Raw genomic sequence first — 288,358 nt, 5'->3', positions numbered from 1 at the left:
CTCAGACTGACAGAGAGATAACCATTTACTCAGACTGACAGAGAGATAACCATTTACTCAGACTGACAGAGAGATAACCATTTACTCAGACTGACAGAGTGATAACCATTTACTCAGACTGACAGAGAGATAACCATTTACTCAGACTGACAGAGAGATAACCATTTACTCAGACTGACAGAGTGATAACCATTTACTCAGACTGACAGGGAGATAACCATTTACTCAGACTGACAGAGAGATAATCATTTACTCAGATTGACAGAGTGATAACCATTTACTCAGACTGACAGGGAGATAACCATTTACTCAGACTGACAGAGAGATAACCATTTACTCAAACTGACAGAGAGATAACCATTTACTCAGACTGACAGGGAGATAACCATTTACTCAGACTGACAGAGAGATAACCATTTACTCAGACTGACAGAGAGATAATCATTTACTCAGATTGACAGAGTGATAACCATTTACTCAGACTGACAGGGAGATAACCATTTACTCAGACTGACAGACCGATAACCATTTACTCAGACTGACAGAGTGATAACCATTTACTCAGACTGACAGAGCGATAACCATTTACTCAGACTGACAGAGCGATAACCATTTACTCAGACTGACAGAGCGATAACCATTTACTCAGACTGACAGAGTGATAACCATTTACTCAGACTGACAGAGTGATAACCATTTACTCAGACTGACAGAGTGATAACCATTTACTCAGACTGACAGAGGGATAACCATTTACTCAGACTGACAGAGTGATAACCATTTACTCAGACTGACAGAGTGATAACCATTTACTCCGACTGACAGAGCGATAACCATTTACTCAGACTGACAGAGCGATCACCATTTACTCAGACTGACAGAGAGATAACCATTTACTCAGACTGACAGAGCGATCACCATTTACTCAGACTGACAGAGAGATAACCATTTACTCAGACTGACAGAGAGATAATCATTTACTCAGATTGACAGAGTGATAACCATTTACTCAGACTGACAGAGCGATAACCATTTACTCAGACTGACAGAGTGATAACCATTTACTCAGACTGACAGAGCGATAACCATTTACTCAGACTGACAGAGTGATAACCATTTACTCTGACTGACAGAGAGATAACCATTTACTCAGATTGACAGAGTGATAACCATTTACTCAGACTGACAGGGAGATAACCATTTACTCAGACTGACAGAGTGATAACCATTTACTCAGACTGACAGAGTGATAACCATTTACTCAGACTGACAGAGAGATAATCATTTACTCAGACTGACAGAGCGATAACCATTTACTCAGACTGACAGAGAGATAACCATTTATTGGAGGTGTGGTAGATTGTGAGGAAGGGTGTCATAGTCTGCAGGGAGACTTAGATAGGTTGCAGAGCTGGGCCGAGAGGTGGCGGATGGAATTTAATGCGGAGAAGTGTGAGGTAATTCACTTTGGTAGGAGCAACAGATGTGTCGAGTATAGGGCTAACGGGAGGACTTTGAATAGTGTGGATGAACAGAGGGATCTAGGTGTGTGTGTACATAGATCCCTGAAAGTTGGGAATCAAGTAGATAAGGTTGTTAAGAAGGCGTACGGTGTCTTGGCGTTTATTGGTAGGGGGATTGAATTTAGGAGTCGCAGTGTAATGTTGCAACTGTACACTACTCTAGTGCGGCCGCACTTGGAGTACTGTGTGCAGTTCTGGTCCCCGCATTACAAGAAGGATGTGGAGGCGTTGGAGAGGGTGCAGAGGAGGTTTACCAGGATGTTGCCTGGTATGGTGGGGAGGTCCTATGAGGAGAGACTGAGGGATTTAGGGTTGTTTTCGTTGGAAAGAAGGCGGCTAAGAGGGGATCTTATTGAAACATATAAGATGATTAGAGGTTTAGATAGGGTGGATAGTGATAGCCTTTTTCCTCGGATGGAGAAAGCTAGCACGAGGGGGCATGGCTTTAAATTAAGGGGGGGTAGCTACAGGACGGATGTCAGGGGTAGGTTCTTTACCCAGCGGGTGGTGAAGGATTGGAATGCCCTGCCTGCTGCAGTTGTAAATGCGTCTAGTTTGGGGGCGTTTAAGAGATCTCTGGATAGGTTTATGGACGAAAAGGGATTGGTATAGGCTAGTGGGTCATTGTTTTTGTAACTGGTCGGCGCAACATCGTGGGCCGAAGGGCCTGTTCTGCGCTGTAATGTTCTATGTTCTATGTTCTATGTTCTATTTACTCAGACTGACAGAGAGATAACCATTTACTCAGACTGACAGAGAGATAACCATTTACTCAGACTGACAGAGTGATAACCATTTACTCTGACTGACAGAGTGATAACCATTTACTCAGACTGACAGAGAGATAACCATTTACTCAGACTGACAGAGCGATAACCATTTACTCAGTGTGACAGAGAGATAACCATTTACTCAGACTGACAGAGCGATAACCATTTACTCAGTGTGACAGAGAGATAACCATTTACTCAGACTGACAGAGAGATAACCATTTACTCAGACTGACAGAGTGATAACCATTTACTCAGTGTGACAGAGAGATAACCATTTACTCAGACTGACAGAGTGATAACCATTTACTCAGACTGACAGAGAGATAACCATTTACTCAGTGTGACAGAGAGATAACCATTTACTCAGACTGACAGAGAGATAACCATTTACTCAGACTGACAGAGTGATAACCATTTACTCAGACTGACAGAGAGATAACCATTTACTCAGTGTGACAGAGAGATAACCATTTACTCAGACTGACAGAGAGATAACCATTTACTCAGACTGACAGAGTGATAACCATTTACTCAGACTGACAGAGCGATAACAATTAACTCAGTGTGACAGAGAGATAACCATTTACTCAGACTGACAGAGAGATAACCATTTACTCAGACTGACAGAGTGATAACCATTTACTCAGACTGACAGAGAGATAACCATTTACTCAGACTGACAGAGAGATAACCATTTACTCAGACTGACAGAGTGATAACCATTTACTCAGACTGACAGAGTGATAACCATTTACTCAGACTGACAGGGAGATAACCATTTACTCAGACTGACAGAGTGATAACCATTTACTCAGACTGACAGAGTGATAACCATTTACTCAGACTGACAGAGAGATAATCATTTACTCAGACTGACAGAGCGATAACCATTTACTCAGACTGACAGAGAGATAACCATTTATTGGAGGTGTGGTAGATTGTGAGGAAGGGTGTCATAGTCTGCAGGGAGACTTAGATAGGTTGCAGAGCTGGGCCGAGAGGTGGCGGATGGAATTTAATGCGGAGAAGTGTGAGGTAATTCACTTTGGTAGGAGCAACAGATGTGTCGAGTATAGGGCTAACGGGAGGACTTTGAATAGTGTGGATGAACAGAGGGATCTAGGTGTGTGTGTACATAGATCCCTGAAAGTTGGGAATCAAGTAGATAAGGTTGTTAAGAAGGCGTACGGTGTCTTGGCGTTTATTGGTAGGGGGATTGAATTTAGGAGTCGCAGTGTAATGTTGCAACTGTACACTACTCTAGTGCGGCCGCACTTGGAGTACTGTGTGCAGTTCTGGTCCCCGCATTACAAGAAGGATGTGGAGGCGTTGGAGAGGGTGCAGAGGAGGTTTACCAGGATGTTGCCTGGTATGGTGGGGAGGTCCTATGAGGAGAGACTGAGGGATTTAGGGTTGTTTTCGTTGGAAAGAAGGCGGCTAAGAGGGGATCTTATTGAAACATATAAGATGATTAGAGGTTTAGATAGGGTGGATAGTGATAGCCTTTTTCCTCGGATGGAGAAAGCTAGCACGAGGGGGCATGGCTTTAAATTAAGGGGGGGTAGCTACAGGACGGATGCCAGGGGTAGGTTCTTTACCCAGCGGGTGGTGAAGGATTGGAATGCCCTGCCTGCTGCAGTTGTAAATGCGTCTAGTTTGGGGGCGTTTAAGAGATCTCTGGATAGGTTTATGGACGAAAAGGGATTGGTATAGGCTAGTGGGTCATTGTTTTTGTAACTGGTCGGCGCAACATCGTGGGCCGAAGGGCCTGTTCTGCGCTGTAATGTTCTATGTTCTATGTTCTATGTTCTATTTACTCAGACTGACAGAGTGATAATCATTTACTCAGACTGACAGAGCGATAACCATTTACTCAGACTGACAGAGAGATAACCATTTACTCAGACTGACAGAGAGATAACCATTTACTCAGACTGACAGAGGGATAACCATTTACTCAGACTGACAGAGAGATAACCATTTACTCAGACTGACAGAGTGATAACCATTTACTCAGACTGACAGAGCGATAACCATTTACTCAGACTGACAGAGAGATAACCATTTACTCAGACTGACAGAGCGATAACCATTTACTCAGACTGACAGAGAGATAACCATTTACTCAGACTGACAGAGCGATAACCATTTACTCAGACTGACAGAGCGATAACCATTTACTCAGACTGACAGAGCGATAACCATTTACTCAGACTGACAGAGAGATAACCATTTACTCAGACTGACAGAGCGATAACCATTTACTCAGACTGACAGAGAGATAACCATTTACTCAGACTGACAGAGCGATAACCATTTACTCAGACTGACAGAGAGATAACCATTTACTCAGACTGACAGAGCGATAACCATTTACTCAGACTGACAGAGGGATAACCATTTACTCAGACTGACAGAGAGATAACCATTTACTCAGATTGACAGAGTGATAACCATTTACTCAGACTGACAGAGTGATAACCATTTACTCAGACTGACAGAGCGATAACCATTTACTCAGACTGACAGAGAGATAACCATTTACTCAGACTGACAGAGCGATAACCATTTACTCAGACTGACAGAGAGATAACCATTTACTCAGACTGACAGAGGGATAACCATTTACTCAGACTGACAGAGAGATAACCATTTACTCAGACTGACAGAGTGATAACCATTTACTCAGACTGACAGAGAGATAATCATTTACTCAGACTGACAGAGCGATAACCATTTACTCAGACTGACAGAGTGATAACCATTTACTCAGACTGACAGAGGGATAACCATTTACTCAGACTGACAGAGAGATAACCATTTACTCAGACTGACAGAGTGATAACCATTTACTCAGACTGACAGAGAGATAATCATTTACTCAGACTGACAGAGCGATAACCATTTACTCAGTGTGACAGAGAGATAACCATTTACTCAGACTGACAGAGGGATAACCATTTACTCAGACTGACAGAGAGATAACCATTTACTCAGACTGACAGAGCGATAACCATTTACTCAGACTGACAGAGAGATAACCATTTACTCAGACTGACAGAGTGATAACCATTTACTCAGACTGACAGAGTGATAACCATTTACTCTGACTGACAGAGTGATAACCATTTACTCAGACTGACAGAGAGATAACCATTTACTCAGACTGACAGAGCGATAACCATTTACTCAGTGTGACAGAGAGATAACCATTTACTCAGACTGACAGAGCGATAACCATTTACTCAGTGTGACAGAGAGATAACCATTTACTCAGACTGACAGAGAGATAACCATTTACTCAGACTGACAGAGTGATAACCATTTACTCAGTGTGACAGAGAGATAACCATTTGCTCAGACTGACAGAGTGATAACCATTTACTCAGACTGACAGAGAGATAACCATTTACTCAGTGTGACAGAGAGATAACCATTTACTCAGACTGACAGAGAGATAACCATTTACTCAGACTGACAGAGTGATAACCATTTACTCAGACTGACAGAGAGATAACCATTTACTCAGACTGACAGAGTGATAACCATTTACTCAGACTGACAGAGCGATAACCATTTACTCAGACTGACAGAGAGATAACCATTTACTCAGACTGACAGAGTGATAACCATTTACTCAGACTGACAGAGAGATAACCATTTACTCAGACTGACAGAGTGATAACCATTTACTCAGACTGACAGAGTGATAACCATTTACTCTGACTGACAGAGTGATAACCATTTACTCAGACTGACAGAGAGATAACCATTTACTCAGACTGACATAGCGATAACCATTTACTCAGTGTGACAGAGAGATAACCATTTACTCAGACTGACAGAGCGATAACCATTTACTCAGTGTGACAGAGAGATAACCATTTACTCAGACTGACAGAGAGATAACCATTTACTCAGACTGACAGAGTGATAACCATTTACTCAGTGTGACAGAGAGATAACCATTTACTCAGACTGACAGAGTGATAACCATTTACTCAGACTGACAGAGAGATAACCATTTACTCAGTGTGACAGAGAGATAACCATTTACTCAGACTGACAGAGAGATAACCATTTACTCAGACTGACAGAGTGATAACCATTTACTCAGACTGACAGAGAGATAACCATTTACTCAGTGTGACAGAGAGATAACCATTTACTCAGACTGACAGAGAGATAACCATTTACTCAGACTGACAGAGTGATAACCATTTACTCAGACTGACAGAGCGATAACCATTTACTCAGTGTGACAGAGAGATAACCATTTACTCAGACTGACAGAGAGATAACCATTTACTCAGACTGACAGAGTGATAACCATTTACTCAGACTGACAGAGAGATAACCATTTACTCAGACTGACAGAGAGATAACCATTTACTCAGACTGACAGAGTGATAACCATTTACTCAGACTGACAGAGTGATAACCATTTACTCAGACTGACAGGGAGATAACCAGTTCCTCAGACTGACAGAATGATAACCATTTACTCAGACTGACAGAGTGATAACCATTTACTCAGACTGACAGAGAGATAATCATTTACTCAGACTGACAGAGCGATAACCATTTACTCAGACTGGCAGAGAGATAACCATTTATTGGAGGTGTGGTAGATTGTGAGGAAGGGTGTCATAGTCTGCAGGGAGACTTAGATAGGTTGCAGAGCTGGGCCGAGAGGTGGCGGATGGAATTTAATGCGGAGAAGTGTGAGGTAATTCACTTTGGTAGGAGCAACAGATGTGTCGAGTATAGGGCTAACGGGAGGACTTTGAATAGTGTGGATGAACAGAGGGATCTAGGTGTGTGTGTACATAGATCCCTGAAAGTTGGGAATCAAGTAGATAAGGTTGTTAAGAAGGCGTACGGTGTCTTGGCGTTTATTGGTAGGGGGATTGAATTTAGGAGTCACAGTGTAATGTTGCAACTGTACACTACTCTAGTGCGGCCGCACTTGGAGTACTGTGTGCAGTTCTGGTCCCCGCATTACAAGAAGGATGTGGAGGCGTTGGAGAGGGTGCAGAGGACGTTTACCAGGATGTTGCCTGGTATGGTGGGGAGGTCCTATGAGGAGAGACTGAGGGATTTAGGGTTGTTTTCGTTGGAAAGAAGGCGGCTAAGAGGGGATCTTATTGAAACATATAAGATGATTAGAGGTTTAGATAGGGTGGATAGTGATAGCCTTTTTCCTCGGATGGAGAAAGCTAGCACGAGGGGGCATGGCTTTAAATTAAGGGGGGGTAGCTACAGGACGGATGTCAGGGGTAGGTTCTTTACCCAGCGGGTGGTGAAGGATTGGAATGCCCTGCCTGCTGCAGTTGTAAATGCGTCTAGTTTGGGGGCGTTTAAGAGATCTCTGGATAGGTTTATGGACGAAAACGGATTGGTATAGGCTAGTGGGTCATTGTTTTTGTAACTGGTCGGCGCAACATCGTGGGCCGAAGGGCCTGTTCTGCGCTGTAATGTTCTATGTTCTATGTTCTATTTACTCAGACTGACAGAGTGATAATCATTTACTCAGACTGACAGAGCGATAACCATTTACTCAGACTGACAGAGAGATAACCATTTACTCAGACTGACAGAGAGATAACCATTTACTCAGACTGACAGAGGGATAACCATTTACTCAGACTGACAGAGAGATAACCATTTACTCAGACTGACAGAGGGATAACCATTTACTCAGACTGACAGAGCGATAACCATTTACTCAGACTGACAGAGAGATAACCATTTACTCAGACTGACAGAGCGATAACCATTTACTCAGACTGACAGAGAGATAACCATTTACTCAGACTGACAGAGCGATAACCATTTACTCAGACTGACAGAGCGATAACCATTTACTCAGACTGACAGAGAGATAACCATTTACTCAGACTGACAGAGCGATAACCATTTACTCAGACTGACAGAGAGATAACCATTTACTCAGACTGACAGAGCGATAACCATTTACTCAGACTGACAGAGAGATAACCATTTACTCAGACTGACAGAGCGATAACCATTTACTCAGACTGACAGAGAGATAACCATTTACTCAGACTGACAGAGGGATAACCATTTACTCAGACTGACAGAGAGATAACCATTTACTCAGACTGACAGAGTGATAACCATTTACTCAGACTGACAGAGAGATAATCATTTACTCAGACTGACAGAGCGATAACCATTTACTCAGACTGACAGAGTGATAACCATTTACTCAGACTGACAGAGCGATAACCATTTACTCAGACTGACAGAGAGATAACCATTTACTCAGACTGACAGAGGGATAACCATTTACTCAGACTGACAGAGAGATAACCATTTACTCAGACTGACAGAGTGATAACCATTTACTCAGACTGACAGAGAGATAATCATTTACTCAGACTGACAGAGCGATAACCATTTACTCAGTGTGACAGAGAGATAACCATTTACTCAGACTGACAGAGGGATAACCATTTACTCAGACTGACAGAGAGATAACCATTTACTCAGACTGACAGAGCGATAACCATTTACTCAGACTGACAGAGAGATAACCATTTACTCAGACTGACAGAGTGATAACCATTTACTCAGACTGACAGAGTGATAACCATTTACTCTGACTGACAGAGTGATAACCATTTACTCAGACTGACAGAGAGATAACCATTTACTCAGACTGACAGAGCGATAACCATTTACTCAGTGTGACAGAGAGATAACCATTTACTCAGACTGACAGAGCGATAACCATTTACTCAGTGTGACAGAGAGATAACCATTTACTCAGACTGACAGAGAGATAACCATTTACTCAGACTGACAGAGTGATAACCATTTACTCAGTGTGACAGAGAGATAACCATTTACTCAGACTGACAGAGTGATAACCATTTACTCAGACTGACAGAGAGATAACCATTTACTCAGTGTGACAGAGAGATAACCATTTACTCAGACTGACAGAGCGATAACCATTTACTCAGACTGACAGAGTGATAACCATTTACTCAGACTGACAGAGAGATAACCATTTACTCAGTGTGACAGTGAGATAACCATTTACTCAGACTGACAGAGAGATAACCATTTACTCAGACTGACAGAGCGATAACCATTTACTCAGACTGACAGAGCGATAACCATTTACTCAGTGTGACAGAGAGATAACCATTTACTCAGACTGACAGAGAGATAACCATTTACTCAGACTGACAGAGTGATAACCATTTACTCAGACTGACAGAGAGATAACCATTTACTCAGACTGACAGAGAGATAACCATTTACTCAGACTGACAGAGAGATAACCATTTACTCAGACTGACAGAGAGATAACCATTTACTCAGACTGACAGAGAGATAACCATTTACTCAGACTGACAGAGAGATAACCATTTACTCAGACTGACAGAGAGATAACCATTTACTCAGACTGACAGAGTGATAACCATTTACTCAGACTGACAGAGTGATAACCATTTACTCAGACTGACAGAGAGATAACCATTTACTCAGACTGACAGAGTGATAACCATTTACTCAGACTGACAGAGAGATAACCATTTACTCAGACTGACAGAGCAATAATCATTTACTCAGACTGACAGAGAGATAACCATTTACTCAGACTGACAGAGTGATAACCATTTACTCAGACTGACATAGAGATAACCATTTACTCAGACTGACAGAGTGATAACCATTTACTCAGACTGACAGAGCGATAACCATTTACTCAGACTGACAGAGTGATAACCATTTACTCAGACTGACAGAGTGATAACCATTTACTCAGACTGACAGAGTGATAACCATTTACTCAGACTGACAGAGAGATAACCATTTACTCAGACTGACAGAGAGATAACCATTTACTCAGACTGACAGAGAGATAACCATTTACTCAGACTGACAGAGAGATAACCATTTACTCAGACTGACAGAGGGATAACCATTTACTCTGACTGACAGAGTGATAACCATTTACTCAGACTGACAGAGAGATAACCATTTACTCAGACTGACAGAGTGATAACCATTTACTCAGACTGACGGAGCGATAACCATTTACTCAGACAGACAGAGTGATAACCATTTACTCAGACTGACAGAGTGATAACCATTTACTCAGACTGACAGAGAGATAACCATTTACTCAGACTGACAGAGTGATGACCATTTACTCAGACTGACAGAGCGATAACCATTTACTCAGATTGACAGAGAGATAACCATTTACTCAGACTGACAGAGTGATAACCATTTACTCAGACTGACAGAGCGTTAACTATTTACTCAGACTGACAGAGTGATAACCATTTACTCAGACTGACAGAGTGATAACCATTTACTCAGACTGACAGAGCGTTAACTATTTACTCAGACTGACAGAGTGATAACCATTTCCACAGACTGACAGAGTGATAACCATTTACTCAGACTGACAGAGCGATAACCATTTACTCAGACTGACAGAGTGATAAGCATTTACTCAGACTGACAGAGTGATAACCATTTACTCAGACTGACAGAGCGATAACCATTTACTCAGACTGACAGAGAGATAACCATTTACTCAGACTGACAGAGTGATAACCATTTACTCAGACTGACAGAGTGATAACCATTTACTCAGACTGACAGAGCGATAACCATTTACTCAGACTGACAGAGTGATAACCATTTACTCAGACTGACAGAGTGATAACCATTTACTCAGACTGACAGAGCGATAACCATTTACTCAGACTGACAGAGCGATAACCATTTACTCAGACTGACAGAGTGATAACCATTTACTCAGACTGACAGAGTGAGAACCATTTACTCAGACTGACAGAGCGTTAACTATTTACTCAGACTGACAGAGTGATAACCATTTCCACAGACTGACAGAGTGATAACCATTTACTCAGACTGACGGAGTGATAACCATTTACTCAGACTGACAGAGCGATAACCATTTACTCAGACTGACAGAGTGATAACCATTTCCACAGACTGACAGAGTGATAACCATTTACTCAGACTGACAGAGCGATAACCATTTACTGAGACTGACAGAGTGATAACCATTTACTCAGACTGACAGAGTGATAACCATTTACTCAGACTGACAGAGCGTTAACTATTTACTCAGACTGACAGAGTGATAACCATTTCCACAGACTGACAGAGTGATAACCATTTACTCAGACTGACAGAGCGATAACCATTTACTCAGACTGACAGAGCGATAACCATTTACTCAGACTGACAGAGTGATAACCATTTACTCAGACTGACAGGGCGATAATCATTTACTCAGTCTGACAGAGCGATAACCATTTACTCAGACTGACAGAGAGATAACCATTTACTCAGACTGACAGAGTGATAACCATTTACTCAGACTGACAGAGTGATAACCATTTACTCAGACAGACAGAGTGATAACCATTTACTCAGACTGACAGAGAGATAACCATTTACTCAGACTGACAGAGTGATAACCATTTACTCAGACTGACAGAGAGATAACCATTTACTCAAACTGACAGAGAGATAACCATTTACTCAAACTGACAGAGAGATAACCATTTACTCAGACTGACAGAGTGATAACCATTTACTCAGATTGACAGAGTGATAACCATTCACTCAGACTGACAGAGAGATAACCATTTACTCAGACTGACAGAGTGATAACCATTTACTCAGACTGACAGAGAGATATCCATTTACTCAGACTGACAGAGTGATAACCATTTACTCAGACTGACAGAGTGATAACCATTTACTCAGACTGACAGAGTGATAACCATTTACTCAGACTGACAGAGCGATAACCATTTACTCAGACTGACAGAGCGATAACCATTTACTGAGACTGACAGAGTGATAACCATTTACTCAGTCTGACAGAGTGATAACCATTTACTCAGACTGACAGAGCGATAACCATTTACTCAGTCTGACAGAGTGATAACCATTTACTCAGACTGACAGAGCGATAACCATTTACTGAGACTGACAGAGTGATAACCATTTACTCAGACTGACAGAGTGATAACCATTTACTCAGACTGACAGAGCGTTAACTATTTACTCAGACTGACAGAGTGATAACCATTTCCACAGACTGACAGAGTGATAACCATTTACTCAGACTGACAGAGCGATAACCATTTACTCAGACTGACAGAGCGATAATCATTTACTCAGTCTGACAGAGCGATAACCATTTACTCAGACTGACAGAGAGATAACCATTTACTCAGACTGACAGAGTGATAACCATTTACTCAGACTGACAGAGTGATAACCATTTACTCAGACAGACAGAGTGATAACCATTTACTCAGACTGACAGAGAGATAACCATTTACTCAGACTGACAGAGTGATAACCATTTACTCAGACTGACAGAGAGATAACCATTTACTCAGTGTGACAGAGAGATAACCATTTACTCAAACTGACAGAGAGATAACCATTTACTCAGACTGACAGAGTGATAACCATTTACTCAGATTGACAGAGTGATAACCATTCACTCAGACTGACAGAGAGATAACCATTTACTCAGACTGACAGAGTGATAACCATTTACTCAGACTGACAGAGAGATAACCATTTACTCAGACTGACAGAGTGATAACCATTTACTCAGACTGACAGAGTGATAACCATTTACTCAGACTGACAGAGTGATAACCATTTACTCAGACTGACAGAGCGATAACCATTTACTCAGACTGACAGAGCGATAACCATTTACTGAGACTGACAGAGTGATAACCATTTACTCAGTCTGATAGAGTGATAACCATTTACTCAGACTGACAGAGTGATAACCATTTACTCAGTCTGACAGAGCGATAACCATTTACTCAGACTGACAGAGAGATAACCATTTACTCAGACTGACAGAGTGATAACCATTTACTCAGACTGACAGAGTGATAACCATTTACTCAGACAGACAGAGTGATAACCATTTACTCAGACTGACAGAGTGATAACCATTTACTCAGACTGACAGAGAGATAACCATTTACTCAAACTGACAGAGAGATAACCATTTACTCAAACTGACAGAGAGATAACCATTTACTCAGACTGACAGAGTGATAACCATTTACTCAGATTGACAGAGTGATAACCATTCACTCAGACTGACAGAGAGATAACCATTTACTCAGACTGACAGAGTGATAACCATTTACTCAGACTGACAGAGAGATAACCATTTACTCAGACTGACAGAGTGATAACCATTTACTCAGACTGACAGAGTGATAACCATTTACTCAGACTGACAGAGGGATAACCATTTACTCAGACTGACAGAGTGATAACCATTACTGAGATTGACAGAGCGATAACCATTTACTCAGACTGACAGAGGGATAACCATTTACTCAGACTGACAGAGGGATAACCATTTACTCAGACTGACAGAGTGATAACCATTTACTCAGACTGACAGAGGGATAACCATTTACTCAGACTGACGGGGCGATAACCATTTACTCAGATTGACAGAGTGATAACCATTTACTCAGACTGACAGAGGGATAACCATTTACTCAGACTGACAGGGCGATAACCATTTACTCAGACTGACAGAGTGATAACCATTACTGAGATTGACAGAGCGATAACCATTTACTCAAACTGACAGAGAGATAACCATTTACTCAGACTGACAGAGGGATAACCATTTACTCAGACTGACAGAGGGATAACCATTTACTCAGACTGACAGAGGGATAACCATTTACTCAGACTGACAGGGCGATAACCATTTACTCAGACTGACAGAGGGATAACCATTTACTCAGACTGACAGAGGGATAACCATTTACTCAGACTGACAGGGCGATAACCATTTACTCAGACTGACAGAGTGATAACCATTACTGAGATTGACAGAGCGATAACCATTTCCTCAAACTGACAGAGAGATAACCATTTACTCAGACTGACAGAGGGATAACCATTTACTCAGACTGACAGAGGGATAACCATTTACTCAGACTGACAGAGGGATAACCATTTACACAGACTGACAGTATGATAAGCATTATTTCAGTGTGACTGAGCGATGACCATTTCCTCAGTGTGACAAAGCGATAAAAGTATACACACACTGACGACAATAACCATTTATTCAGTGGGACAGAGGGATAACCATTTACTCAGATGGATGGAATAATAACATTTCATCAGTGTGATAGAGCGATAACTATTTACTCAGGCCGGCACAGCGGTGAACATTTACTCAGACAGACGGAATGGTTATCCTTCAGTCAGTATAACAGAGTGATACCATTTACTCAGACAGACAGAGTGATAACCATTTACTCAGACTGACAGAGCGATAACCATTTACTCAGTGTGATAGAACGATAACCATTTACTCAGACTGACAGAGCGCTCACCATTCAGTCAGTGTGAAAGACAGTTAATCATTGACTGAGACTAACAGTGGGATAACCATTTACTCAAACTGCCAGCACGATAACCATTTACCCAGTGTGACAATGTGATAACCGTTTACTCAGTGTAACAGAGGAATAACCATTCCCTCAGACTTACATAATGATATGCATTTACTCAGTGTTACCAAGCGATAACTATTTATTCAGTGTGATTGCGTGATAACCATTTACTCAGTGTAACAGAGGAATAACCATTCCCTCAGACTTACATAATGATATCCATTTACTCAGTGTGACAGAGCGATAACCATTCATTCAGTATGACAGAGCAACAACTGTTCCCACAGTGTGACAGAGCCATAACTGTTTACTAAGTGTGACTGAGCAATAATCAATTACTTAGACAGAAAGAGTGATAAAGATTTACTCAGATTGACAGGGTAATAACCATTTATTCAGACTGAGAAAACGATAACCATTTACTCAGACTGACAGAGTGATAACCATTTACTCAGACTGACAAAGAAATAACCATAACCTCAATGTGACAGAGCGATAACTATTTATTCAGACTGACAGAGCAATAATTATTTATTCAGTGTCTCAGAGCGATAACTACTGACTCAGTGTGACACAGCAATAACCATTTACTCAGAAGGGCAGAACAAAGAAAATTACAGCTCAGGAACAGGTCCTTTGGCCCCCCAAGCCTGCACAGACCATGCTGCCCAACTTAAGTAAAACTCCCTACCCTTCAGGGGTCTATATCCCTCTATTCCCATCCTATTCTTATATTTGTCAAGACACCCCTTAAAAGTCACTACTGTATCCGCTTCCACTGCTTCCCCAGCAATTGGTTCCAGGCACCCACTAGTCTCTGTGTAAAAAATCTGCCTCGTACATCTCCTTTAAGCCTTGCCCCTCGCACCTTATACCTATGTCCCCTAGTAATTGACTCTTCCATCCTGGGAAAAACATCTGACTATCCACTCCATCCATGCCTTTCATAATCTTGTAGACTTCTATCAGGTCGCCCCTCAACCTCCGTCATACCAGTGAGAACAAACCAAGTTTCTCCAACCTCTCCTCATAGCTAATGTCCTCCATGCCAGGCAACATCCTGGTAAATCTTCTCTGTACCCTCTCCAAAGCCTCCACATCCTTCTGGTAGTGTGGCGACAAGAATTAAACACTATATTCCAAGTGCGGCCTCACTAAGATTCTATAAAGCTGCAATATGACTTGCCAATTTTTAAACTCAATGCCCCGGCCGATGAATGCAAGCATGCCGTATGCCTTCTTGACTACCTTCTCCACCTGCATTGCCACTTTCAGTGACCTACGTACCTGTATACCCAGATCTCTTTGCCTATCAATACTCTTAAGGGTTCTGTCATTTACTGTATATTTCCTATCTTTATTAGACCTTCCAAAATGCATTACCTCACAGTTGTCCAGATTAAATGCCATCTGCCATCTCTTCGCCCAAGTCATCAACTGATCTATACCCTGCTGTATCCTCTGGTGGTCCTCATTGCTATCCGCAAAACTTTTGTGTCATCCCCAAACTTACTAGTCAATCCAGTTACATTTTTCTCCAAATCATTTATATATATTACAAACAGCAAAGGTCCCAGCACTGATCCCTGAGGAACGCCACTTGCCACAGCCCTCCATTCAGAAATGCACCCTTCCACTGCTACTCTCTGTCTTCTTTGACCGAGCCAGTTCTGTATCCACCTTGCCAGCTCACCTCTGATTCCATGCGACTTCACTTTCTGTACCAATCTGCCATGAGGGACTTTGTCAAAGGCCTTACGGAAGTCCATGTAGACAACATCCACTGCTCTACCCTCATCAATCACCTCTGTCACTCCCTTGAAAAACACCAAGTTCATGATACACGACCTCCCCTTCACAAAACCACGTTGCTTCTCACTAATATGTCCACTTATTTCCAAGTGGGAATAAATCCTGTCTCGAAGAATCCTCTCTAATAATTTGCCTACCACTGATGTAAAGGTCATCAGCCTGTAATTATCTGGATTAATATTGCTATCCTTTTTAAACAAAGGAACAACACTGGCTATTCTCCAATCCTCTGGGACCTCACCTGATAAAGGGGCAAATCCCAAAAGCTAATGGGTTTACTATCAAACAAACTTGTTGGACTTTAACCTGGTGTTGTGAGACTTCTTACTGTGTTTACCCGAGTCCAACACTGGCATCTCCACATCATGACCTCACCTGTAGCCAGTGAGGATACAAAGATTTCTCTCAAGGCCCCAACAATTTCCTCTCTTGCCTCTCTCAGTATTCTGGGGTATATCCCATTAGGCCCTGGGGACTTGTCCACTGTAATAGGGGACTTGTCAACCTTAATAGTGTGATAACAATTTACTGAGTGTGACAGAATGAGAACCATTTACTCACTGCGACAGAGGGATAACCATTTACTCAGTGTGACAAAGCCATAAACATTTATACACATTGACAGAACAATAACCATTTATTCAGTGGAACAGAGAGATAACCATTTACTCAGACAGACAGAATGAAAATCATTTACTCAGTTTGACAGAATGATAACCCTTTGGTCAGTGTGACAGAACAATAACCATGTACTCAGTGTCGCAGAGCGATAACCAATTACACAGAAAGAGTGACATCCATTTATTCAGTGTCATAGAGCGATAACCATTTACTTAGATGATAACCATTAACTCAGTGTGACAGATTGATAAGCATTTCTCAATGTGACACAACGATAAGCGCTTAATCAGACAAACAAAGTGATAACGATTCACTTTCTGTGACAGAGCGATAACCAATCACTCAGATTGACAGGGCAATGCCCATTTACTCAGTGTGATGGAGCAATAACCATTACTCAGGCTGACAGAATGATGCCCATTTACACAGTGTAACAAAGCCATATCCATTTATTCAATGTGACAGAGCGATAACCATTTACTCAGTGCCATTGAGTGATAACTATTTACTGAGATTACCAGAGCATTAACATTTACTCAGACTGACAGTATGGAGGTGTGGTAGATTGTGAGGAAGGGTGTCATAGTCTGCAGGGAGACTTAGATAGGTTGCAGAGCTGGGCCGAGAGGTGGCGGATGGAATTTAATGCGGAGAAGTGTGAGGTAATTCACTTTGGTAGGAGCAACAGATGTGTCGAGTATAGGGCTAACGGGAGGACTTTGAATAGTGTGGATGAACAGAGGGATCTAGGTGTGTGTGTACATAGATCCCTGAAAGTTGGGAATCAAGTAGATAAGGTTGTCAAGAAGGCGTACGGTGTCTTGGCGTTTATTGGTAGGGGGATTGAATTTAGGAGTCGCAGTGTAATGTTGCAACTGTACACTACTCTAGTGCGGCCGCACTTGGAGTACTGTGTGCAGTTCTGGTCCCCGCATTACAAGAAGGATGTGGAGGCGTTGGAGAGGGTGCAGAGGAGGTTTACTAGGATGTTGCCTGGTATGGTGGGGAGGTCCTATGAGGAGAGACTGAGGGATCTAGGGTTGTTTTCGTTGGGAAGAAGGCGGCTAAGAGGGGATCTTATTGAAACATATAAGATGATTAGGGGTTTAGATAGGGTGGATAGTGATAGCCTTTTTCCTCGGATGGAGAAAGCTAGCACGAGGGGGCATGACTTTAAATTAAGGGGGGGTAGCTACAGGACGGATGTCAGGGGTAGGTTCTTTACCCAGCGGGTGGTGAGGGATTGGAATGCCCTGCCTGCTGCAGTTGTAGATGCGTCTAGTTTGGGGGCGTTTAAGAGATCTCTGGATAGGTTTATGGACGAAAAGGGATTGGTATAGGCTAGTGGGTCATTGTTTTTGTAACTGGTCGGCGCAACATCGTGGGCCGAAGGGCCTGTTCTGCGCTGTAATGTTCTATGTTCTATGTTCTATGTTCTATGTTCTATAAGCATGACCTCAGTATGACTGAGCAATAGCCATTTAAAAAGTGTGACAGTGCGATACCCATTTACTCAGTTTGTCAGAGCAATAACCATTACACAGACAGAATGATAACCATTTACTCAGTGCAACTGAGGGATAACCATTTATATAAACAGAAAGAGCAATAATCATTCAGTCAGTGTGTCAGAGCGATAAACATTTACAAACACTGACAGAGCAATAACCATTTATTCAGTGGGACAGAGGGATGACCATTTACACAGCGATACCAATTTAATCAGTGTGACAGTGCGATAACTATTTACACACTGTGACAGAGGAATACCATTCACTCAGTTTGACCATACTATAACAATTTACTCAGTGTGACAGAGCAATAACCGTTTACTCAGTGTGACACAGTGAGAATCATTTTCTTCGACAGAAAGAGCGAAAACCATTTACTCAGACATCACAGCGTGAATCAATTACTCAGTCTGGCAGAACGATAACTATTTAATCCATGCGGCAGAGCAATAACCATTAGTGTCATAGAGCGATAACCAATTAATCAAACTGACAGAGTGATAACCATTTACTCAGACTGACAGAGAGATAACCATTTACTCAGACTGACAGAGCGATAACCATTTACTCAGACTGACAGAGAGATAACCATTTACTCAGACTGACAGAGTGATAACCATTTACTCAGACTGACAGAGTGATAACCATTTACTCAGACTGACAGAGTGATAACCATTTACTCAGACTGACAGAGAGATAACCATTTACTCAGACTGACAGAGTGATAACCATTTACTCAGACTGACAGAGTGATAACCATTTACTCAGACTGACAGAGTGATAACCATTTACTCAGACTGACAGAGAGATAACCATTTACTCAGACTGACAGAGTGATAACCATTTACTCAGACTGACAGAGAGATAACCATTTACTCAGACTGACAGAGCGATAACCATTTACTCAGACTGACAGAGAGATAACCATTTACTCAGACTGACAGAGTGATAACCATTTACTCAGACTGACAGAGTGATAACCATTTACTCAGACTGACAGAGTGATAACCATTTACTCAGACTGACAGAGAGATAACCATTTACTCAGACTGACAGAGTGATAACCATTTACTCAGACTGACAGAGCGATAACCATTTACTCAGACTGACAGAGTGATAACCATTTACTCAGACTGACAGAGAGATAACCATTTACTCAGATTCACAGAGTGATAACCATTTACTCAGACTGACAGAGCGATAACCATTTACTCAGACTGACAGAGAGATAACCATTTACTCAGACTGACAGAGCGATAACCATTTACTCAGACTGACAGAGCGATAACCATTTACTCAGTCTGACAGAGCGATAACCAATTAATCAAACTGACAGAGCGATAACCATTTACTCAGTCTGACAGAGCGATAACCAATTAATCAAACTGACAGAGCGATAACCATTTACTCAGTCTGACAGAGCGATAACCAATTAATCAAACTGACAGAGTGATAACCATTTACTCAGACTGACAGAGTGATAACCATTTACTCAGACTGACAGAGCGATAACCATTTACTCAGACTGACAGAGAGATAACCATTTACTCAGACTGACAGAGTGATAACCATTTACTCAGACTGACAGAGAGATAACCATTTACTCAGACTGACAGAGAGATAACCATTTACTCAGACTGACAGAGAGATAACCATTTACTCAGACTGACAGAGTGATAACCATTTACTCAGACTGACAGAGTGATAACCATTTACTCAGACTGACAGAGCGATAACCATTTACTCAGACTGACAGAGAGATAACCATTTACTCAGACTGACAGAGAGATAACCATTTACTCAGACTGACAGAGCGATAATCATTTACTCAGACTGACAGAGCGATAACCATTTACTCAGACTGACAGAGTGATAACCATTTACTCAGACTGACAGAGCGATAACCATTTACTCTGACTGACAGAGTGATAACCATTTACTCAGACTGACAGAGCGATAACCATTTACTCTGACTGACAGAGTGATAACCATTTACTCAGACTGACAGAGCGATAACCATTTACTCTGAATGACAGAGTGATAACCATTTACTCAGACTGACAGAGCGATAACCATTTACTCAGACTGACAGACCGATAACCATTTACTCAGACTGACAGAACGATAACCATTTACTCAGACTGACAGAGTGATAACCATTTACTCAGACTGACAGAGTGATAACCATTTACTCAGACTGACAGAGTGATAACCATTTACTCAGACTGACAGAGCGATAACCATTTACTCAGACTGACAGAACGATAACCATTTATTCAGACTGACAGAGTGATAACCAGTTACTCAGACTGACAGAGTGATAACCATTTACTCTGACTGACAGAGTGATAACCATTTACTCAGACTGACAGAGTGATAACCATTTACTCTGACTGACAGAGTGATAACCATTTACTCAGGCTGACAGAACGATAACCATTTACTCAGACTGACAGAGTGATAACCATTTACTCAGACTGACAGAGCGATAACCATTTACTCAGACTGACAGAGCGATAACCATTTACTCAGACTGACAGACGATAACCATTTACTCTGACTGACAGAACGATAACCATTTACTCAGACTGACAGAGTGATAACCATTTACTCAGACTCACAGAGTGATAACCATTTACTCAGACTGACAGAGTGATAACCATTTACTCAGACTGACAGAGTGATAACCATTTACTCAGACTGACAGAGCGATAACCATTTACTCAGACTGACAGACGATAACCATTTACTCTGACTGACAGAACGATAACCATTTACTCAGACTGACAGAGAGATAACCATTTACTCAGACTGACAGAGTGATAACCATTTACTCTGACTGACAGAGGGATAACCATTTACTCAGACTGACAGAGAGATAACCATTTACTCAGACTGAAAGAGTGATAACCATTTACTCAGACTGACAGAGTGATAACCATTTACTCTGACTGACAGAGCGACAACCATTTACTCAGACTGACAGAGTGATAACCATTTACTCAGACTGACAGAGAGATAACCATTTACTCAGACTGACAGAGTGATAACCATTTACTCAGACTGACAGAGTGATAACCATTTACTCTGACTGACAGAGAGATAACCATTTACTCAGACTGACAGAGTGATAACCATTTACTCAGACTGACAGAGTGATAACCATTTACTCAGACTGACAGAGTGATAACCATTTACTCAGACTGACAGAGTGATAACCATTTACTCAGACTGACAGAGAGATAACCATTTACTCAGACTGACAGAGTGATAACCATTTACACAGACTGACAGAGCGATAACCATTTACTCAGACTGACAGAGTGATAACCATTTAGTCAGACTGACAGAGCGATAACCATTTACTCAGACTGACAGAGGGATAACTATTTACTCAGACTGACAGAGTGATAACCATTTACTCAGACTGACAGAGTGATAACCATTTACTCAGACTGACAGAGTGATAACCATTTACTCAGACTGACAGAGTGATAACCATTTACTCAGACTGACAGAGTGATAACCATTTACTCAGACTGACAGAGTGATAACCATTTACACAGACTGACAGAGTGATAACCATTTACTCAGACTGACAGAGAGATAACCATTTACTCAGACTGACAGAGTGATAACCATTTACGCAGACTGACAGAGCGATAACCATTTACTCAGACTGACAGAGTGATAACCATTTACTCAGACTGACAGAGCGATAACCATTTACTCAGACTGACAGAGGGATAACTATTTACTCAGACTGACAGAGTGATAACCATTTACTCAGACTGACAGAGTGATAACCATTTACTCAGACTGACAGAGTGATAACCATTTACTCAGACTGACAGAGTGATAACCATTTACACAGACTGACAGAGTGATAACCATTTACTCAGACTGACAGAGCGATAACCATTTACTCAGATTCACAGAGTGATAACCATTTACACAGACTGACAGAGCGATAACCATTTACTCAGACTGACAGAGAGATAACCATTTACTCAGACTGACAGAGTGATAACCATTTACTCAGTCTGACGGAGCGATAACCATTTACTCAGACTGACAGAGTGATAACCATTTACTCAGACTGACAGAGTGATAACCATTTACTCAGACTGACAGAGTGATAACCATTTACTCAGACTGACAGAGAGATAACCATTTACTCAGACTGACAGAGTGATAACCATTTACTCAGACTGACAGAGAGATAACCATTTACTCAGACTGACAGAGTGATAACCATTTACTCAGACTGACAGAGAGATAACCATTTACTCAGACTGACAGAGAGATAACCATTTACTCAGACTGACAGAGTGATAACCATTTACTCAGATTCACAGAGCGATAACCATTTACTCAGACTGACAGAGAGATAACCATTTACTCAGACTGACAGAGCGTTAACCATTTACTCAGACTGACAGAGCGTTAACCATTTACTCAGACTGACAGAGTGATAACCATTTACTCAGACTGACAGAGAGATAACCATTTACTCAGACTGACAGAGCGATAACCATTTACTCAGATTCACAGAGTGATAACCATTTACTCAGACTGACAGAGTGATAACCATTTACTCAGACTGACAGAGTGATAACCATTTACACAGACTGACAGAGTGATAACCATTTACTCAGACTGACAGAGAGATAACCATTTACTCAGACTGACAGAGTGATAACCATTTACTCAGACTGACAGAGTGATAACCATTTACTCAGACTGACACAGTGATAACCATTTACTCAGACTGATAGAGGGATAACCATTTACTCAGACTGACAGAGTGATAAACATTTACTCAGACTGACAGAGAGATAACCATTTACTCAGACTGACAGAGTGATAACCATTTACTCAGACTGACAGAGCGATAACCATTTACTCAGACTGACAGAGCGATAACCATTTACTCAGACTGACAGAGAGATAACCATTTACTCAGACTGACAGAGTGATAACCATTTACTCAGACTGACAGAGTGATAACCATTTACTCAGACTGACAGAGTGATAACCATTTACTCAGACTGACAGAGTGATAACCATTTACTCAGACTGACAGAGAGATAACCATTTACTCAGACTGACAGAGTGATAACCATTTACTCAGACTGACAGAGAGATAACCATTTACTCAGACTGACAGAGAGATAACCATTTACTCAGACTGACAGAGTGATAACCATTTACTCAGACTGACAGAGTGATAACCATTTACTCAGACTGACAGAGCGATAACCATTTACTCAGACTGACAGAGCGATAACCATTTACTCAGACTGACAGAGCGATAACCATTTACTCAGACTGACAGAGTGATAACCATTTACTCAGACTGACAGAGTGATAACCATTTACTCAGACTGACAGAGTGATAACCATTTACTCAGACTGACAGAGAGATAACCATTTACTCAGACTGACAGAGTGATAACCATTTACACAGACTGACAGAGTGATAACCATTTACTCAGACTGACAGAGAGATAACCATTTACTCAGATTGACAGAGTGATAACCATTACCTCAGACTGACAGAGTGATAACCATTTACTCAGACTGACAGAGTGATAACCATTTACTCAGACTGACAGAGTGAGAACCATTTACTCTGACTGACAGAGAGATAACCATTTACTCAGACTGACAGAGAGATAACCATTTACTCAGACTGACAGAGCGATATCCATTTACTCAGACTGACAGAGTGATAACCATTTACTCTGACTGACAGAGAGATAACCATTTACTCAGACTGACAGAGAGATAACCATTTACTCAGACTGACAGAGCGATAACCATTTACTCAGACTGACAGAGTGATAACCATTTACACAGACTGACAGAGTGATAACCATTTACTCAGACTGACAGAGCGATAACCATTTACTCAGATTCACAAAGTGATAACCATTTACACAGACTGACAGAGCGATAACCATTTACTCAGACTGACAGAGAGATAACCATTTACTCAGACTGACAGAGTGATAACCATTTACTCAGTCTGACGGAGCGATAACCATTTACTCAGACTGACAGAGTGATAACCATTTACTCAGACTGACAGAGTGATAACCATTTACTCAGACTGACAGAGAGATAACCATTTACTCAGACTGACAGAGTGATAACCATTTACTCAGACTGACAGAGAGATAACCATTTACTCAGACTGACAGAGAGATAACCATTTACTCAGACTGACAGAGTGATAACCATTTACTCAGATTCACAGAGCGATAACCATTTACTCAGACTGACAGAGAGATAACCATTTACTTAGACTGACAGAGAGATAACCATTTACTCAGACTGACAGAGCGTTAACCATTTACTCAGACTGACAGAGCGTTAACCATTTACTCAGACTGACAGAGTGATAACCATTTACTCAGACTGACAGAGAGATAACCATTTACTCAGACTGACAGAGCGATAACCATTTACTCAGATTCACAGAGTGATAACCATTTACTCAGACTGACAGAGAGATAACCATTTACTCAGACTGACAGAGAGATAACCATTTACTCAGACTGACAGAGTGATAACCATTTACTCAGACTGACAGAGTGATAACCACTTACACAGACTGACAGAGTGATAACCATTTACTCAGACTGACAGAGAGATAACCATTTACTCAGACTGACAGAGTGATAACCATTTACTCAGACTGACAGAGCGATAACCATTTACTCAGACTGACAGAGCGATAACCATTTACTCAGACTGACAGAGCGATAACCATTTACTCAGACTGACAGAGCGATAACCATTTACTCAGACTGACAGAGTGATAACCATTTACTCAGACTGACAGAGTGATAACCATTTACTCAGACTGACAGAGTGATAACCATTTACTCAGTCTGACAGAGCGATAACCATTTACTCAGACTGACAGAGTGATAACCATTTACTCAGACTGACAGAGTGATAACCATTTACTCAGACTGACAAAGTGATAACCATTTACTCAGACTGACAGAGCGATAACCATTTACTCAGACTGACAGAGCGATAACCATTTACTCAGACTGACAGAGCGATAACCATTTACTCAGACTGACAGAGAGATAATCATTTACTCAGTCTGACAGAGAGATAACCATTTACTCAGACTGACAGAGTGATAACCATTTACTCTGACTGACAGAGAGATAACCATTTACTCAGACTGACAGAGCGATAACCATTTACTCAGACTGACAGAGCGATAACCATTTACTCAGACTGACAGAGCGATAACCATTTACTCAGACTGACAGAGCGATAACCATTTACTCAGACTGACAGAGCGATAACCATTTACTCAGACTGACAGAGCGATAAGCATTTACTCAGACTGACAGAGTGATAACCATTTACTCAGACTGACAGAGCGATAACCATTTACTCAGACTGACAGAGCGATAACCATTTACTCAGACTGACAGAGCGATAACCATTTACTCAGACTGACAGAGCGATATCCATTTAGTCAGACTGACAGAGCGATAACCATTTACTCAGACTGACAGAGTGATCACCATTTACTCAGACTGACAGAGCGATAACCATTTACTCAGACTGACAGAGTGATAACCATTTACTCAGACTGACAGAGTGATAACCATTTACTCAGACTGACAGAGCGATAACCATTTACTCAGACTGACAGAGCGATAACCATTTACACAGACTGACAGAGTGATAACCATTTACTCAGACTGACAGAGTGATAACCATTTACTCAGACTGACAGAGTGATAACCATTTACTTAGATTGACAGAGTGATAACCATTAGAGTGATAACCATTTACTCAGACTGACAGAGCGATAACCATTTACTCAGACTGACAGAGCGATAACCATTTACACAGACTGACAGAGTGATAACCATTTACTCAGACTGTCAGAGTGATAACCATTTACTCAGACTGACAGAGTGATAACCATTTACTCAGACTGACAGAGTGATAACCATTTACTCAGACTGACAGAGTGATAACCATTTACTCAGACTGACAGAGTGATGACCATTTACTCAGACTGAAAGAGGGATAACCATTTACTCAGACTGACAGAGTGATAACCATTTACTCAGACTGACAGAACGATAACCATTTACTCAGACTGACAGAGTGATCACCATTTACTCAGACTGACAGAGAGATAACCATTTACTCAGACTGACAGAGAGATAACCATTTACTCAGACTGACAGAGTGATAATCATTTACTCAGACTGACAGAGTGATAACCATTTACTCAGACTGACAGAGCGATAACCATTTACTCAGACTGACAGAGTGATAACCATTTACTCAGACTGACAGAGGGATAACCATTTACTCAGACTGACAGAGCGATAACCATTTACTCAGACTGACAGAGCGATAACCATTTACACAGACTGACAGAGTGATAACCATTTACTCAGACTGACAGAGTGATAACCATTTACTCAGGCTGACAGAGTGATAACCATTTACTCAGACTGACAGAGTGATAACCATTTACTTAGATTGACAGAGTGATAACCATTAGAGTGATAACCATTTACTCAGACTGACAGAGCGATAACCATTTACTCAGACTGACAGAGCGATAACCATTTACACAGACTGACAGAGTGATAACCATTTACTCAGACTGACAGAGTGATAACCATTTACTCAGACTGACAGAGTGATAACCATTTAATCAGACTGACAGAGTGATAACCATTTACTCAGACTGACAGAGTGATAACCATTTACTCAGACTGACAGAGGGATAACCATTTACTCAGACTGACAGAGTGATAACCATTTACTCAGACTGACAGAACGATAACCATTTACTCAGACTGACAGAGTGATCACCATTTACTCAGACTGACAGAGAGATAACCATTTACTCAGACTGACAGAGAGATAACCATTTACTCAGACTGACAGAGTGATAATCATTTACTCAGACTGACAGAGCGATAACCATTTACTCAGACTGACAGAGAGATAACCATTTACTCAGACTGACAGAGTGATAACCATTTCCTCAGACTGACAGAGAGATAACCATTTACTCAGACTGACAGAGCGATAACCATTTACTCAGACTGACAGAGTGATAACCATTCACTCAGACTGACAGAGTGATAACCATTTCCTCAGACTGACAGAGAGATAACCATTTACTCAGACTGACAGAGCGATAACCATTCACTCAGACTGACAGAGTGATAACCATTTCCTCAGACTGACAGAGTGATAACCATTTACTCAGACTGACAGAGGGATAACCATTTACTCAGACTGACAGAGTGATAACCATTTACTCCGACTGACAGAGTGATAACCATTTACTCAGACTGACAGAGCGATAACCATTTACTCAGACTGACAGAGTGATAACCATTTACTCAGACTGACAGAGTGATAACCATTTACTCAGACTGACAGAGTGATAACCATTTACTCAGACTGACAGAGTGATAAACATTTACTCAGACTGACAGAGAGATAACCATTTACTCAGACTGACAGAGTGATAACCATTTACTCAGACTGACAGAGTGATAACCATTTACTCAGACTGACAGAGCGATAACCATTTACTCAGACTGACAGAGAGATAACCATTTACTCAGACTGACAGAGCGATAACCATTTACTCAGACTGACAGAGTGATAACCATTTACTCAGACTGACAGAGTGATAACCATTTACTCAGACTGACAGAGTGATAACCATTTACTCAGACTGACAGAGAGATAACCATTTACTCAGACTGACAGAGTGATAACCATTTTCTCAGACTGACAGAGAGATAACCATTTACTCAGACTGACAGAGTGATAACCATTTACTCAGACTGACAGAGTGATAACCATTTACTCAGACTGACAGAGCGATAACCATTTACTCAGACTGACAGAGTGATAACCATTTACTCAGACTGACAGAGTGATAACCATTTACTCAGACTGACAGCGTGATAACCATTTACTCAGACTGACAGAGCGATAACCATTTACTCAGACTGACAGAGCGATAACCATTTACTCAGACTGACAGAGCAATAACCATTTACTCAGACTGACAGAGAGATAATCATTTACTCAGTCTGACAGAGAGATAACCATTTACTCAGACTGACAGAGTGATAACCATTTACTCTGACTGACAGAGAGATAACCATTTACTCTGACTGACAGAGTGATAACCATTTTCTCAGACTGACAGAGAGATAACCATTTACTCAGACTGACAGAGCGATAACCATTTACACAGACTGACAGAGTGATAACCATTTACTCAGACTGACAGAGAGATAACCATTTACTCAGACTGACAGAGTGATAACCATTTACTCAGACTGACAGAGAGATAACCATTTACTCAGATTGACAGAGTGATAACCATTTACTCAGACTGACAGAGTGATAACCATTTACTCAGACTGACAGAGTGACAACCATTTACTCAGACTGACAGAGTGAGAACCATTTACTCTGACTGACAGAGAGATAACCATTTACTCAGACTGACAGAGAGATAACCATTTACTCAGACTGACAGAGCGATAACCATTTACTCAGACTGACAGAGTGATAACCATTTACTCTGACTGACAGAGAGATAACCATTTACTCAGACTGACAGAGAGATAACCATTTACTCAGACTGACAGAGCGATAACCATTTACTCAGACTGACAGAGTGATAACCATTTACACAGACTGACAGAGCGATAACCATTTACTCAGACTGACAGAGTGATAACCATTTACTCAGACTGACGGAGTGATAACCATTTACTCAGACTGACAAAGTGATAACCATTTACTCAGACTGACAGAGCGATAACCATTTACTCAGACTGACAGAGCGATAACCATTTACTCAGACTGACAGAGCAATAACCATTTACTCAGACTGACAGAGAGATAATCATTTACTCAGTCTGACAGAGAGATAACCATTTACTCAGACTGACAGAGTGATAACCATTTACTCTGACTGACAGAGAGATAACCATTTACTCTGACTGACAGAGCGATAACCATTTACTCAGACTGACAGAGTGATAACCATTTACTCAGACTGACAGAGCGATAACCATTTACTCAGACTGACAGAGTGATAACCATTTACTCAGACTGACAGAGCGATAACCATTTACTCAGACTGACAGAGCGATAAGCATTTTCTCAGACTGACAGAGTGATAACCATTTACTCAGACTGACAGAGCGATAACCATTTACTCAGACTGACAGAGTGATAACCATTTACTCAGACTGACAGAGCGATAACCATTTACTCAGACTGACAGAGCGATATCCATTTACTCAGACTGACAGAGCGATAACCATTTACTCAGACTGACAGAGTGATCACCATTTACTCAGACTGACAGAGCGATAACCATTTACTCAGACTGACAGAGTGATAACCATTTACTCAGACTGACAGAGTGATAACCATTTACTCAGACTGACAGAGCGATAACCATTTACTCAGACTGACAGAGCGATAACCATTTACACAGACTGACAGAGTGATAACCATTTACTCAGACTGACAGAGTGATAACCATTTACTCAGACTGACAGAGTGATAACCATTTACTCAGACTGACAGAGTGATAACCATTTACTTAGATTGACAGAGTGATAACCATTAGAGTGATAACCATTTACTCAGACTGACAGAGCGATAACCATTTACTCAGACTGACAGAGCGATAACCATTTACTCAGACTGTCAGAGTGATAACCATTTACTCAGACTGACAGAGTGATAACCATTTACTCAGACTGACAGAGTGATAACCATTTACTCAGACTGACAGAGTGATAACCATTTACTCAGACTGACAGAGGGATAACCATTTACTCAGACTAACAGAGGGATAACCATTTACTCAGACTGACAGAGTGATAACCATTTACTCAGACTGACAGAACGATAACCATTTACTCAGACTGACAGAGAGATAACCATTTACTCAGACTGACAGAGAGATAACCATTTACTCAGACTGACAGAGTGATAACCATTTACTCAGACTGACAGAGTGATAACCATGTACTCAGACTGACAGAGGGATAACCATTTACTCAGACTGACAGAGCGATAACCATTTACTCAGACTGACAGAGCGATAACCATTTACACAGACTGACAGAGTGATAACCATTTACTCAGATTGACAGAGTGATAACCATTTACTCAGGCTGACAGAGTGATAACCATTTACTCAGACTGACAGAGTGATAACCATTTACTCAGACTGACAGAGTGATAACCATTTACTTAGATTGACAGAGTGATAACCATTAGAGTGATAACCATTTACTCAGACTGACAGAGCGATAACCATTTACTCAGACTGACAGAGCGATAACCATTTACTCAGACTGACAGAGTGATAACCATTTACTCAGACTGACAGAGTGATAACCATTTACTCAGACTGACAGAGTGATAACCATTTAATCAGACTGACAGAGTGATAACCATTTACTCAGACTGACAGAGTGATAACCATTTACTCAGACTGACAGAGTGATAACCATTTACTCAGACTGACAGAGGGATAACCATTTACTCAGACTGACAGAGTGATAACCATTTACTCAGACTGACAGAACGATAACCATTTACTCAGACTGACAGAGTGATCACCATTTACTCAGACTGACAGAGAGATAATCATTTACTCAGACTGACAGAGAGATAACCATTTACTCAGACTGACAGAGTGATAATCATTTACTCAGACTGACAGAGCGATAACCATTTACTCAGACTGACAGAGAGATAACCATTTACTCAGACGGACAGAGTGATAACCATTTCCTCAGACTGACAGAGAGATAACCATTTACTCAGACTGACAGAGCGATAACCATTTACTCAGACTGACAGAGTGATAACCATTCACTCAGACTGACAGAGTGATAACCATTTCCTCAGACTGACAGAGAGATAACCATTTACTCAGACTGACAGAGCGATAACCATTCACTCAGACTGACAGAGTGATAACCATTTCCTCAGACTGACAGAGTGATAACCATTTACTCAGACTGACAGAGGGATAACCATTTACTCAGACTGACAGAGTGATAACCATTTACTCCGACTGACAGAGTGATAACCATTTACTCAGACTGACAGAGCGATAACCATTTACTCAGACTGACAGAGTGATAACCATTTACTCAGACTGACAGAGTGATAACCATTTACTCAGACTGACAGAGAGATAACCATTTACTCAGACTGACAGAGTGATAACCATTTACTCAGACTGACAGAGTGATAACCATTTACTCAGACTGACAGAGCGATAACCATTTACTCAGACTGACAGAGAGATAACCATTTACTCAGACTGACAGAGCGATAACCATTTACTCAGACTGACAGAGTGATAACCATTTACTCAGACTGACAGAGTGATAACCATTTACTCAGACTGACAGAGTGATAACCATTTACTCAGACTGACAGAGTGATAACCATTTACTCAGACTGACAGAGAGATAACCATTTACTCAGACTGACAGAGAGATAACCATTTACTCAGACTGACAGAGTGATAACCATTTACTCAGACTGACAGAGTGATAACCATTTACTCAGACTGACAGAGCGATAACCATTTACTCAGACTGACAGAGTGATAACCATTTACTCAGACTGACAGAGTGATAACCATTTACTCAGACTGACAGAGTGATAACCATTTACTCAGACTGACAGAGTGATAACCATTTACTCAGACTGACAGAGAGATAACCATTTACTCAGACTGACAGAGAGATAACCATTTACTCAGACTGACAGAGTGATAACCATTTACTCAGACTGACAGAGTGATAACCATTTACTCTGACTGACAGAGTGAGAACCATTTACTCTGACTGACAGAGAGATAACCATTTACTCAGACTGACAGAGAGATAACCATTTACTCAGACTGACAGAGCGATAACCATTTACTCAGACTGACAGAGTGATAACCATTTACTCTGACTGACAGAGAGATAACCATTTACTCAGACTGACAGAGAGATAACCATTTACTCAGACTGACAGAGCGATAACCATTTACTCAGACTGACAGAGTGATAACCATTTACACAGGCTGACAGAGCGATAACCATTTACTCAGATTCACAGAGTGATAACCATTTACACAGACTGACAGAGCGATAACCATTTACTCAGACTGACAGAGAGATAACCATTTACTCAGACTGACAGAGTGATAACCATTTACTCAGTCTGACGGAGCGATAACCATTTACTCAGACTGACAGAGTGATAACCATTTACTCAGACTGACAGAGAGATAACCATTTACTCAGACTGACAGAGTGATAACCATTTACTCAGACTGACAGAGAGATAACCATTTACTCAGACTGACAGAGTGATAACCATTTACACAGACTGACAGAGAGATAACCATTTACTCAGACTGACAGAGTGATAACCATTTACTCAGACTGACAGAGAGATAACCATTTACTCAGACTGACAGAGAGATAACCATTTACTCAGACTGACAGAGTGATAACCATTTACTCAGATTCACAGAGCGATAACCATTTACTCAGACTGACAGAGAGATAACCATTTACTCAGACTGACAGAGCGTTAACCATTTACTCAGACTGACAGAGCGTTAACCATTTACTCAGACTGACAGAGTGATAACCATTTACTCAGACTGACAGAGAGATAACCATTTACTCAGACTGACAGAGCGATAACCATTTACTCAGATTCACAGAGTGATAACCATTTACTCAGACTGACAGAGTGATAACCATTTACTCAGACTGACAGAGTGATAACCATTTACTCAGACTGACAGAGTGATAACCATTTACTCAGACTGACAGAGCGATAACCATTTACTCAGACTGACAGAGCGATAACCATTTACTCAGACTGACAGAGTGATAACCATTTACTCAGACTGACAGAGTGATAACCATTTACTCAGACTGACAGAGTGATAACCATTTACTCAGTCTGACAGAGCGATAACCATTTACTCAGACTGACAGAGTGATAACCATTTACTCAGACTGACAGAGTGATAACCATTTACTCAGACTGACAGAGTGATAACCATTTACTCAGACTGACAGAGTGATAACCATTTACTCAGACTGACAGAGTGATAACCATTTACTCAGACTGACAGAGAGATAACCATTTACTCAGACTGACAGAGCGATAACCATTTACTCAGTCTGACAGAGCGATAACCATTTACTCAGACTGACAGAGTGATAACCATTTACTCAGACTGACAGAGTGATAACCATTTACTCAGACTGACAGAGTGATAACCATTTACTCAGACTGACAGAGTGATAACCATTTACTCAGACTGACAGAGCGATAACCATTTACTCAGACTGACAGAGAGATAATCATTTACTCAGTCTGACAGAGAGATAACCATTTACTCAGACTGACAGAGTGATAACCATTTACTCTGACTGACAGAGAGATAACCATTTACTCAGACTGACAGAGCGATAACCATTTACTCAGACTGACAGAGTGATAACCATTTACTCTGACTGACAGAGAGATAACCATTTACTCAGACTGACAGAGCGATAACCATTTACTCAGACTGACAGAGAGATAACCATTTACACAGACTGACAGAGTGATAATCATTTACTCTGACTGACAGAGCGATAATCATTTACTCAGACTGACAGAGTGATAACCATTTACTCAGACTGACAGAGCGCTAACCATTTACTCTGACTGACAGAGCGATAACCATTTACTCAGACTGACAGAGCGCTAACCATTTACTCAGACTGACAGAGTGATAACCATTTACTCAGACTGACAGAGTGATAACCATTTACTCAGACTGACAGAGCGATAATCATTTACTCTGACTGACAGAGTGATAACCATTTACTCAGACTGACAGAGCGATAACCATTTACTCTGACTGACAGAGCGATAACCATTTACTCAGACTGACAGAGTGATAATCATTTACTCTGACTGACAGAGAGATAACCATTTACACAGACTGACAGAGAGATAACCATTTACTCAGACTGACAGAGTGATAACCATTTTCACAGACTGACAGAGCGATAACCATTTACTCAGACTGACAGAGCGATAACCATTTACTCAGACTGACAGAGTGATAACCATTTACTCAGACTGACAGAGCGATAATCATTTACTCAGACTGACAGAGCGATAATCATTTACTCTGACTGACAGAGTGATAACCATTTAGTCTGACTGACAGAGAGATAACTGATAACCATTTACTCTGACTGACAGAGTGATAACCATTTACTCTGACTGACAGAGAGATAACTGATAACCATTTACTCTGACTGACAGAGTGATAACCATTTACTCAGACTGACAGAGCGATAATCATTTACTCAGACTGACAGAGCGATAACCATTTACTCAGACTGACAGAGTGATAACCATTTACTCAGACTGACAGAGTGATAACCATTTACTCAGACTGACAGAGTGATAACCATTTACTCAGACTGACAGAGTGATAACCATTTACTCAGACTGACAGAGTGATAACCATTTACTCTGACTGACAGAGTGATAACCATTTACTCAGACTGACAGAGCGATAACCATTTACTCAGACTGACAGAGAGATAACCATTTACACAGACTGACAGAGAGATAACCATTTACTCAGACTGACAGAGTGATAACCATTTTCACAGACTGACAGAGCGATAACCATTTACTCAGACTGACAGAGCGATAACCATTTACTCAGACTGACAGAGTGATAACCATTTTCACAGACTGACAGAGCGATAACCATTTACTCAGACTGACAGAGCGATAACCATTTACTCTGACTGACAGGGTGATAACCATTTACTCAGACTGACAGAGTGATAACCATGTACACAGACTGACAGAGAGATAACCATTTACACAGACTGACAGAGAGATAACCATTTACACAGACTGACAGAGCGATAACCATTTACTCAGACTGACAGAGAGATAACCATTTACTCAGACTGACAGAGCGATAACCATTTACTCAGACTGACAGCGTGATAACCATTTACTCAGACTGACAGAGCGATAACCATTTACTCAGTCTGACAGAGCGATAACCATTTACTCAGACTGACAGAGCGATAACCATTTACTCAGACTGACAGAGCGATAACCATTTACTCAGACTGACAGAGCGATAACCATTTACTCAGACTGACAGAGCGATAACCATTTACTCAGACTGACAGAGCGATAACCATTTACTCAGACTGACAGAGCGATAACCATTTACTCAGACTGACAGAGCGATAACCATTTACTCAGACTGACAGAGTGATAACCATTTACTCAGACTGACAGAGCGATAACCATTTACTCAGACTGACAGAGCGATAACCATTTACTCAGACTGACAGAGAGATAACCATTTACTCAGACTGACAGAGAGATAACCATTTACTCTGACTGACAGAGCGATAACCATTTACTCAGACTGACAGAGCGATAACCATTTACTCAGACTGACAGAGTGATAACCATTTACTCAGACTGACAGGGCGATAACCATTTACTCACACTGGGACTTTGATAACCATATTCTCAGGTTTACAGTGTGATAACCATTTACTCCATGTGACAGTGTGATAACCATTTATTCAGTTTGATAGAGCGATAACCATTCATAAGGACATAAAAAATAGCAGCAGGTGAATTCCAGGGATTCACTACGTTAGAGTTTAGAAGGATGAGGGGGGATCTTATAGAGACGTATAAGATAATGAAGGGGATGGATAGGGTAGAGGTAGAGAGATTTTTCCTGCTCAGAAAGGACAGCAGGACTAGAGGGCACAGCCTCAAGATAAGGGGGGTGCAGTTTAGAATGGAGTTGAGGAGGAACTTCTTCACTCAAAGGGTGTTGAATCTCTGGAATTCTCTGCCCGTTGAAGTGGTGGAAGCTACCTCGCTGAATATATTTAAGTCACGGGTAGATAGGTTTCTGATAGACAGGGGAATTAAGGGTTATGGGAAGAAAGCGGGAAACTGGAACTGATCCACTTCAGATCAGCCATGATCTTATTGAATGGCGGGGCAGGCTCGAAGGGCTAGATGGCCTACTCCTGCTCCTGTTTCTTATGTTCTTATGTTCATTCTTTCTGGTTGTATCAGAGCTTGATATGGTTCCTGCTCTGCTCAAGAACGCAAGGAACTACAAAAAGTCATGAATGTAGCTCAATCCATCAGACAAACCAGCCTCCCATCCATTGATTCTGTCTATATTTCTCGCTGCTTTGGCAAAGCAGCCAGTATAGTTAACGACTCCACACACCCCAGACATTTTCTCTTCCACTTTCTTCCGCTGGGAGAAGGCTGCAAAACTCTGAGGTCCCCTACCAACAAATCAAGAACAGCTTCTTTCCTACTGCCTTCAGACTTCTGAATGGACTTAAATTGATTTTTCTCTACACCCTAGCTATAACTGTAGCACTACATTCTGCACTCTCTCATTTCCTTCTCTATGAATGGTATGCTTTGTCTGTATAGTGCACAAGAAACAATACTTTTCACTGTATACTAATACATGTGACAATAATAGATTCAAATCAAATCAAATTGTAGACTTGTCAAACTTTTTCACTCACCACATCTGGATCGTTTTCTCACTCCAGGGGCCGAAATGAAAATTTTGGAAAGATAACATTCGGCTAAACAATAAACTGAATATCAAAAACAAGTTGAGGTATGAAGAAAAGAAACAATTTCTGAGAACATGTAAAACAACGTCAGTACATTCACTTGATAAGTTCAAAAAGAATAATTAATAAAAATAAAAGTGTGTGTGTGTGTCCACACATCTAGCTCATTCACAGTCTCGACTGTTCACTCATTCATCCTCACCCATGATAGTCAGCGTGTGAGTGTTGAGACAGTGAGCATCAGAATCCTGAGGCTGGGAGTAAGGCACACAATTGCAACCACACACACACACACACACACAAGCATGCACAAACATATTGACCATTTCACCTGGCTATTTCTATTAATCATCAGTGCCTGGAAGTAGTGGGAGGGGATGGTGGGGAGTCGCGAGGCATAGTGGGAGGGGATAGTGGGGGACTGTGCCTGGGAAAGCACCTGGGTATAACCATCTTCCCCCGAGTGATACACTCAAATGACCCTCTCTGTGCAGTCTGCTTGTCAGGTGCACAATGTGGAAGACCAGTTGTAATTCAGGCCAGTCTGCCCTCATCCCAATGTGAATGGACTTTGTTTTGGAATGGTTCTTGCATACAGGCCTGATAACGAAGATGTAATGTATTATAATGATATGGGGAATCCAATACGTCGTTGGTGAGGGCAGGGACAATCGCGTCTCATTTTTACACCAGGTGAAACAAGATTTAGTCATTTCAAGAGATTTTCCGCTCCATTGCCAATCCCACCCAATGAAAACAGGAGTGGTGAATCTCCCCCTCCTCTCCCCCTCTGGTTTCCCCCATAACCTCATTGCCCACGCCTCCTACGCTACTCCCCCGGCCCCCAATACTCCGCACCATTTCCCATTTCCCCTACTCCCCATCCTCCCACTCCCAATTTTCCCCCCAATACCCCCATTATTCCTCCCCCATGGCACAGTGCCAGGAACCTGGATTCAATTCCCAGCTTGGGTCACTGTCTGTGCAGAGTTTGCACATTCTCCCTGAGTCTGTGTGGGTTTTCTCCATGTGCTCTGGTTTCCTTCCACAGTCCGAAAGATGCGCTAGTTAGGTGAATTGGCCATGCTAAATTCTCCCTCAGTGTACCCGAACAGGCGTCAGAGTGTGGCAACTAGGGGGATTTTCACAGTAACTTTATTGCGGTGTTAATGTAAGCCTACTTGTGGCACTAATAAATAAACTTTAAACTATCCCCGCCTACAGCAAATGGACTGTAGCGGTTCAAGTGCAATTATGAGTGGGTGGCAAATGCACCCTTGCTCGCAATGCCCAAATGCCATGAATGAATGAAAAAGAAACGTCCCTTGGCTGCTGGCTTTCTCTCTGAAAGATCAGACTAAGATCAAGTATTAGATCAAGCCCAAGATCAGGTGCAATGCTTCTCATGTCAGCTTGGATCTTGCATGTCTCTCTCTTGTGGGGACAATGAATTGGATTCAAGTTGAATTTAAACTGGTTTTTGGAGCAAGTAAGAAATTGATTTTGTAACTTTCAGAAAGGGAAACAAACAAATTTCAGAATTTCAAGCCTCGGCAGCTGAAAGTATGGCTGTGAATGACAGAAATCAAAATCGCAAGATCACATTGGGATGAAGGCAAAGTATCTGCAAAAGTTGTAAGGCTGGTGGCAGTTACAGTTATACGGAAGGGAAGACCAGGGAGGATTCTGTAAACAAGGATGATATTAAAATTGAGGCTTTGGTTAACTGGGAGCTAATGTATATCAAGGAGGATGGGGTAATGCCAAGCAGAAATTGCTGCATGTTAAGATACTGGCAGCAGACTTCCTGTTTCTGAAAACTGATAAACCGTGTATATAGTCAAGTCTACCTATGAGTTCCAACAGCAGATGACCTGAGGTGGGGGTTAAGCCAGGTGATCATACAGAGTGGATTTAGGCACTTTTAGAGATAGCCCAGATCGATGGTTGGCGCCTCACCTTGGGTTTAAATCAACACTAAGGTTGTAAACTATCTGGTTCAGCTTCTGAACATTGCCTGTGTGAGGAATGGTAGGGGATGGGGATATGGCTAAGGTATTGAATAACTTTTTTGTTTCTGTCTTCACGGAGGAGGACGTGAATAATTTGCCGGGTGTTAGCGATAGAAAGGTGGTAGGACTGGAGGGTCTTAATGACATTACTGTTACTAGAAAGGCGGTGCTCGACAGACTGGAGGGGCTGATTGTGGACAAGTCCCCAGGACCGGATGGAATGCATCCGAGGGTTCTGAAAGAAATGGCGGAGGTGATAGTGGATGCCTTGGTGGTTATTTTCCAAACGTCGCTGGATTCCGGGGAAGTGCCGGATGATTGGAAAACGGCTAATGTTACGCCGTTGTTTAAGAAGGGTGCCAGGCAAAAGGCGGGGAATTATAGGCCGGTTAGTTTAACGTCTGTGGTAGGTAAAACGTTAGAATCTGTCATTAAGGAGGAAATTGCAAGGCATCTTGAAGGGAATTGCTTGATAGAGCAGACGCAGCACGGTTTCATTAAAGGGAAGTCGTGTCTGACAAATTTACTGGAGTTCTATGAGGATGTGTCTAGGGCGGTGGATAGAGGAGAGCCGGTGGATGTGGTCTTTCTAGATTTTCAGAAGGCGTTTGACAAAGTGCCTCACAAGAGGTTATTGCAGAAGGTCGAGGGACATGGAGTTGGGGGTAGGGTGTTAGCGTGGATAGAGGATTGGTTGTCAAATAGGAGGCAGAGAGTGGGGGTCAACGGGTGCTATTCGGATTGGCGGATGGTGACTAGTGGAGTGCCCCAGGGGTCGGTGCTGGGGCCTCAGCTTTTTACCATTTATATAGATGATCTGGAGGAGGGAACCGAGTGTAGAGTGTCGAAATTTGCTGATGACACCAAGATTGGGGGAACGGCAAATTGTGCGGAGGGTGTGGAGAGTCTGCAGAAGGATCTAGATAGGCTGGGCGAATGGGCCAGGAAATGGCAAATGGAATTTAATGTTGGCAAGTGTGAGGTGGTCCACTTTGGTAGGAAAAATGGTAAGAAGGACTATTACTTACGGGGCGAAAAACTGCAGCAGGCGACGGTGCAGAGGGACCTCAGGGTCCTTGTGCATGAGTCGCAAAAACCCAGCTTGCAGGTGCAGCAGGTGGTCAGGAAGGCGAATGGGATGCTGGCCTTCATAGCGAGGGGGATTGAATATAAAAGTAGGGAGGTCTTGCTGCAGCTGTATAGGGCATTGGTGAGGCCGCAACTGGAGTACTGTGTGCATTTTTGGGCGCTGCACCTGCGCAAAGATATTTTGGCCTTGGAGGGAGTGCAGAGGAGGTTTACTAGGCTGATACCGGAGTTGAGGGGGTTGAGCTATGAGGAGAGGCTGAATAAACTGGGCTTGTACTCGTTAGAGTTTAGAAGAATGAGAGGAGATCTCATTGAGACGTATAAGATGATGAATGGGATGGATAGGATAGAGGTGGAAAGACTCTTCCCGCTCAAAAAAGACAATAGGACTAGGGGACACAGCCTCAAGATAAAAGGGGGGCGGTTTAGAACGGAGTTGAGGAGGAACTTCTTCACTCAAAGGGTGGTGAATCTCTGGAATTCTCTGCCCGTTGAAGTGGTGGAGGCTGCCTCGCTAAATATTTTTAAGACGCGGGTTGATGGGTTTTTGATAGGAGAGGGGATTAAGGGTTATGGGGAGAGGGCGGGAAAGTGGAACTGAGCAGCGACAGATCAGCCATGATCTTATTGAATGGCGGGGCAGGCTCGAAGGGCTGGATGGCCTACTCCTGCTCCTATTTCTTATGTTCTTATGTTCTTATGAATGGAGTGAGAATAGGGAATGAAGTTGGTGATATGGTCCGTAGACACTGCTTTCACCTTCCAATATGCTTTGGGAGGACATTTTTCCACATGCAGCTCTAGACCTTGACCTTTTATATTCTGCTGAGAGTGATCTTACAATACCTTGAAGTACAAAGTCCACACAAATAACAAGAGACCAAGAGAATCCCCTGAGAATTTTCAAGTTTTATTTACTGATCCTTTTGATAATAATGAAAAATGAAATATTTTGGTGGATAAATACAAGAACAGATTTGAATTTTAAAATGGACTTGCTCAGAATACTGGAATAGTCAGTATCTTTGGAAATTTGTTTAGTACAAAATCACAATAGGCTGGGAGAAAAACTGTTTTATAACATTCAATTGAAGAAAAGGTTCTACAGGTCACTTGAATGGAGATCTGAAATACATACTCCTGAAGATATAAAAATCAAAAGCAAAAATATTGATGAAGTAGTCACTTTCAGTCCTTTGGGATTTTAAACAAGTCCATCTGTGAGTCATGAATGATTGGAACAGCCTTAAGCCATCAGTGGTTTTGTTATCAGAAAGTCTAGGGGGATTTACAGAAGTGGAGATGAAAGAAATACATCAAAGGGACTATACATACTGGTTCTGTGCCAATGTCAATGAAGTTCTCATTACAGCCATTTGAGAGAGTGTGAAGAAGCAGATTTCAGTTTATATATTGACCATTATACTTTGATGCAGCATCACTGAAAGATATTGGCAAGCATAACATTTCATTATTTTATTAATCAAATTTCAGATATTGTATGTGCTTTATTCTCCAAAAGCAATCATACGATTGAATGGAACAATTGCCACAGCTTCATGCTCCACAGTATTTCAACAATACTAATTTTTGCGTGCCACACTTGTATGCATGGCTCTTTATAATATTGCTTTCTTCCTTGTGTGCCTGTCCCTGAGATAATTTCGGATGAGGTGCTTATTTTTATATATCCTGCAAATCCTCAGCTCCCCGACACTACAGTGAATTTGATTCACTCCACAGCTAAAGGCATTAGATGCTGGAAAGTCTATGGACCCTGGCAATATTCCAGAAACAGCATTGAAGACTTGTGCTCCAGTTAACAATGCAGCCATATCCAAGTTGTTCCAGTACAGCTACAACGCTGGCATTTACCCAGCAATATGGAAAATTGCCCGTGAATGTTCTGTGCACAAAAAGCAAGTCAAATCCAGCCCGGTCAATTACTCCCCCATCAGTCTACTCTTTACTATGAGCAAAGTGGTGGAAGGGGATTGTGCTATCAAGGGATGAAAAAAAACTGAACTGGACTAGTCATAAAAATGCAGTGGCTACCTAAACAGATCAGAAGCTAGGAACTCTGCAGCCAGTAACTCACCTCCTGACTCCCAAAGCCTGTCCACAATCTGCAAGGCGCTCTACTTTCCAGGATGACTGCAGCTCCAATAACACCCAAGAAATTCGACACCATTGAGAATAAAACAGCCCACTTGATTGGCACCCCTTCCACAAACATCCAATCTCTCCCCACCATTGATGCTCAGCAGCAATCATGTGTATTATCTACAAGATGCACTGCAGCAACTCACCAAGGCTCCTTAGGCAGCACCTTCCAAATCAATAGACAACCATCTAGAAGGAGAAGGACAGCAGACACGTGGAAACACCAGCATAGAATACAGTGTGGAAGGAGGTCATTTTGGCACATTGAATCTGCACCATCTCTCTGGAACAGCATCCCACCCATGCCTTATCCCCAAAGCCCCAAGTATTCACCCTGTAAGTCCCTTTACCCTGCACACCTTGAGACGTTAAGGAACAAGTTAGTACGGCCAACCCACTTAACCTAGGCATCTTTGCACTGTCTGGAAATTCTACTCCAAGCTACTCTTCATCTTAACTTGGAAATATATCACCGTTCCTTCATTGTCAGTGAGACAAAATCCTGAAAGTCCCTTCCTAACAGCCCTGTGGGTGCAACTGCATCACCTGGACTACAACAATTCAAAAAGCCAGCTCACCAATACTTTCTCAAGTGCAATTAGGAATGGGCCGGTTACATTTGAGCAGCCCTCACTGAATGATTATGAGTGTTGTCTCGCGAGGTACACAGTACATACTCTTGTGACTCGGCCAACATTGTCTACCTAATACGCTGCAGGAAAGGATGTCCTGAAGCATGGTACACTGGGGAGACTGTGCAGATGCTTCGACAGTGGATTAATAGACACCACTCGACAATCATCAGGCAAGATGTCCAGAAACATGGTTGCTGTCGGGGAACACTTCAGCTGTTGAGAGCATTCAGCCTCTGATCTTTGGGTAAGCGTTCTCCAAGGTGGCCTTCAAGACACACGGCAACACAGAATCGCCGAGCAGAAACTGATAGCTAAGTTCTGCACACATGAGGCCTCAACCAGGATCTTGGGTTCATGTCACACTATCCCTAGCCCCCATGACTTGTCTGGGCTTGCAAAATCTCACTAACTGTCCTGGCTTGAGACAATTTACACTTACTTAACCTGTGCTTAGGCCTCTTTCCAATCACTTTGTCTGCACTTGTAAAAACTTGATTACCCCCATTCAGTCTTGCATTCGAACTATTATCTAGTAATTGAGTATGTGTCTATATATGCCCCATTTGTAAAACAAATTCTGCACTCACCTGATGAAGGGACAGTGCTCCGAAAGATTGTGCTACTAAATAAACCTGTTGAACTTTAACCTGGTGTTGCGAGACTTCTTACTGTGCCTATTCCCAGTCCAACGCCAGCATCTCCACATCCCGATTAGTAAAGGTTGGTATAAACATTAAACCTAGCTTGCTACCCTCTAGTAAATGTGAGAAAAATAAAACCTCTTACTTTACAAAACCTAGCTTAGATTCTATTCCTGTGAACCTGGCAATGAATGGGTTTAAGACACTGGTTACCTGATTCATAACAAATCAATCAGGGGCCTGTCTCTCTTTTGAATGCCTGACATCAGCAGGAAGTAATCCTGATGGTTCTCCTGGTGCTGCTGAAAATGGGGTGCCAATTCGGGTCTCGCAGGCTGCTCCTCTCTGCTAGGCCTCCAATCAGCTGTCTCCTTTGATTTCGCATCACTTTCTTTGGCCAGAGGAGGAGAGGGGGAAAAAAATACTAATATAAAGTTTCAGGCTTAATTGCTTCTTGACACCAGTTCTTCCGCTTTGCACTTTTCAGTAGTTGTGACTTGCCAACTTCTTCCAGAATGCTCCAGTGAAGTCTCTCTGCCACCTCTATTGGATCCAGATGGAATGGTCAGATGGGAAAATAAGTGGCAGATGGAATTTAACCTAAAAAGTGTGAAATAATATACTACGGAAGGAGTATTTTGCGAGAACGTATTCAAAGAATGGCGTAACACTACGAAGTTCTGAGGAGCAATGGTATGTTGAGGTATTTGATTTGATTTATCATTGTCACGTGTATTAACATACAGTGAAAAGTATTGTTTCTTGCGCTATACAGACAAAGCATACCATTCATAGAGAAGAAAACAAGAGAGTGCAGAATGTAGTTTTACAGTCATAACTAGGGTGTAGAGAAAGATCAATTTAATGCAAGGTAGGTCCATTCAAAAGTCTGACAGCAGCAGGGAAGAAGCTGTTCTTGAGTTGGTTAGTACATGACCTCAGACTTTTGTATCTTTTTTCCAAAGGAAGAAGGTGGAAGAGAGAATGTCCGGGGTGCATGGGGTCCTTAATTATGCTGGCTGCTTTGCTGAGGCAGCGGGAAGTGTAGACAGAATCAATGGATGGGAGGCTGGTTTGCGTGATGGATTGGGCTACATTCACAACCTTTTGTAGTTTCTTGCGGTCTTCGGCAGAGCAGGAGCCATACCAAGCTGTGATACAACCAGAAAGAATGCTTTCTATGGTGCATCTGTTAACGTTGCAAATTTCCTTAGTCTTCTGAGAAAGCAGAGGCATTGGTGAGCTTTCTTAACTATTGTATTAGCAAGAAGGGACCAGGTTGTTGGTTATCTGGACACTTGAAATTTTGAAGCTCTCGACCCTTTCTACTTTGTCCCCATTGATGTAGGCAGGGGCATGTTCTTCTTTATGCTTCCTGAAGTCGATGACCATCTCTTTCGTTTTGTTGACATTGAGGGAAAGATATGATCTCTGAATAAGGAAGGACATGTTGGTTAGGTGGTGAAAAGGCATATGGGACACTTGCCTTTATCAATTGAGGCATAGATTACAAAGTAGGGAGGTCTTGTTGGACTTGGAGAAAACTTTGATGAGTCCACAGCTAGAATACTGTGTGTAGTTCTAGTCGCCACATTACAGAAAGGATGTGATTGCACCGGAGGATGTATAGAGGAGTTTCACCAGGATGCTGCTTGGGATTGAACATTTAAGTTACAAAGAGAGGGAGGGTAAGCTTAAGTTGTCATTTGGAGTAGACAGGACTGAGTGGTGATCTGATTGAGGTGGACAAAATTATGAGGGACATTGACAAGGTTCCACATGGAAACATGGTGAGATGATTCAGAAAGTGGCTCAGTAATAGGACACAGAGGGTAGCTGTGGTGAGTCACAAGGATCAGTACTGGGACTCTTACTGTTTCTTATATAGATGAAACTGTGGAGGGGGGGAATGAGAGAGGGAAATGAGGAGCGAAACAGAAAATTTCTGTCAGGAGGAAGGAAGCAGACCCTAAAAGATGCATCAATATGTGGCTTAAAAATTCAATGAGCAGGGGCACATGAACTTGCAGCTTTAATAGATCTATCAGCAGATGTTGGCGGAACCAAATTCCTCCAATGGAAAGCGAAGATAAACTCAGGAAGAAAGTTGGGAGTGGGATGGGCAGGTGAATATTTACCATGGAAGGCACAAATGTAGTCAGCTCAAAAAAGCTCTCAGCTAGGAAGTCCCTTGATATGTTTGATGCCCATCCATGAGAGACTGATTAAAGAGATTAAAGCACATGGAATTTAAGGAAACTTATTGAGATGGATCAGAATCTGACTTAGTAATAGGACACTAAGGATTATGGTAAAAGGCTGTTTAAATGACTGAAGGCCTGTGTCCAGTGGTGCGCAACAAGCTTCAGTACTGGGACGCGTATTGTTTGTTAAACATATAAATGATACAGATGAAAATGTGGGACGAATAATAAGCAAGTTCGCAGAAAACACCAAGATTGGTAGGTGGTTGATAGTGAAGAAGATGATTGTACGCTGCCTCGCACACAGACCACTGTCCTCACTGCTGCCTCGCACACAGGCCACTGACCTCACTGCTGCCTTGCACACAGACCACTGTCCTCACTGCTGCCTCGCACACAGGCCACTGACCTCACTGCTGCCTTGCACACAGGCCACTGTCCTCACTGCTGCCTTGCACACAGGCCACTGTCCTCACTGCTGCCTCGCACACAGACCACTGGCCTCACTGCTGCCTTGCACACAGGCCACTGACCTCACTGCTGCCTCGCACACAGGCCACTGACCTCACTGCTGCCTTGTACACAGGCCACTGACCTCACTGCTGCCTCGCACACAGACCACTGGCCTCACTGCTGCCTTGCACACAGACCACTGGCCTCACTGCTGCCTCGCACACAGACCACTGACCTCACTGCTGCCTTGCACACAGGCCACTGACCTCACTGCTGCCTTGCACACAGGCCACTGACCTCACTGCTGCCTTGCACACAGGCCACTGACCTCACTGCTGCCTTGCACACAGGCCACTGACCTCACTGCTGCCTTGCACACGGACCACTGACCTCACTGCTGCCTTGCACACAGAGCACTGGTCTCACTGCTGCCTTGCACACAGGCCACTGACCTCACTGCTGCCTTGCACACGGACCACTGACCTCACTGCTGCCTTGCACACAGAGCACTGGCCTCACTGCTGCCTTGCACACAGAGCACTGGCCTCACTGCTGCCTTGCACACAGAGCACTGGCCTCACTGCTGCCTTGCACACAGGCCATTGACCTCACTGCTGCCTTGCACACAGACCACTGTCCTCACTGCTGCCTCGCACACAGAGCACTGGCCTCACTGCTGCCTTGCACACAGGCCATTGACCTCACTGCTGCCTCGCACACAGACCACTGTCCTCACTGCTGCCTCGCACACAGACCACTGTCCTCACTGCTGCCTCGCACACAGACCACTGACCTCACTGCTGCCTCGCACACAGACCACTGACCTCACTGCTGCCTCGCACACAGACCACTGACCTCACTGCTGCCTCGCACACAGACCACTGTCCTCACTGCTGCCTCGCACACAGACCACTGTCCTCACTGCTGCCTCGCACACAGGCCACTGTCCTCACTGCTGCCTCGCACACAGGCCACTGTCCTCACTGCTGCCTCGCACACAGGCCACTGGCCTCACTGCTGCCTTGCACACAGGCCATTGACCTCACTGCTGCCTTGCACACAGGCCATTGACCTCACTGCTGCCTCGCACACAGGCCACTGTCCTCACTGCTGCCTTGCACACAGGCCACTGGCCTCACTGCTGCCTTGCACACAGACCACTGTCCTCACTGCTGCCTCGCACACAGGCCACTGACCTCACTGCTGCCTCGCACACAGGCCACTGACCTCACTGCTGCCTTGCACACAGACCACTGACCTCACTGCTGCCTTGCACACAGGCCATTGACCTCACTGCTGCCTCGCACACAGGCCACTGACCTCACTGCTGCCTCGCACACAGGCCACTGTCCTCACTGCTGCCTTGCACACAGGCCATTGACCTCACTGCTGCCTCGCACACAGGCCACTGACCTCACTGCTGCCTTGCACACAGACCACTGACCTCACTGCTGCCTCGCACACAGGCCACTGTCCTCACTGCTGCCTTGCACACAGGCCATTGACCTCACTGCTGCCTTGCACACAGGCCACTGTCCTCACTGCTGCCTCGCACACAGACCACTGACCTCACTGCTGCCTCGCACACAGACCACTGTCCTCACTGCTGCCTCGCACACAGACCACTGGCCTCACTGCTGCCTCGCACACAGGCCACTGTCCTCACTGCTGCCTCGCACACAGGCCACTGGCCTCACTGCTGCCTCGCACACAGACCACTGACCTCACTGCTGCCTCGCACACAGGCCACTGACCTCACTGCTGCCTCGCACACAGGCCACTGACCTCACTGCTGCCTCGCACACAGGCCACTGACCTCACTGCTGCCTCGCACACAGGCCACTGACCTCACTGCTGCCTCGCACACAGGCCACTGACCTCACTGCTGCCTCGCACACAGGCCACTGGCCTCACTGCTGCCTCGCACACAGACCACTGGCCTCACTGCTGCCTCGCACACAGGCCACTGACCTCACTGCTGCCTCGCACACAGACCACTGACCTCACTGCTGCCTTGCACACAGGCCACTGACCTCACTGCTGCCTCGCACACAGGCCACTGACCTCACTGCTGCCTCGCACACAGGCCACTGACCTCACTGCTGCCTCGCACACAGGCCACTGGCCTCACTGCTGCCTCGCACACAGACCACTGGCCTCACTGCTGCCTCGCACACAGGCCACTGACCTCACTGCTGCCTCGCACACAGACCACTGGCCTCACTGCTGCCTCGCACACAGGCCACTGACCTCACTGCTGCCTCGCACACAGGCCACTGACCTCACTGCTGCCTCGCACACAGACCACTGTCCTCACTGCTGCCTCACCCTCAGAGCACTGGCCTCACCCACAGAGCACTGGCCTCACTTTTTGTGCAGTGTGTGAAAGGCAGCAATGAGTCCAGTGGAGTGTGCGAAAGGAGAGTTCAGCACCATTTGTGAAAGGCAGCAGCTAGTGCACACTCTATGTTAAAGTCAGCAGTGAGGCCAGCACTGTGTGAGAAAGTCAGAAGTGAGGCCAGCACTCTGCATGAGAAAGGCAGAAGTGAGGCCAGTGATCTCTGTGAAAGGCCAGTAGGTTTATTTGGTAGCAAATGCCACTCGCTTTCAGAGCGCTGCTCCTTCATCAAGTGAGTGGGAGTTCTGATCACAAACAGGGCAGATAAAGACACAAACTCAATTTACTGAACAATGATTGGAATGCAAGTCTTTACAGGTAATCAAGTCTTAAAGGTACAGACAATGTGAGTGGAGAGAGGGTTAAGCACAGGTTAAAGAGACGTGTATTGTCTCCAGACAGGACAGTAAGTGAGATCTTGCAAGCCCAGGCATGTCATGGAGGTTACGGATAGTGTGACATGAACCCAAGATCCCGGCTGAGGCTGTCCTCCTGTGTGTGGAACTTGGCTATCAGTCTCTGCTCAGTGACTCTGTGCTGTTGTGTGTTGTGAAGGCTGCCTTGGAGAACGATTATCCAAAGATCAGAGGTTGAATGCCCGTGATTGCTGAAATGTTCCCCAAAAGGAAGAGAACATTCTTGCCCGGTGAATTGAGTTTGTGTCTTTGTATGCTCTGTTTGTGAACAGTTCTCCTACTCACCTGATGAAGGAGCAGCACTCCGAAAGCTAGTGGCGTTTACTACTAAATAAACCTGTTGAACTTTAACCTGGCGTTTGAGACTTCTTACTGTGTTTACCCCAATCCAACGCTGGCATCTCCACATCATGTGTGAAAGGCAGCAGTGAGGCCAGGACACTGTGTGAGAAAGGCAGTTTTGAGACTCGCGTTTTAACCATTATCTTGTAATTGAGTCTGTATCTATATATGCCCTGTTTGTGAACCCAATCCTCTGCTCACCTAATGAAGCACTAGTGTTCCAAAAGGTCACGTGAAAGGCAACAGTGAGGCCATTGCTATGTGTACGAAAGGCAACAGTCATCGAATCATAGGAGTCATGCATGGAAACAGGCCATTTGGCCCAACATGCCCCTTCCTTTAACCCCTAAGCTAGTCCCAACTGCTTGCGTTTGGCCCATATCCCTCCACACCCATCTTACCCACGTAACTGTCTGAGTGCATTTTAAAAGATAAAATTGAACCCGCTTCTACTACTACCTCTGACAGCTTTTTGCAGACACTCACCACCATCTATGAAAAAAATGTCCCTATGGACCCTTTTGTATCTCTCCCCTCTCACCTTAAGCCCCTGCCCTCTAGTTTAGGCTGAGGGCTTTTGGGAAAACATATTGACTATCTCGCTGATTTATTTAAATAATATTCATTATTTTATAGACTCTTCTCAGATCACCCCTACGCTCCTGAGAAAAATGTCCCAGGCTATCCAGCTTCTCCTTAAAACTCAAACCATCAAGTCCTGGTAGCATCCTAGTAAATCTTTTCTGCACTCTTTCTAGTTTTGTAATATTCTTTCTATAATAGGGCGACCAGAACTAGACACAGTATTCCAAGTGTGGTCTTACTAATATCTTATACAACTTCAACAAGACATCCAACTCTTGTATTCAATTTTCTGTCCAATGAAACTAAGCATGTCAAATGCCTTCTTCATTACTCTGTCCACTGGGACTCCACTTTCGAGGAACTATGTACTCCTAGATCTCTTTGTTCTGTAACTCTCACCAATGTCCTACATTAACTGAGTAAGCCCTGCCCTGGTTCGATTGATCAAAATGCATCACCTCGCAGTTATCTAAATTAAACTCCATCTGCCATTCACCAGCCCATTGGCCCAAATGATCAATATCCCATTGCAATCCTAGATAACCTTTTCACTGTCCACTATGCCACCAATTTTGGTGTCATCTGTAAACTTACTAACCGTGCCTCCTATATTCTCATCCAAATCATTAATATAAATAACAAATAATAGTGAACTCAGCACCGATCCCTGAGGCACATCACTGGTCACAGGCCTCCAGTTCGGAAAAACAACCCTCTACAACCACCTTCTGTCTTCTCTCATCAACCTAATTTTGGCTACCTCATCCGGACCCAGTGAGATTTAAACTTATGCAACAACCTTGTCAAAGGCCTTGCTAAAGTCCATGTAGACAACTGCACTGCCCTCATCCTCCTTCTTTGCTACCCCTTCAAAAAACTCAATCAATTTTGTGAGATGATTTTCCACTCACAAAGCTATGCTGACTGTCCCTAATCAGTCCTTGCATTTCTAAGTGCCTGTCTCTCAAAATACCTTCTACCAACTTACCCATAGGCTCACTGGCCTGTAGTTCCCAGGCTTTTCCCTGCAGCCCTTCTTAAAGGCACATTTGCCACCCTCCAATCTTCTGGCACCTCACCTGTGACCACCCGTGATTCAAATATCTCTGCTAGGGGACCCACGCAGTCATTCTGCATGCATCTGAACTGAATCACTACTTTAACCTGGTATTTACTGAGAAGATTCAAGTGTGCGATCAGTAGTAAATATAATCGGGGTTGCAATCTCACCTGAAAACTGAAATTTTGTTGTTCATGAACTTGCAGGATGTTTGAGCGTGTAAGGACTCTGATATCTTGACACTATAATTACTACAGTAAACAATTTTGCTGGTCTGTTATTTTATTGTGTTAACCACTTAACAAAGACAAACGCTTGGGGAAAGTCTGAAAAAGTCTGCCATTGTTTAAAGGTTAACAATTCTCCTGCTATTGTACCACTCCAAGTTAAAAAAAAATCTTTCCGCTCTTTGACACTTGTTTCAATGGGATATCCTTTCAGTTTGTAATCAGTTATGCAGCCACAGCAAGTGCCACTAGCATTTAAAAGCAATTAGAACATAGGCGTAGTGTGCACAGCAAGATATATTCACATTTTAAAATGGATACAACTGTGTAGCACAGTGTTTTCACAAAACCTTCAGTTCTTTGACCAGGGTTTGAACCCAGCTATTGCAATGAGATAGTTTTCTCTGACGGCTGTCAGAATTATTTGCGAAATATATTTGAATAGTCTCAATTCTTGCTGTATTTGAATAGAGATGTTTCTTGCCTATTTGTTCTTTCAGCATCTTGATGACGAATCTGCTTTCATTTATCATCAGCCTTCTATGATTGAGTTGTGGCTCCAGTTTAAATCTGTCGCACACACGTGGGCACCATTTACTGGTGCTTTGGAGACAAAACATTTTTATTCATGTGGACTTATTCAGGAGCTGTGTTGTCAGTCATCGGCCACAAGTCCATTTCAGTTGAAGTGCAAGGACAACGAGGGCATGCAGAAGGTGAGGGTGATAATCATGCCGTTCACAACTATAATTTGCAGCTGTCACTGCTTCTTGTGCTCCTGTCAGAGGCTATTTCAGAAAGCCAGTAAAAATAGTGTATTCTAAGGAGGAAACAGCAATTTTCATTCATCCAGCTCCTAATCTAGCAAAATATCCCAGCACTCTCCACAAAAAGAAAGGAAGAGAGACATCATGCATCTGTTAGGAACATAGTTAGAGAAGGAATGGTCAGAGGTAGATTCTGGGCAGACACATTATAAAGATAATTTCAAAATATTGGGACATGATGGTTGAGGACTCTGCTCCCAGAATAGGAGAGTGGAAGATGGAAATTAAGAGGAGAGGCTGTCCATTCAGACACTGGGATACATGAGGTACAAAGTAGGTGGGGGTGAGATCCTAGAGGAAATTACAAAAGCTGATGATTTCAAACTCATTTCACTGGAGTATGTTGATGTTTGGGAATTGTAATACTACTGAACTTGAAAAATATGGACAGGAAATGGAGTTTTAGAAACATCTGAGGATCAGCTGGAGCACTGAGACAGCAGATTTGAACTGATCAAGCAACTGGGGGTGAGATGTAATACGGCTAAGCTGAGATGTGGAGTTTCTGGTGAAAACTTAACTGAATAGAAAGGCAAAAACTACTGGAAATCTGGAATCAAAACACAAAACACAGGAGATACGCAACAGGTCACAGGGCACCTGTGAGGGGAAACAAAGACAGAATTCTCCCAAAAAATTGCTAAGCATCATAATGGCAAGAACAATGGAATGATCCGTGCCGCTCTCTTTGGCGCGCCCCACACTGTAAATCACCTACACTTATTGCGCTGAAAGAGCCTCCCCGTGAATAATGCCATTGTGGAGCCTCCAGTCACGTGACTAGTCCAAAGTGGCCACAGCTGGACGTCACTAATAAGGGGGTGGTGCCTTTAAACTCTCCCGCTGCACCCACAGCCAGTCACGCCAGGAAGTTGGCATCACGCAGACCAGCCCCATGGTTTACGGAAGGAGAGCTCAGATGGCTGCTGGATGCTGTGGAGAAGAGGCAGGCAATCCTATACCTCCGGGGGCTGGTGGGTGGGGGGGACCCAGGAGCAGGGACTCCAATGCCTAATGTCCACCTTCACTCACTCCCTGACATCCCGCAGCCACCCTGCACCCAACATCCTGCTCAAATCCCTCTGGCACCCTGACACAGCCCCTGAACTGGACCACAGAGGGGTACTCCCGACCCTCTCTCAGACATGGGCCCATGCATCTGTGTGCAATCAGACAACAGGCAGGGATCAGAAATTCAGCAGCATCATAGCAACATGATCACCCTCCTGCCTGAATAATTCACTCAGTGGCATGAGCAACCCAGGCCCATCACCCTGGTGTGATGCCAGTGCAACCCCTGGGATTGGGTGGAGGGAGTTTGCACTGACTGAGGGTTTGGACAAGGGTTCTGGAGGGCGGGGAAGGGGGTTGAAGGGCTCCAGGGGTGGGTGGTGTCGGGGGTGGGGGGGTAGTTTAGTGGATGGGGTTGGAGCCACCAGTCATCACGCCTCTTAGTGTCTGAACCTAGTGGTGAGGCAGGATAATTGCCTCTGTCGGTCCAGCCTTGTCCTCCACACCCTTGTGGTTCTCCTCCAGCAGCATATGTTTGGTGCCTGGCGCAAAATGGATTCGGCTCGTACGCTGTTCTCCAGCATTTTCACAATCTTCTAAAGGTGTGGAAGTTTGGAGAATTCTTTCCAGAGTTAATGGGTGAAATTCTCTAATTTTTTTTGCAGAGATACGCAGTGGATGGACAAAACAGAGTGGAAGCCATCAATTCCAATGATGGCTTCCTCCACTGTATTTTTAGGCACTTTTTTTTCCACAGGGTCAGGTTCTATGACACTGGTGGGATGGGCTCCCCCTCACACAACTTCGGTTTTTAAAGGGCACCCATTTAAAATAAAAATAGGAACCTTCTCCCTACAACTGTTCAGTAGAACCCTCTAGCACTATCTGGGCAGTGTCAGGAGCACAGCCTGGTCATTGTTGGGGACAGTGCCAGCGAACTGCATGGGCATGATCCTCATCACCCATAGGGGAGTATTCACCTTTGCATCTCCAGCAGGTTGTGCTCACCAGGTGCAGATCTGTATCATGGGAGACCTGTCATGACCTCATCAGCAATGACAATTTAACAGCCGTGTGGGGGTTGGTTGGGGTGGGGAGAGGGTTATCAGCCTGAAAATGACTTTAGATCCATACAGATGGGGATAAAGATGTTCAAAATCAAGACACCTGTTGCAAAGAACTGTATGGCACAGGGACAGGCCCTCCAAGCCTGTGTCAATCATGATGCCTGCCTAAACTAAAACCATACGCACTTACGGAGTCAGTATCCTTCCATTCCCATCCGATTCATGTATTCGTCCAGATATCCCTTCAATGCTGCTATTGTACCTGCTCCCACCACCTTGTCCTGACTATTCTATCTCTACCCCTCACGATTTTGTATATCTCAATTATGTCACTCCTCGGCCTACTGTCACAAGTAAAATAACCCCAACTCTCCGATCTCTACTGGTAGCTACAATTCTCCAGTCTTGGCAGCATTTTAGTAAATCTTCTTCTTCCTGCAATGTGCTGGTATGTGAAGTTAGGAAAATGTAGGAGCTTCCCACTGCATCTAACATATGCTGTCCGTAGTAATATATAAGGCAAGGACTGTAGTACTTTTATTGTGAGTTGAAAGCCATGGCTGCTGAGAGTAATCATAGGAGATTTGGCATGTGCTGAACGTCATCACTTATCTTTCAGATCGACATTTACCCTCCCCACACACCATTAATTACCCTGAGTTACTGTAGTAAGTTCATCTATTCTTTATCTGAACTTCACTAACCTTGTCTAGTTGAAAATCTAATTACTAAAATGTAAGCAAAATTAACTCAGTTGGTCCAATTCCCTACTCTTTCCCTATAGCCCTACATGGTTTACTCTTCAAATAAATATATAATTCCCCTCTGAAAGCCACAATGGAATTTGCTTCCACAACAAATTTGAGCACTTTATTCCAGATCCTAACCCTCATTGAGTAAAATGATTTTTCTCAAGTTATCGTTGCTTCATTTGCCAATCACCTGAAATTGGTATTCTCTGGTTTTTAATCCTTACAATGAAAGTTTCTCCTATTTGCTTTGTCTAAATTCCTCAACTTGGAATAACTCGGTCAAATCTCGTCTCCACTTTCTCTTCTCTGAGGAGTGCAGTGCCAGCTTTTCCAATCTATCCATGTTACTGAAGCCCCTCATAACTGGAACCATTCTCGCAATTATTTTCTGTGCTCTCACTAAAGTCTTCACATATTTCCAGAAGTGTGTTGCCCAAAATTGGATCCAATACAGCAGTTGTGGCCAATCCAACGTTCTATAAATGTTCATCATATCTTTCTTCCTTCTGCATTTTATGCATCGATTTATAAAGCTCAAGATCCTGAATGTTTTTTAACCACTTTCTCACCTGCCTGCTGCCTTCAACTATTTATGCAAAATTACCTCCATGTCTTTCTACATCTTCTTTAACATGATGAATTCATATCGCCTCTTCTCATTCCTCCTAACAAAATGCATCACATTTTATCTGCCACGAGTCTGTCCATTCTGTTGTAAAGTGAAAAAAAGAGTGAATGTACCCCGACTAACCTTGACCAGTTTGAGAAGATCCAATGAGGTGAGTACTTTCCATATTTGGAGGTTGCAGGACATGGTTTTGAACTTTCGACTGTCAAGTGTGTCCTTGTCACAATATGCCTCAGACCTCCTACTGAGCTGAGTGCCACCAAGTCTGTGTAGCATTCTTCTAACAAAAGTAGTTTCACTGGAGATGTAATCAACAGTTCGTTCTGAAACTGTGTGGCCATTTTCACCTGGTCAGGCCTGTTTGCTTTCAAATGGAAGTTGATTGTCCAAGGTCTGGCTGCATTAAAACTCTCTGGGCCCGATTTTACCAACAACTTGTGCCTGTTTTCGTGTGTGAAATTGTGGTAAAGTGGGATGTGAGGCCTTTATCGTGATCTGCACCTGAGTCCGCATTTGCATGCATTTAAATTGAATTAATGAACTGCCCGCCCAACTCCATCAGCATTTCCCTGTTTGCGCGAGTGGGCGAACACGACCACTAGGGACTCAGGGTCAGGTTCAACAGTGGTACAGCTTTATTTTAACGACGGAGGTGCAGTCAGGACATACAAACCGAACTGTCCCGAAAGCACTCTAAAGACAATGGGCTACAGTTATACCTGAACTTGATACATTGTATAATTCAAACGCTAATAGTTTGTTTGCAGTATTCGATCTGACCATCCTGTTTCAATGTCTTTAAGCATTGTAACGATGTTTTTGAGTGTGTGTCTGATGGGTTTATTAATGGTCTAGAATCTCCGGGGTTTGGACAATGGGTGTTTGACTGGTTTGTGGGGCCAGGGAAGCTTCCTTAGTTATGCTCATCTTTAGGTTCTCCATACACGATTGCTTGATTAGATCAGAGGTGCTGATTTGGTGTACTTTCCTGTACGTTCCTGTAGGTGCCATCCTGTCCAGTTCCCTTTGTGTGCGAGCCCTCATTTGCATTCTAAAAGCATGTTGCTGCCTGCTAGTCTGTGTCTGTTCCCTTGTGACCTGTAGTGGCGAGGCTCTGAGTGCAACTTTAGTTTGCTTCCATTATTGTGTACCCAATTTCATAAAATTTGTTGTCCAATAACATCCCCCTTTACCACCGTGTTTACCAATCCGGAACCGCTCTTTTAGGGACCTGCTGAATAGGGGTCCGAGTCGGGTACTCCAGCCACTGAACAACGCAATCAGTGATTCCAACGGCTCTCTGACTCAGATCAGCGGTGGGGGTGGGGGTGGAGGCCGGTCAGGTCATTCTCTGGTTGGAGGAGGGAGGAGGAGGAGGAGGTGGGTCAGATGTATCTCTGGTGGTGGGGGGGAGGGCTGATCATTGTCTGGTGGGGGGGGGAGGGCTGATCATTGTCTGGTGGGGGGGGGGAGGGCTGATCATTGTCTGGTGGGGGGGGGGAGGGCTGATCATTGTCTGGTGGTGGGGGGGAGGGAGGGCTGATCATTGTCTGGTGGGGGGGAGGGAGGGCTGATCGTCTGGTGGGGGTGGGGGGGGAGGGCTGATCATTGGTGGTGGGGGGGGAGGGCTGATCATTGGTGGTGGGGGGGGAGGGCTGATCATTGTCTGGTGGGGGGGTGGAGGGCTGATCATTGTTTGGTGGGGGGGATGGGGGAGGGCTGATCATTGTCTGGTGGTGGGGGGGAGGGCTGATCATTGTCTGGTGGTGGGGGGGGGAGGGCTGATCATTGTCTGGTGGTGGGGGGGAGGGCTGATCATTGTCTGGTGGTGGGGGGGGGAGGGCTGATCATTGTCTGGTGGGGGGGGAGGGCTGATCATTGTCTGGTGGTGGGGGGGAGGGCTGATCATTGTCTGGTGGTGGGGGGGGAGGGCTGATCATTGTCTGGTGGGGGGGGGGAGGGCTGATCATTGTCTGGTGGGGGGGGAGGGCTGATCATTGTCTGGTGGTGGGGGGGGAGGGCTGATCATTGTCTGGTGGGGGGGGGGGAGGGCTGATCATTGTCTGGTGGTGGGGGGGATGGGGGAGGGCTGATCATTGTCTGGTGGGGGGGGAGGGCTGATCATTGTCTGGTGGTGGGGGGGGAGGGCTGATCATTGTCTGGTGGTGGGGGGGATGGGGGAGGGCTGATCATTGTCTGGTGGGGGGGGAGGGCTGATCATTGTCTGGTGGTGGGGGGGGAGGGCTGATCATTGTCTGGTGGTGGGGGGGAGGGCTGATCATTGTCTGGTGGGGGGGGGAGGGCTGATCATTGTCTGGTGGGGGGGGAGGGCTGATCATTGTCTGGTGGTGGGGGGGGAGGGCTGATCATTGTCTGGTGGGGGGGGGAGGGCTGATCATTGTCTGGTGGGGGGGGAGGGCTGATCATTGTCTGGTGGTGGGGGGGGAGGGCTGATCATTGTCTGGTGGTGGGGGGGAGGGCTGATCATTGTCTGGTGGGGGGGGGAGGGCTGATCATTGTCTGGTGGGGGGGGAGGGCTGATCATTGTCTGGTGGTGGGGGGGGAGGGCTGATCATTGTCTGGTGGGGGGGGAGGGCTGATCATTGTCTGGTGGGGGGGGAGGGCTGATCATTGTCTGGTGGTGGGGGGGGAGGGCTGATCATTGTCTGGTGGTGGGGGGGAGGGCTGATCATTGTCTGGTGGGGGGGGGAGGGCTGATCATTGTCTGGTGGGGGGGGAGGGCTGATCATTGTCTGGTGGTGGGGGGGAGGGCTGATCATTGTCTGGTGGGGGGGGGAGGGCTGATCATTGTCTGGTGGTGGGGGGGGAGGGCTGATCATTGTCTGGTGGTGGGGGGAGGGCTGATCATTGTCTGGTGGGGGGGGAGGGCTGATCATTGTCTGGTGGGGGGGGGGGAGGGCTGATCATTGTCTGGTGGTGGGGGGAGGGCTGATCATTGTCTGGTGGGTGGGGAGGGCTGATCATTGTCTGGTGGTGGGGGGGGAGGGCTGATCATTGTCTGGTGGGGGGGGGAGGGCTGATCATTGTCTGGTGGGTGGGGAGGGCTGATCATTGTCTGGTGGTGGGGGGGGAGGGCTGATCATTGGTGGTGGGGGGGGAGGGCTGATCATTGGTGGTGGGGGGGGGAGGGCTGATCATTGTCTGGTGGTGGGGGGAGGGCTGATCATTGTCTGGTGGGTGGGGAGGGCTGATCATTGTCTGGTGGTGGGGGGGGAGGGCTGATCATTGTCTGGTGGTGGGGGGGGGAGGGCTGATCATTGTCTGGTGGTGGGGGGGGAGGGCTGATCATTGTCTGGTGGGGGGGGGAGGGCTGATCATTGTCTGGTGGGGGGGGAGGGCTGATCATTGTCTGGTGGGGGGGGGGGAAGAAGTGGGTCAGATGTTCTTCTGGAGGGAAGGGGGAGTGAGGCCAGGCCATTCACTTTCCAATCGGTGGGGGGTGGGGGGGAAGGGGGCAGGGACGGTGATTGGTCTGGGTAGTTGGGGGGGGTGGAGAAGGGGGGCAGTGATGTGAGTGTGTCCCCTTTATCCACCCCCCCACTACTCTCACACATCACTGCCTCCCGTATCCACACTCCAATACCCAGAGTGATCGCCACCCTTGCCCCCCCCCCACCCCGCACCGATCACTCACACCGGCAGTGGACTCCCCCCCCCTCACTCCCAGAGATCCATCATGCTTTGTTCTCTTGGTGGGACGAAAAAGAAATTGGGCCAAGGGAAAATATTTTAGAAAAGCCAGAAGCCTCCCAGTGCAAAGAGGCAGAAAGATTCCAAAGCTTCCCCAGGCACAGGGCAGGCCAAGGAGGGGAAGTTAGCAGCGGATGAGGCGAATCCCAATTGCTTTACCCTGAGGACGGCAGCTCTGGTCATCGACATGGGATCGGGGCTTTGCAAAGCGGGACTCGCCGGGCAGCCGAGACCAGACTCGATGTTGGGCTCAATCCTGGGCTACCCGCGGGGCGAGAGCAAATGCTGCAGCATCGCAGTGGGCAGAATGGTCTCCACCGAGCCAGACCTCAAACTGGTTCAGTCGACCCACCGCAGGATCATTGTGGACTGGACAGCAGCCAAGGACCTCCTGTGGCATGTCTTCTACGAAGATCTGAAGGTGTCCCTGGAGTAACATGCCATCCTGATCTCAGAACCCCCCCCGCTCCCTGTGACCTTCTCCCTGTTGGTGTTGGGACTGAGTTCCTGTTTGAATGATTCAATGTCCCAGTCATGCATGTTTCCTAGTGCTAGCTGTGTACTCTTATGGCAAGACCATAGGTTGGTGGTGGATTCTGGTGATGGGGTAGTATATCTATCAAAAAAAATCCACAATTCATCTTACCCAACCTGCACCCCCCCTCCCCTCCCCCTCCCCTCCCCCTCCCTCCCCTCCCCATCCCCCTCCCCCCCCAAGATACACCCTCGCTCCCGGGCCGTTTTCTGTGGCTTGGGAACCATCTGACACAGGCGTGCTTTTTCCAATTTTTTCCTAACTGCGCATGTGCAATTCAGAGCTCTGATCGTTCCGGCAGCGCTAAGCCCTGCCCCCAGCGCAAATCGGACTGGCGATGGCTGAGAGTGTATGAGGGGCGCCTGAAAATGGATTTCTAAGTCGGATCTGTACTACTCCCAGAATCGGCACTTAGAATCAAAATGGTAAAATCGGGCCCTCTGTTCCAGCTCTGCAGTTTGCAAATTGCAGAGTACGGCTAGGTTTAAACTTGGCTTCCACAGTGAGCTTTTTCCCCATGTTTCTGAAAGATATCAATATTTCTCTAACCTGGAGGTCGCGTTATTACAATTTCGTCACCAGGCTCCCCACATTTTTCTGCCATCTGCAAATTCTGAAGTTGTACCCTTCACACCCAAATTCAAGACATTAGAATGCATCAATAAAAACAGCAGTGACTCTTGGAAACCTTATGGTACATCTTCCTCCACACCAAATAATTGTTCATCACTATTCTGCGCTACTTGTCACTCATGGTGTCACTCAGCCAACTTTGTATCCACATTGCCACACTGCCCCTTTTCTTTCATGGGCTTTAATATTATGGATCATTTTATGTAACAACATTTGGAAATCCAGGTACATCACATCAACATCATAACACTGAATTTTAACAGCTCAGTTTGGAAAATGATGCAGAATTTCTTATTTTGAGGCTATCAGAAATACAAACTGGCTCTCAATTAATTATGGCATCAAGAATCCGGGAGAACTTCATTCAGTACAGGACAGGTTTGTTCCAATTTGAAAACAGAGTTTGTGCTGTCTGGGACTCCAATCGGGTAAACCTTCTCCAAGGTGGCCTTCAAAACACACGGCAACACAGAATGGCGAGCAGAAACTGATAGCCAAGTTCCACATGTATGAGGGCAGCCTCAACTGGAATCTTGCGTTCATGTCATACTACTTGTAACCCTACCAAACTGTCTAGGTTTGCAAAATCTTACTAACTGTCCTGGCTTAAGACAATTCACGGCTCTAGCCTGTAATTATCCCTCTCTCCACGCACAGTTTGCACCTGTAAAGTAGCACTCATACCACCTTCCTCCACATGGCACATATGACATTTCTGGAAATGTTCTTGTCATGGATGTTCAGTTACATGTGTGTCCTGATATTAAGTTCCTAAAGGAGGTCAGAGCCTGTGGAATGATGACATAATCTTCTACGTGTATCTTGTTTGGTCACATGTCAGCTACTCTTGTAGGTGACATTTTGAAGACTGATAGGAATGCAGTAGCTGAGAGTCATGTGAAAAATCTACTGCTTGTTGCTTTGCCCTGTACTTTGTTTTCTTTAAAAATAATTTTTGAAATAGGTGCATGGCCAACATTCTTGGTCATCCTTGAATCAGTTACTGAAATATTTAACAAGATCGATTTTTTCAAAGGCATCATCCTAGCTTCTAAGCACTCCTGCAGATTACACCCCTTTAACACAGCACATGTGATTTGATCCAGAAAACTCTCAAGTACATACCTCTCCAGAGCTTTTACCAACAAAATAAAAGTGGCACAATTCTCTGCGTGGAAATGTAGCATCCACAAACAGGGCATAACATAGAGAGATGAACCACTTTTGAATTTCAGTAATGGAGGGAATGAGATCAGGTTTCATGCCTCATTTAGTGTATTTACAGTGCTGCAGGGAAATAACAATATAGGTAAGTTTACAACACAAAACACACTTTAAAGGTCAACATTCTACACACTGGTACGCATTGTAAATTGGATACTGAGGTCTGGATGGCAAAGAATCTTTATTTCTGGGACAGTTAAAAGACAGCAAATATACACTGCCATATAGCCAGTTGTGCATGCTTCAATTCAAATGATTACCCTCATTACATGTATATATATTCATAAGAAAATTCTCATTATCCTTTCCACGTGACAATGCTGTCAGGCACCTCCTGCACTAGTCAGATTAATTTATGCAGCAAATTTTGCAATGAGTCAGTCAAAAGGCTGAAACAAAGAGATTATCTGTAACTATTATGCATTTTAACCCATTCCTGTGGAAGTAAAATATGTGACTTGTCCAGAATAACAGTTTGAATGAAATGCTATATCAAAACAGTAAAGAAACCTCTTCACAACTGTGAGCTGGTTAATCCCTCAGGGCATGCTTCCTTCGTTGTAATTTCCCTGCAATTATGTGCGATTTGTCACCTTGATTTTAGCACAGCTCATGTTTGTTTGTATAAAAGGATGGTTGTTCAATTTATGCTGTAATGTTTCCCTGATTTGACTGAGGATAAATCTGATCTTTCACCCATCCTCACCAGCATATCTTTATACCCTGAAAAACTGAACCATAAACTCTTTCCGAATTGGAACAAATACCCATTCCCCACTGATCTTGAAGTTCTCCCCTGTCTATACTGATCAGATTTGTAATTCTTGTCCATCCACTAAGACACATCCTTGCCATAAGAAAGAAAGACTAGCATTTATTCATCTTTCACAATCAGACATATCTAAGCACTTAGGTACTTTGGAAACGTAGTCACTTGCAATGTAGGAAACGTGGCAGCCTATTTGAACACAGCAAATTCTCACAAACAGTGATAATGACTAGATAATCTGTTTTAAAGATGTTGTTTGAGGGATTAATACCGGTCAGGACACCAGGGTAAACATCTTTGCTCTTCATTGAAATAGTAATATGGAATTTTTATATCCATCCTGTAGCAAATGAGGGCCTTGGTTTAACATTCACCTGAGAGTCGGAACACTTTGGCTCCCTCAGCACTGTAGAGTCAGTATTAAGATTTTGTCCTCCATCCCTGGAGTGGAACTTACCTCTGGGGTTGTGTGTGGTACTAATGGAAGTTCCAAAAAAATGTTGGGGGCGGGAAGACAATGGGAAAATCAAGCATTAGAATCTCAAAGTGGCTGGACATATTCAAGGGTGGTATGAGCAACATGATATCAAAGGAATGAGAGAATGTGAGCTGATAATTGTGACTGCAGATAGTGCAAATAGTAAGAGAGGGGAGAGTGAGACTGTCAGTGTCTTATTGACAGTAGCAATAAGACTTTTTAAAAAAATCAAGGATCATGAAGACCATATGAAGTCAGAATTGGTGCGGGTTGAACCGTGTTGGCAAGTATGATTTTAGTTTTGTCAACATTGAACTACAATATTGAATATCACGCAGCACGTGGTTTAAGATCGGAAATGCACTAAAGGCTATGGTAGAAGCATTGAGGCATTCAAACAGGAATTACTAAAAAGGAATATTTAGGATTATAGGGAGAAGGCAGGAAAATGGCACTAAATGAATTGCTAAATCGAAGAACTGATCTAGAAATGATGGACCAAATGGCTTTCTTGGGCAATGTCAAATTTCTATGATTTTACATAGGGCTTGATGTAGAATTGGTAATTAGGTAACAAAGCAAAAGTTGTAAAATTAATTGTGGTATCAAACCCAGATACTTCTAGTTAGCATGGCTCTGCAACACAGCACACGGTGCATAAACCTACTAAATGGTGATGTGGAGATGCCAGTGTTAGACTGGGATGGGCAAAGTAAGAAGTCTCACAGCACCAGGTTTATTTGGAATAAAAAGCTTTTGGAAAACTGCTCCGAAAGCTCCAAATAAATATGTTGGACTTTAACCTGGTGTTAAGACTTCTTATTCTATTGAACAGTGAGAGACACTTCTTAAATTCTTTTGTTGGCAGTGAGCATCACAACAATAATTATAATAAGTAATATTAAAAAAAATTAAACTATGGTCATGTTTTTGTGCACTGTATTGGATCATATCAAACTCATAATAAGCTGTTAATATATCAATGTTGAGCTAATGAAAGTTAAAAAGATTATGAGCTGGATCCTCTGATCTCATACACCCTGTCACCTCTGCCAGTGAGAATGGAGAATGTGGTACTCAACCAAAACTCCATTCACTACAGCGGGACTGGAGAATCCCAGCCATTGGCGAGATCACGGGGTTTCTGTTTTTGAAGAAGTAACTTTAAGAGTTAAGTAGAAGAGGGCTGCGGGGAGAGCTGGGAAGGGTTTTTCTTAATATATAAAGCTACTCACCTGGCAAATCGGTCTCATTGTTCGTTGGAGCAAGGTGAGAGAAGGATCGATTTGTGGCAGGTGAGCAACTAACTTTTTAAAGTTTTTTCGTGGGGTTTCCGTCTTTGGAAAAGTAACTTTAAAAGTGGAAGTGGGCCGTGGGGTGGGCTGGGAAAGGTTTTATTTAGCGTGCGAGGTTTAAAAGGGAGGCTGCACTATACAGCGGGCAGTGTCGGTAGCGGGCAGTGGAGTGAGCAGGGAGCAGAGTGAGAGCTGAAGGGCTTTGGCTCAACGGGTTTAGGTAGAAATGGGCGAGGCAAGATAAGACTGATCCATAATTACTTTTCCTGCGTTCTTTAAATAAGGGGAATTATAAGTGTGAGGCCAGTCTGCTGTTCCCAGTGTTGGATGTGGGAAGTCCTGGACACTCCTAACCTCCCGGACGTCCATATCTGTGCTGGGTGCATTGAGCTGCGGTTCCTAAGGGACTGTGTTAGGGAACTGGAACTGCAACTGCAACTCAAGGACCTTCATCTGGTCAGGGAAAATGAGGTGGTGATAGACAGGAGTTGTCAGGCAGGTTGTCACACCGGGGTCATGGGATGCAGACAAGTGGATCACAGTCAGAAAGGGGAAAATTCAGGTGCTGGAGAGCACCATGGTGGATGTGCCCCTTCACAATAAGTACTCCTATCTGAGTACTGTTGCGGGGGGACAGCCCAACTGGTGGAAGCAGCAGTGGCTGTGCCTCTGGCACAGAACCGGCCCAGTAGCTCAGAAGGGTCAGGAAAAGAGGAAGACGGTATTAATCGGGGACTCTACAGTGAGGGGGTTGGACAGGCGATTTTGCGGAGGCAAATGGGAATCTCAGATGGTGGTTTGCCTTCCTGGCGCCGGGATCCGGGATGTTTCTGGTCGCATCTCAGAGATCCTGAGGTGGGAGGGAGAGGGGCCAGAGGTCATAGTACATATTGGTACCGCTAACATAGGTAGGAAAAGGGAAGTGGTCATGAAAATATAGGGAGTTAGGAACAGTTGAGAAGGAGGAACGCAAAGGTCGTAATCTTGGGAATGCTGCTTATGCCACAAGAAAGTGAGAGCAGGAATGGAATGAGGTGGGGGAAGAAAGCGTGGCTGAGGGATTGGAGCAGGTTGCAGGGATTCAGGTTCCTGGATCTTTAGGGGCAGGTGTGATCTGTACAAAAAAGGATGGGTGGCACTTGAATCCTACGGGAACCAATATCCTGGCGGGAATGTTGGCTAAGGCTACTGGGGAGACTTTAAACTAGAAAGGTTGGGGGGAGCAAATCGAGATGAAGTGGCTGGGAGCGAGGAGGTTAGATTGCAAATAGAGGGGGATTGTTGACAGTGTAGGTGGGAGGATAAACAGGTGACGGAGAAGGGGAGCGCTAGGCCAAACGCTTGAGATGTGTCTATTTTAACACTAGGTGTGTGGTGGACAAAGTGGATGAGCTTAGAGCGTGGATTGCTGCTTGGAAATGTGATGTGGTGGCCATTACAGAAACTTGGATGTCTCAGGGACAGGACTAGATACTTCAAGTGCCAGGTTTCAGAAGGAACAGGGAGGGAGGCAAAAGAGGTGACGAAGTGGCACTGTTGATCAGGGATAATGTCATGGCTGTAGAGAGGGTGGATGCCGTGGAGGGATTGTCTACAGAGTCTCTGTGGGTGGAAGGGGAACAGGAAGGGGTAATGACTTTACTGGGTGTTTTCTATAGGCCGCCCAATAGTAACAGGGTTGCTGAGGAGATAGGGAAACAGATCCTGGAAAGATGCAATAATAAGTTAGCGTGATGGGAGATTTTAATTTCCCAAATATCGATTGGAATATCCCTAGGGTAAGGGGTTTGGATGGGGAGGAGTTTGTTAGGAGTGTTCAGGAGGGTTTCCTGATATAGTACGCGGATAAGCCTACAAGAGGAGAGGCTGTACTCGATCTGGTATTGGGTAATGAACCTGGACAGGTGTCAGGTCTCTTGGTGGGAGGGCATTTGGGGATAGTGATCATAACTCTATCTCCTTTACAATAGCTTCAGGGAGGGATAGGATCAGGCGAGCTAGGAAAGCATTTATCTGGAATAAGGGGAAATATACAGCCATCAGGCAGGAGATTAGAGACGTAAATTGGAAGAAGGTATTCTCGGGGGAAGTACTGAAATAACGTGGCAGATTTTCAAGGAATGTTTGTCTGAAGTTCTGCACAACAACGTTCCGATGAGACAGGGAGGTTATGGTAGGTTACAGGAACCGTGGTGCACGAAAGTTGTAATGAATCTAGTCAAAAAGGTTCAGGGAGCTAGGTAATGTTAGGGATCTAGAGGAGTACACGGCTTGTAGGAAGGAACTGAAGAGGGAAATTAGGAGAGCCAGAAGGGGTCATGAGAAGGCCTTGGCAGGTAAGATTAAGGAAAACCCTAAGGCATTCTACAAATATGTGAAGAGTAAAAGGATGAGATGTGAAGGAATAGGACCTATAAAATGTGACGGTGGGAAAGTTTGTACAGAACCGGTAGAAATAGCAGAGGTGCTTAATGAATACTTTACTTCAGTATTCATGGTGAAAAAGATCTTGGTAACTGTAGTGCAAGCTTGTGGTGGCCTGAAAAGCTTGAGTATGTGGACATTAAGAAAAGGACGTGTTGGAGCTTTTGAATAGCATCAAGATAGATAAATCGCTGGGACCGAAGCGATGTACCCCAGGTTACTGTGGGAGGCGAGGGAAGAGATTGCAGAGCCTCTGGCAATGATCTTTGCGTCATCGATGCAGACAGGAGAGGTTCCAGAGGATTGTGGATGTGATTCCTATATTCAAGAAAGGGAATAGAGGTAGCCTAGGAAATTATCAACTGGTGAGTCTAACCTCTGGTTGGTAACTTGATGGAAAATATCCTGAAACAGAATTCATGAACATTTAGAGAAGTATAGTATGATCAAAAGTAGTCAGCACGGCTTTGTTAAAGGCAGATCGTGTCTTACGAGCCTGGTTGAGTTTTTTGAAAATGTGACTAAGCACATTGACGAAGAGCGGTGGATGTGGTATATACGGACTTCAGCAAGGCGTTCGATAAGGTCCCCCATGCAAGGCTTATTGAGAAAGTGAGGGGGCATGGGATCCAAGAGGACATTGCTTTGTGGATCCAGAACTGGCTTGCCAACAGAAGGCAGAGTGGTTGTAGATGGGTCTTTTTCTGCATGGAGGTCGGTCAGCAGTGGAGTGCCCCAGGGATCTGTTCTGGGACCTTTGCTGTTTGTGATTTTTATAAATGACCTGGATGAGAAAGTGGAGGGATGGGTTGGTAAGTTTGCCAATGACATGAAGGTCAGAGGTGTTGTGGATAGTTTGGACAGATGTCAGAAGTTGCAGCGTGACATAGATTGGATGCAAGCCTGGGCGGAGAAATGGCAGATGGACTTCAACCCAGATAAATGTGTAGTGGTCCATTTTGGCAGGTCAAATGGGATGAAGGAATATAATATTAAGGGTAAGACTTTTAGCAGTGTGGAAAATCAGAAGGATCTTGGCGTCCGGGTTCATAGGACTCTCAAATCAGCTTCGCAGGTAGAGGGTGTGGTTAAGGCGGCGTACGGTGTACTGGCCTTCATCAATCGAGGAACTGAGTTTAGGAGACCGGAGATCATGCTGCAGCTATATAAGACCCTGGTCAGACCCCACTTGGAGTACTGTGCTCAGTTCTGGTCGTCTCATAGTAAGGTAAGGTAGATGGATATGGTATGATAATAATGTTTTTTTCCCTCTTTTCATTCACAGGTTTTAAGTCGGTCCACCTTGTTGTCCAACGAGGGGCATACACGCGATGGGTCGTACTTGGGCTGCTCTTGGTTGTTTGAGATTGGCCTAGTGCTTCATGTCGTTAGTGTGTGCTTAAACTGGACCAGATACTGGGCGACACGACAGCTCAGTGACTATCACTGTTTGCTGTGCAGACACATGAATTTGGGCCAGTGTCTGTGGGAGTTTGTGCATTCTCCCCGTGCTTGCGTGGGTTTTCTCCGGGTGCTCCAGTTTCCTCCCACACCCCAAAGATGTGCTATTAGGCTGATTGGCAGTAATAAATTGTCCCTAAATTAGTTTCCCTCAATGTGGATGGCCATAAAACAATAGATAAGGGTCATGGGTGGAGGGGGGGGGGAACTGGTAGTGTTAAAATGGCGGCGCGGGCTCATTGGGCCAAAGGGCCTGTTTCCCGGGCTGTTTTTGTTCTTTGCTCTCATTACAGGAAGGATGTGGAAGCCATCAAAAGGGTGCAGAGGAGATTTACAAGGATGCTATCTGGATTAGGTGGCATGCCTTATGAGGATAGGTTGAGAGAGCTCGATCTTTTCTCCTTAAAGAGACGAAGGATGAGAGGGGATCTGATAGAGGCGTACGAGATGATGAGAGGTATTGATCAGGTGGACTCAGGCTTTTCCCCAGGGCTGAAATGGTTGCCACAAGAGAACACAGGTTTAAGGTGCTGGGGAGCAGGTACGGAGGAGATGTCAGGGGTAAGTTTTTCACTCAGAGGGTGGTGGGTGAGTGGAATCGGCTGCCGTCGGTGGTGGTGGAGGCAAATTCATTGGGGTCTTTTAAGAGACTTCTGGATGAGTACATGGGACTTAATAGGATTGAGGGTTATAGGTAAGCCTAGTATATAGAGATAAGATCGGCGCAACTTGTGGGCCGAAAGGCCTGTTTGTGCTGTAGTTTTTCTATGACTCTATCAGATAATTCTGGCCTACATCTTTGAACTTGACAGCTGCACTAATTTGACATTACAAAGACAAATTATGTTATTTTGAATAAATGTCATTATTATCTATTCATTCCCTAATATTTATGCCTGAAGTCTTGAGGAAATAAACAAAAGTACATTAAATAAAATCAAATGCACAAAAGACAGATTTTACTAAAAGTTGTTCATGAATTTAATGTTTAATTCAATTATCTCTCGACATGTATGAAACACCAAAAGAAAATACAAACATCAACTAAAGATGAACTTTACAGCTTCTTAAACAATGTCTGATTTGTCCTATTTCACAGGCTGTCTGAATAAAGGTCAGAATTTTCTGACGGTTAAGAGTTTTCTATTATGCATGAAAAGTTTAACTACAAATAGATGACAAATTTAACACTAATGAAACTAAATTTCTGTATTTATAAAATACAGTATTATAATTGTCAGGGATGAAGTGGATCTTTGGAAGCAATACAAAATCAAAATGAGCGATAGCCAATTTGCAGATCATTTTGCATCCTGTTCAAATTTCTTTCTCATTGACTTGAGTGGAAAAGAAAATCAGCTGGGATACAAACCAGGTTCACTGATACCCATTTGGACCTGCCAAAAGCCTACTTCATCCATAAAGTATCTCTTCTGCAAAAACTATTGCTGCACATGATTGCATTTATCATCACAAAAGTGAAGAAAGTGCAAATTCAGCCCATAGTATCCCAAAATCAGTGTCCCTTTCACTGAAAGTTAAAAACAAAATAGCAGACATTAGGAAAGAAAATATTCATGACAGCAAATAGGAACTTGTGCTCTAACTTTAAAAAAGTGAGGAAATAATCATTTTAAATGTAATTTTAAATGTAACTTTAAATGTTCAGATGAGACTCTGCTGCTAACAATTATTTTAAGCAGAGGTTTGCTGCAATCAGGGGATAAAGATCACTAACTGATGCTATTTCAATATTAGTACAATTATGTTCATACTAATTAGACTGAACACAAGTTGCATAATCCTCCTGAATGCAGTTCATGGTTTGTAAGATCTTGCACCCAATTTGGTTTGTGATCATGCTGAGAACACTACTTGATGTACTTTATTTATGTACTTTAGAAAGCTTGCAATACATGAACATTCCTAATAGTGGGGTCCATAGGGAAAATCTTGTGAGCCTTGTGGGGGCAACTGTGGTGGAAACTGAGAATTTAACATGTGAGGTGGAGGAGGAGCATTGGGTAAACCAGAGAAAGGAGAATTTGGAAAGCAAGTAGGATGTCTCATGTTAGATTCTGACCAGCCTGTGCTCATTGGAATCAGGTGAGGAGGAGGGGGAGTCGGAGGAGGAGGAGGAGGCAGCGGAGGAGGGGGAGGAGGGGGAGTTAAGAAACGATTCACATCATTTGACACTGGAGGCCAAAATGAAGAATATAAACATGGCATAGTTGGATTTGACACCATTGATTGTGAATACATCATGTTGTCAGAAGAATTAAATCCTGGAGGTCGAAATGGTGGCCTCTGGTTAAATGGTGGACCAACAGCTCTCGGTGACTGAGGAAATGCACTACTTGTTGGGTTATCAAACCTGGCTGAAGAATAATGAGCAAATCTTCGGCCAAAATTGTGCTGAAAACCTCTCCCATACGTTGAACGAACTTGTTTTTGTTGTGCGTCCCCATCTTCTTTTCTACCTAAAGGAATGCCAACCAACATTACCATTATAAATAAATGATACAGCAGCACTGTTTTCATATTGTAAAAAAAATTACATTAATCTAATTCAGGAAACAATAATAATTTTAAACACTTTATTTTAAAGTTTCCAACAACTTTAAACTGCCTCAGAATGTTCAACTTAGCCCAGAAATAATTATCAATCAGGAGGAGAAAGGGAGGGAGGAGCTTAAAACAATTACAATTACCAGGGAAAGGACTGAGAAAATGATTAGAAATTAAAAGTTGAGAAGGTCTGATGGATTTCATCCCAAGGTTGTAAAAGAACTGGCTGCTGAGATAGCAGATGGTATTGGTTTTAATTTTCCAAAATTTCTCAGTGGAAAATTCCTATCAGATTTTAAAGTAGCAAGAAAGGAGAGAGACAGAAAGGCCAGTTATCCTGTGGTAGAGAAAATGCTAGAATCTATTACTAAGAAGGTTACAGCAGGGCACTTAAAAAACCTTACTGTAATTAGGCAGAGTCAATGTACAAAGAACAAAGAAAAGGACAGCACAGGAACAGGACTTTTGGCCCTCCAAGCTGATCGTGATGCCCTAACTAAACTAAAAAAACCTTCTGCCCTTATTAGGTCTGTATCCCTTTATTCCGTCCCTATTCATGTACCCATCCGGATGCTTCTTTATTGCTAATGTGCCTGCTTCTATCACCTCCTCTGGCAGCATGTTCCAGGCACCCACCACTCTGTGTGAAAAACTTCCTCCGCATATCTGCCTTAAACTTTCCCCCTCTCACTTAGAGCCCCTTTGTAATTGATACTTCCATCCCTGGAAAAAGCCTCTAACTATCCTCCCTGTCTATGCCTTTCATAATTTTGTAGACCCTGATTAAGTCTCGAAAGGAAAATTGTGCTTGAGAATGCATTAAGTTCTTTGAAGAGGTAACAAGCAGGGTAGGTAAAGGGGAACCTGTAGATCTGATGTACTTGGATTTCTAAAAGCCATCTGACAAGATGCACATCAAAAGGTTATTACATAAAATAAGAACTCACAGTATAGGGGTATACTATGGATCGAGGATTCCATCTGGAAGGAGGGAGTAGTGATAAATGGATCATTTTGGGTTGGCAAATTGTACCTAGTGGGGTGTCATTGGGATCAGTGCTGGGGCCACAACTATTTACAACATGTATCAATGACTGAAGGCACTGAATGTATGATTGCTAAATTTGCTGGCAACACAAAGACAGATTAAAGAGCAACTCATGAAGACAACATGTAGAGTTTACAAAGGGATATAGATAGGTGAAGTCAATTATCAAAAACTAGCAGATACAGCCATAGAGGTTTACGCATGGAAAAAGGCTCTTCGGCCCAACTTGTCCACGCTGCCCTTTATTAACCACTAAGCTAGTCCCAATTGCTAAGATGGGTGTATAGAATAATAAAATCCCTACAGTGCAGGAGGCTTTTCTGCCTGTCGAGTCTACACTGACAATAATCCTACCTAGGCCCTATCCCGATAACCCCACATACTTACCCTGCTAATCTTACGCATCCTGGGCACTAAGGGGCAATTACAGCATGGCCAATGCACCTAACCTGCACATCTATAGCCTATGGGAGGAAACAGGAGTACCTGGGAAAACGTGAACTTGTCCACTTTGACAGGAAAAGAAAAGCAACATATTTTTAAATAGAGTAAGATTATAGGAATATATAGTACTGAGGGGTTTGGGTGCCCTAGGACATGAATCATAAAAAATTAGTATGCAGGTAAGTGATTAGGAAGGTAAATGGGATGTTGTCATTTATTGCAAGGGAATGGAATTTAAAAACAAGTAAATTTTGCTGCAGTTGTATAGAGCAATGGTGAGACCACATCTGTCCTGTGTACAATTTTGGTCTCCTTAATGAAGGAAATATATAATTCCATAGGTAACAATGCAGAGAAGTTGTACTCAGCAGAACCCTAGGATGAAGGGATTGGCTTACGAGAAAAGGTTAGGTTTGATCCATAATAGTTTACCAGAACGTGAGGTGATCTTATTAAATATACAAGATCCTGAGGGGTTCTGACAGGGTGAGTGCTGAAAGGATGTTGTCCATTGTGGAAGAGACTAGAACTGAGAGGCATAGTTTAAAAATTAAACGGTTTTTCATTTAGAAAAGAGATGAGGAGGAATTCTGTCAGAGAGTTGGGTGTCAATAATTTTCTTCATCAGCAAGCAGTGGTGGTAGGGCAATGAATATGTTTAGGGCCAAGTTAGATGGATTTTTGACTGACAAGGCAAGCAAACGGTGGAGGAAGTAGACAGCAAAGTGAGGCCATAATTGGATCAATGATATTATCCAATGGTGATGTGGAAATGTCAGCAAAGGACTGGGGTGGGCACAGTAAAAAGTCTCACAACACCAGGTTAGAGCCCAACAGGTTTATTTTGGAATCATGAGCTTTTGGAACTTTGCATATTCATCAGGCAAGTCATAGAGTCATACAGGTTTACAGCATGGAAACAGAACTTTCGGCCCAACTTGTCCATACTGCCCTGATGAAGGAACAGCATTCTGAAAGCTTGTGATTCCAAATAAACCTTTTGGACTTTAACCTGGTATTGTGAGACTTCTTACTGTTATCCAACGGAGGAGCAGTCTTAAGGGACCAAATCGACTACACATAACTTTGTATGCAACTATGTGAAGGTAAGACGGAAAATTTTATTGGGTAGGAAGCCAAAAACTATATGTTCTAATGATTATTTTCTATCTATTGTACATATATTATACTCTTCTTTAAAGTTTAGTGAACGAAAAGCAACCCCACTATCAATTTCCAAAAGATGAACCACAGGCTAAAGCAGTTGTAAACAACAATAATAAGTTAACAAAATAGGCATAAATGCTCAGATTTTTTGACACTGGACCCAATCCCAACCCAAAGTTGAGGCTGCATAGGATTCTACCTGTCCCAACAGCACTGGCACTAAAGCTGCTGAAATCTCAGATCACCTTCAATATATATTGAGTAAATTTCAGACATTGTGAACTCCTCTCATGGAAGCTGGGACCAGGAAATACTATGAACATGCAAGGTATAACTGCCTGTAGCAGCTTAAATAGGTAGAAAACTTTTAAACAAACCCAGGAACAGATGCTGAGGCAGTGGTGAAAGCATCACTGAACCAAAATCATACTGAAATTTAAGGAAGAAGAAGAAAGGCCTGTTACAGAATGGTGAAGGCTCCCCAAAGAGATTAATCTTTGGATAGGAGTGGCTGGGGCAAAGATTCACAACTTCATGACAGCAGTAACTCATTGCTGTAAGACATTTAATCAGAATCCCCTCAGTGCAGGTGGAGGCCATTTGACCCATCGAGTCTGGACCGACAACCCAGGCACTGCCCTTCTAACTCCACATATTTACCCTGCTAAACCTAAATGTGCACAGTGTACTTAACAAGGTAAACATAAACACAGAAACATAGAACATTCCAGCACAACATAGGCCCTCCAGCCCTCAATGTTGTGCCGAGTTATGTCCAATCCCAAGATCAAGCTATCCCCTCCGTATAATTCTGGAATGCTCCATGTGCCTATCCAATAACCGGTTGAAAGTTCCTAAGGTGTCCGACTCCAGTATCACAGCAGGCAGTGCATTCCACACCCCAGCCACTTTGAGTAAAGAATCTCCCTCGGACATCCCTCCTATATCTCCCAGTGTGAACCTTATAGTTATGCCCCCTAGTAACAGCTACATCCACCCGAGGGAATAGTCTCTGCACGTTCACTCTACCAATGCCTCTCATCATCTTATAAACCTCTAAGTCGCCTCTCGTCCTCCTCCGCTCCAAAGAGAAAAGCCCCAGCTCTCAACCTTTCCTTATAAGACATACCCTGAAAGTTGGGAATCAAGTAGATAAGGTTGTTAAGAAGGCATACGGTGTCTTGGCGTTTATTGGTAGGGGGATTGAATTTAGGAGTCGCAGCGTCATGTTGCAACTGTACACAACTCTGGTGCGGCCGCACTTGGAGTACTGTGTGCAGTTCTGGTCCCCACATTACAGGAAGGACGTGGAGGCTTTGGAGAGGGTGCAGAGGAGGTTTACCAGGATGTTGCCTGGTATGGAGGGGAGATCCTATGAGGAGAGACTGAGGGATTTGGGGTTGTTTTCGCTGGAAAGAAGGAGGCTAAGAGGGGATCTTATTGAAACGTATAAGATGATTAGAGGTTTAGATAGGGTGGATAGTGATAGCCTTTTTCCTCGGATGGAGAAAGCTAGCACGAGGGGGCATGGCTTTAAATTAAGGGGGGTAGTTATAGGACGGATGTCAGGGGTTGGTTCTTTACCTAGAGGGTGGTGAGGGACTGGAATGCCCTGCCTGCTGCAGTTGTAAATGCGCCTAGTTTGGGGGCGTTTAAGAGATCTGTGGATAGGTTTATGGACGAAAAGGGATTGGTTTAGATTAGTGGGTCAGTGTTTTTTTTTTAAAAAAAACTGGTCGGCGCAACATCGTGGGCCGAAGGGCCTGTTCTGCGCTGTAATGTTCTATGTTCTATACCCTCCAAACCAGGCAGCATCCTGGTAAATCTCCTCTGCACTCTCTCTAATGCTTCCACATCCTTCTTATAGTGAGGTGACCAGAACTGAACAATATTCCAAATGTGGTCTCACCAACATCTGGTATAGTTGCAGCATAACCCCACGGCTCTTAAACTCAAACTCCCTGTTAATAAATGCTAACAAACTATAAGCTTTCTTCATAGCTCCATCCACTTGCGTGGCAGCCTTCAGAGATCTGTGGATATGAACCCCAACATCTCTCTGTTCCTCCACATTCCTTAGAACCCTGCCATTGACCCTGTAATCTGCATTCAAGTTTGTCCTACCAAAATGAATCACCTCACATTTATCATGGTTAAACTCCATCTGCCATTTTTTGGTCCAGCTCTGCATTCTATCAACGTCTCTTTGCAGCCTGCAAGAGCCCTTCACCTCATCCACCACTCCACCAATCCTGGTGTCATCAGCAAATTTACTAACCCACCCTTCAGCCCCTTCTTCCAAGTCATTGATAAAAATCACAAATAGCAGAGGACCCAGCACTGATCCCTGTGGTACACCGCTGGTAACTGGCCTCCAATCTGAAAATTTTCCCTCCACCACCACCCTCTGTCTTCTATGATACAGCCAGTTACTTATCCAATTGGCCAAATTTCCTTCTATCCCACACCTCCTTACCTTCATGAGCCTACCATGGGGAACCTTATCAAATGCCTTACTAAAATCCATGTATACGACATCAACTGCTCTACCTTTGCCCACACACTTAGTTACCACCTCAAAGAATTCAATCAAATTTGTGAAGCGAGACTTAGCCCTCACGAAATCGTGCTGACTATCCTGGATTAAACTGAATCTTTCCAAATAGTCATAAATCTCATCTCTCAGGACCCTTTCCATTAACTTACCAACCACCGAAGTAAGACTAACTGGCCTATAATTACCAGGGTCATTCTTATTTCCTTTCTTGAAAAGAGAGTAACATTTGCCACTCTCCAGTCCCCTGGCATTATCCCTATGGACAGTGAGGACCCAAAGATTAAAGCTAAAGGCTCCGCAATCTCATCCCCTGCCTTCCAAAGTATCCTAGGATGTATCCCATCTGGCTCAGGGGACTTATCGACCCTCAGGTTTTTCAAAATTGCTAATACATCTTCCCTCAGAACATCTACCTCCTCCATCCTATCAGCCTGTATCATGCAGTCCTCCTCAAAAACATGGCTCCTCTCCTTAGTGAACACTGAAAAGTATTCATTCAATGCCTCACCTATCTCTTCTGACTCCGTGCACAAGTTCCCACTACTATCCTTGACTGGCCCTAACCTCACCCTGGTCATTCTTTTATTTCTCACATAAGAGTAAAAAGCCTTGGGGTTTTCTTTTATCTGACCAGCCAATGACTTCTCATTTTCCCTCCTAGCTCTCCTAAGCCCTTTCTTCAACTCATTCCTAGCTACCTTGTAACACTCAAGTGACCCAACTGAATGTTTTTTTCATCCTTACATACGCTTCCTTTTTCCTCTTGACAAGACATTCAACCTCTTTTGTGAACCATAGTTCCCTCACTCAGCCATTTCCTTGTTGCCTGCCAGGGACGTACCTATCAAGGTATTTGTTCCTTGAGAAAGCTTCACTTTTCGTTTGTGCCCATACATGACAGTTTCTGTTCCCATCTTATGCTCCCTAATTCTTGCCAATCACATTATTACCCCTGCCTCAATTATAAACCTTGCCCTGTCGTGTGACCCTATCCCTCTCCATTGTAATAACGAAGGATACTGAATTGTGGTCACTATCTCCAAAGTGCTCTCCCACAAACAAATCTAACACTTGGCCCGGTTCATTACCTAGTACTAAGTCCAAGGTGGCCCCACCTCTTGTCGGCTTATCTATATAAATTAGCTTGTTTCGCACACTGAAATGGGCTGGTACAACATTGTGGGCATCACAGACATGTGGTTGCAAGGGGATCAGGGCTGGGATCTAAATATCCAAAGATACGTGTCATATCGGAAGGAAGGCAGATGGGCAAAAGGGATGGGGTTGCATTGTTAGTAAGGAATGATGTAAAGTCGATAGCAAGAAGTGATATAGAACATAACAGTGCAGTACAGGCCCTTTGGCCCTTGATATTGCGCCGACCTGTGAAACCAATCTAAAGCCCATCTAGCCTACACTATTCCAATATCATCCATATGTTTAACCAATGACCATTTAAATGCCCTTAATGTCAGCGAATCTACTACTGTTGCAGGCAGGGCATTCCACACTCTTACTACTGAGTAAAGAACCTACCTCTGACATCTGTCCTATATCTATCACCCCTCAATTTAAAGCTTTGTCCCCTCGTGCTAGCCATCTCCATAGGATCAGAGAACATAGAATCTCTGTGAGTAGAGTTGAGGAATCACAATGGTAAAAAGACCCTGAAAGGAGTTACGTACAGGTCCCCTAGCAGTAGTCAGAACGTGGGGCAGAAAATAAATCAAGAGATAAAAAAGGCACGTAAAGAAGGCAATATTACAATAATCATAGGGGACTTCAATGTGCAGGTGGACTGGGAAAATCAGGTAGGTAGTGGATCCCAAGATAAAGGAATTTGTGGAATGTCTAAGAGATGGTTTTTTTTGGAGCAGTTTGTGACACAGCTGACTAGGGAACAGGCAATTCTGGATTTGGTCATGCGTAATGAGGCAGATTTGATTAGGGAACTTAAGGTGAAGGAACACTTACGGAGCAGTGACCACAATATGATAGAATTTACCCTGCAGTTTGAGGGAGACAAAGCTGGAGTCAGATGTAACAGTATTATAATTAAATAAAGGTAACTACAAAGACATGAGGGAGGAACTGGCCAGAGTTGATTGGAAAGGGAGCCGAGCAGGGAAGACAGTGGAACAAAGGCGGGAGTTTTTGAGAGTTATTCAGGAGGCACAACAGAAATTCATTCCAAGGAGGAGGAAACATGCTAAGGGAAGGACGAGGCATCCATGGCTGACGAGGGAAGTCAAGGACAGCATAAAAGCAAAAGAAAAAGCACACAAAGTAGCAAGGATTAATGGGAAGCTTTTAAAAACGGCCAGAGGACAACTAAAAAAGCAATAAGGGGGAGAAGATGAAACAGGAGTGTAAGCTAGCTAGTAATATAAAAGAAGATAGAAAGAGTTCTTTTCAAGATATAAAAAGGTAAGAGAGAGGCAAAAATTGGACCATGGGAAAATTAAGTTGGGGAAGTAATAATAGGAAACAAAGCAGTGGCAGAGGAACTGCCAGAGCTCCAGGACAGTCAGGGGATGGACTACACCCCAGGGTTCTAAAAGAGATAGCTGAGGAAATTGTGGAGGCATTGTGGTGATCTTTCAGGAATCACTGGAGGCAGGGAGGGTACCAGAGGACTGGAAAGTAGCTAATGTAACACTGCTGTTTAACAAGGGAGGGAGGCAGCAGATGGGAAATTATAGGCCGGTTAGCCTGACTTTGCCAAGATTTGAGAGTCCATTATTAATGATGAGATCGCAGAATACTTGGAAGCGCATGATAAAGTAGAATCGAGTCAGCATGGCTTTGTCAAGGGGAGGTCATGTCTGACAAATTTATGAAAGTTCTGAGGGGGTAACAGGGAGTTTAGATAAAGGAGAGGCAGTGGACTTGATTTATTTAGATTTCCAGAAGGCCTTTGACAAGGAGATTGTTAAATAAGTGCCCATGGTGTTACAGTTAATATCTTGGCATGGACAGAGGATTGGTTGACTGGCAGAAGGCAGAGAGTGGGGATAAAGGGGTCTTTCTCAGGATGGCAGCCAGTGATTAGTGTGTGCCTCAGGGGTCAGTGCTGGAACCTCAACTTTTCACCATATATATTAATGATTTGGAGGAAGGAACTGAAGGCACCGTTGCCAAGTTTACAGATGATACAAAGATATATAGAGGGACAGTAGTATTGAGGAAGTAGGGGGGCTGCAGAAGCACTTGGACAGGTTAGGATTGTGGGTAAAGAACTGGGAGATGGAATGCAACATGGAGAAGTCTGAGGTTGTTCACTTTGGAAGGCAGGATGGAGGCATAGACTATTTTCTAAATGGGAAAATGCTTGGGAAATCAGAAACACAAAGGGACTTGGGAGTCATTGTTCAAGATTCTCTTGAAGTTAACATGCAGGTTCAGTCAGCAAATGCAATGTTAGCATTCATGTCAAAAGAGCTAAAATACAAGAGCAGGGATGTACTTCTGAGCCTGTAAATGGCTCTGGTCCGACCCCATTTGGAATACTGTGAGCAGTTTTGGGCCCCATATCTAAAGATGTGCTGGCCTTGGAAAGGGTCCAGAAGAGGTTCGCAAGAATGATCCCTGGAATGAAGAATTTGTCTTATGAGGAACGGCTGAAGACTCGGTCTGTACTCGTTGGAGTTTAGAAGGATGAGGGGGGGATCTTATTGAAACTTACAGGATACTTACAGGATAGAGTAGACGTGGAGGTGTTTTCACTAGTAGGAAAAACTAGAACCAGAGGACACAACCTCAGGCTAAAGGGACAATCCTTTAAAACAGAGGTGGGAAGGAATTTCTTCAGCCAAAGGGTGGTGTCTTCTGTGGAGCTCTTTGCCACAGAAGGCTGAGGAGGCCAGGTCATTGAGTGTCTTTAAGACAGGGATAGATAGGTTTTTGATTAATAACGGGATCAGAGGTTATGGGGAAAGAAAACAGGAGAATGGGGATGAGAAAAATATGATTGAATGGTGGAGCAGACTCAATGGGCCTAATTATGCTCCTATGATTTATGGTCTAATCCCACAACACTAATGGCCAATCCATCTAATCTGCACATCTTTGAAGTGTGGAAAGAAACCGGAGCACCCAGAAGAAACCTATGCAGACACGGGGAGAATGTGCAAACTCCACAGTCACCCAAGGCCAGAATTGAACCCAGGTCCCTGCTGCTTTGAGGCAGCAGAGTTAACCACAGTGCCACCCAATGATTTTAACAGGCCAGGTAAGAGGAGAGAGCCAAACATCTTCATAGAATGCATTATACCAAACAACAACTTGCTTTCATATAGCACAATTAATCTACTACTAACCTAATAGCACAATATGTTTGAAGAGGTGAAAGGAAAATGAATGTTGGGCGAAAGGAGGAAATATTAAAGATGATATCAAGAACTTGAACAAAGTGGTGCATTTTAAGAAGGATTTTAAACTAGGAAATGGAGAGGAGAAGCATTAGGATGGTTTACAGAGGGAATCCCTGAGCATGAGGCCTAGATACCTGAAGGCCAGGCAAATGTAAGGCAAAGGCAGCAATGAACAATATACAAGAGGCCAAACAAAAGTATACTTGAAGGGGTTAGGGGTGCTAGAGTAACATATGGAGGCAAGGAGGTGCAAGGTTGTTTAAATACAAAGATAAGTTTTAATTTTCAGACACTAGTAGCCAGAGAACCAGTGTAGATCACAGAAATAATGGCTGCGTGCAGGCCAAGATAGAGGCTGCAGAGTCTGGATGAGTTTAGATTCGCCAAAGGTGGAGAATTAGAGGCTGATCAGGACCGTTTAAAACTTGGATGAAGGTTTTCAAGGCAGGAAAGAAAATTAGGAGATGGAAGTTCCAATCTGTGTGATGAGGAGGGTATGTATAGGCAGTCATTTCAATCAATTAAAACTTGCATGGTACATTACCTTAAGGCTAACATAGAAACTAGGAGGAGGAGGCCATTCAGCTCTTTGAACCTGCTCAATCATTCAAATGACATGGCTGATCCTCGACCTCAACACCGTGCTTCCACGCTCTTCTCATACCCCTCAGCACCTTGAGCCTAGAAATCTATTTCCTTCTTAAATATATTCAGCAACTTGGCCTCCGCAGTTTTATGTGGGAGAGAATTCCAAGGGATCACGCCATCTCCTGAGTGAAGGCAATTCTTCCCACACCAGTCCTAAAATGACCTGCTCCATATCCTCAAAGTGTGACCCCCTGATCTAGAGGTGAGCCAGAGGAAACATAATCCCTATCCAGCCCTGGCCAAATGTTTATACATTCATCAATTAGATCTCCTCTCATCCTTCTGAAATTCCAGTGAGTACAGGTCCAGTCAGTTCAATCTCACCTATATGACAATCCTATCATCCCATGAACCAGCCTGGTGAACTTTCGCTGCACTCCCTCTGTGGCAAGAAAGTTGTCTCTTAGGTAAGTAGAACAAAACCGTTCACAATACTTCAGATACGATCTCACCAAAACCCTCCAGAGCTGCTTGTAAGATATCCCTGTCCCTGTACTCAAATCCTTTTGCAATAAAGGCCAATGTGACATTTAGTTTCCTAACTGTTTGTTGTGTGATTGCTTTCAATGACTGATGTACTAGGATATCCAGAACCTTTTGCACATCTATATTTCCCAATCTATCACTATCTAAATACTGTGCCAGTCTGTTTTTCCATCCAGCGGATAACTTCATATTTATCCACGTTGTACTGCATCTGCCACATATTTGCCCACTCATTCAACTTGTTTAAATCATCTTGAAGTCTTTAACATCCTCCTCACTATTCACAGTCCCTTTAAGTTTTGTGTTGTAGCAAACTTGGAAAAACTTCTTTTGTTCCCTCACCCAAATCGTTGGTGTAAATTGTGAATTGCTGGGGCTCGAGCACTGACCCTTGCAGGACCCCCTTATCTCTGCCTGCCACTTTGAAAAAGACCCATTTATTCCTACTGCTTCCTGTCTGCTAACCAATTCTCTATCCATCCCATTATATTGTCCCCAATCCAAAGCACTTCAATATTGCACTCTAACCTCTTATGTCGGACTTTATCAGACTGCAAGAATTAAGAGTTAAAGGATCAGACACTGGCACAAACAATCTGCCAATTATCTCTGTCCAAAACAATCTACCCTATATATTCAGACTATGACGCCTGATTCTGGACACCCCCATGTCATCTCATTTTCTTGTTGTTTTGTTCTCCTTAGGCTGTTGATAGCTAAACTTGCACAGCAGATCTTTCTCATTTGATCAGTACTCAGAAGTTTTGAATTATCTGTAAAAGCCTTAATGAGATTAAGCCTGAAAACCACCTGACCAGATTGATGCAGCAATGCAAATTTTGCTTCATGAGTCAGAGAAACAGAAGGTATCAACTTAATGATAGATTCAGCTAAAGCAGGGCAGTATCTGGAATTAATGACTGATTGTATTCATTTTCCTACACGCAATATTGCTGCAAATGCAAAATAATCCCAAATGCAAAGGACTGTTCAAGTCTCTGGAAACACTAATTTCTATAGATGTTGAAATATTTGGTAATTATTTCATTACTGTTCTACTCTCCAAAATAAATGGAATTATGCAGATGATAGACTCAACAGATTTGAGGTCTTGGGTGCAGGGCAAGGAGCTGCATTCCCACCAACACAAGAATTGTTGTCTAAGCTTTCCAGAGTTTATATAGTGTGATGAATGAGAGGAATTAATGGTTTGGATTTTATCAGCGGCAAGATGATAGTGCTTGACAATTCTTCAAAGCAAGCTATGCCCATTATCTAGCAATCTCTATGACATGTACTGTGCCTTTGGCAATATTAATTTGATTCTGGTGCCAATGAAAGGGATCTCAAACAGGCCATCACAATGAAGGATCTGCATGAATTCAAACCGGGAAGTAAAATTGACTATTCTTCAATTTTCAATCATTTTATGCAGAGCAAAAATTAACATGGGGGAATTCACATGGGATTAAGTTAGAAATCAAAACATCAAAATTTAAAAAAAACTAAAGATATTATCAACGGACAAAATTGGCATCCCTAAAATATAAATATAGGGGACTTAAACGAAGGCCGTAAGGTGGGCTTCCCGCAAATCTCTGGCCGCCGGATTTCCGGTGCTGTCAGCTTTGGCACAGGGTTGCATAATTTATTTGAGTGAGCATTTGCATCTTATTAACAGGCCTGAAATCTCTGATGTTCCCCCCCACCCCCCCAATATCAGACATATCGCACTTCAGAACGTTTGCGGGGAGCTGGCAGCCCGACCCCGTTGAGGTGAAGGGGGAAGGAGGAAGGGGTGGCATGGAGGGGCCCCAGGAGATCAGGGGTGAGGGGAGAGTGCCACCTGAGGGGAAGGGGAGCAGGGGTGCGTGCGCGTGCGTGTGCAGGGTATGACGCAAGTGCAGGTCAGTGGGACTAGGCAAAAAGCCGTTCTGCACAGACAAGGCGGCACAAAAGGCCTGTCTCTGAGCTGTAATTTTCTATGGTTCTAGAAACAGGCGCCGGGACGCGCACACGGGGTGGGGACGCACACGAAGGGGAGGGTAGCTGGGTGGGGACGCATGCAAAGGGGAAGGGAGCCAGAGCATGCTCGGGGGTGAGGAGGAGGGGGAGGGGAGAGGGGGCACGCACACGAGGGGGAGGGGAGCGGAGGCAAGAGTACGAGGGCATGTTCTTTGGGAAAGCTAAGTCAGGAATAGCACTTATATTTTGGAACAATGGGTAATTTCAACATAAAAGTGGACAAGTAACTAAATACACCCACTGTTTAAGTCTCTTAGTGTATTGTAACCCTTTACATTATGTTTTACGTTAGTAGTTTTTAATAATTGTTTATATGACTGGACTGGTTCCTCATTGGGTTTTACGCAAGTCCTTGCATATAAAACGCTACACACCAGCAAAAATCAGTGTTTCAAGTTGGGACACCCGTGCAGGTAACATCAGCATGGTGTGCGTGACACAGGGATAAGGGAATTTAGCTCCTACGTGAGGAAAGAGCTGCAGGGGATAATCTCCTTGGAACACATGCCATTGAGGGGATAAGGTAGAGATAGGAAGACTGTTTGCAGAAGTTAAAATTGAGAAATTTTGAGCTAGGAGATGCAGAGAGGAATGCAAAAGGAGAAGTTTTTTTTTGCACAGGACATGGTAATGACCTAGAAGTTGCTCCTTAGGAAAGTGGTCTAAGCAGAGACAATGAATGATTTTCAAGGTAAATGGGTGGGCATTTGAGGGAAATAAACTTGCAAGATGGTGAATATATAGTGGGGACAGTTTTCCACAGAAAACTGACATGAACTCAATGGGCCAAATGGCCCCCTTCAGTGTCATTACAAAATCGTAGAAACCCCACAGTGCAGAAAGAGGCCACTGGGCCCATCGAGTCTACACCAACCACAATCCCACCAGGCCCTACCCCCATATCCTTACACATTCACCCACTAATCCCTCTAACCTATGCATCTCAGTGCACTAAGGGGCAATTTTAGCATGGCCAATTGACCCAACCCGCACATCTTTGGACTATGGGAGGAAACTGGAGCACCCGGAGGAAACCCACGCAGACATAAGGAGAATGTGCAAACTTCACACAGACAGTGACCCGAAACGGGAATCGAACCCAGGTTCCTGGAGCTGTGAAGCAGCAGTGCTAACCACTGTGCTACCGTGCCACCCAACAGCTAGATGGACTTTATCTCCTTTCTATTTGTGGCCTGTAGTATCCATAATAGGTATTATTTTGTGCAATAATCCAAACCAAATAGAAATGACCACTGAACATGACTCCTCACAAGTTCTACAGTTTGTTTTAAATCAATATTGACACCACAGAAAATGACATCTCAGAATCAGGCCTTTTGGCCCTTGTCTGTGCCAAACCATTTTTTGCCTAGTCCCACTGACCTGCACTTGAACCATATCCCTCCACACCCCTCTCATCCATGAACCCATCCAAGTTTTTTTCAAATTTTAGAAGTGACTCTGCATTTACCACTTTATCTGGACAGCTCATTCCACACTCCCACCACTCTCTGCATGAAGAAGCCCCTGCTAATATTCCCTTTAAACTTTTCTCCTTTCACCCTCAACCCATGCCCTCTGGTTTTTTTCTCCCCTAGCCTCAGTGGAAAAAGCCTGCTTGATTCACTATCTATACCCATCAAAATCTTATACACCTCTATCAAATCTACCCTCATTCTTCTATGCTTCAGGGAATAAAGTCCTAACCTATTCAATCTCTCTCTGTAACTCAGCTTCTCAAGTCCCGGCAACATCCTTTGTGAACCTTCCCTGCACTCTTTCAAACTTATGTACATCCTTCCTGTAACTAGGTGACCAAAACTGTACACAATACTCTAAATTCGGCCTCACCAATGCCTTATACAACCTTACCATACTCTGATTTATAAAGGCCAATATACCAAAAGCACTCTTTATGACTCTATCCACCTGTGATGTCACTTTTAAGGAATTCTGTACCTGTATTCCCAGATCCCTCTGTTCAACTGCACTCTTCAGAGTCCTACCATTTACCCTGTACGTTCTACTTTGGTTTGTCCTTCCAAAATGCAATACCTCAGTTGTCTGCATTAAATTCCATTTGCCATTTATCAGCCCATTTTTCCAGTTCGTCCAAATCCCTTTGCAAGCTTTGAAAACCATCCTCACTGTCCACTGCACCTCCAATCTTTGTATCATCAGCAAATTTGCTGATCCAAATTACCACATTATCATCCAGATCACTGATACAGATGACAAACAACAATGGATACAACACCGATCCCTGCAGCACACCACTCGTCACAGGCCTCCACTCAGAGAAGCAATCCTTCATAACCACACTCTGGCTTCTTCCATTGAGCCAGTGTCTAATCCAGTTTACTACCTCCCCGTGTACAGTCCTAGCGACTGAACCTTCCTAACTAACCTCCCATGAGGGGCCTTGTCAAAGGCCTTGTTGAAATCCAGGTAGACAACATCCACTGCCTTCCCTTGATCCACTTTCCAGGAAACCTCCTCGAAAAACTCTGATAAATTGGTCAAGCATGACCTACCACGCACAAAGCCATGTTGACTCTCCCTAATAAGTCCATGTCTATCCAAATATTTGTAGATCCTATCCCTTATCACACCTTCCAATAACTTGCCCACCACCGACGTCAAACTTACTGGCCTATAATTTCCCGGATTTCTTTTGGAACCTTTTTTAAGCAACGGAACAACATGAGCCACCCTCCAATCATCCGGCACCTCCCCCGTGCGTACTGACATTTTAAATATGTCTGCCACTGCCCCTGCAAGTCCACTACTAGCCTCCCTCAAGGTCCGTGGGAATACACTGTCCAGTACTGGGGATTTATCCACTCTGATTTGCTCAAGACAGCCAGCACCTCCTCCCTTTTAAATCTGTAAAGGTTCCATGACCTCCCTACCTGTTTACCCTATTTCCGTAGACTCCATGCCAGTTTCCTCAGTAAATACGGATGCAAAAAACCCATTTAGTATCTCCCCCATCTCTTTTGGTTCCATACACAGTCTGCCACTCTGGTCTTCAAGAGGACAAATTTTATCCCTCACTATCCTTTTGCTCCTAACATACCTACAGAAGCTCTTTGGATTTTCCTTCATTCTGTCTGCCAAAGCAACCTCATGTCTTCTTTTAGCTCTCCTGATTTCCCTCTTAAGTAGCTTCTTGTACTTTTTATACTCCGAGCATCTGATCTGTTCCTTGCTGCTTGTACATTTCATACAACTCTCTCATCCTCTTCATCAGTGTTACAATCTCCCTTGGGAACCAAGGTTCCTTATTTCTATTTACTTTGCCTTTAATCCTGACAGGAACATACAAACACTGCACTCTCAAAATTTCTCCTTTCCATTTACATCCTTACCAGAGCACAGTCTGTGCCAATCCACACTTCCCAGATCCCTTCTCATTTCATCAAATTTGGCCTTCTTCCAGTTCAGAACTTCAACCCAAGGACCAGATCTATCCTTATCCATGATCAGGTTGAAATTAATGGCATTATGATCATTGGATCCAAAGTGTTGCCTCACACTCACATCCATCACCTGCCCTAACTCATTTCCCAATAGGAGAACCAATATCGCATCCTCTCTAGTTGGCACCTCAATATACTGATGTAGAAAATTCTCCTGAACACATTTTACAAACTCTACCCCATCTAAATCTTTAACACTATGCGAGTCCCAATCTATATGTGGAAAATTAAAATCCCCTATTATCACAACTTTGTGTTTCTTGCACTTGTCAGCTATCTCTGGGCTGATTTGCTCCTCCAATTCTCACTAACTATTGGGTGGTCTATAATACAACCCCATTAATGTGGTCATACCTTTCCTGTTTCTCAGCTCCACCCATAGGGCCTCGGCAGACAAGCTCCCTAATCTATTCTGCCTGAGTACTGCTGTAACATTTTCCCTGACCAACAATGCCACCCCCAACCTTTTATATCTCTGCCTCTATCACGCCTGAAACATTGGAACCCTGGAACATTGAGCTGCCAGTCCTGACCCTCCTGTAGCCAAGTTTCACTAATGGCTATAATGTCATATTTCCACGTGTCAATCCACACCTTCAGCTCATCTGCCTTCCCTACAATACTCCTTGCATTGAAGTAGACACACCTCAAAAGATTATTTCCACCACACTCGACCCTTCCATTTGTGATTTTGCTTGAACTAACCATTTTAAAAAGTAAAACTTTATGCACATCTCCTTTTCTTTCCTTAATTTTCTAATTACCTTGCAGACAGTATTAATTCCCCATGTGGTGAAATGTGCTGCAGCTCACCAACTTTATTTAAGAACCTAAGAACTAGGAGTAGGAGTGAGGGGCCATCTGGCCCTGCAAGCCTGTTCAACCATTCAATAAGATCCTGGCTGATCTTTTCGCGGACTCAGTTCCACTTGCCCACCCATTCACCATAACCCTTAATTCCTTTACTGTTCAAAAATTTATCTATCCTTGCCTTAAAAACATTCAACGAGGTAGCCTCAACTGCTTCACTGCGCAGGGAATTCCACAGACTCACAAGTTCTTCCTCAACTCAGTTCTAAATCTGCTTCCCCTTATTTTGAAGCTATGCCCCTTGTTCTAGTTTCACCCGCAAATGAAAACAACTTCCCTGCTTCTACCTTATCTATTCCCTTCATAATCTTATAGAACATAGAACATAGAACATAGAACATTACAGCGCAGAACAGGCCCTTCGGCCCACGATGTTGCGCCGACCAGTTACAAAAACAATGACCCACTAGCCTATACCAATCCCTTTTCGTCCATATGTTTCTATAAGATCTCCCCTCATTCTTCTGAATTCCAATGAGTATTGCCCCAGTCTACTCAGTCTCTCCTCAACCCTCTCAACTCTGGAATCAACCTAGGGAATCTCCTCTGCACTCCCTCCAGTGCCAGTATATCCTTTCTCAAGTAAGGAGACCAAAACTGTACACAGTCCTCCAGGTGTGGCCTCACCAGCACCTTATACAGCTGGAACATAATCTTACTGTTTTGAAACTCCATCCCTCTAACAATGAAGGACAAAATACATTTGCCTTCTTAATTACCTGCTGCACCTGCAAACCAACTCCTTGAGATTCCTGCACAAGGACACCCAAGTCCCTCTGCACAGCAGCATGCTGCAATATTTTATCATTTAAATAATAATCCATTTTGCTGTTACTCCTAACAAAATAGATGACCTCACATTTACCAACATTGTACTCCATCTGCCAGACCCTCACCCACTCACTTAGACTATCAGCATCCTCTGCACATTTTGCTCTACCACCTATCTTAGTTTCATCTGCGAATTTTGACACTTGCTCCCCAACTCCAAATCATCTATGTAAATTGTAAACAATTGCAGTCCCAACACTGATCCCTGAGGCACACCACTAGTCACTGATCGCCAACCAGAAAAATCACCCATTTAGCCCACCCCTTGCTTTGTGAGTTAACCAATCCTCTATCCATGCTAACACATTACCCGTAACACTATGCACCTTTATCTTATGTAGCAGTCTTTGGTGCAGCACCTTGTCAAATAGAACACAGAACATTACAGCGCAGTACAGGCCCTTCAGCCCTCGATGTAGCGCCGACCAGTGCAACCAATCTAATGGCCCTCTAACCCCAACTATTCCAATGTTATCCATATGCCTATCCACTGACCATTTGAACAATCTTAAAGTTGGCAAGTCCACAACTGCTGCAGGCAGGGCATTCCACGCCCTTACTACCCTGTGAGTAAAGAACCTACCTCTGATATCCGTCCTATAATTACCACCCCTCAATTTAAAGCTATGTCCCCTCGTGGTAGCCATCACCATCCGAGGAAAAAGGCTCTCACTATCCACCCTATCTAACCCTCTGATCATCTTGTATGCCTCAATTAGGTCACCTCGTAACCTTCTTCTCTCTAACAAAAATAACCTCAAGTCCCTCAGCCTTTCCTCATAAGACCTTCCCACCATACCAGGCAACACCCTGGTAAACCTCCTCTGCACCCTTTCCAATGCCTCCACATCCTCCTTATAATGCGGCGACCAGAACTGTACGCAATACTCCAAGTGCAGCCACACCAGAGTTTTGTACAGTTGCAACATGACCTCACGGCTCCAAAATTCAATCCCTCTACCAATAAAAAGCTAACACACCGCACACCTTCTTAATAACCTTATCAACCTGGGCGCCAACTTTCAGGGATCTACGCACATGTACATCGAGATCTTTCTGCTTGTCAACACTACTAAAAGTCCTTCCATTAGCCCTATATTCTGTACTCCTATTATTCTTACCAAAAAGTGAATCACCTCACTTTTCCGCATTAAACTCCATTTGCCACCTCTCGGCCCAGCTCTGCAGCTTATCTATGTCCCTCTGCAAACTGTAACATCCATTCTCACTGTCTACAACTCCTCTGACTTTAGAGTCATCCGCAAATTTACTAATCCATCCTTTTACACCCTCATCTAGGTCATTTATAAAAATGACGAACAGCAGTGGCCCCAAAACAGATCCCTGAGGTACACTACTTGTAATTGAACTCCAGTTTGAATATTTCCCATCAACCACCACCCTCTGCCTTCTATCAGCTAGCCAATGCCTGATCCAAACTGCTAAATCACCCTTAATCCCATGCATCTGCATTTTCTGCAGTAGCCTACCATGAGGAACCTTATCAAACGCTTTGCTAAAATCCATATACACCACGTCAACTGCCTTACCCTTATCCACCTCTTTGGTCACCTTTTCAAAAAACTCGATAAGGTTTGTGAGGCACGACCTACCCTTCACAAAACCGTGTAGACTATCTCTAATCAATTTATTTCTCTTGAGATGATTATAAATCCTATCCCTTATAATTCTTTCCAAAACTTTGCCCACAACAGAAGTAAGGCTCACCGGTCTATAATTCCCAGGATGGAACAAGGAGACAACATTTGCTATCCTCCAGTCTTCCGGCACTATACCTGTAGCCAATGACAACATGAATATCAAAGCCAAAGGCTCTGTAATCTCCTCCCTGGCCTCCCAGAGAATCCTCGGGTAAATCCCATCCGGCCCAGGGGACTTATCTATTTTCATACTCTTAAGAATTGCTAACATCTCCTCCTTATGTACCTCAATCCCATCTAGTCTAAAAGCCTGTATCTCAGTATTCTCCTCGACTACATTGACTTTTTCCTGCTCGAATACTGAAAAAATATTCATTCAGTGCCTCCCCTATCTCTTCAGGCTCCACGCACAACTTCCCACTACTGTCTCTGACTGGACCTAATCTTGCCCTAACCAATCTTTTATTCTTGACATACCTATAGAAAGCTTTAGGGTTCTCCTTGATCCTGTCCGCCAAAGTCTTCTCATGTCCTCTTCTAGCTCTTCTTAACACTCTTTAGCTCTTTCCTGACTAATTTATAACTCTCCAGTGCCCTAACTGAGCCTTTGTGTCTCATTTTTACATAAGCCTCCTTCTTCCTCTTCACCAGAGATTCAACTTCTTTAGTACACCACGGTTCCCTCGCTCGACCACTTCCTCCCTGCCTAACAGGTACATATTTATCAAGGACTCACAGTAGCTGCTCCTTGAATAAGCTCCACCTTTCAGTTGTTCCCAGCCCCCGCAGTTTCTTACTTCAACCTATGTATCCTAAATCTTGCCTAATAGCCTCAGAATTACCTTTCCCCCAGCTATAACTTCTGCCCTTCGGTATATATCTACCTCTTTCCATCACTAAGGCTAACGTAACCGAATTGTGGTCACTATCACCAAAGTGCTCACCTACCTCCAAGTCTAACACCTGGTCTGGTTCATTACCCAACACCAAATCCAACGTAGCTTCACCTCTTGTTGGCCTATCTGCATACTGTGTCAGGAAACCTTCCCGCACACATTGGACAAAAACTGACCCCTCTAACGTGTGTGAACTATAGCTTTTCCAATCGATATTTGTAAAGTTAAAGTCCCCCATAACAACTACCCTGTTAATTCCGCACCTATCCAGGATCATCTTTGCAATCCTTTCCCTCTACATCTCTGGAACTTTTTGGAGGCCTATAAAAAACTCCCAGCAGGGTGACCTCTCCTTTCTTGTTCCTAATCGCAGCCCATACTACCTCAATAGACAGGTCCACATCAAACATCCTTTCCGCCACCATAATACAGTCCTTGACTAACAATGCCACGCCTCCCCCTCTTCTACCACCTTCTCTGCTCTGACTGAAACATCTGAACCCTGGAACCTGCAACAACCATTCCTGTCCCTGCTCTATCCATGTCTCTGAAATGGCCACAACATTGAAGTCCCAGGCACCAATCCAAGTTCATCAGGCAAGTTCATCCACCTTATTGCGTATGCTCCTCGCATTAAAGTATAAAAACCACCCTCCCGCCTGCCAATACTCTGCTGCGACCTAGAAACCTTATCCATGACCTCCCTATTCTCATCCTCCTGTACACTGGAGCTACAATTCAGGTTCCCATCCCCCTCTGAATCAGTTTAAACCCCCCAGAATAGCAAATGCCTTCTGGAAATCCAGATACACCACATCCACAGTTTCCCTATTGTCCACTGCACATGTAATGTTCTCAAAGAATTCCACCAAATTAGTCAAACATGACCTTCCCTTCATGGATCCATGCTGCATCTTCCCAATGGACCAATTTATATCCAGATGTCTTGCTATTTCTTCCTTGATAATAGATCCAAGCATTTTCCCTACAGAAGTTAAGCTAACCGGCCTACAGTTATCCGCCTTTTGTCTACTTTTTTTAAAAAAACAGTGGCATCACATTTGCTGTTTTCCAATCTGCAGGAACCACCCCAGAGTCCAGTGAATTTTGGTAAATTACCACTAGTGCATTTGCGATTTCTCCCACCACCTCTTTTAGTACACTGGGATGCATTCCATCAGGACCAGGAGGCTTGTCCATCTTTAGCCCCATTAACTTGCCCAACACTACCTCTTTCATGATAATGATAGTTTCTTGCTTCTCACCTGCATAGCCTTGCTGTCATCAATTTTTGGCACATTGTGTCTTCCACTGTGAAGACCAACACAAAACACCTGTTCAATGTCTCAGCCATTTTCTCATTTCCAGTTATTACAGCCCCCTTCTCATCCTCTAAAGGACCAACGTTTAGCCATTCTTTTTCGTTTTATATATTTGTAGAAACGTTTGCTTTTTGTTTTTTTATATTCTGAGCTAGTTTACTCCCACAATTCATCCTTTTTCTTTATAGCTTTTTTCCTGGCTTTCTGCTGACCTTCAAAGATTTCCTAATCCTCTAGTTTCCTACTAATCTTTGCCACTTTGTACGGATTTTTTCAATTTGATACCCTCCTTTATTTCCTTAGATATCTATGGCTCATTATCTCTTTTTCTACAGTTCTTCCTTATCATTGATATATAATTTTGTTGAGCACTGTGAAAGATCGCTTTGAAAGTCCTCCACTGTCCCACCATAAAGTTTTTGCTCCCAGTTTACCTTAACCAACTCTTCCCTCATCCCTTTGTAGTCTCCTTTACCATGCTTCATGCACATCAAACCCATCGTACACTGCCTCAGATTTCTCTCCCTTGATCCCTCCTATTTCTGACTGTTTTTATTGTGTTGCTGTTATCCTCTCCCAGCCGTCAGTTTACCGAGCATTGTCTAATGCCGTTGCCATCTTCTTTCCAAATTAGTTTGAACCCTCACCCATACCACTGGATAACGGTTCAGCAAGAACATTCACTTTGATCCTTCCTGACCCAAATCAACTCCCAATGCACTCTTTCTAATCAAGATCTATTCTCATTATCTATATGCCTTCGTTCCTACTATAACCATTGAGTGTTCTCTTTCCTGATCTATTTTATTTAATTCAAGTTTTATGAACCATTGTAGTGGGATCTGAACCCAGGTTCTCACAGCATTACCCTGGGTCTAGGGAAAAAAGCACTGCACCACCGTCTTCCCCTTCTTAAACAATTTGCTACCCATGTCAGATGGTTGATGTCAATTCTATGTGCTTCCAAATTTTGCAGTCTCTTACATGGAGCTTTACTGAATGAGTGCTAGAAGTCCATGCACACACATCTTCACCATCTCCTGAGATTAAACGGTCTCCCCAAAACAGTAATCATCACAATCAGAAACCATTACATTTTCTTCAGTAGATATATTGCTGAAATTAAGCTGAAACTTCTGGAAGAATAGTTCATGGATTGAATACAAATTATTTTTCTTTGCTCCTTTCCACAGCTTCGGAGGGCTTTGAATCAAGGGCACATTTTCAAACACTCAACTGTGGATGAGAGAAAATGTAAATGCCTGGTATTTTTAATGGACAACGAAGTGCTCTTGGAAATTACTTAGCTGCAAGACATTATGATTTTATTACTATGACAAAGTAACTGATTATGCTGTTGTAAGACAATATCATCTCTGAATGTTAAAAAAAAGCTGTAAACAACATACTTATTGACCAGGGGCGTTTATTTTATAGCAGGTGATACTTTAAACCTAACCACAGAATTGCATGGCAAAGTTTTTTGGGAGTAAACAAAACCATTGGATAAAACTGCCTACTCACCACATTGAGTGTTTTTATCTCCATAATTTGGTTGCTTCTTTTTCTTCTTCTTCTGTTTCGCTTCCCTTTCTTTTTCATCATCACTGAAATCCAGAGCCTATTAAAGACCATAATCATTTGGTTTATGACTAATTCTTACATTTCATGGCTTCCTGTCACACTTAGAAACGCAGTAATCAACCACACATGGCTTTTAAATGAGACATCTGTGTTATCTAAAAACCTCTTAATCTTATTTTAATGGCATTACTACTGAACTTGAACATAAGCATAAGGACATTAAGGCATATGGAGGATCTGTTACCTAGACAAAAAACTCTCAAAAGATGTGTATTGTATAATGTTCCATATTTGAAATTTAAATTTATTACATTACTATCTCAACTGGAACTTAATTTAGTTTCTATTAGGATGCACAGCAGAAAAAAGAATGCAATGGCTTCAGCAGCAGCAGTCAAAAGAACTCAGATAGAGGTGAGCACAAATCCAACTAGAAATTAAATTTCATCATGAAACACATCAGGAAAATTTACATAATACAAAAATACTTAGTTGAACTGGCAGCCCTCAATTTGTCTTGCAATTAGTCCCATTTAATTCCCCGTCAAAGACCAGATAGCCTTTAGCATTTCAACCAAATTTATAAAGGACCACGAAGTAAGGAGGTGTGGGATAGAAGGAAACTTGGCCAATTAAGAACATAAGAGCATAAGAACATAAGAAATAGGAGCAGGAGTAGGCCATCCAGCCCTTCGAGCCTTCCCCGCCATTCAATAAGATCATGGCTGATCTGTTGTGGCTCAGTTCCACTTTCCCGCCCTCTCCCCATAACCCTTAATCCCCTCTCTTATCAAAAACCCATCAACCCGCGTCTTAAAAATATTTAGCGAGGCAGCCTCCACCACTTCAACGGGCAGAGAATTCCAGAGATTCACCACCCTTTGAGTGAAGAAGTTCCTCCTCAACTCCGTTCTAAACCGCCTCCCCTTTATCTTGAGGCTGTGCCCCCTAGTCCTACTGTCTTTTTTGAGCGGGAAGAGTCTCTCCACCTCTATCCTATCCATCCCATTCATCATCTTATACGTCTCAATGAGATCTCCCCTCATTCTTCTAAACTCTAATGAGTACAAGCCTAGTTTATTCAGCCTCTCCTCATAGCTCAATCCCCTCAACTCTGGTATCAGCCTAGTAAACCTCCTCTGCACTCCCTCCAGGGCCAAAATATCCTTGCGCAGGTGCGGCGCCCAAAACTGCACACAGTACTCCAGCTGCGGCCTCACCAATGCCCTATACAGCTGCAGCAAGACCTCCCTACTTTTATATTCAATCCCCCTCGCTATGAAGGCCAGCATCCCATTCGCCTTCCTGACCACCTGCTGCACCTGCAAGCTGGGTTTTTGCGACTCATGCACAAGGACCCCGAGGTCCCTCTGCACCGTCGCCTGCTGCAGTTTTTCGCCACGTAAGTAATAGTCCTTCCTACCATTCTTCCTACCAAAGTGGACCACCTCACACTTGCCAACATTAAATTCCATTTGCCATTTCCTGGCCCATTCGCCCAGCCTATCTAGATCCTTCTGCAGACTCTCCACACCCTCCGCACAATTTGCCTTTCCCCCAATCTTGGTGTCATCAGCAAATTTCGACACCCTGCACTCGGTTCCCTCCTCCAGATCATCTATATAAATTAGATAAGTAACTGGCTGTGTCATAGAAACCAGAGGGTGGTGGTGGAGGGAAAATTTTCAGACTGGAGACCAGTTACTAGTGATGTACCACAGGGATCAGTGTTGGGTCCTCTGCTATTTGTGATTTTTATCAATGACTTGGAAAAGGGGGCTGAAGGGTGGGTTAGTAAATTTGCTGATGACACCAAGATTGGTGGAGTAGTGGATGAGGTGGAGGGCTCTTGTAGGCTGCAAAGAGACATTGATAGGATACAAAGCTGGGCAGAAAAGTGGCAAATGGAGTTTAACCCTGATAAGTGCGAGGTGATTCATTTTGGTAGGACAAACTTGAATGCAGATTCCAGGGTCAACAGCAGGGTTCTGAAGAATGTGGAGGAACAGAGAGATGTTGGGGCTCATATCCACAGATCTCTGAAGGTTGCCACTCAAATGGATAGAGCCGTGAAGAAGGCTTACAGTGTGTTGGTGTTTATTAACAGGGGGTTTGAGTTTAAGAGCCGTAGGGTTATGCTGCAACCGTACCGGACCTTGGTGAGACCACATTTGGAATATTGCGTGCCGTCTAGTCACCTCACTATAAGGAAGATGTGGAAGCATTGGAGAGAGTGCAGAGGAGATTTACCAGGATGCTGCCTGGTTTGGAGGCTAGGTCTTATGAGGAAAAGTTGAGGGAGCTGGGGCTTTTTTCTTTGGAGCGGAGGATGAGAGGTGACTTAATAGAGGTTTATAAGATGATGAGAGGGATAGATAGAGTGGACGTGCAGAGACTGTTTCCTTGGATGGATGTAGCTGTTACTAGGGGGCATAACTTTAAGGTTCATGGCGGGAGACATAGGAGGGATGTCCGAGGTACATTCTTTACTCGGAGTGGTTGGGATGTGGAATGCACTGCCTGCTGTGATAGTGGAGTCAGACACTTTAGGAACTTTCAAGCAGTTATTGGATAGGTACATGGAGCATTCCAGAATTATAGGGAGTGGGATAGCTTGATTTTGGGTTTGGACAAAGCTCGGCACAACATTGAGGGCCGAAGGGCCTGTACTGTGCTGTACTGTTCTATGTTTCGATATTTCTACACATTGTGCCAATAGTATGAATAGGACCACAGGTTCTCTGCTTTTTTTTGAAGTTATCCAAAATAACAAACTAAAGAACAAAATTACAGCACAGGAACAGGTCCTTCAGCCTGCACCAATCATGCTGCCCGACTTAATTAAAACCTTCTGGGGACCATATCCCTCTATTCCCATCCTATTCACGTATATGTTAAGATGCCCCTTAAAACTAATGTATAGTATCAGAAGGACCTTGGAGTCCGGGTCCATAGGACTCTTAAATCGGCCTCGCAGGTAGAGGATGTGGTCAAGAAGGTGTATGGTGTACTAGCCTTCATTAATCGAGGGATTGAGTTTAGGAGTCAGGAGATAATGCTGCAGCTTTATAAGACCCTAGTCAACCCCACTTGAAGTACTGTGTGCAGTTCTGGTCGCCTCATTACAAGAAAGATGTGGAAGCTATTGAAAGGGTGCAGTGGAGATTTACAAGGATGTTGCCTGGATTGGGTGGCATGCCTTTGAGGATAGGTTGAGGGAGCTTGGTCTTTTCTCCCTGGTGAGACGAAGGATGAGAGGAGACCTGATAGAGGTTTATAAGATGTTGTGAGGTATAGATCGGGTGGATTCTCAGAGGCTATTTCCCAGGGCTGAAATGGTCGCTACGAGAGGACACAGGTTTAAGGTGCTCGAGAGTAGGTACAGAGGAGATGTCAGGGGTAAGTTTTTCACTCAGAGGGTGGTGGGTGAGTGGAATTGGCTGCCATCGGTGGTGGTGGAGGAGGCGAACTTGTTGGGGTCTTTTAAGAGACTTCTGGATGAGTACATAGGATTTAAATGAGATTGAGGGTTATAGATAGGCCTAGTAGGTAGGGATATGATCAGTGCAACTTGTGGGCTGAAGGGCCTGTTTGTGCTGTAGTTTTCTACATTCTACGTATCTGTTTCCACTATTTCGCCAGCAACAAGTTCCAAGCACCCACCATCCTCTGTGTAAAAAATCTGCCTTGTACATCTTCTTTAAACGTTGCTCCTCCCATCCAAAGGCTGTGCCCCCTCGTAACTGACTCGTCCACACTGGGAAAAAGTGACTACCCACTCTGTCCATGCCTCTCAATCTTGTAGTCTAACAGGTCATCCTTCAACCTCCGTCATTCCAGTGAGAACAAACCAAGTTTCCCCAACTTCTCCTCATAGCTGATGCCCTCCATACCAGGCAACATCCTAGTAAATATTTTCTGTACCCTCTCCAAAACCTCCATTTCTTTCTGATAGAGTAGCAACCAGAATTGAACACTAATTCCACGTGCGGCCTAACTAAGGTTCTATAAAGCTGCAACATGACTTGCCAATTTTTAAACTCAGTGCTCGATCCGATGAAGGCAAGCATGCCGTATGCCTTTTTGACTACCTTCTCCACCTGCATTGCCACTTTCAGTGACCTGTGCACCCAGATTGAGATTCCAATCAATACTTTTAAGGGTTCTGCCATTTACTGTACATTTCCTATCTGTATTAGACCTTCCAAAATGCATTACCTCACATTTGTCAGGATAAAACTCCACTTGTCACCTCTTCACCCAAGTCTCTAACTGATCCATATCCTGTGTCCTCTGATGGTCTTCATCGCTATCTGTAAATCCACCAACCTTTGTGTCGTCTGCAAATTTACTAACCAAGCCAGTTACATTTTCTTCCAAATCATTTATATATATTACAAACACCAAAGGTCCCAGCACTGATCCCTGAGGAATACCACTTGTCACAGCCCTCCATTCAAAAATGCACCCTTTGACTGCTACTCTCCGTCTTCCATGACCGTGCCAGTTCTATATCCATCTTGCCTGCTCAGCTCTGATCCTATATGACTTCACCTTCTGTATTAGTCTGCCATGAGGGACCTTGTCAAAGCCTTACTGAAGTCCATGTAGACAACATCCACTGCCCTACCTTCAATCATCTTTGTCACTTCTTTGAAAAACTCAATCAAGTTAGCGAGGCATGACCTCCCTTTCACAAAATCATGTTGCCTCTAACACGTCCACTTATTTCTAAGTGGGAATAAATCCTGTCTCAAAGAATTCGCTCCAATAATTTCCCTACCACTGGTGTAAGGCTCACAGGCCTGTAATTGCCTGGATTATTTTTGCTAACTTTCTTAAACAAAGAAACAACATTGGCTATTCTCCAATCCTCTGGGACCTCCCCTGTAGCCAGTGAGGGTACAAAAGATTTCACTCAAGGCCCCGCCAATTCCTTCCCTTGCCTCTCTCAGTATTCTGGGGTATATTCCATCAGGCCCTGGGGACTTGTCTACCTTAATGTTTTTCAAGAACCCCAAAACAACCACCTTTTTGATCTCAGTGTGACTCCAACTATCCACACACACTTTCCCAGACTCATTATCTATCAAGTCCTTCTCTTTGGTGAAAACTGATGCAAAATACTCATAGCCACAATAGTCCATTAGTGCACAGCAAGAAGATCCCAGGTTTTATCTTTAGTCTGCACTGTGTTGGTAGATCTCAGCCGAGTCAGAAGAATACTACAACTGAACTCAAGGTCCCAAATTACTGAAAATATGAAGATTCCCATTCCTGATGTGAATAAATGTGGGATTAATGTCGAAAACAGAGATTGGCTTTGGTTCTGATCTCCCAAGACTGAATAATCTGTTAACATCAAGATCCAATTAAGTTAAGGCTTAAGTGCATCCTGGAGAATTGCCAGTACTCACTATCAAGCAAAGATGGAACTGAGGAAAGATCAATAGTCATTTCTGCATTGCTACCTGCTCTACCTCAAACACTGAATTCCAAAGTATCACACACGCCAACTCCATTGAAGTTTCCAATTTCTTTTCAAATACTTCACTACTATTTGGCTATGTGTCAAATTTAACACAGTACTTGCAAGAACTGCTCCCCATTTCTTTTGAATTCAACTGGCTGTTGCAGCTCTCCATTCTCTATCAATCTAGATGGTACATTTCAATTATCAACAGTGAAGATTCCTATATCATTTCTGCCAGATAACACCATCAATCATTATCCTCTTGCTAGCACAAATTTAAAACAACATTATCAAACCAGAATTGCTAGAATATGCACTACACACTGACAAAACTGTTACAAACATATTTTCTACAAATCGTGTTTTCACTAATGATTCCAATCAATTTTATGAGAAACCTGCTGTAACATGGACGCCTCCAGACTCTGTTGTTACGCCATCCAATGCACTAAGGGAAACAAGACAAACCTTTGTATCATAACTGGACTGCAACATAAATAGATAAACTGGACTGCAGCAAAGCAAAAACCAAATCCAAGTTTGAGGAAAAGTTGAATTGGTATCCCTCAGATGATACAATAAACTGTTAAAAAATGGCCAAAGTTTTTCCACCACCCAGTCCAGCATTCCTTTCTCAATCAACATCTAAGAGATCTTGGATTCTGCTAATGCATAGAATGGCTGCCATGTTCAATTACAAAATACCTGTTGATGCATTTCAAAGAAATTCAAAGAAAATAATAAACTATGTAAGTGTGACTTAATTCTTTTAAATAGGTATCTGAATGTTTTAAAAATAACATTTCCCATTCTATTTATGTAAAGTTTAATGGAGCATTATAAATAGCACGCATATAGAATAATAGAATCCCTACAATGCAGGAGGCCATTTGGCCCATCATGTCCGCACCAACTCTCTGACAAAGCATCTTACTCAGGCCCAACCCTTGCCCAATCCCAGTAACCCCATACACTTATTATATTACTGCTTCAAATGTCCACATCTTGGGACACTAAACAGCAATTTAGCATGGTCAATCCGCCTAAACTGTGGGAGGAAACTGAAGCACCCAGAAGAAATCCACACAGACCATGGGGAGAACATGTAAATTTCTCACAGATAGTCACCCAAGGCTGGAACCTGGTGCCAAGTCAGCAGTGTTAACCACAGTGCTGCCATAGGGTTTTTATGTATACGAACCCATTTCCATTTACTCAAATATAATCAATGTTTGATCCATATTGACAAGTCTTTCTTACTGCCACACAGAATTCCATAACATCTCCAATGGACTAAAAGGCAATGGCGCAACTAAAACCAGATCACACAGTGGACAAAGTACCAGATTCAATTGCTGGTCTGTGCTAAGTTAGTTGACTCCACATGAAATGTTGCAGTTAGCAACATCACACGAATCTCTGAAAGCAGAAGGGCATGTTAGTAGGGTGGTGAAAATGGAATGCGGGGACACCTGCTTTTGTCAGCTGAGGCATAGATTACAAAAGCAGGGAAGTCATGTTGGAGTTGTACAAAACTTTGAGTACAGTGCGCAGTTCTGGTTGCTACACGATAGGAAGTATGTGCTTGCACTGGAAGGGGTGCACAGGAGATTCACCAGGATGCTGCTTGGGATGGAACATTTAAATTAAGAGAGGTTGGGTGGGCTTGGGTTGTTTTCATTGGAACACAGAAGACAGAGGGGTGACTTGACTGAGGTGTAAAAGAAGGACATGGGCAGAGTAGATAAGGAGCAGCTGTTCCCATTAGTTGAAAGGTCAATCACAAGGGTTCACAGGTTTGAGTTGAAGGGCAGGAGGTTTGGGTGGGACGTGAGGAAAAGCTTTCTTACCCGAAGAGTGGTGACAGTCTGGAATGTGTTGCTTGGGAGGATGGTAGAGGCCAGTTGCATCGCATCCTTTAAAAGTACCTAGACGAGCACTTGGCATAGCATAATATTCAAGAGTACAGGCTAAGTGCTGGTCAATGGGATTAGGTGGGACTTCAGGTGTTTCTTGTGTGCTGGTGCAGTATCAATGGGCTGAAGGTCCTCTTCTGCATTGTAAGATTCTCTGATGTGATACCATAGAATAACATAGCACAGATAGCCTGTGCTGGTTCTAAAAACAATTAGTTAGCCCCCCTCCTCCACTTTTCTGCCATATTACTGCAAGTTTTTCTCCTTCCAAGGATCTATCTAATGCCATTTTGAAGCATTCAATATGCTAATAGACAAAGCATTCCAAATTCTAATTATTTGCTGTACAAAAAAGTCTTCCCTTCCATCACCTTTGCTCTGTCAACTAAGTCTGTGTCCTCCATTTATTAACATTCTGCCATTAGGAACGGTTTCTCTTGCTTTACTAAAACCCTTCATGTTTTTAAATACCTTCTCTTAAGTCATAGGCCAGGCTGTCAAGCCACCATGAATCTTTTCACAACAGTTCAAATTAGTTTCCAAAAATAGAACATAGAAAAACTACAGCACAAACAGGCCCTTCAGCCCACAAGTTGCGCCAAACATATCCCTATCTACTAGGCTTACCTATAACCCTCTAAGTCCCATGTACTTATTCAAAAGTCTCTTACAAAACCCTAGAGAATCCGCCTCCGCCTCCACCACCACCGCCAGCAGCCTATTCCATGCACCCACCACCCTGAGTGAAAAACTTACTCCTGACATCTCCTCTGCACTTACTCCCCAGCACCCTAAATCTGCTCTTTATTCCCCCAGGAATTGAGCTGTTCAAAATAAGGATCTGGGCCAAAAGAAATTAAATATTTCATAATTAAAACAAATTAATTCTCTCAAAGCCATATAAGCATTGTCATTTACAGCTCAAAAGGCAGCCACCTGGCCACTGAATCCACTGCAGCTCCCCTCAGAGCAATTCACTAAGTCCACCTTGCTCACTTGCGTCCACAGCCAGTTTGGTTAATTTCCTTGAACCGCCCATCTGATTTCCTTTCAAAATCATTGACTGTTTCTGCACCCGCCACTCTTGTGGGCAGAGTTCTATGTCATTGTTTGAAGAAAGTTTCTTCTTCACATTTTTCCTCTACAACTCTTGCTCAAAATCTTAAATCTGTCTCCTCATGTCCTTATACTACAAGGAACTGTTTGTCTTTGTTTAACTTACCCAAACCTGTCACTGTCTTGTCAGGAATGAGAAGGAATACTTCTCCAGTTTTCTGGAGAAAAACAGCTCCAAATAACACTCAAGATACTCAATGTGATCCAAAACAAAGCACTCCTCTTGACTGGAACTCCATCCATCAACTTCAACATCCCTCCGACCCACAGTGGCAGTGTGTACCCTATACAGGATGGTACTGCAAAAACCCACCAAGGCTCCTTCAACAGCAGCTTTCAAACCCACGCCACGGTGGCTCAGTGGTTAGCACTGTTGCCTCACAGCACCAGGGACCTGGGTTTGATTTCTGGCCTCGGGTCACTGTCTGTGTGGAGTTTGCGCATTCCCCACGTGTCCTCCAGTTTCCTTCCACAATCCAAAGATGTGTGGGTTCAGTGGATTGGCCATGCTAAACTGACCCTTAGTGTTAGGAAGACTAGCTAGGGTTATGGGGATAGGGCCTGGATTGTGATCAGTGCAGACTTGATGGGCTGGATGGCCTCCTGCTGCAGGATTCTATAGGATTCTATGAATTCTACTATCTGCAGAGACGATGGAAGTAGACATATGTAAACATCACCATCTGCAAGTTCCCTCCAAAGCCACACACCATCTTGACTTGAAACTGTTGCTGGGTCAAAATCCTAGAACTCAGGCAAACCCCAGAGCACTTTATAAATGCAGGGTGAGATCCTTTTTCAGGTTCTCCCCCATTTATTTTTAATACACTTTATCCATTTCAAACAGATAAAATAAAAGGATAAATTACAAACTCAAAGTTGCCAATCAAGCTAACACTCCAACTCTAGTCTTCAGATTGCCTGTACCTAGTTCACCTATCGCTGCAACAGAGTTCCATCTCCCCAGCCCTACACTCAACTCTGGAATACCTGTATAACAAAGACACTTATGTCAGACTCCTATTTTTTGACTGCAGCTCAGCCTTCAACACTATCATTCCAAAATAACTCATCTCCAAACTCTGTGGCCTAGGGCTCTGCTCCTCCCCCTGCAACTGAACCCTCGACTTCCTAACCCATAAACTGCAATCAGTAAGGTTAGGCAACAACGTCTCATCCAAGATTATCCTCAATACTGGTGCCCTGCAAGGCTTTGTCCTCAGCCCCTTTCTATTCTAGATGTTCAGATCACCAACAATCTGTCCTGGACTCTCCACACCAATGCTAGTCAAGAAAGCTCACCAACTCCTCTAATTTCTCAGAAGACTAAGAGAATTCCACATGTCTGCTACAATTCTCACCAATTTTTACAGATGTGCCATAGAAAGCACTCCACCCAGATGTATCACAGCTTGGTATGACTCCTGCTCTGACCAAGGCCGCAAGAAGCTACAAAGGGTAGTGAACGTAGCCCAGTCCATCATACAAACCAGTCTCCCACCCACTGATTCAGTCTACATTTCTCACTGTCTCAGAAAAGCAGTCAGCATAATTCAAGGACCCCACACACCCAGATATATTCTCTTTTCCCCCTTCATCCATCAAGAAAAAAAATACAAAATCCTGAAAACAAGCATCAACAGATCCATGAACAGCCTCTTCCCTGCTGTCAACAGACTGTTCAAAAGTTCTATCACATATCAAGCTGATCTTTCTCTTGACCCTACCTGTAGCTGTAACACTATATTCTGCACCCTATCCTTTTCCCATGTACTTAATGTGCAGTATGTTTTGCCTGTATTACATGCAAGAACAATGTACTGTATTACTGTACCCAAGACGTCTGACAATAAAAATCAAATCGAAGCAAACTTCAGCCTGCGTAAACAGATGTTCACTAAGTACTCTATTGCTAAGTTTTGAAGTTCAACGAAGCATTTTTAATGAGGTCTCTATTTCAAGCTTTGAACCTTGAAACTGACATAACCTCAGAGAAACCTTTAGGGAGGAATGAAGATTTCTTGGGGCTCGTGGGAAGAGCAAAATGATAATGGGATTCAAGACAGCATCAGGAAGAGAAAGGCTATGGCTTAGAAGAAATAATGTGAGCAATTGGGTGGGGAAGGGAACACACTTGTAGTGGGCAAAATGGGATCTGCTGAGGCAAAGTATATGCTTTCCTGAAAAGTTCCATTAGAAAATGGAGGCCAAGTCTTCGGTAGTATCTCTTCCCATTGCACCACTCACTCACGAGGCAATATTTAACGTCCTCCCCAAGGGAGCTTTTGAGGGGGGTAGTCATTTATTTGAGTGACAAGATGGCAGGTGGGGGCTCTGCCATCTTCCCACTTCTGCCCCAACTGACTCTGGAGCAAGATGACTTGTGGATAGTCTTCCCACCCTGCTACCAACTGAAGTCCTGATGCAGGCAATTAATGCCCCAAGGGTCTCGTTTCCAAGAGTACTCAATCTACAGCAGAAGGGGATTCAGGGATTCACTATGCATGAATCACAAAAAGCAAAGTATTTGCCTGCATGCCCCCAAGGGAGGTGTTTCATTCAAAGGCCTCATTGAAGAACCATGGCATTCGGTAAGGTAGGGTTGGGGAGCTTGGTCCCAAGGAAGGCCCATTACTGTCCACTTGAATGGCTGATGAGCACTTAATGTATCAGGCCTTCCTTCATCATCTGCATTTACACTGCCAATCATCGTAAAGCAAAAAACAGCATATCATGGTAAGATAGAAAGAATGGTAGGAACCCAGTAGAGGCTAATAACTAAAAAGAAAAATCGAATTTCCAGTTAATAACCAAATGGATAACACAAGATTTCATAATTTTAAGCAATTTACTGTAATAAGGAGACAAAAACAGCACTGACTAAACATGAATTTTTGAAGATTAATTGAACTTCAAATTACAGAACCAAACTTTTGACGACTGGAAAAACACACCTTCAGGTATATGTTACACTATCCTTTAAACAGGTGTTCAATTCCTCCAAGATTGATCCAAATGATGTTTTGCTCCTGAGAGTTTTCCGTTCTTATCCTTTCTTAATCTGGTAGCTTCTCACCCCAAGCACTGTCCTTTACAGTGGGAGTATTACTGAAGGTCTCCTGTCTAGCGCAAGCTAGGTGAATCTTGTCACGAGTTTAGTCTTTTCAATCTGAATACAAGTTTCACCTGCATTCCGGCATACTGAAGCATAGAAATTTTCAACCTCTTGCTGCTCTCGCTCTCTTCTGAACTCTTGCAAACTAACTGCATCGGAGGGTTTTCAGGGATGTCTTAAAAACTCTATCAAAACCTTGAGAATTGAAATCTTTTTCATTGTATAACTAAACAGACAAATTAAAGCACACTTGTCATAACCTGACACCCCCAACAGTTTTCTAGGACTTGAGACTCGGTCTACCCACTATTAGTGCACAGGCTGCTGCCATCATCTCCAACCAGCAATATGCTGTACTTCTTCCCAGTTAAACAGTCTGGGTCTTTATATCTTTAACAACTAAACATGCCAGGCTTGCTTTTTTAAATTCATTTACAGGAAGTGGGCATTGTTGGCTAAGCTAGCATTTATTGCCCATCCCTAATGGCCCTCGAGAAGGTGGTGGTGAGCTGCCTTCCTGAAATACTGTATCCATGCAGTGTAGGTACTACCATAGCATTTAGGGAGGGAGTTCCATGATTTTAAGCCAATGACAGGAAAGGAATGGAAAATATTTCTAAGCCAGGATATTGAATGACTCAGAGGATAACTTCCAGGTGGAGGTGTTACCATCTGTCTGCTTCCCAGCTCCAGTCATGGGTTTAGAAGATGCTACCTTAGCCGTCTTGGTGAACTTCTTCAGTGCATTTTGTAAATGGCACACACTGCTGCCACTGTTCATCGGTGATGGAGGAAGTGAATGTTGGCAGAAGTAGTGCCAATCAAGTGGGCTGTTTTGTCCTGGAAGGTGTCAAACTTCCTGAGTGTTGTTGGAGTTGCATTCATTGAAAAAAGTGAAGAGTATTCTAACACTGCTCTCAGGCAGATTTCAAAACAGCTCACACGACCCCCTTCATTTTCTCTTAGATTATAGATTTAGTTCCAAAACATGAATTGACAGACCTCACAATTGTAGCAAGAATGCAACTTAAGACCAACAAATGCATATGGGTGAGACCATATTCTCCCATTTACCGTGCATATGCTGAAGAGATCACCTGTTTGTTTTGAATCAAACTTTCAATATCATCAGTCCATCTACACTAGTATTGACTAGGTCAGTGGTCAGGTCTCATTAAAACAGGAATAAAAGAATTGGAAGCAAATAAAAAAGAAGACAAATGAGTAGTTAATTGCATAATTTGAGGAACACTTATGCTAAAAACCACTACAGTTGAGTCGCATGCAGCTTGTCAATTGCTTTTTTTGATAACTGCAGCAGCAACTCTACGTACCTGACAATCTCAAATTAATGCTAATGCCAAATGCTTTAATGTTATGCTTGCAGCAAAGATAAATTTCTAAAAATATAGAAATGGTTGATAAAATTATTTATTTTTCCAATCTATATGTAAATGCCAATTCTCAATAGAGAATTTCTTTTCTCAGAATGATTTTGTAACTGCAGTGAAAGACTTCATGGACAAGTCACTGAGAATAAGTGTGCTTGACTTATAAATAAACTTGAAATGGAAACAGAAATATCCTTCACTCAAGCTACTTAAAGGAGCTGATCTGATTTATTCAAGCTGTCAGACCAAAACATCCAAGCCAAGCAAAAGCAAGAAATTAAAGTCAAAGCAATGGATCCCAATAAATATTTTATATTTACAAATATATTTCTAAGTTTCAGGAAATATTTTTAAAATTTTACAAACATATCTTCTCATTTGTCAAAATGTTGAGAATTTTAAATTGATTTAATAAATTGCACTTGGAAATACCTAAATGTTATGAAAATATCTTTAATTCATCATGGAAAAGGTTGATCAAGAAGCAAATTGTCTTTGAATCTCAAATGTGATGGTTAAGATCTGGCTTTGACAAGAATGTTATATAACCCATCCGCCCAAAAAGTAGTAGGAACTATAAATTCCTTTGCAACACGTAAATCGTGAAGAACAGCAGCAACCACAGAGAAGTGATAACTCACATGCTTTGGCAATTTGTTTCCTTAGTAAAAGCGGCACTAGATGGGCCATCCAATTGCAAATATTGATTCATTTAGGAAGTTCCCAAACATTTTTGTTGAAGCAGAGTTTCATACGCTCATTAGACTCTTGCCAAGGATCAGACTTTGCCCAACTGTAATCTCTGGACTATAAAAGATTTTTACGTATGTTTTAACATGACTTATGAATGCACTCAAAAGTTTTGTTTGTGAAAGTGAACAACACTTTGTTTCAGAAATACAGGCCGCAATTCTCCCATCCAGCGCAGTGGGCCGGGAGATTCGTGTGTCGGCCAATTTGCGGGGTCCACACATGCGTTCCTACTGCAATAGCATCTCCCAGCATCAGATTTCCGGTGATGTCAGCTGAATGCCAGAAATTGGCAGGGAGATGCCAAGACCATTTAAATTGTCATTTAAATTTCATTAGCGGCCTGGGACTGAAGCTTCCGGGCCAGAATGCTTCACTCCAGCCGGGATTATGTTAGCTCCCTACTAATGGGGACCTAGCAGCCCGATCCCACTGAAGTGGGAGGGGTGGCAATCGGGGCCCCCAGAGAGTGGTGGGGGTGCCCCTGGGCATTGGTATCCTGGCAGTGCCAGTCTTATCTCCCTGGCACTGCTCAAAAAGCAAAGTGCCAATGCCCAGGGGGCACCTTGGTATGGCCCATCAGACACAGGGCAGGGCCAATTGGTGGGTGTGGCAGGGGTCCCAGTGCCACTCTACAGACAGGATCGATGGGGAAGGAGGGAGCGAAACAATCAGGGCAGAGTACGTGGCTGCCAGGGGGTGGTTGGGGCAGAGTGTCAGGTGGAGGACTTCCATATTTAAATGTGGAGCAAAATCTCTCTGCGTGAACTCTAACGGCAGAAGAGTAACCACCACTGCATCAGTATGACTTCACTCTCTAAATGTTCTCTCCAATGGAAACTGCCAATTTTTTTGTGTTAGGCTAAGAACTGAATTGCACCCAAGCAGCTAATGCTAGACTTGAGTAAACCACTGCACCATCCATGCTTCTTCTCCCGATCAGTGAATCTATTATTCTGCCATATATTTCCTACAAACCTGACATACACCTCATTACACTTAGTCAGATACTATTCTGAGGAAATATGTTATGGATGTTATAAAATTATAAAACAAACAATTAAGTCAATTTTAATTAATTTCCTTGACAAGCAACAGTTTTTAATCAGTCAAAAAGTAATCCAGCTGGGAATGAACTGATGCTTGTCTAGCACAATAATTTTTTTTGAAGCAATAATGACCATCCATCGGCCAAGGTCAAGGTCAAATTGACAAAATCCCCTTTGTTCACTCGCAATATCTCTCTTAAGAATGACAATGCATCACGCCAGAAAGAACATTCTGATCAACTCCTCAAACGCGAATCCACAGTGGCAATTGGTACTTTGCAGATTATGGCTTAGCAGTATAATCTGTTGGTATACATCCATCAATAGGGAAAAACAAGCAACAAAACAGGTGGAAAACAACAATGCTTGTGGCCCTGGTGGTATTTCAGCTGAGGTTTCCAAAATTACTGGATCTTTGCTCACATCATTCCATTCATTCTTAAACATTTGAGAGGAAAAAGAACCTACCTCCTATTTCAGAAACATGACAACAATAACTATTTTCAAGAAGGGAGACAAATCATGCTGTAGAAACGTTTGCAATATTTCTCTTGTCCACAGCAGGGAAAATCTTGACATGTTGTGATTCACCTACTGCCTGTGGTTGAGGAAATCTTTGAAGAGACATCGTGCAGCTTTAGACTTTCTAGTGGAACCTTTAACTCAGCTTGTTGCCAGGCAAATCCAAAAAGAAAGTGTTGAGAACACCACCAGGAATTCTTCATCGCATTACTGACCAGATCAAAACATTTCACTCAGGCTCTGTGGATTGTGCTCCAACAATCTGGATGCCCATGGAACTTTTCTGGGACCTATCCAAGGACTGGGAGGTACTTGTTCTCAATTGCTCAGAATAAAGACAATAGCATGACTGTAACTGTCTTGAGAGAGAGAGAGATTGGAAAGAGATGTCTTCAAAATTGAGTCCAGGGTCAAGGTTGCACGATAGCCCCATACTATTTACAATCTACCTGACGGAGGCTATTTACCCCAAAGATCAACTGCCCTTTGGTGTGAGTATTAAATATTGCCTAAATGGAAAACTATTTGACCTCAGTCACTTCCCTGCCAAAAGTAAACTGCCCAACATAGACATATATGACCTACTGTTTGGAAATGGCTGGAGTTTCATTGCCCACTTTGCACCAGCTTTGCAACCCACTCCCGATCTCTTCAATTTGAGAGTCATGGCCTGACCTCGAATATTTCTAAAATAAAACTCGCATCACCCCATATGCGGTCAGCCAAATATTTCATGTCCCATCTGGAATATGTTTAGCACTTGGCAGCCACTTCTCTCAAAAGACCAGCTTTGATGAAGATATCCAACACAGGATCAGCTGTGCCAATTCAGCCTTATTCAAACAACAATACTGAATGACAACGAAGGCTTCTACAAACTAACAGAAGTCCTAGAGTACAAAGCAGTTGTTGCCACCATATTACTGTTTTGAAGCATTCAGGCAAAACCCTTGCAAAATCAACTTCGAAGGACTGAATGCTGTATCAAAATAGCTAAAAACTGTCTCTCCCATCAGGTCCAGTTTCTTCAACTCTTAAATGGTCAACAATCCAGCAGAGTGCAAAGAAAATGCCTGAAAGATACTCTGAAGCTCCCCTTGAAGTGCTGCAGCATTAACATTAAAGAGTGGTGACAACTTGTCCGTGAAGTTGCGTCACACTAAGTCACAATGCATTAACAATGAGGCGGAGTGGCAGCAGAAAAGGAAAGAAAATGAAAGAAATCCTGCACTCCAGATCCCACTACCTCATGGGACATTCTGACCCATGTGCCCAAAGATCTGCGGTCAAGAAACAGCCAGCTCAATGCTGAGTAGACATCATATTTGAATTGATGGCAACAAATACTCAAGATTAAGATAAGAAGGCCCAGCATGAGATGTGAATATTAATTGTTTAGGCTGTGACATCATTAAATTAATTGAACAAAGAACAATACAGCACAGGAAACTGGCCCTTTGGCCCTCCAAGCCTGCGCCGCTCAAGTTACCAACTAGATTACTTGTTCGTATCCCTCCATTCCCAGTCTGTTCATGTGGCTATCCAGATAATTCTTAAATTATCCCAGCATGTCCACCTCTACCACCTTGCTTGGCAGTGCATTCCAGGCCCCCACCACCCTCTGTGTAAAATACATCCCTCTGACCTCTGTGTTAAACCTTGTCCCCCTCACCTTGAACCTGTGACCCCTTGTGTTCGTCACCTCCGACCTGGGAAAAAGTTTCCCATTGTTCACCCCATCTATGCCCTTCATAATTTTATATACCTCTATTAGGCGCCCCTCATCCTCCATCTTCCAAGGAGAACAACCCCAGTTTACCCAATCTCTCCTCATAGCCAAGACCCATACCAGGCAACATCCTGGTAAACCTTTTCTGTACTCTCTCCAAAGCCTCCACATCCTTCCGGTAGTGTGGCGATCAGAACTGTTCGCAGTATTCCAAATGCAGCCTAACCAACATTCGAGATAGCTGCAACATCATACACCAACTTTTATACTGTATGCCCCGTCCTATAGAGGCAAGCATGGCATATGCCTTCTTCACCACCTTCTCCACTGTGTTGCCACCTTTAAGGATCTGTGAACCTGCACACCCAGATCCCTCTGTCTATACTCCTGACGGTTCTGCCAATTATTGTATAGCTCTACATTAGTTCTACCAAAATGCATCACTTCGCATTTATCTGGATTAAATTCCATCTGCCATTTCTCTGCCCAATTTTCCAGCCTATCTATATCCTGCTGTATTCTCTGACAATGTTCATTGCTATCTGCAAGTCCAGCCATCTTTGTGTTGTCTGCAAACTTACTGATCAGACCAGTTGCACCTTCTTCCAAAATCATGTATATATTATATATATTATATATCACAAACAGCAGAGGTCCCAATACAGAGCCCTGCGGAACACCACTAGTCACAGACCTCCAGCCGGAAAAAGACCCTTCCACTGCTACCTTCTGTCTATGGCCTACAGTTGCCAATTAGTAGTCACATGTAACTGCTCTCTTTAATGAGCTGACAAGGGATACTACAAATGTACACTTTCGATTGTCCATTCAATCCAATGGTTGTCTTGTGGGTGCACGTTACCAAGACAAAATGTTCAAAACTCATTCCTTTAGGTGCAGTGATTGTAATGATAGCAATGAAGATTTCAAAATACTATAACAATCTAATATTTTACATTCCTATATATGATAGGAACAGTGAGATATGGCAGACAAAATTTAGCTGTGGGACACTAGCTATGCCTCATTTTATATTGATGTGTGCATTCGCAACGTACTTGTTAACTGTTGTTTGTTTAAAGTAAAATTGCTGTGTGTCATTGTAATGTTCACCCAGATCATTCAGCAAAAAATCATGTTGCTCGATCGAGTAATAAGAAAAAAGCAAAAGCAAAGTGTCCTTGCAGTAAAACTGCATGCTGGGTTGGATTTTACCAGCCTTCCAAAAGGAGTTGAAAGGTGGGGGGAGGATGTGATGTGAAAGGAAGGCTGGGGAGTGGAGTCACCATTGTCCTCCATCATTGCAATAGTGGGAATTTGGAGGATGATCAACCTCTTTGGAGGGATTCAAACCAGGAAAACTGAGCATGGATTTGGGAAATGACAATATACTAAATAAGATTGGAGATGGGGCAATTGCTTGCAAGGATGGAAGGGTTGCTTTTGGGAGGAAAGTGTGATGGCAGATTTGAAGCAGAGAAGAGAACCAGTAACCATCTTGGTTAATATGTGAACGAGGAAGGAAAGGTGGGTAGTCAAGTAGCTTGGTAGAAATAGCAAGGGAGCAGGAAGTGTGTCCCACGCACAAGATGACCTTGGACAGGCCATGAGGCTAACATGAACTCAAGAGGGAAATTAGAGAAAGGTAACAGGTTCAGGATAGGAAGGAGCCTTAGAGGAAATTTGGCTCAATGGATTAGCTGAAGAGAGAGGTGTGCAAATCCATTTGACCATGTTGTCTTGATCTTGGTGACAAGTCTATGACTTCTTCACGCTTGCTGGCGGAGACAGTAGTTTAAGACAATTTAGTTTAAATGTAGTTTAAGACAATTGTTTGCAGTAGAGAAAAGAGTAGCCTGGCTTTACCTTATACAGCAGCACTGCATTGGTTCAATAAGGATCCCTAATATGTTCATGCACTTTACCGTTAGACAAAGTCACAAATGAAACCTCAATTAGATAACATTCGGCTAAACAAAACTGAAAAAAAGCAATAACAAATAAGAACAAAATGCAATGATGATTCATTTGTTGTCTTATTTGTTTTAAGACACACACTGTTGGAGAACAATAAATATCAGTTAGCAGTAATCAAATCTATTCTCAATGAGGATCTTATAATGCGTTGACCTGTCCCTTAATAGATCTACACAGCTCACGAAGGATAAATAGTTTCTGAAGGGTGATTAGTAATATTTTTATGCTTTTACCTTGAGTCACACAATAAGTTTACTGGAACAAACCAGGGAAGAAACAATCAACTGGAATCAACTCACCTCAGCTGGTGGCTCCTGGTCATTTCTCCATGATGCATCCGAACCTTTCTCTCTGTTTTAAAAACAAAGTTCATAAATTTAATAGAAAATATTAAACACCACTATTAAAAACGTTAAGAGTGTCTAAAATGAACTCCTCATTGTAACCCATTATGTGACTTGGTCTAGAATTAAAGGTGAGATTAGGGGGAAAAGACTTGAAGAGATTGGTTAGCATCCAAAATTCTCTGCCATAAATGGCTACTGAAATAAACAGTCCACAAATTAGTTCAAGGGGAAATGAGATAATTGCTGGAAAAAAGAAATGGTTCATGGGACGACAAAAACAAATATAGTCTTAATATGTTAAAAGGCCAGGTTCAATGATAGCACTATCCATAATTAAACTCTTTCAAAGACAGAATTTTTAAGCATGTTGATTCCTAATTGAGTACCCAATTAATTATGTAGCATATTCAACTTAACACTGCTTTGAAAGAAAAAAATCTTGCTTGACACTATTGTGTCACTGACATAGGGTAATATATGTTGATAGTCTAACAAGCTTCTAAAAGAAATCCCAGTCATCTCTGCATTATTACATGAACTTTTAATCTAAATTTGTGCAACGGAACACGGGACAGAAAAGCAATGATTAAAAAAAAGAACAAGATTTATAGAGGCACTTTTTTCAGCAAACATTACACCATTCATGGATTCTGGGACGAAGTATTTTGCCACACAGATAGGTTATGAAACTGTTTACACAATGGTGCTACCTCACAAAGCTGGAAAAAAAAAAGCTATCACATGTCAAAAAAACTGGCAATGATCATCCTGACTGCTTTCCAATATTGCTTTCACTATAGCTTCAGCAGAACATTAATTTCTGCTCCTTTCTACATCAAACTAAATTAAATTCTATGAACCTAAAAGTGCCTCAGCAATATATATGAATGATTTTTATTTTGCTAGAACTTTTAGATAGAATTTGTAACATAGGAACAGGCCATTCAAGCTCAACTGGTCTCTGTGCTCTGCAGGAGCTTCCTCTTACTCCATTTGATTAATGCTTTTTAACATAAACTTGAATTCTTTCCTTCCTGATATACTTACCAACCTTCCTTTTAAAGGCATTTAAGGTAATTGACGCGACCACCCAAGTTTTGCATTCACTTCACCCCCATAGGAGCAAACTCCTACAGTCCAGAAGGAAGCCATTTGGCCCATGGAGCCTACAACAACAATCCCACCCTGGATAAAAACAAATTACTGCATATGCTGGAATCTGAAACCAAAAGGGAAAATGCTGGAAAATCTCAGCAAGTCTGGCAGCATCTGGAAGGAGTGAAAAGAGTTGACGTTTCGAGTCCATGGGGAGAACATGCAAACTCCACATGAGCAGTCACCTGAGGCTGGAATTGATGAGTAAGGGGTCTCACAACACCACATTAAAGTCCAACAGGTTTATTTGTCAGCACTAGCTTCTGGAGCCTCAAGCTTTTTCTTCAGGTGAGGCTGCGAGGCAGCAATGCTAATCACTGTGCCACCATATCATTCCCTAAAGAGGTTTCTTCTGAATTCCTCATTTCGGATTTCCTACACAAGTGGCAACATCTTCACCACATTTATCCTACCAAACCCAGACATAATTTTCAAGATCACGCTCTCCACCTCTTTTCAGTTCTTCCTGATAATTATAAATTCACAGTCCTTAGTCATTATTATAACAAACTTGATACTCAAGTTTTCATTTTTCTGCCATGACTGGTTTAATTTACATTTTAATTTAGAACAACATAAGAAATAAGAGCAGGAGTAGGCCATCTAGCCCCTCGAGCCTGCCCCGCCATTCAACAAGATCATGGCTGATCTGAAGTGGATCAGCTTTCCCGCTTTCTCCCCGTAACCCTTAATGCCCTTGTCTATCAGAAACCTATCTACCCGTGACTTAAATATATTTAGCGAGGTAGCCTCCACCACTTCAATGGGCAGAGAATTCCAGAGACTCACCACCCTTTGAGTGAAGAAGTTCCTCCTCAACTCCGATCTAAAGACCACCCCCCCTCCCTTATTTTGAGGCTGCGCCCTCTAGTTGTGCCATCCTTTCTAAGTGGGAAGAATCTCTCTACCTCTACCCTATCTATCCCCTTCATTATCTTATATGGCTCTATAAGATCCCCGCTCAGCCTTCTAAACTCCAACGAGTACAGACCCAGTCTATTCAATCTCTCCTCATAGGCTAACCCCCTCATCTCCGGTATCAGCCTAGTGAACCTTCTCTGCACTCCCTCCAAGGCCAATATATCCTTCTGCAAATGCGGCGACCAAAACTGCACACAGTACTCCAGTTGCGGCCTCACCAGTACCCTGTACAGTTGCAGCAAAACCTCCCTACTTTTATATTCTATCCCCCTCGCTACAAAGGCCAACATTCCATTCGCCTTCTTGATCACCTGCCGCACCTGCAGACTGGGTTTTTGCGACTCATGCACAAGGACCCCCAGGTCCCTCTGCACCGTAGCATGTGGCAGCTTTTTGCCTTTTAAATAATAATCCCTCCTACTATTATTTCTACCAAAGTGGATAACCTCACATTTGCTAACATTATACTCCATCTGCCAGGTCCTTGCCCACTCGCTCAGCCTATCCGGATCTCTCTGCAGACTTTCCGCACCTTCCACACAATTTGCTTTTCCACTCATCTTTGTGTCATCAGCAAATTTCATTACCCTACACTCAGCCCCCTCCTCCAGATCATCTATGTAAATGGGAAACAGTTGAGGCCCCAGCACCGATCCCTGCGGCACTCTAGTCACCAACTGCCAACCAGAATAGCACCCATTGATTCCAACTCTCTGCTTCCTATTACAACCTCTATCCATGCTAACACTTTACCCTCAACTCCGTGCACCCTAACCTTCTGCAGCAACCTTTTGTGAGGCACCTTACCAAACGCCTTTTGGAAATCGAGAAACACCACATCCACCTGTTCCCCTCTGTCTATATGTTATAATTTATAAAATAACAAGATATGTTTAAGAGCAGGAAAGACATTGAGTCTTGCCAGTTGACAATCTCATCACACATCACATCTTTCAAATCATTTTGTCAGAAACATATCCCAGTATCCGTTTATCCACATCAACTTTTTTCTTCAAATTTACTTGTTCTAGATCTTGAGGAGTATAAGGACTGTAGGAAGGAACTTAAAAGGGAAATTAGGAGAGCCAGGAGGGGTCATGAGAAGACCTTGGCGGGTAAGATTAAGGAGAATCCCAAGGCCTTCTATAAATATGTGAAAGGTAAAAGGATAAGAAGAGAAGGGATAGGACCTATAAAAGGTGAGGGGGGAAAGGTTTGTGTGGAACCAGAAGAAATGGCAGAAGTGCTTAACGAGTACTTCACCTCAGTTTTCACAGTGGAAGCTGATCTGGGAGATTTTGTTATGGATTTGCAGCAGATGGAAAAGATTGAGTACGTGAATATTAAGGAGGAGGATGTGTTGGAACTTTTGAATTCTATCAAGGTAGATAAGTCGCCTGGACCAGATGGGATGTACCCCAGGATACTGTGGGAGACGAGGGAAGAGATTGCAGAGCCCCTAGCGATGATCTTTGCGTTGTCAATGGAGACGGGAGAGGTTCCGGAGGATTGGAGGATTGCGGATGTGGTTCCTGTTTTCAAGAAAGGGAACAGAGATAGCCCGGGAAATTACCGACCGGTGAGTCTGACCTCAGTAGTTGGTAAGCTGATGGAGGGGCTTCTGAGGGACAAGATCTACGAACATTTGGAGAGGTTTGACATGATCAGGAATAGTCAGCATGGATTTGTCAAGGGCAGGTCGTGCCTTACAAGCCTAGTTGAGTTCTTCGATAATGTGACTGAACACATTGACGAAGGAAGTGCTGTGGACGTAGTGTACATGGACTTCAGCAAGGCGTTTGATAAGGTCCCCCATGCAAGACTTCTTGAGAAGGTGAGAGGGCATGGGATCCAAGGGCCTTTGGCCTTGTGGATCCAGAATTGGCTTGCCTGCAGAAGGCAGAGAGTGGTTGTGGATGGGGCTTTTTCTGAATGGAGGTCAGTCACCAGCGGAGTGCCTCAAGGATCTGTTCTGGGACCCTTGTTGTTTGTCATTTTCATAAATGACCTGGATGAGGAAGTGGAGGGATGGGTAAGTAAGTTCGCTGATGACACTAAGGTCGGTGGTGTTGTGGATGGTCTGGAAGGATGGAAAAAGTTGCAGCAGGACATAGATAGGATGCAGGACTGGGCGGAGAAGTGGCAGATGGACTTCAACGCGGATAAATGTGTAGTCGTCCATTTTGGCAGAACCAACGGGATGAACGAGTACACTATCAAGGGCAGAAGTCTGAGTAGTGTTGAAGAGCAGAAGGATCTTGGGGTCCGGGTCCACAGGACTCTTAAATCGGCCTCGCAGGTGGAGGAGGTGGTCAAGAAGGCGTATGGTGTACTGGCCTTCATTAATTGAGGGATTGAGTTTAGGAGTCGGGAGGTAATGCTGCAACTTTATAAGACCCTTGTCAGGCCTCATTTAGAGTATTGTGCGCAGTTCTGGTCGCCTCACTATAGGAAGGACGTGGAAGCTATTGAAAGGGTGCAGAGGAGATTTACAAGGATGTTGCCTGGACTGGGAGGCATGCCTTATGAAGTTAGGTTGAAGGAGCTGGGACTCTTTTCCCTGGAGAGACGAAGGTTGAGAGGCGACCTGATAGAAGTTTACAAAATGTTGAGAGGAATAGATAGGGTGGACTCTCAGAGGCTATTTCCCCGGGTTGAAATGGTTGCTACGAGAGGACACAGATTTAAGGTGCAAGGAGAGAAGTTCAGAAGTGATGTTAGGGGTAAGTTTTTCACTCAGAGGGTGGTGAGTGAATGGAATCGGCTGCCGTCAGTAGTGGTGGAGGCGAACTCGCTGGGGTCTTTTAAAAGACTTCTGGATGAGTATATGGGGTTTAATGAGATTGAGGGTTATAGATAGGTCTGTAGGTTGGTAGGTGTTGATGTGATCGGCGCAACTCGTGGGCCGAAGGGCCTGTTTGTGCTGTAGTGTTCTATGTTCTATATGCTTTTAGGTCAGCTGGGTCTGACATGCCAAAATAGATGTACCCTGCCGGTCTTCATGATGCATGCCACATGATATCAAGAAATGCCTTGACAATATTCTGAACATTGAAGACTTCTGCTCCTGAACTTGCCACACCGCTGGCGAAGTTGTTCCAGTACAACTACACCACTAGCATCTACCCGACAATGTGGGAAACTGTCCAGGTATGTCCTGTACATGAAAAGCAGGACAATTCAAACCCAGCCATTTACTGCCCTGTCAGTCAAATTCTGATCATCAGCAAAGTGATGGAACGGGTCATCGACAATGCTATCAAGCAGCACCTGCTCAGCAATAACCTGCTCAGTGATGTCCAGTTTCGATTTTGCCGAAGTCACTCAGCCCCTGACCACATTACAGCCTTGATTCAAACATAGACAAAAGAGCTGAATGTCAAAGGTGAGCTGAGAGTAACTGCACTTGATGTCAAGATAGCATTTGACTGAGTATGGTATCAGGGAGCCTCAGCAAAACTGAATCAATGGGAACCAGAAGAAAACTCTGCATTGGTTTGAGTCAGACTGGCACAAAGGAAGATAGCTGTGACTGTTGGAGGTCAATCATCTCAGCTGCAGAACATAATTACAGGAATCTTTGGCCCAACGATTTTCAACTACTTTATCAAAGTGTTTCTTCCCATAAGGTCAGAAGTGGGGTTGTTCACTGATAACTGCACAATTTTCAGCAGCTCAAGTACTGAAGCAATCCATGTCCAAATGCAGCAAGACCTGAACAATACCTTGGGCTGACAAGTGGCAAGGCAATGACTATCTCCAACACTAATCCATCCAGCACCCTGAGACATTCAATGGGATTATCATTGCTGAATACTGCCCACTATTAACATCCCTGGGGTTAACATTGATCAGAAATTGAACCAACCATATAAATAGAGAGGCTAGGAATCCTGCATCAATAATGCACTGTCTCCCCCACCTCCAAAAGCAGCCTGTTTGACTGGTATCTTATCCACAAACATTCAGTCTCTCCACCACCAATGCACATCTACCATCTACAAGATGAACTGCAGGAATTTACCAAGAAACCTCAGACAGCGTCTTGCAAACCCACAACTGCTAACCATCTGTAAGAATAAGGGCAGCAAATATTTGGGAACATTACTCTCTGCAAGTTCCCCTCACCACAAGCCACTCACTGGACTTGAAACTATATCACCACCTTTTCACAGTCAATGGTCGAAAATCCTGGGACTCCCTCCCTAACAGTACAGTGGGTGTACCTATAATCACAGGGACTGTAGCAGTTTAAGGCGGCAGCTCACCATCTTCTCAAGTGCAAAGAGGGATGGACAATAAACACAGCAATACCCACAGATGGGTTAATGTCACACTATCTGTAACCCCCACAACTTGCCTGGGCTTGCAAAATCTCACCAATGGTCCTATCTCTCTTTAACCTGTGCTTAATGCTCTCTCCACTCACATTATCCGTACCTTTGAGACTTGATTACCTGTAAAGACTCACATTCCAACCATTATTTTGTAAATTGAGTTTATGTCTTTATATGCATTATTTCTGAACAGAACTCCCACTCATCTGATGAAGGAGCTGCAAGCACTCTGAAAGCTAGTGGCTTTTGCTACCAAATAAACCCATTGGGCTTTAACCTGGTATTGAGAGACTTCTTACTTAATGTGAGGTAGGTCCATTCAAAAGTCTGATGGCAGCAGGGGAGAAGCTATTTTCACCAATTACGTTAGTTTCCTCATAACGAGGCATTCCTAAAGCTCGCAGAGACTGGCACACCGGCAGAATTATGGAAAACACCAAGTCCTTTCAGACAAGGGAACGGTGGGCAACCCCTGGCATTCCCAAGAAGTAAAAGACTTTGCAACAGGAGAGAGAGAGAGAGAGAGAGAGAGAGAGAGAGAGAACAGGAGAGAGAAACAGAGCATCTCCAAAGCACTGCTTTCTAATCATTCTTTGATTTATTGTCACATGTATTAGTGTACAGTGAGAAGTATTGTTTCTTGCACGCTATACAGACAAAACACAACGTACATCGAAAAGGAAAAGAATATAGTGTAACAGTCATAGCTAGGGTGCAGAAAACGATCAACTTAATGTGAGATAGGTCCATTCAAAAGCCTGATGGCAGCAGGGGAGAAGCTATTTTCACCAATTACGTTACAGTTTCCTCATAACAAGGCATTCCTAAAGCTGGCAGAGACTGGCACACCGGCAGAATTATGGAAAACACCAAAAAAATTGGGTCAGTGATTCTGCTGTTGGAACTTGCAGTACACACACATGAAGCCTACACTTTTTGCCTGCCTTCAACCAAATGAACATCAGTAAAAACATCTACATATGGTCGAGACCTCTCCTTTGTTATAAAAGCATGTTGAAAAAATGCATCAGGTCTGGGAGCATTCAGAAGAGGAGTCATATTAGATGCTCTTTCTCTTTCCACTGATGCTATCTGACCTGCTGAGTTTTTCCAGCACCTGCAATATTTTTGCCTCTCCCATGTTACAGAGTGTCAGTTATGGCTCAGTTGACAGCAGCTGGAGACACTGTGGAGTATCTGCGAGTCTGAGAGCAGTGTTGGTAGCGCACATAGGGAGGTGGTCACACTACAGCTGAAGGGATTTGAGGAAAGAAGGGAATGGGTGACCATCAAGCAGTCCAAGAGACGTAGGCAGGTAGTTCAGGAGTGTCGCTCTCAAATTTGTATTCCATTTTGGAGGCTGATGAGAGCACTGGTTGTTGCCACCCTGGTGCTGGGTCTGGGACATCACAGAACAGCTGTAGAGCATTCTGAAGAGGAAGGGTGATAAGGCAGAGGTCGTAGTACATGCTGGTACCGATGACGTACATAGAAAGAGGGATGAAGTCTTGCATCAAGAATTCAGGGAGTTAGACAGTAGACTAAAAGCAATATCTCTTGGATTGTAATCTGGGATTATTCCCAATGCCATTATTTGCAAGCACAGAAAGTGCAGATGAATGTGTGGCTTAAGAGTAGGTGTGAGGGGGAGGATTTTAGATTCCTGAATCATTGGGGCCATTTCTGGGGAACGTGGAACCACAAGTGGGACGGTCTACATCTGAACCAGAATGAGATTAACTTGCTTGCGGGATATTTTGCTCGTGCTATGGGGAGGAGTTTACATTAATTTGGCAGAGGGACACAGGCTGTTAGCAGAATAAGGGCATGGAATCACACAACAAAACAAACAAGTCAGAGGGAGTGTAGCTGTATTAAGTTTCAAGGGAATAAGGCCAGGCTAGATGGTCTCTTTAACAACAGGAGTACATAAAAACATAAGAAGTAGGTGCAGGAGTAGGCCATCTAGCCCTTCGAGCCTGCCCCACCATTCAATAAGATCATGGCTGATCTGAAGTGGCTCAGTTCCACTTTCCCGCTTTCTCCCCAAAATCCTTAATTCCCCTGCGTACCAAAAACCTATCTACCCGTGTCTTAAACATATTTAGCGAGGTAGCCTCCACCACTTCAACGGGCAGAGAATTCCAGAGATTCACCACCCTTTGAGTGAAGAAGTTCCTCCTCAACTCTGTTCTAAACTGCCCACCCCCCCCCCTATCTTGAGGCTGTGCCCTCTAGTCCTGCTGTCCTTTGAGCAGGAAGAATCTCTCTACCTCTACCCTATCCATCCGCTTCATTATCTTATACGTCTCTATAAGATCCCCCCTCATCCTTCTAAACTCCAATGAGTACAGACCCAGTCTATTTGGTCTCTCTTCATAGTCCAACCCCTCCATCTCTGGTATCAGCCTAGTGAACCTCCTCTGCACTCCCTCCAAGGCCAAAATATCCTTGCACAAGTGCGGTGACCAAAACTGCACACAGTACTCCAGCTGCGGCCTCACCAGTGCCCTGTACAGTTACAGCAAGACCGCCCTGCTTTTATATTCTATCCCCCTCGCTATAAAGGCCAGCATCCCATTCGCCTCCTTGATCACCTGCTGTACCTGCAGACTGGGTTTTTGCGACTCATGCACAAGGACCCCCAGGTCCCTCTGCACCGTAGCATGCTGCAGCTTTTCGCCCTTTAAATAGTAATCCCTCCTACTATTATTCCTGCCAAAGTGGATATTGTATTGTATTGTAGGCGGGCAATGATTGACACATGGAAGTGTGACATAGTAGCCATCACAGAGATATAGTTGAAGAAAGGACACGACTGGCAACCCAACGTCCCAGGATACAGAAGCTTCAGACGAGACAAGGGAGAAGGTAAAAGACAAGGGGGAATTGCATTATTAGCTAAGGAATCAACAACTGCAGTAAGGAGAGATGATATATTGGAGGGGGCATCAAATGAAGCTTTGAGAGTATAATTAAATAATTTATAAATTAAAAGAATGGCAGCCATTGTTAGGTGTTTATTTATTGACCCCCCCAGATAGTCAGAAGGATATTGAGGAGCAAATATGTGATCAGTTTGAGGAGGTGCATAAAACCAGTAACAACTGGGTTATTACGTCGGTGATTTCAACTTTCCTAACATTAACCCTTTTGGGCTTGGATAGAGCAATTTTCTTGAAATGCATACGGGAGAACTGTTTAGATCAATATGTGGAGGGTCCAACAAGGAGCTGTACTGGACATAATACTGGGGAATAAAGCCAGATAAGTGGCTGAGGTGGTGGTGGGGGAGCACTGTAATAACAGCAATCACAACATGGTACAATTTAAATTTGTTATTGACAAGGAAATAGACCAGCTACAAACAAAGTGCTTTGGATTGGGGGAGAACAGACTTTATTAAAAGAAGACAGGACCTAGCCAAGGTACTGAGAACAGCTACTAATGTGGAAATCTACAAAACAGCAATGGGCAGTATTCAAAAAGGAAATGGGAAGGGCACAAGTCCAGCATTTCCCTTTTGGGTGATAGGTAGGAATAACAAACCCAGAGAACCATGGATGACCAGAGATATTCAGGATACAAAGATGAGGAAAAGAAAGGCTTTCAACAAGTGCAAGGGAAGCAAATTAGCGAGGTATAGAAAGTGCACAGTGGAACTTAAGAAAGCAATTAGGAATGCAAAGAGAGGGCATGAGAAAGCTCTGGCTGGGAAAAGTAGGGAAAATCCTAAGATATTCTGTAAGTATATGGGAAGAGGATAACTAGGGAAAGAATAGGGCCCATTAGGGACAAAGGGGGCAATCCATGGGTGGAACATTGAATGAATATTTCACATCCATCACACCCAAAGAGAATGAGACTGTGAAGTTCTTCAGCAAACTAACATAGGAAAGGACAAGGTATTGGAAGTGTTGGCAGGCTTAAAAATGGATAGGGTCCAGATAAATTGTGCCGTCAGCTGCTGTAGGAGACAAGGGAGAAGACTGCAAGGGTTTTGACCCAAATTTTTAATTCCACTCTAGCCAGATGACTGGAGAACAGCAAATGTGGTTCCGCTATTTAAGAAGGGTTGTAGATATAAACCAGGGAAGTACAGATCAGTGAGTCTCACGTCAGTGGTACGGAAACTATTGGAGAAAATTTTGAAAGACAGCATCTATCTCCACTTGGAGTGGCAAAGCTTGATCAGGGATAGTCAGCATGGTTTTGTCAGAGAGAGGTCATGCCTAACAAATTTGACTGAGCTTTTTAAGGTGATTGCGTTTGTATACAAGGATATAGTGCAGTTGATGTGGTTTATAAGGATTTTACCAAAGCCTTTAACAAGGTCCCACATGGGAGATTTGTAAAGAAGGTAAATTCATATGAGATTCAGGATAATTCGATAAAGTGGATTCAAAATGGCTGTTATAGGAGCCGTTCACTCACCTGACAGAGGAGCAGCGCTCCGAAAGCTAGTGCGTTTGCTACCAAATAAACCTGCTGGACTTTAACCTGGTGTTGTGAGACTTCTTACTGAGTTATAGGACACAGAGGGTGATGACAGAAGGCTGTTTTAGTGACTAGAAGCCAGAATCCAGTGGCGTACCACAGGGATCTGTTTGGGCCCCTTATTATTCATAATTTATATAAATGCCATCGATAACTACGTGGGGAATAGGATTAATAAGTTTGCGGATGACACAAAATGGGAAGGGTGGTTAGTGAGACAGCGTGTCTTGAGCTAAAAGAAAATATAGGCGGAATGGTCAAGTGGGCAGATAAATGGCAAGTGGAATTTAACCCTGAAAAGTGAGAGGTGATATGCTTTGGAAGGAGTAATTTGACAAGAAAGTACTCAATGAATGCAGGACACTAGGAAGTTCTGTGGGACAATGGGTGTTTGTCCACAGATCTCTGAAGGCAGAAGGACATGTTAGTACAGTGGTGAAAAAGGCATATGGGACACTTGCCTTTATCAATCAAGGCATAGAATTACAAAATCAGGTAAAGTTATGTTTGAGTTCAATAGAACTCTGGTGAGGTCACAGCTGGAATACTGTGTGCAGTTCTGGTCACCACGTTATCGGAAGGATGTGATTATGCTGGAGGGGGTCAAAGGAGATTCAACAGGATGCTGCCTGGGATGGGAAATTTAAGTTGAGAGGTTGTGTGCTTGGGTTGTTTTGTTGGAGCAGAGAAGACTGAGGGGCAACCTGATCAAGCTGTGCAAGATTATGAGACTAAGATTATGGGTTCATGTCGCACTATCTGTAACCCCCGTGACTTGCCTGGGTTTGCAAAACCTCACTTACTGTACTGTCTGGAGACAATACACATCTCTTTAAACTGTGATCAGTGCTCCTACCACTCACATTATCAGCCACTTAAGGTCTTGAACAGCAGGTTAGGTGTAAGGATTCGCATTTTAATCAGTAATCTCTAAACTGTCTGTGCTTTATATGCTCTGTCTGAGGCCAGAACTCTCCATTCACCTGACGAAGAGGGTAACCCCTCGAAAGCTTGCGAGTATATTATCAAATAAATAGGTTGGACTAAAACCTGGTGTTGTCAGACTTTTTACTGTGTTTACGCCAGTCCAACGCCGGCATACCCACATCAAGATTATGAGAGACATGGACAGAGTGGATAAGCAACTGTTCCCCTTAGTTGAAGGATCAGTCACAGAGGGACATAGGTTCAAGGTCTGCCTCTAAGGTTATGGGTTAAAATGCCACTACAGGATTTAAACAAAGATCAAGTCTTGAGGGAATGCTGCAATGTCAAGGGTGTTACCTTTTAGATGAGATGTTAAACCAAAACTCTCTCCCCTTAGGTCAGCAATTAAAACAGATACCCATAGCAGTATTACAAAGGACTGCAATTATCTGTGCCACAAAACAGGAGGGGAGCTCTTCCTGCACAGATGCAATGGCAGTGTCATGCTTTTTAAAGCAAGAGATACTTTTAAGTACAGCTCTACTTTCGATCACTGAATTATGCATTTTTTTTTTACAAGCTGCTATCTTATAACTGTCTCTTTTAGAACAAAATAATTTAACCACAAAAACTTGAAACTCCTCAGAGAGCAACTATTTCAAGTCAGATTCTTGTAATGGCAAAAATGAATTAGTATGTGCGAGAGCCACTAAGTCTTGGAAACCAAAATTACACACTCTTAACTGTAGGCTTTCAGCATTGGTAAAAGAAAATTCTTTTAAAAATATTTTGAATAAAATATTTTTTAAAAAGTCACCATCCAATGTGAACCATCATTTTGAGAACCCATTATCTCATGAGGGGAAGCTGACACCATTTACCAACTGAGCTAATTGTGCCTTATAGAAACTCCCCGCACAAAGACTTTCCAACTTGTTCACTTGTTCCAATAAATCAAAAGGAAAAAAACATTTAGTGCTCGCAATTCAGTCTTAAACTTCTTACAATACAAAACTGGCCCATCAGTAAAATAGCACATACAAACGGCGGGGCAGTGGGGTAGTGATACTGTCACAGGACAGGTAATCCGAGACCCAGGATAATGCTCTGGGGATCTGGGTTTGAATCCCACCATGGCTGTAATTTCAAATCAATAAAGAAAATCTGGAATTTTAAGTCATGTTGTCAATTGGTTTCCCCTTTAGGGAAGGAAACCTGCCTTTGGAGACAGTGCAGAAAAGGTTTACCAGGATGTTGCCTGGTATGGAGGGTCTCAGCTATGAGACAAGTTTGAGTAATCTAGGGTTGTTCTCCCAGGAAAGACAGGAGGTTGAGGAGCAACCTAATAGAAGTTTATAAAATTATGAAGGACATAGATAGGGTGAACAGTTGGAAGCTTTTTCCCAGGTTGGAAATGACAAACACAAGGAGTCACAAGTTCAAGGTAAGGGAGACAAGGTTCAATATGGATGGGGGGGGTGGCAACGACATATTTTACATAGAGGGTGGTGGGGGTCTGGAATGCACTACCAAGCAAGGTGGTTGAGACAGACACGCTAGGATCATTTAAGACTTATCTAGATAGTCACATGAACAGAATGGGAATAGAGGGATACAAATGGATAGTCTAGTTAGGAAGACATGATCGGTGCAGGCTTGGAGGACCAAACAGCCTGTTCCTATGCTGTATTGTTCTTTTCTTCCTTACTCGGTCTGGCCTACATGCAACTCCAGAGACACAGTAATGGGCTGGGCAAGGCACTCAGGTCAAGCACAATTAGGGATGGGTGACAAATGTCTACATCTCATGGAACAAGAAATTTAAAGATCAGCTCATTTCACGGCAGCCACAGCATATGCCGAGGCGTAGGGCACTGATGTTCTTGCCTTTCTATTCTGTGGCAGGTGTAAAGTGATTTTGGAAAGGAGCAGGGACCATCTGACTAATATTCATTCCTCAAATCAACATCACAAAAACAGATTCATTGCTCATTGGAATTTGCTGTCTGCAACTCGGCTGTTGCATTTCATTACAACAGTATTTCATTCAAAAGTATTTCATTGAATGGAAAGCACTGAGATTTCTGGTGGTCTTCTCTTTCTCCAGGGCAGCAGGGGCCTGAATTTTACGGTCGTTTTTTTCTCCCAGTCCTGCCCACGGTGAGCCCCCATTATGGGTTTCCTGGCAGCAGAAGTTGCATAGGCCAGGAAACCACATTGACAACAGTGGGACCAGAAGATCCCACTACTAGCCAATCCTGGGGCACCACTGCCACTGTGAAACATGCCATGGGGAGTGTGGAAAATAATACAGAAGTCGTGGCTTTCCAAGTACTTTTTAATTTAATTACTAATTTGTTCATGAGATGTGAGCGTCACTGGCTGACCAGCATTTATTGCCCATCCCTGAGGGCATTTGTCAACCACATCACTGTGGGTCTGCAGTCACATGTAGGCCAGACCAGGTAAGGACAGCAGATTTCTTTCCTTAAAGGACATTAGTGAACTAGGTGTTTTTTTTTAAAAAGACAACATTCGATAATGGTTTCATGGTCATTATTAGACTTTTAATTCCAGATTTTTATTGAGTTCAAATTTCACATTTGCTATGGTGGAATTTGAACCTGGGTCACCCAAGCACTATCCTGGGTCTTGCCCAGTCACAATACTACCAAGCCACTGCCTCCCCTAAACTACCTGACCCCCAAGCATTTATTGTTTTATAAAGACCAGATGAAACACAAAAACAAAATCAATTTAGCTCCTTTTTCCTAGGACAAAGCTATTTGTTTCAGTTAATAGTTCTGTAAATACCAGTCAAGAACATGAGACTGAAGGTACAATCCACGTTAGTTCATTCACAGTTACGTACCGCCACAAGGCAACCAATATGAAGTTTAAATCCAAAGTACTTATGTACTATTTCAAAATGTAAAGTTTGTACACCAAGGATAACAATTGCGTTAACTTCTCTAAACTTTCTCATCTGTTGTTACCATCCCCTTAAGTTCCATGGTCTTGCAAACAGGCTGAGGAAAAGTTATCTGAATAACTTCTCATACGATTGCACTACAGCAACAGTTTACAAAACATAGCAGTCAGTAGAGCTGTGCCATTTTAAAACTGGTAGTTTTTTTAGATTTGATACCAGGGGTGGATGTCCAGCATTTGCAAGATTAAATGCCTTCTTTATCTCATTCAATCATAGGCCATTTTTGTAGGTCACTTCCCAGGGTTGGTTTTGATACTGTAACATTAGATTAGCTCAAAGGTGTCATTGAACTGGCATTTAAAACTTACACCAATACCACTAAAAAAGTGGCTTATGCTCTCTCCTTCCACAGGTTTTTCAATGAGCACTTCTCCATTATCAGATGACCCACACCAGCCATTTAATTTCGAAGTTAATACTAATATATTTTAAGGTTTTGCACATGTTCAAAATATACTGTACTATGTTACTTCACAATGCCAAGGCACCCCAGAGCAGGACTTGCATGATCGAGATTCAAAATGTCACCCGCTACCAGACAAAATACCTGGGGACTATTAGAAATAATCAACAAAACCATATCTAGTTCATCCAAACAGCGCAGCATCACAGAAAGCTGATCCATGTCTCCTTGTGGTTACACAATCTTTCTGGACAATCTAATACCATTTATCATCCATTGCTCATTACATGACAAGACTACAAACACCAATTAGTTTTAATTGCATGTTTCAGCCTGTTGCAATACTGTATTTGATGGTTAGTCTTCGGTTTCAAAATCACTCCTTAGAACCAGAACCAACCAGGAACCCAAGTTACACCAACATCCCTGGACCTTCACTGACAAACGTTGACAAAAGACCAAAAGACTAACTGTGCCATTTCCCTTTTGATTTACCTTTTCCATTATATAATTTAAAACAAAGTACAGTACTTAAAAGTACAGTTTATAAAATCCCTAATTTTTTAAATTAGAATATTGGTGAAAATATTTACTGGAAAGCTTCTTTCATATTCTATCCCTTTCTCCAACCCTTGCATTATGCAACCCTTAGTCTTATCCATTCATTCAACCACATCCCACAAAATGTAGTGACTCCACAACAGAATACACTCTTAAGGTTTTGAGCTTCTAATTCAAAGCTTCATACAGCCTATAAGAAACTAAAGGAGGAACAATAAAGGTCATCAATCACCGAAGTTAGATGGAAAGCAAATTGGAAATAATTAAGGAAACCAACAATACATAAAAGACAGATCCATATCAAATTAATATAAAGAGAAAATGGGGAAAACAGAGTAATTTGAATGCCTGAGTCAAGTTAAATTTATAAGTGGATGTCAAGCAGAAGGTAATACTGGCACCCAATGATCTCGTGGAGCAGAATGGGGAATATATATGATATATATTAAAATGGCCTCCTTCTGCACTATAGGGTTTCTATGATTCTCATTTCACAGATATCAGATGTCAAATGCTTGGTGCTCTGAAGCCATATATAGAGTGGCTGATTAAATATAAGTAATCGCCTTTTGCTCCTGATTTCACCTTCCTCTATAATGTGACAATATCCCAGTTAGAAATATTTTATTTGAGGGGTGGTTGGCTGTTAGGACAACCACCATTTTGTAATTAAACTGATAGATGCCGTGAAGATGCAATGTTTGTATTAACATTCCTAAAATTCATTACTATGGGAAGACTGATGAATTATTCAGTTTTCTAAGGAGGCTTTTCTAGATTTTAAAAGAACCGAATGCTCCACCAGTGCCCAAGATATGAAAACAGAATTTTAACTGCTTTCAAAGCTCTCCCTGAAATTAATTTTTAGATCCTCAACATCCATGCTGTCTGTCAAGACTATTCATGTTTGTTCTGGTTAGCAATCTAATTCTCTTGATTAACTCCACATTATGAAGAGTGCAAGTCAGTTGTCCATATACTATACAATCCCTTCAGATTTTTAAACGATAAAGATATTTAGAAGTTTCAAGCCACTGACTCGGACTTTTTTCCCCATCTGAGTACGGTATTTTTAAAAATTTAATGGCATGTGACTGTCGCTGGATAGGCCAGCATTTATTGCCCACCCCTAACTGCCCATGAGAATGTTGCGGTGAGCTGCCTTTCTGACCCATTGCAATCCCTGGGCATAGGTACACTAGTGCTGTCAGGGAAGCTGTACAAGGTGCTTGACCCAAGTAATTTTGCCACTCAAGTGGATAGAGCCGTGAAGAAGGCTTACAGTGTGTTAGCGTTTATTAACAGGGGATCTGAGTTTAAGAGCCGTGCGGTTATGCTGCAACTGTACCGGACATTGGTGAGACCACATTTGGAATATTGTCTTCAGTTCTGGTCACCTCACCATAAGGATGTGGAAGCATTGGAGAGAGCCAGAGGAATTTACCAGGATGCTGCCTGGTTTGGAGGTTAGGTCTCATGAGGAAAGGTTGAGGGAGCTGGGGCTTTTCTCTTTGGAGTGGAGGAGGATGAGAGGCGACTTAGAGGTTTATAAGATGATGAGAGGGATTGATAGAGTGGACGTGCAGAGACTATTTCCTCGGGTGGATATAGCTGTTGTAGCAAAGGGGCATAATTATAAAGTTCATGGTGGGAGATTTAGGAAGGATGTCCGAGGTGGATTCTTCACTCAGAGTGGTTGGGGTGTGAATAGACTGCCTGCTGTGATAGTGGAGTCGGACACTTTAGGAACTTACAAGCGGCTACTGGATAGGCACATGGAGCACACCAGAATTATAGGGAGTGGGATAGCTTGATCTTGGGACCGGACATAACTCGGCACAACATTGAGGGCTGAAAGGCCTGTACTGTGCTGTAATGTTCTATGTTCTAATTTATCTGCAGGATGAACTGATGACACCAAGAATGCTGGCATAGGAGGGGCATCGCAACAGTTTTACAGAATTTAAAGGAAACATAGCAGAAAGAAAGAAAAAAGTTAACCCTATAATCAACTAAACAATACAGGACTCAACATCACAACAGTAACAGAGTCTTCCAACTAGGGACTTACTACTTCATACTACCCATATATGTTTGTAATGAAATTTTTAATATATGTGTATATAATACATATATCAAAAATTACACTGAACATACATGAGTAATGTGGACCATGGCCAATTTACATACATGACTATAATTTTCTACAGTGTAATGAGGTCAGTACACATGAAAGAATGTCGGTACAACTGTCCAGAAGCCCGAGAAGCTAATAGATTTTTAAAAAATGCTTGGAAATAGGTCAACATCATCAGATATATCTCGGAGGAAAACATAGGTTTGCATCCAGGCTGCAGAAAGTTGCAAACAATGAACAGATGGCCTGATCTCACAGCAACATTAACATCAATCATCTAATATTTCTGACATACTTCCAAATGACTGACATTTTAAAAATAACTCAGGATACTGAGCCGTAACTACAGAATGGACAAGGTGTAGTCTCTGAAGTTTATATATTATCAAGCTCTGTTTTGATTCCACCTATTACAAATGGAATAAAATCAGACATAAAATAATTGATGGCTGTAGGTGACAGAAAAAGCAAGGAGCCAAATGAAAACATATAAAAAGAGTTGCAAATCGTTACTGTCCAAGAATGTTCAAGCATCATTAAGTAGAGTCACATCAGGCTGGAAAACTTAACCAAAAAAGAGTTATGCACAAAGAATTCCAGTGTAAAGTTAGTAGATATCATTAATATACATCAAGAAAAAGCAGTGGCCATAGTATTGACCTAATCAGGAATATCACTTGCTGTAATCTGAGAAAACAAAATTCACCACTACCTTTCTACACAGAGGGTGGTGGGTGCCTGGAACTCGCTGGGCTGATAGTGGAAGCGGATATGGTAGTGACTTTTAAGGGGCGTCTTCACAAATACGTGAATAGGACGGAAATAGAGGGGCATAGTCCCCAGAAGGGTTTGGGGTTTTAGTTAAGTCAGGCAGCATGGTCAACGCAGGATTGGAGGGCTGAAAGGCATGTTTCTGTGCTATAATTTTCTTTGTGCTTTGTTTTTTGAAGTACAATATTTTGTTGACAAAGTAAACTTTGGAAGCAGATAATATTTAATGTTATGCCTGCACCTATTCTGCTAACATTAAGAAACATGTTTGTTGTATAGCTGCAAAGTCAACGATTGAAGAGAACGGTTACAAATTTCTGCTGAGTTTCCAGAAGAAAGAAAACCGAAAGACGCACGATTTAGAACTGTTGGAGAACCAGGTGATAAAAATAAATAAATATATATAGCTCATTAAAGTTAAATACAATCCAAGATCAAAGGATTCAGCAATAGATGAGATACAGCAATTTGCATAAATTACACTTGCATCTGTGACACTCATGAATATGTAATCTAAATGCAGTTCATTCAACATTGGACGTAACGTCAGTGTTTTAACTTATGTCAATGCTAACTGTGTTGAATTTCAATATTATTTAAACAAGCTAATAATTAGAACGCCCAAACCTTTAGGTGCAATCAACAATCCAGGTACATAAAGCCGTCACTCAAGCTCATTGCATAACCATAAACGGAAAATTGTTCATTAACTGATGCAATTGTGTTTTTCACCAATTTGTTATGCATTAAAATATTCCAATGTATTGTGCAAATCTGTTGCAGTTTTAGTAAATATCTGAATATTAGCTTTTCACTGAAGATAAGAATTTTATTAAGTGTTTACTCTATCTCCTGTGAGTCACCTGATCTTGCATAACAAAGTGACTTTCTACCCTTTGTGGCTCACTTAATAACGTTCATACAAGTTACTTCAGTTTGCTTGTGTTACATTACATTAAACTTGCAACTAATAAATCGACCAATACACTCAAATCACTGTGTTGTAAATATGTCCTCCCACCATTGGTAGTGCTATAGCACTGAGGATGCCAAGCTTTTATTACTGGGCCATGATTTGCTGTCAAAATAAAATGAAATTGATGTGCAAATGGTATCACAACCTCCTCAGTCGAAGGACAGATGCACAGGTACCTGCAAATATCCGAAGTTCCTTTTTGTGTCGTGCTGATCTACCATTAGCTTTGTAAAAATGGCATCTTGCAGCCTTCAGTGACAAGTTAATAGTCCGTTACATTCCGTTATATTTGTTTAAATTACTGAAAAAGGCTTAAATAAATAAATTTAACCCGGATAAAAGATTTTGAAATTTGGCTCTGCCTTTTCTTCAAATGATTGTGAAAAGTGTTCTTTTCACAAAATATGATATGCTCTGTCTGAGGCCAGAATTCTCCATTCATTTGACGAAGGGGCAAACCCCGAAAGCTTGTGAGTTTACTATCAAATAAATTGGTCGGACTTTAACCTGGTGTTGTGAGACTTCTTACTTCTTTGGCTGACCCAGTTTTGTATCTACCTTGCCAACTCATCTCTGACCCCATGCGACTTCACCTTCTGCATCAGTCAACCATGAGAGACCTTGTCAAAGGCCTTAATGAAGTCCATGTAGACAACATACACTGCCCTACTCTCATCAATCAACCTTGTCACTTCCTTGAAAAACTCCATCAAGTTCGTGAGACACAACCTCCCCTTCTCAAAACCATGTTGCCTCTCACTAATACATCTACTTATTTCTAAGTGGGAATAAATCCTGATTCGAAGAATCCTCTCCAATAATTTCCCTACTACTGATGTAAGGCTCACTGTCCTGCAATTACCTGGATTATTCTTGCTACTCTTGTTAAACAAATAATATTGAAATCTTTGTGTCCTCACTGGCTACAGGGGAGGACCCAAAGGATTGGAGAATACATTGGCTATTCTCCAATCCTCTGGGTCCTCCCCTGTAGCCAGTGAGAATACAAAGATTTCTCTCAAGGCCCCAGCAATTTCCTCTCTTGCCCCCCTCAGCATTCTGGGGTATATCTCATCAGGTCCTGGAGACTTGTCTATCTTGATGTTTCTCAAGAACCCCAATACCTCCTCCATTTTGATCTCAACATGACTCAAAACTATCTACACACCCTTTCCCAGACTCATCATCTATCAAGTCCTTCTCTTTGGTGAATACTGATGCAAAAAAATGAATACTCATTTAATACCTCACCCATTTCCTCTGACTCCACACACAGATTCGCTCCCTTATCCTTGAGTGGGCCAACCCTCTCCCTGGCTACCCTCTTGCTCTTTACATATGTGTAAAAAGTCTGGCCAATGTTTTTTCATGATCCCTTTTAGCTCTTCTTACTCCTTGCTTAAGTTTCTTTCTACTTTCCTTGTATTAAAGCTTTCCTTCATATGGAAACTGTTTTGGATTATGTTGCTAAGGAGCAGAATGTGAGGGAAAATCAAAGGAGCCCAAGCAGAGAGCATTGAGGGATATCAGTGATAATGCAGCAGCAGGAAGGAAAGCTTTTGCAAGTGACTTCCCTGGAATGATTAGATAGATAGGAATGGCAGCTGGTAGATTGTCCTACACAGCTAGCCAGTGGAGGAGAGGCATTGAACTGGGACAGAAAGCAGCTGTATCATTTGAATGGACACTACTGGAACCAGAGTGAATCTGAGCAGAAAGGGTTTCAAATTATTAAAGGAGGATGGCTGGGAAGGGGTCAAGAGCCAAGAGCTAACAAAAACAAATCTGACAGTAAAAGAACAGGATGTGTAAGTAAAGATAAAATCAAGGTAAGGAACTATATAATAAATGGTTAGGGGACAAATATTAAAGACAAATTCAAGTACCTTTCTATCAAGGCAAAAGAACTGCATTACCCAAGCAAGGTAGTAATACAGTAGTTATAAATGAAATATGGAAAAACACTTGCTATTAAATATTACTGATTACAATGAAATGAAAAATTAGGGAAGGAAGGCTATTCATACTAGGAGATTAGTAATAGGGAAAAGGGACGTAACTAGCAAAAGGTTAGGAACAGAAACCATTTCGACCGAAAGTTGAGAAGGGATTGGTGATATTTAGACACAAGTGAAAAGGAAAAGAAAGATGTGCATTTAAACAGTGCTCTTCATAACTACCAGTCATCTCAAAGCCATCTTTACAGCAACATTTACAGCCATTTACTTCTGCGTACATCTAAAGAATAGTCATTCCCGGATGGTAGAAAATGCAGGAGGCAATGTGTGCACAACAAACTCCCACAAACAGCAATGTTATCATGACCAAATAATTTGCTTTTATGGTGCTGGTTGAGGGATAAGTATTGGCCAGGATGCCAGGAATAACTTCCATTTCTTCTCTGAATAATGACCTTTTTGATCAAACACAACAGGCATATGGGGCCTCAGCTTTAATATTTCATCTGAAAGATGGCACCTCCAATAGTCTGCTAAAGGAAGGGGCAACTGGTGACTCAGCGACAAGGGTGTTAGCAACTAAGCCATAGCTGACAATTTAATTTTGAAAAGCAACTGGAGGAAAAATATGATAGCAACTATGTGAAATGAGTAAAAGATGCTGAATAATTACCATGGGAGGAGATTCTAACAACCCCAAATACCCCTTAACAAAAGGGGTACAGGTATGAAGTATTTTATGCTGTGTGAGCAAGGGTCATCTCTTACCCATGTACCTGTGCCCCTTATCGTTTTAGGTGGAAGAGTCACAGATGTGAAAAGTGCAATCAAAAGATCCTTGGTCAGTTGCTGTAGTTTATTTTGTGCAGATGGTACGTACTGCTACCACTATGCATTGGCGGTAGAGAGAGTGAGTCTCTGAAACTCTCTTCCTCAAAAGGTGGTGGAAGCAGACTGAGTATTTGCCTGGGTACTTGCCAGTCACGCAAAGTTAAGTCATGCTCTAGTAGACTTGAACTTTATTATTTTCTGTGAGATAACTTATTGTTGGTTGGGTGGGTGATTGTGTTTTTTAAATAAATATTGTTGTACTAACAAGAAGTCTACTCGCAATTCTTTGTCCACCGTATAACGGTTAAAACAGACTGTACGGCAGGCACAACAAGCACATTGCAGTGGGTCTGCCCCTCCATGGATAATGGTAACCCCAAGGATGTTGATAGGAATTTATGCAATTGAACGTCCAGAGGAGATGGTTGAATTCTCTTATTGGACAAGTAAAAAAAATTCAGTAGTCACTAAGAGCTACCACAATAAACTCTAGTGTAATGGCAATGAAATGACAGACATTTAAGTAATCACCTTCTCTTGGTATTGACTGGGGTGACTAATATGATCAACATGACAAATTAATAATGAGTTCTTAAAGCTCCAACTTTGACCTAGTTGATCATTCATGTAACTGACATGGGGTAATTGAAACAATTCAACATTAAACAGTAACAGCTTTGAAGTAAAAATATGTAGTTATGAGCACTAAAAGCTTTAAACGAATAGCTATTTGAGCCCTTTCTCAACACGATGGCGTGGGAAAGTAACAATCACAAACATAATGAACTTCACAGGATGGGTAAGGAAACATGTAATAAGAAGCACAGATTCAGCTTTCGATTAGTTGAATTACAGCTGTAAAATTCTGAGTGGAAGGGTGATAATCAACAGATGTAAATATGGTACACAGCCTTTGTATCAGGCAGACACCATCTAAGAAGCAGGTTGTGTCTCCAAAGCCTGTGCGCGAATAAAATTTCTGGCACTGAAAATTGTACATTTGAGCAGTTTTAATCTTTTAGCACAACATTCATGTAATATCTCCATATATGGCTCAATGTTATTGCACAGACTGATGCAGGTTCGATTTATTTGAAGACTAGAACTAATATAGATACACCTTGCACGCCCGCGCATAGAGGCATGCACACGTCACTGGTCACATGCTGCTTCACATCCTGGTTATGCAATGTACATCTCATTTGCATATTCTCAAGTGATATTGAAACATCCCCTTTCTTTCTGAAGATAACATTACTGACATTAAGAGGATGTTGGTTAAATATAAAAACTATTTACCCAAAAGATATATCTTTGCTCATTAGTTAAGAGTTTGAGTGTGTATAATGTGTAGGTGGCTTACTCATCCTCCTACATCTCATGATAGTATAATTTTCCTGAGATCTAGACTTATTACTTTGGTGTTTTTGAATTGCAGTTGCATTAGGAACTATATTGTGTATTGTCAGAATTCTGATTGTGGAGAAACACCATGAAAACAATTTCATTGTCCAATTTCATCTTGAGATGTACTGTCCGAAAGGGTGGTGAAAGTAGTTTCAAGAGTCCTTTTCCAGAGGTTTCAGTTGTTTTGGACTGTAAGATTCTATGATGCTATGCATCATAACAACATTTCTGGTTCCCTAACCACACATCCAAAAATTAAAGAGAAATGCCCCAACTTATAGCTCAGTTATCCATGCAATCTATTTTTAATAGCAATGGCAATGGATGGCATTTGTTTCTTTTCCACAGCTATACCTTTTATTACCTCAAAACCTAACTTCACAAATGCTTAAAATTCAAAAGAGTTATTCAAAATAGGAAAAGAGTAACTAATTTTAGGCAAGTCAAATTACAGTACCTTTTTCTATATCTGTAATAAATATCTGCTCTGACTGATCTATCTACATAGATTTTTGTTAGTTTCATGCCAAATCCTTGGCATGGACATCGTGGGAAACTGTTTCATCTATCCTTGTTTACACAAGTATACAAGTGTTTGATGCTAATAGCCAAAGACAACAACTACTCCTAACGCAAGACCATTGATTTATCTTGACCATGTTCACTGCCCTGTTCCTACTTTCTTAGCTGTAAATATTCCCCCAGTCACTTTTCACCTGGCTTTCCAACTCAGAATGGACATGATCCAGGCAATGCAGCACTGGGGCCTAACATCTGTCAAGCAGCTGTGTTGGATGCAAGGCGGCCAAGCACTCGTCTTGATAGACAGATAAGTTAAAAATCCAGCCCAGTTTGAAGATCCTTGACAGGCCTGTGAGATGGGAAATGCATAGAGTAAGTAGACAGGATTTGTGGGGAGGGCTGCATCAGTCCAAACCCCTAAAACTGCTCTCCTTCCCACCCAACACTGTTGGACGTGAGCAGTGTTAGCAGGAGGACTGGACTGGACAATTTGTGGATTCTCGAAGAATGGGTGGACAGTGCCAGGGAGTGAGTGAATAAGCAGTCTTGATGGCTTGGCAGGGTCTATCAGCGTTGGGAAGACACTGAATGACTCACCGAATCTCATCCAAAGATGTGAAAATTAGGTGGAGTAACCATGGTAAATGCTGGGTGGTGGTGGTGGTGGTGGGCGGATATTTGTTGTCATTGATATTGGAACATCTAACATAATATTTTAAAATTTAAGAATCAAACTTAGATCTTCTTCTTCCGAAACAAGTGAGCTAAAGGCACTGAACATTCCTCCTCAGTCTTGCATCATTATTCCTGTGCAACATCACCAAGCAAACATGAAAACTAAAAGAACAAAATCTGAACTGAAATGACCCTGGTGTTCATGCCATACCATTGCCAAACACTCCTGTATTGATGATTTTCCTTTTCTTTGCTGAAATAGAAATGTGTATGGAAATTAACTTACTGCTTGAGTCGCTCTGTAAAGATGTACTGAGTGAAATCCTTTACTGCAGGGGCAAAGTAGAACTGCTCTTGTAGCTTGATTTCCTTTGCAACAATGTCTTCAACAGAATTAAACCTTATAATGTAGAATGGATGAGAAACCGGTCCAAACACTTCAAATACCTATTAATTGAAGGAGGCAATCAAAACAAGCTTAATATACTTCTAACAGTTATAATCAGAGGAGAATACAAAGTACAAAACATTTCAAGCAACTTTTATGGTAAAAATGATGGTTAAAAATAATTTAAAATCTAGAGATTTTCACAAAGAGTAACAAAACTCTCATTTTGATCAAAGAACAAAGAACAACCCAGCACGGGAAATTAAAACAAATTCACAACACCCTTTTCTGAATTTCATGTAAAGTAGGCTTGAGCAGCTGATTGGCTTGCTACTCTCCCAATGTACTTCATTCCAAAAAGTAATGCTCTAAATTCTTCATTTAAAAGGCTTTGGTGCTCCCCTTCCACCAGTCAGGGCCCCTGGTGCTCCCTCCAACCAGCAGTCAGGACCCTTGGGGTCCTCTTCCCAACAGCAGTCAGGGTCCCTGGTGTCATCTTCCTATTAGCAGTCATGGCCCCTGGTATCACCAGTAGCAAGACTCACAACTATTACCATTTAGAAGGAGATGGGCAGCAGAACATCACAAGGGGAACTTGGGAGATCCCCTTCAAGCCATACAGTCACCTGACTGGAAATATATCACTGTTCCTTCACTGCCACTAGGTCAAAATCAAAGAATCTCTATGGTGCAGAAGGAGGCCATTTGACCCATCGAGTCTGCACTGACTCGCTGACAGAGAGCTTTACCCAGGCCCACCCTTGTGCTCTATCCCCATGACTGCACACATTTACTCCACTAATCCCCCTAACCTAACCTACATCTTGGGGACACTAATGGGCAACTTACCATATCTAATCCATCTACCTACAGGTCTTTGAATCCTGCAACTCCTTCTCGAACAACAGATGCACCAACATTACCGGGATTGCAGTGGTTCAAGAAGGCAACTCACCACCAACTTCCTGAGGGAAATTAAGATGGGCAAGAAATGCTGGCCTAGTCAAACAAGGACCACAAAACTATTATCTTAAAAGCCCAACTCTTTCACCAATGCCCATTTGGGAAGGTAATCTAATATCCTTAACTCAGTTCAAGGACAATTAGGGGTGGATAACAAATGTGGCTTTGCCATACATCTCATGAAATAATTAAAAAAAAACTATCAAGGGCACACCCACCACATTGAATTCAACAAGGAAAAATGCCAGTAACAGAAAGTTAGAAACATAGAAAAACTATAGCACGATACGGGCCCTTAGGCCCACAAAGTTGTGCCGAACATGTCGCTACCTTAGAAATTACTAGACTTACCTATAACCCTTTATCTTACTAAGTTCCATGTACTTATCTAAAAGTCTCTTAAAAGACCCTATCGAATCCACCTCCACCACCGCTGCTGGCAGCCCATTCTTCGCACGTTCCCAGAAAGATCACAAAATACTGGGAACAGTCCTTCTTTAAAAATTTCTTACTTATTCAAATCTTGATTATGGTTAAAAAATTCAGAAAACTTATCCAAATGAGAAAGATTATCTGGTAGCCAATACCAACACCAAACACCAATTTAGCACATACAGCCACAGCTTCTAATTCTGGGGATAAAACCACTTTCTTGTTTGATAAAATGCAGCCTCACTATTTGACAACTGTTGTCCAACAAAACATAAATAGAAATTATTAATTTAGTGAAGTAATTCCAAATTCAGATAACCTGAGTTTCAGACCATTTACATCTTGTCATTTGCTAAGAATTGTACTTAAACAATTACCTTCCCAACTGAGGTGTTGTCCATTTTGAACAGGATAGTTTCCTCATTCACTGGTGGCATGTCCTTCAGTGATTCAACAATAACTGGAAAAATAATACTGACAGTATTTAGTTCTGGCCAAGAAACCTGGATTATTATGGTAGCAAAATGAACTAACAGCAGATTCAATTACAATTGCAACATTACAGTAAAATTACTTACTTTATCTTACTAAATGAAATGAATACATCAAAATCAAGAGTCAAATTTTGCTTTAGCATCAGAGAATCTGGGTCCAAAACAGTGCACACCCTGAGAGCTCCAAAGCCAGCCCAAAATTGGACCGCGTGCCGATAGATGTATCTGGATTTCCAGGAGGCATTTGACAAGGTGCCACACCAAAGACTGCTGCACAAGATAAAGGCACACGGTGTTATGGTAATGTATTAGAATGGAGAGAGGATTGGTTAACTAACAGAAAGCAAAGACTGGAGGTAAATGGGCGTTTTTCTGGTTGGCAATCAGCGACTAGTGGTGTGCCTCAGGGCTCAGTGTTGGGACCACAATTGTTTACAATTTACATAGATGATTTGGAGATGGGGACTGTATGTGGTGTGTCCTAGTTCACAGATGACACTAAGATGAGTGGTAGAGCAAAGGGTGCAGGATGCAAAGTCTGCAAAGGATTTTAAATATATATACTAGTGGGTGAGGGTCTGGCAGATGGAGTACAATGTTGGTAAATGTGAGATCATCCATTTTGGTAGGAATAACAGCAAAATGGATTATTTAAATGGTAAAAAAAATTTGCAGCATGCTGCTGTGCAAAGAACCTGGATGTCCTTGTGCATTAATCTCAAAAACTGGTTTACAGTTGCAGCAGGTAATTAAGAAGGCAAATGGAATTTTGTTATTCATTGCTAGATGGATGGAATTTAAAAACAGGGAAGTTACGCTGCAGCTGATGAGGCCACAGCTTTGACGAAAGGTCATCTGGACTTGAAACGTCAACTCTTTTCTCTCCTTACAGATGCTGCCAAACCCAGTGAGATTTTCCAACATTTTCTCTTTTAGTTTCAGATTCTAACATCCACAGTAATTTGCTTTTATTAGGTTGTTTCCACTGGCGGGTGAAACGAGCTTAAAAATAAGAGGGGAGCTGATTTAGGACGGAGTTGAGAAAGAACTACTTCACCCAAAGGGTTGTGAATTCCCTACCCAGTGAAGCAATTGAAGCTACCTCATTGAATGTTTTTAAGGAAAGATAGATTTTTGAACAGTAAAGGAATTAAGGGTTATGGAGAGCGGGTGGCTCAGTGGAGCTGTGTCCATGAAAAGTTCAACCATGATCTTATTGAATGACAGAGCAGGCTCGAGGGGCCAGATGGCCTACTCCTGCTCCTAATTCTTATGTTCTTCTCATTAACAGTTAATGTAAGCATTCTTGTTCAATCTTCAGCGTCTGATGGGATCTATCCCAGAATACTGATGGAATCGGGGTGGAAATTGCTGGGGCCTTGACAAAAATCCTTGTGTCCTCATCAGTTGCAGGTGAAGTTCCAGAGGACTGGAGGATTGCCATTGCTGTCTATTGTTTAAGGACACTCCAGGAAATTATAGGCCAGTGAGCCTTACATCAATGAGGGGAAAGTTACTGGAATAGATTCCTACGTACAGGATTTACTCACTTTTGGAAATAAATGGACTTATTAATGATAGGCAGCATGGTTTTGTGAAGGGGAGGTCGTGTCTCAGTAACTTGATTGAGTTTTTTGAGGCAGTGACGAAGATGACAGAGGCGGGAAAGGCAGTGGATGGTGTATACATGGACTTTTGTAAAGCCTTTGACAAGGTCCTCATGGTAGACTGGTTTGAAAGGTGAAGTCAGACAGGGTTAGAGGACAGCTGACAAGATGGGTATAAAACTGGCTTGGCCAGAGGGTAGCAGTAGAATGGAAGGCTGTGAATGAGTGGTGTTCCACAGGGATCAGTTCTGGGACCTTTGTTGTTTGTAGTATATAGAAATGATTTGGTGGAGAATGTAGCTGATCCGATTAATAAGTTAGCAGATGACACAAAAATTGGAGGGGTTGCAGATAGTGAAAAGGATTGTCAGAGGATATAGCAAGATATAGACTGGTTGGAGTCTTGGGCAGAGAAATGGCAGGTTGAGTTTAATCCCGACAAGTGAAACAATGTATTTTGGAAAGTCCAATGCATGTAAGAATTATACAGTAAATGATAGAGTATTGACAGGCAGAGAGATCTGGGTGTACATGTCCACCAATCACTGGAAGTGGCAATGCAGGTGAATAAAGATAGTCAAGAAAGCGTACGGCATGCTTGCCTTCGTCAGTCAGGGCATTAAGTATAAAAATTAGCAGGTCATGCTGCAGCTATATAGGATCTTAGTTAGGCATCATTTAGAATATTTGCACAATTCTGGTTGCCACACTACCAGAAAGATGTGGATGCTTTGGTGAGGATACAAAAGAGGTTTACCAGGATGTTGCCTGGTCTGGAGGTATCAGCTAGGAGGAGAGATTGGATGAACCCAGTTCATTCTCACTGGAACAAAGGAGGTCGAGGGTGACCTGATAGAGGTTTACAAGATGATGAGTGGCATGGGCAGAGTGGATAGTCAGATGCTCTTTCCTAGGGTGGAAGAGTCAAGTACTAGGAGACATATGTTTAAGATGCATGGGGAAAAGTTTAGAGGAGATGTGCGAGGTTCTCTTTTTTTTTACAGAGGTTGGTGAATGTCTGGAGCGTGCTGCCCGGGAAGATGGTGGGAGCAGGTACAATAGTAGTGTTAAAGGGGCAAGTGTGCGAATACATAAATAAGATGGAATGGAAGGATACAGACTCCGTAAATGCATATGGTTTTAGTTTAGGCAGGCATCATGATTGACATTGGCTTGGAAGGCCTAAAGGCCTGTTCCTTTGCTGTGCTTTTCTTTGTTCTTCATTCTCAGGCAGCTCACACATTTGAAGAAGATGAATGTCAGGCCATTTTCCTCGTGGAGCAGCCTCATGCTAAGTCTGAGGAGGAGCGTTACAGTGGGCAATAGTGAGAGGTGAAGTTGGGAAACGCAGCCCTACTCCTCCTGGCTACACAAGGTTGCTGGCAAAATATGCATTTAAAAACCTTACTTGCTGGTGGCTGCAGCAACAACCCAAGAATCCTAAACAGCTAGAATGATACCTGCCCTGCTCATTGCTGCTCAATTTCTGTGAGCGGACCAAAAACAGAAGATAGTTCCTCACTCATATCACTAAAAGATCCGACAATTTTAAACCAGCTGCAAGAAATGAGAGAATTTGAGACATACTGCTTGTAATATAAGTTATTTGGAGGAGAACGTAGTTGTCTGATTAGTAAGTCTACAGACAAGAGAGATTGGGGGAGCAGGATATAGCAGGATGTAGATTGGCTGAGACTTCTGCAGAGAAATGGCAGATGGAATTTAATCTGGACAAACGTGAGCTGGTGCACTTTGGATGGTCTAATACAAGAGGAAAGTATACAGTAAATGGCAGAACTCGTAGAAGCATTAATATATAGAAAGATCTAGGCATACAGGAGCGTACAGTTCCATGAAGGTGGCAACACAAGTGGATAAGGTGGTCAAGAAAGCGTATGGCATGCTTGCCTTCATCAGCTGGGATACAGAGCATATAAGCTGCAAGTCATATTGTAGCTGTATACAACTTAAGTTAGACCACATATGGAATATTGCATACAGTCCTGGTCACCACACTACCAGAAGGATGTGGAGACTTGGGGATACAGAGATGGTTTACCAGGATTGTACAAAGAACGCCCAGCTTCAGTCGACACTGCAGACGTTTTTTTTTAAAACAGAAACTCAGCATCTATGGAGAAGTTGAACCAGGAACACTCCTCGTCACAAAGGATGTCTCGGCACTCCACACCAGCATACTCAACATTGACAAGTGCCAATCTCCAGACGTAATTCTGCAACTCATTCGCTTCATCCTGGACCACAATATCTTCATCTTCAACAACCAGTCATTCATCCAGACACATGGAACAGCCATGGGGACTAAATTTGTACCCCAGTATGCCACCATCTTGTTGCACAGGTTTGAACAAGACTTCTTCACCACACAAGACTTTCAACCGATGCTATTCACTAGATACACTGATGACATTTTCTGCCTTTGGATTCATGGCAAACAATCACTGCAACAACTGTATGATGACATCAACAAGTTCCATCCCACCAGACTCACCATGGACTACTCTCCAGAATCAGTTGCATTCTTGGACATATGATCTTACAGAGATGCGTAAGAACGTAAGAAATAGGAGCAGAAATAGGCCATCTAGCCCTTCGAACCTGCCCCACCATTCAATAAGATCATGGCTGATCTGAAGTGGCTCAGTTCCACTTTCCCATTTTCTCCCCATAACCCTTAATTCCCCTGTCTATCAGAAACCTATCTACCCATGACTTAAATTTATTCAGCGAGGTAGCCTCCACCACTTCAATGGGCAGAGAATTCCAGAGATTCACCACCCTTTGAGTGAAGAAGTTCCTCAACTCTGATCTAAACTGCCCCGCCCCTTATCTTGCAGCTGTGCCCTCTAGTCTTGCTATCCTTTCTAAGTGGGAAGAATCTCTCTACCTCTACTCTATCTAGCCCCTTCATTATCTTATACGTCTCTATAAGATCCCCCCTCAGCCTTCTAAACTCCAACGAGTACAGACCCAGTCTACTTAGTCTCTCTTCATAGGCCAACCCCTTCATCTCTGGTATCAGCCTAGTGAACCTTCTCTGCACTCCGTCTAACGCCAATATATCCTTCCGCAAGTGCGGCAATCAAAACTACACACAGTACTCCAGCTGCGGCCTCACCAGTACCCTGTACAGTTGCAGCAAGACCTCCCTCCTTTTATATTCTATCCCCCTCGCTATAAAGGCCAACATTCCGTTCGCCTTCTTGATCACCTGCTGCACCTGCAGACTGGGTTTTTGCGATTCGTGCACAAGGACCTCCAGGTCCCTCTGCACCGTAGCATGCTGCAGCTTTTCGCCTTTTATATAATAATCCCTCCTACTATTATTTATACCAAAGTGGATAACCTCACACTTGCTAACATTATACTCCAACTGCCAGGTCCTCGCCCACTCGCTCAGCCTATCCAGATCTCTCTGCAGACTTTCCACACCCTCCACGCAATTTGGTTTTCCACTCATCTTCGTGTCATCAGCAAATTTCGTCACCCTACACTCAGCCCCCTCCTCCAGATCATCTATGTAAATGGTAAACAGTTGAGGCCCCAGCACCGATCCCTGCGGCACTCCACTAGTCACCAACTGCCAACCAGAATAGCATCCATTGATTCCAACTCTCTGCTTCCTATTAGCCAACCAACCCTCTATCCACGCTAACACCATACCCCCAACTCCGTGCACCCTAACCTTCTGCAGCAAAGGACGGTCACTTCAGCACTTATCTGTACCACAAGCCCACAATAATCTCAGCGCTCCACTTCTCTAGCTTCCACCCTAAACATGTTAAAGAAGCCATCCCCTATGGACAAGTCCTCCATATGCACAGGATCTGCTCGGAGGAGGAGTACTGCAACAGACACCTACAGACAGGATATGGCACACAACTCATCAATCGATAGTTCCGACGTGCCACAGTGAAAAACCGCACAGACTCCTCAGAAGACAAACACGGGATACAGCGGGCAGAGTACCCTTCGTTGTCCAGTACTGCCACGGAGCGGAGGATCTGCGATATCTTTTCCAGAGCCTTCAACATGATGAAGACAAGTATCTCACCAAGGTCATTCCCACACATCCACTTCTTGCCTTCAAACAACCACACAATCTCAAACAGACCACTGTCCGCAGCAAAACACCCAGCCTTCAGGAGAACAGTGACCACGACACCACACAACCCTGCCAAGGCAATCTCTGCAAGATGTGCCAGATCATCGACACGGATGCCATCATCTCACATGAAAACACCATCTTCCATGTACACGGTACATACTCTTGTGACTCAGCCAATATTGTCTACCTGCAGGAAAGGATGTCCCATGGCATAGTACACTAGCAAGACCATGCAGATGCTACAACAATACGTGAATGGATGCTGCTTGACAAAATCACCAGATAGGAGTATTCCTTTCCTGCTGAGGAACATTACAGCAGTCAAAGGCATTCAGCCTCTGATTTTCAGGTAAGCATTCTCCAAGGCGGTCTTCACGACACACGACAATGCAGAATTGCTGGGCAGAAACTGATGGCCATGTTCCACACACACGAGGATGGCCTCAACCAGGTTCTTGGGTTCATGTCACACTACCTGTGACCCCCCACAACTTGCCTGCGCTTTCAAAATCTCAAGACAATTCACACCTCTAAACTGTGCTTAACCCTCTCTCCACTCACGTTGTCTGCACCTGCAAAGACTTAATTACCTGTTAAGACTCACATTCCAACCATTATCTTGTAATTGAGTCTACGTATGCCCGGTTTGTGAACCCAATTCTTCACTCATGTGATGAAGGGGCAACGCTCCGAAAGCTCGTGCTACCAAATAAATCTGATGTTATGAGATTACTTACTGTATTTACCAGGATGTTACTTGGCTTAGAGGGTACAGGCTATGAGCAGAAATTGAACAAACTTGGTTTGTTTTCGCTTGAATGCCAGAGGCTGAGGGGTTACCTGATAGAAATACGGATAGTTGAAGTCTTTTTATTCAGAGTAGAAATGTCAATTTTAATTAAACTTAAGTTTAAAGGTAAAAGGGAGAAGTTTAAAGGAGATGTGAGGCAGGTTTTTTTTATACAGAGTACCAAGGGCCTGGAATGCACTGCCAGAGGAGGTGGTAGGAGCAATTTCAATATCAATGTTTAATAGACTAGATACATGAATAGACAGGGAACAGAGCGATACAGACTGCATGGAAGCAAAAAGTTCTTTATTTTAGAAAGGTGTCACGTGTCGACACAAGCTTGGTGAAGTAATGGGGCTGCTCCTGTGCTGTACTATTCTTTGCGCACGTCCACCCACAGTGCTGTTAGGGAGGGTGTTCTCAGATTCTAATCCAGTGAGAGTGAAGGAACAATGATATAGTTCCAAGTTAGGATGGTGTGTGCCTTTCAGGGAACATCCAGGTGGTGGTGTTCCCATGTATCTGCTCTCCTTGTCCTTTTAGACAGTTGTGGTTGTGAGTTTGGAAAATGCTGTCTAAGAAGCCTTGATAAGTTCCTGTAGTACATCTTGTAGATATTGTACACAGCTGCTACTGTGTTGGAGGGAATGGGAGTTGAAAGTGGCAGACACTTGAAATGGACTGCTTTGTCCTGATGGTGGCCAGTTTCCTGAGTGCTGTTGGAACTGCATCCTTGTAGATGGTAGAGGGGATTTGGTAAGTCAGGTGGTGAGTTACTTGCCATAGGATTCCTAGCCTCTGACTTGCCCTTATAAGGCACAGTATTTATATGGCTAGGCCAGCTCAGTTTCTGGTCATTGGTAACATCTGGAATATTAAGAGTGGGGAACCAAGTGATGGTGGTGTAGGACTAACATGTGCTAGTGCCATGCGGGTGTACCGCACGCACGAAACCATGGCAAGCGTGTGTGGTGTGTGCGCGCGCATGGTACACGTGCTGTCAGAAATTGCAAGTTGCAAGACAGAAAGTTGAAGTTCTGTACAGCACAGAAGCAAGCCATACTGCCCACGGAGTTCAAGCTGGCTTCCCGCTGAACAATCCAGACCATAGCCCTGCAACTTTATTATTTTCAGTTGTCCATCCAATCTCTTTTCAAAATCATTGAATGCTTTTGCTATCTTGTAGACATCAAATTCCAAGTTAGTACCACTAGCTGCGCAGAAAGCTCTTCCTCATATTCCTCCTCCATCTCTTGCCCAGAACCTAAAAGGACAATCTTAATCCTTGTACCGTCAGTTAATGGGACAAAATTTTCCTTTCCCGCCTTATTCAAGATTGTTACAATTTTCTATACTTCTATCAAGTCTCCCCTCAATCTCCACTGCTCCAAGATCAATGTCAGCCTTTCCAACCTACCTTGCAACATCTCTGCAGTCATTCTGTAAATCAGATCAATGGCCTCACCAGGGCCATTGCATCTTTCTGCAACTGTGGCCAGAGCTAGATGCAATCAGAGTTGGTGCCTAATCAGAGCCTTTTGTAATCAATGCCTCTTTATGAAGCCCAAGATCCCAGATCTCTCAGTCTGTCCTACCATCTTCAAAGATCATGCAAACATAAGACAATAGAAGTATTACAACGTAGAAGGAAGCCATTAAATCATGCTAGCCTGAGGACAGCCAGGCATCCTTTCTAAACCCACTTTCCTGTACCTGGCCCATAGCCCTGTAGCTTTACAGAACCAAAGATGCAGATTCAGGTGCAGAGTTTAGGGTCTCTGTCTCCACCAAAAACTCAGTGTATTCCAGACACCCACTATCCTCTGCATAAAAAAGTTCTTCCTCATATCCTCTCTACACCTACCACCACGTATCTTGAATCTATGTCCCCTGGTTCTAGAATTCTCAGCCAATGGAAACAATTTTATCCTGTCCACTTCATCTCTTCTCATAATTCTGTACACCTCTATCAAGTCACCCCTCAGCTTTCTTTGTTCCAATGAAAGTAACAACTATCCAATCTCTCCTCATAGCTACACTTCTGCAGCCCTGGCAGTGTTCTTGTAAAACCTCCTCTGCACTCTCTCTCTCTCCAGAGCAAATACTTCCTTACTGTAATATGGTGACCAGAACTGTATGTAATCATCCAGTTGTGATGTCATCACTGTTTTTAGCCTTACTTTCATATTCTATACCTCTGCCAAATGGAGGAGAGCATTCTTTACAACCTTGTCTACTTGAACTGCTGCCTTCAGGGACCTGTGTACTTGTACACCAAGATCTCTCACTTCATCTACTCCTCTTAGAACATTCCCATTTGTGTATTCCCCAACACTGTTTGGCCTCCCTAAATATATTACCTCACACTTCTTCATGTTAAAATCCATCAGTCACTTTACCACCCACTCCATCAAGCCATCTATATAATTTTGCAGATATCATTTAGAGAATTATAGCTATCCTCTACACTATCCACTATTTGACAAATCTTTGTGTCATCTGCAAAATTTTCTAATTGTGCTCCTCCATGTTCATGTCCAAATTGCTAATATTACAACACAAACAGTAAGAGTCCCAACACAGAATGCTGTAGAGCATCACCTGAAACAACTCTCCATTTGCAAGGGCACCCATTAACCATTACGCTTTATTTCCTCTAACCAAGGCAACATTTTATCCAGTTTGCGACATTACCCTGCATCCCATGGGTTTTTACTTTTTGACCAATCTACCATGCGGGACTATGTCTTGAACAAATCCATGCTAACCACTCCTGACAAGTCCATGCCTTTCTAGGTGACAGTTAATTCTCTCAGGATTGATTCTACTAATTTGCCCACCGTCAAAGTAAGACTAACTGGCCTATAATTGTTTGGCATTTAATTCTATCCCTTTTTTAAACAACGTTTACATTTCTTCAGTCCTCCGATACCTCCCCTGTATCTAGTGAGGATTAGAAAATCATCAGAGTATCTGTTATCTTTTCCCTGACCTCCTTCAGCCACCTCGGAAACAATTCATCTAGCCTTGGTGACTTATCAACTTCGAAGGATTCAACTCTTCGAGTACTTCCTGTCTTTAGGAGTATTCCATCCAATATCTCAGTATGTTCCTCCTGGACTACATCTGCATCATCACTTTCCTTTGTAGACAGAGACAAAATATTCACTTAAATCCCTTCCCACAGCCTCTGCATCCCAGTCCTTCTGTCCCCCTTCAGTACTGTGCTGTGAACTCTACATTGCCTCTCCTCCTCCCTTCTTTAACAATTGCCCAAGTTTCACTCTTTGCTGAACTAAGTGGGGACTACTAATATCCTTAGTCACCTTGGAGGGAATAGAATGGTGAATTTAACCAAGATTCCTGTTCATCAATAACTAACAACCTATGCCAGGAAGCTGATGAATTAGGATAAGGCTTAGCTCTCGAGATGAACAGCTTGTCTACATAAATACTGTAATCTGGGTTCACTTGTGAACTGCACTGCATTGTGGCACAGTGGTTAGCACTGTTGTCTCACAGCGCCAGGGCCACAGTTTCAATTCCAGCTTTGGGTGATGTGCAGAGTTTGTACATTCTCACTGCGTCTGCATGGGTTTCCTCCAGGTGCTCCCGTTTTCTCTCAGTATTCTGTAAGTTTCAATTAGATCCCCTCTCAACCTTCTAAACTCCATTAATAGGCCCAGACTCCTCAACCACTCCTCATTATGATAAACCCTTGGTTATGGTATAGATCTGGCACAATTGTAATTGAATAGTGAAACAAGGGGCTGAACAGCCTATTCCTGTCCTGTATTCACAGAATCATAGAAAAACTACAGCGGAGGTTCGGTAGATTGGCTATGCTAAACTGCCCCTTGGTGTCCTGGGAATAGTAGGTTATGGGGATTAGTGGGGTTACAGGGATGGGGTGGGTCTGGGTGGGATGCTCTGTAGTAGAATTGGTGCAGACTCGATGGGCCAAGTGGCCTCCTTCTGCACTGTAGGTATTCTATAATTCTACGAATGCAGGTGACCTGACGAAGGAAAGCTCCGAAAGCTAGTGGGTGTTTGCTACCCAAATAAACCTGTTGGACTTTAACCTGGTGTTGTAAGACTTCTTACTGTGTTTATCCCAGTCTGGCACCAGCATCTCCACATCATGACTTTGTGGCCAAGCCATTTCTGTATCCACCTTGCCAGCTCTCCTCTGATTCTGCATGACTTCATCTTTCGTACCAGTATACCATGTGGTACCCTGTCAAAGGCTTTACAGAAATCCATGTATACAACATCCACTGCCTTTCACTCATCTTTGTCATTTCCTTGAAAAACTCAATCAAGGTAGTGAGGCACACAATCTCCCCTTCACAAAACCATGCTGTCTCTCGCTAATAAATCTATGTTTCCAAACATGAATAAATCCTGTCCCTGAGAATCTTTTCCAATAATTTCCCTCCTACTGACACAAGGCTCAACGACCTATAAATTTCCTGGATTATCCGCGCTGCCCTTCTTAAACAATTGAACAACAGGGGATACTCTCCAGTCCTCTGGAATTTCACCTGTACCAATGAGGTTACAAAGATTTCTGTCGAGGCCTTAGCAATTTCCACCCTTGCCTCCCTCTGTATTCTGGGATAGATCCTGTCAGACCCTGGGACCTATCTACTTTAATGTTTTTAAGACGCCCAATACCTCCTCCTTTTTGATATTGACATGACCCAGGACATCTGCACACCTACCCTAGGCTCCTCATTCATCAAATCCCTTGTGATGGAGAAAAGTGATGGATTACTTACTTGTATAAGAGGGTTGGGACAGCTGGAACAAAGTAGGAGGACAGTGACTGGTAGGAACCGGGAGAGATTGCAAGATGTGTAGGTCATGAGACAGAGGGAGTGTCAATGACAGGAGGTGGTGTTAGTAATTGCATAAAGTTAAGATATCAAAATGTGTTAATGCGAGAATAAAAGGTTCGTGCTCAGTGAAAGCAAGTTATGAAAAAAATGACAGATGGCCTGTTTTGGGAGGATTTTTTTTCCCATTGGGCCAAAAAATGTTTTGTATATTTAAAAAGGGTCAAGACAAGGAGAAAGGTCAATGTAAATTTGTTGAACTCAATGGTAGCTGAGAGCTATAACATACCTAATCAGAAGATGAGCTGCTGCTCCCCAAGTTTGCGGTGGGCATCGCAGAAGACCAAGGATGGAAATGTGGGCACAAGAGCAAAATATGGAGTTGAAATGGCAAGCAATAAAGGCGGTTAGCGTCATGATTGTTGGCTAAGAAAAGGCATTCCACAGAACAGTCACCCAGTCTGCATTTAGTCTCCCCATTATAGAGGGTACCGTGTTTAGAGCAACAAATACAGTAGGGCAAGTTGAAGAAGGTACAGGTGAAATGTTGCTTCACCTTAAAGGGGTGTAAGGGGCCTGAAATGTAAAGTGACAGATGTTGCACCTTCTGCGCTTGCAAGGGAAGGTGCTGTGTGAAGGGAGAAGAGGAGTTGGGGATAATGAGGGGGAAGATGTGTTTCATGGTGGAATCATCCCGGAGTTGACAAATAGCAGAGGTTGAAGGAATGGGATAGTGAGGACCCTATTATAACTCTGGGAGAGAGGGGAAAGGTTGAGGTGCAGAAAATGGTTGAACTCGGTTGAGTGCCCTGTCAAGCACAGGAAAGAGAGGAAACCTCAGTTAAGAAAAGGACAGACATGTCAGAAGTGCAGTTTTCAAATGTGACATCACTGACAACAGTGCTAATAATTGCTAATGATACCCGTTGCTCACTAGGCTATAAAGGAGTTAATCCAATACATTAACATTAAGTGCAGAATAAAATGAATCATTTTATTTGGGGAAAAAAAGACATCGCACATCACCTCTAACACTGAGTGACAGCAGCCACATTAGTGGTCATCAGAACTGCACATGCTCCTGATGGCTATTCTGTTCGGTTGTACTGCCACAAGGCTAGATTTTTGAGAGTTGCTGACATTCACAAATGTTATTCTTGGTACTCATTTGTTCAACAGGTAACTCAGTTCTATAAAAGCATCTGGCCTAAAGCAAAAATAACCCCCAAGACAACAGGAAGCATAGGATTAGCCAAGGGAATGCATGAAGGAGCAAGCTATCACACAAGATGCTGACCTTTATCATTTTGTCAAGAATAGCTACCACAGTATAAATCTTCTTAAATCCCTTAAAAATTAAATACAATAGTGAACAACCTCAAATATTTCCATTCTCTTCTGATAAACACACAAGAATACACAAAGAATTACAATATTACTGTAAAAATGCCTGAGTCAACAATTTTATTTGATGAACATTCACATGCTCATAACTTCCATTCTAAGTGGCATTACACCCAGAGGTCCCAAACATACACAGGGTATAACTGCCACCTCCTCCCTGCCCCACTTCACCCAGTCCACAAGGAATCTGCACATAAGGATTGCACAGCAATTTCCCATGAGTTCAAACTTTCACTGGGCAATTACCCTGGATTGAGAGCCACTTAATTTAAACTGCAGCATTTGGATGGTTCCAGGTGTTACAGAAAACTTACTCAGGAAAGATTAGAAGAATTAAAACCACTTCTAACTCCTGGCTAATACATTATTGATCTCCATCAACACAGGAGACACCAACCATCTCATACAACACCCCCTCCCCAATAACCCTGCTGACCGCCACCTCCCCACACATGATGGTCCCACTTCACCACACCTCCCCAACTACCCTCATCAACCTCCCCTGTTGATCACCTGACCCAACCCCAACCTGTGATGTAAAAAAGGAGTGTGTTCACCTTTCTCCCTATTCTTTGGCACTCGACAGAACACCTTGGGAACCTACGGCATTTTTCTCATCTGGCCCAAGTCGGAAGGTCAGGTGAGAAAAGTGCAGCTACATTTTAGGACAAGTAGAGTGTCTGTCACTCCACAGAAGAATTTATGGCCCCAAGAGTTGAGAGCAGTGGTCCAAATTTATCTCAATTACAGCTGCATTACAGACAAAGAGGTTTACAGCATGGAAACAGGCCCTTCAGCCCAACTTGTACATGCCATCCAGTTTTACCACTAAAACTAGTCTCAATTGCCCGCATTTGGCCCATATCCCTCCATATCAATCTTACTCATGTAATTGTCTAAATACTTTTTAAAAGACAAAATCGTACCGCCTACTACAACTACTACAGGCAGCTCATTCCACAAACTCACCATCCTCTGAAAAAACTGCTCCTTTGGACCCTTTTGTATCTGCCCTCTCACCTTAAACCTATGCCCTCTAGTCTTAGACTCCCCTACCTTTGGGAAAAGATATTGACTATCTAGCTAATCCATACCCTTCATTATTTTATAGGCCTCTATCAGATTACCCCTAAGCCTCTTACACTCTAGGGAAAGAAATCCCAGCCTATCTAGACTCTCCTTATAACTCAAATCATCCCATCCCGGTAGCATCCTAGTAAATCTTTTCTGCACTTCTTCTAGTTTAATAATATCCTTTCTATAATAGGCTGACCAGAACTGTACACATTATTCCAAGTGTGACCTTACCAATGTCTTGTACGACTTCAACAAGACATCCCAATGTTATATTCAAAAGAACATTCAATGTTCTGACCAATGAAACCAAGCATGTCAAATGCCTTCTTCATCACCTTGTTCACTTGTGCTCCATTTTTAAGCAGCTATGAACTTGTACTCCTCAATTTCTTTGTTCTATAATTTTCCCCAACACTCTACCATTAACTGAGTAGGTCCTGCCCTGATTTGATCTACCAAAATGCATCATCTCGCATCTATCTAAATTAAACTGGAACGAGCCCCATCTGCCATTCATCGGCTCACTGCCCCAATTGATCAAGATCCCATTGCAATCTTAGATAATTTTCTTCACAGTCCAATATGCCATCCATCTTGGTGTCATCTGCAAACTTAGTAACCATTCCTCCTAAATTCTCATCCAAATCATTAATATAAGTAACAACTAACAGTGGACCCAGCACGGATCTTTGAGGCACACCACTGGTCACAAGTCTCCAGTTTAAAAAAACACCCTCTGTCGTCAATTCAATTTTGCATCCAATTGGCTACCTCACACTGGATCCTGTGAGATTTAACATTATGCAACAATCTACCATGCGGCATCCTGTCAAAGGCGTTGCCTTGTCAAAGTCTATGTAGATAATATCGGCTACACTGCCCTCATCTACCTTCTTGGTTACCCCTTCAAAAAACTCAACCAAATTCGAGAGACATGATTTTCCATTCACAAAGCCACACTGACTGTCCTAATCAGTCCTTGCCTCTCTAAATGCCTGCAGATCCCATCTCTCAGAATGCTTTCTAACAACTTACCCACCAGAGAAGTTAGACTCACCGGTCTGCAGTTCCCAGGCTTTTCCCTGCAGCCTTTCTTAAACAAAGGAACATTTGCTAGCCTCCAATCTTCAGGCACGTTATCTGTGGCTGTCGATGATTTAAATATCTCAACTTGGAGACTCGCAATTTCCTCCGCAGCCTCCCACAACACCCTGGAATATATTTCATCAGGTCCTGGGGATTTATCTACCTTGATGCACTCTCTACCTTTAAGACTCTTAACACCTCCTTCACTGCAATATGTAGTCTCTTCAAGAGATCACTATTTCCCCAACACCCATTCCTTTCTCAACAGTAATACTGATTGAAATATTCATTTAAGATCTCTTCCATCTCTTGTGGATCTGCACAAAGATGACCTTGTTGATCCTTAAGAGGCTCTATTCTCTCCCTGGTTATTCTTTTGCCCTTTATTTCCTGAACTCTTTTTTTGCTGCCTTGTAACCCACTGACCATCAGTTACACACCAGGGCAAATCCCTTGCTGATTGCACATATTGGACTTTGGAAATAATGCAAAACATTTTTACTCTTTCCACCTCAAAGAAATTTCAGATAACTGAAGTCTCAGATACATAAAATACAAGCAGAAAACTAGGCTCCAAACCAGGAGAAGATTTAGAGTTCATATTACTAAGCAAAAATAATATTCATATAAAATTAGAAAAAAGGAAAGATGAGATCAAACATGTTATCCGAGAAATTCTAGCACAATAGAAATACTATCCTACTTAATGGAACTTAACATTTTCTTCAAGCCAAACACAGGACAATCTTGGAAGCAATAGATCTGCTGTCCTAAATGGAAATGCCCCTATCACAGGAGCTTCATGAGTGACTAATTAGGAAGAGAAAATTAACATGGAGGCCGAAACAAGGACAAAGAAATGCTAAGAAAATACAGAGCAAATAACAATGCTGCTCCAATTATGTCTCAAATGAAGTTATGAAACTGGTGGTTGAATAGTTTGCAGTACAGAACTTGCTGCAAAAGAGGCATACAGTCAAAGCTATTTGTCTTGTACTCATCAGGACAGACTCAAATGCCAAATTTTAAAGGGAGCAACAATTCATATTAAATGAGAAAGGATGCCGATTGGTGGGCAGGTCAGGTCTGATTGGTCAAGGTATCACAGTAAGAAGTCTCACAACACCAGGTTAAAGTCCAACAGGTTTATTTGGTAGCAAAACCCACTAGCTTTCGGAGCGCTTGCTGCCCCTTCGTCAGTTGAGGGGGAGTTCAGGCGTCTGTTAGAAGTATGAACTTTCTTCTGGTGCTTCGGTCTGCAATACTTTGAGTTGGTTTCTCATATTTAGATGATGATTTGATGAAGCTGTATATATTCAGTATGAGACTCTCCCTCCTTCAATCTAAAGAGGCAGCAAGGTCACTCTCTCCCCATTATTTCCCCCTGTCCAGGTTTAGGTTTCACTATGGAGAATGCTTTAGGTAACTCGTGTCACCCATGCTTTTGTTTAATTAAAGACAACGCAATACTCAGGCATGCTCCTTATGTCTGCAGATGACAGGTAACCCTGTTCCTCCCTATTGTAAACCTACGTGATTGTTGAGATTGTTTCAATCTCTTTCCTTTAACTTATAAGCCTTGAACAAATTCAAGATGTCAGTGCTGCCCTCCACTTAAGTACAAGGCCAGAAAACAAAAATGCTTAGTGGCCCTCCCATGCACCCTTCCCAAAGCCAGAATATCACCCACATAATCATCCACAAAACTAAGCATACTATTCTGAGGCTTGACCAGTCCAAACAGCTGTTGCTATTTTTTCCACATTGTTCTCATGAACTGTTAGATAGCATACACCCTTGCTACATGTATAATACTGTGTTTGTGGCATAACAGCACATTTAGATCTGCCTGCAGCTTTCAACATTGTCTACAGTTCTAACATGAGCACAAAACTTATTTAAAAATGTGCAAATCACATCTCTTGCATCACTAGTTGGAATAATAGAGAGCTATGGTCCTAACACTGATCTCTGTGGGACACCAGTACTTGCCAGTTTTCAAACATATGTAAATTTGTCTACAGCTACCTTCTGCCTACCAGTTCATTCTTAATCCAATTCAATATACAGAGCATAGATGGAAGCCATTCAACCCACGTCTCTGCCAAAATAGCTATCCAATTAATTCCACCCCTGCTCTTTCCCAGCCCAGCAGGTTTTTGTTTTCAAGTATATATCTAATTCCCTTTAGAATGTGCTGCAGCCCTTTCTAGTAGATCACAGTTATCTGTAAAATAATTTATTTACCACCTTGGAGTTGTAGCCAAATTACCTCAAATGCATGCCATCTGGTTACTGATCTTCCCAACAATGGGACAGTTTTCCCATGCCGAGCCTTATCAAAATCTCCTGCCCCTAATTCATGTGTTCCCATAATTTTGAGTACCTCCATTAAATCTCTCTTCTTTGCTCTATGAACAATAATTCTAGCTTTTCCAGCTCGTCCACAAAACTGAAGACAGCTAAATGTGACAAAGGCAGCAACTGAATGGGCCCATACCCTTGGAACATGTTCACTAATGCCCAGTTTGGACTCCACCAGGGTCACTCAGCTCCTGACCAAATTACAGTCTTAGTTCAAATATGGACAAACAAGCTGAACCAAAAGATGAGGAGAGAGAGTGACTGCTATTGACATCAGGGCAGCATTTAACAGAAACAGAAAATGATGGAAAACCTTAGCAGGTCTGGCAGCGTCTTTGCAGAGAGAGGATTAACATTTTGAGTACTTCTTCAGCGTTCTGAAGCTCTGTTTGGTTTCAGATTCCAGCATCCACAGTGCTTTGTTTTTATTTTGGCATTAACAACATATGGCATCAAAAAGCCCTGCAAAACTGGAGTCACTGGGAGTTGAGGGAAAAGTCTGTTGGTTGGAGCACTACCTGGCACCATGAAAGATGATTGTAGTGGTTGGAGGTCAATCATATCAGCTCAAAGACATTAATGCAGGAGTTGCTCAAGGTAGTGGTGTAAACTACTTCATCAGTTGCCTTTCCTCCATCATAAGCTCAGAAGTGGGAATGCTTGCCAACGAATGCACAATGTTCAGCACCATTTTCAATTTCCCAGATACTGATACAGTCTATGCTCATCTGCAGCAACACCTGGAAAACATTCAGCCTGATAAGTAGCAAATAACACTTGCAACCCAAGTGCCAGACAATGACCATCACAGAATCCCAACAGTGCAGAAGGAGGCCATTTGGCCCACTGAGTCTGCACCACAATCTCATCCAGGCCCTATCTAAATAACCCCACGCATTTACCCTAGCTAGACACTAAGGGATAATTTAGCATAGCCAATCCACCTAACCAGCACATACATCTTTGGACAGAGTAGAAACCAGTGCACCCATAGGAAACCCACGCAGACACAGGGAGAATGTGCAAACTCTAGACAGTGACCCAAGCCAGGGATCGAACCTGGGTCCCTGGCACCTTGAAGCAGCAATGTTAACCACTGTGCCAATGTGCCACCACCATTGCCAGCAAGAGAGTCCAAACATCTTCCCTTGATATTGAATGATATTACTATCACTGAAAACCCACTATTAATTTCCTGGGGGTTAGCGTTGACCAGAAATTAAACTGGACTAGCCATATAAATACTGTGGCTACAAGAGCAGGTCAGTGGCTGGGAATTCTGCGGAGTGTAACTCACCTCCCGACTCCCAAAGTCAGAAATGTGGATGGAAAAATGGAATACTTTCCATTTGCCTGGATAAGTGCAGTTCCAACAACACAAAAAACTCCAAAGATGAAGCAGCCCATCCATCAACTTCAATATCCACTCCCTCCACCTCTAGTGCAGTGTGTACTACCTATAAAATACATTGCAGCAAGAGTTCTTCAACAGTATCATCCAAACCCAAGATATCTACCATCTAGGATACGGGTAACAGTTGCATGGGAACATCACCATTGCAAGATCTCCTTCAAGCCACACATCATCCTGGCTAGGAAACATTAAGAAGTCTTACAACACCTGGTTAAAGTCCAACAGGTTTATTTGGTAGCACAAGCTTTCAGAGTGTCACTCCTTCTTTGGGTGAGTGAAGAATTGTGTTCACAAACAGGGCATACATAAACACAGACTCAATTTACAAGATAACGGTTGGAATGCAAGTCTTTATAGGTCATCAAGTCTAAAGATACAGACAATGTGAGTGGCGAGAGGGTTAAGCACAGGTTAAAGAGATGTGTATTGTCTCCAGCCAGGAAAGTTAGTAAGATTTTGCAAGTCCAGGCAAGTTGTGGGGGTTACAGATAGTGTGACATGAACCCAAGATCTCGGTTGAGGCCGTCCTCATGTGTCCGGAACTCGGCTATCAGCTTCTGCTCAGCGATTCTGTGCTGTCATGCATCGTGAAGGCCACCTTGGAGAACGCTTATCTGAAGATCAGAGGCTGAACACGCGTGACTGCTGAAGTGTTCCCCGACAGGAAGAGAACAGTCCTGTCTGGTGACTGTCGAGCGGTGTTCATTCATCCACTGACGTAGTGTTTGCATGGTCTTCCCAATGTACCATGCCCTGGGACATCCTTTCCTGCAGCATATTAGGTAGACAACATTGACCGAGTTGCAAGAGTATGTACCATGTACCTGGTGGATGGTGTTCTCACCCGAGAATGATGGCATCTGTGTCAATAATCCAGCACATCTTGCAGAGAGGTTGCTGTGGCAGGGTTGTATGGTGTCGTGGTCACTATTCTCCTGAAGGCTGGGTAGTTTGCTGTTTGAGGTTGATGGGTTTTTGAAGGCAAGAAGAGAGAGTATGGAGATGGCCTTGGCATTGATGACATGTTGAAGGTTCCAAAGATGATGTCGTAGCTTCTCCACTCCGTGGAAGTATTGGACGACAAAGGGTACTCTGTCCGCTGTGTCCGTCTTCTGAGGAGGTCAGTGCGGTTTTTCGCTGTAGCACATTGGAACTGTCGATTCATGAGTTGAGCGCCATACCCTTTTCTTATGGAGGTGTCTTTCAGGATCTGTAGGTGTCTGCTGCGATCCTCCTCATCTGAGCAGATCCTGTGTCCGCAGGAGATAGCTTCTTTAACGTGTTTAGGGTGGAAGAACATAGAACACTACAGCACAAACAGGCCCTTCGGCCCACAAGTTGCGCCGATCATATCCATACAACTACCTGTAACTCCCAATCCCATTAAATCCCATGTACTCATTCAGAAGTCTTTTAAAAGACCCCAGCGAGTTTGCCTCTACCACCACCGACGGCAGCCGATTTCACTCAGTCACCACCCTGAGTGAAAAACTTACCCTTAACATCTCCTCTGTACTTGCTCCCCAGCACCTTAAACCTGTGAAGCTGGAGAAGTAGAGCATCGTGAGGTTATCCGTGGGCTTGCAGTACAGTGAAGTGCTGAGGTGACTATCCTTGATGGAGAGGCGTGTGTCCAAGAATGCATCCGATTCCAGAGAGTAGTCCATGGTGAGACTTATGGTGGGATGGCATTTGTTGATGTCATCATATAGATTGTTCGCCATGAGTCCAAAGGAAGAAAGTGTCATTGATGTATCTAGTGTATACATGTGTATTTGGTATATATAGTGTATCTGTAAGAGAACCTCCCTCTAGTAGACTGATGGGGCAGTAACTGGCCAGGTTGAATTTGTCCTGCTTTTTGTGCACAAGATATACCTGGGCAATTTTCCAAGTTGTCGGGTAGATGCCGGTGTTGCAACTGCACTGGAAGAGCTTGGCTAGCGGAGCAACAAGTTCTGAAGCACAAGTCTTCAGGGCTGTTGTCAGAATATTGTCACTGTAGTGCATCAAGAAGTGGTTCAAGAAGGTTGCTCATCACTACCTTCTCGTGGGCAATTATGATTGGCAATAAACAACGGTCTATCCAGTGACACAACCTTTAAACAAATAAAATCAATTACTGGATTTCATAAGATATACTGCTTGATACAGAGTTCACCAAAGAAACATCTGTGCAGCAGAAAGGTGGGTGGGTAATAATATTGACTGCCTAAGCACTTCATGTTGGAGCTACATGAGATTCTTTAACTACATCAAGTTAATAAATGGGGATGAGGGTCACGCACATGAATCCACATGGTTTAATGCATTTAATGTATTTAAAGGTGTACTCAACTATAAAACAGCACAGTAAAAATCAAGCATTACTGTGGTAAGGAAATGCTTAATCAGATTGACAATGTATATTGTAGCAATATTACAACTTCTGCTTAATTGTAATACCTTAAAATTGCTACAAGAGGGCAGCTATAATCCAATTTTAAGATGTTGACAGAACCTTCGCACTGAAATTGACTGACTCTTACAGAAGAATTAGACTAATCTCATTTTCCTAGCTAAAGTAGATTGTTGGGAAGGAAATCAGCTTCATAGCTAGGTTTTTGATAACATATGGTCTAATTAGTTACATGGGTGAGGTCTTGCCTTTTGTTGCATATATGTGTGGGACAGGACAAAATTATATGAAGGTGATACGCTGAGATTGAGATTCAAAAACTTTGGTCAAACTCACACTGAATTCAGAATTCAACGCGTTTAAGTCTCAACCATCAGCTGTATTTGAAAATATTGTACTTTTAATAACATGCTTAAATACCATTGCGTGAATGATAATTTTAATCCATCAAGGGCAACACAGAAGCATAGTGGCTAGCACTGCTGCCTCACAGAGCCAGGAACTCAGGTTCGATTCCAGCCTTGAGTGTCTGTCTGTCTTGAGTTTGCACATTCTCCCAATATCTGTGTGGGTTTCCTCTGGGTGCTCCAATTTCTTCCCACAGTGCAAAGACGTCCAAGTTAGGTGGAGTGGCCATGGGAAACGTGTGGGGTTAGGATGAGGGAAAGGGCCTGGATAAGGTACCGTCAGTGCAGACACGATGGGCCGAATGGCTCCTTCTGCACTGTACAATTCCATGATCTGTGAACTCTTTGTTGACAGAATCTGATTGGTTGGAAAAGACAGAATTAGGGGTAGAATCATACTGTTGTATTGATTTTTCCAGAGGAATTCATCCAAAGACCAACTAAACCAAGTTATGTCCAACACAAATCAAATTGCCACTGGTTTAAGATTTGTGCATCGGAAGTCAGCCCATCCACAAAATGTAGTACATCACATCAAATTAATCACCAGGGTCAGTTTCCACTAATTGCTCCCATTTTCGAGCTTTGAAGACTGCAAAAATTCAACTAAAGGTTTTAGCATACAGGCACTTTTCAAAAGCTTTTAAATCACGAAAAATATTTTGTTTACTAAGCAACTGATAACTATCCACCAATAAAATTAATAAATGTTCCATGCATTATTTTGGAAAAATCAGTTATTTAAAAATCAGGTCACTAATAGATTGCAACTATTTTCAATGCAATTAATATTTTGAGAAAAAGAACAATAACATTCTAAAACTTTACCAGATAATGTTGGCTCATGGAAGATTCAACTTTCAGCCATTTCGAAATGAACTTGTGTGGGGGCTTGAGCAAGTTTGGATTACCCCTAGTGGCATATGGAAGTGAGTACAGTAATAGGGAGACAAGGCATGCAAGTGCACGCGTGTGTAATAGAAACCAGTAGTATAGAAAAGAGTAAGTTAATGTGTGTAGTCAGAATAAAAGGAGAAAGCAATGATGTCTAAATCAGGGTTACTGTGCATGGCTGTGAATACACAAAATATAGTAAATAAGATTGGGAAGGTACGGGTGCAGAATGCATTGCGGACTATGTTGTTGTGGCAATGAGAGAGACCTGGCTCAACAAAGGGCAAGACTGGATGTTAAATATTCCTGGATAGGTGGTGTTCAGAAAGGTGGAAATGAAGGGGGAGCATTGGCAGTATTGTTTAGGGAAGGGATTGCAGTGCTCGAGAAAGAGCATGTTCCAGACGACAGAATCACTTTGGCTGAGCTGAGGAACAAAATAGTGCAATTCCATTGCTCAATGTAGCTATAGACCATCGACCAACGAGAATGATGTAGAAGAACAAATCTGCAGGGAAATTGCAGTGAGATGCAAACATAGAGTAATTTTAAAGGGGGGGGGCTTTAATTACCTGAATGTAGACTGGGAGAGTGGTGATGTAAAAGGTGGAGGGGGAACAAAAGCTCCTACACTGTGTCCAGGAAAATTTTCTATTACAGTGCACGTCCAGTCCAAAAAAGAAAGAATGCACTTTTGGACCCGGTTCTTGGAAGAAGTGGCCAAGCAGATGAAGCAAAAATGGGGAACATTTAGGAGACAGTGACCATTGCTTCAGAAAATTTAAAATTATGATGAAAGGGAAATAGAAGGGAGAGTTCATCCTAATGGGGCAAGCCTCTTAAGAGCAAAAGGATGGCAGGAATAACCGTAGCTAAACAATGGGCTACCTTCAAAACAGAAACAATTTGGAAACAGTCAAGGTATATTCCCTTAAAAGGAAAGTTAGGACAAACAAATCCAAAACTGCCTAGATGAAAAAGATAGAAATCAAGATAAGAAAAAGTGTGCTCATGTCATGTGTCAGGTAGAAAACACAACTGAGAACCAAGAATAATACAGACGGTTCAGAGGAGAGGTGAAAAAGCACATTAGAGAAATGAAAAGGGATTATGAGAAAAGACTGGCAATCAACATAAAGGGGAGTCTCGAAATCTTCTGTGTTGGCCTTCATAGCCAGAGGATCTGAGCACAGGACAAGGGATGCTTCACTGCAGTTGAACAGGGCATTGATGACACCACACCTGGAGTATTGTGTGCAGTTTTGTTGTCCTTATTTGAGGAAGGATGTTCTTGCTATACAGGGAGTACAGCAAAGGTTTACCAAGCTGATTCCTGGGATGTCAGGTCTGTCATGTGAGAAGAGACTAAGTCAGTTAGGATTATATTCATTGGAGTTCAGTAGAGAGAGGAAATCTCAGAAAATTATAAAATTCTAACAGGGTTGGACAGGGTAAATCCAGAAAAAATGTTCTCAATTGTGGGGGAATCCAGAGCTAGGGGGTCATAATTTGAGGACAAGGGGTAAACCTATTAGAAGTAAGGTGAGAGTAAGGTGTGCAATTCACTATCACAGAAAGTAGTGTGGCCAAAGGTGTCAGTATTCACCAAAGAGAAGGACTTGGTGGATGATGAGTCTGGGAAAGGATGCGTAGATAGTTTGAATCATGTTGAGATCAAAAAGGTGGTGGTATTGGGATTCTTGAGGAACATTAAAAAGGTAGACAAGTCCCCAGGGCTTGATGGGATATACCCCAGAATACTGAACAAAGGAAAAAAAAAACAAAAACAGCCCGGGAAACAGACCCTTCAACCCAACGAGCCCGCGCTGCCGTTTTAACATTACCAGTCACCCCCCTCCACCCATGACCCTTATCTATGCTTATGGCATTCCACATTATGGCACAGAGAGAGAGGCAAGGGAAGAAATTGCTGGGGCCTTGAGAGAAATCTTTGTATCCTCACTGGCTACAGGGGAGGTCCCCGAGGATTGGAGAATAGCCAACGTTGTTTCTTTGTTTAAGAAGGATAGCAAGAATAATCCAGGTATTTACAGGCCAGTAAGCCTTAGATCAGCGGTAGGGAAATTATTGGAGAGGATTCTTCAAGACAGGATTTATCCCCACTTGGAAATAAGTGGATGTATTAGTGAGAGGTAACATGGCTTTGTGAAGGGGAGGTCATGTCTCACAAACTTGATCAAGTTTTTCAAGGAAGTGACAAAGATGACTGATGAGGGTAGGGCAATGTGTGTTGTCCACATGGACTTCAATTAGGCCTTTGGCAGACTGCTGCAGAAGATGAAGTCGCATGGGATCAGAGGTGAGATGGCAAGATGAATCCAAAACTGGCTCGGCCAAAGAACACAGTAAAAAGTCTGACAACACCTCGGCCAAAGAAGACAGAGGGTAGCAGTGGAAGGGTGCGTTTCTGAATGGAGGGCTGTGACAAGCGGCATTCCTCAGGGATAAGTGCTGGGACCTTTGCTGTTTGTAATTTATATGTAAACAATTTGGAGGAAAATGTTTGATTACTAAGTTTGCAGACGACACAAAGGTTGGTGGATTTGCGCATAGTAACGAGGACCATCAGAGGATACAGATCGATTGGAGGCTTGGATGGAGAGATGGCAGATAAGAGTTTAATCCGGACAAATGTGAGGTAATGCATTTTGGGAAGTCTAATACAGATAGGAAATATACAGTAAAGGGCAGAACCCTTAAGCGTATTGATAGGCAAAGGGATCTGGATGTACATGTACACAGGACACAAAGTGGCAATGCAGGTGGAGAAAGTAGTCAAGAAGGCATATGGCATGCTTGCCTTCATCAGCTGGGGCATTGAGTTTAAAAATTGGCAAGTCATGTTGCAGCTTTATAGAACCTTAGTCAGGCTGCACTTGGAATATAGTGTTCAATTCTGGCCGCCACACTACCAGAAGGATGTGGAGGCTTTGGAGAGGGTACAAAAAAAGATTTACCAGGATGTTGCCTGGTATGGAGGACATTAGCTATGAGGAGAGGTTGGAGAAACTTGGTTTGTTCTCACTGGAGCAACAGAGGTTGAGGGGAGGCCTGATAGGAGTCTACAAAATTATGAGGGGCACGGACAGAGTAGATAGAAGCTATTTCCAAGGGGCACAGGTTTAAGATGCAAGGGGCAAGGTTTAAAGGAGATGCATGAAACTTTTTTTTTAAACACAGAATAGTGGGTGCCTATAACTCATTGTCAGGAGTAGTAGTGGAAGCGGACTTTTAAGGGGAGTCTTGACAAATACATGAATAGGATGGGACTAGAAGCATATGGTCCTGAGAAGGGTAGGGGGTTTTAGTTAAGTCCGGCAGCATAGTTGGTGCAGGCTTGGAAGGCCGAAGAGCCGGTTCCTGTGCAGCAATTTTCTTTGTTCTTTGTTCTAAAACATTGCATGATTTCAAAAAGAAATTAGATTTAGCTCTTGGGACTAAAAGGATCAAGTGATATGGAAGAAGGCAGGATCAGGATATTGAATGTGATGATCAGTCATGATCATAATGAATGGCGGAGCAGGCTCAAAGGGTCAAATGACATACTCCTGCTTCTAGTTTCTATACGCATATAAATAGTAAAAGGTGGGTAAGAGGAAGAATATACCTGATTAGGAACCTAAAAGGGAACTGACAGAGGAAGGGGGCATTGCTGAGATATTAAATGAATACTTTTTTCTGTCTTTACTGAAGTGGTAGATGCTATCCAAGACCTGGTGACCTTCATCCCGAGAAGGATTCAGAATTGATATGGTGAAAGTATTGAAAACCTCTTTTGAGGAGGCAACAGAAAGGGTTGATGAGGGTGATGCTGTTGATATGGTGCACACGGACTTTCAGAAGATATTCAATAAAGTGCCACACAACAGATCTACGAGAGAAGTTATAGCCCATGCAATAAAAAGGACAGTAACAACATGGATACAAAATTGGCTGAAAAATAGAAAGCTGACAGTACTGATATTTTTCAGGCTACAGGAAGATTTTTAGTGTAGTTTTCCAGGGATCGATAGTGGGACCCTTGCTTTTCCTGATATATATTTTATATAATTTAGAACATGGCGAGACCATGCAGACTCTGTGACAATGTATGAATGGACACCACTCGATAATCACCAGGCAGGAGTGTTCCCTTTCTGTTGAGGAACACTGCAGCAGTCAAGGGCATTCAGCCTTTAATCTTTGGGTAAGCATTCTCCAAAGCAACTTTCACTCATCTGATGAGGGAGCAACACTCCGAAAGCTTGTGGTACCAAATAAACCTGTTGCTCTTTAACCTGGTGTGGTGAGACTACTTAATGTGCCTATTGAAGTATACACCTCTGGCATTATTTCAGCCCTCAGGACTAGGTCAAACATTGTTCCTTCACTTTGGGTTGAAAATATATTGACTAAGTTCTCCAATACATATTTTAGGCATTTTTCACCATCCATAATATTCATTTTTTTCTCCCAGTTTATATAGGGTAAATGCTATCTCTTATTATTCTATTATTCCTACAATCCTCAAATTTGCTTCTGGAAGTACAGCTCCAGCTCTTTCTTACTATTTGTGAGATCTCTAGACACTCATCCCTGTTCTTTAACTCTGTCCAAATAGAAAATATTTAATTTACTAAGCAACTGGCTACTGGACGTCAATAAAACTAATAAATATTCTGCATAGGTTTTTTGAATTAAAAATTTTCCTTCACGGTCTTTTGAACCATCTATCATGCTTCCATAGAACTGTAAAATATCCTTGTTTAACACCCCCAGCATTTCCCCTCCCCAACTTTGTTTCCTCCATCTCTCTCCTGAATATGTTGTAACTCGGAATATTTAGTTCCCATTTTTTCTCAGGTTGAAGTCCAGCCCCTGTTATGGCTGTGATATCATAAATCATGTAGCAACTTGTCCCCATAAGTCAGCAACCTTATTTGGAACTCTCCTTGCAAAGGAGACGGCTTTATCCCTCTTTGCCTAGACATGGTTCTAATGCTTTAATGAATCTGCACTTTTTATCCAACCATGCATCATTCACTATCATCCCGTTTCCATTCATTAATATAGGATGATAGAAAAAAAAATCAGACAGGGCTGCTGATTCTCAGTGGGAGTGAAGTTGCTGACATCAATTTCCTGCAACTGGCAGCATTTGTTTCCAGTTGGAAGCAGGTGCCAACCAGCTGCAATACCTCTAAGGGAGTCACCACCACTATATTGTTTTAGATCTATGACTCCACGTGAATAAAAGCTGTTTCTGTTGATGGTTTTTTCAGTGGTGAGCATTTCTCATTATTGCTGCTTAACTCATTTATTTGTGGCTTTATGCGCAGTAGTAGGGATTATTTAAGTGTTAGAGCAATGTTTCTAGTAGGAGCTGCTATGAGGTTAGATGAAATTGGGAACTGTGACAAAGGTTGGACTCTTGTGCTTATAACTAATTTCTTGCAAAACAAGAACAGTATTTGGCTCCAAACCTTTTCTGAATGCCAATCTTTGTTTTGGATTTCAAATTTCTCATCAATTAATGTTAATTAGAATTCTAAAACCAATAGTTACAGAAATAAAAAAATGTTAAGTCATAGGAGGAGGCCATTTGGCCCATTTGGTCTGTCCTCGCTCCCCAAACAAGCATTATGGCTTAAATGCAACTCACTGCCTTTTCGCCATTCCCCTCCCCTTGAATAGAAACAATCACCTAATACCCTCTTGAATGCCTCGACTGAACCTAATTCCACTACAATGGTAGTGCATTCCAGACCCCAACCACTTCTTGTGTGAAAAAGTTTTCTCAACATCACATTTGCTTCTTTTACAAGCCACCTAATATTGGCGTACTGTTGATCTTGATCTTTTTAGAATGGGAACAGTTTCTCCCTATCTACTCTGTCGAGCCCCAGTCCGATGCTGGCAACTCCACATCATGTTTCAATGGAAGAACATCTGGGAATAATGACCAAAGCACAATTAGGTTTAAAGCAGCTGTGGAAATGGGCACCAAAACTTGAAGGTTGACGATGCCAAACTGGGAGTGAACCAATTTCAGCGATTTGAAAAAAGATCTTGCAAGGGGTTTGTAATGGAGTCAGTACTGGGACCCTTGCTCTTCCTGATATACATTAATGATCTTGATATGTGGAAGGAGAATTTCAAAGTTTGCAGATCATGTAAAACTTAGAAGCATTGTAAACTTCGAGAAGGACTAAAACAAATTGGAGTGTGCATAAAGGTGGCAGATGAAGTTCAATGTGGAAAAGTGTGATGCATTTTGGTAGGAAGAACATGGAAAAAACAATATAAAGGAAGAGTTACAATTCTTGAGGGGTGCAAGAGCAGACGCCCCTGGACCCATATGGTCATTGAAGATAGCAGGACAGCGAAAAGAGCAGTTAATAAAGAAAATAAATATCCTCAACTTTATTAATAGGGGCAGAGAGAACAAGAACAAGGAGGTCAGGCTGAACTTGAGTGGTTCCATGAGTGAGGAACTTCAGTAATTAAGACAGATTGGGGAGGTCAGGCGTCTTCTCCTTGGAGAAATTTAATAGACATTAAAAAATCTGGACAGGGCAGATAGAGAGAAACTTGTCATCAAGAACGAGTAGGCATCGATTTAAAGTGATTCGCAAATGTGATGCAAGAAAAAGCACGAGTCGTTTGGGTCTGGAATGCACTGCCTTAGTGCGTTACAGGCAGGCTCAATCAAGGCATTCAAGAGGGCATTAAATGATTACTTCTATAGAAACAATATGCAGGGGTATGGGGGAAGTCAAGAAAATGGCACTCTTTCATAATGCTTATTTGGAGAGCTGGTGCAGACACGATTGGGCTGCATGGCTTCTTTCTGCATTGTAACAATTCAGTGATTCTGTATCACCTACTAAAGTAAAAAAGTTTATTTATTAGTCACAAGTATGCTTAACATTATTAACACTGCAATGAAGTTACTGTGAAAATCCCCATGCCACCACACTCTGGCGCCTGTTTGGGTATGATGTGGATATGCCAGTGTTGGACTGGGGTAAACACAGTAAAAAGACTGACAACACCAGGTTGGACTTAAGCCTGTTCGGGTACACAGAGAATTTAGCATGGCCAATTCACCTAACCCTCACATTTTTGAACTGTGGGAGGAAACTGGAGCACCCAGAGAACGTGCAAACTCCACACAGTGACCAAGCTGCGAATCGAACCTGGGTCCCTGGCACTGAGGGAGTAGTGCTAACCACTGTGCCATCCTTCCAATCACACAAGTCACTTACAGACACGCGCACTAATTTAAACTCGTTAGCATTGTTACTTTCTCACAAGTACAACCTTTTTGTAAAAAGAGGGATGGTGGTTATTTAGTTCTGTAATTGCTTGACTGATTGGGAGCAGAGAGTAAATACAATAATGTTTTTCTGACTGGCAAGAAGTATGCAGTGGTCAGAAGGAAGATCCACTCTTTTTCAAGTTATAGAACATAGAACACTACAGCACAAACAGGCCCTTCGGCCCACGAGTTGCGCCGATCACATCAACACCTACCAATCTATAGACCTATCTATAACGCCCAATCCCATTAAATTCCATATACTCATCCAGAAGTCTTTTAAAAGACCCCAGCGAGTTCGCCTCCACCACCACTGACGGCAGCCGATTCCATTCACTCGCCACCCTCTGAGTGAAAAACTTACCCCTAACATCACTTCTGTACTTGCCTCCCCGCACCTTCAATCTGTGTCCTCTCGTAGCGACCATTTCAAACCGGGGAAATAGCCTCTGAGAATCCACCCTATCTATTCCACTCAATATTTTATAAACTTCTATCAGGTCGCCTCTCAACCTTCGTCTCTCCAGGGAAAAGAGTCCCAGCTCCCTCAACCTAACTTCATAAGGCATGCCTCCCAGTCCAGGCAACATCCTTGTAAATCTCCTCTGTACCCTTTCAATAGCTTCTGCGTCCTTCCTATAGTGAGGCGACCAGAACTGCGCACAGTACTCCAAATGAGGCCTGATAAGGGTCTTATAAAGTTGCAGCATTACCTCCCGATTCCTAAACTCAATCCCTCGATTAATGAAGGCCAGTACACCATACGCCTTCTTGACCACATCCTCCACCTGCGAGGCCGATTTAAGAGTCCTGTGGACCTGGACCCCAAGATCCTTCTGCTCTTCAACACTACTAAGACTCCTGCCCTTGACAGTGTACTCGTTCATCCCATTGGTTCTGCCAAAATGGGCGACTACACATTTATCCGCGTTGAAGTCCATCTGCCACTTCTCCGCCCAGTCCTGCATCCTATTTATGTCCTGCTGCAACTTTTGACATCCTTCCAGACCATCCACAACACCACTGACCTTCGTGTCATCAGCGAACTTACTTATCCATCCCTCCACTTCCTCATCTAGGTCATTTATGAAAATGACAAACAGCAAGGGTCCCAGAACAGATCCCTGGGACACTCCACTGGTGACTGACCTCCATGCCAAAAAAGACCCACCCACAACCACACTCTGCCTTCTGCAGGCAAGCCAGTTCTGGATCCACAAGGCCAAAGGCCCTTGGATCCCATGCCCTCTCACCTTCGCAAGAAGTCTTACATGGAGGACCTTATCAAACACCTTGCTGAAGTCCATGTACATCACGTCCACTGCACTTCCTTTGTCAATGTGTTCAGTCACATTTTCGAAGAACTCAACCAGGCTCGTAAGGCATGACCTGCCCTTGACAAAACCATGCTGACTATTTCTGATCATGTCAAACCTCTCCAAATGCTCGTAAATCTTGTCCCTCAGAAGCCTCTCCATCAGCTTACCAACCACTGAGGTCAGACTCACCGGTCGGTAATTTCCCGGGCTATCTCTGTTCCCTTTCTTGAAAATAGGAACTACATCCGCAATCCACCAATCTTCCAGAACCTCTCCCGTCTCCATTGACGACGCAAAGATCATCGCCAGGGGCTCTGCAATCACTTCCCTCGCCTCCCACAGTATCCTGGAGTACATCCCATCTGGTCCCGGCGACTTATCTATCTTGATAGAATTCAAAAGTTCTAACACATCCTCCTCCTTAATATCCACATACTCAATCTTTTCCATCTGCTGCAAAACTGTGGCAAAATCTCCCAGATCAGTTTCCACTGTGAATACTGAGGCAAAGTCATGTATGGGATACTGGGATATATTTAAATAACTTGGACACAAGTATAGGAAGTGCCATTTTGAAGCTTTCAGGCAACCTGAAACTTAGCAACATAGTTACCAGTGAAGCAGACCGTGACAGAGCTGATGAAACAACTGATGCAATTTAATGCGGAAAGTGTGAAGTGATACTTCAGGAGGATCAAAATAAAGAGACAGCATCATCTAAATGCAGTCAAAATGCATCAAATATTGTCAAGAGGGTACAAGGGTGTGGGATGCATATTTTGCCAGCGACAGGCCAAGTTCATAGAGTAATTAAGATCATGTATGGGATACTGGAATTTGTAAATGGATCATTGGATCAAAAATGTCATCACAATCTTCAAAAATCTTTAAAAAGCCCTCATCCGGACTCGTGTATTTGACATTTCTTCTCACAATACTTTCCTCAAGAACTCCACTTAGTTTCTCCGTCTCATTTACATTGCTTGAAAAGATTAAACTTTTCATATAAAACCTTTCCTTTTTCTCAGTCAAGGATTCCTTTCCACTGTTCCATTTCCCACAGTTCTGCTCGCACTCCTTCTTCCCCCACCTTGTGCAACCATGTGGGTCCCCTTGCTCTCATCTTCCATCCCATCAGTCTCTGCGTTCAGCAGTCTCTTCCAAATTGGCGTGGGAAAATGCTTGAAAACGATTGCCTTGATGAGAGCGATGAAGGTACTATATCATGGTCACCTGTTCAAGGCATTTCTCTTACATCTGCCAGACTGAGATCATGTCAATTGTGGATGTTCCAGTTCTGAAACAGATTCGGCATGGAGGTATTCAGCCAGGAGCTGCAGTCTGATAAGGGCAACACTGGCTAACACTTTTGGACGGCACGGTGGCTAGGACTGCTGCCTCACCGTGCCAGAGACCCGGGTTCGATTCCCAGCTTAGGCCACTGTCTGTGTGGAATCTGCACATTCTCCTTGTGTCTGCGTAGGTTTCCTCTGGGTGCTTCAGTTTCCTCCTACACTGCAAAGATGTGCAGATTAGGTTGATTGCCCATGCTAAATTATCTCACAGTGTTAGGGGATTAGCAGGGTAAATATGTGGGGTTGTGGGATCGGGCCCGGGTGGGAATGTTGTCAGTGCAGGCTTGATTAGCCAAATGGCCTCCTTCTGCACTGTAGGGATTCTATGACTATGATTTTCCCATGATACTTAGCAGAAAGATGCCGCAAAAGGCTGTTCCAATTGTTGTGGTCACCTTTGCTCTCGTACAAGGTCACAGTTTTTGCATCATATACATCCTGGGGCACTACCCTGTCCCTCCGGAGACAGAAGTTTGCGCTGATGCTGCAGGAATGCCAGTTTTCCACACTGATGAGTTCAGATAGTATATAGCATCAGCACCTAGAGCTATCCCCATGGTAATGTGTATTATCCAGCTCTGCTACGACAGGCAGGCTTCCTATGGTATTTAGAACTAACTTGGTGACATTGTTCTCCTCAGAGTACAACTCAAAGCAGCGTTTCACTTACTTCTCCAACTGTTTATTGCAGTCAGCGAAGACCTCAGCTGCCTTTGTTTTCAAGGCAGTCATTTTCTTTGCTGATAGACCTGTTCCTTCTATGTGTTCCTAGCATTACAAAAACAAAAAATGCTGGAAAATCTCAGCAAGTCTGACAACACCTGTGGGGAGAGAATAGGACCAATGTTGAGTCTGGATGCCCCTTTGTAAGAGCAAAGAGAATCAGCAGAGATTTATACTATTAGGGGGTGGGGGTGTGGTGAAATGGGACAAAGGGAATGTAACTGAGGATACAGAAGGCTGAGAAGGTGCTAAAAGCGGCCATCAAGTTCCCAACATTTCCTGTTGAAGGCTATCTGGATACTTAGAGCTGTGAATAGTCGTCATTGGTGCACTGCCTAGCAGTTTGGTGGACATTATTATTGCATTCAGAGTCTTCTCATTCAGATTTCCCTTGTAATGAAGGAGGGTGGACTACTTGGCTTCAACGGCAGTGACTTGAACCAATCAGCATTTCTTCCTGCTCCTGCTTCCCAAATGTTGAGAATGCAATATTGCAGATGGTGCCTCAAAAAAAGTCCCATTTGACTTCTTGTCAGGCAGAGTATATCAGACAGAGCATGTTCAATCAAGTTGAGAAATTATTGGCTTTTATCTGGGTAGGGAGTAAGTCAGATATTGATATGAGATCAGCATTTCTGTTTTGAATGAAAAACTTCAAGGGTTGCATTCTAACCGTGGTGCACAACAGAGAACGACCAGTATCACAGTCAGCCCTGTGATAGCTGAGTGTGTTGAAAATGCTGTTGAGAGTTACATCTGGTGATGATGAGGTCCAGCTGCTGTAATGCCCCGATCTTGGATGCCTCCAGAACACCTGCATCATGGTTTGTTCTGAAGGAAGGTGTTTGTTACACAAAGCTTGTATTGGAGCAAAGCTCAAGTGGTTGCTGCCCATTTTTATTTATCTTTTCTAGGCCATAATGTCCAAGGCAGGGGGCCATGTTTCATAGTCTATGCACATTGTTGTATTGAAATTCCCCAATAGGGATTCTGCTGATAGTGCCAAGCTCCTTAGAAGAAGTGGTCAATTGCATGTGTCATGGAGCACAGCTTTGGAGCATAAGTAGTCACAGGATTAACTGGTACTGTGCGAGTAGAGAGGTGCCAGGAGAGAACATTTACTGAACTACTTGTACGTGGTTCTATCATTGACAGTAGCGAATTCCTTACAATGAAGGTTGCATCTTGCTAACACATTTCCTCTCAACTCTTCTCCTGCTTGTTAAGCATGTCTGTTTCAGTGATTAATCATCTGGAAGCTTGGATCAATGAGAAGCTGTGTCAATGTTCAACCTATCAACTTATCTGACTTGCTCCCGAGCCAGATAAAAGCCAATAATTTCTCAACTTGATTGAACATGCTCTGTCTGACATTCCCACACAAGTCGTCAAGTGGGACATCTTTTTGAGGCACCAACTGCAATACTGCATTCTCAACATTTGGGTGGCAAGAGCAGAAAGAAATGCTGACTGGTTCGAGTCACTGCCGTTGAAGCCAGGTAGTCCACTCTGCTTCATCACAAAGGAAATCGGAATGAGAAGACTCTGAATGCAGTAATAAAGTCCACCAGACTGCTAGGCAGTGCACCAAATGACTACGATTCAAAGTTTTGTCTAAGCATCCAGATATCCTTCAACAGTAAACACCAGGACCTTGATGCCCACTTAAAGCACCTTCTCAGCCTTCTGTATCCTCAGTTACATTCCCTTGTCCCATTTCACCAACCCACCCACCCACACCGCCGCTCCCCCCACCCCCCCACCATAGTATACATCTCTGCTGATTCTCTTTGCTCTTACGAAGGGACATCCAGACTCAATGTTGGCTCTATTCTCTCCCCACAAATGCTGTCTTACATTTGTTAAGAATCAGCAGTGAGTGGTGATTCAGTCCCAACTCCAGCTTGCCAATACAGGATTTGACATCTTCTTTCATTTTGTTTATTTGCCTGGTGCAATGGATTGCCTCCACTTGCTCAGAGATTAAAAGTTCCAACCACCTTTGATGAACTGTCGTAGACCACAGATGAATTGTTGTAGTCAGGTGCTCCCTGACTTGAGCTGGGAGATGGTTGACCCATGGGACACAACAGTCCCCCCCACTGTCAGAGACAACCCATAGTACCATAGATGGTATAGATAGTCAGTCAACAAAGGTGGGAGTCAAAAACTAGGAGGGCATAGATTTCAGGTGAGAGATACAAAAAGGTCCAGAGGGGCAATTATTTCACTCAGAGTGGTGGGTGTCTGGAATGATCTACCAGAGGCAGTAGGTGGGTACAATTTGGTCTTTTAAAAATCATTTAGACAGTTACATGGGCAAGATGGGTACAGAGGAATACGGCCAAATGCAGACAATTGGGACTAGATTAGTGGTCAAAACTGGGCAGCAGGGACAAGTTGGGCTGAAGAGCCTGTTCCTATGCTGTAAACTTCCATGACGGTGTTCTCTACACCAATCGAGTTGGGTTCAATCGTAACTATTATCTCCCAAGTTAACATTCTGCAGCAAATCTGGAGTGTCCCCTACAGGGCCTGGGCAAAATCTATGGAGACATTTGGCTACCTCTCAAGTTCACCAACTCAATCCAAAGGAACGCACAGTACTCCTGGTGTAAGTTTGGCTGCAGGAGTTGCCCAAAAGATGACACAGCCGTTGATTCATCTTTCGGCTTCACTAGAACTTCTGTACTACAAATCGCTGTGATTAATCTAGTACATAATTGGAAAGTTAGCATGCTTCCAATTTTCAGCAATGATAAAAAGTACCAAATGTTAAGTCTCTCATGATCAGTACCCAACTTTTCCATCAGCAAACCCCTAGCCTGTGCCTCCTTATGGCAGCCGAAAAAACTGAAAGCTTCACAGGAACTAAGAGGAGATCTGGCCTCTGTTCATAGGCACACATGCATGTGGACACACCCTGGCATTCATAAATCAAACTCCCATAAGTGGGTAAATAGTTCCACCGTCTTGTGGATACCTCAGAAGAGTGGAAGGCTAAAGAGAAAAAGTTACATTTTTGTTACGCAGTAGGTTCTCAAAGTGAACAAAAATGTGCCATTAACAAAATGTGCTCAATATTTTGACTGCTACATGGTAATCATTTTAGGACAACTAATGGGTTTGGGAAAAGGATTGCTAATGTTTTTAACTATTTTCAGTTTGTGTCTGAACAGACAGGTATCGGTGAAGAATGATTAATGACTACAATTTCATTGAAAAGTTAACAGAACAAAAATAGAAGATACAAACATTGTGTCATACAATATAAATATGAAACACAAAGGACTAATCCAGAAAATAGGATAGAATAAATTGTGTGTATGTTGGGCTTCAAAATTGTTTAACAATTATAAATTCAAATAATCTTTTATCTAATTAAAGATTAAAACTTATTCAGACCAACTGATGTACGAAAAAGATCATAAAATGGTTTATTGTAATTAAGTTAATATTTCTCACTTTAACAAACAAGATTATTGGAATGCTCCCCCTACAAAGTGGGCAACATATGTTCTAAATACATAATTTCCAATACAACTTCCTTGGAGATGCACACAGGTCCCTCAACAGAAACTGTTGCCCCGCTGCACATTATTAACACAAATTAATTTCAAGTATCATCAAACAGCGATTGAGAAAATCACACACAGCTACAATCAGGGCGATTCTGTACTTGTTAAACATATTTCTGACTGGCCAAAGCATTTAAAAAGACAGACTACTGCTCTGTAGCACCAGAATTATTATTGTATATAGAATCATAAAATGGTTATAGCATAGAAGGAAGGTATTCAGTCCACCATATCCACGTCAGCTCTAATGATGTGAAGCTGCCGGCGTTAGACTGGGGTAAACACAGTAAGAAATCTCACAACACCAGGTTGAAGTCCAACAGGTTTATTTGGTAGCAAACGCCACTAGCTTTCAGAGCGCTGCTCCTTCGTCAGGTGATGAAGAGGCAGTGCTCCGAAAGCTAGTGGCATTTGCTACCAAATAAACCTGCTGGACTTCAACCTGGTGTTGAGACTTCTTACTATGTCAGCTCTACACACAGCAACTCAGTTTGTCCCACTTCCTCACAAATAGTTATTCAGATCTCTTTCAAAAGCCCCATAATTAAATCTGCATCCATCACATTCCCTCAGAATAGGTCTTCTGGCCCATCATACCCACACTGGCTCGTTGCAAAAGCAATTTATCAAGTGCCACTCCTTCATCTCCTCAGAATCCAGCATATTCATTCTTTTCAGATAGCAATCCAATCCACTCACCAACAGCTCAGTTGAACCTGCCACCACCACAAACTCCAACAGCGCATTCCCAATCTTAAATCGCAAAAAGTATTTTTCATGTCTCCATTGCTCCTTTTGTCAATTAAATACGTGCGTTCTTGTTCTCAATCCTTTCATTAATGGGAACAATTTCTCCAGCTACAATGTTCAAACCCCCTCATTGTTTTAAATACTTACATCAAACCACCTTTCAATTTTCACTTATCCAAAGATAACACTCCCAACTTGGCTAATCTATATAATTAAGTTGCTTATCTTGTTAACTATTTTTGTTAATCATTTCTGCACTCTGTTTAATGCCTTCACATCGTCCACAGAACTGAATGCAATACTCAAGTCAAGGCCAAACCAGTCTTCCATACAAGTTGAATACAATTCCTTCCTTTTATACTTTATCAATATTTATAAGGCTGAGGATGCTGTATGCTTTATTAACCATGCTCTCAATCTGTCTTGCCACCTTCAATGATTTACAGAGAGATCCCTCTGGTCTCCACTCCCTTCAGAATTGTACCCTTTGTTTTGTATTGACTCTGTGCATTCATTGTACAGTAAAAAGTCTGACAACACCAGGTTTTAGTCCAACCTATTTATTTGATAATATACTCACAAGCTTTCGAGGGACACCCTCTTCGTCAGATGAATGGAGAGTTCTGGCCTCAGACAGAGCATATAAAGCACAGACAGTTTAGAGATTACTGATTAGAATGCGAATCTTTACACCTAACCTGCTGTTCAAGACCTGAAGTGGCTGATAATGTGAGTGGAAGGAGCACTGATCACAGTTTAAAGAGATGTGTATTGTCTCCAGACAGTACAGTAAGTGAGGTTTTGCAAACCCAGGCAAGTCACGGGGGTTACAGATAGTGCGACATGAACCCAAGATCCCTGTTGAGACCGTCCTCACGTGTGCGGAACTTGGCTATCAGTCTCTGTTCAGCGACTCTGCGCTGTCGTGTGTCATGAAGGCCGCCTTGGAGAATGCTTACCCGAAGGTCAGAGGCTGAATGCCCGTGACCACTGAAGTGTTCACCAACAGGAAGGGAACAGTCTTGCCTGGTGACTGTCGAGCGATGTTCATTCATCCATTGTCGTAGCGTCTGCATGGTCTCCCCAGTGTACCATGTGTTGTCAGACTTTTTACTGTGTTTACGCCAGTCCAACGCCGGCATACCCACATCATTCATTGTACCACAATGAATCATTTCACACTTCTCTACATTAATTTTGTTTTGCCACTGGCCTGTGCATTCCACCAATCTGTCTATGTCCTTTAGACGTTCTATACTATCCTCATCACAGTTTGCAACACTTCCACATTTTGATTCGTCCTCAAGCTTTGTGGCCTGCACACCTAGATCATTCTCACAGATTTGTAAGACCAAAGCAGAGCTCCACTACATACAGTCCACTGCATATTTTCCTCCAGTCCGAAAAACATTCATTCACCACCACTGTTTCCTGACACTCAGCCAAGTTGGTATCCACATTGCTACTGACCTTTTTATTCCATGAGTTACAATGTAGCCTACAGGTCTGTTGTGTGGTACCATGTTGAATGTTTTTATTAATTGCCATGGCCATCGCAACATCATTAACCTCCCCATTCTTAAAATAAAAGCATATTATTGTGGATGCTGGAAACAGAAAATGCTGGAAAAACTCAGCAGGTCCAGCATCAGCTGTGCAGAGGGAACAGAGTTTACGTTGAGTCCATATGATTCTTTCTCAGAGTTTGCTCCATAGATGCTGCCACTCCTGCTGAGTTTTTCCAGCATTTTGTTTTGTTCCTCATCAACCTTCTGTTGCATCATTAAGTTAGTTGAACACAATTTGCCTTTAAGAAATCCATGGTGGCTTTCCTTAATTAACTTGCATTTGTGCAAATACTGGCACAGTGGTTAACACTGCTGACTCAGTGCCAGGGGGCTGGATTCAATTCTACCCTCGGGTGACCGTGTTTGGAGTTGTACATTCTCACCATGTCTGCACGGTTTCCTCCGGATGCTCAGATTACTCCCACAGTCCAAAGGTGTGTAGGTTAGATGGACTAGCCACGTGTGGGTTTGTGGGCATAGGGTGTGGGAGGAGGCCTAGACAGGATACTCCGTCAGAGAGTCAATATAGACTCAATGAGCTGATTGGCCCATTCTGCACTATACAGATTCTCTGACATCTAACTCTGTGACAGACATTTTAAGAGCATTACAGTGGTTAATTTTGTACTCTAGGCATCTAGTTATAAACCCAATATCCCCTATGACTTATTAACCACTTTCTCCAACTACTGTCACATTCAACCATTTTATGCAAATACACTTCCAAGACCCTCTGCTCCTGCACCCACGTGACTCTGTATTCTTCCTTCCACTTAACACATGAAATTTCATCTGCCCACAATTCCTTATTCCACCAGCCGATGTCCTCTGCCTATTATTCGCCTCTCAGTTCACAATACTTTAGGTTTTGTCTCATCTGCAAGTCTAGAAATTGTGCCAATGCACACCCAAGTCGAGCTCATTACTGCAGATCAAAAAAAAAAGTTGTTCCAATACCAAGCACCAGGGAACTCAACTACATACCAGCCTCAGAGACAGCAAGAGCACTCGAGCGGAGGGAGGTGAGTGATGACAACGGAACAGCCAGAGAGAAAGAGAAGATCAAATGGAAGAATGCAGTGCAAAGATACTGGAAAGCCAGTGGCGTGGGATTGGAAGAAGAGTGGGTAGCTTAAGGAGGAGATGGAGAAGGGTAATCAACCAACATTTGGTGACCCCAAGTAAAACATTCCCATTTCAATTATATGACAAGTGAAACACAATGATAATTGTGTGTTGGGCTGCTGATGGCTTCATGCGACAGAAATTAAAAGAGAATGTATCTCCACAGGTAAATACATCAAAGTCAGAAACTGAACCATAATGTTCCACTGGTTATTACATATGCTTTGCAATTTGTTCTCCCAATTTGCAATTACAGATCACATCTTTGACATTCTGGGGCGTTAAGCTACCAGAGAATATAGTGGGAACAATGAAGTGCAAGGGTGTTTAGAATTTCTTCTTTGTCAGTCTTAAATTTTCCTACTTTAAAAAGCCCTTCTGGCATATTTAGTTACTCAATGCAATTATGACTGATCTCTGAAAAGAGAGAGAATCCTTGTTTTCTATACCGGATATGGTAAAAGGCAATCTGTATGGTGAATGTATGCCTACATTGCCTATTCTATTAACACAGAAATTGAGGAGTCATCTAAAGAAAATGAAATGGCATATCATGCATCACTGTAAAGAACTGTTTATTTGTTAGATCACTTGACATTAGTAATATCACTTCTATGTGCCACATTATCGAAACCTATGGCTAAGGCTGGTATTTTAGTTTGGTAATAAATACTTTACATACCCAGTTGGTCAATAATGCTGGAGACAAACCCAATGGGCTCCTTCGCTACCTCTTCAGGAAGAACAATATTTACTTCTTCAACTTTTGGGAGATCCTGGTTAAAAAATAAATACAATTTAAGTGCTTGATTTATTAACAACCATTGTTGATTAAAATAGGTAAATACACAGTAATTAATTTTCTACTGCTTCTTTAAACAGCTTGTTTTTTTTAAAACTCATCACATCTGTAACACTGCCATGATACTCAAATTCAAAACCCATGTCATTTACACTGGCTATACCTAAGACTTCAAAATCTTCTTCCAAGTTTCTATGCACCTTTTCATTGTTTTACACAGTCTTAAGAAGAGAGAAGTGTAATAATTCAAACACCAGGCTGCTAGATGCACAAAATTCAATTTGCAGTAACTGATCCAAGGAAACTAACAAAAGCATTAAAATCAGCATTCAACTCTTCTGTCCAAATTCTAGTCACTAGTTGGGCAGCCTCATCTCCAACTGGTCACCAGGAAAGTATATTGTAATGACCTTTGGCCTGGAAGCAGTACAGTAAAGAAAATTTGTAACTTATTTTCAAGGAATGTTTGAAATTAGTTTTAAGGTTGCATCAATTTTAAAGAGAAATTGAACTTTTCATGCATAATAAATACTGGCCAACGTGATTGGCAAGTCTAGACCTAGAAGCAGTACCAACAAGTTAGTAAAGATACAAACACCATGTGGCCAGGCACAAAGGAAAGCTGTAAGAAAAAGACAACTACAAACAAGACAGTGCCAAGGTGAAGGCAGTCAACATACCGATGCAGACGCAGAGAAAACAGACAAAGAGAAAGGCAGAGAATTCTCGTGAGAGTTCCTCTCACAGGAAGACATCTTCAACCTTTCTTTACAACAACCTGAGGTTCCTACCTGCTTCAAGAACCATCATCCCGGTACCTAAGAAAAACTGAGCAGCGTGCCTTAATGGCTATCGGTCGGTGGTCCTGACATCCATCATTGTGAAGTGTTTAGAAAGGCTAGTCATGGCACGAATCAATTCCAGCCTCCTGGACTACCTGAATCCACTAGAGAGTTCGCCTACCACCACAATAGATCCACACCAGGCACCATCTCCCTGCCCTGCATGCAACCCTGGAACACTCATAACAAAGACACCCATGTCAGCCTCCTACTTATTGACTACAGCTCCATCGTCACCACCATTACTCCCACGAAATTAATCTCCAGATTCTGTGGTTTGGGCCTCAGCACCTCCCTGTGATTAGATCCTGAACTTCCTAACTCAGTAAGGATAGGCAACAACACCTCCTTCACAATCACTCTCAACACCGGTGCCCCACAAGGTAGTGTTCTCAGCCCTCTACTATACTGCTTATACATCTATGACTGTGTAGCCAAATTCCCCTCCAATTTGATGTTCAAGTTTGCTGATGACCCTACCGTAGTGGCTCGGATCTCAAACAATGACGAGACAAAGTACAATAGTAGGAAGGACTATTACTTAAAGGGCGAAAAGCTGCAGCATGCTATGGTTCAGAGGGACCTGGAGGTCCTTGTGCATGAGTCGCAAAACCCAGCCTGCAGGTGGCCAGGAAGGCAAATGGGATGCTAGCCTTCATAGCGAGGGGGATTGAATATAAAAGTAGGGAGGTCTTGCTGCAACTGTACAGGGTACTGGTGAGGCCGCAGCTGGAATACTGTGTGCAGTTTTGGTCGCCGCACTTGCACAAGGATATTTTGGCCTTGGAGGGAGTGCAGAGGAGGTTCACTAGTCTGATACCAGAGTTGAGGGGGTTGGGCTATGAAGAGAGGCTGAATAGACTGGGTCTGTACTCGTTGGAGCTTAGAAGGATGAGGGGGGGATCTTATTGAGACATATAAGATGAAGAAGGGGATGGATAGGGTAGAGGTGGAGCGGTTCTTCCCGTTCAGAAGGGACAGCAGGACTAAAGGGCACAGCCTCAAGATATGGGGGGGGCAGTTTAGAACAGAGTTGAGGAGGAACTTCTTCACTCAAAGGGTGGTGAATTTCTGGAATTCTCTGCCCGTTGAAGTGGTGGAGGCTACCTCGTTAAATATATTTAAGACGCGGGTAGATAGGTTTTTGGTAGGCAAGGGAATTAAGGGTTATGGGGAGAAAGCAGGAAAGTGGAACTGAGCTACTTCAGGTCAGCCATGATCTTACTGAATGGCGGGGTAGGCTCAAGGGGCTAGATGGCCTACTCCTGCTCTTATTTCTTATGTTCTTGTGAGTGAGATAGAGAATCATGGTGAATTGGTGCTGCAACAATAATCTCTCTCTCAATGTCAACAGAACGAAGGAGACTGTCATTGACTTCGGGAAACATAAATGGAGAACATGGCCCCCATCTACATCAATGGGGGAAAGTAGAAGGGGTCAGGAGTTTCAATTTTTAGGTGTCAAGATCCCCCACGCCAACACTATAGTTAAGAAAGCCCACCAATACCTCAATTGTCTCAGAAGACTAAGGAAATTTGGCATGTCAGCTACAACTCTCACCAACTTTTACAGATGCACCATAGAAAGCATTCTTTATGGTTGTATCACAGCTTGGTAAGGCTCCTACTCCACCCAAGATTGCAAGGAACTACAAAAGGTCATGAATGTAGCCCAACCCATCATGCAAACCAGCCTCTCATCCTGTCTATACCTCCCGCTGCCTCGGCAAAGCAGCTAGCATAATTAAGAGCCCCACACACCCCAGACATTCTCACTTCCACCTTCTTCCGTCAGAAAAAAGGAGACAAAATTCTGAGGCCACGTAGCAACTTATGTTCGTTTATCACGAGACTCTTCCGTCCTGGATACAAAGGCAAACACCAACTGCTGTCCGATTCAAAAGTTCTTTATTCTTCTTACATATGCAAGCTGGCAAGCCTTTGCTACGTAACTTCCACACAGTGCTGGGAGTCAGGTAGCAAGGGTGCACTCAATAATAGGATAGACCCCCTTTATATAGTTTTACAATCCTCATAGACACATGTGGTCTGATGCAATACAGCTAATCACAAGACACCCTTTGCTCTAGTCAGGCTAACCATATCTAAGATCGTAATATGGTTATGTGGAAAGAAACTGTTAATGGGTAAGTTTGTTAATCACAGATGTCTTAAGCTTGTCACTTTGAAATCAACTCACAGCAGGCTAAAGTTATTTCTGCCTTTCATACCCCAAACTGCTGGTTTAGCAGGTTTTTGCAAAAGCTCGTGGTTGCATGTGATATTAACTCCTTAATCTCTCAAACTGACTCAAGAACAACTTCTTCCCTGCTGTCAGATTTTTGACTGGACTTACATCAAGTTAATCTTTCTTTACACCCCAGCTATGACCGTAACACTATATTCTGCACTGTCTCTATGAGAAGTATGCTTGTCTGTCTAGCATGCAAGAAACAATACCTTTCATGGTATGCGAATACATGTGACAATAATAAATCAAATCAAACGTCAGGTTTTTTTCTTCTGTTTGGCATAAAAGGAGGCAGCAACTCCTAGAAGCATTGTGCAAGCTGACTAAAAAAGATCTAAAGCCTGAAAGGGTGCACAAATTCCTTGAAGCATCTAAAGGATTGGACGTTTTCCTACAAATGGCCCGTGTTGTTTTAGATGGAATAGAAGGGGAAACAAAAGGGATGGGGAAGTTGCATTGCTGATTAGGGAGCACATCACAGCCATGTTGAGGGAGGACAAATCAGAGGGAGTTTGTATTGGGGTATTATGGATGGAGCGCAGGAATAGGAAAGGTGAAATCGCAATGTTGGGGGCTATATTATAGATTTCCTAACAGCCCGCTGGAAAGAAAGGAGCAGATGTGTAGTCAGATATTGGAACAATGTTAAAAAAAAACAAGGCAGTTTTGGTGGGTGACTTTAACTTGCCCCATATTGAGTGAGACTCCCTTAGAGCATGGGGGAGCCTTTGAAAGACCAGTTGATTGAAATGCAGGATAGGTATCTCTCTGCAAAAATAAAGGATAAAAATGGCAGGATTCGGGAACCATGGATGACAAAGGAAATTGTAAGCTCAGTCAAAAGGCAAGAGGAAGCATACAATAAGTCTAGGCAATTAAAAACTAACAAAGCCCTGGAGTATAGAGAAAATAGGAAGGATAATGCAGAATTAGGAGGGCTAATAGGGGGCAAGAAGAATCCCAAGGCTTTTTATGCACATATTAGGATCAAGAGGGCAAGCAAGAGAAAGAGTAGGCCCACTCAAGGACAATGGAGAGAAGTTATGTGTGGAGCCACAATAAGTAGGTGAGATCCTCAATGAGTACTTTGCATCAGTATTCATCAAGTGTCAACGTGGAGATCAGTGAGGTGTGTGAACGCGCTAGAGAATGCCAATATATCAAAGGAGGAAGTGTTGGGTATCCTAAATTGCATTAAGATAATCAAGTCCACGGGACTGGATGGGATCTATCCCAGGTTACTTTAGGAGGCAAGGGAAGAAATTGCTGCAGCTTTGACAGATATCTTCACATCCTTTTCGACTAGTGGCAAGATTCCAGAGAATTGGAGAGAAGGCAATGTCAAAGAAAGGAAAAAGGGATAATCCAGGAAATTATAGGCCAGTGAGCCCGACATCAGTGATGGGGTAAGCTTTTGGAGAAGATACTAAGGGGCATGATATATGCACATTTGGAATATATGTGCACATTTAGTGACATGGTTTTGTAGGGGATCTGGCATCCTCTAGTGCATTCACACACCTCCCTGACCTCCACATCCGTCATGTCCTTCACCTTGGTGAATACCAATACAAAGTGCTCATTAAGGATCTCACCTACTTCCTGTGGCTCCACACATAATATTTTTCCATTGTCCTTGAGTGGGCCTACTCTCTCTTGCTATCCTCTTGATCCTAATATATGTATAAAAAGCCTTGGGATTCTCCTTGCCCCAGGATCAGTGCTGGAACTTCTGTTGTATCGATAAATGATCTGGAGAAAAATGTGGGTGGTCTGATTTGTAAGTTTGCAGATGATACGAAGATTGGGAGTTAAGATACAACAAGATTATTTTGAAGGATAAAATTCAGGTGTGAATTGTACTGTAAGTGGCAGAACCGTTGGGAACATTAACAGAGAGGGAATTGGGTGTGCAGGTCCACAGTTCCCTAAAACTGGCAACACAGGTGGCCAAAGATGATTAAGAAGGCATATGGCATGCTTGCCTTCATCAGCTGGGACAGTGAGTATACGAATTGGGAAATCATACTGCAGCTGTGTAAAACCTTGGTTAGGCTGCATTTGGAGTACTGCATGCAGTTCTGGTCGTCACACTATCAGATAAATGTGGACGCTTTGGAGAGAGTGCAAGAGTGGTTCACCAGGATGTTGTCTGGTCTTGAAGGCCCTCTTAGGCCCCTCTCATTGTCTCTTTCCCTTTCCCCTCTGAAATGAGGAGAACAAACAAGGATTGTTTCTACTGGAAAGACAGAGGCTGAGGGGAGATCTGACAGAAGTCTACAAAATTATGAGGGGCACAGACAGGTGGATAGTCAGAGGCTTTTTCCCAGGCCGGAAGTGTCAATTACAAGAGGGCACAGGCTCGAGGTGAAAGAGGGAAAGGTTTGAGATGTCTGCGGGAAATTTTTCACGCAGAATGGTGGGTGCCTGAAACACACTGCCGGAGGTGGTGGTGGAAGCAGGCACATCATCATTTAAGTGGCATCTAGATAGGTACATGAATAGAGAGGGAATACAGGGATACAGTCCGTCTCAGGGCAGGAGGATGTTTTTTCCCCCAATTTAGTTAGGGCATCATGATTGGCATGGGCTTGGAGGGCCGAAGGGCCTGTTCCTGTGCTGTACTTTTCTTTGTGGCCAAACAAACTAAGGTATTGGTTGGCCAGCTACAAAAGTACTCATGAGAGCTATATAATCTGACCTGTGAGAGGGAAGATTACAGCAGTTAGCACTGCTGCCTCACAGAGCCAGGGACTCGAGTTCAATTCTGGCATTGAAGGACGGCGTGGAGTTTGACATTCTCCCTGTGTCTGCTTGGGTTTCCTCCAGGTGCTGCAGTTTTCTCTTACATCCAAGTATGTGTAGGTATGGGGGATTAGCAGGGTAAATGGGGATAAGGTGGAGAGTGGCTCAGGATAAGGCACTCAAGGAGTAGGTGCAAACTCGATGTGCCAATGGTCTCCTTCAGCACTCAAGGGATTCTATGATAGGGGCTCAGAGCTTTGCTGATTTTAGGTATACCGTTAGGTGTACCCATGAAGGTCTGGGGTGGAACCTGTTGTCAAACAATTACACTGCATGAATATGAGACAACATATTATGGAACAGTAGTGTTACATTTGTGGATAGTGATGCAAATGCTTTGTCTCATTGACTGTTTACAACAAAAGCTTTTTTTTTGGAATTATGATTTGCCTGTTAACTCGTGTTCAATTTGTGTTGGTTCCAATTTCTGTTCAGGTGAAAGTGAAACTTTGTTGGTAATTTCTTCACATGGGGGATAATTCTGTCAAATTTGTTTTACAGCCCCTGTACGGGGAATATTATGAAAAATCACACACCTAAAAGGTTCAATCTATTTCCCTTTCTACAAATGCTGAATGACCTGTTGAGTACTTCAGCATTTTCTAGCATCCAGATTTTTTTTGCTTTAGTTTGTTGTTTTCAGTGAGTTTGTTGGGGTTAGTCAGTCAGAACTGACCCACCAAGGCAGCATGAAGGGTAGTGTCAGTGCATACTCTCCACCCACATCGCCCTTATCCCGCCTACTTCGTCCTGGCTCACCCCTGGGAAAAACACTTTCCTCATTCACTTACAGCAGCACTTTCCAAATGATAATGGTCTAACCTTTGGTCTTCCACTAACCATAACATTTCTGCAGAAGATGTACTCAACCACATTGGCTGCAATGCACTAGCTTCCATTGGAGTACTTCCTTTCAATTTGGACACTTGTCCTAGTGTGGCCCTCATTTCCACTCCTTTAGTCCAGGTGTCACAGACTTCAATGGAAATGGTGGACAACTGGCTTAGCATTCACTGCGAAACCTGGCTGGATTACAAAGCATTAATATTTTTTCACAATTCCAGAATCAGCCTAGAATGCAAAGGTAATGTGATGTAATGTAATGTAATGTAATGTGAGGAAGGGTGTCATAGTCTGCAGGGAGACTTAGATAGGTTGCAGAGCTGGGCCGAGAGGTGGCGGATGGAATTTAATGCGGAGAAGTGTGAGGTAATTCACTTTGGTAGGAGCAACAGATGTGTCGAGTATAGGGCTAACGGGAGGACTTTGAATAGTGTGGATGAACAGAGGGATCTAGGTGTGTGTGTACATAGATCCCTGAAAGTTGGGAATCAAGTAGATAAGGTTGTTAAGAAGGCGTATGGTGTCTTGGCGTTTATTGGTAGGGGGATTGAATTTAGGAGTCGCAGTGTAATGTTGCAACTGTACACTACTCTAGTGCGGCCGCACTTGGAGTACTGTGTGCAGTTCTGGTCCCCGCATTACAAGAAGGATGTGGAGGCGTTGGAGAGGGTGCAGAGGAGGTTTACTAGGATGTTGCCTGGTATGGTGGGGAGGTCCTATGAGGAGAGACTGAGGGATTTAGGGTTGTTTTCGTTGGAAAGAAGGCGGCTAAGAGGGGATCTTATTGAAACATATAAGATGATTAGAGGTTTAGATAGGGTGGATAGTGATAGCCTTTTTCCTCGGATGGAGAAAGCTAGCACGAGGGGGCATGGCTTTAAATTAAGGGGGGGTAGCTACAGGACGGATGTCAGGGGTAGGTTCTTTACCCAGCGGGTGGTGAGGGATTGGAATGCCCTGCCTGCTGCAGTTGTAAATGCGTCTAGTTTGGGGGCGTTTAAGAGATCTCTGGATAGGTTTATGGACGAAAAGGGATTGGTATAGGCTAGTGGGTCATTGTTTTTGTAACTGGTCGGCGCAACATCGTGGGCCGAAGGGCCTGTTCTGCGCTGTAATGTTCTATGTTCTATGTTCTATGTAACTTCCGTGGCCTTTTCTCCATTGCAAATGGTTCTCTTAAACCCTCTCATTCTCTCTTTCCCCTTCACCTCTGACAATAGTGAGGAATTAATGGACTTCTTTGTCACTAAAGGAAACATTTAAAGGCAAGGAGGTTGAGAAGCAAGTGTGGAATACAAGGAAAGTAAACAAACTTAAACAAGGAGTAAGGAGGGCTAAAAATGGTCACGAAAAGTCATCAGACAGCAGGATTAAGGAAAATCCAAAGGCTTTTTATACATATATAAAGAGCAAGTGGGTAACCAGGGAGAGGGCTGGCCCACTCAAGGACAAGGGAGGGAATTTATACACGGAGCTGGAGGAAATGGGCAAGGTATTCAAGGAGTACTTTACATCAGTATTCACCAAAGAGAAGGACTTGGTGGATGATGAATCTGGGAAAGAGAGTATTAGATAGTTTGGGTCATGTTGAGATCAAAATGCAGGAGGTATTGGGGTTGTTGAGAAGCATTAAGATAGACAAGTCCCCTGGGCCTGATGGGATATACGCCAGAATACTGAGAGGCATGGGAGGGACTTGCTCAGGCCTTGAGAGAAATCTCTGTTTCCTCACTGGCTACAGAGGAGGTCAGAGAATTGGAGAATAGTCAATGTCGTTCCTTTGTTTAAGAAGGGTAGCAAGGGTAATCCAGGAAATTATAAGATGGTGAGTGTTACATTAGTGGTAGTGAAATTATTGGACAGGATTCTTCAAGACAGGATTTACTCCCAGTTGGAAATAAGTAGGCGTATTAACAAGAGGCAACATAACTTTGTGAAGGGGAGGTTGTGTCTCACAAACGTGATTGAGTTTTTCAAGGAGGTGACGAAAGCGAATGATGAGGGTAGGGTAGTGGATGTTGTCTACATGAACTTCAGTAAGGCCACTGACATGAGAAGACTTTGGCAGATAGGATCAAGGAAAATCCTAAAGCTTTCTACAGGTATGTCAAGAATAGAAGATTGGATAGGGCAAGATTAGGGCCAGTCAGAGACAGCAGTGGGAAGTTGTGCGTGGAGCCTGAAGAGATAGGGGAGGCACTGAATGAGTATTTTGTGTCAGCATTCACGCAGGAAAAAGTCAGTGTAGTCGAGGAGAATACTGCGATACCAGGGTGTAGACTAGACAGGATTGAGGTACATAAAGAATTGCCAACACCACCTCCTTAAGAGTGTGAAAATAGATAAGTTCCCTGGGCCGGATGGGATTTACCCTAGGATTCTCTGGGAGGCTAGGGAGGTGATTGCAGAGCCTTTGGCTTTGATCTTTATGTCGTCATTGGCTTCAGGTATAGTGCCGGAAGACTGGAGGATAGCAAATGTTGTCCCCTTGTTCAAGGAGGGGAGTAGAGACCATCCTGGGAATTATAGACCAGTGAGCCTTACTTCTGCTGTGGGCAAAGTTTTGGAAGCAATTATAAGGGATAGGATTTATAATCATCTAGAGGGAAATAAATTGATTAGGGATAGTCAACATGGTTTTGTGAAGGGTAGGTCATGCCTCACAAACCTTAGAGTTTTTTGAAAAGGTGACCAAAGAGGTGGATAAGGGTAAGGCAGTTGACGTGGTGTATATGGATTTTAGCAAAGTATTTAATAAGGTTCCCCATGGTAGGCTATTGCAGAAAATGCAGATACATGGGATTGAGGGTGATTTAGCAGTTTGGATCAGGAATTGGCTAGCTGATAGAAGACAGAGGGTGGTGGTCGATGGGAAATATTCAACCTGGAGTTCAGTTACAAGTGGTGTACCTCAAGGACCTGTTTTGGGGCCACTGCTGTTCGTCATTTATATAAATGACCTAGATGAGGGTGTAGAAGGATGGATTAGTAAATTTGCTGACGACACCAAAGTTGGAGGAGTTGTAGACAGTGAGGATGGATGTTACAGTTTGCAGAGGGACATAGACAAGCTGCAGAGCTGGGCCGAGAGGTGGCAGATGGAGTTTAATATGGAAAATTGAGAGATGATTCACTTTGGTAAGAATAACAGGAGTACAGAATATAGGGCTAATGGAAGGACTCTTAGTAGTGTTGACAAGCAGAGAGATCTCGGGGTACATGTGCATAGCTCCCTGAAAGTTGGCACCCAGGTTGATAAGGTTGTTAAGAAGGCGTACGGTGTGTTAGCTTTTATTGGTAGAGGGATTGAATTTCGGAGCCGTGAGATCATGTTACGACTGTACGAAACTCTGGTGCGGCCGCACTTGGAGTACTGCGTACAGTTCTGGTCGCCGCATTATAAGAAAGATGTGGAGGCATTGGAAAGGGTGCAGAGAGGTTTACCAGGATGTTGCCTGGTATAGTGGGAAGGTCTTATGAGGAAAGGCTGAGGGACTTGAGGTTATTTTCATTGGAGAGAAGAAGGTTACGAGGTGACCTGATTGAGGCATACAAGATGATCAAAGGATTGGATAGGGCGGACAGTGAGAGCCTTTTACCTCGGATGGTGATGGCTAACACAAAGGGACATAGCTTTAAATTAAGGGGTGGTAATTATAGGACAGATGTCAGAGGTAGGTTCTTTACTCAGAGGGTAGTACGGTTGTGGAATGCCCTGCCTGCAGCAGTTGTGGACTCGCCAACTTTGAGGGCGTTCAAATGGTCAGTGGATAGGCATATGGATAACATTGGAACAGTTTAAGTTAGAGGGTCATTAGATTGGTTCCACTGGTCGGCGCAACATCGAGGGCCAAAGGGCCTGTACTGCGCTGTAATGTTCTATGACATATCCCTCATGGCATGTACAGGTGAAGTTGCACAGGATCAGAGATGAGCTGGCAAGATGGATACAGGATTGACTCGGTCATAGAAAACAGTGGGTAGCAGTGGATGGGCGCATTTCTGAATGGAGGACTGTGACTCGTGGCACAGGGATCAATGCTGGGATCTTTGCTTTTTCTTATTTATATTGTGTGTATGTGTGTATATATATATATACACACATACACATACACACACACACACACACACACACACACACACATATATATAACAACGATTTGGAGGAAAATGTAACTGATTTGATTAGTAAGTTTGTGGACGACACCAAGATTGGTGGGACTGCAGACAGTGAGGAGGACTGTCATAGGATACAGCAGGATAGAGATCAGTTGGACGCTTGGGTGGAGAGATAGCAGATGGAATTTTGGATAAATGTGAGGTAATGCATTTTAGAAACTCTAATACAGGTAGGAAATATACAATTAGTAGCAGACTCCTAAGAATATTGATAGGCAAAGGGATCTGGGTATACTGTACACAGATCACTGAAAGTGGCAATGCAGGTGGAGAAGGTAGTCAAGAGGCATATGGCATGCTTGCCTTCAATCAGCCAGGGCATTGAGTTTAAAAACTGGCAAGTGATGTTGCAGCTTAATAGAACCTCAATTGGGCCGTACTTGGAATATAGTTTTCAATCTGGTCACCACACTACAAGGAGGATGTGGAGGCTTTGGAGAGAGTACAAAAATGACTTATCAAGATGTTGCCTGATATGAAGGACACTAGCCATGAGGAGAGGTTGGAGAAACTTGGTTTGTTCTCACTGGAATGACAGAGGTTGAGGGGTGACCTCATAGAAGTCTACAAGATTATGAGAGGAATAAACAGAGTGGATAGTCAGAAGCTTTTTTCCAGGGTGGAAGAGTCAATTACTAGGGGGCATAGATTTAAGGTGCGAGGGCAAGGTTTAAAGGAGGTGTACGAGGAAAGTCTTTTTTTTTGCAGAGTGGTGGGTGCCTGGAACTTTCTGCCGAGATGGTTGTGGAAGCATACGCAGTAGTGACTTTTAAGGGGTGCCTTGACAAGTACATGAATAGGATGGGATATGGTCCCCGGAAGGGTAGGAGATTTTAGTTCAGCCAGGCAGCATGGTCAGTGCAGGCTCGGAAGTCCAAAAGGCCTATTCCTGTGCTGTAATCTTCTTCATTTTGTTCCAATACCGAAAACATCCCTTCAACTCATCTCCAGCCCTTCATACACTGAGCAAATATTTGTCAAAAATATTTTGATGAATGGTCATTGGCATGAAATGTTACCCTGTCCCTCTTGCCACCAGTGCTGCCAGTCACGTGCTGAGTATTTCCAGTATATATTCCCTTGGATCCCTTGCCCAAACCACGCATTAAATATTTTCCTCTCATTTCTCTCCCAACTCTGAGCTGATCTTGCCCAAGACCCACCTCCTACTGTTACTCCCACTAAACTAATGACCAACCAACTTCCCTCTGATTCCCATGCCAGTTGAGGTTGGTTAAAAACTCTCCCCACTGCTAGGGAAAGACCACCCTTGACCCTGCCAATTTACAAACTGCCACTGTCTCTTCTTAAAAATTCTTAAGGGTGTTGTTGCCTCCCAAATCTGCGCCCAGTTTTGTTGCAGCTCCATATTTGAATCCCTTCAATAAAGTCCCCACCCCACCAAACTACCAAAACAGCCCTTTTCAAAGTCACAAATGACAACCTACATCACTGGACCCAAGACAAAGTTTTCTCTCAATCTGTTGGCAAACTTTGACAAAAATGGCTACACATCCCCTCCAACACTTTCCACTGCCATCCAGTGCGGTGCAATTGCATTTGCCTTATTGAAGTATCTATGTCCCTTAGCGACTTCAATAATCCATTAATCCCTGAAAGTTGGCACCCAGGTTGATAGGGTTGTTAAGGAGGCGTACGGTGTGTTAGCTTTTATTGGTAGAGGGATTGAGTTTCAGAGCCATGAGGTCACCTTGCAGCTGTACAAAATCCTGGTGCGGCCGCACTTGGAATATTGCGTACAATTCTGGTCGCCGCATTATAGGAAGGATGTGCAAGCATTGGAAAGGGTGCAGAGGAGATTTACCACGACGTTGCTTGGTTTGGTGGGAAGGTCTTATGAGGAAAGTCTGAGGGACTTGAGGCTGTTTTCATTGGAGAGAAGGTGACTTAATAGAGGCATATAAGATGATCAGAGGATTAGATAGGGTGGACAGTGAGAGCCTTTTTCCTTGGATGGAGATGGAGATAGCTATGTCCATGTAGCTTTAAATTGAGGGGTGATAGATATAGGACAGATGTCAGGGGTAGGTTCTTTACTCAGTAGTAAGGGAGTGGAATGCCCTGCCTGCAACAATAGTGGACTCGCCAACATTAAGGGCATTTAAATGCAGGAGTAGGCCATCTAGCCCTTTGAGCCTGCCCCGCCATTCAATATCATGAGCCATTCAGATCATGGCTGATCTGAAGTGGCTCAGTTCCACTTTCCCGCTTTCTCCCCATAACCCTTAATTCCCTTGCCTACCAAAAACCTATCTACCCGTGTCTTAAATATATTTAGCGAGGTAACCTCCACCACTTCAACGGGCAGAGAATTCCAGAGATTCATCACCCTTTGAGTGAAGAAGTTCCTCCTCAACTCCGTATCTTTGGAGGCACCGCTTGCAAGGAATAACCTGAACCAATTGCGTTAGTGCTCTCGTCTTTTTCTATATATAATTTGTGGTTAAATGATTATGCTGTGTTGCACCATTCTTTGAGGGTTTGTTGCTTTCTTTTCAAGAACGGAGGAAAATCTATCAAAATAGATCAGGCAAGAACTCCAGAATTCTTCACCTTTAATAAATACAATAACCACCAGATAAGTAGCCATGCAGAGACTTCAAGATGGCACTGGAGCATCACAACTTCTTGTAATACCCTCAGATGAATCTTTTATTTTGTTCTTTGTTCTTGTCACACATTAAGGAGATCCTTCTCTTCACCCTATTAGTAACTGCAATACTATATTCTGCACTCTATGCTTTCCTTCTTCCCATGTATCCTACGAACAGTATGTTTTGTCTGTAACAGCTCGTAACTAACGATACATTTCGCTGTACCTCAATATTTGACAATAATAAATCAATTTGACTCAAAAAATATCAACATGGATGGAAAAAATATAACTTGATTAGTTTTCAGAATATTTACAAATATAAATAACCCAGTACATTTTGCTGTTCTCAATTTAAATATTCAATTTCTACAAAATACAGTTCATAGATCAAATAAACAATGATGTAGGAAATGATATTTCTAAAGATGCTACTCGTTTATTGGCAAATTCAGTTATGATTCACCTGCTTTATTAACATGGTATTTGAGCTAATCAGTTAGTGTGATACAACTGTAATACACAATGCCTTTTTGGAAATTGATTTAGACTTTAAACAAAGGCTGAACGTTATTTTTAAAATTTGGTTATTATAATTTGTTGTCATTAGATGCAAGATACAAATACCATGGATCTAACCATAGCATTAATCATAATTAGAAATGTGTTCTTTAATGGCAGGAACACTCTACCATTAAAATGTTTATTATTGCGATTAGGCCAAGTAATTTACAGTGGCACAACATCCAGTGACAAATCCTGAGTACTACGTTTTCCAGTGGCTTCACTACTCAGCAGCATTTTAAAAACAGTAACCGTTTAAAATCCATGCTTTTGTTTCTCTCAATCTTCCCTCATGTGTGGCAAGTTTCCATTTTGGTTACTCTGTCCTGGTAGAGTGCCTCAAATTCTGAAACTTTGGAACCAGCCCATTCTGGATTCCAGAACTTAGCAGGTTTCAGAGAAAAAAAAAATCGGAACTTCTTAATTAAGTGAATAAGACCTCTCTATTCACTGGGTTGGGTGGGATCAAGGATCTCTAATCCATTTGGAGCTCAGGCGAAAAAAAGATGTCCAGTTTTCCCAACACTACAGGTGTTTAGATTTCCAGTACTCCACCTACATTACTTGTGACATTAGTGTACCTTTAAGAAGTTTTTTTAAAAATTGCGTACTCTACAGTTGGAAGTAAACATTTTCAGTTGGTTTTTCTCACTGTTGCCAGGCTGAATACAAAAGTCATTTTATTGCTGCTTAAACTGGGGTTTATTTTTACTGTGATGTTTATGAGACATTGGATGATATTGGAATAGTGTAGGTTAGATTGGTTTCACAGGTGGGCGCAACATTGAGGGCCGAAGAGCCTGTACTGTGCTGTAATGTTCTATATTGAATGTTAGAACAGCTCTTGGGGGTGAATAGCCTGCTTATGCCATTGGGAATTGTCACCAGTCCCCAGTACCTCAACAAGCTTGCTGAGTCACCTTTTGGGGTTGAAAAATACTTTGCCAGACTCTTCTCCTAAACTAACCTGTGATTTTCACTCTCCCGCTCATCCACAATGGCGGAGAGCTGACTGGTGGTGATTTAACCTGAAGATCACCACACCACAGGTGGCAGGCAAGGTTGGGAAACTGGGCCTTCATGAATAATCTCAGCTACTGGAGTTGTCCTGCATCACTAACCAGCTGTCAGCCAACTGAACTGAAAGTACTGTTTACTCCAATCAAATGATCTCAAAATTATCAAAACACACAAGAAAAATAATTCTGTAGTTTAGAAAAGCTAGTTCTCATATTCAGAACTAGTGCAGTCTGTAGATTTTAATTTTATGTATTCAGAGGTTCAACAGTAGTCTCTCTCTTTTCAAGTATGCAACTCTGCCAACTACTGTTTGGCTTGCATTGGTAACTAATTAAGCAATATTAATTAATAAAACATGAGCCATAGTTCATAAATATATAGTTTATGTTGTTAGCTCATACACACTCTGTCATTTCATTACTTTCAGCTTCCATCAGTCAAATATGCCACGTGTCCTCAAATATGCCTTGGGCAAAGTTGCCTGCAATTTGAGATATGCACAGTTGAACAGATGGACAGCACGTCAGCAACCCTAGAGATTAAGCAGTGACCTCACCAGTTAAATGCTCAGACACATCAATCTACTCTGTTTACTATTAATCCATGTACGCATACTTTGTCATGCTCCATATTCTACTGAAACTATGCTACCAGTCTATAACTGTACCTTCAAATTACGTATTTTTAGACAGATCAGCAGAGTGGCATTGGTGTTCATCAGGGATATGACCACAGTTCAACTAATTTGATTTAATTGTCTGTTCACAGTCAACCATTTTAACCTGGTTAAATAGGTTAGGAAAACAGTCCAGAATAAAATCTCTAAATGAACACCGAAGACAGATTGTCTCATGACTAATGAGAAAGTGGTGGTGTGCTGTCTTTGAAAACTGTAGCCCATGTGTTATAGATAAACCTATCAGTGCAATTAGGAAAGACGTTCCATCGAATTCCATTGAATCCCTACACTGTAGAAGGCGGCTATTTGGCCCACTGAGTCTACACCAACCACAATCCCACCCATAGCCCCACCTATTTACCCTGCTCATCCCCCTGACACTAAGTGGCAATTTAGCATGGCCAATCAACCTAACATGCACATTTTTGGATCGTTGGACTGTGGGAGGAAACCAGAGCACCCAGACGTGCTCACACAGACATGGGGAGAATGTGTTAACTTCAGTGACCCAAGCCAGAAATCAAACCCAGATCCCTGGCGCTGTGAGGCAGCAGTGTTAACAACTGTGCCACCGTGCAAGTTCTGGGATTTTGACCTATCGACAATGAAGGAATGGTGATCTTTTTTGCAGTCAGCATGGTTAGCTGCTTTGGAGGAGATGAGGAAAACGTGCAAATAGTGGTGCTCCCATGCACCTGCTGCCCTTAACTTTTGAGCTGGTAGAGATCATGGGTTTGAAAGGTACAATCTAAGGAGCCTTTGTGAGATGCTGCAGTATATTTTATAGATGGTACACACAACTACCACTGAGTTGGTGGTTGAAGAGGAGAAACTGTGGTGGACGGGTTTTCAATCAAGCAGGCTGCTTTGTCTTGGACGGTGTTGACTGCTGGCGGAGCTACACATATCCAAGCAAGTGAAGAATATTCCATCACATTCCTCACTCATGCTCTCTAGATGGTAGGAAGTCAGCAGGGGAGTTACTCACTGTACAGTTACCACAGTCTCTGATCTGCTCTTGTATCTACAGAATTTATATGGGTGGTCCAGTTCAGTTTCTGAACAATGGTAACTCCCAGTATATTGATAGCGGAGGATCCAACAATTGGCATGCCACTGAATGTCAATGGGCAATGGTTAGAGATTTTTTTTTGACAGAGATGGTCATTGCCTGGCACTTATGTGACACAGTGTTATTTACTACTCGTCAGTCCAAATCTGGATACTGTCCAGGACTTGCTGTGTTCGGACACGGATTGATTCAGTATCGAAGTTGTTGAGAATGGTGATAAACATTGTAGAGTCATCAGCAAACATACCTACTAACTATAACTATCTAGAACTATCTATAACTCCCAATCCCATTAAATCCCATGTACTCATCTAGAAGTCTTTTAAAAGACCCCAGCGAGTTCGCCTCTACCACCACCGACAGCAGCTGATTCCACTCACTCACCACCTTAGTGAAAAACTTACCCCTGACATCTCCTCTGTACCTGCTCCCCAGCACCATAAACCCGTGTCTTCTTGTAGCAACCATTTCAGCCCTAGGAAACAGCCTCTGAGAATCCACCCTATCTATATCTCAACATTTTATAAACCTCTATCAGGTCGCCTCTCAACCTTCGTCTTTCCAGGGAGAAGAGACCTAGCTCCCTCAACCTAAGGCATGCCTCCCAATCTAGGCAACATCCTTGTAAATCTCCTCTGCACCCTCTCAATGGCTTCCACATCCTTCCTGTAGTGAGGCGACCAGAACTGCGCATGGTACTCCAAGTAGGGTCTGACAAAGGGCTTATATAGTTGCAGCATTACCTCCCGACTCCTAAATTCAATCCCTTGATTAATGAAGGCTAGCACACCATACGTCTTCCACCTGCGAAGTCGATTTAAGAGTCCTGTGGACCCGGACCCCAAGGTCCTTCTGCTCCTCAACACTACTAAGAGTCCTTCCCTTGATATTATACTCCTTCATCCCATTGGACCTGCCAAAATGGACCACTACACATTTATCTGCGTTGAAGTCCATCTGCCACTTCTCTGCCCAGTCTTGCATCCTATCTCTGTCACACTGCAACTTCTGACATCCCTCCAGACTGTCCACAAAACCACCAACCTTCGTGTCGTCAGCGAACTTACTAACCCATCCCTCCACTTCTTCATCCAGGTCATTTATGAAAATGACAAACAGCAAGAGTCCTAGAACAGATCCCTGAGGTACTCCACTGGTGACCGACCTCCATGCAGGAAAAGACCATCCACAACCACTCTCTGCCTTCTGCAGGCAAGCCAGTTCTGGAGTGCATGTCCATCACCTCTCATTGATGCAGCAATGCCAACTTACAATATACATGATTAAAATGCAATGCTAATAATAATTGTCACCAAGTTGATTGTTAAAAATTAGACAATTTGAGGAACTGAGGACAAATTGAGGAGAATCTGTTCCACAATACGTTTGCTCATCTACAGTACAGTTAGCAGCTCGAGGGCCAGTGCTTGTTAATAACTTTATTACTGTCTCATATCTTACTTTCCAATTTCATAGCTGCAAAAAGCATTGCTTTTTTAGAACAGAATTCTATCAATATAACTGAAACATTGTAAACATCTTTTTGTCATTGAAACAGAGGCATTGGAGACAAGATGGATGTGAATGAAAACTTCACTAAGCAAAATAACTGAATTTACCCATCACTATGCCTTAATGATATGCAGCTCTATGCCAAATTACACAGTCTAGACATGGAATCCTAGAATGGGCACAACGCAGGAGGTGAACATTTGCCACATTGATTTCATGCCAGATTGCTGCAGAGCAACTTAGTTAATCTCATTCCCATTTCCCTTCAGGCCTACAATTTTCTTCCCTTTTAGGTGCTTAACTAATTCTAACGTCCCCATTGAATCTTCCCCCATCAGTATTTTGAACAATGCTCTGGGTCACCAAGTCGTAACCATTCAATGCATAAAAAAATGTTTTTCCATATGTCACCTTTGCCAATCATAAATTTTCTGCCTAATGCACACTTTCACAGTGTTAAACTGCACCTCCAGAAATTGGAAAGGAAGATATCAGACAGGAATAAACTTATTAACAAGCACTGGCCCTCGAGCTGCTAACTGTACTGTAGATGAGCAAACAGTATTGTGGAACAGATTCTCCTCAATTTGTCCTCAGTTCCTCAAATTGTCTAATTTTTAACAATCAACTTGGTGACAACTATTATTTATCACCCATAAAACATAGAACATTACAGCGCAGTACAGGCCCTTTGGCCCTCGATGTTGCGCTGACCAGTGGAACCAATCTAATGGCCCTCTAACCTAAACTATTCCAATACTATCCATATGCCTATCCACTGACCATTTGAACGCCCTTAAAGTTGGCGAGTCCACAACTGCTGCAGGCAGGGCATTCCACAACCGTACTACCCTCTGAGTAAAGAACCTACCTCTGACATCCGTCCTATAATTACCACCCCTTAATTTAAAGCTATGTCCCCTTGTGTTAGCCATCACCATCCGAGGTAAAAGGCTCTCACTGTCCGCCCTATCCAATCCTTTGATCATCTTGTATGCCTCAATCAGGTCACCTCGTAACCTTCTTCTCTCCAATGAAAATAACCTCAAGTCCCTCAGCCTTTCCTCATAAGACCTTCCCACTATACCAGGCAACATCTTGGTCAATCTCCTCTGCACCCTTTCCAATGCCTCCACATCTTTCTTATAATGCGGCGACCAGAACTGTACGCAATACTCCAAGTGCGGCCGCACCAGAGTTTCGTACAGTTGTAACATGATCTCACGGCTCCGAAATTCAATCCCTCTACCAATAAAAGCTAACACACCGTACGCCTTCTTAACAACCTTATCAACCTGGGTGCCAACTTTCAGGGAGCTATGCACATGTATCCTGAGATCTCTCTGCTCGTCAACACTACTAAGAGTCCTTCCATTAGCCCTATATTCTGTACTCCTGTTATTCTTACCAAAGTGAATCATCTCTCAATTTTCCATATTAAACTCCATCTGCCACCTCTCGGCCCAGCTCTGCAGCTTATCTGTGTCCCTCTGCAAACTGTAACATCCATCCTCACTGTCTACAACTCCTCCAACTTTGGTGTCGTCAGCAAATTTACTAATCCATCCTTCTACACCCTCATCTAGGTCATTTATATAAATGACGAACAGCAGTGGCCCCAAAACAGGTCCTTGAGGTACACCACTTGTAACTGAACTCCAGGTTGAATATTTCCCATCGACCACCACCCTCTGTCTTCTATCAGCTAGCCAATTCCTGATCCAAACTGCTAAATCACCCTCAAACCCATGTATCTGCATTTTCTGCAATAGCCTACCATGGGGAACCTTATCAAATGCTTTGCTAAAATCCATATACACCACGTCAACTGCCTTACCCTTATCCACCTCTTTGGTGCTTTGATTTTGATTGCTGCAAGTCAATGTTCATTAACTGTATCCAAACCATTATCTCTTTAAAGATAGCCCTCAGCAGACACGGGGAGAATGTACAAACTCCATTCATGACAGTGACCCAAACCAGGAATCAAACCCAGGTCCCTGGCACTGTGAGGCAGCAGTGCTAACCACTGTGCCACTGCTCGGTTGCGAGTTGAAAAGGAATCAGAATTTTAATTCAACTTTCGAGATCGCTACCTCGATGGAATTGGCTGCCAGAGAAGCAGCAGTTTGGAGTCAATGCCCAGGTGCATAAGGTAGCAGACGCCCTGCAGGGACTAACCACAGAACACCACTGATGTGGCAAGTCTGGCTGCAAGGAGTCAATGTGTTGGATTCGAGAAGCCCAATGTTGCAGATGCAAGCAAATGGGCCACACTGCCCGAAATTGCTGGGTACAACTCAACAAAGAGTGGGAGACAAAAAAAAGCAATAAAGACAAACACAAGATACATGTTGCCAGCAATAGAGGGGACAGGAAGTCAGCTGGTCTGCGGAAGAAACAAGTCCCAGAGTTACCACAGCTTTGGTTAAAACATCCTGTCAGTACAGGATGAAGCTGATTGATTCTGGGTTCTTCCCAAATTAGAGGGAAAGATAGTAAAGATGGAAGTGGATATAAGCACCGTAGTGTCTTGGGACTATATGGACATATCATGGACACTGACATTAAAGCCTGCCAAGATCACACTACAAACACACATGCACAGAACAAGCAGTGTCACTGAAGGTTTACATACTGGTGAAAGTACCGTTGAGGGACCAATGTGCCGAACTGCCACCATACGTATACACTGCTATTCAGATGCTCCTGGCTACAGAAGTTAAAGTTAAATTGGGTTAATAGGCAGATGGACTCAAAGAGTTTGCAAGACATCCAGGACAAATATAAGGAAGTCTTAAAAGAAATTCTGGGAGAAATGAAGGGGGTCGAGGAAAGAGGAGGTGAAACCGATGGATTGTTTTCAGGTGCCATCAGTACCATACATCATCAGGTATGAAGTGGAGACGGAGCTGGAATGGCTCTAGGCTCTGGAAGCAATGAATTGTCCATCCCAAACACACTGCTCTTGAAAGCAGTCAACGTAGTGAGGACTTGTGGGATTTTAAAATCATGGTAAACTCAGCCATGCATGCAGGTCACTACTCCTCACTGAAGACCAAATCAGCAAACTGCCACGTGGATGTAGCTGCCGCAGGCCTGCTTAAATATGGGGGTTGCGAAGGAGTCTCAGCCACCATTAACAATAGTGACACACAGGGAATTTTTCCACTGCAAAAACTCCATTTTAGTATCACGCCAGTGCTGGCTCTATTCCTGAGGCCATGAATCAAATATTGAGCGAGTTGCCAGGAGTCCAGTGCTTTCTGGATGATATTTTTGTCACTGGCTCTACCGAACAGGAGCATTGAGGAACCTAGGAGAAATATTAAAAAGGTTGCAAGGGCATGGCCTACAAATCAAGAGGGAGAAATTAGAGTTTTTTTATGGACTCATTTGAGAACCTGGGCCATGTAGTTGATGGCAAGGGACTACACAGGGTGCCCAAGAAGATGGAGAACAATCATCAAGGCCACCAGACCAGAGAACATGTCCCAACTGTGATCATTCTTAGGACCCAGACTCTGGGGATCTGGGTTCAAATCCCACCACAGATGGTGTTCCTCTCTTCAAGAAAGGAAACAGGAATGACCCTGATAATTATTCTGGTGGGATCAGAATTTTATCTTGATCAATTGGGTCAATAGGCTGAAGAATGGCAGATGGAGTTTATTTTAGATAAATGCAAGGTGGTGCCTTTTGGTCGCCTGAACCTATTGCCCATCCCTCGTTGCCCTTGAGGTGGTGGTGGTTAACTGCCTTCTAGAATTGCTGCAGTCCATGTTCTGTTTGCTGACCCACAATGCTGAGGGAGGGAACTCCAGGATTTTGACCCAGCAACTGTGAAGGAATGGCAATATATGTCCAAGTCAGGACAGTGAGTGGCTTGGAGGGGAACTTGAATATAGTAGTGTTCCCATGTGTCTGCTGCCCCTGTTCTGAGATGGAAGTGGTTGTGGGATCGAAAGATGCTGTCTAAGGATCTTTGGTGAATTACCGCAATGCATCTTGTAGACAGTACACGCTGCTACTGAGTGTCGCTGGTGAAGGAAGTCGATGTGTTGCCAATCAAGCGGGCTGCTTTGTCCTGGATGGTGTCAAGCTTCTTGACTTCTGCTGGAGTTGCACCCATCCAGGCAAGTGGGGGGGTATTCCATCACACTTCTGACTTGTGTCTTTTATATGGTAGATAGGTTTTGGTGAGTTACTCGCCACAGTATTCCTAGCCTCTGACCGGCACTTGTAGCCACTGTGCTTATGTGGCGAGTCCAGTTAAGTTTCTGGTCAATGCTGACCCCAAGGGTGTTGACAATGGGGGATTCAGTGATGGTAACACCAATGAATGTCAAGAGGTGGTAGTTAAAAGTGTCTCTTATTGGTGATGATCATTGCCTGACATTTGGGTAGTGCAAATGTGACTTGCCACTTGTCAGCCCAAGCCTGGATATTATTCAGGTCTTACTGCATTTGAAGATGGACTGCTTCAGTATCTGAGGAGTCACAAATAGTGCTGAACATTGCGCAATCATCAGCAAACATCCCCACTTCTGACCTTATGACGGAGGGAAGGTCATTGATCAAACAGCTTCAGGGGCGGCACGGTAGCAAATGGTTAGCACTGTTGCTTCACAGTGCCACGGACCTGGGTTCAATTCCCAGCTTGGTCACTGTGTGTTTGCATGTTCTTCCCATGTCTGCGTGGGATTCCTCCCACATTCTGAGAGACGTGCTGGTTAGGTGCAATGACCCAAACAGGCGTAAGACTGTGGCGGCTAGGGGAATTTCACAGTAACTTCATTGCAGTGTTAATGTAAGCCTTACTTGTGACTAATAAATAACTTTTACTTTAGTTTAAAGCTGAAGGCTATTGGGCCTCAGACACTACCTGTCTCCTACAGAGATGTCCTGGACCTGAGGTGACTGACCCTCCAAAACCATCTTCCTCTGTACCAGGTATGACTTCAACCAGCAGAGTTTTTGCCCCGGTACCCATTAATTTTTGTTTTTAGGGTTCCTTGATGCCATGCTCGGTCGAATGTGGTCTTAATATCGAGGGCCACTCTCACCTCATCTGTGGAATCCAGCTCTTTTGTCCATGAAACCCAAACTGGGCGTCACTGAACAGGTGCTGCTTGATAGCACTGTCAATGACCTCTTCCATCAATCTTCTGTTGATCGAGGGTAGACTAATTGGGCAATAATTGGCTGGTTTGGATTTGTCCTGCTTTTTGTGTACAGGACATATCTGGGCAATTTTTCACATTGTTGGTTAGATGCCAGTGTTGTAACAGTACTGGAAGAGCTTGGCTAGTGCACAAGTCTTCAGTACTATTGCCAATATGTTATCTGAGCCCATTGCCTTTGCAGCATCCAGTGCCTCCAACCGTTTCTTGATATCACGTGGAGTGAATCGAATTGACAGAACACTGGCATTTGAAATGCTAAGGACCACTGGAAGTAGCTGCGATGGATCATCCACTCAGCATTTCTGGCTGAAGATTGTTGCGAATACTTCAGCCTTACCTTTAACACTGATGTGCTGGGCTCCTCCATCACTGGAGGATAGGGATATTTGTGGAGTCTCCTCTTCCACCGAGCTGTTAAATTGTCCACCACCACTCAGAGGGTGGTGAGCGAGTGGAATCGACTGCCTTCGGTGGTGGTAGAGGTGAACTCTTGGGGTCTTTAAGAGACTTCTGGATGAGTACATAGGACTTAATGGGATTCAGGGTAGTAGTTAATAGTTAGAGGATAGGCCTAGTAGTTAAGGATATGTTCGGCGCAACTTGTGGGCCGAAGGGCCTATTTGTGCTGTGTATTCTATGTTCTACCATTCACAACTGGATGTGGAAGAACTGCAGAGCTTAGATCTGATCCATTGATTGTGGTATTGCTTAACTCTGTCATCACTTTCTGGCAGAGACACATGACTATGCCTGGCTTTCAAACTATACTGTTATAACTTAGTCCAACAATTTTCCCATTTACAGATGTTAGAATAACTAGCCTATAGTTTCCCACGTTCGGTTTTCCTTCTTTCTTGAAGGAAGCTGTTACACCTGTTATTTTCCAATCCACTGGGACACTTCTCAAATCTAAGATTATAACTGATGTCTCTATTACCTTCTCTTAAAGCTCTAGGATACGGGCCATCCAGTACTGGGGACTTGTCAGCCTCAACATTTTTTCTCTGTGATGGTTTCAAGTTCCTCTCTCCTTTTCATCTCTGGGAAATTTTCAAAGTCTTCACAAGTTAAGACAAGACACAAAGTCCCTGTTCAACATCTCCACCATTTCTTTTTGTTTTCCATTTTCAATTGTCCAGACTTGTCCAAAGAGCACCAACACTAACTTTAGTTCTTCTTGTTCTATTTAAATACTTGTAGAAACTCTTACTATCTGTTTTATATTCCTAGCTAGCTTTCTCTCATATAACCTCCACATTCCTCAGGATTGGTGTCAGTATCCATGAATCAAACCCATTTCACCCACATCAATCTTTGCACTGCGCATTCACATATCTAATTTTATTTACCCTATGCCAATCTGCTCATGGCTCAGATAAATGGAGACAATGCTGGGACCTCAGAGCTAATTTCCTTGGGCCAAGCCCTCTGAACCAAAGCAAGAACATAGGCACATTCAGCATGAGGATTCACATTTGATCAGAGGCTGTTCTGACAGAATCTCGACTTTTCAATTGGTACTGCTGCCTCAGAGAAAGAGGAGGAATTTGCAATTTGTTGGGTCTTTTCTCACAGTTTGGACATCACTGGCTTAGACAGACAGTCACTTCATCATCATAATACTGTACTGGGGAGACAGTCAGAAATATGACAGAAGACATAGGCAGGCTGCATGTGGTCTACAGATCAAGTCGTGACTATTAAGGCTGTACTGCATGCAAATATCCATTCAATATGCCATTCGCACTGATGTACCAAAACATTTTTTGTTTAGCTTGCAGACTATCCAAACAGTTACTCCAATTGCTACTGGGAAAAAATGTTTCAAAACCAGTCATTAAAATGTAAGTCTATTAATATCACCAGCAGACTTGCTTCCTTCTGAATGAGTGTCACCAAAACAAAGATACTAAAGTTAGTTATTTGAGGTGTAAATATAGATTTCATGCATCCACTCAAGTTACATGAAATAGAAACACTCATCTGTTTAAATTTCAATGCCACATCCATTTTTTAAACAAGTGTTCATTTAGGAAATATCTTATAAGTGTACAGCTGAATATGCCAATAATTGTAATTATCATCATTAAATAACAAATTAGTGATTTTCTGCCTGAATGACACATGGGGGTTGATAAATCTGGAGTAGGTCATTTAATTTTTTTTGTACATGTCCCAATAATACTTCATTTACTGCATAAAATTTGAGTTTGTTCATAAGTGTGTGTGGATTTGCAAATGGAAGTTACCTTAAGCATGAAGATTAAATATAAATGGAGAAGTAGCCCAAATTGTTTCAAGCACCTTTGACGTCAAGAAGACAATGCCTACATTAAGGTTTTAAAATCCAAAAGTAGGCGTGAATCCACAAATTACTCACTCAACTGAGCCAAGCTTACTACGTTCAAATATTCTTCAGAATTCTCTTTCCAATTCAGCAGTATAGACGCAGTACAGATTTAATTTGCAGTGCTGAGTTTCTACAAACACTGCAAGGGTAATAATGGATTTTTAATACTGTAATATGAAAAGAGATAAAGACCAGATATCTGAAGGTTATCCTTTTTATCTACCCTGAAAGCAAATTGTATTAGCGACGTAATGTAATGAAGAGTAAACTTAAATCAGCAACATCCAGGCGCAACTGTTATTTTTAGGTGATAGATTACTCTCCTTACCTTGTGGTTATCTTTTGCTCAAACAAAACCCAAATTATCCAGTACTTCAAAATAAGCCTGTTTAATGAAACATCACAGGAGACTGTTACTCCAGTTCAATATGAACGAAAAGCTACTTTGAAATAAGCAATTTCAAGTTAAAACTAGATCATTTTCGAAGTATAAAATGAAGTAGGTGGCAATAATATCTGCAGGACTCATCAGGGAGTATGGCATTGCAATTAATGATTGCAAGAACACAAAAAGCTGCAGCATGACTTTAAAAAAGCAACAAAACTAATCTGTTGTATCATCAGGGGACAAAACTGGTTAAGCATGAACACTGTTCAACCACCCAGTGTATTTGGTTGACAGTCATTTTAACAGAAAGAAAATGTTAGGAAAACAAATTGCTTTGATTACTGTAAAATCGAAGGTTTAACAAGGTGAGGTTGAAAAGATTACCTGATTAAAATGCTCCAGTTCTAGGCACCAGAATGGAGATGGGATGGAGAGGAGGAAAGAGAGAAGAAAGGCATAAGACTAGAGGCAAAGATGCAGTGGTTGAGAGACTTCAACATAGCAGGGTTTGAAGAGGAATTGTTGATTGACAGGATGAGATGGAGAAGGGTAATCAACCAGCATTGTGGCAACCTCAAGTAAAATGGGAGAAGCCAAAAGAAGAGGGGAGCAATTCGAGTCTGGAATGGGCTGTTGGGGTTTATGGGATTGTGGCAGATTTACTCAAGGCTTTCAAAGAAAAACTTAGCTGGAGAGAAATGGCTGCTGGGCAAGTGCAACTATCTGACTTGCTCTTGCAGAGACCCAGCACAGGCATGGTAAGCTGATGGGTTTTTTCTCATGCTGAAATCATTCTATTTTTCTAAGACTCCAATCTCTCAACTGAAGAGTCTTAACACAACATACAAAACAAAGCAAAGGGGCCTGGACAAAGCACAAAACTTCTAAATTTGGACAAACTTCCAAATGAGAGGTTATATGGAATTGTCGTGCATAGAAACTTCCTACTTGCTGTGTATTAATCATCTATTAGTCTCGAATCAATAAATCTCACTTCCTCCAAATAAAAGTTGAGATTGTCATGACAGATTACCTGCATGACAATACTATGAATCTTTAGAGACATGTTTTAAAAACTGTTTTAAAATAAATAAAACTGGAACTTAAGATGCTTTTGAGAGCTACTATGTAGTTCTGTGGATTAAACCATCTCATCTCTCAAGTGGACAACGATATATTTTGATATTGACTCACGGTGGTTTCGATTAGGAGATAAAATTACATCAACACCTTCTTTGTAAAAATGCAAATTTGCCTTGCCAAATCTAAAGGTTTTGGCAGAAGGCAGGTAGAAGACTCGTGACTTCAGGTTATATTACCACAATCTTATTTGGGACATGACTCAATACTGATATGAAGCCACAGGACACAGCAACCATCTTGGCTCTCTGCTCAAGCTATAACGGAAAATTCAGAGGTAATTGTAGAGACACAAAAAATTTCATCAGTGTCCAACAGGCAAAACTATCAACTGCTGCAGCCATTAAATACTTACAATATCTCGAAAGAGAAACTTAAGACCCTCTTCTCTCCTCTAACCTATTCCATCTTCAAGTCTACCAATGAAAACAACATCCAGGCAAATCAGCTCTAGGAACCATCACGTCTAATCAAGAAATCTGCATTTGTCAGACCCTCATTCCAGATAAAGCAACAACTTGACTATGAAACATCAGGCCTGCACTGAGACAGAGACATTTTTATAATTACTGTTTTATCTTCAACCATATCTATTTTTTTAAATCAGGATGAGTCAGGGTAAATGTACAAAAGTCTGCAGCTGATTTATTTAAATTGTGTAAGAAAATTTACACATCTACAAGTATTTGATCACAGATGATAAAAGGTATTTGTCATACCTTAAAATATTGTGTTCTCATTGTACTCCAGCCCCCTCTCTCATCTCTATCTGGTACATTGATGATCAATTCAACTTCCTGCTTTGGCCCTGCATTGGAAAACTTGGCTTCTAATGTCCACCCTTCTCTTCTTCACATGGTTTAGAAAAATAAAGGTAGTTCTAAGGGATTTATATTTGTATAAATAAACATTACAAATAAGGTATGTTTTAGATAACTTCATTTTTCTGTACATGGAAGAAACCTATACTTAGATTTCATGCTGGGCAAACGGCATTTGTGGAGATTGGTTTCAATTCCAACAAAGATTCTATTGTGCTTTGAGCTACAGCATGAAAATAAATACAGTCCCAGGCATTGCTCAGAACTAGAGACCCCCGAGAAAAGGGGAAAAAATATTTCCTCTGTCCTCAATTTAGCTGGAAGCTAGGCAGTTACAGATAGACAGCTAGAGAGGGGATATCTTCCACAGGTCAGCTAAAAGTAGTTAGTGTCAGGCAGTTAGAGAGGGAACATCTTTCTCAGGTTTGCTACAAGAAAGGCCATACAATGGAATAATATGCTAGAAAGCAAGCTTCAGAGGAACAAAAGGACAATTACTTCTGGAAACTTGGACATGGGCAACCCAAACAAAGCTGAGAAACAATCTGTTGGTGAGAATGTCAGAGAAAGGTTTCTAAAGTAATTCTTAAGTTTGGAACGTCATAATACCATCTATGAAACACATTTTAAAGTAATTGGAAAGAAAAGTATTAGCTGGATATCAGAACTTGTGTAATCGTGGAAATCAGTCAAAGCGAAGAAATTCTAAAAGGGTGCTGCAAAATCCTGGAGTGGATTCACTTGAGTGTAGCAGAAGCTTTGTGTAAAAGAATCATTTTTAATATCTGGACTAGGTACTAGAATGCAACCTAAGGGAAAGTATTACTACAAGTTAAGATTTTAAAACGTGTTTTGGGATTGGCGTTTGGAAACTCTGATCAGACAATCAACTGGGACGGTTCAGAAGAGAAATCCACAATTAGGTTGGGTTCAGAGAGAAGCGTGTACTTGACCAGTCACCTTTTACGCTTAAGGATTCTGTGGCCATTGCAGCTTCAAACATAATGTCATATGTTAATCTTAAAACCTGTACCTTTTCAGTTACAAGCTCTGTAGTCCTGCCAAAACCAGTCGTGTATGGTGGTGGACAATTATACAACTCATTGGAGGAGGCTCTATCAATATACCCATCCTCAAATGATGGAGGAGTCAATGCAAAAGTAAATGCAAAGGATAAGGCTGAAGCATTCGCAACAATCTTCAGCCAGAAGTGCCAAGTGGATGATCCACCTTGGCTTCCTCCAGTGGTTCCCAACACATCAGATGCCACAGTACAACTTCATGTGATATCAAGAAACGGTTGCAGGCACTGGATATTTCAAAGGCTATGGGCCCTGATAACATTCCAACAATAGTACTGAAGACTTGTGTTCCGGAACTTGTCGCTCTCCGAGTCTAGCTCTTGCAGTACTGTTACAACACTGGCATCAACACAAAAATATGGAAGATTTCCCAGGTATGTCCTGTACACAAAAAGCAGGACAAATCCAATCCGGCTAAATTCCAGTCTACCCTTGGTCATCAGTAAAGCGATGGAAGGGGTCATCGTCAGTGCCTTCAAGCAGCATCTGCTCAGTGACGCCCAGTTTGGGTTTTACCAGGGTCACTCAGCTCCTGACCTCATTACATCCTTTGTTCAAACATGGGCAAAAGAGCTGAATTCCAGCGGTGAAGTGAGTGTGACAATCCTTGACATTAAGGCTGCATTTGGAGCGTGGCATCAAGCAGGTCTAGCAAAACTGAAATCAATGGGTACCAGGAAGCAAACTCCAAGCTCGTTGGAGTCATATCTGGTACAGCCAAAGATGGTTGCAGTTGTGGAGGGTCAGTCATCTCAGCTCCAGGGCATCTCTGCAGGAGTCCCTCAGGGTAGTGTCCTCGGCCCAACCATCTTCAGCTGCTTCACCAATGTCCTTCCCTCCATTATAAAATCAGAAGTAGGGATGTTCGCTGGTGATTGCACAACGTTTAGCTCCATTTGCGATTCCTCAGATACCGATGCAATCCACGTTCAAATGCAATAAGACCTGAATAATATCCAGGCTTTGGCTCACAAGCGGTAAGTCACATTTGCGCCACACAAATGTCAGGTAATAACCATCACCAATAAGAGACACTCTAATCACCATCCCTTTACATTCAATCATCAAAACCCCCACTGTCAATGTCCTTGGGGTTACCATTGACCAGAAACTCAACTGGACTCGCCACATAAACGCAATCACTACAAGAGCCGGTCAGAGCTAGGAATACTGTGACGACTAACTCACCTCCTGATCCCCAAAGCTTATCCACCATGTACAAGGCACAAGTCAGATGTATGATGGAAAACTCCCCACTTGCTGATGCAGCTCCAACAACATTCAAGAAGCTCGACACCATCCAGGACAAAGAAGCCTGCTTGATTGGCACCACATCCACAAACATCCACTCCCTCCACCACCGATGCTCAGTAGACTGCTGCTACTCTCGACAAGATGCGCTGCAGCAATTCACCAAGGATCCTTAGACAGCACTTTCCAAACCCGCAACCACTTCCATGTAGAAGGACAATGGCAGCAGATACATGGGAACACCACCACCTGCAAGTTCCCCTCCAAGCCACTCACCGACCTGACTGGGAAATAAATGACTGTTCCTTCACAGCTGCTGGGTCAAAAACCTGTAATTCCCTCCATAACTGCTTTGTGGATCAACCCACAGCACATGGACTGCACTGCTTTGTGAAGACAGGTCACCACCACCTTCAAAGGGCAAATAGGCATGGGCAATAAATCTGGCCAGCCAGCGACCCCCATGTCCCACAAATGAATAAAAGAAAATTACTGAGCCAAGGAGGGACTAAAAGATTACAGTATTATCACTCAATATTTCATGTTCAATAAATGCTTTATTATTAAAACTAATTAGCAGTCCTGTGATTCTGTTCTGCCATATTTGATTTTAAAAGTAAGTTATGGTCTTTTGAGCCAGGGTTCCATTCTGAGATCTTCCCATCCAGTTAAATCAACTGGGATTGTAAGACGTGGTCTATCACTGGCTCTTTCCTTTCCTTCTGTGACTGCTCTCAATCTCATTTCTGTAGATAGGTGGGCAGAATGTTAATTATAAATTCACTGACTCCCACAGCAAGCTCAATAGCACTTCCTCACACCCTATGAGGAAAAGAGTATTTGGTGGTAGCAGAAATGGTGATGGATGAATACCAAGATTGATGGGGGCTGGAAGGCAAGGATGAGGGGAACTCTATTAAGAAGTTAAGAAATTAGAAAAGCAAAGGATATGAGAAGGTTCTGGCTGGCAAAAGTAGGGAAAATCTTAAGACATTCTATAAGTACATCAATGGGAAGAGGATAACCAGGGAAAGAGTAGGATTCATTAAGGACCGAGGTGGAAATCTGTGGGTGGAGGCGAATCAGGTGTCAAACAAATATTTCACCTGACTTCACCCATGAGAATGAGGTGGTAGTTATGGAACTTGAGAGAGAAAATCATAAAGGAGTGACAAGGTATTGGAGGTATTGGTGGGCTTAAAAGTGGACAAATCTCCAGGTCTGGATGAACTCTATCCCAGGTTGTTGTGGGAGGCAAAGGAGGAAATCAAGAGGCTCTGACCCAAATTTTCAACTCCTCCCTGGCCACTGGGAAGGTGCCAGAGGATTGGAGAACAGCAATGTAGTCCCAAGATTTAAGAAAAGTTCTGGAGGCAAGCCAACGAACTACATACCAGTGAGTCTCACATCTTTAAGTCTGCCGCGAACACAAAGATTGGCTGGGTGCTTACCAGTGAGGTTGAGTGTCTTGGGTTAAAGGAACATAAGAAATAGGAGCAGGAGTAGGCCATCTGGCCCTTCGAGCCTGCCCCGCCATTCAATAAGATCATGGCTGATCTGTCGTGGCTCAGTTCCACATTCCCACCCTCTCCCCATAACCCTTAATCCCCTCTCTTATCAAAAACCCATCAACCTGCGTCTTAAAAATATTTAGCGAGGTAGCCTCCACCACTTCAACGGGCAGAGAATTCCAGAGGATATAGGTGAGATGGTCAATCAGCAGATAAGCGACAGATGGAATTTAACCCTGAAAAGGGTGAGGCAATGAACTTTGAAAGGAGTAATCTGACAAAAAGGTATACCACGAAAGGTCTGACACTAGGAAGTTCCGAAGGAAAAAGGGTCCTTGGAGTGTTTGTCCATAGGTCTCTGAAGGCAAAAAGGTAGGTTAATGGGGTGGTGAAAAAGACATTGGACACACTTGCCTTTATCAATTGGGATATAAACTAAAAAGCAGAAAGATCACGATGGAGTTGTGTAGAACTTTGGTGAGGCCACAGCTGGAGTACTGTGCGCAGTTCTGGTCGCCACATTATAGAAAGGACATGAACACACTGGAAGGGGTGCAGAGGAGATTTACCAGGATGTTGTCTGGTATGGAACATTTAAATCATGAACAAAGAAAAGAACAAAGAAAATTACAACACAGGAACACGCCCTACAGCCCTCCAAGCCTGCACCAACTAAGCTGCCCGACTTAACTAAAATCCCCTACCCTTCTGGGGACTGTACCCCTCTATTCCCATCCTATTCATGTATTTGTCCAGGTGCCCCTTAAAACTCATTATCGTATCTGTTTCCACTACCTCCATCGGCAGCGACTTCCAGGTACCCACTACCCTCCTGTGTAAAACACTTGCCTCTTACATCTCCTTTAAATGATGCTCCTCGCACCCTAAACCTGTGCCCTCTTGTAATTGAATTTTCCACCCCGGGCAAAAGCTTCTGACTATTTACTCTGTCCATGCCCCTCAATCTTGTAGACTTTTATCAGGTCACCCCTCAACCTTCAACATTCCATTGAGAACAAACCAGGTTTCTCCAACCTCTCCTCAAAACTAATGCCCTCCATACATAGAGAGGTTGGTTAAGCTTGTTATTTTCTCTGGACCAGAGAAGACTGAGGGGCAACCTGACTGAGGTGTTCAAGATTATGATGGGCATGGACAGGATGGATAGGAAGCAACTGTTGTCCTTAGCTGAAGGATCAGTTAGAGGGGACAAGTGGCAGGGGGAAGATTAGGAACTTTTTGCCCAGAGGGTGGTGACAGTCTGGAATGCATTGCCTGAGAGGGTGGAGGAGGCAGGATGCCTTGCATCCTTTAAAAAAAAACTCAGCATGCCATAACATTCAAGGCTATGGGCCAGGAGCTGGCAAGTGGGATTAGGTGGGCAGATCAGGGCCTTTCATTCCTCGGTGCAGATTCGATACCCCTTCCAATGTGTTCATGTCCTTCCTATAATGTGGCAACCAGAACTGCACACAGTACTCCAGCTGTGGCCTCACCAAAGTTCTATACAACCCCATCATGACCTTTCTGCTTTTGTAATCTATATCCTGATTGGTAAAGGCAAGGGTATCGTATGTCTTTTTCACCACCCCATTAACCTGCCTTTTTGCCTTCAGAGACCTACAGACAAACATTCCAAGGTCCCTTTTTTCTCTGGAACTTCCCAGTGTCAGACCTTTCGATCAGCACGTGGTATTCTGTGATTCTATTGTGATACTGGGAGGGAGGGAAGGAAGGAACGGGCAAGAGCAAAAGGGCAGAAACTAGGATGGAGGTGGTTGAGAATCTGTCATCTGTAGTGCAGGGAATTCTTGTTTGAAGGGAAAGGAAGAAATATTATAGAAGATTGCCACATCAGAACAGATGCAACAGAGATGTAGAAACTGTTAAAATAAAATGGTGTCCTTTCTGGAAACAGGGTGTAAGAAAATAAGAGTAGTCAAGGTGGTTGTGGGAGTTAGAGGTTCATAATGAATGTTCATTGATTGTCTGACGGAGACAGAATTCGAGGAAGAGGATAAGTGTTGAAGAAAGGTAGAAACTGGAAGCAAAATGGGTAAAATTTTCCAAAGCAAAGCAAGAGCAAGAAATAGCACCAATACATTCATCCATGTACTGCTGAAAAGATAGGTGATTGGGGGAGAAAGTTACGCCTCCATAAGAAACCCGCTAAACTCTGATATTATTCAGGTCAATCTGCTCACTCTCTTCCAAGCACTCCAAAGTTCCAATTTGGAGAGCTCCACTTTCCTAAAGACCACTAAGCTACATATTTTAAATATACAGTTCAGTGGTTAGGAATTGGATCTTCTCTGTAGTCTGTCAACAAACAACATATTTAATCATGAGATAGGCAGTCTACAAAATCTGAATCCAAGGCTGCAGACAGTGGCAGGGAGAACTAAGCTCTCAAAGATTCACATTCCTATCCAAATTTCTCCAGCTCACTTCACTTATTTTGTCAACAAATGTCATTTTTCATCACTGAACCAAAGAGCATTGGATATCATGGTCAGTCTTTCTCAACTATTCGTTATTTGTTCACCCTAGCACCAACGCTAAAACATCTGTTGCAAACATGCTATTAATGTTGTGCTTTCTGCACATCACACACTCCTTTATCAATGTACCCATTATGGAAATATTATGCAAAAAAAAGATATTTTTCTTCCAATGCAGTATGGTGCCTACATTGAAGTTCTGTATAGCATAAACTGCATGAAATTAAAGGCTACCACATCAATGCAAATTAATTTCCAATCTGACAGCCCTTCCTCTATTTATGGTATGATGACATTTTCAATTCAAGAATGCAACTTGACAGGTTATCAAATTAGTGCTAGTCAGCACTATTCTCTGTACATTAAACCTGCATTTTATTGGAACAGGGCTTTAATTTAACATCTCTAATTTTGTCAGTTGCTTCCAAACAGCACTGTAGGTGCACTTACACAATATGGGCTGCAAGGTTTAAAGAAACTTACTCATCATCAGCTTCTCGGGGGTATTCGGGATGGCAACAAATGGTGACCTTGCCAGCAACACTTGTATCCCAGGAATTAATAAAAAATAAAGCCCTTAGAATTATTAATCTAACTGATAACTGAGGTGGAATGGCCAATCTCTTTTACTGCATTACCTAATCATCCGTGTGCTTTAATATTAAAAGTGACTGATCCAAATTAATAACAATTGCTACTAATTCAGTAATTTACAATAGTATTTAAAGTTTAATTGTAAGATAGGGACACAAATTGGGCTAAATTTAAACTTCAGTTGGTAAATATTTCTTAACCAACTCCTTGTTTCAAGATCCCTCCTTAATTGTAAATTGAGAAAACTTTCAAAAACCAGTACACAAAAATAATGAAAGAGTAAACCTTATTAAGGGATCAAATGTTTTGGGTGGCTCTGATAAGACAATGAATAGCAGATCACTGTCAGTGCACAAGACTCAATATTTACAAAAGCAAATGAAAGATTATTCATTAAATTCAACAGCTGGCAAGCTGATGCCACGAATCACATTTGTTGTGAGAGGCAGGGATATAACGAGTACTGAGCTGAGGCTCCACACCAGTGATGGCAACAGGGCACAGGAGTGAAAGCAGAAACAGCAGCATGAGTAACAGCAGAAGCGGGAATATAATAACTAGCAGCCTGATTCCCCAGATCAGTAACAGTGAGAGCAACAGCAAGGGTGAGGGCAGGATTGAGAGTGAGAGCAGAGGAGGGAACATAAAAAACGATAATCCCAAGGCTCTAGAGTAACAGCAAGGGAGAGCATGAGATAGTCATCGACTTCAGGAAACATAGTGCAGGGCACGCTCCCGTCTACATCAAAAGGTGATGAAGAGGAGATGGTCGAGAGCTTCAAGTTTCAAAGTGTTCAGATCACCGATCTGTTCTAGTCCTTCCACGCTGACACTACAGTTAAGAAAACCCATCAATGCCTCCATTTTCTTAAGAGGCTAAGGAAATTCGGCATGTTTACAAGACTCTCACCCATTTCTATAGATGCACCATAGAAAGCATCCTTTCAGGTAGCATCACAGCTTGGTATGGCTCCTGCTCTAACCAAAACTCAAGAAATCAAAAAGGTTTGTGAACATAGCCCACTCCATCAAGCAAACCAGCCTCCTGCCCATTGGCTCCATCTACACTTGCCGCTGCCCCAGTAAAATCAAGGACTCCATGCAGCCCGAACATGCTCTTTCCAACTTCATCCGTTGGGGAAAAAAATATGCAAGTCTGTGATCACATACTAACCGACTCAATAACATCTTCCCTGCCGTCATCATGTTTTTGAATGGTCCTATCACACACGAAGCTAATCTTTCTTTTCATCTTATCAAGAACTGTGACACTATATTCTGCAGCCTATCCCTTCCTTCTCTCCAATGTAATCTATGAACAGTATGTCTTGTCTGTAACAGCTCACATGAAATAATACTTTTCACGGTATCCCAATACATGTAACAGTAAATCAATTCAATGTAACTGTCTTGATGTCAAAAACTTTCCAAGTTGATCTTTCCTCCCCTCCTTTCTCCCTGCTTATTTACTTACTCATAACCTGTTCAACCTCTAATTTATTTCCAATCTGACAAAACAGTTGCCAATTAAGTTAACTCTGCTTCCCTCTCCAAATGCTGCCTCACCCAAGCAGAACATTTTCTGCATCAATATTTTGTTGTACTCAGTTAGTTAATTCCAAAAAGGGGCTTTTCCACATATAGAATTAGCCAATGGAACGTTTCATATCTTATTAAAGGACAGCACTGTTACATTGATATTTGTTCAAAAAAAAATTGCCCACGGTGAAACTTAAATGAATGGTTTGAAACAGAAAAATGAACCACTTTAGTAAAAAGAAAATATGGCTTCAGCACCTGCAATTATTCGAGAACTATTTTCCTCAGAATTACAGCAAATAATTTGATAAGGCAAGTAATTTGTCTTTAGAAAACCACTTCTGGGAATTGCAAATTTAAAAGAACTCATGCAATGAATCAAACTACATGGAACAAATGTAGAAACTACCATTCTAATTCAGAGATTGAACTCCAGAAGGGGCCATTCAGCCTATCATACCTATTGTTGTGAACACCAAGAACTATCCAAACTCATGCTGTTACTCTCCCCTTTCTCAATGCCCTTTCACATTCAACATTTCAAACTTTGGTTCAATTCTCTTTTAATGTTGCTATCTATATGTCAACAGATATATTTGGAAAAGCATTCTATGTGTCAAGGAGGTTGCATGTGACAAACTCCTGTTGCACTTTGTTCGCACAGTGGCAAAGTGATCAGCACTGTTGTCTCACAGCACCAAGGATCTGGGTTTGATTTCCGCCTTGGTCACTACTATAGAGTCACAGGGGCTTACAGCATGGAAACAGGCCCTTCAGCCCAAATTGTCCATGCCGCTTTTTTTTAAATCCTCTAAACCAATCTGTGCAGAGTCTGCACATTCTCCCTATGTCTGTGTGGGTTTTCTGCAGATGCTCTGGTTTCCTCCCACAGTCTAAAAGACATGGTTAGGTGCACTAGCCATGCTAAATTCCTTCAGTACGTGAACAGGCGCCGGGATGTGGCGACTAGAGGATTTTCACAATAACGTCATTGCAGTGTTAATGTAAGGCTGCTTGTGACACAAATAAATAAACTTAAATATGATGACCATGAGTTTATGCAATTCAATCACCACTGGAAACATGCACTATTCGCCCTCTCCAAATCTTAGGTAAACTTGAAAACATTGGTCCCTTCCTTCAATCCAATGAGATACAGAATCAGTCAAGATTATACTGAATGACTGAGCAGGCTCAAAGGCCAAATGGCCGACTCCTGCTTCTATTCCATCTTTTTTCTCATCAGTGCAAGATCTTGCAAGTTATTTATAGAAGAGGGTTGAGTGTTAAATGCCACTGATGTCCACTGGGGAAATTAACTGTACAAATTAGCATCGGTAACAAAATAATTAGTTGGCAAAACCAATATCACTAATAAAGGTAAGGATCAGATGATGGCAAGCATGCATTCCTGAGGGCCGTGTGTAGGTGTTGCAATATGAACATCATACATCTTGTGTGATCCTTCGTGAACATTACATAGAGCTCAATGGTCCCCCAGACAAATCACAAAAGTTAGCTCTCAGAATTTTACTTCTAAAATGAACACAAAACATCAAAAATCTATTACAAGAAAAATATCAGGCTTCAGATAAAAGAACTGCACTGTTGATTTATTTTTTTCCCTCAACCATCCATAAAATAATGACAGTTCACAACAAATCTAGAAAAACAATTTTTCGAATGGCTTCCGCTATGTTACCTTCTGCCACAAAATAGCGGTCTCAAATCACTAGATTTTATTTGCACCAGTTTGACAATATTCCAAGCAAAATCTTTATGATGCCGGCTACTCTGAGTGGTGATAGATCTCGCAAATTTCAAATGATCCAGGTGATACTACTAGCATTTATTGTCACATATCGAGATACAGTGAAAAGCACTGTTTCCTGCATGCCATACAGACAAAACATACATAGGGGAGAAAGAAAGGAGAGGGTACAGAATATAGTGTTACAGTCATAACTAGGGTATAAAAAAAAAAATCAGCTTAAGAGTACAAAGTGTAGCTATCCAAGAATTGACATTGCAGGCTCCACGTTTAAGTTAAACCATAGTTTCACAAATTTCTTTGTTGTTCAAAGTGCTGTTAGAGTTCCAAGATTTTGCCCTAGCAATAGTGAAGGAAAGGCAATACAGTTCCAAATCAGGAAGGTGTGCAAATTGGAGGGAAACCCCCATCTGCAGTCTTATGATTCTGTTGCCCTTGTCCCTTTAGGTGGAAAATCTTCAAAAGGTGGTGTCAAAAGGTGCATTAGTGAGTTGCTGTAGTGCATCTTGTTGATACTTGTGCTGTGTGCCAATTGTGGCAGAATAGAATATTTCTGCCATGGACGTTTGCCAATCAAGCCAGTTGCTTTGTCTTAGATTGTTGTTTAAGAGTTACTTAGACAGGCACGAGTGGGTTGGAGATGGAGGGATATAGGAGATTGTTTTAAATAAGGTTCAGTAGCCTTGGGACGTCCCTGGTAATGTATAAGGATGTGGAATGATACTAATGTTTTTCTTTTAAATTCACAGGTTTTAAGTCGGTCCGCCTTGTTGTCCAACGAGGGGCATACACGCGATGGGTCGTACAAGGGCTGCTCTTGGATGTTCGAGAATAGCCCAGTACTTCATGTCATTAGGGTGCGCTTAAACGGGACCAGGTGCTGGGCAACACGACAGCTCAGTGACTATCACTGTTTGCTGTGCAGACACATGGATTTGGGCCAGTGTCTGTGGGAGTTTGCACATTCTCCCCGTGCTTGCATGGGTTTTCTCCGGGTGCTCCGGTTTCCTCCCACACCCCAAAGATGTGATATTAGGCTGATTGGAGGTAATAAATTGTCCCTAAATTAGTTTTCCCTCAATGTGGAATGCCATAAGCATAGATAAGGGTCATGGGTGGAGGGAGGACTCGTTATGTTAAAATGGCGGCACGGGCTCGCTGGGCCGAAGGGCCTGTCTCCCGGGCTGTTTTTGTTCTTTGTAGATGATACTGGAATTTTACTCATCCAGGCCTGTAGCTATGATTGGCAACATCAACTGTAAGCAGCTTCTTTAATGCTAGGCACGACTCCAATCAATGGTGAGATTTCCCTCTTATTTTCATTGCGTATTACTGAAAGAAACATGCTATTTAAGCTTTTCATCTTGCACTCGTTCTCCAACACAAGCATGTTTGTATATCTCGCAAATAGCCGATGCAATATACCAATTTAAGCGCCACTGCGGTGTCAAATATACCGACTGCACATCCCAAAGATTAGCAGATCGGACCAAACAGTAAGGTTCTTTGTTCACAACAGGCAAAATACTGTAACTAACTAGCCAAAGCTTACAAAACTTAAAGCACAGTCCAACATTAGATGTGGTCCTGTGGTTGGACAACATCTGGTAAACAATCCAGACAGAGCTAAAAATTGCACTGAAAGCTAGTTTAAGATAATCCATCAGGTTCGCAGTGTGGCTCACTTATACCACATATATTCACAAATAGGGCCCTGTGCTTTGCACACAGAACACTGCTGAAGTGTTCCGATTGGAAGGGAACACTCCACAATGAATGGACTAACAAATGAACGAACACTGCTCAACAATCACCAGGCAGGTGTGTTCTCTTCCAGTCAGGGAACACTTCAGCAGTCACAGGTATTCAGCCTCTGAACTTCGGAGGAGCGTTCTCCAAGGCAGCCTCCACTACACATAACAATGCAGCATCACTGAGTCTAAACAGATAACCAAGTTCCACACACGACGACGGCTTCATCCAGGATCTTGGGTTCATGTCACACTATCTGCAACCTCCACGACTTGCCTGGGCTTGCAAAATCTCGCTGGAGACGATACACATCTCCTCAACCTGTGCTTAACCCTCTCTCCATTCACATTGTCTGTACCTTTAAGACTTGATTACCTGTAAAGACTCGCATTCCAACCATTATCTTGTAAATTGAGTTGGTGTCTTTCTATGCCACGTCTGTGAACACAAGTCCCCATTCAACCGAAGAACAAAGAACAACCCGGCATGGGAAACAGGTCCTTCGGCCCAACGAGCCCACGCCACCACTTTAAAGCATTTTCCTACACCTACCTTGCCCCTTGTGTATGCGAATGGTACCCCTACTGTAGCCAGATTCAGGGGAGAATAGTGTAGGGTCAATTTGGTACACCAATCAGTCTAAGAGCACATCTTTGGGGTGTGCGAGGAAACTGGAGCACCCGGAAGAAACCCACGCAACCACAGGGAGAATGCGCAAACTCCCACAGACACTGGCCCAAATCCACGTATCTGCACAGCTAACAGTGATAGTCACTGAGCTGTTGTGGTGCCCGTCTGCTGGTCCAGATTTAAGCACACACATCGACACGAAGTACTAGGCTACTCTCGAAACATCCAAGAGCAGCCCACACATGACCCACCGTGTGTATGCCCCTCGTTTGACAACAAGGTGGACCGACACCAGTGGATTAAAGAGACAAAACATTAACATATACTATTACATTTCCAGTATTGACCTGAGGCTCTGTCCCTTTTTAAAACCGTCTTATATAACCCTCCATCCCTGTTTCACTCACGTGCCTATCTAAGTAAACCTTAAACAAGTCCAGAGTGCCTGCCTCCACCACCTTACTTGGTAGCGCATTCCATACCCCCACGACCCTCTGCGTGAAAAACCTTCCTCTAGTATCGAAATTATACTTCTCCCCCCTCACCCTTAGATCGTGACCTGTCATGATAGTTGTCCCCAATCTCGGGACAAGCCTGCCACTGTTGACTCTATCTATATCCTTCATTATTTTATACACCTCTATCAGATCCCCCCTTAACCTCCGTCTTTCTAAGGAAAAGAGCCCCAGTTTTCCCAATCTTTCCTTGTAGCCCAGTCCTTCCATACCAGGCAGCATTCTGGTAAACCTCCTTTGCACTCTCTCCAGGGTCTCCACGTCCTTCCAGTAGTAAGGTGACCAGAACTGGACACTACTCCAAATGCAGTCTAACCAACGTTCTGTACAACTGAAGCATTAGACGACAGCTCTTATACTCTATACCTCTTCCTAAAGGCTAGCATTCCATAAGCTTTCTTTGCAACCTTCTCCACCTGCGTTGGCACCTTCAGAGACTTGTGCACTTGCACTCCCAGGTCCCTCTGCATTTCTATACTCTTAATTGGTCTACCTTTTATCATGCAACTCCTCCCTGCATTATTCCTTCCAAAATGCATCACCTCGCATTTGTCAGGATTAAATTCCATCTGCCATCTATCTGCCCAGTATACCAACCTATCTATACCCTGCTGTGTCACTTGACAATCTTCCTCAGCATCCGCCAATCCTGCCGTCTTGGTGTCATCCGCAAACTTCCTGATCACACCACGCACACCCTCTTCCAAGTCGTTTATATATATTACAAAAAGAAGAGGCCCCAGTACTGAGCCCTGCGGCACACCACTGGTGACAGACCTCCAGCTGGAAAAGGACCCTTCCACTACTACTCTCTGCCTCCTATTGCCTAGCCAGTTTTCAATCCATCTAGCTACCTGTCCTTGTATCCCATGTGCCTTAACTTTTTCTACCAGCCAACCATGAGGGACTTTGTCAAACGCCTTACTGAAATCCATATAGATGACATCAATGGCTCGCCCATCGTCAACCGTTTTTGTCACCACCTCAAAAAATTCTACCAGATTCGTAAGGCAAGACCTACCCTGAACTACAGCTCCCTCCAAGACATTACAAGACACCAAACCCCTCTCCTTCGTGAATACCGACGCAAAGTATTCATTCAGGATCTCCCCCATTCCCTCAGACTCGATGCATAGCTCCCCTCCATTGTCCCTAAGAGGACCAATTTTCCCTCTAACCACTCTCTTGTTCCTAATATAAGAGTAAAATGCCTTTGGATTATCCTTAATCCTATCAGCCAAAGCCATTTCATGCCCCCTTTTTGCCCTTCTAACTCCCCTTTTAAGCTCCCTCCTACTCTCTATATTCCTCCAGCGCACTCTCCGTTCCCAGTTGTTTAGACCTAACATACGCCACCCTCTTCTTCCTGACCAAGTCCTCAATATCCCCTGTGATCCATGGCTCTCTAATCCTGCCTTTCCCATCCTTCCTCTTTACCGGCACATGCCTTTCTTGCAACATTATCAGTTTACCCTTGAGAGCCTCCCACTTGCCAACCATGGACTTGCCTGCTAACAACCCCTCCCAATCAGTATCATTCAGCTCCTTCCTAATTCAGCTATAGCTCGCCTTCCCCCAGTTCAGCACCATCCCCTTCGGACGGCACTCATCCCTTTCCATTTTTATCCTAAACTGATGAAGGAGCTTGAGACTCCGAAAGCTACTGCTGCCAAATAAACTTGTTGGACTTTAACTTGGTCCAATGCTGGCATCTCCACATCATGGTTACCGTCAGTACTGAGTATATCCAGTCTTCAACTTCACAATATTCGAATTAGGATATAGTGCACTTACAATGTCGACAAATTGACACCCCATTTCAATTTTACAACCTCATTCTCAACTTTACGATGCCATGCCATTCACATACACGTGCACTGAAGTTCTGCTGCATCCATCTGTATGACTGGGCCGGTTGACCTGTTTTCATTAGGTTGGAGAGGAGCATTTCATTTTTTTTGACACAACCTTCACAATTTTCATACATTTATTCACGTCATATTTACTGCACTCATACTCGCAGAAATTCAAGATTAAATAGGCAACCAACAGTGAGTGATCATTTAATTATAATCCCTGCACTCACCCAGGAAAACGTGCATCAACAGCCACCTCAGCAGTTCGACAGGGCAAGAGGCTGAGAGCATTTAACACCACCAGACACCCCATGAGTGATTTTTAGCCTTGGTTCTGGAAAAATAGCCCAGTTATTCCATTGTTCCTAGAGGAAGATCGATTCAGATTTGCGACGTTTCTGTTTACAACATGTTTTTCAGGAACTAACTGTGTCGCAAGTCCAAGGACTGCCCATACTTTGCAGCTGTCTTCAACAAACAAATAAAAAAGTTCTGCCAATGTCACATTAAACATGAGGATGGAATAGAAAAGTTGGAAAGGATAGAAATAAACAGGTGACAGTTCTCAATGTTGAAAATCAGGGAGTCCAGATGGAATAGATTCTAGGTTAGAGGAAAGAAAGTGAAAATTATATTTGGCCACAAACTCGCAATCTTCTGTGAAAATGGGAGCAATTCCAGAGGGTTGGGGAAGTGAAAAGTCAGTAGTGGTGAAAATTTTAGTAACAATAATCCAGGACAAAAAATAATCAATTGGTACTTTCAAAATTAGGCATTAAATTGTTCAAGGCAAATGATATTTGATTGACGTTGTGTATATGCATTGACAAAATATGCCCAGTTGAAATGGTACATAAATGGACTAGCTAGCAAATCGGAACCAAAAGGTTAAAGATAACAGCTGATAATCGGCTGAGGAACAGGAAGCAAAGCGGTGCGAGGACTGGTAGTTTTTTCAAACTGGAGGGAAATATACAGCAGTATCACACAGGGATCAGTATTAGGACCACTGCCCTTTTTGATATTGATTAATAACCTGGCCTTTGGCAAAATTTCAAAGCTGCAGATGACAATCTTCCAAAATGTAAAGAGTGACGAGGACAGTAACAGATTTCAAGAGAATATAAACAAACTTGGTGAAATAGCAGATGAAAATTAGGAGTAGAGGCACTGTCAGGTAAATAGTACAGCTTTATAATGGGTGCAAGAACAGTAGAGATCAGAAAATGTGCATATACACAAGCTTTTCAAAGTTTTTTTTCAACTCTTTCATAGAGCATAGAACAGTACAGCACATATTAGCTCAATTTGAGCAGGCAGTTAAAAAAAAAGCATATGGGATCCACAGTGTAATGGCAAGCAAGTTATAAAACAAATGGTTAAGTCCCAGCTGCAGTATTGTGGCCAGTTTTCGACACCAGGCTTTGGAAAGCTTTTGAGAGGGTGCAGTATAAAACTACTGAAATTGGGGTCATTCTCCATACAGCATCGGAGCTCTCAAAATGGCATAGATGGTTTGGAAACAGTAACAAGAAAAACGGTTTCCAGCGTTACAAGCATTAGCAACCAAAGTGCATGGATTTAAGATAAGTGATAAAAGAGCTACGTATACATGTGACATCATACAGCAAACACCTTGCATGATCATGTAATAAATGATTAAAATAAAACATTTGATGTTGAAAATAAATATTCATAACAATGCCAAGTTTGATGTTTACACTGTAATCAAACAGATGTATTGACAATATATCAAATTCTTCTTCCCTTTGTGTCAAGAAAGAATCTAAACTTTTATAGTTGGCAAATGAAGTCAATAAATGGAGTATCTGTATTTCAACATATGCTCACAAAATTTTACATACAGTACTATTTACATCACTCCAATATCACGTGCCATGTTAATACTTCTTGCATTTCACAGAAACAATTACACAACAGGGAGACAACAGCACCATAAGGACATAAGCACTCTCCTGCCAAAACTAAAATGGCTATACTGGTCTAGATTATTTCCTCACAACCCACCAGCCTTGGTTTAAGATGCAGCTGTGATCTGAAGCTTCACACTGCCACAAGTTACACCAGACATCAAGGTGACCCAGGCTCAAAAACTTGCATTTTCCCTTTCCAAAATACAACACAAGGCATTTTTCTGCACAGCCTAAAATTTTTTTTTAAAGCAAGTTTAAAAGTTTTGCCTGCATCTTCCCTCATCAAATGGAATTTCTAAAACAAAATTGAGTATTGTAATAAATCACAAAGCCTTGCACTAATTTGTTTTGTCTCATGGTTGCAATAATTCAATTGCACATGCTTGCCAAGGCTCAAGCCTCAAACACTGCCTACGTCGGAGTGCATCAAAGTTTTTCTTTGTAAAGTCAAGACAGCTGCAGAACAGTGACCAGCCAGATGACAATTCATGGCCACGATCACATATTTTGCCTCAATCACAAAGGACGAGTTTTTTTAAAAAATCCTTACTATCCTCATTCCCAAACTTGGAAGAGGTTAGGTCCTTGAGCCTTTCAATGTTGGTCTCCAGGCCTGATACATGCTCAAAATGTGTAGCTGATCAAGTTGCTATCCAAAATCTTCAAAAATTCCAAAATTTACAGCCAAACTAGGTTTGACTCACGTGCCAGACATGAGTGAAGCTAGCCTCACATGTAATCACAACCAATAAAATCAACAAGTTATTTCTTTATTACAAAAATAATGAAGTTATCGCAAATAGAAAAACCTCGATGAAATTAGGTTTATAAACAATTACAATTGCTGTACTTGTGTTCTAAATCTAAAGTAAAAAAGTATATTTATTAATCATAATTAAGGCTTGTAAAATATTAATTTGTTTTCATAAAATCTATTCAATGTTTCCTCATGTTTTGTTACTGCATGGAAATGAGATGCAAACATGTATCTGCCAATGCAGATGTAACAATTTGACTGAGCATCTCAACACACAACAAAGTCAAACACCTCTTTAAAAATGCTTTATAAAAAAGACAAAAATATTTAAAGAAAGGTCAGTAAGAGAGAAATGAGTAAAATATCTATTGTGGTAATAAGGCCATAAGAAATAGGAACAGGAATAGACCATTCAGCCCCTCAAGCCTGCTCTACCATTCAATAAAATCACAGTCAATTCCTCACTTCCACTTTCTTGCCTTCTCTCCATAACCCTCAAGTCCCTTACTGATCAAAAATCTGTCTTAAAAACACATGAGAACTCTACCTCAACATCTCTCTGTGGCAACAAAAATTACAACCAATGCATCCATTATCACTGTAGCTACTTCTTTTAGGCTCCTCAGATGCAAGCCATCAGTGTCAGAGGACTTCTGTTTTTAGCCCCATTTGTTTAGAAACATAGAACAGTACAGCACAGTACAGGCCCTTCAGCCTTCAATGTTGTGCCGAGCTATGTCCAAACCCAAGATCAAGCTATCCCACTCCCTGTCATTCTGGTGTGCTCTGTGTGCCTATCCAATAACAGCGTGAAAGTTCCTAAAAAGTGTCCGACTCCACTATCACAGCAGGCAGTATATTTCACACCCCAACCACTGAGTAAAGAATCTACCTCAAACATCCCTCCTATATCTTCCACCATGAACCTTATAGTTATGCCCCCTAGTAACACTGACATCCACCCAAGGAAATAGTCTCTGCACGTCCACTCTATTTATCCCTCTCATCACCTTATAAACTTCTATTAAGTTGCCTCTCATCCTCGCCCGCTCCAAACAGAAATGTCCCAGCTCCCTCAACCTTTCCTCATTAGTCCTACCCTCCAAACCAGGCAGCTGGTAAGTCTCCCCTACACTCTCTCCAATGCTTCCACATCCTTCTTACAGTGAGATGACCAGAACTGAACACCATATTCCAAATATGGTCTCACCAAGGTCTGGCATAGTTGCAGCATAACCCCCCAGCTCTCAAACTCAAACCTCCTGTTAATAAATGCTAACACACTAAGCCTTCTTCATGGCTCTATCCACTTGAGTGGCAACATTCAGAGATCTGTGGATATGAACCCCAAGATCTCTGTTCCTGCACATTCCTCAGAACCCTGCCGTTGACCCTGTAATCCGCATTCAAGTTTGTCCTACCAAAATGAATCACCTCGCACTTATGTGCCACTTTTCTGCATTCTATCAATGTCTCTTTGCAGCCTGCAAGAGCTCTCCACCTCATCCACGACTCCACCAATCCTGGCATCATCAGCAAATTTACTAACCCACCCTTCAGCCCCCTCTTCCAAGTCATTGATAAAAATCACAAATAGCAGAGGACCCAGCACTGATCCCTATGGTACACCACTAGTAACTGGCCTCCAGAAAATTTTCCCTCCACCACCACCACCCTCTGTCTTCTATGAGACAGCCAGTTACTTATCCAATTGGCCAAATTTGCTTCTATCCCATACCTCCTTACTTGGTGGTCCTTTATAAATTTGGTTGAAATGCTCAGTGATGCCATGTCATCCTACAAGTTAAAATTTTCAATGAATGGATAATTTCTAATCAGATCAAAGAAGAATCATAGATATTCAAAAAGGCTAGTTTTGCATTGAAAAACAATTGCCTGGTGCACTATTGATACTGCATCATTTCATTTACTGGAACATTTCTAAATGACGTTCAAACACATCAAGTGAAAGTACAATTGCCACTCAGTTTTGTTTGCTCGATACCACCTCTCATCATATTTTGCAACCTGATAAATTACTACTTGGTAATGGAAGGATAACTTCATTTCAAATCTCAGATCAGCCGCAGTGATCACAAATAATGAAAGTGAACTAAAAGCATGTGAAGCGCGTGCAATAACTTAATGCCTTTGAAGTGGGGAAAAAGGTGAATGCATTTTGTACCTGAAAGGAAAGGGTTAACGCATTTTGTACCTAGAACATGTCACAAACAACCTTTCATCATGACTGATCTCCTTTAGCTTATACTGCTCCTGGCATAAGTTATTTGTTCATGTGTTACATGCTTTAACACTCATTTTTATAAAGACAGATGGTTTAATGTGGCTGTTATTTTGTAGACTTTGCAAATCTTACCTATTTGTCTTAGTTGGACATCGTTACACAAATGGTAGTTTACGATACCGGCTTTTGACAGCTGCTGATGGCAGATCAGGATACCGGCTTTTAACAGGAAGAGTCCTGCTGCGACAGCCATGATCACACAAGTAGTTTCAAAGACAGGGATACCAGTACTGAGGCAGAAGGGTTCCTGTGTCCTGACTGCAGGACTGTAATTCCCGATTAACTCTGGGGCTGCATCACGACCCAGGAAGGGAGAACTGGAGGTCTGGCAGGAATTGGAACTTTGAATCCTGATTCCTGCTGGAGCTCAATGTATAAATGCCCACTTGTGTTTGTGTTCTATGAGAAGTCTGTAATCCTACTTCTCCCAAGGTTCTGGAATAAACCTCAGTTTTGAAATAAAATCCACTTTTTTTTGACTCACTAACAGTCTGAGGTATTATTTTACCTAAAACACCTTAATTTACACAGATTTGTTCAGAAGTATTGGGATTGCACAAGTAAAACCTAGTTACCCCACAATCTCAGTCTGGGTACTCGTAGAAGATAAGCTTCTTCTGCAAACGAAAACGTGAATACATTTGTCAACACAGGGTTATTTTGTACATTGACATTTGTTACAGCCTGCCTTCCTAAACAAGCAACAGTGAGAACATATGTGACAAACAATTTGCACCTCTAGTATGGAGCATTACTGTGATACTCATATCAGCAGAAAAACAAGTTTGACTTAATCAGACACTGACTGTTAGTCAAGAACACAGGCCAAGATCATTCACCATGTACAAAAGTAAAAACTCAAATCAACTATTCAGAGACTCCCAACTCCCATTGTTGTAATCCTTTAGAATCTCAGGCAACAAAATATTAATGAGCAATTTCAAAATAACTTTTTTTCCAGATCACCACTAATTCTGAAAAATCAATGAAACCTGTACTTACCGCCAACAAGAGTTCATCTGCCGTTTTCAATGGTTGGGGTTTTCTCTTATCTCCTGATTCCTGGTCATCATCATCATCCCCATCTGACATTACAACCACTGATACTGCAGAAGATGAAGATGATGTGGAATCTGAATCACTGTGGATCAAAACGTACGTTAATCAGATTAAAAATTATTTTAAAAATACACATCTAACACAAAGCAAGTACCAAAGTTTTTCTATTCTATTTGGTTTTGTTATAAAATACAATAAAATTGAACTAGCATAATTAATATAGCAATCAGTTGACGTAGTGCATTGTTCTGTGTTTAGGGGTAAACATAATGCAAGTCATTGAAAAGAATCAAACTTGGCTGTAATCTGGCACTATAAGGAAGAACATCAGTTTCGGGGGGGGCGGGGGGGGGATTTAAATAAATATAAAGTTGGGTTTCCTACCACAAAAAAAACTACATTACTGAACAAGCAGTCTATCCTCATGATGCTTCTGTCAAAAAGAACTGAAAACTGTACAGTTCAAAACGTCAATGTATATACTTGCAGTGCTTCCTGAAGTCAAAAACAGTGTGACAAGTTAGATTTCTCAGGCACAGGAATGCTAGCCACTTGGGCAGTAAGCCTTTCAATATAAAACAGCAACTTCACCCCTCTTGAGCTGGAGGCTTTTGAAAAAGCTTAGAGAGAAATTGACCCTCACTGCATCAGTGTGATAATCCGCAAACAAGCCAAAAGATATAATTTCAGGGCTATATACAGTTAATTACAAACCAATGCAATTTCTTTTCATTTTAAAGCACAACACTTGTGCATAACCCTGAAAGAAAATCAAATATATTACAATAATATTGAGCACGATGCAACAGGTTTAACAATTTAGCATATTAAACTATGTCAAAACATGTTTTTGCATGTGCACATGCATCTGCGTGTTTGGTGCATGTGTCTGAAAGAGTCAAGGGGGCTATTTACAGAATTGGAGCAGCAGAGGTTCTGAGCACAATCTTTCAATCTTCCATGGAAATGGGATCGGTACTAGAGGACTGGAAACAAATGCTGCTCAAAAAAGCAGCTGGAAGTTGGCATACTGAAGGTGATACCATGGCCAAAGCAGGGCCCTTGCTAAGAACATAAGAAATAGGAGCAGGAGTAGGCCATCCAGCCCTTCAAGTCTGCCCCGCCATTCAATAAGATCATGGCTGATCTGTCGTGTCTCAGTTCCACATTCCCGCCCTCTCCCCATAACCCTTAATCCCCTCTCTTATCAAAAACCCATCAACCCACGTCTTAAAAATATTTAGCGAGGCAGCCTCCACCACCTCAACGGGCAGAGAATTCCAGAGATTCACCACCCTTTGAGTGAAGAAGTTCCTCCTCAACTCCGTTCTAAACCGCCCCCCCTTTATCTTGAGGCTGTGCCCCCTAGTCCTACTGTCCTTTCTGAGAGGGAAGAGCCTCTCCACCTCTATCCTATCCATCCCATTTATCATCTTATATGTCTCAATGAGATCTCCCCTCATTCTTCTAAACTCTAACGAGTACAAGCCTAGTTTATTCAGCCTCTCCTCATAGCTCAACCCCCTCAACTCCGGCATCAGCCTAGTAAACCTCCTCTGCACTCCCTCCAAGGCCAAAATATCCTTGCGTAAGTACGGCGACCAAAACTGCGCACTGTACTCCAGCTGCGGCCTCACCAGTGCCCTATACAGCTGCAGCAAGACCTCCCTACTTTTATATTCAATCCCCCTCGCTATGAAGGCCAGCATCCCATTCGCCTTTCTGACCACCTGCTGCATCTGCAGGCTGGGCTTTTGCGACTCATGCACAAGGACCCCGAGGTCCCTCTGCACCGTCGCCTGCTGCAGTTTTTCACCCCGTAAGTAATAGTCCTTCCTACCATTATTCCTGCCAAAGTGGACCACCTCGTACTTGCCAACATTAAATTCCATTTGCCATTTCCTGGCCCATTCGCCCAGCCTATCTAGATCCTTCTGCAGACTCTCCACACCCTCCGCGCGATTTGCCGTTCCACCAATCTTGGTGTCATCAGCAAATTTCGACACCATACACTCGGTTCCCTCCTCCAGATCATCTATATAAATGGTAAATAGCTGAGGCCCCAGCACCGACCCCTGAGGCACTCCACTAGTCACCAACCGCCAATCCGAATAGCACCCATTGACCCCCACTCTCTGCCTCCTATTTGACAACCAATCCTCTATCCACGCTAACACCCTACCCCTAACTCCATGCCCCCTTACCTTCTGCAATAACCTCTTGTGAGGTACCTTGTCAAACGCCTTCTGAAAATCAAGAAACACCACATCCACCGGCTCTCCTCTATCCACCGCCCTAGACACATCCTCATTGAACTCCAATAAATTTGTCAGACACGACTTCCCCTTAACGAAACCGTGCTGCTTTTGCAGGAACATCAAAAACGCTAACTGCGGAAGTCAACCAACCAGCAGAAAATCAGAGCTGGAAAAAGAACTGAAATCTCTCTACAAATTACAGAACACCTGACCTGAAGAATCAACTATTTGCCATAAATGTCAGCGACTGGAATCAACTTGCACTGGCCACAACGCTCATCATCTATTTCTTGCAACTCAAGGGCTGTTGGGTATAACCTTTCATTTATATTTACTTACTATTGGACTCAATTCTTTGCAATGTTAATGTAAGCCTATTTGTGACACTGCTAAATAAACTTCAAACTTTTTTTTAATCTGTATGTATATACATGCGTTTGATCATTTTTCTTTACTTTTTTGTAGTTAATAAACTTACTCTCACTTAACTCAAGAAAACCTGGTTAAACAGGCTCTGTTTTAAACACAACTATTGTAACAATTGGAAAACTTATGCAAGGGGAAGGGAACTTTGTTAAATTAACCTTTGTCTTTAACAGAGGGCGGGTTGAATGAAGAACCAGTCATCCCTCCTCACTGGGGTTGCGCAATTTGAAGGTATCCCAGCCAGACCGTGACAAAACAAGGGATCTGGCCCAGATTAACAGCTTTTGGGGAACCACACCTAGGACTGGCCATTTCAACAAAGCCAGGGATCATGGTGGAAATTTCTTCATTAGACTGGAAGGAAGCATGCCATAGCACTCCGACCTACACAAACCCAAAATGGGTTGCTGATATAAATGAACATAGTCATGTACGAATTATCAATTGCTCACAAATAAAACAATTATACAGAGGATATTAATGGATTTTAGGAAAATAAAGCAAACTGGTAAAAACAAATAGCAATTTAATACTAATTCTGAAGTTATGCATTTTGGAAGGTGAAAAACAGGCAATACAAATTAAAAGGCACAATCTTAAAACGGAACACTGCCAAATCCATAGTAAAGAGAAAGTATTCAAGATGCTGGATAGGCTAAAATTGAATTGAACAGATTTGTTCCTATTATTCATTCATGGGATGCACGTTACTTCAGCAGGTGGTGGTTAGCTGCCTTCTGGAAACGATTACAGACCACATGGTGCAAGTAAACCTATAGTGCTATTAAAGAATTCCAGAGACAGTAATAGAATAGCAATGTAGTTCCATGTCAGCGTGAAGAGTGACTTGGGAGGGGATTTCAGATGGTGGTGTTCGCACTTGTTGTTCCAAGTGGTTAAGGTTGTGGGTTTGAAAAGTGCTATCGAAGGAGGCTTGGTGAAGTGCCATTAATGAGATTTACTGTAGCCACTGTTCATTGGTGCTTTCAATGTTTAATACAGTGGATGGGCTGCCAAATCAGCAGGTTGCTTTGTTCTGGATGTTGTAAAGCTCGAGTGTTATTGAGGAAAGTGGATCAGCTAATGTCATATTAAAAGATGCGAGGTGGAGCCCATTAGCAATCAAAAAGGGGATTGCTGAATGGAGACAGAGGGCATCGCTGAGATACTAAATGAGGACTTTACATCTTTGACTTTAGCAGCCTCTTATTCCTTGGCAGAGTATAAAAGGTGGTCATTAAGGCATTGCAAGGATTCACAGGAGGTAACAGTGATGCTATTATTAAATGTGAAGCCACCAGAACTGGATGGGATGCATCAGAGATGCAGAGGGAAGATAGTGGGCATAATGTTCCAATCCTCCTTGGATATAGGGGTGATAGCAGAGGATTAGAGAATTGCAAACATTACACCCTTAAAAAGGGATTCAAGGATAAACCCAGCAACTCCAGGCCAGCCTATTACAGTGGTGGAAATTTTTTAGAAACATAACCCAGAATACAACTGATAATTAATCTGCACCAATCCAAGTTAAGGTAAACTGGCACAATTTGTAAAAAGAAATAAGCAGCTTGACAGGAGTCTTTTGTTTAAAAGTTGACAAGGTACAAACACCATCCCTCAGCTAGCGAATCAATACTCAATGTTGATTCCTACTTTCAACTAGCCATGACGTGGAGATGCTGGTGATGGACTGGTGTGGACACAGTAAGAAATCTCAACACCAGGTTCAAGTCCAACAGGTTTATTTGGAATCACGAGCTTTCAGAGTGCTATTCCTCCATCAGGTGAGTGGAAAGGTAGGTTCACAAATATGGCATATATAGGCAAAGGCACAACTGTACAATAAATACAGATCGGAATGTGAAGAATGGTTGGAATGTGAGTCTTTACAGGTACAGAGAGCGAGTGGAGGGAGGGATAGTCATAGATTAAAGAGGAGTGAATTGTCTCAAGTCAGGACGGTTAGTAGGATTTTACAAGCCCTGGCCAAATGGGAGGTTACATTTAGTGTGACATGAACCCAAGATCTCAGTTGAGACCATCTTCATGTGTGCGGAACTTGGCCGTAAGTTTCTGCTCGGCAGCCCGATGAAGGAAATTCCAAATAAACATGTTGGGCTTTAACATGGTGTTGAGAGGCTTCTTACTTTCAAATGGCACTGACAGTAACAACAGCACAGATTAATTCTGGGTGGGGAAACTTGAATGTCCATTACAGAGTGGCTAGGTAGTACCATTAGTGACTGAGCTGGGAGAGGCCAGAACATGGCTGCCAGAAATATGGCAGATGATTAGAATCCAAATTGATAAAATAACCAAGGTGACCTAATCTACCTGTCAGAGATGTATTTCCAAGTAATGGTATTGGTAGGAGTGACCGCTATAATCCTTGTGGAGACAAATTTCAGTCTTCATTCAAAGCACATCACCCATTGTGTAAGAAACTTACCCCACAGATCTCCACTGAACATTCCCTCCTTACCTTGAACTTGTGCCCCCTTGTGATTGTCATTTCTGCCCTGGGAAAAAGCTTCCAACTGTTCACCCTATTTATACCTCTCAATTTTATAAACTTGTGTCAGGTCATCGTTCAGCCTCCATTTTTCCAGAGAGAATAATCCCAGTTCATTTAACCTCCTCTCATAGAGAATACCCTCCATACCAGGCAACACCCTAGTAAACTTTCTCAGTACTCTCTCCAAAGCCTCCATGTCCTTCTGGTAGCGTGGTGACCAGAATTGGGCACAGTATTCCAAATGTGGCCTAACCAACATTTTATATACAACTCTAACAATTTGCCAACTTTTATACTCAATGCCCCATTTGATGAAGGCAAGCATGCCATATACTTTCTTCACCACCTTTCACACTTGTGCTGCCACTTTTAAGGATCTGTGGACCTGCACTCGTAGATTTCTGTATCTCTGCTCCTGATGGTTCTGCCATTTGTTTTATGGCTCCCAACTGGATTTGATCTACCAAAATGCATCATCTCACATTTGTCCATATTAAATTCCATCTGCTATCTGTGTCCAATTCTTGAGTCTATATCCTGCTGTATTCTCTGATAGTCTTCATCACTATCCGCAACTCCGCTAATCTTAGTATCACCTGCAAACTTGCTAATCAGACCAGCTTTGTTTTCTTCCAAGTCATTTATATATATTACAAACAGCAGGAGTCCCAGCACTGATGCCTGTGGAACATCACTTGTCATGCGGCCTCAACTGGGATCTTGGGTTCATGTCACACTATCTGTAACCCCCACAACTTGCCTGGACTTGCAAAATCTCACTAACTTTCTTGTCTGGAAACAATACACATCTCTTTAATCTCTGCTTAAAGCTCTCTCCACTCACATTGTTTGTACCTTTAAGAATTGATGAGCTGTAAAGACTCACATTCCAATCATTATGCATGTAAACCGAGTTTGTGTCTTTGTGTCCTTTTTATGATCAGAACTCCCAGCCACCTGACGAAAGGACGGGCTGTCCCAAAAGCTTGCGGCTTTTGCTACAAATAGACCTGTTTGGACTTAAAACTGGTGTTGTGGGATTTCTTTCTGTTGAACACCACTAGTTACAGACCTCCAGTCAGAAAAACTTCCACCACTACCCTCTGTCTTCTATGGCCAAGCAGTTCTGAATCCATCTAGCTAGTTCACCCCGATCCTGTGAGACTTAATCTTTTGCACCAGCCTGCCATGCGGGACCTTGTCAAATGCCTTTCTAAAGTCCATGTAGTCAGCATCCACAGCCCTTCCCTCGTCAATATTTTTATCACTTCCTCAAAAAACTCAGTTAAATTAGTGAGACATTATCTCCCTCATAAAACCATGCTGTCTGTTGCTAACAAGACTATTCAGGTCTAAGCGCGTATAAATACTATCTCTAAGAATCTTCTCCAACAATTTCACCATCACTGATGTCAAGCTCAATTTTTGGGTTATCCTTGCTACTCTTCTTGAACAACAGGACTACAGTGGCTATCCTCCAATCCTCTGGGACCTCACCAGTGACCAAAGGAACAAAGATTTCTGTTAGAGGCCCAGCAATTTCATCTCCTGTCTCCTTCAGTAATCTGGGATAGATGCCATCTGGTCCTGGGGATTTGTCTACCTTCATGCTTCTTAATTCACCTAACACTTCCTCCCTCAATGATGACTTGTTCTAAAGGATTGACACACCCTCTCAGAAACCACCAATCAACATGTCCCCCTCGTTTGTGAATAGCGACGCAGATCATTAAGGATCTCATCCACTTCCTTTGGCTCTACACTTAATTTCCCTCCTTTGTCCTTGAGTGGCCCAATTCTTTCTCTAGTTACCTTCTTGTTTCTGATATATGTCTAAAATGTCTTGGGATTCTCTTTAATCCTGTCTGCCAATGATATTTCATGATCCCTTTTTGCCCTCTAACTCCCTCTAAGCTCATTTCTACTTTCCCTGCATTCTTCAAATACTTCATTACTGTGGCACTATCATTGTAATACATACATTGGTTAAAAAGTCTAGCAGCTCAGCTGGGCATCCATGGTGCACTTGAGCTTACATTGCAATCAGAATTATATTCCACCTGTAATCATATTTGTCAGATTTTTCCTCACCAAGCTAAACAAACCTTGGTTCAAATAGTAGTAGAGAAGAGCATACAAGGAGCAAGGCCAAGAGTAAGTGAAAATATGATGCCAACTGAGTGAAGTTTCAACACAAAATTACATGCATTCTGAACAGTCGCGGCTGCAGGCTACAGACTGAACCAAATGATCCCACAACCGACAGATCCTATCAAGGTTCAGCACTCTTGCCAATTTTACTAATGAATAGCAGTGAACATTTAAGGGAAAAAAAATCAATAAACAGCCTCATCCTCAGTGATTTGGAGCTTGAGCAACAATTCACATCACTGCAATGTATCTACAAGGCTGAGTGTTTTAGGAATAGAACAGGCAAGGGACAGTCCATCGTCCTGTGTGGCACCACCACTGTGCTAAGTAGAATGGACTCAATAAGACTAGAAGCTCAAAACTGACATATGAGGTGCTGAGATATCATCAGAGTTGTATATATATCACCACAATCGAAAACCTCCTGACAAGCCATAACTCCCACACTACAGCTTCAAAGCAGGAGATTAACTCTGATTCAATGAGTTCAGGAGAACATTTCAGGATTAGCACTCGGCATACCTAAAAATGTGTCTACCCAGTGAAGCTAAAATACAGGACTAGATGCATACTAAACAACAAAAGCAGCAGACATATACCAAAGTGCAGTAGACAGAGCAAAGCAATCCAAGAACTAACATACAGATGAAAGCTCTGCAGTCTTGTCACAGCCAGTTGTGAACGGTGACAGAAAATAGAACAACTGGATGAGGAAAATTGAACGACTGGATGAGGACAGCACGGTAGCACAGTGGTTAGCAGTGCTGTTTCACAGCTCCAGGGACCAGGGTTTGATTCCCAGCTTGGGTCACTGTGTGGAGTTTGCACCTTCTCCTCATATCTGCGTGGGTTTCCTCCAGGTGCTCCGGTTTCCACCCACAGTCCAAAGATATGCGGGTTAGGTTGATTGGCCATGCTAAAATTGCCCCCTAGCATCCTGAGATGCGTAGGTTGGAGGGATTAGTGGGTAAAACATATGTAGGGATATGGGGGTAGGACCTGGGTGGGTTTGTGGTCGGTACAAACTCAATAGGCTAAATGGCCTCTTTCTGTACTGTAGGGCTTCTATGATTTCTGTGAAATTCACAAATACCTCCATCCTCAACTTTGCTCAGATCCATACACAATTTTGGTCGCCTCATTTAAGGAAGGATGTAATTGCAATAGAGATATCTCAAAGGAGGTTTACTAGACTGATACCTGGAATGAGTGGGTTATCTGTGAAAAAAGGTTGGACAGAGTGGGCTTGTTTTTCCACTGGAGTTAAGAAGAGTGAAAGGTGACTCAATTGAAGCATACAAGGTCACAAACAGTCTCAAGAAGATGGATGCGGAAAGGATGCTTCTTCTTGTGGGTGAGTCCAGAAGTAGGGGAACATTGTTTTGAAATTACTGGCTGTCTTTATAGGACAGGGATGAGGAGAATTTGTTTCTGAGTTGTGCAACTTTGGAACTCTGCCTCAAGAGGCAGGATCACTAAATATTTTTACGGCAATGGTAGATTATTGGGAGCAGATGGAGGAAAGGTGGAATTAGAAACAAACGGATCAGCCATCATCTTACTTAATGTTAGAAAGTCATGGTACAAATCAATTCCTGTCTAAGGCTGCCTGGAAACACTACCGTTCACCTATTGCCGCAACAGGTCCACTGTAGACGCCATTTCCCTGGTCCTATACTCAACCCTGGAACACCTAGATACTAAAGACAGCTATATATCGACTACAGCTCAGCCTTTAACACCATTATTCTGACAAGACTCATCTCCAAATTTCATGGCTTGGGGTTTAGCTCCTCCTCCTCCTCCAACTGGATCCTAGACTTAACCCACAGAAGTCATTAAAGATAAGCAAAACACCTCCTCCACAATCATCCTCAACACCAGTGCTCCACAAAGCTGTTCTCAGCCCCCTACTGTACTCCTTATACATTTTTGACAGCGTGGTCAAATTCCCTTTCAACTCGATTTTCAACTTTGCTGATGACCCATTGTGGATTGGATCTCAAACAATGATGGGACACTACAGGAAAGAGATAGAGAATCTGATTAGCTGCTGCAACAACAATAAAGTCTCTCGCAAAGTCAACAAAACGAAGGAGATAATCAGTGACTTCAGGAAGCATAGAGGACATGCCCCTGTTTACATTAACAGGGACAAAGTAGAAATGGTCAAGAGTTTCAAGTTTTCAGGTCTCTAGATCATCAGTAACTTCTCCTGGTCCCTCCATGCTGACACTAGTTAAGAAAGCCCAACTAACATTAAATAAGATAATGGCTGATCCATTTGTTTCTAATTCCACCTTTCGTCCATCTGCTCCCAATAATCTACCATTGCCTTAAAAATATTTAGTGATCCTGCCTCTTGAGGCAGAGTTCCAAAGTTGCAAAGTTTCTCAGAAGACTAAGGAAATTTGGCATGTCTGTTACAACTCTCACCAACTTCTCCAGATACACCACAGAAAGCATTCTTTCTGGTTCTATCAAAGCTTGATATGGTTCCGCCTCTGCCCAAAACCATAAGAAACTACAGACAGTCACGAATGAAGCCTAGTCCGCCACTCAAACTAGCCTTGCATCCAATAGCACTGTCTACACTTCCTGCTGCCTCGGCAAAGCAGCCAGCATAATTAAGGACCCCACACACCAGACATTCTCTCTTCCATTGGGAAAAAGATTCAAAAGTCTGAGATCACGTACCAACCAACTCAAAAACAACTTCCTCCCTGCTGCCATTAGACTTTTGATTGGACCTACACACACGAGCTGTGATATAATATTACATTTGCCACACTTCTTCTCTACGTAAGGTATGCTTTCTCTGGATAGTGCGCAAGAAAAAATACTTTTCATTGCATACTAATACATGTGACAATAATCAAATCAAGCAGGTGTGAGTTGTCAAATGGGCGACTTCAGTTCCTGTTTGTACATTTGCATCAGTACAAAAGACAAGGCTTAAACATTTGCAACAATACACAACTGACTTCCTTTTGCTATTTTTCTGAATAACCAAGATGGGGAATAAATATGGCTTGGCCACATTTTTCCACATCAATGATTATTATTGCTTTTTTCAGAGTACCTGTACAAAGAAACATCAGGCTTGCCAGATAGAAATAATCCTAGTTTTCCTTCTACCATTAGAGTCATAGTCATAGGTTTACAGCCTGGAAACAGGCCCTTTGGCCCAACTTGTTCATGCTGCCTTTTTTTAAAACCCCTAAGCTAATTCCAATTGCCTGCATTTGGCCCAAATCCCTCTATACTTGCCATACCCATGTAATTATCTAAATACTTCTTAAAAAATAAAATTGTACTTGCCTCTACTACTTCCTTTGGCAGTTTGTTCCAGACACTCACCACCCACTGTGTGAAAAAATTGCCCCTCTGGACATTTTTGTATCTCTCCCCTTAAGCCTATGCCCTCTAGTTTTAGTCTCCCATACCCTTGGGAAAAGATATTCAATACCTATCTTGTCTATGCCCCTCATTATTTTATAGACCTCTAAGGTCACCTCGTAGCCTCCTACACTCCAGAAAAAAATGTCCCAGTTTATTCAGCCTCTCCTTATAACTCAATCCAGAAAGTCCCAGTAGCACCCTAGTAAATCTTTTCTGCACTCTTTCTAGTTTAATAATATCCTTTCTATAACAGGATGACCAATGAAATCAAGCATGCCGAATGCCTTCTTCATTACTATGGCCACCTGTGACTCCACTTTCAAGGAGCTATGAACATGTACCCCTAGATCTCTGTTCTGTAACAATCCCCATCATTTAGATTAGAACAGAACCAAATCTTAAGTGAGAAATGCCAGTGAGCCAGGGCGAGGCATCTGAAGAAATCAATAAATGGGAGCGGAACAACTAATTGCTTTAGGGTCATTAGTATAATCGCAAATTACAGACTGAAGCACAGAAAATGAAGAGGCATTGTCACAATAAATGTGCAGGTTATACAGTATTTCTACACTTGTTAACATCTTGAAATAAGTCACAAACACAGAATGTGCAATATTTTTCCATCTGTTCAGGGCACTGAGTGAACAAGACGCATCACTCCCCACCCTCTAGCAGATTCTGCTCAAAAGATTTATCTGCCAAACGGAATTGAAAGAACTTGGCTTTCCTTTGCATCAAATTGAAATTATCAGCTTTTGAGATGTTTCATTTCCTTGCAAGAAGTGGAATTGTAAATAGGCACACCATTGCACCGTCCTTTCCTTACAGAAAGTCAAAGCCGCTGCCATCAACTATTTAGTTATACCCTTGCTTCAAATATACGCATCATTCTGGAAACCTCAGTTACAACCCCAGAGTGTTTCTGGAAAATTAACACACAAGAGCATTTAACTACTCTAAATTGCACAATTTTCACAACAGCTGAGTAATCAGAAAAACTAAGTTGTACACAATCAGATTAGTCTTTAGTTTAACTAGAATTTTGCCAGGTGAAAGATCAGATGTGTGGATTTCAAAGGATTAGTTCATGGACCTGAACTTCAATAAAGATAAAATGTTTTAAACCAATTGCCAAATGTCGCAATTGAAAATATGTTTCTGAGAACTTGTTTACTTAAAATAATATCCCTACTGGAGCAGGGGATTTTCATTACATGCCCCAGTCATCAGCACTTAAATTTTTTGAAGTCAGGAAATCTGCATCTCAACCTTCTACAATTCTGTAGCAATAATTAGGTTTCAGACAGAACCATTACACTGCACAGCACTGTACTGGAATAAGAATATAATTAACATCCTATGATAACATAGGCATTACAATCTTCAATTGATTTATGTAATTTCTAACTCGAACCATCCAATTGATTCTTAATGTGTGTGTCTGGCAGTGTTTCTGAGATGCATTGCATCTCCTTAGAATTTGTCCACTAAAACTGAACTTTAAATTTTAAGCCAGCACCAAAATCAATTACTGCCACTGATTGATTGTACAGAACTTTAAGCAATAGTCAAAATTCAATACTTAATTATTGCACCAGCCAAACAACTGATTGAAGTACTTGCCGTGCACAACTGGTATATTGTAAGTGCACTCAGTATTCAGAGGAAATCATACTTTTTTCTCAATTTGTTCATAGGATGTGGACTACACTAGCAAGGTTAGCATTTATTATCCATCCTTAATTGTTATCATATTGGTGGTGAGCTGACTTCCTGGATCACTGCAGTCCATATGGTGTGGGTGCAGACAAGAATATGAAGCAGAACCAGTGTAACGATAAAACAAGAGTTGCGGGAGCTAACCGAGAACAAGAACCATTCCACATTACCCACCAAAAGACCAGTATAAATGGGCCCATGACCACATTTATTACTTGCAGGATGAGAGACAAGTTAGAGGAAAAATTATTGACTGACAGAACAAGTTTGGGTGTGTGTGTGTGTGTGGGTGTGGGTGTGTGTGTGTGTGAGAGAGAGAGAGAGAGAGAGAGAGAGAGAGAGAGAGAGAGCAGAGGAGGAGGAGGGGGATGTAAACATAAGAACATAAGAAATAGGAGCAGGAGTAGGCCATCTAGCCCTTTGAGCCTGCCCCGCCATTCAATAAGATCATGGCTGATCTGTCGTGGCTCAGTTCCACTTTCCCGCCCTCTCCCCATAACCCTTAATCCCCTCTCATCAAAAACCCATCAACCTGTGTCTTAAAAATATTTAGCGAGGCAGCCTCCACCACTTCAACGGGCAGAGAATTCCAGAGATTCACCACCCTTTGAGTGAAGAAGTTCCTCCTCAACTCCGTTCTAAACCGCCCCCCCCTTTATCTTGAGGCTGTGCCCCCTAGTCCTACTGTCTTTTTTGAGTGGGAAGAGTCTCTCCACCTCTAATCTGTTCAAGGAGGAAACAGAGAACCCTCAGATGCTCCTCATGGGGAATACAAGTGTGGAGGGATGGGGCACCCACAGTGAAAAGGAGACTATTGGAGAACTGGAAATTGTTGATCTGACATGTGCAGAGGAATCATAGAGTTGAATCAAAAGTGCGAAGAGATTGAACAAGGTGATATAGGATGGAGTCAAGATAGGAAGAATTGAGTTCCATGAGGCAGGAGCGGGCTGATACGATAGGTCTACCAAGGCAGTCCTATTTGTGGATTTTTGGCAGCAGGTAGAAGCTGTCCAAGGTTGGGGCACCATGAGGTTGAAAGCTATGGAGGAGAAGATTTCCAGAGGCAAAGTCAGGAACAGCCCTGACTTGATGTCTGGTGGTGGGGTTATGATCCAGAACGAGGGAGAAACAAGTATCTGAGAGTTGATGCTCAACCTCTGCAAGATAGAGGTCAGTACACCAGACAACAACAGCACCACTCCTCCACAGACCTGATGTGGTTAGTGTTGGACCTAAGAGAAGGGAATGCAGCAGGTTCATAAGGAAACCAGTCACAGCAGGCGAGAGGGGCAGGGAAATCGAAGGCGCAGCACGGACAAGTGGGCCGAAGGGCCTGTTTCCATATTGTAAACCTCCATGACTCTAGGCCAACATCACGCCGACAATTCTCAACGATAAGATCAACACCAGGTAGAGGGAGAATATTGAAAGCAGGTAAAAGGGTCCATTGAACAGAGGGAGGATTCCTTCCCAAATAAGTGAGCATGGAGCTGATGCAAGCGTGGTTCAGCATTGTACAGAGCCTGAAATTCATTGAAGTAAGGATGCAAGGGTAACTGGCAGAACCCTTAGCTCAATCTTAAAACATGGCAGTGTAAATCACATCCTATAACAAATGCAGACATAGTTGCACGTAAAACCCACAATTATGTCTCTGCCTTCACACTCTTCAATCCTTTGTATCACTCTCACCACCTTGCCCTTTGTTTCCAGGTTTCTTTATCTATCCCCATATATTTTGTAGTTTAACACTCAAGTTGTCTTAAAATGTTCTACTAACCACATTTATTTCACTCCTCATGCTCATGATCCAGGTCAAGGTTTAGCACTTGTACTAGTAATCTTTTCTGTTCATAAAGCTTGGGTTCTGCAAAGATCTCAGCTAAATTGGTGACATATTAAACCCCAGTTGCTAATAATATGACAGTTAGAAACATAGGAATTAGGAACAGAAGTGGGCAAATTCAGCCTTTGGTGTCTGCTCCACCATTCAATCAGCTCATAGCTAATCCCTTCCTAGTCTCAAATTCACCTCCCCGTTTGTTCCCCATATTCCCTTATCCTTTTTTACATTAGAAATATACCTATCTCCTTCTTGAAACTGTTCAACAATTCAGACTCCACTGGGCTATGGGGCAGCAAGTTCTACAAATTCACCACTCTGTGAAAAGTAGTTCTGCCTCATCTCAATTTTAAATCTACCACCTCTCAACCTGTACCTGAGACCTCTTGTTCGAGATTACCCCAGAAGAAACATTTGGTCTACATTGCCTTTATCAAACCCTTTTAAATTTTTATATACTTTGATCAGATCCCCTCTCATTCTTCTGAACTCCAGCGAGTATAAGCCCGAACATTTTAATCTCGCCGCATACATCAATCCTTTCATCCCCAAAATCCATCTGAACTGCCTCCAATACCTCAACATCCTTCCTCAAATAAGGAGGCCTAAACACTCCAGGTGTGGTCTCATCAATACCCTATTCATTTGCAACAACATTTTATTACTTTTACACTCCAGTTCCATTGCAATCAATGCCAACGTCCCATTTGCCTTTTTTATTATATGCTGCACCTATATAACAACTTTATGCAATTCATGAACAAAAACATCCAGATCCCTCTGCCTGGAGGCATTTTGAATCTGCTTTCCATTTTAGGTAATAATTTGCCTTTCTATTCTTTCTGCCAAATCGATAACCTCACACTTACCTAAATTAAATGTCATCTGCCAAATTTTGGCCCATTCTCCTCGCCTAACTATATCCGTCCAAGATCTTGATATCTCTTCACTGCTTGATTTACCACCTATTTTAGGCATCATCCACAAATTTTGCAGTCTGTCCCTGTTTGCAGATCATTTAAATAGATCGTAAACAGTTGAGGTAAAAGGACCGATTCCAGTGGCATCCCGCTAGTTGCAGTTCCCAGCCATTTATCCCAACCCTCTGCTTTCTGTCCGTCAGCTAATCCTCAATCCAATTTAGAACTCTACTCCCAATCTCCTGAAATCTTACCTTCTAGATCAGCTTTTCATGCGGCACCTCGTCAAATGCCTTCTCAAAGTCCTGAGAAACCACATCCACAGGTTCCCCACAATCCACCTTGCTAGTTACGTCCTCAAACAATTTGAGCAAGTTTGTCAAGCATGACTTTCCCTTCATAAAAAACCATGCTGACAATGGTGAATCAAGCTTTGTCTTTCCAAATGCTCATTCATCTTCTCCTTAACGATTGATTCCAGCAACTTCCCCACCACATTTTGCCTCTCTCTCTCGGGGCATCACATTAGCGTGTTTCCAATCCACCAGGATCTTACCAGAATCCAAGAAATATTGAAATATCATAACCAATGCATCTACCACCTCCTTTAATACCCTAGGCTGTAGGCCATCAGGTCCCAAAGATTTGGGTGTGCTTAATCCCATTAGTCTATTCAATACCTTCTCCCTAGGGATGGTTATTGCATCAAGTTCCTCTGCATTAGTTGCAGTTTTGGGAAAATCATCATTGTTCTCAACCATGGAGACAGAGGCTTCTCAAAAACCTCCCCAAATCGGCAGCCTCCCAATCTCCTGCCCACCCCACGATCCTCCCTCTGCACCCCTCTCCCCGGTCCACCTGTCCTCTCTAATCACCCACCCCACCCCCCGATCTCTCTGATCGCCAGCCTCCTGAATCTCCACACTCATGCCGCCACCCAATCCTCCCCTCTCATCTGAGTATCGGGCCCACAAGGTAAGGTTAACCTTGGTCTCTCTCACTGAACTAATACCCAGTTGACCCCTCGTTCCCCTAGGCTCTGTATTGATGGAACCCAGAGAAGACTTACATCCTTGGACACTGACTAGTCCTAAACTAGGAGGTTAGAGTCCCCCAGATGCCCTGGTGGTTACAGTCCCCAGGTTTATTCAGTAAGAAAGTGGAGAGTTTGAGTCCCCCACATATACCTGGAGGTTAGAGCCCCCAGAGTTCTGGTATATTAAATCCAGGAGGTTTGAGTCCCCCGGTGGCCAGGGTTCGAGTCCCTAGGTTGATAGGATTTGAGGTTCTAGTCCTCCGAGACATAGTAACAGGTGGGAATTACTAAGGAAATATTATAAGTTAATTGGCAATATGGAAAATTGATTAGAGAAAGTCTAAGGTTGAGCTAATAATCTGAGTAGTTTTTATATTTCAATGTGTTTGTGGGGTCTGGTTGCTTGTCGAATGTAAGTGGATGTTGCATTAGATTGAGAGTAAGAATTGTTAAAGCCTGTTTGTCCTTGTGAAGTATTTATTAAATTGTTTTCAGGAAAAAAAAGTAAAGGGTGGGAATTAGGTGAAGCTGGAGACATGACTGCTTGTGCCGATTGTAAGGCAGTAACCGAAAAATCAAAAGCTGGCCAGCTGGGACGACAATGCACATAGGAGAGGGATCAGTGAATGTGATGATGGAGGGAAACCCAAAGCTTGGGAAATGTTGAAGTGGGAATGTGAGAAGCACGAGGAGGACAAAAAAGAGCGCAGAACAAGAGAAGTTGGAAAGGGAGAGAAGAGACCAAGAAAAAGGACGAGAGTGGCAAGCCAAACAAAAAAGATAAAAAAAGCCAGAGGTACCTCCTGATATATCTGGCATGCCATTATTGTTCCAAAGTACTAAGTTTTTCTTCTGCTCCACTGTTAATCCGGCCACTTTCCTGATTGCTGCCTCCGATGACCTCCCACAACCCCCTCATGATTGCTTACTTGGGAACCACTTTTTGGCTTTGCCTCGTCCAGGTCTTACTGACTCTCCTTTACCCTCTCCAGACCTTACCTTGTATGTTGATGGCAGTTCTCTCTCCCTCTGGGAGACCCATCTGTGGCTACTCAGTTGTAAACAATACTACCACACTGGAGGTGGCCGCATTCGACCCTTCAGTCTCCGCGCAAAAGGCTGAACTTTTTGCCCTCACCCGCGCCTGCATCCTTGCTGCGAACAAATCCACAAACATTTATACCGACTCCCGTTATGCTTTCAGGATCACCCACGATTTCGCCAATTACAGACCCAAAGAGGTTTCCTTACCTCTTCGGGGACTTTCATCCAAAAATCTCCTCAAGTTTGCAATCTTCTCCAAGCCATCCTCCTCCCTAAACAAATGACCATTATTAAATGTATGACCCACGCTGCCGATGACTCGGCAGTGACCAGGGGTAATGCCAGGGCTGGCTACGCTGTCAAAAAGGCGACAACAGCCCAAACTAACATAGTACTCTCCATGAATAAGCAGGCGATAAATCGCTCACCTTCTCTGAGCACACTGGGCATGCCAGATATATTCACTATTCAGCGCTTACAGGGGGACGCCCCTGCTTCTGAGCACGATCTTTGGAAGACGCATGGATGTTCGCATTCTGCGTCAAAAGGCCAGTGCATCACTCCAGCTGGCCAAGTTTGCATACCAAATGCATTACTGCCTTTATTGCTTGATTATCTACCATGTAACACACACCTGGGAAAGGAGGGAATGAGTGGAATATTGCTTCTTACCTGGTGGCACCCCTGACTAGCCGAGGTGACTCAGTCTGGCATAGCATCATGTTTGACATGCCAACAAAATAACATTGCCCAAGGAATAAAGTGTTCACCAGGGAAAACAACCTTGCCGGGTGGTCCACTTGATTGTATTCAGTTGGATTCTATCGAATTACTGCTTGTGCAGCGTTTTAAGTATTGTCTTGTAATTGGTGATGGATAGAGGCTTTCCCAGCTACAAATAACAAGGGCTCGGCCGTAGTAAAGTTGTTATTGACAGAAATACTACCGAGATTTGGATATCCCAAGAGACTAGCTTGGACAACGACCCCCATTTTGTAGGGAAAATTAATAAGGAACTATGTGACATATTACACATTCAGCAACAGTTCCACTGTGCCTACCATCCCCAGACAGTAGGGATAGTGGAAAGAGCTAATGGGGTCCTTAAAACTAAGCTAGCCAAGCTAACATCTGAAACTGGTCTAACTTGGTTAAAAATCTTACCCTTAGTTCTCTACCACATGAGAACAACACCCCACTTTACCACTGGACTATCAGCTGCAGAGATAATCTATGGTAAACCAAGCAGGATGTCCTGGGATGCAAATACAAGCCCATCCATCCAGATAGATTTACATGTTATGGGAGACGAAATGCAGAAGTACTTCCGACAGCTAACCTCGTCTTTAAAGTTTCTTCATTTGTAGGTACAGCACGCCTTTGGATCGGCTCCATAGACACCGGATCAAGATTCTGACCCACAGGACTACTTCCCTGGACCACAGATAGGAGACCTCGTGCTAATAAAGAACTGGATCGACCCAAACTTGGGTCACGGTGGAAAGGACCGCTCCAAGTTCTCCTCCAGACTCCAACTGCAATTAAGGTTCAAGGGCAACCTCGCTGGATACATGAGTGACTAAACGGTGGACACCAATATCTACTAATAAATCACCATCTTTAGTCTTTCAGCTATTTTCCTGGCACCAGGGCAACCGAATCAATGGAAAGGAAGCCTGAAAGATGGACTGACTAATGGACAATTTCACCTTTCTGTACATATCTTATGAGTATGCTGTAAAGTTTAATGTAAGCAGGTGTTGGGTCTGCTCACACATACCACCACAAGCCAAAGAAGGGATCCCCCTGTTCTCTATTCCTCTCAAAACCAAGGAAATGATAGAGTGGATTTTGTATCAAAACGGGACTAAGAACGAAATAAGAAAAGGGGCCCGGACACAGGAGGAAATTGGCTAATTGACAGCAGTGATGTCTCCACAATGAAGGAGGGGGGGTGCACTCCATCAGCTTTTAAGAAACATTACCAGCCCAACTATAATAGGTCAGACTCTCCACCCCTCCTTGTTGTAAACAAAGAGCAAAAGGGGATCCATCTGCCTGATAAGAAACAGAACCAAATCCATTAGCTACTGCATTCAGCAGTTTAATGTCACCAGTCCCAGTAGTAGTGTGGTAAAGCTGAGGCCTAAAGCCCATTGCCCTACAGCCATATCATTCTGGACTACTGTGGAGCTCCATTCCAACTCGACCCAGTTATATTAAACAACATGGTAGAATGCAATGGCACCTATTTTGTCTGTGGAGGTAATGCCTATCCTTGGCTTCCCTGGGACTGATCTGGATTTGCTGTCTAGTGTATGTGGTCCCGTATCCGGCATTATGACTCTCTGCATCTCCACCCCAAGATACACCTGTTAAGGTCTAAACAGGCCATCACTGAGACTCAACAGTTTTGGATGATAGCCTTTCCTGCCAATGGGGCAGCAAAGGCAGCTCTAGAGTTGATCAATATGGCATCAGCTCTTGAGAAAATAGCTAATGATACTGCGGATGGATTAAAGGATGTGAGCACCGCCATCTCCGAAGTTTCAGCTGAATTCTTAGCTATACGGCGGTCCAAAATCGAATGGCTTTAGATTGCTTGTTGGCGGCACCTGTGCCCTAATAGGCTCTGAGTGCTGTACATACATTCCACCTCCGACAAGATCATTGATTTAACTGAGCATAGTAAAAAGATGGCTGACAAAATTAGAAGTGAGGGGCAGAACTTTAAGGACTACAATCCCCCTGACTGGCGGCCCTTTGGTAACCTCTTTGGGACTGGGGAAGAATGATAATGCATTTGGGACTCTTTATTCTGGTGGTTTGCTTATTACTGTTCTTGCTACAATATGTTTGTTGATGCCTGGCCCATAACAGAGCCCAAACTCCTTTCTAAAGGTTAAGTTATCATGAAATGATAAAAAGGAGGGAATGAGATATTATAGGGTTAAATATCACATGCTGCTGTGAGTTGATTTTGAAATGACAAGCGTAAGACATCTGTGATTAATGAACTTACTCATTGAAAGAAAGAGAACCGTCAATATAACCATATTATCACCTTAGATATGGTTAACTTGACTAGAACACAGGTTGTCTTGTGATTAGCCATATTGTATCAGACCACGTGATCATCAGGATTTTAAAAGTTATATAAAGGGGGACTGTCCCATTGTTTGGGGCACCTTTGCTACCTGATTCCCACCACTGAGTGGAAGTTAAATAGCAAAGGTTTGCCAGCTTGCATACGTAAGAAGAGTAAAGAAATTTTGAATCAGACAGCGGTTGGTGTTTGTCTTTGTATCAAGGATGGAAGAGTCTCGTAAAAACAAACATAATAGAAGCGTATAAAGATGTTGAGAGGTATAGATCGGGTGGATTCTCAGAGGCTTTTCCCAAGGGCTGGAATGGTTGCTACAAGAGGGCACAGGTTTAAGGTGTTGGGGAGTAGGTACAGAGGCGATGTCAGGGGTAAGTTTTTCACTCAGAGGGTGGTGGGTAAGTGGAATCAGCTGCCGTCGGTAGTGGTGGAGACAAATTCGATAGGGTCTTTCAAGAGACTTCTGGATGAGTACATGGAACTTAATGGGATTGAGGGTTATAGGTAAGCACAGTAGGTAGGGATATGATCGGCACAACTTGTGGGCCAAAGGGCCTGTTTGTGCTGTAGTTGTTCTATGTTCCAAAGTCAGTCATGGGGATGTTCGCTGATGATTGAACCATGCGACTCCTCAGATACTGAAGAAAGCCACTTCCAAATTGAGCAAGAATTGGACAACATTCAGGATTGAGCTAACAAATGGCGAGTAATGTTCACACCATATAAAGTATCAGGCAACAACCATCTCCAGCAAGAGAAAATCTAAACCAGCTCCCCTTGACATTCAATGACATGACCATCACTGAATTCCCCAATATCAGTACCCTGGCGGGTTACCATTGACCAAAAATTGATCATGACCAGTCTTATAAATACTGTGGTTATAAGAGCAGGTTAGAAATTCTGCAGCATGAAACTCACTCCCAACTCCCATAGCCTGTCCACCATCTACAACATACAAGTCAGGAATATAATGGAATCTCTCTATTTGCCTACATTAGTATGGCTCCATCAACACTCAAGAAAGTCCACACCACCTACCACAAAACAACTCACTTGACTGGCACCCGGCAGCAGTTCACAAAATTGTTCACACCACGTTCCAAGAACAATTAGGAATTAACATTTCCTTTCATTCAGTGCTCACCTGTCTGGTGTAGTATCTTCAGATGATGAGCTTTCACCTTCACTGTCTTCCTCATCAGCTGCAAGATCTTGTAACACAACATCAACCTGGGGGAAGTCACTGCTCTGGCCTGATTGTTCGCCTTGTGTATCCTCTGTATTCTGGCACAGAGATGGCGATCTTTTAAAAGATAAAGTCTCCAGCTGAGCAGACACAGAAACTTCCATCTCTTGATCACCAGTGACCACGGCAGGACTGACTAATGTAATATCACGGTTCTCTGAAGTGTTGACTTCGCTTGACTTAACAGCATCCAAATTCTCTTGTGCAGCAGGTGTTGCTGGAGTTACACAAGACATTACATTACCATTAATTTCACTTGGAATACACTGTAGGGATGGAACATCTAGTTCATCCTGATGTTTAGAATCGGTCAGCTTTATCACGTCAACTTCAGAGGCAGCCATCAGGGATTCACTTTTACACACTTGAGTGTGCAATTCTGCTGCTGGCAGCTCATGTTGGTTGTCAGTCAATAAACTGCCCTCAGAGATCACTTTCTTCTCAGCTGCATCTGCCTGGAGACAGAGCTGAATATCTTTATCTCCTTGTTCATCCGTCATATTTCCTCAAAATCAAACCTGAAAAGGCAAAGAGAAGGATTCAAAATACAAATGTGAACAATGCAGCATTCTTTACAAAAAGCTTTAATGAAATAAAAACCAAACAAGAGCAAAACCCATTCCGTCCTTTCAATAAAACCATGGCTGATCATCTATCTCAACTCCACTTTCTGCTCCCCATATCAACCTGTACTGGTCCCTCCACACCGACCCTATGGTTAACAAAGCCCACCAATACCTCTACTTTCTCAGAAGGCTAAGGAAATTGGGCACGTCCACTATGACTCTCGCAATTTTTACAACTGCACCGCAGAAAGCATTTTTCTGGTTGTATCACATCTTGGTATGGCTCCTGCACTGTCCAAGAATGCTATAAACTACAATGGGTCGTGAACGATGCCCAACGAATCATGCAAACTAGCCTCCCACCCATCGACACTGTCTACACTTTCCGCTGCATCGGAAAATCAAGGAGCCCACGCACCCCGGATATACTCTCTTCAATTGGGGAAAAGCTACAAACGTCTGAGAACATGTACCAACTGATCAAGAACTACTTCTTCTCTGCTGCCTTCAAACCTTTGAAAGGATGCAGCTCACATTAAATTGATCTTTCTCTACACCCGAGCTATGACTGTAACACTACATTCTGCACTCACTCCTTCTCAATGGATGGTATGCCTTGTATCTACAGCACACAAGAAATAATATTTTTCACTGTATACTAATACACGTGACACTAAAAATTCAAATCAAATCTCCCTCAACTTCCTGACATAAAAAGCTATCAGCTCCCTGGGATGGACAATTCCAAAAGATTTACATCCCCAAGAATTATCTCATTTTAATCCTAAATGAGTAATCTCTGAGCCTGATAATACGCTCATCACTCGGCCCATATGCTGTGTCCCCAACTAAGGAAAACAACCTCCCTGTACACTTCATCAGGCTCCAGTATAACTGCTAATGTGTCAGCAATAATTGTGTGTTTTCTTACAGTCCGTGATCAATGAAATTTGTATGTGTGTATGTATTTTCCTATTGGAAAATCTAGGGACTTTTAAGAAATCTTAACCTGAGCATCCACTATCTCAGCTGCTATTATATTTAGAATGTCCATCAGGTCATAGGGATTTTTTGAACTTTTATTTTTCAAGTTTTTCCAATTATTTTTCTCTGCTGATATTCAAAAGTTTCTGATTCTCATTAGTCTTTTACTTACCCTTCATACTGGTGTCCTATTGTGAAGACAGAAATATATTCGTTCTAAGTCTCTGCCATTTGATAATATCCACACCCCCACCCCTCCCCATGATAATTTCCCCTCTCATTGACACCCTTTTTCATATACTTGCAAAATCTCTTACAATCCGCTTTCAAATTCTGAGTTAGTTGACTCTGTTTTTACTTTTTGTAAAACAAACATTTGGTCATTTTTTGGTTTCTTTGTTTGAATAGAGGGGAGTACAGTAGGATGAGAGAAGAATTGGCGAATGTGGACTGGGGGAGCGCGTTGGAGGGAGGGTCTGTTGAGGAGCAGTGGAGGATCTTTAAGGAGATCTTTCTTGGTGCTCAGCAGAAATTTATTCCGACGGTCAAAAAGGACAGTAGGAGGAGAGGTAATAAGCCGTGGATAACGAAGGAGGTGAAGGAAAGTGTTAAATTAAAAGCGGAGGAATTTAGAGTAGCTAAGAGTAGTGGGCGAGAAGAGGATTGGGAGAGGTTTAAATGTCAACAAAGATTGACAAAGAAGTTGATAAAGAAGGGTAGGAGAAACTATGAAGCTGGGCTAGCGCTTAATATAAAAAAGGATAGCAAGAGTTTTTATAAATATATAAAAAGGAAGAGGCTGGCTAGGGTGAATGTTGGTCCTTTAGAGGATGAGAAAGGGGACCTAGTGGTAGGGGATGGGGATATGGCTCAGATATTGAATAACTTTTTTGTTTCTGTCTTCACGGAGGAGGACGTGAAAAATTTGCTGGGTGTTAGCGATGGAAAGGTGGTAGGACTGGAGGGTCTTAATGACATTACTGTTACTAGAGAGGCGGTGCTCGACAGACTGGAGGGGCTGATTGTGGACAAGTCCCCAGGACCGGATGGAATGCATCCGAGGGTTCTGAAAGAAATGGCGGAGGTGATAGTGGATGCCTTGGTGGTTATTTTCCAGACGTCGCTGGATTCCGGGGAAGTGCCGGATGATTGGAAAACGGCTAATGTTATGCCGTTGTTTAAGAAGGGTGCCAGGCAAAAGGCGGGGAATTATAGGCTGGTTAGTTTAACGTCTGTGGTAGGTAAAATGTTAGAACCTGTCATTAAGGAGGAAATTGCGAGGCATCTTGAAGGGAATTGCTTGATAGAGCAGACGCAGCACGGTTTCATTAAAGGGAAGTCGTGTCTGACAAATTTACTGGAGTTCTATGAGGATGTGTCTAGGGCGGTGGATAGAGGAGAGCCGGTGGATGTGGTCTTTCTAGATTTTCAGAAGGCGTTTGACAAAGTACCTCACAAGAGGTTATTGCAGAAGGTCGAGGGACATGGAGTTGGGGGTAGGGTGTTAGCGTGGATAGAGGATTGGTTGTCAAATAGGAGGCAGAGAGTGGGGGTCAATGGGTGCTATTCGGATTGGCGGATGGTGACGAGTGGAGTGCCCCAGGGGTCGGTGCTGGGGCCTCAGCTTTTTACCATTTATATAGATGATCTGGAGGAGGGAACCGAGTGTAGGGTATCAAAATTTGCTGATGTCACCAAGATTGGGGGAACGGCAAATTGTGCGGAGGGTGTGGAGAGTCTGCAGAAGGATCTAGATAGGCTGGGCGAATGGGCCAGGAAATGGCAAATGGAATTTAATGTTGGCAAGTGCGAGGTGGTCCACTTTGGTAGGAAGAATGGTAGGAAGGACTATTACTTACGGGGCGAAAAACTGCAGCAGGCGACGGTGCAGAGGGACCTCGGGGTCCTTGTGCATGAGTCGCAAAAACCCAGCTTGCAGGTGCAGCAGGTGGTCAGGAAGGCAAATGGGATGCTGGCCTTCATAGCGAGGGGGATTGAATATAAAAGTAGGGAGGTCTTGCTGCAGCTGTATAGGGCATTGGTGAGGCCACAGCTGGAGTAGTGTGTGCAGTTTTGGGCGCCACACCTGCGCAAAGATATTTCGGCCTTGGAGGGAGTGCAGAGGAGGTTTACTAGACTGATACCGGAGTTGAGGGGGTTGAGCTATGAGGAGAAGCTGAATAAACTAGGCTTGTACTCATTAGAGTTTAGAAGAATGAGGGGAGATCTCATTGAGACGTATAAGATGATGAATGGGATGGATAGGATAGAGGTGGAGAGACTCTTCCCGCTCAAAAAAGACAGTAGGACTAGGGGGCACAGCCTCAAGATAAAAGGGGGGCGGTTTAGAACGGAGTTGAGGAGGAACTTCTTCACTCAAAGGGTGGTGAATCTCTGGAATTCTCTGCCCATTGAAGTGGTGGAGGCTGCCTCGCTAAATATTTTTAAGACGCGGGTTGATGGGTTTTTGATGAGAGGGGATTAAGGGTTATGGGGAGAGGGCGGAAAAGTGGAACTGAGCAGCGACAGATCAGCCATGATCTTATTGAATGGCGGGGCAGGCTCGAAGGGCTAGATGGCCTACTCCTGCTCCTATTTCTTATGTTCTTATGAAACAGTCCTAATCCTCAGGCTTATTATTCTTTCCGTCCTTTTCCAACATCTACGTTTACGTATCTAGCACTGAACTGAAATTATCAGCTCAAGTTCTTAGCAAAAATTTAACACTGAATGACAAAGCGCACTTAGTTTCTTACATAGCAGCACACCGCATAGCTAAAGAGAAAATGCCCACAATGTTGCGGCACTCGACATGGCTCACTCAGTCCTACATGAGATCAGTTGAAAAACCAAAATACATCCTGCTTAGTGATAACAGTATGTTGTCATATTAGTTATATTGCTGAGGATTTAGGAGCACAGCTTAATACTTAAAACTTTAATATTCGTTTAAAGTTAGCACTGACGTGAGACTCAATGGTCTGTAGTTCCCTGGTTTTTCTCTACAATTATCACAGTTCAACAGGTTACACGTGGGCAGGACATAGGAATTGGGAGATGTAGGCAAACTTAGCTCTAAGTCTCCTCCGCCATTCAATCAGACCATGGCTGATCTCCCCCTAGTTTCAAATCCACCTTTCCCTTTTTTTGCCTTTTTAACTTTTATATACTGCGATCAGAAATCCTCTCATTCTTTTTACTCCAGCGAGTACAAGCCCAAATTGTTTAATCTCTCCTCATATGTCAACCTTTTCATCAATCTGGTGAACATCCTTTGAACTGCCTCCAGTTTCATTACATTCTTCTCAAATAAAAAGATCAAAACTGGACAAAATACTCCATGTTTGGTCTTACCAACATCCTATTGCAAGAACACTGACTTTCATACTCCAGTCTCATTGCAATCAATGCCAACATCACTTTTTTTTATTATATGCTGTTCTTGCAACTCCATGCGATTCATGAACAAAGACACCCAGATCCCTCTGCCTGGATGCATTTTGAATCTGCTTTCCACTTAAGTAATAATTTGTCTTTCTATTCTTTCTGCCAAATAGAAAACCTCACACTTAGCTAAATTAGGTGACATCTGCCGAATTTTGGCCCGTTCCCCTTGCCTAACTAGGCTGGCCTGTAAGATCTTTACATCCTCTCCACTGCCTGCATTCCTGAGTATTTTAGGCATCATTTACAAATTTTGCTGTTACAGTCTGTCCCTGTTTGCAAATTATTAATATAGATCATAAACAGTTGAGGTCCAAGACTGAGCCCTGAGGTACCCTGCTAGTTACATTTCGCCAGCCAGAAAGGGCCCATTCATCCCAACCCTCTGCTTTCTGTCAGTCAGCCAATCCTCAATCCAATCTAATACTCTACCCCCAATCCCCTGCGATCTCATCTTCTGGATCAGGCTTCCATGCGGCACCTTCGCAAACACCTTCTAGAAGTCTAGATATATCACGTTTACAGGTTCCCACTGTCCACCTTGCTGGGTTACGTCCTCAAAGAACTCAAGCAAGTTTGTCAAGCATGACTTTCCCTAACTGGTCTATAGTTTCCTACTTTATGTTTCTCCTTTTTTAATAGGGGCACTTCATTAACATGCTTCCAATCCACAGGGATCTTAACAGAATCCAAGAAATATTGAAATATCATAACCAATGCATCCACCATCTGTGCTGTCACTCCTTTAACACCCTAGGGTGCAGGCCATCAGGTCCCAGTGACTTATCTGCCTTTAATCCCATTAGTTTATTCAATACCTTCTCCCTAGTGATGGATATTGTACCAAATTCCTCTGCATTAGCTACAGTTTTTGGAAAATCTTTATTATTCTCTATCATGAAGACACGGGCAAAAAATTGGTTTAGTGCCTCCGCCATTATTGTCCTCTAAAGGGCCAGCATTTACTTTAGCTTTTCTCTTCCTCTTTATATACTTGTCAAAGCTTCTGGTATCTGTATTTGTCTTCTGCTAATGTCCTTTCGTCGTTAATCATAGCTCTTTTGATTCTTTTTTAGCAGCTTTTTGCTGAACCTTAAAGTTCTCCCAATCCTCCAGCTTGCCACAAGCTTTTGCAGTTTGGTATGCCCTAGTTTTTGCCATTATGTCCTCTTTGACTTTCTTATCTAGCTATGGAACATTGTTCTTCCTTTTATAATTCCCCCTTCTCTAAGGAATATACTTCAATTGTGAGGGATTCAATATCTCACTGAACCATTGTTCCTCAACTGTCCTGTCCTCAATTCGTTGCACCCAATTTACTTGGGCCAACTCTTTCCTCAGGCCCATATAATTACCTCTGCCCAATGCTAAAACTCGATTATGACACAATGCACCCAATTTTACCATCAAGTTGCACCTCTTTTCGGGCACAAGAGCTTGGTAAAGTTGGACGTGAGGCGAGTAGCTCGATCCACGCGTCTCTGCGCTGGTTCCCCCTTTACCTAGGGCCGAAAATGGCCATGATCAGGACCACGCCTGAACAGGCATGACAGCCATTTAAATGCATTTGCATGTATTTAAATTGACTTAATGGGCTGTATGCCCAACCTTACCAGCACTTCCCCCTTTACCACCACATTCGCCAGTCCAGAATTGGTGCAAAACAGATATGCTCTACACAAGTCCGATTTGGACTCTCCACTTAGTGAGGAGGTAAGAGCCGAGCACCTGATAGCTCTCTGCTCGAGACCGGTGTGGGGTGAGGGACGGGGGTTCGATGGCTCTCTGCTCGAGATTGGTGGTGGCAGGTGTGTGTGTGTGTGTGTGTGGAAGGTGGGTAGGCCACAATTGGTCTGGGTGGCAGAGGGAGTGGAGGGTAAGGGAGTCGGTAATGTTGTGGGGATTAGGTAATATCTGTGGGGGCCAGGGGAGACATTCTCCGGCCCGAGTGCGATGTGGCAGGGTAACCGCATTCTATCATTTTTTTCTCTGCGCACGCGCAATTGGAGATGCCAATCGGAGCTCCAGGATTTCAGTTGCATTAAGCCCCCTCCACAGCCATCTGCAGTGCAATTCAGAATTGCTGATTTTTTTCAGGCAGAGTGAATATCGGGATGCCTGAGAATAGGTCTGGAAGTCAGATCTGAAACTCTCCCAGTTTCAAGTCCGCCCAGCATTTAGAATGGTAAAATAGGGCCCACTGTGTTCTCTCGCTCAATCTATTTTTGAAATTCCAGCATACTGTAATCACTCTTTCCAAGAGAAGCTTTGGCAACAAGACTATGTATCAACCCTTCATTACATAATACGAAATCTAAAATAGCCTGTTCCCTGGTTGGCTCCATAACATATTACGCTAAGAAATAATGCTATGAAATCTCCCTCAAAGCTACCTTTACCAATCTGATTAATTCAGTCAGTATGCATGTTAAAATCACCCATGATTGCCATTGTGCCCTTCTCACAAGTCCTCATTATTTCTTGGTTTATACTATGCCCCATTGGGGAAGATTGCTTGGGGGCCTGTAGGTTATCACTAACAAGGTATTTATCCTTTGATTTTTTTTATTTCCACCCAAATTAATTCAATACGCTGGTCCTTAGTGCTAATATCATTTCTAAATACAGCCGTGATATCATCTTTAACCAATAAAGCAACTCTATCTCCTGTTCCATCTTGTTTATCCTTTCAAAATACTTGGACATTCAACTCCCAGTCCCAGACCTTCTGTAACCATGTTTCAGTAATCTTCATAAAATCATTTGTCTCTATCTGTGCTGTCAACTCTGACTTTATTCTGAATACTGCATGCATTTAGGTACAGCGATTTTAATATGTCCTACTAGTTTGTTTTTCCGTTGCAGGATTTTCTTATGCACTATATTTTTCTCAAATTCTGACTTCCTTTATTAAATTTTGCATGATCATTAGATCTGCCTATTAAGCGGAATGATATAGTTGGCAATACAAGAGGCGTGGCTCCAAGGTGAACAAGGAACTAATGACTGAGGACTATTCAATGTTTAGGAGCAACAGTCAGAAAGGAAAAGGTGGTGGAGATGCACTCTTCGTCAAAGACAATATTGATACGACATTGAGGAAAGCATAGATATGGAATCAAATACGTCGAGTTCAGAAACAAGGGGCATAAAAACATTGGTGGGGGTGGTAGACAAACCACCAAACCGCCAAGACAATGTTGGGAAAAGCATCAGACATGAAATCAGAGATGCGTCTGTTCAAGCACGTGTCTGTGTAGAGTTTGCACATTTTCTCTGTGTCTGTATGGGTTTCCTCCAAGTGCCTCCCACATTCCAAAGATGTGCTGGCTACGTTGATTGGCCATGCAATATTACCACTTAGTGTCAGGGGAACTAGCAGGGAAAATACATGAGGTTACAAGAATACAGCCTGGGTGGAGTTGTCAGTGCAGGCTCGATGGTCCGAACAGCCTCCTTTTGCAATGTAGGGATTCTATAAAAGCAACATCTGTGATTAAGGACAACTTTAATCTGCATATACATTGGGAGAGTCAGGTTGGTCACAGTACAATAGAGGAGGAATTCCTGGAATGTATAGGGAATGGTTTTCTGGAGCAATACGCTGGGGAACAAACGAACAAGGGATCTGGCTATCTTGGATTGGGTGTTGTGCAATAAGAATTAGTTAGCAATCTAGTTGAGAGACAGAACCCTTGGGGACGAGTGACTATAACATGGTAGAATTCTTGTCAAGGTAGAAAGCGATAAGGTGATGTAGTTGAATCAGAGACCAGGGTCCTGAATCTCAATAAAGGTAATTATGATGGTATGATGCACAGATTGGCCATGATGGACAGGGAAACATTACTGAAAGGAAAAACAGTGGGCAAGCGATGGTAGGCATTTAAAGAATGAATAGGTGAACTCCAGAAATAATTTATTCCTGTTTGGCACAAGAGTGGTAAGTGGTCAAACCATGGCTTACAAGGGAAATTAGAGATAGCATCAGATTCAAGGAAGAAGCATACAAATTGCCAAGAAAAAGCAATAGGCCTAAGGATTGGGAGCAATTTAAAATTCAGCATAGAGTGACCAAGGGGTTGATTAAGGGAAAAATAGAGTATGATGTAAGCTAGCAGGGAACATAAAAACTGACTGTAGAAATTTCTATGACTATGTAAAGAGAAAGATTGACAAAAACAAATGTAGGCCCCTTAGTCTGAAACAAATTCATAACAGGAATAAAGAAGTGGCTGAGGAATTAAATTTGTATTTTGCTTCAGTCTACTCATGTCTTCCTTTGTGAAATGTGCCAGAAGTTCTGAGAGAAACAAGTTTTAGTGAGGAGTTGAAGAAAATCAGCATTCATAGAGAAATTATTTTGGGGAAATTGAGGGGATTGAAGGTGGATAAATCTCCAGGTCCTGATAATCTCTGTCCCACAGTACTTAAGGAAATCACCCTGGAAATAGTAGATCCATTGGTGGTTATTTTCCAAAATTCTTCATACTCTGATCTGGTTCCTACAGATTGGAAAGTAGCTAAAGTAAGCCCAGCTTTCAAAAAAAAAGGAGGTGCAGAGAAAACAGAACTATAAACCAGTGAGCCTAACACCGGTACTAGGGAAGTTGCTAGAGTCCGTAATCAAGAATTTCATCTCAAAATTTGGAAGGCGTGGATTTACAAAAAGGAAATCATGTGTGACAAATCTATTAGAATTCTGTAAGAATGTAACTAGTAGGGTTGACCGAGGAGAACCAGTGGATGAGGTTTACGTAGACTTTCAGAAGACTTGCACATAACAAACAATGATGCAAGGTTAAAGCACACGGGATCGCAGGTAATGTCTCGAGACGGATAGAAAGCCAGTTAGCAGAAAAGAAGCAAAGAGTTGGCATAAATGGGTCTTTTTCTAGAATCATAGAAACCCTACAGTACAGAAAGAGGCCATTCAGCCCACTGAGTCTGCACCTACCACAATCCCACCCAAGCCCCATCCCCATATCCCTACATATTTTATCCACTAATCTCTCTAACATACACATCTCAGGACACTAAGGGGCATTTTAAGCATGGCCAATCAACCAAACCCACACATCTTTGGACTGTGGGAGGAAAACGGAGCACCCGGAGGAAACCCACGCAGACACGAGGAGAAAGTGCAAACTCCACACAAACAGTGACCAAAGCCAGGAGTTGAACCCAGGTCCCTGGTGCTGTGAAACAGCACTGCTAACCACTGTGCTACCATGCCGCCTATTCTGATTGGCAGTTAGTGACTAGTCAGATTCCACAAGGATCTGTGTTGCAGCCCCAACAGTTCACATTATTAATGATTTGGAAGACGGCACTGAATGTATTATCCCCAAAACTTGCAGATGATACAAAGTTGGGTGGGTGAACTATGAGGAGGATGCACAGATGCTTCAGCGTGATTTGGACAGGCTTAGTTTGTGGACATATGCATTGCAGGTGCAGTATAATGTGGATGAATGTGAAGTTATTTACTTTGGTGGCAATAATAGGAAGACAGACTGTTGCTTGAATGGGTGTAAACTAAGAGGTGGATATTCAGCAAGACCTTGGTGTCCTTGTGCATCAATCGCTGAAAAAGTAAGTGCACAGCTACAGCAGGCAGTAAAGGCAGCAAATTGTATGTTAGCCTTCATAATGAGAGGACTTGAGTATAAGAATAAGCATGTTTTGCTGCAATTGCATAGGGTGTTGGTGAGGCCACATGGAGTATTGTGTGCAGTTTTGGTGTCCTTACCTGACGATGGATGTCTTGCTATAAGGGAGTACAGCATAGGTTTACCAGGCTGATTCTTGCGATGGCAGGTCTGTCAAAGAAGGAAACACTAGATTAGTTAGAACTATATTCACTGGAGTTTAGAAGAATGAGAGGGGATCTCATAGAAACCTCATGAAATTCTAAAAGGGTTAAATAGGGGAGATTCAGAAAGAATATTCCCAAGGTGGGAAAGTCCAGAACTAAGGGTCATAGTTTGAAGATAGCACCTCCAAAGACATATGGGTTAGGTCAATTGCCCATCTTAAATTGCCCCTACTGTCAGGGAGATTAACAGGTTAAGTGTGGGGTTACGAGAATAGGGCCTGGGTGAGATTGTGGTCAGTGCAGACTCGACAGGCCAAATGGCCGCCTTCCGCACTGTAGAGATTCTATGATTATGATGCAGAGAAATTTCTTCACTTAGAGGATGCTGAACGTGTGCAATTTACTACAACACAAAGTAGTTCAGGCCAAAATATTGTCTGATCTCAAGAAGAAATTAGGCATAGGTCTTAAGGCTAAAGGGATCAAGGGATATTTGGGGAGGGGGGGTTAGGATATTGAACATCAGCCATGATCAAAATGAATGGCAGAGTGGGCTCAAAGGGCCAAATGGCCATCTTCTGCTTCTGTGTAACCTAGATCGCCTTGTAATTCCCAAGCTGAGCACTGAACCAATAAAACAAAACATCCTGCCATTCTTCCCTTTATCATTCTCTAACTGAAAGATCAAATAAACGTGCGACTGACCAAAGGTATTTTGGGCACTGCTACTTTAATCAGTAATTTGGCTAGGAGTAGAAATTGGAATGCCTCGCTGGGGGGATTGGAGAAAGAGAACCCTCAACGCTACTGGGTTCAACTCCAACCATTCAAAAGGAATAACTGGAAATGAAATAACTTGCACCACATTACTAAGGGCTTCTTAATTAACTACACATATGGAGCAGCAAGTGCTATAGCCCACTGCTTCGCACGTGTATACATGAACACATGGACAGCAACGTTTACAATTTGAAAGCAATGGGGGAGTCTTGCTGTTGCTGCTCAGTGTACAAGTCAAGCGTACGGAAGATAATGTAACTGCCTACCTGGACAGTGTGCTGAGGATCCTCTCCGGACAGCCTGAGTACAGCGAGACTCTGAGCAGCTAGAACTAAACCACGCGCTCAACCCAACTCCAGCTCCAGCAACACGCGCTGTCGCACCTCTGACGTAACCGTTTCGTCGCGGAAGAATGACGCAGTCCTTGAAGCCAGCCAATCGCTAACAGGGAGCTGCGCCTGCGCATTTCTAACACCTGGTTTGGATAGCTGCTTCTGGACTGAAATGTGAGAAGTGCTTTCACTCCAAAACTAGTACCTCATTGAAAAAAAGCATTAAGAGCTCAAAATTAACAGTGACAAATAATCAATGGAAAGGTTTGAAATTAAATCAAGGATTGGCACCTGTTCAATTTTCCACTGTACAGCATGAAAGCCCAGCCTTCCTCAACTGCTTCACCTCTCCAGCTTGAGGTCAGAAGTGAGGATGTTCAGCACCATGCATCACTCCTCAGATACGGAAGCAGAATGCCCCTATGCAGCAAGAACTGGAAAATATTCAAATATAGGTGCCAGGCAATGACTGTCTCCAACAAAAAAATCGAACCATCACCTCTTTGATATTCAATGGCATTGCCACCACAGAATCCCCCACTATCAACATCCCGGGGGGTTACCAGACAGTCAGACAGTGCTGAAGAGGCTTTTCAGCTCATCGAGTCTTCATCGACATGCAAGAAAGCACCTGAACTCCCACCTAATCCCATTTACCAGCACTTGGCCCATTTCCTTGAATGTTGTGATGTGCCAAGTATTCATGCAGGTACTTCTCAAACAGAGTGAGGTAAATTACCTCTACTAACCTCCCAAGCAGTGCATTCCAGGTGTTACCATCCTCTGGGTAAAAAAGTTTATTCTCATATCCCCCAATCCTCCTGCCCCTCAACTTGAACTATGTCCCCTCATGACTGACCCTTCAATAAGCGGAATAGTTGCTCCTTATCCACTTTGTCTATGTACCCCATAATCTCGATCAGATCATCTGTCAGTATTCTCTGCTTCAATGAAAACAATCCAAACCTACCCAACCTCTCTTCATACCTTAAATATTCCATCCCAGGCAGCATCCTAGTGAATTTCTTCTGTACTCCCTCCAGTGCAATCACATCCTCTAATGTGGCACCAGAACTGCACACAGTGCTCTAGTTGTGGCCTCACCAAAGTTGTATACCACTCCAACATGACTTCCTTGCTTTTGTAATCTATGCCTCAATTGATGAAGGCAAGTGTCTCATATGCTTTTTCACCACCCTGCCTTTCCATCTTCAGAGATCAATGGACAAACATGCCAAGGACCTTTTTTTCCACAAACATCCTAGTGTCATGCCATTCATTGAATACTTCCTAGTCAAATTCCTCCTTCCGTAGCGTATCACCACATTTTTCAGGGTTAAATTCCATCTTACACTTATCTGCCCATTTGACCATTCTGCCTATATCTTCTTGTAGCCCAAGGCATTCAGCCTCACTGTTAACTACCCAGCCAATCTTTGTGTCATCACAAATTTACTAATCCTACTCCCCACATAATCATCTATGTTGTCTGTATAAATGACTAACAATAGAGGACCCAACACAGATCCCTGTGATACACCAGTGGACACTGGCTTCCAGTCATTAAAGCAGCCTTCTGTCATCACCCTCAGTCTCCTACAACTGAGTGAGAAGTCTCACAACACCAGGTTAAAGTCCAACAGGTTTCTTTGGTAGTAAAAGCCACTAGCTTTCAGGCCTCTGACCTTTCGTCAAGTGAGTGGAGAGTTCTGATCACAAACAGGGGATGTAAAGACACGCACTCAGTTTACAGAATACTGATTAGAACGCGAATTTTTACAGCTAATCAAGACTTGTTTAGAAGAATGAGGGGAGATCTCATTGAGACGTATAAGATGATGAATGGGATGGATAGGATAGAGGTGGAGAGGTTCTTCCCGCTCAGAAAGGACAGTAGGACTAGGGGGCACAGCCTCAAGATAAAGGGGGGGCAGTTTAGAACGGAGTTGAGGAGGAACTTCTTCACTCAAAGGGTGGTGAATCTCTGGACTTCTCTGCCCGTTGAGGTGGTGGAGGCTGCCTCGCTAAATATTTTTAAGACGCGGGTTGATGGGTTTTTGATAAGCGAGGGGATTAAGGGTTATGGGAGAGGGCGGGAATGTGGAACTGAGACACGACAGATCAGCCATGATCTTATTGAATGGCGGGGCATGCTCGAAGGGCTGGATGGCCTACTCCTGCTCCTATTTCTTATGTTCTTAAAGTTGCAGACAATGTGAGTGGAGATAGCATTAAGCGTAGGTTAAAGAGATGTGTATTGTCTCCTGACAGGACAGTTAGTGAGATTTTGCAAGCCCAGGCAAGTCATGGGGGTTACAAATAGTGTGACATGAATCCAAGATCCCGGTTGAGTCCGTCCTCATGTGTGCGGAACTTGGCTATCAGTTTCTGCTCAGTGACTCTGCACTGTCATGTGTCATGAAGGCTGCCTTGGAGAACGCTTATCCGAAGATCAGAGGCCGAATGCCCGTGATCGCTAAAGTGTTCGCCAACAGTAAAAGAACAGTCTTGCCTGGTGATTGTCGAGCGATGTTCATTCATCGCATGATCTCCCCAATGTACCATGCCTCAGGACGTCAGAGGAGGTGTAGACAGTGAGGATGGATGTTACAATTTGCAGAGGGACATAGATAAGCTGCAGAGCTGGGCTGAGAGGTGGCAAATGGAGTTTAATGCGGAAATATCAACTGACCACAAGGTGAAGCCTTCCATTGTTTGCTGGAGCAGACGAGTGAAGGAGCAGAGAGACAGCTAAAATTTTACCTGTTAAAAACCAGTTTAAAATAAGTTTAAAGCACTTTGTTCTTTGTAGAACTGTTTAAAGCATTTATTTATTGTATTTACTGCTTTAAGAATTCTGAGGGAGTGGTTAGCAGGCAGTTGTGGGCCATCAGATTTAAATCAGCGCCAGGTTTAAAAGGAGGCCTGGTGTAGACAGCGGGCAGCGTCTGAGCGGGCAGCGGAGTGAGAGGGAAGCAGAGTGAGCTACTAGGGCTTAATATCAAAAAGGGCTGGAAGGAAAAAAGGCCAGGTGAGTTCGTTTGAAAAACAAAAAAAAACAAAAAAAAACAAAAGAAACAAAAAAAAAATTTTTTCAAAACTACTACAGTAAATAATGGAGGGGCATGTGATGTGTGGTTTCTGTATGATGTGGGAACTGGTGGACCCTAGGGTTCATCCCAGTGACCATGTCTGCAGTAAGTGCAGGTTGCTGGAGGAGCTCCAGCTCAGGGTAAATGAGCTGGCCTCTGAGCTACAGACACTGAGGCTCATCAAGGGGAGAGAGGGTGCAATTGTCAATGGGATGCAAGTGACATCCACCCCCCCTAGACTGGCTAACTCTAAGGGTCAGGGACAAGAGGGGGCTACTGGGAAGAGGAAGGGGGGTGAGGAGCGGAGGCCTCAGCCTCTTAATCTGCATAACAGGTTTGAGGTTCTTGCTTCCAAGTTGGACGAGAACGAGGCAGGTGAGGTTGGTGAGCAAGCTGCAGACGGTACAGTGCTGCAGCAGGACATAGGCAAAGAGAAAGGGGAAAGGAACGTAGTAGTGATTGGGGATAGTGGGGTGAAGGGTATTGACACTGTCCTTTGTCACAATGACAAAGTGCACAGAAGGGTGTGTTGTCTGCCTGGTGCTCGGGTACGGGATGTCGCAGCTGGGCTGCAGAGGAACCTGGAGTGGGAGGGTGAGAATCCGGTCGTTGTGGTACATGTGGGTGCCGGCGACGTAAGCAAAATGCAGACTGAGGATCTGGGGAGGGAGTATGAAAAGCTTGGAATGGAATTAAAAAGTAGAACCGACAAGGTGGTTATCTCTGGGCTACTGCCTGAACCGAGTGCAGACAGGCGTAGGGTTGACAGGATTAAGGAAGTGAATGGGTGGCTCAGGGATTGGTGTGGGAGGAATGGGTTTGAATTTATGGGGCATTGGCACCAGTATTGGGGTAGGTGGGACCTGTTCGGGAGGGATGGGGTTGGTCTGAACCGTGCTGGGACCAGAGTGCTGGCGAATCGAGTAAAGAGGACTGTAGACAGGGCTTTAAACTAATTATGGGGGGGGAGGGTGTGAGGGTAGGTGACCTTACAAGGTCTAAAGTTAAGGAGAGTGTACATGTAAGGGAAGAGGCCGAGGATGTCCCAATAATAGAGGGAGTAGGGGGCGTGAGTATAGTTGGTGGCGTTGCGGCAAATAGGGTCCAGGTGAAGGCTGGGATGAAAGCACTTTATCTGAATGCACGAAGCATTCGGAATAAAGTGGATGAGCTGATGGCGCAGATCGACACAAATGGATACGATCTGGTGGCCATTACAGAGACGTGGCTGCAGGGTGACAGGGACTGGGAGCTGAATGTACAGGGCTATCAAGTGTTTAGGAAGGATAGACAGGAGGGAAAAGGGGGGGGCGTAGCTCTGCTGATTAAGGATAGCATCACGGTGGTAGCAAGGGATGATATTGGAGCCAAGGAGCAGAGGGTGGAATCGTTGTGGGTGGAGATTAGGAACAGCAAAGGGAGGAAGACGCTGGTGGGTGTCGTCTATAGGCCCCCGAATAATGATCTGGAGATGGGGCGGGCTGTTAACGCGCAAATAAGTGCGGCGTGCAGGAATGGGACGGCCGTAGTTATGGGGGATTTCAATCTGCATATTGATTGGTCGACCCATGTTGGACGTGGGGGGCTCGAGGAAGAGTTCTTGGAATGCTGCCAGGATAGTTTCCTCGAACAGTGTGTGTTGGAGCCGACGAGGGAGTGAGCTATCTTGGATCTGGTGCGATGTAATGAAGCGGGTAGAATTAGGGACCTTGTGGTGAAGGATCCTCTTGGGGAGAGTGATCATTGTATGGTGGAGTTTCTGGTGCAGATGGAGGAGGAGAAAGTGGGTTCCCAGACACGCGTCCTCTGCCATTTGATAATATCCACACCCCCACCCCTCCCCATGATAATTTCCCCTCTCATTGACACCCTTTCTTTTCATATACTTGCAAAATCTCTTACAATCCGCTTTCAAATTCTGAGTTAGTTGACTCTGTTTTTACTTTTTGTAAAACAAACATTTGGTCATTTTTTGGTTTCTTTGTTTGAATAGAGGGGAGTACAGTAGGATGAGAGAAGAATTGGCGAATGTGGACTGGGGGAGCGCGTTGGAGGGAGGGTCTGTTGAGGAGCAGTGGAGGATCTTTAAGGAGATCTTTCTTGGTGCTCAGCAGAAATTTATTCCGACGGTCAAAAAGGACAGTAGGAGGAGAGGTAATAAGCCGTGGATAACGAAGGAGGTGAAGGAAAGTGTTAAATTAAAAGCGGAGGAATTTAGAGTAGCTAAGAGTAGTGGGCGAGAAGAGGATTGGGAGAGGTTTAAATGTCAACAAAGATTGACAAAGAAGTTGATAAAGAAGGGTAGGAGAAACTATGAAGCTGGGCTAGCGCTTAATATAAAAAAGGATAGCAAGAGTTTTTATAAATATATAAAAAGGAAGAGGCTGGCTAGGGTGAATGTTGGTCCTTTAGAGGATGAGAAAGGGGACCTAGTGGTAGGGGATGGGGATATGGCTCAGGTATTGAATAACTTTTTTGTTTCTGTCTTCACGGAGGAGGACATGAAAAATTTGCTGGGTGTTAGCGATGGAAAGGTGGTAGGACTGGAGGGTCTTAATGACATTACTGTTACTAGAGAGGCGGTGCTCGACAGACTGGAGGGGCTGATTGTGGACAAGTCCCCAGGACCGGATGGAATGCATCCGAGGGTTCTGAAAGAAATGGCGGAGGTGATAGTGGATGCCTTGGTGGTTATTTTCCAAACGTCGCTGGATTCCGGGGAAGTGCCGGATGATTGGAAAACGGCTAATGTTACGCCGTTGTTTAAGAAGGGTGCCAGGCAAAAGGCGGGGAATTATAGGCCGGTTAGTTTAACATCTGTGGTAGGTAAAATGTTAGAATCTGTCATTAAGGAGGAAATTGCGAGGCATCTTGAAGGGAATTGCTTGATAGAGCAGACGCAGCACGGTTTCATTAAAGGGAAGTCGTGTCTGACAAATTTACTGGAGTTCTATGAGGATGTGTCTAGGGCAGTGTATAGAGGAGAGCCAGTGGATGTGGTCTTTCTAGATTTTCAGAAAGCGTTTGACAAAGTGCCTCACAAGAGGTTATTGCAGAAGGTCGAGGGACATGGAGTTGGGGGTAGGGTGTTAGCGTGGATAGAGGATTGGTTGTCAAATAGGAGGCAGAGAGTGGGGGTCAACGGGTGCTATTCGGATTGGCGGATGGTGACTAGTGGAGTGCCCCAGGGGTCGGTGCTGGGACCTCAGCTTTTTACCATTTATATAGATGATCTGGAGGAGGGAACCGAGTGTAGAGTGTCGAAATTTGCTGATGACACCAAAATTGGGGGAACGGCAAATTGTGCGGAGGGTGTGGAGAGTCTGCAGAAGGATCTAGATAGGCTGGGCGAATGGGCCAGGAAATGGCAAATGGAATTTAATGTTGGCAAGTGTGAGGTGGTCCACTTTGGTAGGAAAAATGGTAGGAAGGACTATTACTTACGAGGCGAAAAACTGCAGCAGGCGACGGTGCAGAGGGACCTCGGGGTCCTTGTGCATGAGTCGCAAAAACCCAGCTTGCTGGTGCAGCAGGTGGTCAGGAAGGCGAATGGGATGCTGGCCTTCATAGCGAAGGGGATTGAATATAAAAGTAGGGAGGTCTTGCTGCAGCTGTATAGGGCATTGGTGAGGCCGCAACTGGAGTACTGTGTGCATTTTTGGGCGCAGCACCTGCGCAAAGATATTTTGGCCTTGGGGGGAGTGCAGAGGAGGTTTACTGGGTTGATACCGGAGTTGAGGGGGTTGAGCTATGAGGAGAGGCTGAATAAACTGGGCTTGTACTCGTTAGAGTTTAGAAGAATGACAGGAGATCTCATTGAGACGTATAAGATGATGAATGGGATGGATAGGATAGAGGTGGAAAGACTCTTCCCGCTCAAAAAAGACAATAGGACTAGGGGGCACAGCCTCAAGATAAAAGGGGGGCGGTTTAGAACGGAGTTGAGGAGGAACTTCTTCACTCAAAGGGTGGTGAATCTCTGGAATTCTCTGCCCGTTGAAGTGGTGGAGGCTGCCTCGCTAAATATTTTTAAGACGCGGGTTGATGGGTTTTTGATAAGAGAGGGGATTAAGGGTTATGGGGAGAGGGCGGGAAAGTGGAACTGAGCAGCGACAGATCAGCCATGATCTTATCGAATGGCGGGGCAGGCTCGAAGGGCTGGATGGCCTACTCCTGCTCCTATTTCTTATGTTCTTATGTTCTTAAAAGTGCGAGGTGATTCACTTTGGAAAGAGTAACAGGATTACAGAATATAGGGCTAATGGAAGGACTCTTGGTAGTGTCAATGAGCAGAGAGATCTCGGTGTACATGTGCATAGATCCCTGAAAGTTGGCACCCAGGTTGATAAGGTTGTTAAGAAGGCTTACGGTGTGTTAGCTTTTGTTGGTAGAGGGATTGAATTTCGGAGGCGTGAGATCATGTTACAACTGTACAAAACTCTGGTGCGGCCGCCCTTGGAGTATTGCGTACAGTTCTGGTCACCGCATTATAAGAAAGATGTGGAAGCATTGGAAAGAGTGCAGAGGAGGCTTACCAGGATGTTGCCTGGTATGGTGGGAAGGTCTTATGAGGAAAGGCTGAGGGACTTGAGGTTGTTTTCGTTAGAGAGAAGAAGGTTAAGAGGTAACCTAATTGAGGCATACAAGATGATCAGAGGATTAGATAGGGTGGACAGTGAGAGGCTTTTTCCTCAGATGGTGATGGCTACCACAAGGGGACATAGCTTTAAATTGAGGGGTGATAATTATAGGACAGATGTCAGAGGTAGATTCTTTACTCAGAGGGTAGTAAGGGTGTGGAATGCCCTGCCTGCAGCAGTTGTGGACTTGCCAACTTTAAGGGCATTCAAATGGTCATTGGATAGGCATATGGATAATATTGGAATAGTTTAGGTTAGAGGGTCATTAGATTGGTTCCACTGGTTGGTGCAACATCGAGGGCCGAAGGGCCTGTACTGCGCTGTAATGTTCTATGTTCTATCCTTTCCTGCAGCGTATCAGGTAGACAATGTTGGCCGAGTTGCAAGAGTATGTACCGTGTACCTGGTGGATGGTGTTCTCATGTGAGATGATGGCATCCATATCGATGATCCGGCATGTCTGCAGAGGTTGCTGTGGCAGGGTTGTGTGATGTCGTGGTCACTGTTCTCCTGAAGGCTGGGTAGTCTGCTGCGAACAATGGTCTGTTTGAGGTTGTGCGGTTGTTTGAAGGCAAGAAGTGGGAGTGTGGAGATGGCCTTGGCGAGATGTTCGTCTTCATCAATGACATGTTGAAGACTCGGAGAAGATGTCGTACCTTCTCCACTTCGGGGAAGTATTGGGCGACAAAGGGTATTCTGTCCCCTGCGTCCTGTGTTTGTCTTCTGAGGCAGTCATGGGCATTCAGCCTCTGATCTTCGGTTAAGCATTCTCCAAGGCAGCCTTCACGACACACAACAGCGCAAAGTCGCTGAGCAGAAACTGATAGCCAAGCTCCGCACACACAAGGACGGCCTCAACCGGGATCTTGGGTTCATGTCACACTATTTGTAACCCCCATGACTTGCCTGGGCTTGCAAAATCTCACTAACTGTCCTGTCTGGAGACAATACACATCTCTTTAACCTATGCTTAATGCTATCTTCACTCACATTGTCTACAACTTTAAGACTTGATTAGCTGTAAAAACTGACTGTGTGTCTTTACATCCCCTGTTTGTGATCAGAACTCTTCAGTCACCTAACGAAGGGTCAGAGGTCCGCAAGCTAGTGGCTTTTGCTACCAAATAAACCTGTTGGGCTTTGACCTGGTGTTGTGAGACTTCTTACTGTGTTTACCCCAGTCCAACACCAGCATCTCCAAATCACCCTACAGCTGAGCCAATTTTGAATCCCCTTTATCCAATTTCCCAATATCCCAAAATGGAAAATACTAGAAAATCTCAGCAGGCCCGACAGCACCTGTGGAGAGAAAATAGAGCTAATGTTTCGAGTCTAGATGACCCTTTGTCAGAGCTAGCTATGATTTTCCAGTACTTGGTATTTTTGTTTCAGATTCCAGCATTGCTTTTACCCTGTATCCTATGTGCATTGACCTTCTTTACAAGTGTCCCATGTGGGACCTTGTCAAAGGCTTTGCTGAAATCCATATAAAATACGTCAACTGTGCTATCCTCATCTAAACACCTGGCACCTCGTCAAAAAATTCAATCAAACCTATTAGGCATGACTATCCTCTGACCTCCCTCTGAAGCTATGTTGACTATCCCTCATCAAGTCTTGCTCTCCAAGTGGAGACAAATAGTCTCCTTCAGAAGTTTCTCCAATAGTTTCCCTACCACTGGTGTGAGACTTACTTGTCTATAGTTCTTTGGTTTATTGCCACACCCCTTCTTAAATAGTGGAACCACTAACAGATTGCCCCCTTAATCCCTAATGGGTCCTACCTGTTTCCTGGTTATCCTCTTCATATGCATAATTTCCTTTCTTGGAGAATGTTCTGTGCAACCCGCTTTGCTCAACACTTAGCTTGCAGGTGACCCTTCTTCTTATGTCTGAACCAGGAAAAATTCTTGCATCAGCATATCTCTTGGGGACATTTCTCCACTTCAGGATCGAATGGCTCTAGTTTTCCAAATAGCAGCATCTTTAAACCAAAGTCAATATGTTTTCTCTTTTGAACTTTGAGTGATCACTCTCCTCCCCCTCTGCTTCTACACCACCAGTTTTCAACTACTGATCCAGTTTGGCCTCGTCACCAGTGTAGTATTCGAGACAACTTGATGTGTTAACAAACTAAAAGATTTATTGACTGAGCAGAACTCTGTACAACTAAAGGTTTAACAGCACCACTAAGCATGTCTACTCCCAACAATGCCCTGAGTCTAACTAAAGTCTTTCAGCCCTGCAAAAGAGCGCCCTCGTTCCCAATTGTCCCCATTTCACATGCTTGCGCACCATTGGTTCTGGTCTGGTTATGTAACCCACAAAGGATCACCCATTAAAAGGGCCTTGCTGCCACAGATCATGAACATAATTTTTTGCTTGCTATGATGTGATAGCTGCTTCTCTTCTATAATTAACTCAAAATTCGATGAATATAGGGAAGCATTGAGATATTAGGAAGAATTCGTAATGTGTTCTGATCTGTACAGAATGTTTTTGTCTTTGATAAAGATGGAGGTCCAACTTTCCAATGGGTGGAAATTTTCTAATGTTTGAAATCCTAGAGTTGCTGTTGTTGATGTGTATCTTAGCCAATAATATAAATGTGACATCTGAATCTGGCATCAGTTCAGCTTCAGGGGAAAATGGATGAGGTGAAAAGCAATGTACATGCAAATAGAAAAGAAAATAATTTGCATTTATATACTGCCTTTCATGTTATCAGATATCTCAAAGTCTCTCACAGGCAATAAATTACTCCTGAAGTGTATTCGCCTTTCTTCCATAATGAATGCAGCAACAAATGTGGGCACAGCAAGATCACGCAAATGATAAATGATTATCTAATCTGTTTCAATGGTATCAGCTAAAGGATAAATGTTACTTTAGGAGAACTCACTGTATTCTCCAAATGCATCCTGAAATGTTTTATACCGTATAACTAGGTATGATGTGGAGATGCTGGCGTTGGACTGGGGTGAGCATATTAAGAAGTCTCACAACACCAGTTGAAAGTATAACAGGTTTATTTGGAATCAAGGGCTTCTGGAGCACTGCTCTTTCATTAGGTGATTGCTCCTTCATCAAACGAGTGACTCACCTGATGAAGGAGCAGTGCTGCAAAAACTCGTGATTCCAAATAAACCTGTTGGACTTTAATCTGGTATTGTGAGATGTTTTACTGTATCTGACTAGGAAAACAGAATCTCGGTTTATGTCTCATCCAGATTGTAGCACTTGCAACAATCACTTTGCAAACAGTCAAAATAATCAATGGTAAATTTAAAGGAACACCAGTAAGACTTTGTCAGATAAGAAGATTTATTTTCCTGTGTTATTCTAGTTGCCAAATCAGATGACTTACCTAAATCCTTGGTCCAGCTCTCAACAATAACTTTTCATGTTCTTGCTTTGTGAACATTTTGACTTTCAATTCATGAAGACACAGCAGAGATAACATAACATAATTAAAATTTACAGATGGTTTGCAATTTCCAAATCTATTTTAATCTGGATGAAGAGTAATTGATCAGATTATCTGAATTGAAAGGGATTGTAATGCTTTCATCCAGGTGAGTTAAGATATTTCAATTAGAGGTTTCTGCTTCGAGAGTGTTCAGATTTTTGAAGTGAGGAGTACAGAGTACAATGTAATTGTAGTCTTTGTAATTGTACTTGAGGCTATGGAGAACAACACAATTTAACAGTTGAAGAGCTTGTAGAAGTACAAGAAGCAATGCCTAACAGAACAAGTTTACGGATGGTGTTCATTCAAATTTTAAAAAGATGATTACTGACTGAAGGAAGTATATAATACATGACTTGTCAGAGACATATGTATGTAATCCAAATACCAGAGATAAAGACTACTCTTTTGATACATAGTTTGCTTATTTTGCGAGTAAAGATGCCTGATGTTTTCATACTAATCTTTTGCAAATTGCAGACTTAATACCGGAAACATATGGTTGCTATCAGTTACTGTGATTTTATAAACTTCAAAGGCCAAGTTTACCCAATAAATACTGTAAGTAGCAAATTGAATTTGACTGCAATGTTGTGTTACATTGAACGTAGATTAGACAGTGCTGTTGGTTGCCAAACAAACTTTACTTTTATGTTTGGGATGATTTTGTTGATAAGTACATTTTTCTTGCATATTTGAAAGTAGTGAAATAAAGTAATTCTTAATTGTATTTCGACCTGAGACCTGCCATTATTCAACCTCTGAAATGATTTTAGGGTTAAGTGATCTTTGTATTGATGCATGGCCTTCTCTGTGTTGATGCCCAAGCTGTCTTTTTCATGACCTCAGGATGCTGCAAAATTAATGAGGTGGTGAAAACTGTAGTTTAATTATAGGGAAATGCAGTAGTCCATTTGTAGATAACAGGACGTCACTAATAAGTTGGGACATCTTATACAAGACATTGGTAAGGCCACACTTGGAATACTGTGTTCTGTTGGAATACAGTTCTGGTCACCCTATTATAAAATGGATATTATTAAACTAGAAAAAGTGCAGAAGAGATTTATTAGGATGCTACCGGGACTTGATGGTTTGAGTTATAAGGAAGGGCTGGATAGACCAGGACATTTTTCTCTGGAACGTGGAAGGCTGAGGGGTGATCTTATAGAGGTCTATAAAATAATGAGAGGCACAGATCAGCTGGATAGTCAATATCTTTTCCCAAAGGTAGGGGACTCTAAAACTGGAGAGCATAGGTTTAAGGTGAGAGGGGAGAGATACTAAAGTGTCCAGAAGGACAATTCTTTCACACAGAGGGTGGTAAGTGTCTGTAACAAGCTGCCACAGGAGTAGTAGAAGCGGGTACAATTTTGTCTTTTAAAAAGCATTTAGACAGTTACATGGGTAAGATGGGTATAGAGGGATATGGGCCAAATGCAGGCAATTGGGATTAGCTTAGGGGTTTAAGAAAAAGGGCGGCATGGACAATTTGGGCCAAAGGGCCTATTTCCATCCTGTAAACTTCTATGACTCTATGATTCTTTAATAACAATATGAAAAATGATCCTATGATCTGTTTTAATGACAATTACTGATGAATAGTTGGATGATGGATGTCACGAAGTGGTTGCAGATGAGCTACAGTGGATGTGTGTGGATAACACCAGACATATGAGCATGACATACCATGACAACCAATCTCCTTGCAGGAGTAGCTATAGTCAGCAGTAGCATTAGTAATATATCTGATGTGATCATGGTTTAGATTGGGTTCTTTGGGGCTTGTCTATTCTCCTGAAGTAAACTATTCAAGACTGTAATTTGTTAAAACTATTATTTTTCATTTATGGCTTCTATATACATGTTACTGTCTCTACATGGGGTTGGAACTTCTTTCTCCAGATCATCATTACATCAACGTCATAGAATCCCTACAGGGCGGTAGATGACAATTTGGCCCATTGAGTCTGCACCAAATCTCTGACAGAATATCTTACCCAGGCGCTCTCCCCTGCCCCATCCCCATTAGGTGCTTCTGATTTTAATCCTTTACATCTCCCTGAAGTCTTTATCCCAATTATATACATCCTCTACATTTCTCACAAAGTCTCAGACTTCAGTGTTAGTCTTTGAGAAGCATTATCCAATCTCCCTGATCTCCTTTTGATCTGCTTCTGAAGTTGAAGATAGACGGTACTCTCCCTACTGTTGTTATAAGTGGCCTTTTTCTGGGTGACTGTAGAGTTTCATCTTATTTCTTCTTCTCGATTTCCATCAGGATCGGAGTAATAAGCCCAAGTTCCTTTTGGTTTCTTTCCAAGAATATTAAGGTGGCATGGTTTCTTCAGTAGTTTCCTGGTCTGTCTCAATCCTGTATGATCTTGGTTTTGAGCACTTTATGATTCCTTCTCTGTGGATCTCATATACATTTTCTTTCCCCTGAGTTTATCACTGATAGCTCATGTGTTCTGTGCCTGTGGTTAAAGTTACAAGACTGTTTGTTTCTCTTTTCTTCCCCTTGATGTTTTACAATCATTGAGGTAATATTAGGTCTGTGGTAGTATGCCTCTTTAAGAGGTAAGTTATCAATGGGGTCACATGATCCATTGGGCCAATCACGGAGAGATGTGCAAATCGAGACTGGGAGCCCAAGCTTTCTGGCAGTTGGAGTCCAGAGTCATGGACTCTTGTGGCACTGGATGGCTGTTCTCTTCTGCAGGGTGTTGGCATTTACACCCACTGCCACTGCCTCCCATGCTGGGTTGGTGACCTTGCTGGCTGATTATCTTCTTGAGCGCAGGTACAGCACATCATGTTGGGCCTCTCCAGCACAAGTAATCTCTGGGGAGGCATTCAAAACTTGAGGGCGATTTCTTGACAGTCATCACTTCCTGGCGACCTGCAAAGCATGACTATTGTGTGCTGGGGCAGCCTTTAAATGTGGGACCCCAATGATTGCAGTGCTGAAGTGATGGTGGGGCCAACAAGTCAAAGGCACCTCTCCAGCAATACGGTTTTGAACCTATGGCAAAAAATGTTTGGCACTATCAGCTGGGAAAAATTGCTATTGTAGTTGGCAGCCCCAACACTGCTTTCCCGCCTACCATTGGCCTTTGCCGATTTCTGGGAAAATCTTGCCCCAAGTAATTTCTGGATTTTGGAATTTTCTCAATTATTGAATAACTTTAAAATGTATAACCATAAGTGCGTGGACTGGAAAACACCATAGATATAACTATTTCCCTGAAATGTAAAACAGTGATTAAACATTACCATGCAGTAATAAGTATTGTTTTATTTATCCAAATACTGTTTCTCCATGTTTCCACTCCCAAAGTTCTTTGCTTATGTGATGCTGTGAGTTGCTTGGAACTGCTTAAAATATTTTCAGACAACTGAATTAGATTTCCAGACAGGAGAGATTATAGTGTAATTCATGAAGTTGCATCTTGGGACCATAGTTAATGATGGTCCAGTTACTGTTTGTTTTGTATTGATAAGATGTCTGTTGATCCTAATGAGCTTCCGTCATACTACTTGATGTTAGTTTCACTACTTAAGATCAATTCCTTTCTTGCATCATTCCATCACTGAAGACTATAAGAAACAATGAAATAAATCATAGAAACCCTACAGTGCAGAAAGAGGCCATCTGGCTCATCGAGTCTGCACCAACCACAATCCCACCCAGGCCCTATCCCCATATCCCTATACATTTATCTGCTAATCCCTCCAATCTAAGGAGACCAAAAGAAAAAATGCTGAAAAATCTCAGCAGGTCTTGCAGCATCTGTAAGGAGAGAGAAGCCTTGAAAGTGAAAATGAAAGGGTGACCCTTGGTTGATCAATGCCTTTCCACCGGGGTACTAATTTAAAATATATGGCTCTATAGAAATACAGTGCATGAATGCTTAGGTTTCATGCTAGTGCTAACCAACAACACATAATCCTTATTTCCAACTGAAAACAAATTCAATTATACATTGTAGAGTGTAGCAGTTGGCTCGATTATAAAGTAATGTAGTATTGACAGTTACAACTACTGCGCTGCTTTGCATTTACCAGCATGTTAAAGTGAATCATATTACAGAAATTTGAAAGTGGGCCGTACGTCAAAGCGAGCAGGCAAGAAAGCAGAAGCAGTTTGACTCAGTTGGGAGCAGTCCTGCCAGAGCTAAAAAATTGTGGGTATAAGTTCCACAACATGGTCTGGATTTCTGTACTGAGAAATTTCTGCATTTTATGTGGTGCCATCTTTCAGATGAGATGCTAAACTGAGACTTTGCCTGCCTGTCCCAAATGGATGCAAAGAAATCATTAGCACCTGGTGAAAAGCAACAATTTCTAGTTCCCTTAAAACCAATTTCACCAGAAGTAGATCGAATCTGATCATTCATTCATCCATTGAACACCAATTGATTTCACTTCAAAAGCAACATATTGGTTGTAAAATGTTATGGGAATATTTAATATATATATAAAAATGATATACAAATTCTTTCTTTGTTGTCCACATTGGAAAATATGTGAAAATGTTTCTTGTAATTTAAAACCTTTACATAGTCAAATAATTCTAATTCATTAAAGGACTGTGAGATACTGACATTTCTTTCTCAGTCCCTTTTATCCAAACTGCTGGCCTCCTCCACTCCATGTTAATACATTAACAAACCTAGTGACTCACCCTCCATCCCCCTCCAACATCCAACATAGAATGGCAGGTGAGTAAGTTTGATTTAGTGAAAGTACCTCTGGAAACAATTGGTCAAGAATAAAACAATTTGCTAGGTATCTTAATAGAACAACAATACACTTTCCATTTCCAGCAATGGTTTTCTCCCCATACACACTGATTTTATAACTTCCCACTTTGGTTAATGCCAAAAATCTTCACGTGCGCTGAGAACCGCTTGTTCTGCTGAACCTATGTGTCCTCATTCACGATGGACAGAAAAAACTACATAGAATTCTCAAAGCCATTCACAGGATCCACAAACTCCTCTATGAATCAGCACCTAGTGCATGATAAACATACTCTTATTTTTAACTGTGGTAGACACACTCTCATTATTGTGGTAACATGTCCCTTTGAGGAGAAAGCTCTCAGAGAGATATGTGACCTGTTTGGCCAATCAAACTGCAGCATGCGAATCCTCAGAATGAGCTAGTTAGGAGTCTGAAGTCGTGGAGTATAGCAGCCTTTATATCAATCAATGTACATAGTTATTTACCTTAATAAACTATTCTTTGTTAAGGTACTTGTTCACCTGTCTTTGGAAAATACTACATTTCGTGACGAGGGTCAATCAGAGTGCCTTCCTATTGCTGCAGAAACCAGGACAGTAGACCGTCCTGTTGAGGCATTTTTGAAATAAACTCGTTAGCAGCCTGTGAGTGTCAAAATGTCCCTAGTTGGATAACTAGATCCATTTGACCCTAACATGGAGCAGTGGGTGTAATATGTCAAATGCCTGTGTTATTTTTATTCAGGCAAATGAAATTGGGGGAAGAGTGGATAATTCTATTAAAAGCTGCGGAGTTCCAACCTATAGCCTAATAAGAAGTCAAAATACTCCAGATGCCCCTAACTTGTTGAACTTGCCAAGGCACATTATCACCTGAAGCCTTCACTGATAATGGAGTGATACCAATTTAATTCGACAACAAGAGCTGCAGGGGTGTCAATACCGGTGTTCCTGGCACACCTAAGACTTCCTGGCATACCTAAGACTGAACGATGCAAGTTTGGTCTGCACTCAATGACATGTTGAGAGATAGCTAGTTTGTGATATTAACAACACAACTATACAAAGTAAATAATTAGCAGAGGCAGAGATTAATTTAAAGAAGGCATTAGAGGTCACCTAGGCTATAGAAAGTGCCAAAAGCTGGGGGGTTGTGGTGCGATGAAAGTGTGGAATATGCAAGCAGGTGAGGTCCACCAAGTTTGGCAGGGAGCTGCCGGTAGACACGGTGTTAGGGATGAGGGAAGTAATAGAGAAGCTTGGAAGAAAAGAGAGTGCAGAAGTATAGGGAACTTGGTCCACAGACAAGGAACTATGAAGAATGCTACCGGTGTGGGACAGATCACTCCCAGGAGAGATGTAAATACAGGGAAGCTACATGTTATGCCTACATGTTATGCCTACAGGGAAGCTACATGTTATAGGAGGGAACAAATTGGGAGCAAATGCAAGATCAAACAGAGCCTATCAGGGACCAACAAAAAAAATCTCAGCTCCAGTACACAGTGCTGAGGATAACCCTGAAAACAATGCTGAAGTATATAGCTTAAACAACATCAAGGTGGACAATTATAATTGTGTTGATAGTAAACAGGCAGCCACTCAGAATAGAGGTGGACACAGGTGCCTCTGCACAGTTGTAGGTGAACAAATATTATTTACAAAGAGAGGTTCAGTCCCTAAAGTTAAGAAGCACATGGCCAGACTAGCAACATAAACTGGGGAAGCTTTAAGAATCCAAGGAACAACAACAATGCACGTAAGCTACCAGCATCAGTCAGCTCAGCTACCTCTAATAGCATTAGAGGCAAGGATCCAGTTTACTGGGCCAAGATTGGTTTTGCCAAATTAGATTGAATTGGCGAGAAATCTTCAAGATCAATGATGAAAACTTCCATGGTGTCTTAAAAAAAATCAAGAGGTGTTCCAAAGTGAGTTAGGCAAGGACCTAAAAGCAATAATTTACATAGATCCTGAGGCCATGTCCAAGTTATACAGAACTCGTACTGTACCCTATGCCTTACATGAGAAGATTGAGCCTGACCTCCAGCAGGCAGAAGAATTAGGCATCATCAAGCCTGTAGAGTTTTCAGAGTGGGTGACTCCTATCATGCCAATGGTTAAGACAGATAGGACCATTAGAATACGTGTGAACTACTAGTTAACCATCAATCGAGCAGCAAAATTAGATTGATTTCCAATGCCAAGAATTGAAGATTTTAAGCAAAATTAGCAGGATGCTTATCTTACACTAAGTTTGATATGAGCCATGTGCACCACTAAATAGAGTTAACAACGCATCTGGAGAATTTGTTACAATAAAACCCACAGAGGTTTATGCCAATGTACTTGGCTACCGTTCGGAGCCTCGTTGGCATGTGTAATTTTCAAGCACACGATGGAAAGCTTACTACAGGACCTAGCAAAAGTGGTTGTCTATCTAGATGATGTACTGATTACAGGAGCATCCTAAGAGGAGCATCTGGCAAATCCCATAGTTTTAAAGAGATTTGGAAGGTCCAAGTGAGGCTAAAAAGGGAGAAATGTAAGTTTCAGGCTCTTGAACTAACGCACTTAGGTTCCAAAGTGGACGCAAAAGGACTGCACCCAATGGAGAAGAAGATATAAACAATTAAGGAAGCATCAACCCCCAGAAATGTACTGGAATTGAAATCTGTTTTTGGAATGGTGAATTATATGGGAGATTTATTCTTAATCTTTCTACAGTGGTGCACCTGAACACACACTGCTCAGAAAGCACCAGAGGTAGTATTGAAAAGAGCACCAGAAAGAAACCCTTGAACAGGTTAAACTGGAATTGGAGTCATTCACTCTCTTAGTTCATTTTGACCCCTGAGAAGAGGTCATTCTTACCTGTGATGCGTCTCCTTATGGAATTAGAACAGTTTTATCACATAAGATGGAAGATAGTGTAGAAAGACTATCACCTACATCTCAAGGACTCCGACTGATGCTGAAAAAGCTTATTCTCAAATCAAAAAAGAGGGATTAGTTGGCACCTTCAGAGTGAAGAATTTCTATCAGTATGTTTATGGACAGCACTTCATAATAGTTGCTGACTATAAACCTCTATCGGGTCTTTTTAAGGAGAATATAGGGCCACTCCTCCCATAGTTTCATCCAGTTTCTTCCCGCATTCCAAAGATGCACAGATAAGGGTGATTGGCCATGCTAAATTGCCCATTAGTATCAGAGAGACTAGCAGAATAAATATACGGGGTTAAAGAATAGGCCGGGGTGGGATTGTTGTCGATGCAGGATGGTCCACATGGTCTCCTTCTGCACTGTAGGGATTCTATGATTCTAGTGATTAGATTCAAACCAAACTGACCCATTTCCTGATCGCCAATAGAATAACATCTCATGTCACCACAGGTGTTACAATGGTCAAGTTATTAATGGGCAGATGTATAAGAACAAGATTGGATTTGATATTCCCTAATTTGGCAGGGAGAATAGGAGCAAAACAGAACATAGAACATAGAACACTACAGCACAAACAGGCCCTTCGGCCCACGAGTTGCGCCGATCACATCAACACCGATCTATAACCCCCAATCCCATAAAACCCCATATACTCATCCTAAGGCAGAGAAGAAGCAACTCAAGAGAAACAGAGAGGGCATTTGAAATAGACGACTTGGCATATGTGAAGAATTATGGCGCTGGTCCAAATTGGATCCCTGGTATGAGTGTGGCCAGAACAAGCTCAGTGTCATGTGAAATTCCTGTTCAAAAAAATGCTTGGACATTTGAGGAGTGAATCACACACAGAAAAAGTGGGGCGATCCACCCTTAGCATGTCTGTCAGTGATATATTTTATTTATTCATTCATAGGACATGGGCACTGCTGGCAGGCCAGCATTTATTGTCCATCCCTAGTTGAGAGTCAACCACATTGATGTGACTCTGGAGTCACATATAGGCCAGCCTAGGTAAGGATGGCAGATTTCCTTTCCTAAAGGACATTATTTGAACCAGATGGGTTTGTCTGACCATGGTTTCATGGTGATCAGTAGATTCTTAATTCTGGATTTTTTTAGTTGAATTCTGATTCCACTATCTGCCACGGCAGGATTCATGGCCGGGTCCCTAGAACATTATCTGAGTTTCTGGATTAATAGTCTAGTGATGTTACCACTAGGCCATCGGCTTTCCTATTGCTCCTGATGTAAGTGATGCAGTAGCAAGGCTACCCAAGGAAGAATCAAATGATGTTCAAGTGGGACTGGAGGAGTTATCTGTACTGACCCACCTTTGTAAGTTAAAAGTCAACCCATTGTGATTCAAACTGAAGTTACCTCTGCATTCAGGGCAACTGCTCAGTTTAATTTTCTTTTAATTTTTATTTATTAGTGTCACAAGTAGTGTTACATGAATTGGCCATGAGGGACTGGGAAACATTACTGAAAGGAAAGACAATGGACAGACAATTAAAGAACAAATAGGTGAACTCCAGAAGTTGTTTATTCCTGTTTGGCACAAGAATGGTAAGGGAATTGTGGCCAAACCATGACTTACAAGGGAAATTAGAAATAGTATCAGCTTCAAGGAAGAAGCACACAAATTGGCAAGAAAAAGCAATAGTCCTGAGGATTGGGAACAGTTTAAAATTCAGCAAAGGAGGATCAAGAGATTTATTAAGAAGGGAAAATTGAGTATGAAAGTAAGCTAGCATAAGATAAAAGCTGACTAAATGTTCCTATAGATATCTGAAGAGAAAAATATTGACAAAGCCAAATGTAGGTCCCTTACAGTCAGAAATGGGAGCATTCATAATGGGGAATAAAGAAATCGCTGAGGAATTAAATATGAACTTTGCTTCAGTCTTCATAACGGAAGACATGAATAATGTACCAAAAGTGCTGAGAGAAACATTTTTTTGTGAGGCACTGAAGGAAATCAGTCTTAGTAGAGAAATGGTTTTGGGGAAATTGGTGGGATTGAAGGTGGATAAATCTCCAGGTCCTGATAATCTTCATCCCAAAGTACTTAAGGAAATGGCCCCAGAAATAGTAGATCTATTGGTGGTTCTTTGGACTGGTTCCTACAGATTGGAGGGCAGCTAATATAAGCCCACCATTCAAAAAGGGAGATAGAGGAAAAACAGGGAACTATAAACCAGGAAGCCTAACATCAGTACTGGGGAACTTGCTAGAGTCCATAATCAAGGATTTCATAACTCAAAATTTGGAAAGTAACAGTATAATCTGACAAAGACAAGCAGGAAATTATGCTTAACAAATGTATTAGAATTCTTTGAGAATGTACCTAGTAGGGCTGACCAAGGAGAACCAGTAGTCATGGTTTATGTAGACTTTTAGAAGGCTTTCAATAAGGTCTCACACAACAGATTATTATGTAAAGTTAAAGCACATGGGATTGCAGGTAATGTCTTGAGATGGATAGAAAACTGGTTAGGAAGCAAAGAGTTGGCATTAACAGTTTTTTTCTGATTGGCAATCAATGAGTGAGGACCCCAACTGTTCACATTAGATATTAATTATTTGGAAAAGGGAAATGAATGTATTATCTACAAATTTGCAGATGATACGAAGTTGGGTGAGAGGATGAACTGTGAGGAGGATGCAGAGATGTTTCAGTGTGATTTGGACAGGCTGGATAGCAGATGCAGTATAATGTGGTTGAATTTGAGGTTATCCATTTTGGTAATAATAATAGGAAGACAGATTATTACTTGAATTGAGAGAGGTGGATACTCAACGAGACCTTGGAGTCCTCATGCATCAATCTCTGAAAGTAAGCATGCAAGTACAGCAGGCAGTAAAGAAGGCAAATGGTATGCTGGCCTTCATAGTGAGATAATTTGAGTATAGGGATAAGAATGTTTTGCTGCAATTGTATAGGGCGTTTGTGAGGCCACACCTGGAGTATTGTGTGGTATCCTTATCTGAAGAAGGATTCCTCGCTGTAAAGAGAGTACAGTAAAGGTTTACCAGGCTAATCCATAGAATCATAGAATAGAACCCCTACAAGTACAGAAGGATGCCATTCAGCCCATCAAGTCTGTACCAACCACAATCCCACACATTCACCCTGCTAATCCCCTGACATTAGGGTCAACTTAGCATGATCAATCAACCTAACCTGCACATCTTTGGATAGTGGGAGGAAATTGGAGCACCTGAAGGAAACTCACACAGACTGGGAAAAAAGTGCAAACTCCACACAGATTCCTAGGATGGTAGGTCTGTCACATGAGGAGAGAATAAGTCAGTTAGGATTATATTGGAGTTTAGAAGAGTGAGAGGGGATCTCATAGAAACTTATAAAATTCTAACGGGGTTAGACAGGATAGATTCAGGGATGGCACAGTGGGCTAGTGCTTAACACTGTTGCCTCACAGTGCCAGGTATCTGGGTTTGATTCCTGGCTTGTGTCACTGTCTGTGTGGAGTTTGCACATCCTCCCTGTGTCTGTGCGGGTTTCCTCCGGATGCTCCAGTTTCCTTCCACGGTCCAAAATGTGTGGGTTAAATGGATTTGCTATGCTAAATTGCCTCTGAGCGTCAGGGGGACTAGCTAGGATAAATCCATGGGGTTATCGGGATAGGGCTTGGATGGGATTACAGTCTATACAGACTCGATGGACTGAATGGCCTCCTTTTGCACTGTAGGATTCTATGAGTCTTTGAGATTCAGAAAGAATGTTCCCAATGGTGGGGGTCATAGTTTGAGGGTAAAGAGTAAACCTTTTAGAACTGAGATGAGAAATTTCTTCACCAAGAAGGTGGTGGATGTGTGGAATTCATTACCACAGAAGGTAATTGAGGCCAAATGTTGTCTTATTTCAAGAAAAAAATTAGGTATAGTTCTAGGGTCTAAAGGGATCAAGGCATAGGGGAGGAAGGGGGATCTGGATATTGAATTTGTGATCAGCCATGGTCAAAAGAAATGTCAGAGCAGGCTTGAAGGGCCGAATGACCTATTCCTGCTTCTAGTTCCTATGTTTCTATTACATTAACACTGCAGTGAAGTAACTGTGAAAATCCCCTAGTCGCCACACTCAGGCACTTGTCCAGGTACGCTGAGGGAGAATTTAGAATGGCCGTTGCCACTTAACCAGTGTGTCTTTCGGACTGTGGGAGGAAATCGAAGCACCCGTAGTAAACGCATGCAGACACGGGGAGAGCATGCAAGCTCTACACAGATAGTGACCCAGGCTGGAAATCATTGAAACCGGGTCCCTGGTACTGAGGCAGCAGTGCTAACCACTATGCCACGGTGAATTACAATGCTCCCATAGAAAAAGGAAGTCCCTGTACTGACTTAC

The 288,358-nt window shown here is 42.9% G+C and overlaps 1 protein-coding gene across 2 annotated transcripts; it reads right to left on the bottom strand.

Annotated features, from left to right (window-relative positions):
- Positions 1 to 69,512: 69,512 nt before the first annotated feature.
- Positions 69,513 to 265,132, bottom strand: naf1 (nuclear assembly factor 1 homolog (S. cerevisiae)). Of its 2 annotated transcripts, XM_080193425.1 has the most exons (10): positions 265,029 to 265,132; positions 263,917 to 263,986; positions 253,069 to 253,688; positions 231,442 to 231,580; positions 182,056 to 182,149; positions 141,110 to 141,192; positions 139,236 to 139,396; positions 113,832 to 113,883; positions 94,435 to 94,531; positions 69,513 to 71,012 (listed from the first exon to the last, which is right to left on the bottom strand). In XM_080193425.1, the coding sequence occupies exons 3-10, from the start codon at positions 253,668 to 253,670 to the stop codon at positions 70,459 to 70,461; spliced, it is 1,782 nt and encodes a 593-aa protein (XP_080049551.1). In that variant the 5' UTR covers positions 253,671 to 253,688; positions 263,917 to 263,986; positions 265,029 to 265,132; the 3' UTR covers positions 69,513 to 70,458. The 2 variants fall into 2 exon arrangements, with proteins under 2 accessions (XP_080049551.1, XP_080049557.1); XM_080193431.1 differs by lacking the exon at positions 263,917 to 263,986.
- Positions 265,133 to 288,358: the final 23,226 nt, after the last annotated feature.

This window comes from Carcharhinus amblyrhynchos, chromosome 1, assembly GCF_965287045.1.
Source record: "Carcharhinus amblyrhynchos chromosome 1, sCarAmb.v2.hapA, whole genome shotgun sequence".
Classification (NCBI taxonomy): Eukaryota; Metazoa; Chordata; class Chondrichthyes; order Carcharhiniformes; family Carcharhinidae; genus Carcharhinus; species Carcharhinus amblyrhynchos.
This window is presented reverse-complemented; position numbering and strand designations above follow the sequence as displayed.

What these genes read in the sequence shown, in the direction of transcription:
- naf1 (XM_080193425.1), bottom strand. Translation starts at nt 253,670, where the DNA reads ATGACGGATGAACAAGGAGATAAAGATATTCAGCTCTGTCTCCAGGCA. An exon ending in GAAGATACTACACCAGACAG is followed by an intron (nt 231,581 to 253,068) that starts GTGAGCACTGAA and finishes TTTGATCCACAG; the next exon opens with TGATTCAGATTCCACATCAT. An exon ending in AGATAAAAACACTCAATGTG is followed by an intron (nt 71,013 to 94,434) that starts GTGAGTAGGCAG and finishes GCATTCCTTTAG; the next exon opens with GTAGAAAAGAAGATGGGGAC.